Here is a 284,184-nt window from a genome sequence, read left to right as displayed (position 1 = left end):
GAACACGACGGCTGAGGAGCAGATACTTGTAACGGAGAACACGGCGGCTCAGGAGCAGATACTTGTAACGGAGAACACGGCGGCTCAGGAGCAGATACTTGTAACGGAGAACACGGCGGCTCAGGAGCAGATACTTGTAACGGAGAACACGGCGGCTCAGGAGCAGATACTTGTAACGGAGAACACGGCGGCTGAGGAGCAGATACTAGTAACGGAGAACACGGCGGCTGAGGAGCAGATACTTGTAACGGAGAACACAGCGGCTCAGGAGCAGATACTTGTAATGGAGAACACGGCGGCTGAGGAGCAGATACTTCTAGAGAACATGGAAGCTCAGGAGCAGATACTTCTAGAGAACATGGAGGCTCAGGAGCAGATACTTCTAGAGAACATGGAAGCTCAGGAGCAGATACTTCTAGAGAACATGGAGGCTCAGGAGCAGATACTTCTAGAGAACATGGAGGCTCAGGAGCAGATACTTCTAGAGAACATGGAGGCTCAGGAGCAGATACTTCTAGAGAACATGGCAGTTCAGGAGCAGATACTTATAGAGGAGAACACGGCAGCTCAGGAGCAGATACTTATAGAGGAGAACACGGCGGCTCAGGAGCAGATACTTCTAGAAGAGAACATGGCGGCTCAGGAGCAGATACTTCTAGAAGAGAACATGGCGGCTCAGGAGCAGATACTTATAGAGAACATGGCGGCTCAGGAGCAGATACTTATAGAGAACATGGAGGCTCAGGAGCAGATACTTATAGAGAACACGGCGGCTCAGGGGCAGATAATTATAGAGAACATGGAGGCTCAGGAGCAGATACTTATAGAGAACATGGAGGCTCAGGAGCAGATACTTATAGAGAACACGGCGGCTCAGGGGCAGATAATTATAGAGAACATGGAGGCTCAGGAGCAGATACTTATAGAGAACATGGAGGCTCAGGAGCAGATACTTATAGAGGAGAACACGGCGGCTCAGGAGCAGATACTTCTAGAAGAGAACATGGCGGCTCAGGGGCAGATAATTATAGAGGAGAACATGGCGGCTCAGGAGCAGATACTTCTAGAGAACACGGCGGCTCAGGAGCAGATACTTCTAGAAGAGAACATGGCGGCTCAGGAGCAGATACTTCTAGAGATGTCAATCTCTAACAGCGGCATTTAACTTGCGCTTCTGGGAAGCGTGCAGGAAATCTCGCCCATCGGGGACCCTGTCACATGATTGCGGGTCACTGATGGGTTGGCATGACAACCAGAGTTTTCCAGCAGACCTCTGTGGTTGTCACTGCCGGATTGCTAGCAAGCCAGCAATTCTACTACATAGAGGCTTTCTGATCATTGCCTGTGTGTAGCAGAGGCAATCGGGTTATGGCAGCTTCTATGGAGGCTATTGAAGCATGCCAAAAGTAAAAAAAAAAGTTTTTAAAAAATATTTAAAAAAAATAAAAGTTCAAATCACCCCCCTTTCTCCCCATTCAAAATAAAACAATAAAAAAAATCAAACCTACACATATTTGGTATCGCCAGGTTCAGAATCGCCCGATCTATCAATAAAAAAAAGATTAACCCAATTGGTAAATGGCGTAGCGAGAAAAAAAGTCAAAACCCTAGAATTACGTTTTTTTTGGTAGCTGCAACATTGCACTATAATGCAATAACGGGCGATTAGCAGATTGCATACACACCAAAATGGTGTGATTAAAAACGTCAGCTCGGCGCGCAAAAAATAAGCCGTCACCCGACCAGAGATCCTGAAAAATGGAGGCGCTACGGGAATCGGAAAATGGCGGGGTTTTTAAACAAACTTTGGATTTGTTTTCACCACTTAAATAAAAAAAGAACCTAGACATGTTTGGTGTCTGCGGACTGGTAAGGACCTGGAGAATCATAATGGTAGGTCAGTTTTAGTATTTAGTGAACACGGTAAAAACAAAAATAAAAAAACCAGTTGTGGAATTGCACTTTCTTTGCAATTTCACCGCACTTGGAATTTTATTCCTGTTTTCCAGTACATGGTAAAATCAATGGTGCCATTCAAAAGTACAACTCGTCCCGCAAAAAACAAGTCCTCAAACAAATGGCCATGGAAAAATAAAAAGGTTATGGCTCTGGGAAGAAGGGGAGCGAAAAAGGAAAACGTAAAAACAAATAAAGGGCTCCGTCATGAAGGAGTTAACTATGAACTTTCGGAGCTGAGCACCCCTTTCCTCCGGTGCCCCTGTGCGGCTGAACCGGCTCCATAGGTGTAAAGTTCATCTCTGCTCATAGCGGGTTTGTCATTTTTCTGCCTCTGTAGCTGTTGGGGCCTATACGCGGCCCCCCCGAGCTCTGGTCAGGTATTACTCTGCACCCCCCGCTGTGCTGTCTGGGTTCATACTCTGCAGCATACTGGGAATTTTCAATGTTTAATGGGAATCTGAAAATTAATTAGTCCTTTAGAGAGAATTTAGTCCTGCCACTATGCTTTACACTGCAGCTAAGACCCTTTAAGGATCAACAAAACATTCGTGATGAGTCATGGCATGGCGGTCATGGCAGTGTGCACCATTCTGCTTTAGGCCACTTTCACACATCAGTCACAATCCGGCGAATTCTGAAAAAACGGATCCGGCATAAGTTGCCACTGGATCCGTTTTTTTTTCTCATAGATTTGTATTAGGCTACGTTCACATTTGCGGTCAGCGCCGCAGCGTCGGGCGCCGCAGCGGCACCGCATGCGTCATGCGCCCCTATATTTAACATGGGGGCGCATGGACATGCGGTGCACTTGCGTTTTGCGCCGCATGCGTCACTGCGGCGCCCGCGTCCGGGCGCAGAGGACGCAGCAAGTTGCATTTTTGCTGCGTCCAAAATCAATGAAAAAAAGGACGCATGCGGCGCAAAACGCAGCGTTGTGCATGCGTTTTGCTGCGTTTTTGTTTGCGTTGTGCGTTGCGGCGCCGACGCTGCGGCGCACAACGCAAATGTGAACGTAGCCTTAGCGATGGATGGCCTCACGTTACATCCGTTTTTTGCTGGATCCATCGAAAATTGGTTTTCCGGCGGCCAGAAAAAACGGACATAGCAACGTTTTTTGTGTCTGTCGAAAAAACAGACAGCGACGGATCCGTCTACAATGGAAGCCTATGGCGCCGGATCCATCAAATGACAGAATCCAGCGATGGATTCCGTTTTTTTTAACTGAGCATGCTCCAATTTTTTTAGGATCCAATTAGCTGAATCAGCTAGTCAGATCCGTCGCATCAGTTTTTCACAAGCATGCAAATGCGTGCAAATGCAGTGGGTTTTAGACGCATCAGCTTACGTATGCGGTCAAAAAACCGCAGCGTTTGCATGTTTTTTATGCGTTTTGTCATGCGTTTTTGTGCGCATGGTGAAACATTTTACAGGAACAAAATCTAGATAAACAGACACCGCCAATGGGACTACAGAGGGCGTGTATTATGGGATACCAATATATAGACCCTAGGACTGCTGAAATCTTCAGTTTGCTCCTGTATCCTATGTCATGATGGATCTTCGCATGGAGAGCTTTTATTTCAGCCTGGATGTAAGCATCAAGCTGTTTCTTGCCTGTGCGGTTGCTTGTGAGCAACAAAGAAATAGAGAAAGATGGAGAAGGAGACGTCGTAGGCGTTTTTGGAGATACCCCATTATCGAACTACGTGAGAGCCGTGGAGCCTACCACACGCTGTATGCCGAGCTTAATGCCAACCCGGAGAAATTCCCGGAATATACAAGGATGTCGCAAAGACTCTTTCCGGGATTTGCTTTCTCGTGTCCAAGGAGCCATCCGGAGACAGCACACTCAGCTCCGTAGAGCGATTCCACCCGAGGAACGTCTGCTGGTTACATTAAGGTACGTAATAATTCTAAACAAATGCCAGTCATAATTATTACTGTTCTGCCTTTGATTAATTTTTTTCTCCTTTATCTGTTTAGCTTCTTAATTTTTTTCTTTCTCTGTTTGGCACATTCCTGGCTACCGGAGAGAGTTTATCATCCCTCCACTTCCAATACCGGCTTGGAATATCCACCCTGTCGGGAATAGTTGCGGACACCTGCCGGGCTTTGTGAAAAGTTCTTGGGGATGAGTTTATACCCCTACCCACCGCGGACATGTGGATGGAAATTGCGGAGAAATTCTGGAGTGTGTGTGATTTCCCCAACTGTTTAGGAGCGGTGGATGGAAAGCACATCCGCATTATCAAACCTGCCAGAACAGGATCGGAGTATTTCAACTATAAGAAATATTTTTCTGTTGTGCTCATGGCAATAGCAGATGCGGACTGTCGCTTCATCGGCGTGGACATTGGAGCTTTTGGCCGTGGCAACGATTCCCAGACTTTCAAGAACTCGGATATGGGCCGCCGTGTGTATGGCAACAATGTTAATTTTTCACGGCCACGACCTCTCCCCAACACTCAAGGTCCACCGATGCCATTTGTTATGGTTGGGGATGAAGCCCTATTCCAGTCGGGACTTGAACCACACTAAAAGGATCTTTAACTACAGACTGACCAGGGCCCGAAGAACAGAGTGTACCTTTGGGATTCTTGTCTCAAAATGGCGCATTCTTGCATCAGCCATTAATCTTAAAATGGAGACAGTCGATGAGGTGGTCAAAGCCTGTGTGGTTCTCCACAATTACATAATGGCTAAGGAGCAACCCAACATTGAACTGGATGAACCAGTTGCAAACCCTTTGCCAGATTACCAACATCACCCGCTGCGGTCAACTGTTGAAGTTGGCCACATGCGGAAACAATTTGCTGCCTACTTTGTTTCTGACATCGGACGTGTGGCATGGCAGGACAATGTTGTGTAAAATGTCCTGTTGGGTTTGGGTCTGTACCAGGTATGTTTAAAATGTTCCTAATGTTTGCTGTGAATGAACAATGTGTTTTGATGCCTGTACACGACCCGCGGCTGCACAGAGCTCCATATACACATGACCCGCGGCTGCGCAGTGCTCCATATACACACGACCTGCAGCCGCGCAGAGCTCCGTATACACACGACCTGCAGCCGCGCAGAGCTCCGTATACACACGACCCACGGCTGCACAGAGCTCCATATACACACATGCGGCTGCGCAGAGCTCCGTATACACACGACCCGCGGCCGCACAGAGCTCCGTATACACACGACCCACGGCTGCGCAGAGCTCTGTATACACACGACCCGCGGCTGCGCAGAGCTCTGTATACACATGACCCGCGGCTGCACAGAGCTCCGTATACACACGACCCGCGGCTGCGCAGAGCTACATATACACACGACCCGTGGCTGCGCAGAGCTCCGCATACACGCGACCCGCGGCAGTGCAGAGCTCCATATACACATGACCCGTGGCTGTGCAGATCTCTGTATACACGCGACCCGCAGCTGCGCAGAGCTCCGTATACACGCGACCCGCGGCTGCGCAGAGCTCCGTATACACACGACCTGCGGCTGCGCAGAGCTCCGTATACACGCGGCATGTAGGGCTGTAGTGATACTCCGCAATAACGGCACAGTATAACCTTCACTTGTTTCTTGTCTCTTGCCGGGTGACAATATGGCGTCTGACAGCTCCCGAGCCTGGGATCACGGCCGGAGCAGGAGGGCGACAGCGGCCATGGTGATTATCAGCAGACATCAGAGACTCCAGGATGGAGGAGCAGTCTGCAGGAGACTATCACCCCCATCAGTTCCAGGGTCCTGGCGTATAATCCCGGGACGGCCGCCCTCGTCTTCTGTATGTGACGTTTAATCACAGGATTAGGAGACTTTCTCTAAGCTTCTCACAGACTCCATCACTGTCCGTTAATAGCTCTGCTTGCTGTCAGCGAAGAGAAACACTTGTTTATTTTCTGATGCTAAAGAATCCTCATCCTGACCCGACTCAGTATTCACAGCTGAGGGTCTGTTACAGTTGTATCCAGTCTACACAGTCCTCTGAGCTCAGCCATCATAATCGCTCTTCTGTCCTGGACTGAAACACTGTAACAATCCCGCAGCAGAACTGTTTGTAGAGAAAAATGCTGCCGTTCACTAACAGCAAACAGATGTTAAAAATCGTGAGGATCTTTCATGTAAATTCTGCGGCAAAATCACAGATCACATCACAGCGGAGATGGATATATAATGTGTATTTATACGTCCTCCGCAACCCTCCCCCGCACCATAACCTGTCAGCGGTCACTCTGGGGTTAATATGAGGGCCTGGCTCTACGGGCTCGGAGTCTGCGGGCACCCGGGGAAGGGTCTGTGCCCATCACTCGAGCTCTCCGGCTCCGTCGTCACTCTCGGTTGGGGGCGGGGCGCAGTCAGCGGCCTCGTTCAGCAGAGTGGCGGTATCACTGTGGATGACGCGGTGCGCGGCCTGAAGATGTCTCCGCTGGGACTTCCTCACTGCAAAACAGGCGACAAAATAACGGGACAGCAGGGAGACGAGGCGGAGTATACAGTATATACGGGTCTGTACGGCCACGAGACGGCGGACACTCTCACCTCTCTCTCTGACACTTTGCTTCTGTATCTCGGAAATAAGGAAACTGTAGACGAGCTCCGAGACAATCTCCTCCGACTGAAGACGGGTGCGGCTGTGAGAAAGAGAGTGAGACATCAGAGACAATCAGGCCCACAGGAAGACGTGACCCCGACCAGAGACTGTACGAGAGGCCGTGACCCGGACCAGAGACTGTACGAGAGGCCGTGACCCGGACCAGAGACTGTACGAGAGGACGTGACCCGGACCAGAGACTGTACGAGAGGACGTGACCCGGACCAGAGACTGTACGAGAGGACGTGACCCGGACCAGAGACTGTACGAGAGGACGTGACCCGGACCAGAGACTGTACGAGAAGACGTGACCCGGACCAGAGACTGTACGAGAGGACGTGACCCGGACCAGAGACTGTACGAGAGGACGTGACCCGGACCAGAGACTGTACGAGAGGACGTGACCCGGACCAGAGACTGTACGAGAGGCCGTGACCCGGACCAGAGACTGTACGAGAGGCCGTGACCCGGACCAGAGACTGTACGAGAGGACGTGACCCGGACCAGAGACTGTACGAGAGGACGTGACCCGGACCAGAGACTGTACGAGAGGACGTGACCCGGACCAGAGACTGTACGAGAAGACGTGACCCGGACCAGAGACTGTACGAGAGGACGTGACCCGGACCAGAGACTGTACGAGAAGATGTGACCCAGACCAGAGACTGTACGAGAGGACGTGACCCGGACCAGAGACTGTACGAGAGGACGTGACCCGGACCAGAGACTGTACGAGAGGACGTGACCCGGACCAGAGACTGTACGAGAAGACGTGACCCGGACCAGAGACTGTACGAGAGGACGTGACCCGGACCAGAGACTGTACGAGAAGACGTGACCCGGACCAGAGACTGTACGAGAAGATGTGACCCGGACCAGAGACTGTACGAGAGGACGTGACCCGGACCAGAGACTGTACGAGAGGACGTGACCCGGACCAGAGACTGTACGAGAGGACGTGACCCGGACCAGAGACTGTATGAGAGGCCGTGACCCGGACCAGAGACTGTACGAGAGGACGTGACCCGGACCAGAGACTGTACGAGAGGACGTGACCAGGACCAGAGACTGTACTAGGCAGTGACCCGGACCACAGACTGTACGAGAAGACGTGACCCAGACCAGATACTGTACAAGAGGACGTGACCAGGACCAGAGACTGTACGAGAGGCAGTGACCCGGACCACAGACTGTACGAGAAGACGTGACCCAGACCAGATACTGTACAAGAGGACGTGACCAGGACCAGAGACTGTACGAGAAGACGTGACCCGGACCAGAGACTGTACGAGAGGACGTGACCAGGACCAGAGACTGTACGAGAAGACGTGACCAGGACCAGAGACTGTACGAGAAGACGTGACCCGGACCAGAGACTGTACGAGAAGACGTGACCAGGACCAGAGACTGTACGAGAGGACGTGACCCGGACCAGAGACTGTACGAGAGGACGTGACCCGGACCAGAGACTGTACGAGAGGACGTGACCAGGATCAGAGACTGTACGAGAGGCAGTGACCCGGACCACAGACTGTATGAGAGGCCGTGACCCGGACCAGAGACTGTACGAGAGGACGTGACCAGGACCAGAGACTGTACAAGAGGACGTGACCAGGACCAGAGACTGTACGAGAGGCCGTGACCCGGACCAGAGACTGTACGAGAGGCCGTGACCCGGACCAGAGACTGTACAAGAGGCCATGACCCGGACCAGAGACTGTACGAGAGGACGTGACCAGGACCAGAGACTGTACGAGAGGACGTGACCAGGACCAGAGACTGTACGAGAAGACGTGACCCGGACCAGAGACTGTACGAGAGGCCATGACCCGGACCAGAGACTGTACGAGAAGACGTGACCCGGACCAGAGACTGTATGAGAGGACGTGACCCGGACCAGAGACTGTACGAGAAGACGTGACCAGGACCAGAGACTGCACAAGAGGCCGTGACCCGGACCAGAGACTGCGCAAGAGGCCGTGACCCGGACCAGAGACTGTACGAGAAGACGTGACCCGGACCAGAGACTGTACGAGAGGATGTGACCCGGACCAGAGACTGTACGAGAAGACGTGACCCGGACCAGAGACTGTATGAGAGGATGTGACCCGGACCAGAGACTGTACGAGAGGACGTGACCCGGACCAGAGACTGTACGAGAGGCCATGACCCGGACCAGAGACTGCACAAGAGGCCATGACCCGGACCAGATACTGTACGAGAGGCCGTGACCCGGACCAGAGACTGTACGAGAGGCCATGACCCGGACCAGAGACTGCACAAGAGGCCATGACCCGGACCAGATACTGTACGAGAGGCCGTGACCCGGACCAGAGACTGTACGAGAGGACGTGACCCGGACCAGAGACTGTACGAGAGGCCATGACCCGGACCAGAGACTGTACGAGAGGCCATGACCCGGACCAGATACTGTACGAGAGGCCGTGACCCGGACCAGAGACTGTACGAGAGGCCATGACCCGGACCAGATACTGTACGAGAGGCCGTGACCCGGACCAGAGACTGTACGAGAGGACGTGACCCGGACCAGAGACTGTACGAGAGGCCATGACCCGGACCAGAGACTGCACAAGAGGCCATGACCCGGACCAGATACTGTACGAGAGGCCGTGACCCGGACCAGAGACTGTACGAGAGGACGTGACCCGGACCAGAGACTGTACGAGAGGACGTGACCCGGACCAGAGACTGTACAAGAGGATGTGACCCGGACCAGAGACTGTACGAGAGGACGTGACCCGGACCAGAGACTGTACAAGAGGATGTGACCCGGACCAGAGACTGTACGAGAGGAGGTCACGAGTGCTGCCCGGAGGCCATGACCCGACTCCTGACCAGTGACTGTTCAGTGACGGGAGGATCAGACCTCTGCACTATATTGATGAGTGCTGATCTGTGATGTTATAGTATGACTGCAGGACCCCTCACCTGCTCTCCATCTGGTAGGCGATGTCATTGATCTCCTGCGCTTTCCTCTGGATCTCCTCTCGGGCCTGATCTTCTGCAGTGTGGTCAGTGGTGCTGAGGATGATGTCTTCTAGATACGAGTCCACGGTGCTCTGATGGATGGCGACAACCTGCAGCATGTAAACACATAATAATATACATCAGCACAGTATAATACACAGTCACAGCCAAGGTCTTCAGTTTTTATAGCGGCTATTTGCATTGACTCTAGGCTGTGATGAGGAGCGATCACAAGAATTGAAAATATTTACAGTTATTTCTTGCCATAAAAATTAACTTAATTCACTTAACTAAAAAAACTTAAGATTTTCAGCCCTGCCGCAAGGTGATCTGCTTACATCATTGCAATGATCTTCAGTGTCTCAGGAAAAAGTGACAATGAGGATAAGGGGCAGAAGTGTGGAGAATAAGGGTCAGGAGTGCGGAGATTAAGGGTCAGGAGTGTGGGGAATAAGGGGCAGGAGTGCGGAGAATAAGGGGCAGAAGTGTGGAGAATAAGGGTCAGGAGTGCGGAGATTAAGGGTCAGGAGTGTGGGGAATAAGGGTCAGGAGTGCGGAGATTAAGGGTCAGGAGTGTGGGGAATAAGGGTCAGGAGTGCGGAGATTAAGGGTCAGGAGTGTGGGGAATAAGGGGCAGGAGTCTGGGGAATAAGGGGCAGGAGTCTGGGGAATAAGGGGCAGGAGTGTGGAGAATAAGGGGCAGGAGTGCGGAGATTAAGGGTCAGGAGTGTGGGGAATAAGGGTCAGGAGTGCGGAGATTAAGGGTCAGGAGTGTGGGGAATAAGGGGCAGGAGTCTGGGGAATAAGGGGCAGGAGTCTGGGGAATAAGGGGCAGGAGTGTGGAGAATAAGGGGCAGGAGTGTGGAGAATAAGGGGCAGGAGTGTGGAGAATAAGGGGCAGGAGTGTGGAGAATAAGGGGCAGGAATGTGGGGAATAAGGGGCAGGAGTGTGGGGAATAAGGGGCAGGAGTGTGGGGAATAAGGGGCGGGAGTGCGGAGAATAAGGGGCAGGAGTGTGGGGAATAAGGGGCAGGAGTGTGGAGAATAAGGGGCAGGAGTGTGGAGAATAAGGGGCAGGAGTGTGGAGAATAAGGGGCAGGAGTGTGGAGAATAAGGGGCAGGAATGTGGGGAATAAGGGGCAGGAGTGTGGGGAATAAGGGTCGGGAGTGTGGGGAATAAGGGGCGGGAGTGTGGAGAATAAGGGGCAGGAGTGTGGAGAATAAGGGGCAGGAGTGTGGAGAATAAGGGGCAGGAGTGCGGAGATTAAGGGTCAGGAGTGTGGGGAATAAGGGGCAGGAGTCTGGGGAATAAGGGGCAGGAGTCTGGGGAATAAGGGGCAGGAGTGTGGAGAATAAGGGGCAGGAGTGTGGAGAATAAGGGGCAGGAGTGTGGGGAATAAGGGGCAGGAGAGTGGGGAATAAGGGGCAGGAGAGTGGGGAATAAGGGGCAGAAGAGTGGGGAATAAGGGGCAGAAGTGTGGGGAATAAGGGGCAGGAGTGTGGAGAATAAGGGGCAGAAGTGTGGAGAATAAGGGGCAGGAGTGTGGGGAATAAGGGGCAGGAGAGTGGGGAATAAGGGGCAGGAGTGTGGGGAATAAGGGGCAGGAGAGTGGGGAATAAGGGGCAGGAGTGTGGGGAATAAGGGGCGGGAGTGTGGAGAATAAGGGGCGGGAGTGTGGAGAATAAGGGGCGGGAGTGTGGAGAATAAGGGGCGGGAGTGTGGAGAATAAGGGGCAGGAGTGTGGAGAATAAGGGGCAGGAGTGTGGAGAATAAGGGGCGGCAAGAGTGTGGAGAATAAGGGGCAGGAGTGTGGAGAATAAGGGGCAGGAGTCTGGAGAATAAGGGGCAGGAGTGTGGAGAATAAGGGGCAGGAGTGTGGGGAATAAGGGGCAGGAGTGTGGAGAATAAGGGGCAGGAGTCTGGAGAATAAGGGGCAGGAGTGTGAGGAATAAGGGGCAGGAGTGCGGAGAATAAGGGACAGGAGTGTGGGGAATAAGGGGCAGGAGTGTGGAGAATAAGGGGCAGGAGTGTGGGGAATAAGGGACAGGAGTCTGGAGAATAAGGGGCAGGAGTCTGGAGAATAAGGGGCAGGAGTGTGGGGAATAAGGGGCAGGAGTGCGGAGAATAAGGGGCAGGAGTGTGGAGAATAAGGGGCAGGAGTGTGGGGAATAAGGGACAGGAGTCTGGAGAATAAGGGGCAGGAGTCTCGAGAATAAGGGGCAGGAGTGTGGGGAATAAGGGGCAGGAGTCTGGAGAATAAGGGACAGGAGTCTGGAGAATAAGGGGCAGGAGTCTGGAGAATAAGGGGCAGGAGTGTGGGGAATAAGGGGCGGGAGTGTGGAGAATAAGGGGCAGGAGTGTGGAGAATAAGGGGCAGGAGTGTGGAGAATAAGGGGCGGCAAGAGTGTGGAGAATAAGGGGCAGGAGTGTGGAGAATAAGGGGCAGGAGTCTGGAGAATAAGGGGCAGGAGTGTGGAGAATAAGGGGCAGGAGTGTGGGGAATAAGGGGCAGGAGTGTGGAGAATAAGGGGCAGGAGTCTGGAGAATAAGGGGCAGGAGTGTGAGGAATAAGGGGCAGGAGTGCGGAGAATAAGGGACAGGAGTGTGGGGAATAAGGGGCAGGAGTCTGGAGAATAAGGGGCAGGAGTGTGGAGAATAAGGGGCAGGAGTGTGGGGAATAAGGGACAGGAGTCTGGAGAATAAGGGGCAGGAGTCTGGAGAATAAGGGGCAGGAGTGTGGGGAATAAGGGGCAGGAGTGTGGAGAATAAGGGGCAGGAGTCTGGAGAATAAGGGGCAGGAGTGTGGGGAATAAGGGGCAGGAGTGCGTAGAATAAGGGGCAGGAGTGTGGAGAATAAGGGGCGGGAGTGTGGAGAATAAGGGGCAGGAGTGTGGGGAATAAGGGACAGGAGTCTGGAGAATAAGGGGCAGGAGTCTGGAGAATAAGGGGCAGGAGTGTGGGGAATAAGGGGCAGGAGTCTGGAGAATAAGGGACAGGAGTCTGGAGAATAAGGGGCAGGAGTGTGGGGAATAAGGGGCAGGAGTCTGGAGAATAAGGGGCAGGAGTCTGGAGAATAAGGGGCAGGAGTGTGGGGAATAAGGGGCAGGAGTGCGTAGAATAAGGGGCAGGAGTGTGGAGAATAAGGGGCAGGAGTGTGGGGAATAAGGGACAGGAGTCTGGAGAATAAGGGGCAGGAGTCTGGAGAATAAGGGGCAGGAGTGTGGGGAATAAGGGGCAGGAGTCTGGAGAATAAGGGACAGGAGTCTGGAGAATAAGGGGCAGGAGTGTGGGGAATAAGGGGCAGGAGTCTGGAGAATAAGGGGCAGGAGTGTGGGGAATAAGGGGCAGCGCTGATGGAAATTTTGCGGTGTTTCAGGAACTTCATTGATTTGTCAGAAAAAATAACAATGTACAGAATGTTTTTAATTGTCAGTAACCATAGAAACTGCAAATAAAAGAATGAAAACACTGAAAATATAAAAAACAAAATGTGTAAATCATGGCAGCAAATGTGTAGACATTTCCGAGCTGACCTGTCTGAAGATCTCGTCCTCCTCTCGCCGGCGCCGCTCCTCCTCCTGTCTGCGCCCGCTCTCTTCAGCTTCTCTGATGCGTCGGTGGCGCTCGGCGAGCATAGCGAAGGCGTGGATCCTGCGCTCCTCCTGCAGCCGCACCAGCTCCTTACAGAGGAAGGTAAACGTGTCTGACAGGACGTCTCCCTCCAGCCGCGACAAATGTTCGTCTTGTAAGGAGGCCTGAGCGAGAAGAGACGAAACGGCGTCACAGCAGAGGAAAGACCTCTAGAGATCATCATTAGTGATGAGCGAGAGTTAGTTTTCCTCGCCGCAGCTGCATGATTTACAGCTACTAGGCAGCCTGAGTACATGTGGGGGTTTCCTGGTTGCTAGGGAATCCCCACATGTATTCAGGCTGTCTATCAGCTGCAAATCATGCAGCTGTGGCGAGGAAAACTAACTCTCCGAGCAGTTACAAATACTCAGAGACCATCCGAGCAACGAGTACATTCGCTCATCACTAATTCATGACTGCAGCTCTGGAGGTGACTGGAGGATGAGAAGCGATGTAACAGCAGAATAGTGAGTGCAGCTCTGGAGGTGACTGTGGCCCCTATCACTTGCTGTCACCTTGTGCTCCCGGTGCTCCCGCTGCCTCTGCAGGGCGACGGTGGTCTCCTTGTCCCGCCTCTTCAGCAGTTGCCCCTCCTCCTGCAGAGCGTGGGTGGTCCGCAGCTCCCGGATCAGCTCCAGACGCTTCTCCTTCCCTTCAAACATCTAAGTTGGGCACAGACAGCGGGTTACGGCATCTCGGGGGCGTCCGGCACTGTCGCCCCGTCATACCCTGCGCTCTCAGTAACATACATGGGGGCGCTACTGCTCTCTGTTATCAGAGAACTACATCTGACTGTGCCACGGGTCGCTGGAGAGCGGGAACAAGGATGTCAGACGCCCCCTCCCCCGCTGTCAGACGCCCCTCCCCCGCTGTCAGACGCCCCTTCCTCACTGTCAGACGCCCCCTCCCCCGCTGTCAGACGCCCCCTCCCCCGCTGTCAGACGCCCCTCCCCCGCTGTCAGACGCCCCTTCCTCACTGTCAGACACCCCCTCCCCCGCTGTCAGCTGCCCCCTCCCCCGCGGTCAGACGCCCCTCCCCCGCTGTCAGACGCCCCTCCCCCGCTGTCAGACGCCCCTTCCTCACTGTCAGACGCCCCCTCCCCCGCTGTCAGACGCCCCTCCCTCACTGTCAGACGCCCCTTCCACATTGTCAGACGCCCCCTCCCCCGCTGTCAGCTGCCCCCTCCCCCGCTGTCAGACGCCCCTCCCCCGCTGTCAGACGCCCCTCCCCCGCTGTCAGGCGCCCCTTCCTCACTGTCAGACGCCCCCTCCCCCGCTGTCAGACGCCCCTCCCCGCTGTCAGACGCCTTTCCCCCGCTGTCAGACGCCCCTCCCCCGCTGTCAGACGCCCCTCCCCCGCTGTCAGGCGCCCCTTCCTCACTGTCAGACGCCCCCTCCCCCGCTGTCAGACGCCCCTCCCCCGCTGTCAGACGCCTTTCCCCCGCTGTCAGGCGCCCCTCCCCTGCTGTCAGCTGCCCCCTCCCCCTCTGTCAGACGCCCCTCCCCCGCTGTCAGACGCCCCTCCCCCGCTGTCAGCCGCTCCCTCCCTGCTCTAAGCTCAGTGTAGGAGGGTCGTCCTCTGTGACGAGATGTCGCACCATGTTCTGCACGGCTCGTCCGCGGAGCAGCTTCTGTACGGTGATGGCGGCCAGCTCCTGCTCCTCGTCGCCCTGCAAGGGAGGATGTCACCATTACTCTGCACTGACGCCGCTCACACCCGCAACCTGCATGGCGGCACGTGCTCACCTCGGGGGGCTGCGGCACTGCGGGGGTGGCAGGGCGGGGGGCCGGCTTCTCTATCCTCTGCAGAAAGCGCAGCGACCTCTCGGACGGCTGGGATTGGTTTTTCTTTTTCAGCAAAACCTGCGGCACAGAGACGGCGCCATGATGTCCAGACGTCTGCCATCCGCAGAGCGGGCGCACACTGCACAGACAAGTACACACTGCACCTACACTGCACGGACGCGGGTACACACTGCACAGACACTGCACCGACACACTGCACGGACACTGCCTGGATGCGATGGTACAAACTGCAAGTATTGTCACACTGTCCTGTATACACCTCCACGTGTCCTCACACCGTCCTGTATACACCTCCACGTGTCCTCACACCGTCCTGTATACACCTCCACGTGTCACACCGTCCTGTATACACCTCCACGTGTCCTCACACCGTCCTGTATACACCTCCACGTGTCCTCACACCGTCCTGTATACACCTCCACATGTCCTCACACCGTCCTGTATACACCTCCACGTGTCACACCGTCCTGTATACACCTCCACGTGTCCTCACACCGCCCTGTATACACCTCCACGTGTCCTCACACCGTCCTGTATACACCTCCACGTGTCCTCACACCGTCCTGTATACACCTCCACGTGTCACACCGTCTTGTATACACCTCCACGTGTCCTCACACCGCCCTGTATACACCTCCACGTGTCCTCACACCGTCCTGTATACACCTCCACATGTCCTCACACCGTCCTGTATACACCTCCACGTGTCACACCGTCCTGTATACACCTCCACGTGTCCTCACACCGTCCTGTATACACCTCCACATGTCCTCACACCGTCCTGTATACACCTCCACGTGTCACACCGTCCTGTATACACCTCCACGTGTCCTCACACCGCCCTGTATACACCTCCACATGTCCTCACACTGTCCTGTATACACCTCCACGTGTCCTCACACCGTCCTGTATACACCTCCACGTGTCCTCACACCGTCCTGTATACACCTCCACGTGTCACACCGTCCTGTATACACCTCCACGTGTCCTCACACCGTCCTGTATACACCTCCACATGTCCTCACACCGTCCTGTATACACCTCCACGTGTCACACCGTCCTGTATACACCTCCACGTGTCCTCACACCGCCCTGTATACACCTCCACATGTCCTCACACTGTCCTGTATACACCTCCACGTGTCCTCACACCGTCCTGTATACACCTCCACGTGTCCTCACACCGTCCTGTATACACCTCCACGTGTCGTCACACCGTCCTGTATACACCTCCACGTGTCCTCACACCGCCCTGTATACACCTCCACGTGTCCTCACACCGCCCTGTATACACCTCCACGTGTCCTCACACCGCCCTGTATACACCTCCACGTGTCGTCACACCGTCCTGTATACACCTCCACGTGTCCTCACACCGTCCTGTATACACCTCCACGTGTCCTCACACCGTCCTGTATACGCCTCCACGTGTCCTCACACCGTCCTGTATACACCTCCACGTGTCCTCACACCGTCCTGTATACACCTCCACGTGTCGTCACACCGTCCTGTATACGCCTCCACGTGTCGTCACACCGTCCTGTATACACCTCCACGTGTCCTCACACCGCCCTGTATACACCTCCACGTGTCGTCACACCGTCCTGTATACACCTCCACGTGTCGTCACACCGTCCTGTATACGCCTCCACGTGTCGTCACACCGTCCTGTATACACCTCCACGTGTCCTCACACCGCCCTGTATACACCTCCACGTGTCGTCACACCGTCCTGTATACACCTCCACGTGTCATCACACCGTCCTGTATACACCTCCACGTGTCCTCACACCGCCCTGTATACACCTCCACGTGTCCTCACACCGTCCTGTATACACCTCCACGTCTCGTGACACCGTCCTGTATACACCTCCACGTGTCGTCACACCGTCCTGTATACATCTCCACGTGTCGTCACACCGTCCTGTATACACCTCCACGTGTCCTCACACCGCCCTGTATACACCTCCACGTGTCCTCACACCGTCCTGTGTACACCTCCACGTCTCGTGACACCGTCCTGTATACACCACCATCAGTGTCACCTCGTGGACATGCTGCAGCTGGCGCTCGTGCCGGGCCTGTCGCTTCAGGTGTCCGTCCTCGGTGGTGCTCTTGGGTCTGGACACGCGGATACGAGGTTGTGTTACAAAGTCGGGGAGATTCGCCTCCAGGTCCAGCAGCCCTGAGAACGAGACATTATCAGAGACCGCAGCAGACTGCGGATAATGGGAGCAGTACTCCAGTCACAACCAGAGCTGCACACGCCTGCATGAAACGTCACTCACATCCCATAATGCGCTGTGTTCTGACACACGGCATTCTGGGAGATGTAGTCCTCAGCCCCCTTCAATACCAGGCAAGAGAGTAAGGCAGTCGCACTGACCGGACCCCAATAGTAATGTGCAGCAGGACCCCGCGATACTCAGCGGACGGGCAACCAATCTCATACTCCCATCATCCACGGGAAGTGGGCTGCACAGTAATACACACTGGGTACGGGAAGTGTTCAGACCCCTTTACATTTTTCACTCTTTGTTTCATTGCAGCCATTTGGTAAATTCAGAAAAGCTCCTTTTTTCCTCATTAATGTACACTCTGCACCCGATCTTCACTGAAAAAAAACAAATGTAGTAATTTTTGCAAATTTATTAAAAAAGAAAAACTGCAATATCACATGGTCATAAGTCTTCAGCCCCTTTGCTCAGACACTGATATGTAAGTCACATGCTGTCCATTTCCTTGTGATCCTCCTTGAGATGGTTCAACTCCTTCACTGGAGTCCAGCTGTGTGTAATTACACTGATAGGACTTGATTTGGAAAGGCGCACATCTGTCTATATAAGAGCTCACAGCTCACAGTGCATGTCAGACCAAAGGAGAATCATGAGGTCAAAGGAACTGGCCAAGGAGCTCAGAGACAGAATTGTGGAAGGCACAGATCTGGCCAAGGTTACACCAGAATTTCTGCAGTACTCAAGGTTCCTAAGAGCACAGTGGCCTCCATAATCCATAAATGGAAGAAGTTTGGGACCACCAGAAGCCTTCATAGACCTGGCCGTCCAGCAAAACTGAGCAATCGTGGGAGAAGAGCCTTGGTGAGAAGATAAAGAAGAACCCCAAGATCACTGTGGCTGAGCTCCAGAGATGCAGTAGGGAGATGGGAGAAAGTTCCACAAAGTCAACTATCACTGCAGCCTCCATCAGGTGGGCCTTTATGGCAGAGTGGCCCGACGGAAGCCTCTCCTCAGTGCAAGACATATGAAAGCCGCATAGAGTTTGCTAAAAAACACATGAAGGACTCCCAGACTATGAGAAATAAGATTATCTGGTCTGATGAGATGAAGATAGACCTTTCTGGTGATAACTCTAAGCGGTATGTGTGGAGAAACCAGGCACTGCTCATCACCTGCCCAATACAATCCCTACAGTGAAACATGGTGGTGGCATCGTCATGCTATGGGGGTGTTTTTCAGCTGCAGGGACAGCACGACTGGTTGTCATTGAAGGAAACATGAATGCGGCCAAGTACAGAGATATCCTGGATGAAAACCTCTTCCAGAGTGCTCTGGACCTCAGACTGGGCTGAAGGTTCACCTTCCAACAAGACAATGACCCTAAGCACACAGCTAAAATAACAAAGGAGCGGCCTCAGAACAACTCTGTGACCATTCTTGACCGGCCCAGCCAGAGCCCTGACCTAAACCCAATGGAACATCTCTGGAGAGACCTGAAAATGGCGTCCACCAACGTTCACCATCCAACCTGACGGAACTGGAGAGGATCTGCAAGGAGGAATGGCCGAGGATCCCCAAATCCAGGGGTGAAAAACTTGTAGCATCATTCCCAAGAAGACTCATGGCTGTACTAGCTCAAAAGGTGCTTCTACCCAATACTGAGCAAAAGGGCTGAAGACTTATGGCCATGGGATAGTTCAGTGTTTCTTTTTTTAATACATTTGCAAAAATTTCTACATTTCTGTTATTTTTGCAGTCAAGATGGGGTGCAGAGTGTACATTAATGAGGAAAAATGAACTTAATTTACCAAATGGCTGCAATGAAACAAAGAGTGAAAAATGTAAAGGGGTCTGAATACGTTCCGTGCCCACTGTAATAATAATATAGTAAAGAACTCCAGGGCGGAGGCCGCTCAGAAGAACTAAAAGACACACACATCCCATCACACCAGCCTCAACCACCAGCATTTACAATCCTCCTTAGAGGACGAAGGAGTTTGAGTGGATGATGGAGTATGAGTAGTGTTGGTGAGTGGATGATGGAGTGTGAGTAGTGTTGGTGAGTGGATAATGGAGTGTGAGTAGCGTTGGTGAGTGGATGATGGAGTGTGAGTAGTATTGGTGAGTAGATGATGGAGTGTGAGTAGCGTTGGTGAGTGGATGATGGTGTGTGAGTAGCGTTGGTGAGTGGATAATGGAGTGTGAGTAGCGTTGGTGAGTGGATGATGGAGTGTGAGTAGTGTTGGTGAGTGGATGATGGAGTGTGAGTAGCGTTGGTGAGTGGATAATGGAGTGTGAGTAGCGTTGGTGAGTGGATGATGGAGTGTGAGTAGTATTGGTGAGTAGATGATGGAGTGTGAGTAGCGTTGGTGAGTGGATGATGGTGTGTGAGTAGTGTTGGTGAGTGGATGATGGAGCGTGAGTGGTGTTGGTGAGTAGATGATGGTGTGTGAGTAGTGTTGGTGAGCGGATGATGGATTGTGAGTAGTGTTGGTGAGCGGATGATGGAGTGTGAGTAGTATTGGTGAGTAGATGATGGAGTGTGAGTAGCGTTGGTGAGTGGATCATGGTGTGTGAGTAGTGTTGGTGAGTGGATGATGGAGCGTGAGTGGTGTTGGTGAGTAGATGATGGTGTGTGAGTGGTGTTGGTGAGTAGATGATGGTGTGTGAGTAGTGCTGGTGAGTGGATGATGGAGTGTGAGTAGTGTTGGTGAGCGGATGATGGAGTGTGAGTAGCGTTGGTGAGTGTATGATGGAGTGTGAGTAGCATTGGTAAGTGGATGATGGAGTGAGTAGTGTTGGTGAGTGGATGATGGAGTGTGAGTAGTGTTGGTGAGTGGATGATGGAGTGAGTAGTGTTGGTGAGTAGATGATGGAGCGTGAGTAGTGTTGGTGAGTGGATGATGGTGTGTGAGTAGTGTTGGTGAGCGGATGATGGATTGTGAGTAGTGTTGGTGAGCGGATGATGGAGTGTGAGTAGTATTGGTGAGTAGATGATGGAGTGTGAGTAGTATTGGTGAGTAGATGATGGAGTGTGAGTAGCGTTGGTGAGTGGATCATGGTGTGTGAGTAGTGTTGGTGAGTGGATGATGGAGCGTGAGTGGTGTTGGTGAGTAGATGATGGTGTGTGAGTGGTGTTGGTGAGTAGATGATGGTGTGTGAGTAGTGCTGGTGAGTGGATGATGGAGTGTGAGTAGTGTTGGTGAGCGGATGATGGAGTGTGAGTAGCGTTGGTGAGTGTATGATGGAGTGTGAGTAGCATTGGTAAGTGGATGATGGAGTGAGTAGTGTTGGTGAGTGGATGATGGAGTGTGAGTAGTGTTGGTGAGTGGATGATGGAGTGAGTAGTGTTGGTGAGTAGATGATGGAGCGTGAGTAGTGTTGGTGAGTGGATGATGGTGTGTGAGTAGTGTTGGTGAGCGGATGATGGATTGTGAGTAGTGTTGGTGAGCGGATGATGGAGTGTGAGTAGTATTGGTGAGTAGATGATGGAGTGTGAGTAGCGTTGGTGAGTGGATGATGGAGTGTGAGTAGATGATGGTGTGTGAGTAGTGTTGGTGAGTAGATGATGGTGTGTGAGTAGTGTTGGTGAGTAGATGATGGAGTGTGAGTAGTGTTGGTGAGTGGATGATGGAGTGAGTAGTGTTGGTAAGTACAGTGTCTTTCCAGGTGTTTCTTGGCTCTCCGTCCTCTCCCGTGACGGCATCCATGCCCTCATTACACTGTATGACGCCCGTCGCTGAGACCACTGACCCTGGTAGGAGTTCAGGAAGGGGCTCCTCACTGTGAACTGCTGTGAGAGGCGGTCTGGGAAGTAACCGATGCGGGAGAGTGGTGCGTACGCCTGGGAGGAGTAGTCCGTGTAGTCCCGGATTACGTCGCGTCTCTCCAGCTTCTCCTCCACGTTCCTCATCTTCTGCGACAACTTCCTGATCACTGCAGAGGGACGAGAAGCCGCAATATATATTACTGGCCATTATACGGTGCATATAAAGTCTACACGCCCCTGATAACAGCTCAGGTTTTATCCATGTAAATCCCTCCAAGAACAGTCACTTCATGACTTTTTCCCCCCTTTAATGTCGCCCATAAATCTGTGCAAATCCAGTGAGAGACGAACGGAAATAAAAATAACAAAACTGAACTATTGTGGTTGTATAAGTGTGCACACCCCCTATAATCGGAGCTGTGGTTGTAACTATGTTACATAGCAGTCAGCACTCAGCAGTCGTCATGTACAGCGATTCTGATTTACCCCAGAGAAAGTGTCGCTGCTCCAGGAGGATTTTCCTGACATTTTCTGGTCTGTAAACAGCTGACAACACAGCAAAGGATCTCAATGTGGAAAGTTGTCAGGAGAAGGAACAAGAACGTTTCCTAGACATCAGATCTACCATGGACACTGAAGACGTCATCAAGAAGGGGCTGAAATCTGGCACAATAGTGACGTTACCGAGATCTGGACGTCCATCAGAAATTAAGAAAATAGTTCCTGGAGGCTTCTAGAGGCCAACGGCAACATTAGAGGAGCTGCAGGAATCTCTGACCTGTCCTGGTTGTGTCCTGCATGTCACCACAATCTCCTGTATTCCTCATATGTCCGGACTCTGGGGTCAGGGGGCAACGGAGCCTTTTCTTACTAAAAATCTCCCGGCCGGCGATGTTCTACTCCATCACGTCGGCCAGAAGCAGGAAACGTGATCTGTCTGATGATGCCGAGGGGGAACTTTATAGCCATAATTCCACTAGGTATAAAGCCGATACCAGTCATCACCAGAAGACCCCCAACCCTACAGTGAGGCATGGTGGGGGCAGCATTGTGCTCTGGGGCTGGTTTTCGGCAGCTGTGAATGGGGCTTTAGCAAGGGGGGAACAAATATCAGACAATTTCGCATCAGAACCTTCTGGCCTCTGCTAAAAAAGCCGAAGATGACCCTGAGCGAACGCCAAATCACCAGATTCACTGAGAGAAGGAGGATTTTTTTTCCACCCGAAAAGATTTCAGTTTATTATTGACTTGTACAGGTCGCAGGTGACATTATAGGGGTTGTCCACTACTTTTACATTGATGGCCTATCCTTAGAATAGATCACCAATGTCTGGACGGTCAGTCAGGGTCCAACATCCGGCACCTCCCATCGATCAGATGATATCGGTGTTGGTGGTGGCTGGATGTACTAACTTACCAAGCTGCTCCGAGGACTTGTAGTGGCCGCCGCAGGGTACTACACATCCACGTCCTACTGTCCTGAATATAAAGTGGTGGTGCAGTACCCGGCCCCGGCCAAGTAGACAGAGCAGCTTGGTAAGTGAGTACTCCAGGCCCGCGGCCACCACCAGCACTGGTGACAGCTGATCGGAGGGGGTGCCGGGTGTCAGACTGTAGCCGATCAGACACTGGTGACCTATCCTAAGGGCAGGTCATCAAGGAAAAGTAGTGACCCGGCAGCCGGGCTCTCACATTTGATATGCTCTTTCCGGATGCGCTGGTCACGCTCTTCTTTCTGGATCTGCAGCTTCGTCCACTTGGCGTCCAGTCTCTTGGTGTCCAGTTCTTTCTCAGTTTCTTTCCTTTTCTGGAGAAGTTTCCGGAGAACCTCCAGCCGCGTCTCCTGTAACCTGGAAGGAAGAGGCGCAGGTCAGAAAAGAGCAAGAGCTCGGCTACACGGGGCTCAGTCGCATGGTACTCAACCGCACAGGACTCGGCGGCACAGGACACGGCAGCACAGGACTCGGCGGCACAGGACACGGCGGCAAAGGACTTGGACGCACAGGACACGGACGCACAGGACACGGACGCACAGGACACAGACGCACAGGACACAGACGCACAGGACACAGACGCACAGGACACAGACGCACAGGTCACAGACGCACAGGTCACAGACGCACAGGACACGGAAGCACAGGATTCGGCGGCATAGGACACGGCGACAAAGGACTCGGACGCACAGGACTCGGACGCACAGGACACGGACGCACAGGACAAGGACGCACAGGACACGGACGCACAGGACACGGACGCACAGGACTCGGACGCACAGGACTCGGACACACAGGACTCGGATGCACAGGACACGGATGCACAGGACAAGGACGCACAGGACAAGGACGCACAGGACACGGACGCACAGGACTCGGACGCACAGGACTCGGACGCACAGGACTCGGACGCACAGGACTCGGATGCACAGGACACGGACGCACAGGACTCGGCAGCACAGGACTCGGCTGCACAGGACTCGGCAGCACAGGACTCGGCAGCACAGGACTCGGCAGCACAGGACTCGGCCGTACGGTACGGACCACTCACGGCACACGGACACACAGCGGTGAGGCGGCCATCACGGACTTACTTCTCAATCTCCCGCTCCCTGAAGGCCCACTCCTTCCTCTCCTGCTCATCCATCATCCTCCGCCTCTTCTCCAGCTGGGAGGGATCGCTGAGCGGTGGCAGGGTGGCCTCCCACCCTCGCTTCTCCCGTGCACGCTCGATCATCTCCACCTCGGCCAGTCCAGCCGGAAGGCCGCGTCCTGAGGACCCAGAGACAGTGACAATGACCTGCACTGACACAGTGCAGCAAACCCTCAGCATGCAGTCAGGAAAAAGAGCAAAAACAATGACAATTCTGCACCTGAGCAAAGAGACAGCTCACACTCACCCCACGAGAGGTTGGCCAGCATCAGCACCTCTGGCACCGACCCGGGCCGCACCACAAACTGCGGACTGTAGGGGTCAGTCTGCGCCTCGCTGTCCCGGTAGTCAGTCTGGATGGCCACTGTGCGCACCGGAGGGGAGGGAGCCGCATCCGGCCGATCGGGCTGCTCCACCCTGTCGTTAGGAATAAGGCTAGTACCGACACTTACTACCGGACTGCAGGAGGAGTATAACTCCCATCGTGTGCAGTGATGACGCCCGGACACGTCCACTCACCTGGAGACGGCGAGGAGCATGTTGGGCGCAGTCTGGTGAGAGAACGGGATCAGCGGCCTGAAATATAAGAAATGGTGGGATAATGGCAGCCGGCGCACACGTCACATGACTGCGGAGAGTCACGGACCCCCAAACTGCTGCCAACGCCAGAGATCTAGAGTCCATGACTGCCCACTCGCCCGGCTCCACCTGCTGCCATCTGTCTATGGGGCACAAACCTCTCAAAGAACCTGTATCGGTCCCTGCCGGAGACATCTTCAGTATCAGCGTCACCCAAGACGAAGGACGGCGGCTGGGATCTGGAACACAACACTAAGGGTTAATGGTCATCAGCTCACAGGAGCGCGGAGAAATGTGTGAGGACCCCACACCCATCACTATATGTCTGCATTGCCCCCGCTGGTCACTGTCAGGTATTACACAGCCGTCACTCCATGTCTGCACTGCCCCCGCTGGTCTGCACTGCCCCCGCTGGTCACTGTCAGGTATTACACAGCCGTCTCTCCATGTCTGCACTGCCCCCGCTGGTCACTGTCAGGTATTACACAGCCGTCACTCCATGTCTGCACTGCCCCCGCTGGTCTGCACTGCCCCCGCTGGTCACTGTCAGGTATTACACAGCAGTCACCCCATGTCTGCACTGCCCCCGCTGGTCACTGTCAGGTATTACACAGCAGTCACCCCATGTCTGCACTGCCCCCGCTGGTCACTGTCAGGTATTACACAGCAGTCACCCCATGTCTGCACTGCCCCCGCTGGTCACTGTCAGGTATTACACAGCAGTCACCCCATGTCTGCACTGCCCCCGCTGGTCACTGTCAGGTATTACACAGCAGTCACCCCATGTCTGCACTGCCCCCGCTGGTCACTGTCAGGTATTACACAGCAGTCACCCCATGTCTGCACTGCCCCCGCTGGTCACTGTCAGGTATTACACAGCAGTCACCCCATGTCTGCACTGCCCCCGCTGGTCACTGTCAGGTATTACACAGCAGTCACCCCATGTCTGCACTGCCCCCGCTGGTCACTGTCAGGTATTACACAGCAGTCACCCCATGTCTGCACTGCTCCCGCTGGTCACTGTCAGGTATTACACAGCAGTCACCCCATGTCTGCACTGCTCCCGCTGGTCACTGTCAGGTATTACACAGCAGTCACCCCATGTCTGCACTGCTCCCGCTGGTCACTGTCAGGTATTACACAGCCGTCTCTCCATGTCTGCACTGCCCCCGCTGGTCACTGTCAGGTATTACACAGCCGTCTCTCTATGTCTGCACTGCCCCCGCTGGTCACTGTCAGGTATTACACAGCAGTCTCTCCATGTCTGCACTGCCCCCGCTGGTCACTGTCAGGTATTACACAGCCGTCTCTCTATGTCTGCACTGCCCCCGCTGGTCACTGTCAGGTATTACACAGCCGTCTCTCCATGTCTGCACTGCCCCCGCTGGTCACTGTCAGGTATTACACGGCAGTCACTCCATGTCTGCACTGCCCCCGCTGGTCACTGTCAGGTATTACACAGCAGTCACCCCATGTCTGCACTGCCCCCGCTGGTCACTGTCGGGTATTACACAGCAGTCACCCCATGTCTGCACTGCCCCCGCTGGTCACTGTCAGGTATTACACAGCAGTCACCCCATGTCTGCACTGCCCCCGCTGGTCACTGTCAGGTATTACCCAGCAGTCACTCCATGTCTGCACTGCCCCCGCTGGTCACTGTCGGGTATTACACAGCAGTCACCCCATGTCTGCACTGCCCCCGCTGGTCACTGTCGGGTATTACACAGTAGTCACTCCATGTCTGCACTGCCCCCGCTGATTGCTGTCAGGTATTACACAGTAGTCACCCCATGTCTGCACTGCCCCCTGCTGGTTGCTGTCAGGTATTACACAGCAGTCACCCCATGTCTGCACTGCCCCCGCTGGTCACTGTCAGGTATTACACAGCCGTCTCTCCATGTCTGCACTGCCCCCGCTGGTCACTGTCGGGTATTACACAGCAGTCACTCCATGTCTGCACTGCCCCCTGCTGGTTGCTGTCAGGTATTACACAGCAGTCACCCCATGTCTGCACTGCCCCCGCTGGTCACTGTCAGGTATTACACAGCCGTCTCTCCATGTCTGCACTGCCCCCGCTGGTCACTGTCGGGTATTACACAGCAGTCTCTCCATGTCTGCACTGCCCCCGCTGGTCACTGTCGGGTATTACACAGTAGTCACCCCATGTCTGCACTGCCCCCGCTGGTCACTGTCGGGTATTACACAGTAGTCACTCCATGTCTGCACTGCCCCCGCTGATTGCTGTCAGGTATTACACAGTAGTCACCCCATGTCTGCACTGCCCCCTGCTGGTTGCTGTCAGGTATTACACAGCAGTCACCCCATGTCTGCACTGCCCCCGCTGGTCACTGTCAGGTATTACACAGCCGTCTCTCCATGTCTGCACTGCCCCCGCTGGTCACTGTCAGGTATTACACAGCAGTCACCCCATGTCTGCACTGCCCCCGCTGGTCACTGTCAGGTATTACACAGCAGTCACCCCATGTCTGCACTGCCCCCGCTGGTCACTGTCAGGTATTACACAGCAGTCACCCCATGTCTGCACTGCCCCCGCTGGTCACTGTCAGGTATTACACAGCAGTCACCCCATGTCTGCACTGCTCCCGCTGGTCACTGTCAGGTATTACACAGCAGTCACCCCATGTCTGCACTGCCCCCGCTGGTCACTGTCAGGTATTACACAGCAGTCACCCCATGTCTGCACTGCTCCCGCTGGTCACTGTCAGGTATTACACAGCAGTCACCCCATGTCTGCACTGCTCCCGCTGGTCACTGTCAGGTATTACACAGCCGTCTCTCCATGTCTGCACTGCCCCCGCTGGTCACTGTCAGGTATTACACAGCCGTCTCTCTATGTCTGCACTGCCCCCGCTGGTCACTGTCAGGTATTACACAGCAGTCTCTCCATGTCTGCACTGCCCCCGCTGGTCACTGTCAGGTATTACACAGCCGTCTCTCTATGTCTGCACTGCCCCCGCTGGTCACTGTCAGGTATTACACAGCCGTCTCTCCATGTCTGCACTGCCCCCGCTGGTCACTGTCAGGTATTACACGGCAGTCACTCCATGTCTGCACTGCCCCCGCTGGTCACTGTCAGGTATTACACAGCCGTCTCTCCATGTCTGCACTGCCCCCGCTGGTCACTGTCAGGTATTACACAGCCGTCTCTCCATGTCTGCACTGCCCCCGCTGGTCACTGTCGGGTATTACACAGCAGTCACCCCATGTCTGCACTGCCCCCGCTGGTCACTGTCAGGTATTACACAGCAGTCACCCCATGTCTGCACTGCCCCCGCTGGTCACTGTCAGGTATTACCCAGCAGTCACTCCATGTCTGCACTGCCCCCGCTGGTCACTGTCGGGTATTACACAGCAGTCACCCCATGTCTGCACTGCCCCCGCTGGTCACTGTCGGGTATTACACAGTAGTCACTCCATGTCTGCACTGCCCCCGCTGATTGCTGTCAGGTATTACACAGTAGTCACCCCATGTCTGCACTGCCCCCTGCTGGTTGCTGTCAGGTATTACACAGCAGTCACCCCATGTCTGCACTGCCCCCGCTGGTCACTGTCAGGTATTACACAGCCGTCTCTCCATGTCTGCACTGCCCCCGCTGGTCACTGTCGGGTATTACACAGCAGTCTCTCCATGTCTGCACTGCCCCCGCTGGTCACTGTCGGGTATTACACAGTAGTCACCCCATGTCTGCACTGCCCCCGCTGGTCACTGTCGGGTATTACACAGTAGTCACTCCATGTCTGCACTGCCCCCGCTGATTGCTGTCAGGTATTACACAGTAGTCACCCCATGTCTGCACTGCCCCCTGCTGGTTGCTGTCAGGTATTACACAGCAGTCACCCCATGTCTGCACTGCCCCCGCTGGTCACTGTCAGGTATTACACAGCCGTCTCTCCATGTCTGCACTGCCCCCGCTGGTCACTGTCAGGTATTACACAGCAGTCACCCCATGTCTGCACTGCCCCCGCTGGTCACTGTCAGGTATTACACAGCCGTCTCTCCATGTCTGCACTGCCCCCGCTGGTCACTGTCAGGTATTACACAGCAGTCACCCCATGTCTTCACTGCCCCCGCTGGTCACTGTCAGGTATTACACAGCAGTCACCCCATGTCTGCACCGCCCCCGCTGGTCACTGTCAGGTATTACACAGCAGTCACCCCATGTCTGCACTGCCCCCGCTGGTCGCTGTCAGGTATTACACAGCAGTCACCCCATGTCTGCACTGCCCCCGCTGGTCGCTGTCAGGTATTACACAGCAGTCACCCCATGTATGCACTGCCCCCGCTGGTCACTGTCAGGTATTACACAGCCGTCTCTCCATGTCTGCACTGCCCCCGCTGGTCACTGTCAGGTATTACACAGCAGTCACTCCATGTCTGCACTGCCCCCGCTGGTCACTGTCAGGTATTACACAGCAGTCACTCCATGTCTGCACTGCCCCCGCTGGTCACTGTCGGGTATTACACAGCAGTCACTCCATGTCTGCACTGCCCCCGCTGGTCACTGTCAGGTATTACACAGCCGTCTCTCCATGTCTGCACTGCCCCCGCTGGTCACTGTCAGGTATTACACAGCAGTCACTCCATGTCTGCACTACCCCCGCTGGTTGCTGTCAGGTATTACACAGCAGTCACCCCATGTCTTCACTGCCCCCGCTGGTCACTGTCAGGTATTACACAGCAGTCACCCCATGTCTGCACCGCCCCCGCTGGTCACTGTCAGGTATTACACAGCAGTCACCCCATGTCTGCACTGCCCCCGCTGGTCGCTGTCAGGTATTACACAGCAGTCACCCCATGTCTGCACTGCCCCCGCTGGTCGCTGTCAGGTATTACACAGCAGTCACCCCATGTATGCACTGCCCCCGCTGGTCACTGTCAGGTATTACACAGCCGTCTCTCCATGTCTGCACTGCCCCCGCTGGTCACTGTCAGGTATTACACAGCAGTCACTCCATGTCTGCACTGCCCCCGCTGGTCACTGTCAGGTATTACACAGCAGTCACTCCATGTCTGCACTGCCCCCGCTGGTCACTGTCGGGTATTACACAGCAGTCACTCCATGTCTGCACTGCCCCCGCTGGTCACTGTCAGGTATTACACAGCCGTCTCTCCATGTCTGCACTGCCCCCGCTGGTCACTGTCAGGTATTACACAGCAGTCACCCCATGTCTGCACTGCCCCCGCTGGTCACTGTCAGGTATTACACAGCCGTCTCTCCATGTCTGCACTGCCCCCGCTGGTCACTGTCGGGTATTACACAGCAGTCACCCCATGTCTGCACTGCCCCCTGCTAGTTGCTGTCAGGTATTACACAGCCGTCTCTCCATGTCTGCACTGCCCCCGCTGGTCACTGTCAGGTATTACACAGCAGTCACCCCATGTCTGCACTGCCCCCGCTGGTCACTGTCAGGTATTACACAGCCGTCTCTCCATGTCTTCACTGCCCCCGCTGGTCACTGTCAGGTATTACACAGTAGTCACCCCATGTCTGCACCGCCCCCGCTGGTCACTGTCAGGTATTACACAGCAGTCACCCCATGTCTGCACTGCCCCCGCTGGTCGCTGTCAGGTATTACACAGCAGTCACCCCATGTCTGCACTGCCCCCGCTGGTCACTGTCAGGTATTACACAGCCGTCTCTCCATGTCTGCACTGCCCCCGCTGGTCACTGTCAGGTATTACACAGCAGTCACCCCATGTCTGCACTGCCCCCGCTGGTTGCTGTCAGGTATTACACAGCAGTCACCCCATGTCTGCACTGCCCCCGCTGGTCACTGTCAGGTATTACACAGCAGTCACCCCATGTCTGCACTGCCCCCGCTGGTTGCTGTCAGGTATTACACAGCAGTCACCCCATGTCTGCACTGCCCCCGCTGGTCACTGTCAGGTATTACACAGCAGTCTCTCCATGTCTGCACTGCCCCCGCTGGTCACTGTCAGGTATTACACAGCAGTCACTCCATGTCTGCACTGCCCCCGCTGGTCACTGTCAGGTATTACACAGCCGTCTCTCCATGTCTGCACTGCCCCCGCTGGTCACTGTCAGGTATTACACAGCAGTCACCCCATGTCTGCACTGCCCCCGCTGGTCGCTGTCAGGTATTACACAGCAGTCACCCCATGTCTGCACTGCCCCCGCTGGTCACTGTCAGGTATTACACAGCCGTCTCTCCATGTCTGCACTGCCCCCGCTGGTCACTGTCAGATATTACACAGCCGTCTCTCCATGTCTGCACTGCCCCCGCTGGTCACTGTCGGGTATTACACAGCAGTCACCCCATGTCTGCACTGCCCCCGCTGGTTGCTGTCAGGTATTACACAGCAGTCACCCCATGTCTGCACTGCCCCCGCTGGTCACTGTCAGGTATTACACAGCAGTCACCCCATGTCTGCACTGCCCCCGCTGGTTGCTGTCAGGTATTACACAGCAGTCACCCCATGTCTGCACTGCCCCCGCTGGTCACTGTCAGGTATTACACAGCAGTCACCCCATGTCTGCACTGCCCCCGCTGGTTGCTGTCAGGTATTACACAGCAGTCACCCCATGTATGCACTGCCCCCGCTGGTCACTGTCAGGTATTACACAGCAGTCACCCCATGTCTGCACTGCCCCCGCTGGTCACTGTCAGGTATTACACAGCAGTCACTCCATGTCTGCACTACCCCCGCTGGTTGCTGTCAGGTATTACACAGCAGTCACCCCATGTCTGCACTGCCCCCGCTGGTCACTGTCAGGTATTACACAGCCGTCTCTCCATGTCTGCACTGCCCCCGCTGGTCACTGTCGGGTATTACACAGCAGTCACCCCATGTCTGCACTGCCCCCTGCTAGTTGCTGTCAGGTATTACACAGCCGTCTCTCCATGTCTGCACTGCCCCCGCTGGTCACTGTCAGGTATTACACAGCCGTCACTCCATGTCTGCACTGCCCCCGCTGGTCACTGTCGGGTATTACACAGCAGTCACTGCATGTCTGCACTGCCCCCGCTGGTCACTGTCAGGTATTACACAGCCGTCTCTCCATGTCTGCACTGCCCCCGCTGGTCACTGTCAGGTATTACACAGCCGTCTCTCCATGTCTGCACTGCCCCCGCTGGTCACTGTCAGGTATTACACAGCCGTCTCTCCATGTCTGCACTGCCCCCGCTGGTCACTGTCAGGTATTACACAGCCGTCTCTCCATGTCTGCACTGCCCCCGCTGGTTGCTGTCAGGTATTACACAGCCGTCTCTCCATGTCTGCACTGCCCCCGCTGGTCACTGTCGGGTATTACACAGCAGTCACTGCATGTCTGCACTGCCCCCGCTGGTTGTTCTCAGCTATGACTTACACATTTAGCTGCTGCAGTGCCTTGCGTCTCTGCTCGTCTTTTCCCCTCCACTGGCGATTAATGAATTGGGGGACGGGGTCCCTGAGCTGCAGGCGCAGGGTGAAGCGCGGCTCATGCACCAACTCACTGAACATTGTGGGAAATTCTGGGACTTTTTGCTGAAATTAAGAAAAGAGAAATAAAGTCACCTTATGTCTGTACCATGTGTCGGCCCCTAAATGCAAGATTATGGGGTCCTGCACGGTAGTGACATCCATAAAAAGAAACTATGCTGTCAGCCCGATCTGTCAATCACCAGGAGCAGCGGTGCTGAGTTACCCCAGCCAGGGATTATGTGGTTGTGGCCCTGCGGTAGTGGTGAGATGACCAGACGGAGGGCAGTATGCCATGACCCTAATGCCCACCCTGAGAAAGAAAAGGGGCGAGGAGGGCGGAGAGAAAGGGGCGAGGAGGGTGGAGAGAAAGGGGCGAGGGGGGCGGAGAGAAAGGGGCGAGGAGGGCGGAGAGAAAGGGGCGAGGAGGGCGGAGAGAAAGGGGCGAGGAGGGCGGAGAGAAAGGGGCGAGGGGGGCGGAGAGAAAGGGGCGAGGAGGGCGGAGAGAAAGGGGCGAGGAGGGCGGAGAGGAAGGGGCATGGAGGGCAGAGAGAAAGGGGCATGGAGGGCGGAGAGAAAGGAGCATGGAGGGTGGAGAGAAAGGGCCATGGAAGGTGGAGAGGAAGGGGCATGGAGGGCGGAGAGAAAGGGGCGAGGAGGGCGGAGAGAAGGCTGAAGATGGTGGAGGGCCGAGGATAACGGAGAGGGAGGGCTGAGGTGGGTAGAGAGAAAGGGGCGAGAAGGGTGGAGAAAAAGGGGAGTGGAGGGCGGAGAGAAAGGGGTGAGGAGTCCTGAGCGAAGAGGGTGGAGATCCGCCCAGACGCCCACCGGTATCTAAGGTGCCAGAAGCCTCCTGGTAAGACCGCCACCGCTGTCCCGGCTGCCTGACAAGCTGTGAGGATCCTTGCACTGTTATAGGGGACACGGCACGTGAAGGCGCTGGGTCCTGCAATCTGCAGTCAGAAGACCCCTCTTATCCGCTTAGCGCCCTCTGCTGGACATGTGCAGTATTGCAGTGTAGGCGGTGTGGGCGCAGGAGAGCACGTCGTCCCCCGTCCTCTGTACATCGCTCTCCTACAACAGCTGGATTTCGTCTCTTTGGCGGTGGTGGAGGTGTGAAACATTACTGGAGCTAAAAACAAGACCCCAGAGAAGGAACGCTGTCCCGGCTGTGAGAGAACGGCCACACAGGCGCGACGTACGTGCGACACCAGAAATTTTCCCCTCCTGTCACTTATACCAAATGGGGAACAACAGAAAATAAACCCCCGAATGGCAGAAGAGGATATTGGGGGGATACAGTGTTATTACATCAACGAGCAAAATGGCAAAAAAATGATGATTCAGAAAGGACAAAGACCCCTCTGACGCTGTAAAGACAAGTCAGTAAGGAATGAAAGGTCCTGCCCAAAACTGAAGGAGACCCCTGCGAATGAGCCCCATCATCGTCATCTCCGCGGGCGACATCCGAGCGTCTTCTGCTCCCAGCAGTGGGTGACGGCGGCGGCGGCACACCCGGACATTGCCCACCACCGTCAGAAGGGTCAGGTGCGGACCCCCGCTGTACGCACCATCCGGTCGTGTGACACGTGCGCTCGGAGCGCGGCCTGAGCATGGTCCTTCTCACTGGACAACGTGTGTACGGGATCTGGAGGAGGAAAGCAACAAGTGTCACCACACCAGGAGGAGGACGGAGAAGAAAAAAATCAGGAGGAGGACGGTGAATAGAAAGTCAGAAGGAGGAGGATGTAGGATGGAGGGGGTGAACGAGGAGGATGGAGGAGAAGGAGGATAGAGGAGGATGGCGGGGGAGGACAGACGTGGAGGATGTAAGAGGAGGACGCAGGATGGAGGGGGCGAACATAGAGGAGGACAAAGGAGGACCACAGAGGAGGAGGATGGAGGAAGGAAGACAGAAGAGGGGGAGGAAAGAGGAGGAGGATGTAGGAAGAGGACAGTGAAGAGAAAGCCTAGTCAGAAGAAGGAGGACGCAGGAGGCGAACATGGAGGAGGACCACAGAGGAGGAGGGCGGAGGAGGACAGAGGTGGAGGATGTAGGAGGAGGACAGAGGAGGATGGAGGAGGAAGGTGGAGGATGTAGTAGGAGGATGCAGGATGGAGGGGGCGAACATGGAGGAGGAAGACAGAAGAGGGGGAAGAAAGAGGAGGAGGATAGAGGACATAGGATGGAAGGGCGAACGAGGAGGAGGACAGAGGAGGATCGAGGAGGACAGAGGAGAATGGAGGAGGATGAAGGAGGACAAAGTAGGGGGAGGAAAGAGGAGGACAAGAGGTGGATGGAGGACAGAGGAGGAGGACAGAGGAGATGGATGGAGGAAAAAAGGCTGGAGTAGGAGGGGAAGGAGGGAGAGTAGTATGAGGAGGAGCTAGATGGAGGAGAAGGAGGATGGAGGGGCGAACAAGGAGGATGGAGGAGGGGGGAAAAAGGAGGTGGATGGAGGACAGTATAGTAGGATGGAGGAGGGGGAGGAAAAAGCAGGAGGAGGAGGATTTGAGGGAGGACAAAGGTGGATGGAGGACAGAAGAGGAGGAGGGGAAGAATGGAGGACGGAGGACAGAGGAGATGGATGAAGGATGAGAGGAAGGAGAAGGAGGACTAAGAGGAGGTGCTAGATGGAGGGAGATGTAGGATGGGGCAGAATGGAAGGAGGACTGAGGAGGAGGCAGAAGAGGAGGATGGAAGAAGAAGACAGAGGAGGAGGAGGATGGAGGTGAAAAGGAAGGAAAGAGGAGGTAGATGGAGAACAGAGGAAAAGGAGGATGGAGGATGAAGGAGAATTAGGGGGAGGACAGAGGAGGACGGAAGAGAACTGAGGAGGAAATGGACGGAGGACAAAGAAGGATGAAGAAGGAGGGAAAGGAGGAAGAGGACTAGGTGGAGGAGCTGGATGGAGGAGGAAGAGAAGGAGGACATAGGATGGAGGGGTGAACAGGGAAGAGGGGAAGGAAAGAGGAGGAGGATGGAGGAGGAGGACAAAGGAGGTGGATGGAAAACAGAGGAAGAGGACAAAGGAGGAGAAGGGGGAGGACAGAGGAGGAGAAGGGGGAGGACGGTGGAGAATGAGGGGGGTGACATTGCCCCCCCACTCCGATACATAGTGGACCATCTTACTGAGCTAAGTTTCTCATCACTTTCTCCCAGTGGTGGTGAAGCACATTGGGAAATCCACACTTAGAAGATTACTGGGTGTCAGGCAGACTTCGCTTTATCAGAGAATGTTGGAACTGGGGCGATTTAGCTTATTACCCAGTGATCGTCTCCTGCATATGTGGCATTGTGGCGTGGTAGAGCGCACAGCCAAACGTAGCAGAGTGACACATGAAGGACCAACAGCCGGAACGTAGCAGAGTGACACATGAAGAAGCAACAGCCGGAACGTAGCAGAGTGACACATGAAGGAGCAACAGCCAGAACGTAGCAGAGTGACACATGAAGGAGCAACAGCCGGAACGTAGCGGAGTGACAGATGAAGGAGCAACAGCCGGAACGTAGCAGAGTGACACATGAAGGAGCAACAGCCGGGACGTAGCGGAGTGACAGATGAAGGAGCAACAGCCGGAACGTAGCAGAGTGACACATGAAGGAGCAACAGCCGGGACGTAGCGGAGTGACACATGAAGGAGCAACAGCCGGGACATAGCAGAGTGACACATGTAGGAGCAACAGCCGGAACGTAACAGAGTGACACATGAAGGAGCAACAGCCGGAACGTAGCAGAGTGACACATGAAGGAGCAACAGCCGGGACATAGCAGAGTGACACATGAAGGAGCAACATCCGGAACGTAACAGAGTGACACATGAAGGAGCAACAGCCGGAACGTAGCAGAGTGACACATGAAGGAGCAACAGCCGGAACGTAGCAGAGTGACACATGAAGGAGCAACAGCCGGAACGTAGCAGAGTGACACATGAAGGAGCAACAGCCGGAACGTAGCAGAGTGACACATGAAGGAGCAACAGCCGGAACGTAGCAGAGTGACACATGAAGGAGCAACAGTCGGAACGTAGCAGAGTGACACATGAAGGAGCAACAGCCGGAACGTAGCAGAGTGACACATGAAGGAGCAACAGCCGGAACGTAGCAGAGTGACACATGAAGGAGCAACAGCCAGAACGTAGCAGAGTGACACATGAAGGAGCAACAGCCAGAACGTAACAGAGTGACACATGAAGGAGCAACAGCCAGAACGTAGCAGAGTGACACATGAAGGAGCAACAGCCGGAATGTAGCAGAGTGACAGGTGAAGGAGCAACAGCCGGTACGTAACGGAGTGACACATGAAGGAGCAACAGCCGGAACGTAGCAGAGTGACACATGAAGGAGCAACAGTCGGTAAGGAACGGAGTGACACATGAAGAAGCAACAGCCGGAACGTAGCAGAGTGACACATGAAGGAGCAACAGCCGGAATGTAATGGAGTGACACATGAAGGAGCAACAGCAGGAATGTGAAGGAGCAACAGCAGGAATGTAACGGAGCGACACATGAAGGAGCAACAGCCGGAACGTAACGGAGTGACACATGAAGGAGCAACAGCCAGAACGTAGCAGAGTGACACATGAAGGAGCAACAACCGGAACGTAGCAGAGTGACAGGTGAAGGAGCAACAGCCGGAATGTAGCAGAGTGACACATGAAGGACCAACAGCCGGAACGTAGCAGAGTGACACATGAAGGAGCAACAGCCGGAACGTAGCAGAGTGACACATGAAGGAGCAACAGCCGGAACGTAGCAGAGTGACACATGAAGGAGCAACAGCCGTAACGTAACAGAGTGACACATGAAGGAGCAACAGCCGGAACGTAGCAGAGTGACATATGAAGGAGCAACAGCCGGAACGTAGCAGAGTGACACATGAAGGAGCAACAGCCGGAACGTAGCAGAGTGACACATGAAGGAGCAACAGCCGGAACGTAGCAGAGTGACACATGAAGGAGCAACAGCCAGAACGTAGCAGAGTGACACATGAAGGAGCAACAGCCAGAACGTAACAGAGTGACACATGAAGGAGCAACAGCCAGAACGTAGCAGAGTGACACATGAAGGAGCAACAGCCGGAATGTAGCAGAGTGACAGGTGAAGGAGCAACAGCCGGAACGTAACGGAGTGACACATGAAGGAGCAACAGCCGGAACGTAGCAGAGTGACACATGAAGGAGCAACAGTCGGTAAGGAACGGAGTGACACATGAAGAAGCAACAGCCGGAACGTAGCAGAGTGACACATGAAGGAGCAACAGCCGGAAGGTAGCAGAGTGACACATGAAGGAGCAACAGCCGGAATGTAATGGAGTGACACATGAAGGAGCAACAGCAGGAATGTGAAGGAGCAACAGCAGGAATGTAACGGAGCGACACATGAAGGAGCAACAGCCGGAACGTAACGGAGTGACACATGAAGGAGCAACAGCCAGAACGTAGCAGAGTGACACATGAAGGAGCAACAACCGGAACGTAGCAGAGTGACACATGAAGGAGCAACAGCCGGAACGTAGCAGAGTGACAGGTGAAGGAGCAACAGCCGGAATGTAGCAGAGTGACACATGAAGGACCAACAGCCGGAACGTAGCAGAGTGACACATGAAGGAGCAACAGCCGGAACGTAGCAGAGTGACACATGAAGGAGCAACAGCCAGAACGTAGCAGAGTGACAGGTGAAGGAGCAACAGCCGGAACGTAGCAGAGTGACACATGAAGGAGCAACATCCGGAACGTAGCAGAGTGACACATGAAGGAGCAACAGCCGGAACGTAGCAGAGTGACACATGAAGGAGCAACAGCCGGAACGTAGCAGAGTGACAGGTGAAGGAGCAACAGCCGGAAGGTAGCAGAGTGACACGAAGGAGCAACAGCCGGAACGTAGCAGAGTGACACATGTAGGAGCAACAGCCGGAAGGTAGCAGAGTGACACATGAAGGAGCAACAGCCGGAACGTAACGGAGTGACACATGAAGGAGCAACAGCAGGAACGTAGCAGAGTGACAGGTGAAGGAGCAACAGCCGGAACGTAGCAGAGTGACACATGAAGGAGCAACAGCCGGAACGTAACGGAGTGACACATGAAGGAGCAACAGCAGGAACATAGCAGAGTGACAGGTGAAGGAGCAACAGCCGGAAGGTAGCAGAGTGACAGGAAGGAGCAACAGCCGGAATGTAGCAGAGTGACAGGTGAAGGAGCAACAGCCGGAATGTAGCAGAGTGACAGGTGAAGGAGCAACAGCCGGAACGTAACGGAGTGACACATGAAGGAGCAACAGCCGGAACGTAGCAGAGTGACACATGAAGGAGCAACAGCCAGAAAGTAGCAGAGTGACACATGAAGGAGCAACAGCCGGAACGTAACAGAGTGACACATGAAGGAGCAACAGCCGGAACGTAACAGAGTGACACATGAAGGAGCAACAGCCGGAACGTAACAGAGTGACACATGAAGGAGCAACAGCCGGAACGTAGCAGAGTGACACATGAAGGAGCAACAGCCGGAACGTAACAGAGTGACACATGAAGGAGCAACAGCCGGAACGTAGCAGAGTGACACATGAAGGAGCAACAGCCGGAACGTAACGGAGTGACACATGAAGGAGCAACAGCCGGAACGTAACGGAGTGACACATGAAGGAGCAACAGCCAGAACGTAGCAGAGTGACACATGAAGGAGCAACAGCCGGAACGTAACGGAGTGACACATGAAGGAGCAACAGCCGGAACGTAACGGAGTGACACATGAAGGAGCAACAGCCAGAACGTAGCAGAGTGACACATGAAGGAGCAACAGCCGGAACGTAACGGAGTGACACATGAAGGAGCAACAGCCGGAACGTAGCGGAGTGACACATGAAGGAGCAACAGCTGGAATGTAGCGGAGTGACACATGAAGGAGGCCGTCATCATCTGTCTCCTTCTCTCCATATAGTGTCCGTATCCTCCACACTGGACTTTATTCTGCAGTCTGGTCAGTTGGAGGCTTCACTCTCTCTCTTTCTTAGGGCCTTATAGGCCTAGAGAGGGAGAGCCGACAATGAGCGGGGGCGCCATCTGGGTTTCATAGGGGGGCGCATCATAGGGTGGGGGGCACCATCTTAGTGTGATAGGGGGGCTCATCATAGGGTGGGGGACACCATCTTAGTGTGATAGGGGGCTCATCATAGGGTGGGGGACACATCATAGGGTGGGGGACACCATCTTAGTGTGATAGGGGGCTCATCATAGGGTGGGGGACACATCATAGGGTGGGGGACACCATCTTAGTGTGATAGGGGGCTCATCATAGGGTGGGGGACACCATCTTAGTGTGATAGGGGGCTCATCATAGGGTGGGGGACACATCATAGGGTGGGGGATCATAATAGGGTGGGGACACCATCTTAGTGTGACGGGGGGGGCGCATCATAGGGTGGGAGACGCCATATTAGTGTGATAGGGGGGCCATCATAGGGTGCCAAGCTCCGCGGCACGGAGAGCCCAGCGTCTTCTAGGGTCCTCTCGTAGTCCCGGTGGTGGCCGCACATTCTGTGATTATTTCCTGTGTACATATATTTTTATTGGTCTTTTCAGGTTTTATAATGAATAGTGACGTTTTATCTTGGTTAACTGAGATATACAGTGTTTACGTTGGTGATTATCTGGGGTTCTGGTACAACTCGGGGTCTGGGGTCTCGGGATAATTCGGGGTCTCGGGATAATTCGGGGTCTCGGGATAATTCGGGTCTCTGGATAATTCGGGTCTCGGGATAATTCGGGGTCTCGGTGTAATTCGGGGTCTCGGGATAATTCGGGGTCTCGGTGTAATTCGGGGCCTCGGGATAATTCGGGGTCTCGGGATAATTCGGGGTCTCGGTGTAATTCGGGGTCTCGGGATAATTCGGGGTCTCGGGATAATTCGGGGTCTCGGGATAATTCGGGTCTCGGGATAATTCGGGTCTCGGGATAATTCGGGGTCTCGGTGTAATTCGGGGTCTCGGGATAATTCGGGGTCTCGGTGTAATTCGAGGTCTCGGTGTAATTCGAGGTCTCGGGATAATTCGGGGTCTCGGTGTAATTCGGGGTCTCGGGATAATTCGGGGTCTCGGGATAATTCGGGGTCTCGGGATAATTCGGGGTCTCGGGATAATTCGGGGTCTCGGGATAATTCGGGGTCTCGGGATAATTCGGGGTCTCGGGATAATTCGGGGTCTCGGTGTAATTCGGGGTCTCGGTGTAATTCGGGGTCTCGGGATAATTCGGGGTCTCGGGATAATTCGGGTCTCGGGATAATTCGGGTCTCGGGATAATTCGGGGTCTCGGGATAATTCGGGTCTCGGGATAATTCGGGTCTCGGGATAATTCGGGTCTCGGGATAGTTCGGGGTCTCGGGATAATTCGGGGTCTCGGGATAATTCGGGGTCTCGGGATAGTTCGGGGTCTCGGGATAATTCGGGGTCTCGGTGTAATTCGGGGTCTCGGGATAATTCGGGGTCTCGGGATAATTCGGGGTCTCGGGATAATTCGGGGTCTCGGGATAATTCGGGGTCTCGGTGTAATTCGGGGTCTCGGGATAATTCGGGGTCTCGGGATAATTCGGGGTCTCGGGATAATTCGGGTCTCGGGATAATTCGGGTCTCGGGATAATTCGGGGTCTCGGGGTCTCGGGATAATTCGGGGTCTCGGGATAATTCGGGTCTCGGGATAATTCGGGGTCTCGGGATAATTCGGGGTCTCGGTGTAATTCGGGTCTCGGGATAATTCGGGTCTCGGGATAATTCGGGTCTCGGGATAGTTCGGGGTCTCGGGATAATTCGGGGTCTCGGTGTAATTCGGGGTCTCGGGATAATTCGGGGTCTCGGGATAATTCGGGGTCTCGGGATAATTCGGGGTCTCGGGATAATTCGGGGTCTCGGGATAATTCGGGGTCTCGGTGTAATTCGGGGTCTCGGGATAATTCGGGGTCTCGGGATAATTCGGGGTCTCGGGATAATTCGGGTCTCGGGATAATTCGGGTCTCGGGATAATTCGGGGTCTCGGGATAATTCGGGGTCTCGGTGTAATTCGGGGTCTCGGGATAATTCGGGGTCTCGGGATAATTCGGGGTCTCGGGATAATTCGGGTCTCGGGATAATTCGGGTCTCGGGATAATTCGGGGTCTCGGGATAATTCGGGGTCTCGGGATAATTCGGGGTCTCGGGATAATTCGGGGTCTCGGTGTAATTCGGGGTCTCGGTGTAATTCGGGGTCTCGGGATAATTCGGGGTCTCGGGATAATTCGGGGTCTCGGGATAATTCGGGTCTCGGGATAATTCGGGTCTCGGGATAATTCGGGGTCTCGGGATAATTCGGGGTCTCGGGATAGTTCGGGGTCTCGGGATAGTTCGGGTTCTCGGGATAGTTCGGGGTCTCGGGATAATTCGGGGTCTCGGTGTAATTCGGGGTCTCGGGATAATTCGGGGTCTCGGGATAATTCGGGGTCTCGGGATAATTCGGGGTCTCGGGATAATTCGGGGTCTCGGGATAATTCGGGGTCTCGGGATAATTCGGGGTCTCGGTGTAATTAGGGTCTCGGGATAATTCGGGGTCTCGGGATAATTCGGGGTCTCGGGATAGTTCGGGGTCTCGGGATAGTTCGGGGTCTCGGGATAATTCGGGGTCTCGGGATAATTCGGGGTCTCGGGATAATTCGGGGTCTCGGGATAATTCGGGGTCTCGGGATAGTTCGGGGTCTCGGGATAGTTCGGGGTCTCGGGATAGTTCGGGGTCTCGGGATAATTCGGGGTCTCGGTGTAATTCGGGTCTCGGGATAATTCGGGTCTCGGGATAATTCGGGGTCTCGGGATAATTCGGGGTCTCGGGATAATTCGGGGTCTCGGGATAATTCGGGTCTCGGGATAATTCGGGGTCTCGGGATAATTCGGGGTCTCGGGATAGTTCGGGGTCTCGGGATAATTCGGGGTCTCGGGATAATTCGGGGTCTCGGTGTAATTAGGGTCTCGGGATAATTCGGGGTCTCGGGATAATTCGGGGTCTCGGGATAGTTCGGGGTCTCGGGATAATTCGGGGTCTCGGGATAATTCGGGGTCTCGGGATAATTCGGGGTCTCGGGATAATTCGGGGTCTCGGGATAGTTCGGGGTCTCGGGATAGTTCGGGGTCTCGGGATAATTCGGGGTCTCGGTGTAATTCGGGTCTCGGGATAATTCGGGTCTCGGGATAGTTCGGGGTCTCGGGATAATTCGGGGTCTCGGGATAGTTCGGGGTCTCGGGATAGTTCGGGGTCTCGGGATAGTTCGGGGTCTCGGGATAGTTCGGGGTCTCGGGATAATTCGGGGTCTCGGTGTAATTCGGGTCTCGGGATAATTCGGGTCTCGGGATAGTTCGGGGTCTCGGGATAATTCGGGTCTCGGGATAATTCGGGGTCTCGGGATAGTTCGGGGTCTCGGGATAATTCGGGGTCTCGGGATAGTTCGGGGTCTCGGGATAGTTCGGGGTCTCGGGATAGTTCGGGGTCTCGGGATAGTTCGGGGTCTCGGGATAATTCGGGGTCTCGGGATAGTTCGGGGTCTCGGGATAGTTCGGGGTCTCGGGATAGTTCGGGGTCTCGGGATAGTTCGGGGTCTCGGGATAGTTCGGGGTCTCGGGATAATTCGGGGTCTCGGGATAATTCGGGGTCTCGGGATAATTCGGGTCTCGGGATAATTCGGGTCTCGGGATAATTCGGGGTCTCGGGATAATTCGGGGTCTCGGGATAATTCGGGGTCTCGGTGTAATTAGGGTCTCGGGATAATTCGGGGTCTCGGGATAATTCGGGGTCTCGGGATAATTCGGGGTCTCGGGATAATTCGGGGTCTCGGGATAATTCGGGTCTCGGGATAGTTCGGGTCTCGGTATAGTTCGGTGTAGTTCGGGCGGCTGTCCATCGGTCTCGGTACCGTATAGGAAGTCGTAGCTGCGGCTGGCCCGGTTCCGCGCTCCGGGGCCCGGCGGGGCTGTGGTCAGGGTCCGGCTCATGCTGCTGCTGTGGAGCTCAGGCCGCTGAGGATCAGTGTAACCTGTCACCATGGAGACTGAGGGTCGCGGTATTCAGTTGCCAGGGACACACTGGTCACGTGATCGGTGTTGATGACTACACTTCCCGGCATCCCGAGCGGTGAACGAGTGAGCGTGCGCATTGTGCAGCTCCGCCTTCTTGTTATCGGAAAGATCTGAGGGCGATGGGCACGTGACAACAGGCTCCGCCCACATGAGGAGTGTTCATAGTAACCATGGAGACGGAGAGCCGCCGCGCAGAGCCAACGGGAGGATGAGAGAGCGAGGCCGCGCACTTCCCTGGGGGTCTCCTGCGGCCTCCGTCTCCTGCGGCCTCCCTGAGGCTCCTGCGGCCTCCGTCTCCCGCCACTCGTCTGTCACATGACGCCCATCACTGCACAAAGCTGCGTCTGCTACGTTCACATTTGCGGCCAGCGCCGCAGCGGCGCCGCATGCGTCATGCGCCCCTATAAAACATGGGGGCGCATGGACATGCGGCGCACTTGCGTTTTGCGCCGCATGCGTCGCTGCGGCGCCCGCGTCCAGGCGCAGAGGACGCAGCAAGTTGCATTTTTGCTGCGTCCAAATTCAATGAAAAAAACGACGCATGCGGCGCAAAACGCAGCGTTGTGCATGCGTTTTGCTGCGTTTTTGTTTGCGTTGTGCGCTGCGGCGCACAACGCAAATGTGAACGTAGCCTAAGGCTACGTTCACATTTGCGGCCAGCGCCGCAGCGTCGGGCGCCGCAGCGGCGCCGCATGCGTCATGCGCCCCTATATTTAACATGGGGGCGCATGGACATGCGGCGCACTTGCGTTTTGCGCCGCATGCGTCGCTGCGGCGCCCGCGTCCAGGCGCAGAGGACGCAGCAAGTTGCATTTTTGCTGCGTCCAAATTCAATGAAAAAAACGACGCATGCGGCGCAAAACGCAGCGTTGTGCATGCGTTTTGCTGCGTTTTTGTTTGCGTTGTGCGCTGCGGCGCCGACGCTGCGGCGCACAACGCAAATGTGAACGTAGCCTAAGGCTAAGCTCTGTTTGCCACCACAGATGCTGTGCTCAGCGCTGATGGTTCGGTCCATTTACATCCGCACATTGCTCTTGTCAGCTCCGGACTGACCCATTGTGACGAGGCTTCTGCTCTGTCTGTAGGGTGATCCTCCGAGCTTCAGCCTGTGCACTACAAGTCCCAGCGTGGCCTGACTATGACACACTGTGCAGCACGTGTAGTAATTAGTCTGCTCTGCTGGATCCTGCTCGGTGCCGCTGTAGCGGATCAGAATCCGACATCACAGCAGTGAGGATCTACACCGCACTCAGTATACATGTATATATGTGTACACCATTCACTGCACAGATCTACATGAAGCAACAGCATCATAGATCGCTGTGGGAAAAAGAGGAAACTAGACAACACATAAAGCACAACCATTAGAACCTCACTATGTAGGTATAAAACCAACATTCATAGCCCCAAAGCCCGAAACCTGAGGAAGAAATGAGAACTGCGTCTATATAAATCACCAGAGCCACACAGAGAGGAAAGAGCAGGATGAAGTGTGGACCTTTCCGGAATATAGGTAAATACAGATATATTGGAACACGCGCTGTGCTCAGTAGGTTTGCTGCGGGGAACAGTGTCAGAATTAAGAGACACAACTGCTCTGTACCAAGGTCAGAGGTCATAGAGGGGCCTAGGGTTGAGCGACCTTTAGTTTTTTAGATCCTCCTCAGATCTTCCTACCAGGTATCACAAACCACACAACACACTTCACACTCCAGTCCACCAGGGGGAGCCATGCTCCTATCTAGTAGGGCACTCCGCACAATAGGGTAAAACTGGTGGGCTGGATAGGAAGTGAGTCAGAAGCTGACTGGGCTTCACCCAGGCCGCACGTGTCAGGCAGACAGCGGGAGACGAGGACCATCTGAGCTGCAGACAGAGTGGTCCCTGACAGGGGTGGGATCCTGTCAGAGGCCTAGACAGAAGGCCACGGAGCTACACCTGCCCGACGTGCGACAGTATCCTAAGAAAGAGACATTAGAAGGGAATTGTATTGCGGAGGGTGAGAAACGAGGTCATAGCAAAAGGAGAGGAAACCAGAAGGAGTTCTGCCCTCAAAAAGGCTGCCTCCTTTCTGAGGCGCAGGACCCGGTAGCCGGAACACCGAGGGAGTAAACGTCTCCAAGCCTTGCTCCAGAGACCGGCAGGACAGCTAGTTCCATATTAGTTGCCCGACCTTATACCCAGGAGTCACGGCGGCATGATAGAGTCCCTGTAAAAAGCCTCAGGCCATCAGACATATGGGTTTGTTCCTATCCATCTGGGGGACAGAGAGAGACATAACATCTAGAACACCAACATCAGTTGTGAGGACCTTACCGAGACACTCAGCAGTAAGGTACTACAACACACAGGCGCTAGAGAAAGGCTACTGATTTCCACCTGGATAAGGGGACTCTGGATTTACCTTCAGACTGGCCGGACTCTGCCTACCCTGTGATCTGTGCTCTGGACTGTGGATGCTGAAGCCTTCAGTAAAGGTAAAGAGACTGCAACCTTGTGTCCTCGTTATTCTCTGCGCCTTACATCATCCACCATCACCATCTACACTCTGGGAAGCCCTGGGGACACACTTCACCTGTGGGAAGGTATACCATCTAGCTGCCATTCCATCACCCCAGCGGACCCCTAAGCAGTGTCGGTCACCCTGACCGAATACCACAGGTGGCGTCATGAACATTATCCCTTTAAAGACCTTTCCCCCATTTACAATGGACGTCCCTAGGGCCACGGACCGGGTCAGCCACCGTGACATCCCCACTGAGAACCGAGGGACCCGGTACAGAGTACCCCATTGCCCTACTGGGGGGTGATCCAGTTACATACAGTAAACTATTTCATATCCGCTAAATTTTACATATTCCTCACTAATAATGTTAGTAGTGTGTGTGCAAAATTTGGGAGCTCTAGGTGTTAAAATAAAGGGTTAAATCACGGAATGAGCGGTGGGATATGGGGTAATAAAGGGTTAATGTCACCTTGCTATTGTGACATTAAGCCAGGTTAGTAATGGAGAGGTGTCAATAAGACACATCCATTATTAATCCAACAGTAGTAAAGGGTTAAACACACACACACACACACACACACACACACACACGTATTTTAATGAAATTAATAAACACATGGGATTTTAATATCTTTATTGTACGCTCAATCCAACTGACGACCCTCGTTCTCCTGTAAAAAAGAAAAAGAAAAGAAAAAAAGGCAACAATATCCCATACCTGTCCGCTGTACAGTCTTGTCCCACGCTGTAAATCCATCTGAAGGGGTTAAATAAAGTTACAGCCAGGAGCTCTGCTAATGCAACTGCTCCCGACTGTTAGGCTACGTTCACATTTGCGGTCCTCGCCGCAGCGGCGCCGCATGCGTCATGCGCCCCTATATTTAACATGGGGGCGCATGGACATGCAGCGCACTTGCGTTTTGCGCCGCATGCGTCGCTGCGGCGCCCGCGTCGGTGCGCAGAGGACGCAGCAAGTTGCATTTTTGCTGCGTCCAAATTCAATGAAAAAAACGACGCATGCGGCGCAAAACGCAGCGTTGTGCATGCGTTTTGCTGCGTTTTTATTTGCGTTGTGCGTTGCGGCGCCGACGCTGCGGCGCACAACGCAAATGTGAACGTAGCCTTAGGGTATGGCTCCATGGTCCGGAGGGGCGGCGGTATCGCCGCAGCGGCGAAGCCGCTCGGCGCTAAGCCCCGCCCCCTTTCTGGGACGCGATGGTGCCGGATGTGTACAGTACACATCCGGGATCATCGCACCCCTCGCCATAGGGCCCTGTGATATGCCTTGCGGGGACGCTGCGTCCCCGCAAGGTGTACGGACATGCTGCGATCTGAAAAGACGCGCAGCATGTCCGGAGTCGCAGGGCCGCCGCGTGCGGGTTTCCACGCATAGTGGAGACGGGATTTCCTAAAATCCCCTCCACTATGCTGGAACATCTGGACGCTGCTTGTTTGACGCTGCAGCGTCAAACAAGCAGCGTTTACTTACCGTGGAAACATACCCTTAAAGACTGGGGAATGAATGAAATGAAAGTAACGCAGCTTCCATGACTAGTGGTGCTGTCACCGAAGCTGTGCCCTCTGGTGGCATAAACTCATATGAACTGTAGCGTGAGAAAATATTCAGAAAAGTTCCCACGCTACAGTTCATAAGAGTTTATGCCACCAGGGGGCACAGCTTCGGTGACAGCACCGCTAGTCACCAAAACTACGTTACCTTCATTTGGATTAAGCGTACAATAAAGATAATAAAACCCCATGTGTTTATTTCATTAAAATACTTTATTCTTAATGTGTATGTATTTTTAACCCTTTCAGACTACTGGATTAATAATGGATGTGTCTTATTGACACCTCTCCATTATTAGCCAGGCTTAATGTCACCTTACAAAGCAAGGTGACATTAACCCTTCATTACCCCATATCCCACCGCTACAGGGAGTGGGAAGAGAGTGGCCAAGTGCCAGCATAGGCGCATCTTCCAGATGTGCCTTTTCTGGGGTGGCTGGGGGCAGATGTTTGTAGCCAGGGGGGGGCCAATAACCATGGACCCTCTCTAGGCTATTAATATCTGTCCTCAGTCACTGGCTTTACCACTCTGGCGGAGAAAATTGCGCAGGAGCCCACGCCATTTTTTTCCGTGATTTAACCCTTTATTTTAACACCTAGAGCTCCCAAATTTTGCACACATACACTTCTTACATTATTTGTGAGGGATATGTAAAAAAATAAGGGCTATGAAATGGTTTACTGTATGTAACCATGTCTCATATCCTGCCGAGTTTGGTAAGGAGATAGCAAAAGCCGACAATTGAATTACCGGCTCTTATACTATCTAGCGCTGGATGAAATATAAATATATATACAGTATATGTGTGCGTCACTGACATGTATATATATATTGTGATGCAGCGGTATGTCCATACACAGTGAAACGGCAGTGACCCAAACAAGTTCAAACAAAATGTTCTTTTATTGTGTTACTTCACACAGTCAATATAGTATACGGCTTCTTCATACAGTCCATTAATAATGCATGGCTATATGACGCAGTCAATACACAGGCCGAACTTCCCTCTGTCCAGTTTCCCTGGGTGACCGCACGCCGGTAACAAGTCTCTGTACTCACTCAGCGCACTGCACTCTTTATCCTCTGGAGTGCAGCCGGGTACACATAAGACAGCCTGGGACGCAGGGTGTCAGTCTCTCTGGTTCCTTTAGCCTCTGTGCTGCTCCACACAGAGAACTCTACAGACAACTGCCCTGTCTGCTTCCAAGAACACTGACACCCCTCCCCCACTACAACAGGGCTTTTTAATCAGTCACTGCTTCACTATTCTAATTACAGCCACACCTGTGTCTGTAGTACGCCCTCATGGCCTCACTATGCTTCCATGCACATTCTGCAGAGCACATACAGCGCCCCCTAGCTGTACCAGGGGTCACTGCCTCACTATATATATATATATATTAGACTGTATATGTTTTCACGAATATTTGAGCCCATGGATCCATTATATGTCCATTTTGCAAGCCGGCAAGAAAATCTCGCTGTACGGATGACACAAGGATACTTTTTGCAGAAAAAATCGCATCCTCGCGTTGAATACGGATCACTGTTCAGGAACGTCTCTGCGTATCTCGGCCGTAAAAAACGGACCATATTTTTATACGTTAGGTGTGACCCCGGCCTTATTCTCCACGCTTCTGCCCCTTATTCTCCGCACTTCTGCCCCTTATTCTCCGCACTTCTGCCCCTGAGGCTATGTTCACACGATCCTTTTTTCACTGCGGATTTTTCTGGTCCTTTTTTTGACAAATCCGCAGTGAAAACCGCAGTGCTTTTCACTGCGGGTTTTGATCCTTTTTCTACTGCGGATTCCACTGCGGGTTTCCAACTGCAGTTTCCTATTGGTGCTGTTGGAAACCCGCAGCGGAATCCGCAGAAAGAATTGACATTCCGCTGCGGATCCGCACCAAAAACCGCACCGTGTGAACGTAGCCTTATTCTCCACACTCCTGCCCCTTATTCTCCACACTCCCGACCCTTATTCTCCACACTCCTGCCCCTTATTCTCCCCACTCCTGCTCCTTATTCTCCACTCTCCTGCTCCTTATTCTCCCCACTCCTGCTCCTTATTCTCCCCACTCCTGCTCCTTATTATCCACACTCCTGCTCCTTATTCTCCACACTCCTGCTCCTTATTCTCCACACTCCTGCCCCTTATTCTCCACACTCCCGACCCTTATTCTCCACACTCCTGCTCCTTATTCTCCCCACTCCTGCCCCTTATTCTCCACTCTCCTGCTCCTTATTCTCCACACTCCTGCCCCTTATTCTCCACACTCCTGCCCCTTATTCTCCACACTCCTGCTCCTTATTCTCCACACTCCTGCTCCTTATTCTCCCCACTCCTGCCCCTTATTCTCCACACTCCTGGCCTTTATTCTCCACACTCCTGCTCCTTATTCTCCCCACTCCTGCTCCTTATTCTCCACACTCCTGCCCCTTATTCTCCACACTCCCGACCCTTATTCTCCACACTCCTGCTCCTTATTCTCCCCACTCCTGCCCCTTATTCTCCACTCTCCTGCTCCTTATTCTCCACACTCCTGCCCCTTATTCTCCACACTCCTGCTCCTTATTCTCCACACTCCTGCTCCTTATTCTCCCCACTCCTGCCCCTTATTCTCCACACTCCTGGCCTTTATTCTCCACACTCCTGCTCCTTATTCTCCACACTCCCGACCCTTATTCTCCACACTCCTGCTCCTTATTCTCCCCACTCCTGCCCCTTATTCTCCACTCTCCTGCTCCTTATTCTCCACACTCCTGCCCCTTATTCTCCACACTCCTGCCCCTTATTCTCCACACTCCTGCCCCTTATTCTCCACACTCCTGCCCCTTATTCTCCACACTCCTGCTCCTTATTCTCCACACTCCCGCCCCTTATTCTCCACACTCCCGCCCCTTATTCTCCACACTCCCGCCCCTTATTCTCCAGACTCCCGCCCCTTATTTTCCAGACTTCTGCCCCTTATTCTCCAGACTCCTGCTCCTTATTCTCCACACTCCCGCCCCTTATTCTCCACACTCCCGCCCCTTATTCTCCACACTCCCGCCCCTTATTTTTCAGACTCCTGCCCCTTATTCCCCAGACTTCTGCCCCTTATTCCCCACACTCCCGCCCCTTATTCTCCACACTCCCGCCCCTTATTCTCCACACTCCCGCCCCTTATTCTCCACACTCCCGCCCCTTATTCTCCACACTCCCGCCCCTTATTCTCCACACTCCCGCCCCTTATTCTCCACACTCCCGCCCCTTATTCTCCACACTCCCGCCCCTTATTCTCCACACTCCCGCCCCTTATTCTCCACACTCCTGCCCCTTATTCTCCACACTCCTGCCCCTTATTCTCCACACTCCTGCCCCTTATTCCCCACACTCCTGCCCCTTATTCTCCACACTCCCGCCCCTTATTCTCCACACTCCCGCCCCTTATTCTCCACACTCCCGCCCCTTATTCTCCACACTCCTGCCCCTTATTCTCCACACTCCTGCCCCTTATTCTCCACACTCCTGCCCCTTATTCCCCAGACTTCTGCCCCTTATTCTCCACACTCCCGCCCCTTATTCTCCACACTCCCGCCCCTTATTCTCCACACTCCCGCCCCTTATTCTCCACACTCCTGCCCCTTCTTCTCCACACTCCTGCCCCTTATTCCCCACACTCCTGCCCCTTATTCCCCACACTCCTGCCCCTTATTCTCCACACTCCTGCCCCTTATTCTCCACACTCCTGCCCCTCATTCTCCACACTCCTGCCCCTCATTCTCCACACTCCTACCTCTTATTCTCCACACTCCTGCCCCTCATTCTCCACACTCCTGCCCCTCATTCTCCACACTCCTGCCCCTCATTCTCCACACTCCTGCCCCTCATTCTCCACACTCCTGCCCCTCATTCTCCACACTCCTGCCCCTCATTCTCCACACTCCTGCCCCTTATTCTCCACACTCCTGCTCCTCATTCTCCACTCTCCTGCTCCTTATTCTCCACACTCCTGCCCCTTATTCTCCACACTCCTGCCCCTTATTCTCCACACTCCCGACCCTTATTCTCCACACTCCCGCCCCTTATTCTCCACACTCCCGCCCCTTATTCTCCACACTCCCGCCCCTTATTCTCCACACTCCCGCCCCTTATTCTCCAGACTTCTGCCCCTTATTCTCCAGACTCCTGCTCCTTATTCTCCACACTCCCGCCCCTTATTCTCCACACTCCCGCCCCTTATTCTCCAGACTCCCGCCCCTTATTTTTCAGACTCCTGCCCCTTATTCCCCAGACTTCTGCCCCTTATTCCCCACACTCCCGCCCCTTATTCTCCACACTCCCGCCCCTTATTCTCCACACTCCCGCCCCTTATTCTCCACACTCCCGCCCCTTATTCTCCACACTCCCGCCCCTTATTCTCCACACTCCTGCCCCTTATTCCCCACACTCCTGCCCCTTATTCCCCACACTCCTGCCCCTTATTCTCCACACTCCTGCCCCTTATTCTCCACACTCCTGCCCCTCATTCTCCACACTCCTGCCCCTCATTCTCCACACTCCTACCTCTTATTCTCCACACTCCTGCCCCTTATTCTCCAGACTCCTGCCCCTTATTCTCCAGACTCCTGCTCCTTATTCTCCACACTCCCGCCCCTTATTCTCCACACTCCCGCCCCTTATTCTCCACACTCCCGCCCCTTATTCTCCAGACTCCTGCCCCTTATTTTCCAGACTCCTGCCCCTTATTTTCCAGACTCCTGCCCCTTATTTTCCAGACTCCTGCCCCTTATTTTCCAGACTCCTGCCCCTTATTTTCCAGACTCCTGCCCCTTATTTTCCAGACTCCTGCCCCTTATTTTCCAGACTCCTGCCCCTTATTTTCCAGACTCCTGCCCCTTATTTTCCAGACTCCTGCCCCTTATTCTCCACACTCCTGCCCCTTATTCTCCACACTCCTGCCCCTTATTCTCCACACTCCTGCCCCTTATTCTCCACACTCCTGCCCCTTATTCTCCACACTCCTGCCCCTTATTCTCCACACTCCTGCCCCTTATTCTCCACACTCCTGCCCCTTATTCTCCACACTCCTGCCCCTTATTCTCCACACTCCTGCCCCTTATTCTCCACACTCCTGCCCCTTATTCTCCACACTCCTGCCCCTTATTCTCCACACTCCTGCCCCTTATTCTCCACACTCCTGCCCCTTATTCTCCACACTCCTGCCCCTTATTCTCCACACTCCTGCCCCTTATTCTCCACACTCCTGCCCCTTATTCTCCACACTCCTGCCCCTTATTCTCCACACTCCTGCCCCTTATTCTCCACACTCCTGCCCCTTATTCTCCACACTCCTGCCCCTTATTCTCCACACTCCTGCCCCTTATTCTCCACACTCCTGCCCCTTATTCTCCACACTCCTGCCCCTTATTCTCCACACTCCTGCCCCTTATTCTCCACACTCCTGCCCCTTATTCTCCACACTCCTGCCCCTTATTCTCCACACTCCTGCCCCTTATTCTCCACACTCCTGCCCCTTATTCTCCACACTCCTGCCCCTTATTCTCCACACTCCTGCCCCTTATTCTCCACACTCCTGCCCCTTATTCTCCACACTCCTGCCCCTTATTCTCCACACTCCTGCCCCTTATTCTCCACACTCCTGCCCCTTATTCTCCACACTCCTGCCCCTTATTCTCCACACTCCTGCCCCTTATTCTCCACACTCCTGCCCCTTATTCTCCACACTCCTGCCCCTTATTCTCCACACTCCTGCCCCTTATTCTCCACACTCCTGCCCCTTATTCTCCACACTCCTGCCCCTTATTCTCCACACTCCTGCCCCTTATTCTCCACACTCCTGCCCCTTATTCTCCACACTCCTGCCCCTTATTCCCCACACTCCTGCTCCTTATTCTCCACACTCCTGCCCCTTATTCCCCACACTCCTGCCCCTTATTCTCCAGACTCCTGCCCCTTATTCTCCAGACTCCTGCTCCTTATTCTCCACACTCCCGCCCCTTATTCTCCACACTCCCGCCCCTTATTCTCCACACTCCCGCCCCTTATTCTCCAGACTCCCGCCCCTTATTTTCCAGACTCCCGCCCCTTATTTTCCAGACTCCCGCCCCTTATTTTCCAGACTCCCGCCCCTTATTTTCCAGACTCCTGCCCCTTATTTTCCAGACTCCTGCCCCTTATTTTCCACACTCCTGCCCCTTATTCTCCACACTCCTGCCCCTTATTCTCCACACTCCTGCCCCTTATTCTCCACACTCCTGCCCCTTATTCTCCACACTCCTGCCCCTTATTCTCCACACTCCTGCCCCTTATTCTCCACACTCCTGCCCCTTATTCTCCACACTCCTGCCCCTTATTCTCCACACTCCTGCCCCTTATTCTCCACACTCCTGCCCCTTATTCTCCACACTCCTGCCCCTTATTCTCCACACTCCTGCCCGCAGCAGCTGGATATTATTATTATTTATTTATAGAGCACCATTGATTCCATGGTGCTGTACACGAGGAGGGGTCACATACAAATTACAGATATCACTTACATTAAACATACTAACAATGACAGACTGATACACAGGTGAGAGGACACTATGGGCTTACATTCTTCTGCATGATGGGGAAGGAGACAGTAGGTTGGGGTTTGCAGCATCTCCGGTGATGTTGAGGAGCCATTGGGGTCATTGCAGGCTGTAGCTTTCACAAAAAGATTGTTTTTCAGGTTCCGTCTTAAGGATCCGAATGAGGTGGATATTCGGACGTGTTGAGGCACAGAATTCCAGAGGATGGAGAGGATATTCGGAAGAGGTCTTGGAGGTGAGGAAGCAATAGGTGTGGAGGAGAGCAGGAGGTCTTGGGAAGACCGGAGATTACATGAGGAGGAAGACAATGGGAGATAAGTTCGGAGATTAACAGAGGAGAAAGGTTATGAATGGCTTAAGGATCAGTGTAAAGGTACCGTCACACTTAGCGACGCTGCAGCGATAGCGACAACGATGCCGATCGCTGCAGCGTCGCTGTTTGATCGCTGGAGAGCTGTCACACAGACCGCTCTCCAGCGACCAACGATGCCGAGGTCCCCGGGTAACCAGGGTAAGCATCGGGTTACTAAGCGCAGGGCCGCGCTTAGTAACCCGATGTTTACCCTGGTTACCAGTGTAAAATGTAAAAAAAACAAACAGCACATACTTACATTCGCGTCCCCCGGCGTCCACTTCCTGCACTGACTGAGCGCCGGCCCTAACAGCAGAGCGGTGACGTCACCGCTGTACTTTCACTTTCACTTTACGGCGCTCAGTCAGTGTGGGAAGCGGACGCCGGGGGACGCGAAGGTGAGTATGTAGTGTTTTTTTTTTTTACATTTTACACTGGTAACCAGGGTAAACATCGGGTTACTAAGCGTGGCCCTGCGCTTAGTAACCCGATGTTTACCCTGGTTACCAGTGTAAAATATCGCTGGTATCGTTGCTTTTGGTGTCAAACACGACGATACACGCCGATCTGACGACCAAATAAAGTGCAGCGACCAGCGATATCACAGCAGGATCCAGATCGCTGCTGCGTGTCAAACGAAACGATATCGCTATCCAGGACGCTGCAACGTCACGGATCGCTAGCGATGTCGTTTAGTGTGAAGGTACCTTTAGTTTGAGCTGGATGTGTTTGGGAATTAGGAGTCAATGAAGGGAGACAGGTTATGGATGGCCTTGTACAGTAGGTCAGTGTTAGTAATGTGAACTGGATACGCTGAGGGAATGGGAGCCAGTGAAGAGATTTGCAGAGGGGGGAAGCGGAGGAGTAGTGAGGAGAGAGATGGATTAGTCGGGCAGCAGAGTTAAGGATGGACTGGAGAGGTGCAAGGGTGTTAGGGGGGCCAGAGAGGACGATATTGCAGTAATCAATGCGGGAGATGATTAGGGCATATACAATCATTTTGAAAGAGTGATGTTGAGGAAAGGACGGATTCTCTAAATATTTTTGAGTTTGAGGTGGCGAGAGCTTGGATATGTGGTGTGAAGGACAGGGCAGAGTCCAGGGTTACTCGGAAGCAGCAGATTTCCGGTACAGGGGAAAGTGTGATGTCATTTATTGTGATAGATAGATCAGGTAGCAGTGGCGTATCTAGGGGGGGGCAGCCGGGGCATGTGCAACGGGCGCAGCCGGCAGGGGGGCGCAGTCGGGCCGCCTAAAGCGGCGGTCCGCAGTGTCTCCCCCGGCGGCTGCATTCTGCCGCCCCCCGCACTGGGAGTCAGCTGTTCTCTGTGCCGACTGTCAAGCTGACAGCCGGCACAGAGAAGCTGCGGCGCGCCGGCTCCCAGTGTTCAAATGTACTCGTATCTGAGATGGAAGTACAATTGAAGCTCTGACTGCCGGGTCATGTGATCACGCTGCTGACGTCACTCACCTGCGCGGCAGAGCAGAGGCAGAGCAGAGCAGAGGCAGAGCGGTGGTAAGTGCTCCTGTGGAGCTGAAGACACCGAGAGTGCAGGGGGGGTTTAATGTGAGTGGGGATGGGGGGATATATTGTGGGGGGATTTAATGTGAGTGGGGATGGGGGATTTAATGTGAGGGGGGATTTATTGTGGGGGGAGATTTAATGTGAGTGGAGATGGGGGATTGAATGTGTGGGGGGAGATTTGTCATGGGGATGGGGGGATTTAATGTGTGGGGGAGATCTGAGGACACAAAATAAAGAGCAAAGGGGGAGATGGGGGCATGTATGAGGAAACAGTATGGGGGATGGGTGCTGACAGTTTGGGGAGCAAACAGGGGGATGGGTGCAGACACAGTATGAGTAGCGATGTGAAAAACGTATGTGGACAGAGTACGGGGAGTGAGGGTGTTGGGATGTGTGCATGCGTAGCATGGGGGACAGTGTAAGGGCACAGCCAGGAGGGGACAGTATACCAAGGAGGGGGAGTGTGATGAGAGGGGACAGTATAAATACTGGGCCCTATAGGGGGACACAGTGTGAGAGGACAGTGTGAAGAGGGGGCCGGTATAGAAAGGAGAGGTCAGTGTGAAGAGCATGTTCCATGAGAGGGACAGTGTGGGGTCATATTTTGTGTAGACAATATATTGAGGGGCAATTTTTTATTCAGGAGCATTATAATGACACTTGTATCTTTTAAGGGCGTCATGTGGAGACTTTCTGCAAAAGAGCGGAGAAGATGGAAGTCTGCAGAGACGGCTGTGGATGAGAAAACTCATCATGGGGTCTGGACAAGATGAAGAAATGAAGGAGAACAGCTGCAGAGGCGACGTCATCTATAAGGTACCTGGATGTAAATGTTATTTGTGATACTGACTAACTCTCATGTTTTTATTTATGTTAGGAGCATTAAAGGGGATGTCCAGGTTTGTGATGAGTCTGCAGTCATTCTTTGTGACTGCAGACTTCTGACTTCTCACAGTGCACCCTGCACGCTGTCAGGATTCTCTTGTGCTGGCGATTTACATACATGCGGTCACGTGCTGACTAGACATGTGTGGCCTCACTCATTGAAAATGAACTGATCGAGGATGGGCACGTCTAGTCGGAATGTGGTCAGAAGTATACAAATCGCATGCTTGTGCTGACATGACTGTCCACCAGCAAGGGAGAATCCTAAAAGTGTGTGCAGCGCCCCAGAGTCCTGGTCGTTGCAGTACTGATGCTCCACCGCTAAGGGGAGTGATGGAACGTCTGATGGCACTGAAGGAGTTCACCTGACCAGGTATCACAGACACCAATACACTTCACACTCCGGCCTCCAGGGAGAGCTAAGGGTGCTATGTATTAGGCCACTCCTCACAATCTGGTAAAACTGGGGGTTAGATAGAAAGTTAGAGAGAAGCTGACTGGGTTGGAACCAGGCAACATCCTGTGGCAGAGGGGCGTCACTAGGGTCCCGGAAGAACTCCAGGCCTACCCCGTCATACGGGTGCGTCCTATCCATATCATCTGGGGGACGGAGAAAGAACATCAGAACAGACATAAGTTGTGGGAAAGAACATCAGAAACAGACACAACAGTTGTGAGGACTATCCCGTGGTGCTCAGCAGGGAAGGACTACAACACACAGGCGCTAGAAGGTAGGCACAGATTTCCACCTGCAAAGGGAACTCTGGAGGTGCCATCGGACCGGCCGGTCTCAGCCAGCCCTGTTAACCGTACTCTGGATTGAGGACCTTGAAGCCTTCAGTAAAGAGGTAAAGAGACTGCAACCCTGTGTCCTCGTTATTCATCGCGACCTGCACCACGCACCACCACCTACACCTTTCATTGGACGCCCCTTAGAAGGGTCACGGACCGGGTCTAGCCACCGTGACAACCCCAGAACTGAGACAGAGAGGCCCGGTACCGAGTACCCCGCGGCCCTGCGTCTGGGGGCGCTCCAAACTTGGCGTCACAAACAGGATCTACTTAAGCCTGAAGAATCAGGTCATGTGTGCCTTAGAACTGTGATTGAACTGTGTTTTATTGCAAAGACTGTGCATTGCCATCACCGCCAAAAGTTCCCGCCAAAACCGCCGCCATTGCAGCGCCACGGGGAGTGCAGGAGAAGAAGAAGGGCGTGGAAGTGGGCGTAACCGAGCTGAGGAGCGTGAGAAATCATGGCCGCCCAGTCTAAGTATTACTGCATCCTGAGGACATGTCCGTCAGCTGCTGAGGTCCGCCTTCTCATCCTCTATGGAGGGTGGGGACAATGGAGACGGGACCGCCCGCGAAAGAGAGCGCGGGAAAGAGACACCGAGGAGGAGGCAAAGATGGCGACGTAGGAAGCACCGCATGGGGACGACCCGACCCAGCACGATGCTGTACCACCCGTAGCAGCCCCGGACTCGCTATCGCTGCAGAATCTGGCCCTCACAGAGTCACCGCTGGGAAGACTCAACTGGCCGCCGTATGATGAGTGGGTGGTTGCAGCTGAGGCCCGGCGGTTAGCACGCCGCCGGGAGGCCGCAGACCGTGTGGTCTCCCGGTTGGGCCAACCTGTGGAGATCTGCCTGTCTCCAGTGTCCCCCGCCCAATCCATCCCGACCGCGGCGGAGCGTGAGCTGCAGACGCAGGGCCTGAGAATCCTGCCGGCGGCGGAACACCTGCAGCGCTTGATGACAGCGTGGAGGAATAGGCCCCAACCCGCGGCCCAGGTCGACCTGACAGGTGCTTATGAGGTCCCACCGTCGCACTGGGGTGTGGTGGTTTTTTTCAACTCCCGGGAAGGAAGGGGAGTTATTCAAGAGATTGGAGAGCCGCTGCAGGTCCGCGTTGACCGGGAGGAAGTGGAGCCTTGCGGTGGAAAGTACGATGCGGACCGCGACTTGGAGCCCGGAGACGCTGTGACCAATACCCGGTGGCGGAGGGAGGCCGGCTGGATGGCCCGGGGCGTTCAGCGGTGCGCCACTCTCCAGGTTGCCGCTGGGACTCCGGAGGTCGAACCCACTGCGGAACAGGTAGCAGGATCCTCCACTGTGGACCACAAGAATGTCCCGACCCACCGTGTGCCTGTGGGTCGCGCCCGTTCTCGGCCGAGACGGGTAGCCCAGGAGGGGATGCCACTATTGCCTGGTCGTGGAATGGGCTTTCCCAAACCATAGAGGGACACTTGCCAGGTAAGGCCTAGGAGGAGGCCACCCCCTGATCAGTAAGGATGAAGCCCTAAAGCTCTGCGTATGTAAATAGTTAATTGTTCATCTTTTTGTGTTTTTCTGCTGCTATAACCCGACCAGGGTTATCTCTTAAAGGGATCCCTTAGTTGACCCGGGATCCCTATTTTACCTTTTTGTTTTGGTCACCACTGTTTTAAAGACTACCGAATCATGGACGGTGAATGGTTCACAAACTGCTCTGTAAATAGTTTGCACCTTATTAAGGGTGCCCTCTACTGGTTTTACAGGAAAGAGAACTCTTTGCAAAGAAACTGTTCCTGGAAACAGCATCGGAGTTCCTGCCTTACACGGACTTGCAACATGAGTAGTTGCACTACCTCAAAGAGACTTGGTTCCCTCTTAAAGGGAATTTTCACCAGTTGCTTCAATATATAACGTTGCCTTAAAGAAGAGTAAATAGAAATAATGTTTTACATAGAAAAGTTATATGTAGCCAGGTAGTTAATTATAAGAAAATGTTTAATAATGTGCTAGAGAATGAGGACAGGAAAGTGAACCCATAGGGGTTAGTGGGTGAGTCCTCCTAGGAGCCATAAAGAGATAGCTCAGTGATCCTGTACTAAGAAAGAGGCAGTAGGCCTGGGCAGATAGACAGGCGGTCCTGCATAAGACAAATCATAGAATAAAAAGAAAATATTGCACTTAGAAGGGAAAAATGAAGAAAAAGTTAATTTATATTTTAGAAGTTTTATCATAGGCCTTTAGTGGATTCAGCTTACACGTCCTTAGAGGCAAAGTTAAATTATTGTTCAGCATTTGCACTCAGTAGAATACCCGGTTGGGTAATAGAAGTTATTTATAGTGTGTTATTTAAGATATTTGACCATGTTTGTAACGTTCAAGAGTCCTCACTGTTATGATCTGGTGGCCTAGGAGCAGCATGGGACGTACTCTGGAGAAGGTGGTACCTGTACTGACCGCAGACCCTGAACCTAACACTGCAACTAGAAGTAGCCGTGGAATGTACCTAACGCTCCCTGGACATCTCGACACAGCCGGAGGACTAATTACCCCTAAAGATAGAAAAAGGGAAAACTATCTTGCCTCAGAGAAAATTCCCAAAGGATAGGTAGCCCCCCACAAATATTGACTGTGAGAGGAGAGGGAAAAAACATACACAGACTGAAATCAGAATTTAGCAAAGGAGGCCACTTGTAGCTAAATAGAAAGGATAGGACAGAGTACTATGCGGTCAGTATTAAAACACTAGAAAATATCCACCACAGAAAATACAAAAACTCCACAGCTAACTAAAGATATGGCGGGTATATCTGCATCTCCAGAGATACCAGCTTGGCTAAACAAATCCTTATACAGACCAAGCTGGACAAGACAAAAAACATGGAAAATAACTGAACAATAAGGCCACAGCATGTGGACAGCAAAAATCAAGGCCAGAACTTATCTTTGTTGAATAGAACTGCCAAGCAGGAGAGACCAGGCAGAGATGTGAATCTTCCAGGAACAATGGACAACTGGCACTGACCAAAGGGTGAAGCAAGGCTAAATAGCCCAGTCAAAATTGCAAAGAGTGAACACACCTGATAAATGCTGTGATTCAGAGACAGCAGCGCTACCACTTACAACCACCGGAGGGAGCCCAAGAGCAGAATTCACAACAGTACCCCCCCCCCCCTTGAGGAGGGGTCACCGAACCCTCACCAGAGCCCCCAGGCCGATCCGGACGAGCCAAATGAAAGGCACAAACCAAATCATCAGCATGAACATCGGAGGCAACAACCCAAGAATTATCCTCCTGGCCATAACCCTTCCATTTGACAAGATACTGAAGCCTCCGCCTCGAAAAACGAGAATCCAAAATCTTCTCAACCACATACTCCAACTCCCCATCAATCAACACCGGGGCAGGAGGATCAACAGAGGGAACAACGGGCACCACATATTTCCGCAACAAAGATCTATGAAAAACATTATGGATGGAAAAAGAGGCTGGAAGGGCCAAATGAAAAGACACTGGATTGATAATCTCAGAAATCCTATAAGGGCCAATAAACCGAGGCTTAAACTTAGAGGAAGAAACCTTCATAGGGACATGACGGGAAGACAACCAAACCAAATCCCCAACCCCAAGCCGGGAACCAACACACCAAAGACGGTTAGCAAAACGCTGAGCCCCCTCCTGAGACAACGTCAAATTGTCAACAACATGAGCCCAAATTTGCTGCAACCTGTCAACCACAGAGTTCACCCCAGGACAATCAGAAGGCTCAACCTGCCCTGAAGAAAAACGAGGATGAAAACCAAAGTTACAAAAGAAGGGTGAAACCAAGGTAGCAGAACTAGCCCGATTATTAAGGGCAAACTCGGCCAATGGCAAGAAAGCCACCCAATCATCCTGATCAGCAGACACAAAGCATCTCAAATAAGTTTCCAAAGTCTGATTAGTTCGCTCGGTTTGGCCATTTGTCTGAGGGTGAAATGCGGAAGAAAAAGACAAATCAATGCCTAGCCTAGCACAAAATGCCCGCCAAAACCAAGAAACAAACTGGTACCCTCTATCGGACACAATGTTCTCCGGAATGCCATGCAAACGAACCACATGCTGAAAAAACAACGGAACCAAATCAGAAGAGGAAGGCAACTTAGGCAAAGGTACCAAATGAACCATCTTAGAAAACCGGTCACAAACCACCCAGATAACTGACATCCTCTGGGAAACCGGAAGATCCGAAATAAAATCCATAGAAATATGCGTCCAAGGCCTCTCAGGGACCGGCAAAGGCAAAAGCAACCCACTAGCGCGGGAACAGCAAGGCTTGTTCCGCGCACAAGTCCCACAGGACTGCACAAAAGAACGCACATCCCGTGACAAAGAAGGCCACCAAAAGGACCTACCAACCAAATCTCTGGTACCAACAATCCCAGGATGACCGGCCAACACAGAACAATGAACCTCCGAAATCACTTTACTAGTCCATCTGTCAGGAACAAACAATTTCCCCACTGGACAGCGGTCAGGTTTATCAGCCTGAAATTTCTGAAGAACCCGTCGTAAATCAGGGGAGATGGCAGAAAGAATCACCCCTTCCTTCAGAATACCGACCGGCTCAAGGACCCCAGGAGAATCAGGCAAAAAGCTCCTAGAGCGGGCATCAGCCTTAACATTCTTAGAACCCGGAAGATACGAGACCACAAAATCAAAACGGGAGAAAAACAGGGACCATCGGGCCTGTCTAGGATTCAGCCGTTTGGCAGACTTGAGATAAATCAGATTCTTATGATCGGTCAAGACCACAATACGATGCTTGGCCCCCTCAAGCCAATGTCGCCACTCCTCAAATGCCCATTTCATAGCCAACAACTCACGATTGCCGACATCATAATTGCGTTCCGCAGGCGAAAACTTTCGAGAAAAGAAGGCACACGGTTTCATCAAGGAACCATCAGAATTCCTCTGAGACAAAACGGCCCCTGCCCCAATCTCAGAAGCGTCAACCTCAATCTGAAAAGGAAGAGAAACATCCGGCTGACGCAACACAGGGGCAGAAGTAAATCGGCGTTTAAGCTCCTGAAAGGCAGAAACAGCCGCAGAGGGCCAATTCGTCACATCAGCGCCTTTCTTCGTCAAATCGGTCAGGGGTTTAACTGTTGTGAATTCCGTTCTCGGGCTCCCTCCTGTGGTCGTGAATGGTACTTTGGTGAGTTCTGTCCTTGGACACCCTCTGGTGGCTTTGAGTGGAACTGCTGATCTTTGAGGTTGGCTTTCTCAGCTGCCCTCGTTTATTGCTGCTGCTGGCTTCCCTATTTAACTCTGCCCAGGTCGTTAGTCCATGCCAGCTGTCAATGTCTCAGTACTGGTTCAGATCTCTCTTGGATTTCTCTGATGACCTGTCTACTCCAGCAGAAGCTAAGTCCTTGCTAGTCATTTGCTGTTCATTGGTTTTTGAATATATTTTTCAGTACATGCTATGTTTCAGTCCAGCCTGCTATTATGATATTTCCTTGCTAGCTGGAAGCTCTGGGGGTGCAGAGCTGCACCTCCACACCGTGAGTCGGTGTGGAGGTCTTTTTGCACACTGCGTGGTTTTTGTAGTTTTTTATACTGACCGCATATTTCCCTTTCCTATCCTCTGTCTTTCTAGAGAAGATTCAGCCTCCTTTGCTAAAATCTGTTTCATTCCTGTGTTTGTCACTTCCCTCTTAACTCACAGTTAATATTTGTGGGGGTCTACCTTTACTTTCTCTGAGGCAAGGTAGGCTGCTATTTCTATCTTTAGGGGTAGTTAGCTCTTAGGCTGTGAAGAGGCGTCTAGGGAGAGTTAGGTACGCTCCACGGCTATTTCTAGTGTGTGTGATAGGATTAGGGAATGCGGTCAGTAGAGTTACCACTTCCTCAGAGCTTGTCCCAGGTTTTCTGTTTTAACCATCAGGTCACTTCGGGTGCTCCTAACCACCAGGTCATAACAGTACAGCTGGCCTACAAAGTGTTAATGCATCTCAAAAGAGTGATAAGAGAAGTTCTGAGTCAATTTTTTTTTCTTTGCAGCTTGTTTTGTCTTTCTTTTCCCCTTAACCTCTGGGTGGTTCAGGACTCAGGTGTAGATATGGATATTCAAGGTTTGTCCTCTTGTGTGGATCAACTCACTGCTAGGGTACAGAGTATTCAAGATTATGTAGTTCAGAATCCGATGTTAGAGCCTAGAATTCCAATTCCTGATTTGTTTTCTGGGGATAGATCTAAATTTTTGAATTTCAAAAATAATTGCAGACTGTTTCTTGCTCTGAAACCCCGCTCCTCCGGTGATCCCATTCAGCAAGTAAAGATTGTTATTTCTTTGTTGCGTGGTGACCCGCAAGACTGGGCATTCTCCCTTGAGCCAGGAAATCCTGCATTGCTTAATGTGGATGCATTTTTTCTAGCGCTTGGATTGCTTTATGACGAACCTAATTCTGTGGATCAGGCAGAAAAGATCTTGCTGACTCTATGTCAGGGTCAGGATGAGGCAGAAGTATATTGCCAGAAGTTTAGAAAGTGGTCTGTGCTTACTCAATGGAATGAGTGTGCCCTGGCAGCAATTTTCAGAAAGGGTCTTTCTGAAGCCCTTAAGGATGTTATGGTGGGGTTCCCCACGCCTGCTGGTCTGAATGAGTCAATGTCTTTGGCCATTCAGATTGATCGGCGTTTGCGCGAGCGCAAAGTTGTGCACCATTTGGCGGTGTCCTCTGAGCGGAGGCCTGAGCCTGTGCAATGTGATAGGACTTTGACTAGAGCTGAACGGCAAGAACACAGACGTCAGAATGGGCTGTGTTTTTACTGTGGTGACTCCTCTCATGCTATCTCTGATTGTCCTAAACGCACTAAGCGGTTCGCTAGGTCTGTCACCATTAGTACTTTGCAGCCTAAATTTCTTATCTGTTACTCTGATTTGCTCACTGTCGTCCTACTCTGTTATGGCATTTGTGGATTCGGGCGCTGCCCTGAACTTGATGGACTTGGAGTTTGCCAGGCGCTGTGGTTTTTTCTTGGAGCCTTTGCAGAGTCATATTCCCTTAAGGGGGATTGATGCTACGCCATTGGCCAAGAATAAACCTCATTACTGGACTCAGCTGACCATGTACATGGCTCCCGCACATCAGGAAAATATTCGCTTTTTGGTGTTGCATAATTTGCATGATGTTGTTGTGTTGGGTTTGCCATGGTTACAGGTTCATAATCCAGTACTGGATTGGAAATCAATGTCTGTGTCTAGTTGGGGTTGTCAAGGGATACATGGTGATGTTCCTTTGATGTCAATTTCTTCTTCCACTCCTTCTGAAGTCCCTGAGTTTTTGTCGGATTACCAGGATGTATTTGATGAGCCCAAGTCCAGTGCCCTACCTCCTCATAGGGACTGTGATTGCGCTATTAATTTGATTCCTGGTAGTAAGTTCCCTAAGGGCCGACTGTTCAATTTATCTGTGCCAGAACATGCCGCTATGCGGAGTTATGTAAAGGAGTCCTTGGAGAAAGGGCATATTCGCCCGTCTTCGTCGCCGTTGGGAGCAGGGTTCTTTTCTGTGGCCAAGAAGGATGGCTCTCTGAGACCCTGTATAGATTACCGCCTTCTCAATAAAATCACGGTCAAATTTCTGTACCCTTTGCCTCTGTTGTCTGATTTGTTTGCTCGGATTAAGGGGGCTAGTTGGTTTACCAAGATTGACCTTCGAGGGGCGTATAATCTTGTGCGTATTAAACAGGGCGATGAATGGAAAACAGCATTTAATACGCCTGAGGGCCATTTTGAGTACCTGGTGATGCCATTCGGGCTTTCTAATGCTCCATGTGTGTTTCAGTCCTTTATGCACGACATCTTCTGGAAGTATCTGGATAGGTTCATGATCGTATATTTGGATGATATTTTGGTCTTTTCAGATGATTGGGAGTCTCATGTAAGGCAGGTCAGGATGGTGTTCCAGGTCCTTCGTGCTAATGCGTTGTTTGTGAAGGGGTCTAAATGTCTCTTTGGAGTTCAGAAGGTTTCCTTTTTGGGCTTCATTTTTTCCCCTTCTACTATCGAGATGGATCCTGATAAAGTTCAGGCCATTTATGATTGGACTCAACCTACATCTGTGAAGAGTCTTCAGAAGTTCCTGGGCTTTGCTAATTTTTACCGTCGCTTCATCGCTAATTTTTCTAGTGTGGTTAAGCCTTTGACTGATTTGACGAAGAAAGGCGCTGATGTGGTGAATTGGTCCCCTGCGGCCGTTGAGGCCTTTCAGGAGCTTAAACGTCGTTTTACTTCGGCCCCTGTGTTGCGTCAGCCAGATGTTTTGCTCCCTTTTCAGGTCGAGGTTGATGCTTCTGAGATTGGGGCAGGGGCTGTTTTGTCTCAGAGAAGTTCTGATGGCTCCTTGATGAAGCCGTTTGCTTTCTTTTCTAGAAAGTTTTCACCTGCCGAGCGTAATTATGATGTCGGCAATCGGGAGTTGTTGGCTATGAAGTGGGCATTTGAGGAGTGGCGACATTGGCTTGAGGAAGCCAAACATCGCGTAGTGGTCCTGACTGATCACAAGAATCTGACTTACCTCGAGTCCGCCAAGCGGTTGAACCCTAGACAGGCTCGATGGTCACTGTTTTTCTCCCGTTTCGATTTTGTGGTCTCATACCTTCCGGGATCTAAGAATGTGAAGGCTGATGCCCTTTCTAGGAGTTTTTTGCCTGATTCTTGGGAGTCCCTGAGCCGGCTGGTATTCTTAAAGAGAGGGTGATTCTGTCTGCCATCTCCCATGATTTGCGGCGGGTGCTGCAGGAGTTTCAGGCTGATAGACCTGACCGCTGCCCAGTGGAGAAACTGTTTGTCCCTGATAGATGGACTAGTAGGGTTATTTCTGAGGTTCATTGTTCAGTGTTGGCTGGTCATCCTGGGATTTTTGGTACCAGAGATTTGATTGCCAGGTCCTTTTGGCGGCCTTCCTTGTCACGGGATGTGCGTTCTTTTGTGCAGTCCTGTAGGACTTGTGCTCGGGCCAAACCTTGCTGTTCTCGTGCCAGTGGCTTGCTTTTGCCTTTGCCTGTCCCGAAGAGGCCCTGGACACATATTTCCATGGATTTTATTTCTGATCTTCCTGTCTCTCAAAGGATCTGTCATCTGGGTGGTTTGTGATCAGTTTTCTAAGATGGTCCATTTGGTACCTTTGCCTAAATTGCCTTCCTCCTCTGATTTGGTTCCATTGTTTTTTCAGCATGTGGTTCGTTTGCATGGCATTCCGGAAAACATTGTGTCGGACAGAGGTTCCCAATTTGTTTCTAGGTTTTGGCGGTCCTTTTGTGTTAAGATGGGCATTGATTTGTCTTTTTCTTCAGCGTTCCATCCTCAGACAAATGGTAACAGAACTAGCGATTCTCTTAGTACGTTTAGGGCAATCAGAAATAACATGAGCAGAATCGCCGCAGTAAAAACACAACCTATTCTGACGTCTGAATCCTTGTCGTTCAGCTCTAGACACAATCCTATCACACTGCATAGGCTCAGGACTCCGCTCGGAAGACAATGCCATAGTGCGCACAACTCTGCGCTCGCGCAAGCGCCGATCAATTTGAATGGCCAGAGACATAGAATCACTCAAACCAGCAGGCGTGGGGAACCCCACCATAACATCTTTAACGGATTCAGAAAGTCCCTTTCTGAAGATTGCCGCCAAGGCATCCTCATTCTATTTAGTCAGTATAGACCATTTTCTAAACTTCTGGCAATATGATTCTGCCGCTTCTTGACCCTGAGACAGGGCCAACAAGTTCTTCTCAGTATGATCCACTGAATTAGGTTTGTCATATAATAACCCAAGCGCCTGAAAAAAGGTGTCTACATTAAGCAACGCCGGATTCCCAGTTTCCAGGGCAAATGCCCAATCCTGGGGGTCACCACGCAGCAGAGACATAATAATTTTAACCTGCTGGATGGGATCACCAGAGGAACGGGGTTTCAGAGCAAAAAATAGCTTACAGTTATTTTTAAAGCTCAGAAATTTGGACCTATCCCCAAAAAACAAATCAGGAGTTGGAATTCTAGGCTCTAAAACTGGAGTCTGAACGATATAATCGGAAATACCCTGTACTCTAGCAGCAAGTTGATCCACACGAGAAGCAAGTCCCTGAACATCCATACCAGCGCTGAACTCCTGAGCCACCCAGAGGTAAAGAGGGAAGAGAAAAAAAAAACACAACAGACTACAGAAAAAAATATGGCTCAGCACTTTGCTTCCCTTCTTCTGAGATGCGGTTAAATCAGAATTTAGCAAAGGAGGCCACTTCTAGCTAAATAGAAAGGATAGGACAGAGTACTATGCGGTCAGTATTAAAACACTAGAAAATATCCACCACAGAAAATACAAAAACTCCACAGCTAACTAAAGATATGGAGGGTATATCTGCATCTCCAGAGATACCAGCTTGGCTAAACAAATCCTTATACAGACCAAGCTGGACAAGACAAAAAACATGGAAAAAAGCTGAACAATAAGGCCACAGCATGTGGACAGCAAAAAATCAAGGCCAGAACTTATCTTTGTTGAATAGAACTGCCAAGTAGGAGAGACCAGGCAGAGATGTGAATCTTCCAGGGACAATGGACAACTGGCACTGACCAAAGGGTGAAGCAAGACTAAATAGCCCAGTCAAAATTGCAAAGAGTGAACAGACCTGATAAATGCTGTGATTCAGAGACAGCAGCGCTACCACTTACAACCACCGGAGGGAGCCCAAGAGCAGAATTCACAACACCTCACCTCCCATAAAGGGAAGCACTGTTATTTCCACTTATTACTTGTTTATTGCATTTAAAAATTTGTATGTCTTTTGCTGACATGTATTGTTGTTTTCTTCCCAGTCCGGGAGTACTGGATTTAACCGGGGGGGAGGGCAGCGCCCCAGAGTCCTGGTCGTTGCAGTACTGATGCTCCACCGCTAAGGGGAGTGATGGTACGTCTGATGGGACTGAAGGAGTTCACCTGACCAGGTATCACAGACACCAATACACTTCACAGTCTGGCCTCCAGGGGGAGCTAAGGGTGCTATGTATTAGGCCACTCCTCACACTCTGGTAAAACTGGGGGTTAGGCAGGAAGTTAGACAGAAGCTGACTGGGTTGGAACCAGGCAACATCCTGTGGCAGAGGGTGTTGCAGGGGAAGATTCAGGGGGGGTCCCTGTCAGGGGTGGGATCCTGACAGAGGCCTAGCGAACAGGAAAGAACGTTAAGGAACCGCGCCTGCACTACATCGCGGCGGTATCTCAAGAAAGGACAAGAAGCGAGGTTTATTGTGGAGAGTGAGAAACGAGATCACAGCAAAAAGGAGATAACCCCAATAGGAGTCGTGCCTTAAGATCGAGGCAGCATCCTACTGAGGCGCGTAGCTGGTGGCCGGAACGCCGAGGAAGTATTGGGCTCCAAGCATTACTTCAAACAGAGGCAGGACAGTTAATTATAGGTTGGCTGTCTCACCTAAATCACCTAAGCAGACATAGGGGGCAACTGTGGGAGAGGGGTGACGCTAGGGACCCGGAAGAACTCCAGGCCTACCCGTCATACGGGTGCATCCTAGCCATATCATCTGGGGGATGGAGAAGAACATCAGAATAGATACGAGTTGTGAGAGAAGAACATCAGAAACAGACACAACAGTTGTGAGGACTATCCCGTGGTGCTCAGCAGGGAAGTACTACAACACACAGGCGCTAGTAGGTAGGCACTGATTTCCACCTGCAAAGGGAACTCTGGATGTGCCATCGGACCGGCCGGTCTCAGACAGCCCTGTTAGCAGTGCTCTGGATTGAGGATCCTGAAGCCTTCAGTAAAGAGACTGCAACCTGGTGTCCTCGTTATTCATCACAACCTGCACCACCACCTACAAACTTTCATTGGACGCCCCTTAGCGGGGTCACGGACCGGGTCTAGCCACCGTGACAACCCCAGAACTGAGACAGAGAAGCCCGGTACCGAGTACCCCGCGGCCCTGCGTCTGGGGGCGCTCCATGTGCAGTGCATTAGTTGTGAGAATTCAGAAGCTGCGATGTCAGGATTCAGCTCTGCAGGTTCCAGTAGTCGTCACATGGACACGTCACTCATATGTGGTTTTCATACTTGTGGTCCTGTGACACCGAGCTTCTCTTCTGCTTCTCTCTGTTTTTCACTGAACATTGAGAGCTTAAGGGAGAGAGGCTTGTCGGTACATGGCTAAATGTGAAGATCGCATACATTCTTGGGGGGGGGGGGGGCGCCAAACTGAATTCTTGCCCCGGGTGCCAGAAACCCTAGATACACCTCTGTCAGGTAGGGTAGATGTGTCAGATGGAGGAAAGATAATTAGTTCAGATTTGTTTACATTGAGCTTGAAGAAGTTAGAGAAGAAGAAGGAGGATATGGCTGACAGACACTCCGGGATTTTGCACTGTAGAGAGGTGATGTTTAGGCCAGAGAAGTAGATCTGAGTGACATTAGCATACAGATTGTACTGGAAGCCGTGGAATTTTATGAGTTGTCCCATGCCAAGGGTATAGATAGAGAAGAGTAGGGGTCCTAGGACAGAGCCTTGGGGGACTCCAACAGAGAGAGGGCGGTATGAGGAGGTAATGGGGGAGACGCTAAATGTGTGGTTGGTAAGGTATGAGGAGATCCAAAAGCGGGAGATGAATGTGACACCAAGGGAAGAAAGGAAGTGTAGCAGGCGGCAGTGATCGAAAGAAGCCTCCAGTGTGTGGCCATTCTCCTGATATTCCTGAGGAAGCCGCCTGTGTGTGGCAATACTTCTTTTATCCTTGAGGAAGCTTACAGTGCGTGGCAATAGGTCTCATACCCCTGAGGAATCCTCCAGTGTGTGGCGATACGCCTGATATCCCTGGGGATGCCTCCAGTGTGTGGTTATACGCCTGATATACCTGAGGAAGCCTCCAATGTGTGGCAATACGCCTGATATACCTGAGGAAGCCTCCAGTGTGTGGCAATACGTCTTTTATCTATGAGGAATCCTCCAGTGTGTGGCGATACGCCTGATATCCCTCCGGAAGCCTCCAGTGTGTGGTGATATGCCTGATATACCTGAGGAATCCTCCAGTATGTGGCGATACGCCTGATATCCCTGAGGAAGCCTCCACTGTGTGGCGATACTCCTGATATACCTGAGGAAGCCTCCAGTGTGTGGCGATACGTCTTTTATCTATGAGGTATCCTCCAGTATGTGATGTGCCTGATATACCTGAGGAATCCTCCAGTGTGTGAGGATAAGCCTTATATCCCTAAAGAAGCCTCCAGTGTGTGTTGATATGTCTAATATCCCCCAGGTAGCCTCCAGTGTGTGGCAATATGCCTGCTATCCCTTAGGAAGGTTCCAGTGTGTGGTGATATGCTTGATATCACGGAGGATGCCTCCAGTGTGTGGTGATACTCCTGATATCCCTGAAAAAGCCTCCAGTGTGTGGCAATATGCCTGATATCCCAGAGGAAGCCTCTAATGTGTGCACGATACGCCTGATATCCTTGAGGAAGCCTCCAGTGTGTGGAGATACAACTGATATTCCTGAGGAAGCCTCCAGTTTGTGGCGATACTCCTGATATCCCTCAGGAAGCCTCCAGTGTGTGGTGATACACCTGATATCCCTGGGGAAGCCTCCAGAGTGAGTGTGGTGATATGCCTAATATACCTGAGGAAGCCTCCAGTGTGTGGCGATACGCCTGATATCCCTGAGGAAGCCTCCAGTGTGTGGCGATATGCCTGATATCCCTGAGGAAGTTTGCAGTGTGAGGCGATAGCCCTGGTATCTCTGAGGAAGGTTCCAGTGTGTGGCGATATGCCTGATATCCCTGAGGAAGCCTCCATTGTGTGGCAATAGGCCTCATATCCCTGAGGAAGCCTCCAGTGTGTGGCGATACGCCTGATATCCCTGAGGAAGCCTCCAGTGTGTGGCGATATGCCTGATATCCCTGAAGAAGTTTGCAGTGTGAGGCGATACCCCTGGTATCTCTGAGAAAGGTCCCAGTGTGTGGCGATATGCCTGATATCCCTGAGGAAGCATCCAGTGTGTGGCGATAGGCCTCATATCCCTGAGGAAGCCTCCAGTGTGTGGCGATACGCCTGATATCCCTGAGGAAGCCTCCAGTGTGTGGCGATATGCCTGATATCCCTGAGGAAGTTTGCAGTGTGAGGCGATACCCCTGGTATCTCTGAGGAAGGTCCCAGTGTGTGGTGATACGTCTGATATCTCTGAGGAAGGTTCCAGTGTGTGGCGATATGCCTGATATCCCTGAGGAAGCATCCAGTGTGTGGCGATAGGCCTCATATCCCTGAGGAAGCCTCCAGTGTGTGGCTATACTGTATGCCTGATATCCCAGAGGAAGCTTCAAGTGTGTGGCGATACATCTGATATACGTGAGGAAGCCTTCAGTTTGTGGCGACATACCTGATCTACCTGGGGAAGCCTCCAGTGTGTGAGGGAATGCCTGTTATCTATGAGGAAGCCTCAGTATGTGGCGAAATGCCTGATCTACCTGAGGAAGCCTCCATTGTGTGGCAATAGGCCTCATATCCCTGAGGAAGCCTCCAGTGTGTGGCAATAATTCTGATTATCCCTGAGGAAGCCTCCAGTGTGTGGAGATACTCCTCATATCCCTGAGGAAGCCTCCAGTGTGTGGCGATATGCCTGATATCCCTGAGAAAGCCTTCAGTTTGTGGCGATACACCTGATCTCTATGAGGAAGCCTTCAGTATGTTGAGATATGTCTGATATCACTGAAGAATCCTCCAGTGTGTGGCGATACCCCTGATATCCCGAGGAAGCCTCCAGTGTGGAGCGATACTCCTGATATCCCTGAGGAAGCCTCCAGTATGTGGAGCTATGACTGATATCTCTGAGGAAGGTTCCAGTGTTGTTATGGTTACCCCAATGACCATGGGAAAAAAAATACAAAACGGACTAGCTCTCGGGTGATGGAAACTAAGGTCGACCGTGACCTGAACCTGACCCAACACTTACAGTAGCCGGGGGATGTACCTACGATGCCCTAGACACCACGCGCCAGCCGGAGATCTAACTACCCCTATAAGAGGAATATACAGGCCTGCCTTACCTCCAGTGAGGAACCCCAAAAGATGATAGTAGGCCCCCACAGATATTGACGGTGAGTTCAGAGGAAATGACATACGTAGGATGAACAGCAGATTTAGCACAGTGAGGTCCGCTTACTAGATAGCAGAAGGACAGGAAAGAGTTACTTCACGGTCGACCTAAAAATCACTATTCAAAAACACCATCCAGAAATTACTTTAAACTCCAGTGACAACTCATGCCACTGGAGTAGTAATTTTCTGTCCACAAGAGCTTCCAGCACTGAAGAGTCACATTGCAGATAGCTGGACAAAAATAGCAAAACAAGAAACAAAATTCAACTTAGCTGAACTGGGACTTGAGGCAGGTGAATGCAACAGAATGCTACTAGCACATTGTTGGCCGGCATGTGACTAACAGCCAAGCAGCCTTAAATAGGAAACTCCCCTAGAGGGTGGCGACAGGTAATCAGAGATGGAGGAAGGCACATAAGAGACACTACCATAACAGACCACCGGGGGAGCCCACAAACCGAATTCACAACAGTACCCCCCCCTTAAGGAGGGGGCACCGAACCCTCACCAGAACCACCAGGGCGACCTGGATGAGCACTATGAAATGCACGAACCAAATCGGGAGCATGAACATCGGATGCTGTCACCCAAGAATTATCCTCCTGGCCATAACCTTTCCACTTAACCAGATACTGAAGTTTCCGTCTGGAAACACGGGAGTCCAAGATCTTTTCCACCACATACTCCAATTCACCCTCAACCAACACAGGAGCAGGTGGATCAGCAGAAGGAACAACCGGTACCTCATACCTCCGCAATAATGACCGATGGAAAACATTATGGATATTAAAAGATGCTGGGAGGTCCAAACGAAAGGACACAGGATTAAGAACCTCCAGAATCCTATAAGGGCCGATAAACCGAGGCTTAAACTTAGGAGACGAGACCTTCATAGGAACAAATCGAGAAGACAGCCACACCAGGTCCCCAACACAAAGACGAGGACCAATACGCCGATGACGATTAGTGAACTGTTGAGTCTTCTCCTGGGACAACTTCAGATTGTCCACAACCTGTCCCCAAATCTGATGCATCCTATCAACCACAGCATCCACTCCAGGACAATCCGAAGACTCCAATTGACCGGACGAAAACCGAGGGTGAAACCCTGAATTACAAAAAAATGGAGAAACCAAAGTGGCAGAACTAGCCCGATTGTTAAGGGCAAACTCTGCCAATGGCAAAAAGTCAAGCCAATCATCCTGATCAGCGGACACAAAACACCTCAAGTAAGTCTCCAAGGTCTGATTAGTACGCTCAGTCTGGCCATTAGTCTGAGGATGGAATGCAGACGAAAAAGACAAATCGATACCCATCCTGGCACAGAACGTCCGCCAAAATCTAGACACAAACTGAGTACCCCTGTCAGACACTATATTCTCAGGAATACCATGCAAACGCACCACATTCTGAAAAAATAGAGGAACCAACTCAGAGGAGGAGGGCAATTTGGGTAAAGGTACCAAATGAACCATCTTGGAAAAACGGTCACAAATCACCCAGATGACAGACATCCTACGAGAAACCGGAAGGTCAGAAATAAAGTCCATAGAGATGTGCGTCCAAGGCCTCTTAGGAATAGGCAAGGGCAACAACAACCCACTGGCCCTAGAACAGCAGGGCTTGGCCCGAGCACAAACATCACAAGACTGCACAAACATGCGCACATCTCGAGACAAAGAAGGCCACCAGAAGGACCTAGACACCAAATCCCTGGTGCCAAAAATTCCAGGATGACCTGTCAACGCGGAAGAATGAACCTCCGAGATAACTCTACTGGTCCAATCATCAGGGACAAACAGTCTACCAGGCGGACAGCGATCAGGCCTATCCACCTGAAACTCCTGCAAAGAACGCCGCAGGTCTGGGGAGACAGCTGACAATATCACCCCATCCTTCAGGATGCCGGTAGGTTCGGAATCACCAGGCGAGTCAGGCTCAAAACTCCTAGAGAGGGCATCCGCCTTCACATTCTTGGACCCAGGCAGATATGACACCACAAAGTTAAATCGGGAGAAAAACAACGACCAGCGCGCCTGTCTAGGATTCAGACGCCTGGCCAACTCAAGATAAATTAGATTCTTGTGGTCAGTGAGGACCACCACCTGGTGTCTAGCACCCTCAAGCCAATGACGCCACTCCTCAAACGCCCACTTCATGGCCAGAAGTTCCCGATTTCCCACATCATAATTTCGCTCAGCGGGCGAAAACTTTCGGGAGAAAAACGCACATGGTCTCATTACTGAGCAGTCAGGATCTTTCTGCGACAAAACTGCACCTGCTCCGATCTCCGAAGCATCCACCTCAACCTGGAACGGAAGTAACACATCAGGTTGGCGCAACACAGGAGCGGAAGAAAAGCGGCGCTTAAGCTCTCGAAAGGCCTCCACAGCCGCAGAGGACCAATTAGCAACATCAGCACCTTTTTTGGTCAAATCAGTCAAAGGTTTAGCAATGGCAGAAAAACCCGCTATAAATCGGCGATAGAAATTAGCAAAACCCAAGAACTTTTGCAGACTCTTCAAAGAAGTAGGTTGCATCCAATCACAAATAGCCTGGACCTTGACAGGGTCCATCTCCATAGATGAAGGGGAAAAAATATATCCCAAAAAGGAAATTCTCTGAACTCCAAAACTACACTTTGAGCCCTTTACAAAAAGAGAATTAGCTCGCAAAACCTGAAAAACTCTCCTGACCTGTTGAACGTGAGATTCCCAGTCCTCCGAAAAAACAAGAATATCATCCAAATACACAATCATAAACTTATCCAGATATTCACGGAAAATATCGTGCATAAAGGACTGAAAAACGGAAGGGGCATTTGCGAGACCGAAAGGCATTACCAAATACTCAAAATGGCCTTCAGGCGTATTAAATGCGGTCTTCCACTCATCCCCCTGCTTAATCCGCACCAAATTATACGCACCACGTAGATCGATCTTAGTGAACCACTTAGCCCCCTTTATACGAGCAAACAGATCAGTCAGTAAAGGTAACGGGTACTGGTATTTAACTGTAATCTTATTCAAAAGTCGATAGTCGATACAAGGTCTCAATGAACCATCCTTTTTACCTACAAAGAAAAATCCTGCCCCTAGTGGAGACAACGAGGGGCGAATATGACCCTTTTCCAAGGATTCTCTGATATACTCCCGCATAGCAGTATGTTCGGGCACAGACAAATTAAACAAGCGACCCTTAGGAAACTTACTACCGGGGATCAATTCAATAGCGCAGTCACACTCTCTGTGGGGAGGGAGAGAATCAACTTTAGGCTCTTGAAAGACATCATAAAAATCTGACAGAAATGCTGGGATCTCAGAGGGAGTAGATGAAGAAATAGGAACCAAAGGTGCATCCCCATGAATACCCCGACATCCCCAGCTCAACACAGACATAGATTTCCAGTCCAAGACGGGATTATGAATCTGTAACCATGGCAATCCAAGCACTAAGACATCATGTAGGTTATATAATACAAGGAAACGAATAATCTCCTGATGGTCTGGGGTAAGACGCATAGTCACTTGTGTCCAATATTGTGGTTTATTGCTAGCCAAAGGTGTAGAATCAATACCCTTCAGGGGAATAGAAACTTCCAACGGCTCCAAATCAAACCCACAACGCTTGGCAAAGGACCAATCCATGAGACTCAGAGCGGCGCCAGAATCCACATAAGCATTCACAGTCACAGATGATAAGGTACAAATCAATGTCACGGACAAAAGAAATTTTGACTGCAAGGTACCTGTAGAAAAAGATTTATCAACCTTTTTATCAACCTTATTTATACGTTTAGAGCATGCTGATATAACATGAGCTGGATCTCCACAGTAGAAGCACAATCCATTTTTGCGCCTGTAATTTTGACGTTCGCCTCTAGACAAAACACGATCGCATTGCATATGCTCTAATGCCTTTTCAGAGGTCACCGCCAAATGGTGCACAGGTCTTTGCTCAGAAGACACCGCCATATGGTGCACAGGTCTTTGCTCAGAAGATACCGCCATATGGTGCACAGATTCTTCCTCAGAAGACCCCGCCATATGGTGCACAGATTTGCGCTCCCGCAAACGCCGATCAATCTGGATAGCCAATTTCATGGCATCATTCAGACCTGTAGGCACAGGGAACCCCACCATGACATCCTTCACGGCATCAGAGAGACCTTCTCTGAAATTAGCTGCTAAAGCGCACTCATTCCATCTAGTAAGCACCGACCATTTACGGAATTTCTGGCAGTATATCTCAGCTTCATCTTGCCCTTGGGAAAGAGCTATCAAGGCTTTCTCAGCCAAAATTTCCAAATTAGGTTCTTCATAAAGCAACCCCAAAGCCTGAAAAAACGCATCTACATTTAACAACGCAGGATCCCCTGGCGATAATGCAAATGCCCAACTTTGTGGGTCGCCGCGCAGTAGAGAGATAACAATTTTAACTTGTTGAGTCTGATCACCAGCAGAGTGAGATCTCAGAGACAAAAACAATTTGCAATTTTCTCTGAAACTCAAAAACCGGGATCTGTCTCCGGTAAAGTATTCAGGCAGAGGAATCTTAGGTTCAGACATTGGAGCACGTATAACAAAATCTTGTAGGTTCTGTACTTTTGTCGCAAGGTTATTCAAACCCGCAACTAAACTCTGTGGATCCATATTCAAATGGGTGTAACCCAAGCATTCAGAGGTTAAGAGGAGAGGAGAAAAAAAAAAAAGGCTGAAGACTGCAGTTTAAGCAAGGAATACAAATGATCAAACTAAGGTGCACTTTCAAACACAGAAAAAAAAAAAAAAACCTTTTCTTCTCCTTCCTACTTTAGTGCATATTTTAACACATAGATTTTTTACAGGCCGGCCAAACTGTTATGGTTACCCCAATGACCATGGGAAAAAAAATACAAAACGGACTAGCTCTCGGGTGATGGAAACTAAGGTCGACCGTGACCTGAACCTGACCCAACACTTACAGTAGCCGGGGGATGTACCTACGATGCCCTAGACACCACGCGCCAGCCGGAGATCTAACTACCCCTATAAGAGGAATATACAGGCCTGCCTTACCTCCAGTGAGGAACCCCAAAAGATGATAGTAGGCCCCCACAGATATTGACGGTGAGTTCAGAGGAAATGACATACGTAGGATGAACAGCAGATTTAGCACAGTGAGGTCCGCTTACTAGATAGCAGAAGGACAGGAAAGTGTTACTTCACGGTCGACCTAAAAATCACTATTCAAAAACACCATCCAGAAATTACTTTAAACTCCAGTGACAACTCATGCCACTGGAGTAGTAATTTTCTGTCCACAAGAGCTTCCAGCACTGAAGAGTCACATTGCAGATAGCTGGACAAAAATAGCAAAACAAGAAACTAAATTCAACTTAGCTGAACTGGAACTTGAGGCAGGTGAATGCAACAGAATGCTACTAGCACATTGTTGGCCGGCATGTGACTAACAGCCAAGCAGCCTTAAATAGGAAACTCCCCAAGAGGGTGGCGACAGGTAATCAGAGATGGAGGAAGGCACATAAGAGACACTACCATAACAGACCACCGGGGGAGCCCACAAACCGAATTCACAACACAGTGTGTGGCGATACGTCTTTTATCTATGAGGAATCCTCCAGTGTGTGGCGATACGCCTGATATCCCTCCGGAAACCTCCAGTGTGTGGTGATATGCCTGATATACCTGAGGAATCCTCCAGTATGTGGCGATACGCCTGATATCCCTGAGGAAGCCTCCACTGTGTGGCGATACTCCTGATATACCTGAGGAAGCCTCCAGTGTGTGGCGATACGTCTTTTATCTATGAGGTATCCTCCAGTATGTGATGTGCCTGATATACCTGAGGAATCCTCCAGTGTGTGAGGATAAGCCTTATATCCCTAAAGAAGCCTCCAGTGTGTGTTGATATGTCTAATATCCCCCAGGTAGCCTCCAGTGTGTGGCAATATGCCTGCTATCCCTTAGGAAGGTTCCAGTGTGTGGTGATATGCTTGATATCCCGGAGGATGCCTCCAGTGTGTGGTGATACTCCTGATATCCCTGAAAAAGCCTCCAGTGTGTGGCAATATGCCTGATATCCCAGAGGAAGCCTCTAATGTGTGCACGATACGCCTGATATCCTTGAGGAAGCCTCCAGTGTGTGGAGATACAACTGATATTCCTGAGGAAGCCTCCAGTTTGTGGCGATACTCCTGATATCCCTCAGGAAGCCTCCAGTGTGTGGTGATACACCTGATATCCCTGGGGAAGCCTCCAGAGTGTGGCGATATGCCTAATATACCTGAGGAAGCCTCCAGTGTGTGGCGATACGCCTGATATCCCTGAGGAAGCCTCCAGTGTGTGGCGATATGCCTGATATCCCTGAGGAAGCCTCCAGTGTGTGGCGATATGCCTGATATCCCTGAGGAAGTTTGCAGTGTGAGGCGATACCCCTGGTATCTCTGAGAAAGGTCCCAGTGTGTGGCGATATGCCTGATATCCCTGAGGAAGCCTCCAGTGTGTGGCGATATGCCTGATATCCCTGAGGAAGTTTGCAGTGTGAGGCGATACCCCTGGTATCTCTGAGAAAGGTCCCAGTGTGTGGCGATATGCCTGATATCCCTGAGGAAGCATCCAGTGTGTGGCGATAGGCCTCATATCCCTGAGGAAGCCTCCAGTGTGTGGCGATACGCCTGATATCCCTGAGGAAGCCTCCAGTGTGTGGCGATATGCCTGATATCCCTGAGGAAGTTTGCAGTGTGAGGCGATACCCCTGGTATCTCTGAGAAAGGTCCCAGTGTGTGGCGATATGCCTGATATCCCTGAGGAAGCATCCAGTGTGTGGCGATAGGCCTCATATCCCTGAGGAAGCCTCCAGTGTGTGGCGATACGCCTGATATCCCTGAGGAAGCCTCCAGTGTGTGGCGATATGCCTGATATCCCTGAGGAAGTTTGCAGTGTGAGGCGATACCCCTGGTATCTCTGAGGAAGGTCCCAGTGTGTGGTGATACGTCTGATATCTTTGAGGAAGGTTCCAGTGTGTGGCGATATGCCTGATATCCCTGAGGAAGCATCCAGTGTGTGGTGATAGGCCTCATATCCCTGAGGAAGCCTCCAGTGTGTGGCTATACTGTATGCCTGATATCCCAGAGGAAGCTTCAAGTGTGTGGCGATACATCTGATATACGTGAGGAAGCCTCAGTATGTGGCGAAATGCCTGATCTACCTGAGGAAGCCTCCATTGTGTGGCAATAATCCTGATTATCCCTGAGGAAGCCTCCAGTGTGTGGAGATACTCCTCATATCCCTGAGGAAGCCTCCAGTGTGTGGCGATATGCCTGATATCCCTGAGAAAGCCTTCAGTTTGTGGCGATACACCTGATCTCTATGAGGAAGCCTTCAGTATGTTGAGATATGTCTGATATCACTGAAGAATCCTCCAGTGTGTGGCGATACCCCTGATATCCTGAGGAAGCCTCCAGTGTGGAGCGATACTCCTGATATCCCTGAGGAAGCCTCCAGTATGTGGAGCTATGACTGATATCTCTGAGGAAGGTTCCAGTGTGTGGCAATATGCCTGATATCCCTGAGTAAGCCTGCAGTGTGTGTCGCTACTCCTGATATCCCTGAGGAAGCCTCCAGTGTGTGGTGATAGGCCTCATATCCCTGAGGAAGCCTCCAATGTGTGGCTATATGCCTGATATCCCTGAGGAAGCCTTCAGTGTGTGAGGATATGCCTGATGTCCCTGAGAAAGCCTCCTGTGTGTGATTATACTCCTGATATTCCCTGAGGAAGCCTCCAGTGTGTGGTGATATGCCTGATATCCCTGAGGAAGCTTCCAGTGTGTGGAGATACTCCTGATATCCCTGAGCAATACTCCAGTGTGTGGCGATATGCCTCATATCCCTGAGGAAACCTTCAGTTTGTGGCGATACACCTGATCTCTATGAGGAAGCCTTCAGTATTTGGAGATATGTCTGATATCACTGAAGAATCCTCCAGTGTGGGGCGATACTCCTGATATCCCTGAGGAAGCCTCCAGTATGTGGAGCTATGACTGATATCCCTGAGGAAGCCTCCAGTGTGTGGCAAAACGCCTGATATTCCTGAGGAATCCTCCAGTGTGTGGTTATATGCCTTATATCCCTGTGGAACCCTCCAGTGTTTGACAATATGCCTGATATCCCTGAGGAAGCCTTCAGTGTTTGGCGATACTCATTATATCCCTGAGGAAGCCTCCAAAGTGCAGTGATATGCTTGACATCCCTGAGGAAGCGTCCCGTGTGTGGTGAAATGCCTGATATCCCTGAGGAAGCTACCGATGTGTGGCGATATGCCTGATATCCCTGAGGAAGCCTCCAGTGTGTGTCGCTACTCCTGATATCCATGAGGAAGCCTCCAGTGTGTGGCGTTAGGTCTCATATCCCTGAGGAATCCTCCAGTGTGTGGCTATACACCTGATATCCCTGAGAAAGCTTCAAGTGTGTGGCGATACGGCTGATCTACCTGAGGAAGCCTCCAGTGTGTGAGGATATGCCTGATATCCCTGAGGAAGCCTCCTGTGTGTGGCGATACACCTGATCTCTATGAGGAAGCCTTCAGTATGTGGAGATGTCTGATATCACTGAAGAATCCTCCAGTGTGTGGCGATACCCCTGATATCCCGAGGACGCCTCCAGTCTGGGCCGATACCCCTGATATTCCTGAGGAAGCCTTCAGTGTTTGGCGATACTAATTATATCCCTGTGGAACCCTCCAGTGTGGTGATACACCTGATATCCCTGAGGAAGCCTCCAGTGTGTAGAAATACACCTGATCTATCTGAGTAAGCCTCCAGGGTGTGGCAATACATTTGATCTACCTGAGGAATCCTCCGGTGCGTGGTTATATGCCTTATAACCCTGTGGAACCCTCCAGTCTGTGACAATATGCCTGATATCCCTGAGGAAGCCTCCAGTGTGTGGTGATACACCTGATATCCCTGAGGAAACCTCCAGTGTATGGTTATACACCTGATATCCCTGAGGAAGCCTCCAGTGTGTGGTTATACACCTGATATCCCTGAGGAAGCCTCCAGTGTGTGGTTATACACCTGATATCCCTGAGGAAGCCTCCAGTGTGTGGTGATACACCTGATATCCCTGAGGAAGCCTCCAGTGTGTGGTGATACACCTGATATCCCTGAGGAAGCCTCCAGTGTGTGGTTATACACCTGATATCCCTGAGGAAGCCTCCGGTGTGTGGTTATACACCTGATAGCCCTGAGGAAGCCTCCAGTGTGTGGTGATACACCTGATATCCCTGAGGAAGCCTCCGGTGTGTGGTTATACACCTGATATCCCTGAGGAAGCCTCCGGTGTGTGGTTGTACACCTGATATCCCTGAGGAAGCCTCCGGTGTGTGGTGATACACCTGATATCCCTGAGGAAGCCTCCGGTGTGTGGTGATACACCTGATATCCCTGAGGAAGCCTCCGGTGTGTGGTGATACACCTGATATCCCTGAGGAAGCCTCCGGTGTGTGGTGATACACCTGATATCCCTGAGGAAGCCTCCGGTGTGTGGTGATACACCTGATATCCCTGAGGAAGCCTCCGGTGTGTGGTGATACACCTGATATCCCTGAGGAAGCCTCCGGTGTGTGGTGATACACCTGATATCCCTGAGGAAGCCTCCGGTGTGTGGTGATACACCTGATATCCCTGAGGAAGCCTCCGGTGTGTGGTGATACACCTGATATCCCTGAGGAAGCCTCCGGTGTGTGGTTATACACCTGATATCCCTGAGGAAGCCTCCGGTGTGTGGTTATACACCTGATATCCCTGAGGAAGCCTCCGGTGTGTGGTTATACACCTGATATCCCTGAGGAAGCCTCCGGTGTGTGGCGATAGGTCTGGGACGGTTTCCTCTCCTGCCTGTTCCTCTTTGGCCCAGGTAATGTCCACACCAGGCTCATCTTTCCCACTTCCGTCATCCGCGGATTGTTTTCGTCATTGATCCGTTATTCTTCGTGGTCGACGTATAGGCTTCTGGTCAGCACTGGCGCTTTATTATCCGGCGGCTCATCCTGACACTCGTGTTTTTTGCTCCTTTGTGGGTGTTGATGGGCGCGTGTCCCCTCAGAGCAGCTCATCTTATCTCCTCCATTCTTTGGCCCTCAGAGGTTTGGGGTTTAGGTTGGTCATTACCTTATTTTGACCCTTTTTGGTTGCAATTTTTTAAATGTTTTTATTCTGTGTCTGGTTGATAATAAACTCTACAGCTACTTGTTGATAAATGACCTTTTCCTGCTGCTCTTATGGGGCCCCTGAGGCTGAGGACCCCACATCTCCCACCATGCAGATTGATAGCCTCAGCGTGCTGTGCCCTGCCAGGGTCTGCTGGGACTTGTGGTTGTATGACAGGTGCAGCCGGGACCCCTCCTGGTCGCCGCCCCCTCCCCGGCTCCTCTTACTGTCTGTGTCCCTCTGGGGCCCCGTGAATAATTTATCGCTCGGTGTAAATAACCCCGGAGCTCCCGCAGAGAGACATCGCCGTGCTCCGGAGAGGAGAGGAGCCCCGGCAGGTGAGTGTCAGCAGCGGTCCCGCGGCCGCCGGCGGCCACATCTCTGCGGGTGAGGAGCCGGGTTGTGACACTCTGCTTCTCTCACATTGAGCCCATGAAATGTGCAAAACTGAGTGCCCCCAGCTGGCTGGCGATGAAGTCTCTGGTTTGGGCACTGATGGCGCCCTGGCTCATGCGCTCGGTCCAAGAGCTTCCTCTCCATTCTCTGCTGCCTCCACTATAAACAGCAGCAACAAATGGTTAACTTCTTCCTCCACTAGCTGTGGGCACTGGGCCAAGCTGCAGCGGAAAGTCTCATTACTGGCAGGGGTGTAAGGCCCCCGTCTCACTAAGCGAGATCGCTAGCGAGATCGCTGCTGAGTCACAAGTTTCGTGACGCAACAGCGACCTCAGTAGCGATCTCGCTTTGTGTGACACGTAGCAGCGACCAGGCCCCTGCTGTGAGATCGCTGGTCGTGTCGGAATGGCCTGGACCTTTTTTTGATCGTTGAGGTCCCGCTGGGTAGCACACATCGCTGTGTTTGACACCTTACCAACGACCTCGTTGACGACTCAGACACTGAATCGTCATAATAGCTCCCATGTGAGATCGTTGTACAGGTCGCTACAGGTCGCTGGTGAGATGTCAAACAGTGAGATCGCAGCTGCGATCGTTAGTAAGATCTCACTGTTTGACATCTCACCAGCGACCACATAGCGACGCAGCAACGATCCCTGACAGGTCGTATCGTTGTCGGGATCGCTTTAGCGTCGCTAAGTGAGACGGGGCCTTAAGGCCCCGGGAGGGTGTAGTGGTATCCTCCATTATCAGGGAGACTCTGACCTCAGGGCAGATCAGGGCGAGGGATGGGGTGATGGGTGTCAGGGCGCCGGTAGTCCTCACTCGGGGCAGATCAGGGCGAGGGATGGGGTGATGGGTGTCAGGGCGCCGGTAGTCCTCACTCAGGGCAGATCAGGGCGAGGGATGGGGTGATGGGTGTCAGGGCGCCGGTAGTCCTCACTCGGGGCAGATCAGGGCGAGGGATCAGGTGATGGGTGTCAGGGCACCGGCCGTCCTCACTCAGGGCAGATCAGGGCGAGGGATGGGGTGATGGGTGTCAGGGCGCCGGTAGTCCTCACTCAGGGCAGATCAGGGCGAGGGATCAGGTGATGGGTGTCAGGGCGCCGGTAGTCCTCACTCGGGGCAGATCAGGGCGAGGGATGGGGTGATGGGTGTCAGGGCGCCGGTAGTCCTCACTCAGGGCAGATCAGGGCGAGGGATCAGGTGATGGGTGTCAGGGCACCGGCCGTCCTCACTCAGGGCAGATCAGGGCGAGGGATGGGGTGATGGGTGTCAGGGCGCCGGTAGTCCTCACTCAGGGCAGATCAGGGCGAGGGATCGGGTGATGGGTGTCAGGGCGCCGGCCATCCTCACTCAGGGCAGATCAGGACGAGGGATCGGGTGATGGGTGTCAGGGCGCCGGCCATCCTCACTCGGGGCAGATCAGGGCGAGGGATCGGGTGATGGGTGTCAGGGCGCCGGCCATCCTCACTCAGGGCAGATCAGGGCGAGGGATCAGGTGATGGGTGTCAGAGCGCCGACCGGCCTCACTTAGGGCAGATCAGGGCGAGGGATCGGGTGATGGGTGTCGGGGCGCCGGCTGGCCTCACTCAGGGCAGATCAGGGCGAGGGATGGGGTGATGGGTGTCAGGGCACCGGTAGTCCTCACTCAGGGCAGGTCAGGGCAGGGGATCGGGTGATGGGTGTCAGGGCACCGGTAGTCCTCACTTAGGGCAGATCAGGGCAGGGGATCGGGTGATGGGTGTCAGGGCACCGGTAGTCCTCACTCAGGGCAGGTCAGGGCGAGGGATCGGGTGATGGGTGTCAGGGCGCCGGTAGTCCTCACTTAGGGCAGATCAGGGCAGGGGATCGGGTGATGGGTGTCAGGGCACCGGTAGTCCTCACTCAGGGCAGATCAGGGCGAGGGATCGGGTGATGGGTGTCAGGGCGCCGGCCATCCTCACTCGGGGCAGATCAGGGCGAGGGATCAGGTGATGGGTGTCAGGGCACCGGTAGTCCTCACTCAGGGCGAGGGATCGGGTGATGGGTGTCAGGGCGCCGGCCGGCCTCACTTAGGGCAGATCAGGGCAAGGGATCAGGTGATGGGTGTCAGGGCACCGGTAGTCCTCACTCAGGGCAGATCAGGGCGAGGGATCGGGTGATGGGTGTCAGGGCGCCGGCCGGCCTCACTCAGGGCAGATCAGGGCGAATGATCGGGTGATGGGTGTCAGGGCATCGCTGTCCTCACTCGGGGCAGATCAGGGCGAGGGATCAGGTGATGGGTGTCAGGGTATCGGCCGACCTCACTCAGGGCAGATCAGGGCGAGGGATCAGGCGATGGGTGTCAGGGCGCCGGCCGGCCTCACTCAGGGCAGATCAGGGCGAGGGATCGGGTGATGGGTGTCAGGGCGCCGGCCGGCCTCACTCAGGGCAGATCAGGGCGAATGATCGGGTGATGGGTGTCAGGGCATCGCTGTCCTCACTCAGGGCAGATCAGGGCGAGGGATCGGGTGATGGGTGTCAGGGCGCCGGCCATCCTCACTCAGGGCAGATCAGGGCGAGGGATCGGGTGATGGGTGTCAGGGCGCCGGCCGTCCTCACTTAGGGCAGATCAGGGCGGGGGATCGGGTGATGGGTGTCAGGGCATCGCTGTCCTCACTCGGGGCAGATCAGGGCGGGGGATCGGGTGATGGGTGTCAGGGCATCGCTGTCCTCACTCGGGGCAGATCAGGGCGAGGGATCAGGTGATGGGTGTCAGGGCGCCGGCCATCCTCACTCAGGGCAGATCAGGGCGAGGGATCGGGTGATGGGTGTCAGGGCGCCGGCCATCCTCACTCAGGGCAGATCAGGGCGAGGGATCGGGTGATGGGTGTCAGGGCGCCGGCCGTCCTCACTTAGGGCAGATCAGGGCGGTGGATCGGGTGATGGGTGTCAGGGCGCCGGCTGGCCTCACTCAGGGCAGATCAGGGCGAGGGATGGGGTGATGGGTGTCAGGGCACCGGTAGTCTTCACTCAGGGCAGATCAGGGCAGGGGATCGGGTGATGGGTGTCAGGGCACCGGTAGTCCTCACTTAGGGCAGATCAGGGCAGGGGATCGGGTGATGGGTGTCAGGGCACCGGTAGTCCTCACTCAGGGCAGATCAGGGCGAGGGATCGGGTGATGGGTGTCAGGGCGCCGGTAGTCCTCACTTAGGGCAGATCAGGGCAGGGGATCGGGTGATGGGTGTCAGGGCACCGGTAGTCCTCACTCAGGGCAGATCAGGGCGAGGGATCGGGTGATGGGTGTCAGGGCGCCGGCCGTCCTCACTCGGGGCAGATCAGGGCGAGGGATCAGGTGATGGGTGTCAGGGCACCGGTAGTCCTCACTCAGGGTGAGGGATCGGGTGATGGGTGTCAGGGCGCCGGCCGGCCTCACTTAGGGCAGATCAGGGCAAGGGATCAGGTGATGGGTGTCAGGGCACCGGTAGTCCTCACTCAGGGCAGATCAGGGCGAGGGATCGGGTGATGGGTGTCAGGGCGCCGGCCAGCCTCACTCAGGGCAGATCAGGGCGAATGATCGGGTGATGGGTGTCAGGGCATCGCTGTCCTCACTCGGGGCAGATCAGGGCGAGGGATCAGGTGATGGGTGTCAGGGTATCGGCCGACCTCACTCAGGGCAGATCAGGGCGAGGGATCAGGCGATGGGTGTCAGGGCACCGGCCGGCCTCACTCAGGGCAGATCAGGGCGAGGGATCGGGTGATGGGTGTCAGGGCGCCGGCCGGCCTCACTCAGGGCGAATGATCGGGTGATGGGTGTCAGGGCATCGCTGTCCTCACTCGGGGCAGATCAGGGCGAGGGATCAGGTGATGGGTGTCAGGGCGCCGGCCGTCCTCACTTAGGGCAGATCAGGGCGGGGGATCGGGTGATGGGTGTCAGGGCATCGCTGTCCTCACTCGGGGCAGATCAGGGCGAGGGATCGGGTGATGGGTGTCAGGGCGCCGGCCGTCCTCACTCAGGGCAGATCAGGGCGAGGGATCAGGTGATGGGTGTCAGAGCGCCGGCCGTCCTCACTCAGGGCAGATCAGGGCAAGGGATCAGGTGATGGGTGTCAGGGCGTCGGCTGTCCTCACTCAGGGCAGATCAGGGCGAGGGATCAGGTGATGGGTGTCAGGGCGCCGGCCGTCCTCACTCAGGGCAGATCAGGGTGGAGGATCGGGTGATGGGTGTCAGGGCGCCGGCCGTCCTCACTCAGGGCAGATCAGGGCGAGGGATCAGGTGATGGGTGTCAGGGCGCCGGCTGGCCTCACTCAGGGCCGATCAGGGCGAGGGATCGAGCGATGGGTGTCAGGGCGCCGGCCGTCCTCACTTGGGCAGTATACATTGCGGGATAGGTGCTGGCTCTCAGGAGTCTGGGAGAGCTGGGTGACAACCCCTGGGGGAGATGTAATGATGGTGAGGAAAGGATTCGTGGTCCTCGCTGTGCCCCCTGCCCCCACCATCTTTACTCCCCTCCATGACAGATATCTCCTATCAGGCTGCCGGGCGCTAAATCCGTCCCTCATTGTCCTGCTCTGTGTCCGCTCTCACTCATCAGCTGCCACAGATAGAAGCGAGAATCACAGGACGCCGCGTGCTCGCCATCACATGAGCAGCGCACAGCGCCATTATCGTATACCGCCATATACCAGATACAGCGGTAAACTGCATGTCACCTGTCCTTGCCCTCCTGCATGTCGCCTGTCTCTGTCCTCCTCGCATGTCACCAGTCTCTACCCTCCCCGCATGTCACCTGTCTCTGCCCTCCCCGCATGTCACCTGTCTCTGCCCTCCCTGCATGTCGCCTGTCTCTGTCCTCCTCGCATGTCACCAGTCTCTACCCTCCCCGCATGTCACCTGTCTCTGCCCTCCCCGCATGTCACCTGTCTCTGCCCTCCCTGCATGTCACCTGTCTCTGCCCTCCCCGCATGTCACCTGTCTCTGCCCTCCCTGCATGTCACCAGTCTCTGCCCTCCCCGCATGTCACCCGTCTCTGCCCTCCCCGCATGTCACCTGTCTCTGCCCTCCCCGCATGTCACCCGTCTCTGCCCTCCCCGCATGTCACCCGTCTCTGCCCTCCCCGCATGTCACCCGTCTCTGCCCTCCCTGCATGTCACCCGTCTCTGCCCTCCCCGCATGTCACCGGTCTCTGCCCTCCCCGCATGTCACCCGTCTCTGCCCTCCCTGCATGTCACCCGTCTCTGCCCTCCCTGCATGTCACCTGTCTCTGCCCTCCCCGCATGTCACCAGTCTCTGCCCTCCCCGCATGTCACCTGTCTCTGCCCTCCCCGCATGTCACCTGTCTCTGCCCTCCCTGCATGTCACCCGTCTCTGCCCTCCCTGCATGTCACGTGTCTCTGCCCTCCCTGCATGTCACCTGTCTCTGCCCTCCCTGCATGTCACCTGTCTCTGCCCTCCCTGCATGTCACCTGTCTCTGCCCTCCCTGCATGTCACCCGTCTCTGCCCTCCCCGCATGTCACCCGTCTCTGCCCTCCCCGCATGTCACCCGTCTCTGCCCTCCCTGCATGTCACCCGTCTCTGCCCTCCCTGCATGTCACCCGTCTCTGCCCTCCCTGCATGTCACGTGTCTCTGCCCTCCCTGCATGTCACCCGTCTCTGCCCTCCCTGCATGTCACGTGTCTCTGCCCTCCCTGCATGTCACCCGTCTCTGCCCTCCCTGCATGTCACCCGTCCCTGCCCCTCCGTACCACCTTTGCCCCTGTATACCACTTCTTCCTTCTCTGCTTGGCTTGTGGTATCTCTGTCTTTTCATCATCCCTCTTATCTCATCTCTGCTGCACAGTCATTAGTGGGATTTTCTGCTGGGAAAGGGCAGTGGGTTCAGTCTTCAGACGTCCATAATCTGCCTCCTACTATTAATGCTGTAACGCAAGGCATGAAACAAGAGCGGCAAACCGAGCCCTATATACAGCGCCTTGAAAAAGTCTTCATACCCCTTGAACTTTTCCACATTTCTTCACGTTACACCATAAACCTAACTGTATTTTATTGGGATTTTCTGAGAAACAATACAGAGTAACAAGTATTTGTGAGGTGTAAAGGGAATGACACAAGGTGCACTAATTATTTTATAAATCTGAACCTTACAAGGTGCATTAGTATTCAGCCCCCTGTAGTCTGATGCCCCTGACTAACATCCTGAGAGACCGATCACCAACAGAAGTCACATAATTAGTACACTGCGTCCTCCTGGTGTGATTTCTTCTCAGTATAACTACAGCTATTCGGTGAAGGCCTCAGAGGTTTGTGTGAGAACATTCCTGAACAAACAGAAACATGAAACCCAAGGAGCTCACCAGACAGGCCAAGGATAAAGTTGTGGAGAAGAGGAAACCAGGGATAATAACCCAAGCTCTGAAAATCTCACGGATTATCAATCTATCACCCAAAAATGTAAGTAGTATGGCCCAACTGCAAACTAACAAGACATGGCGGTCCACCTAACTTGAGAACCCAAGAAAGGAGATCACTAATTAGAGAAGCAGCCAAGAGGCCCATGGTCACTGGAGGAGCTGCGGAGATCCACAGCTCAGGGAGAATCTGTCCACAGGACGACTATTAGTCGTATATCCACAAATCTGCCGTTTATAGTAGAGAGGCAAGAAGAAAGACATTATTGAAAGCCATAAGAAGCCCAATGTGGGGGACACAGTCAGCTTGTGGAAGAAAGGGCTCTGCTCAGAAGAGACCAAAGGAGAAGTTTTGGGGCTAAATGCAAAATGCTATGTGTGACAGAAAACTAACACTGCACAGCCCCCTAAAAACACCATTCCCACTGTCACACATGGTGGTAACAGCATCCCGCTATGGGGAGGCTTTCCTTCAGCAGGTGCAGGGAAGCAGGTCAGATGTGATGGGAAGATGGACCCAGCTATATACAGCCTTTAGGAAATACCCTGGTTTTGGGAAAGAAGGAAAACAAAGAGACAAGTGCGGCGCTTCCTCTGAGCGTAATACGTTTTTAACAACAGTAAAACAATTCTTTTAGTTGTGGTTATGCTCACCTTCTATCGGTAAGAAATGCACGTTGAGATTCTCAAAGAATCACTTCTTTAGGCAACTCTTCTCCGTGTGTTGTATAATCCAATAAGGTGTGCAGCTCACTGTGGAGAACTATGTGTTGTTCCTGCTTCAGATCCACATAGGAGCCGAATTCAAAGGGAAAATAAACTCCAAGCAAATGTGGCGCTAAGCATCTTAGGATTTTTTGAATGCAACCACCTCCAGTGAAAAATGTTAATAAAAATTCATTTATTTTCTCAAAACAAAGAAAGGAAAAAAAATTATATTTTTTTAATATTTTTAAAATACATAACCACGCATTTCGGCTGCTATTTTTACAGTGCAGCCTTCATCAGGTAGCAAAAGAAACAGACATACAATAAGCACTATAAAGTGACAATAAATCTCAATAAAATAGCTGAGACCCTGGAGAACGTGTATCACGGGTTTACCGCGACAGTGTGGAGCCAGAAGACCTGATTGGTCCTACTCCGGCACTGAGAAGTAGCACTTCTCCTTCATTTTAATGTTTATTCCTTCTTGCAGAACAGGGGTTAATCAGCCATGTTGGAAATCCCTGTGCTCACAGCTGAGCTCGGTTAGCCACTCTTTATAATCTTGGCTCTGATGCAAATCCTTGTCAGAGCTAGCATTTGCTGCATGGCTTCCGGAGGGAGAGGTGTTCATATGAGAAGGAGAGTTGGTTTATTCCCCTATCTTCACACCCCGGTGCATTAATCAGTTACATGTGAGTTAATATTTTGTATGCCGGGAGTTTTCTGTTAAGCCTTGTCTGTGTTGCCTTGTTTGTCGGATTGGTGTAGTGCGATGCACAGTTGCGCCCCTCTTCCCAGGGTGGGGGGGAGAGAACAGACGGAGGGCTGACTTAGGAGATAAGGCAAAAGTGGAGGCCCCGGCATCTTCACCTTCAGAAGTATCCCGGGGAATAGGGCAAGCTAGGGTGCCCCCTAGTGTTAGGGACAGAGAAGGAGCCCCTGGTCCCAGGTCACCCGACAGCTGTGTTGTGATATTTGCTCCGACTGTAACCATTTTTTATGATCCATTATGGATCCAGTCTCTGCTCTGACAGGGCAATTGCAGCAGTTCATCCTGGAGGTGGCAGATATACTGTACACATGGTGGTTTTGCAGCACCCTGATATATCTGGTGTGAACTCCCATGTCCAAGGCAAACCATAGAGGAGCCCAAGATCGCGTTGCCTGACAGGTTCTTTGAGGGGGGGGGGGGGTGCCAGGTTTCTTGTGTTGCGGTAGGCCTGTAAACTGTAATTCAGGCTACGTCCGGTTTCCTCAGGTACAAAGGAGCAACGTGTGTGGATAGTTATCTTGCTCCTCTGGGGGGACCCCCAAGCATGGGCGTTTTCTCTTCTGTCTGACTCTCTGTCACTTCAGACAATGAGGGATTTTTTTCAGGCACTGGGCCTTATTTCTGATGACCCCGACCATGTCTCCTTAGCTGAGTCCACACTGCGCCAACTTCAGCAAGGAGGTATTCCGGAGGTGGACCACAGACACTAAGTGGAATGACCCGGCACTCCGTTGTCAGTTCTGTGAGGGGCTTACAATAAAGATGGATGCCTTAGCTCTGTATGAGACTCCTGACTCCCTTGAGGCAGCCATGTCTCTGGCTATCCGGTTGATCGCCATCTTCGCCAGAGACACAGGGAGACACCCCAAGGTGAGGAGTTGCAGGGTCAAAAGCCCCCGTCACACTAAGCGAGGTCGCTAGCGAGATCGCAGCGACCTCAGTAGCGATCTCGCTATGTGTGACACATAGCAGCGACCAGGCCCCTGCTGTGAGATCGCTGGTCGTGTCGGAATGGCCTGGACCTTTTTTTGATCGTTGAGGTCCGGCTGGGTAGCACACATCGCTGTGTTTGACACCTTACCAACGACCTCGTTGACTACAACGTCACACAGGACGTCCCTCATTCGAGGTCTGAATCGTCATAATAGCTGCCATGTGACAGGGTCACAACGACCAACGACATCGTTGTACAGGTCGCCGCATCGCTGCTGCGTCGTTGGGAAGATCTCACTGTTTGACATCTCACCAGCGACCACATAGTGACGCAGCAACAATCCCTGACAGGTCATATCGTTGTCGGGATCGCTTTAGCGTCGCTAAGTGTGACGGGGCCTAAAGGAGATCAGCACTGAGCCTGCTGAGGAACCCATGCAGGTGGGGGCGGCACTTCACTCTGGTAAACTGCCTGTTGTCTGGCGTAAGGGGGGAGTGTGTTTCAATTGTGGTAGAAAGGGCCACGTCGTGGGCACGTGTCCTTCCTGACCACATAGTAAACAACCGCGGGAAAACTACGTGGCCCAGGTTGCGGGGAGGTTAGTAACCCTGGTGTCCTCATCACCTCCGTGGGAAGGGCACAATTATTCCTACCAGCTGTAATCCACCTGGGTGGGTTTAAAGTGGATGTGTCTGCATTTCTGGACAGTGGTGAGGGGTTTAATTTGATTGACACTAAGATTGTCCAGGTCCAAGGCCTCATCCCACATACTCTGTCCAAACCCATACCCATAATCTCAATCGACTCCGCTCCCTTCAGACATGGGCCCTTTACTCAAGTCTTCTGAGACTTGCGGCTTCAGGTGGGGGCCATGCACACTGAGGTGATAGACTGTTATGTGCTGGAGGGTCTGCCCTCACCTGTGGTTCTTGGACTTCCTTGTCTCAATCTGCAAACCCTGTGGTTGACTGGCAGACTCAGGAGGTGGGAAAGTGGAGTGAGTATTGTCAAGGACACTGCCTGGGTACCTGATTTGCAAGGGTGGATACCCAGTCCGTGCCTAGTTGCCTGTTGGATTTTGGGGACGTGTTGTCCCCATCGTCCTTATGTTTTTGCCCTAAATCTCGTTACTGGTGCCAAGCTGCCTAAAAGCAGAATATGTAATATCTCTAGTCCAGAGAGACAGGCCATGAAGGACTATATCATGGAAAGCCTGGCTAAGGGTCATATCAGACCATCTTCATTCCTTGTTGCCGCAGGGTTCTTTTTTGTTACACCCTTGCCTAGATTTCCGCAAACTTAATACAATCACTGTCTGGGATCCAAATCAGCTCCCTCTCATCCCGGACCTCTTTGGTCAGATTGTAGGGGCAAAATGGTTCTCTAAGATGGACCCCAGGGGGGCGTATAATCTTATACGCATTAAAGAGGGGGATGAGTTGAAAACAGCTTTCAATACACCTGAAGGATGCCTTTTGGGTTGACGAACCCACCCGCCGTCTTTCAACACTTTATAAATTACGTCTTTAGTCACCTGGTAGGCAGATTCATGGTTAACAATCTGGATGACATACTAATTTATTCACCTGACCTTGAGTCACACCAGGTACATGTCAGGCAGGTCTTACAGATACTCCTAGACAATAAATTATATGTCAAACCCGAGAAGTGTATGTTCTCAGTTGAGGAGATCCCTTTTCTAGAATATGTGTTATATTCAACTGGTTTTTGCATGGATCCGGCAAAAGTCCGGGCGGTACTGGATTGGGATCGTCCTGAGGATTTGAAGGAGTTACTAAGGTTTTTAGGTTTCGCCAATTACTACCGTAAGTTGTTAAAAAAAGTTTTGATAGTAGCCAAACCTCTTACGGATGTGACCAGGAAGGGGACGGACTTCCCCAAGTGATCCAGTCATGCCAGGGAGGCATTTGATAAGTTGAAGAGGTGTTTTTCTTCTGCGCCGAACATTATACAGCCTGAGGTCTCTCAGCCTTTTATCCTTGCGGTCAATGCGTCTGAGGTGGGATTGGGGGCTGTATTGTCGCAGGGTGCGTCTCCTGGTAAATGGCTACAATGTGCTTATTTTTGTAAGAAACTGTCACCTGCTGAGAAAAATTATAATATTGGTAACAGGGAACTCTTAGCTATCAAATGGGCTTTTGAAGAATAGCATCGTGTTTTGGAGGGAGCGGTTCACCTAGTGATGGTAATCACGGATCATAAGAATCTTGTATTTTTGGAATCGAGGAAACGTCTAATGCCTCGTCAGGCAAGATTGGCATTGTTCTTTACCAGGTTGAAATTTTTGGTCACATACAGGCTGGGGAACAAAAACATTAAGGCGATGCCTTATCCTGTTGTTTTACTGGGGGAGGAAATAATTGTGAACCGGTTCCTATTCTTCCAAAAAGGGAGGTTACGGCGTCTATATGGTGTTAATCTTCGTCTTAGAGTCCTTAGAGAACATCACAATTCGGTCTTGGCCAGACACCCTGGTAATAAAGCCACTGCTGATCTTCTTACTCAGCGTTTTTGGTGGCCAGGTGCTCATCAGGATGTCCAGGAGTATATAGCCGCCTGCAGTGTCTGTGCGCATTCTAAAACCTCTTATTCTCATCCGTCGGGGGCCCTCTAACCATTGGAGATTCCCAGCAGACCTTGGACTCGCTTGTCGATTTTATCACGGATCTTCCCATGTCAGCGGGGAACACTGTAATTCTGGTGGTGGTGGATAGATTCAGTGAAATGTCTCATTCTATCGCTTTACCAGCTTTACCGAACACCATATCCTGAAGAGAGGATGTGGGTACAGCATCTGATGTTCATGCAGCCAGACTGGTCTTGACTTTTCATGTGGCACACCCCGATAGGCCTGATCCTGAGGTTCCGGAGGGCCGTCGTAGAAGAGGGGGTACTGTCACGAGGTTACCGCGGTAGAGAAGCCAGAAGACCGCAGTGTCTGATTGCTCCTACTCCAGTGCTGAGAAGCACTTCTCCTTCATTTTATTGGTGTTTATTCCTTCTGGCAGAACTGGGGTTAATCGGCCATGTTGTAAATCTCTGTGCTCGCAGCAGAGCTCGGTTAGCCACTCCTTTGTCCTTTATAATCTGGGCTCTGATACAAACCCTTCTCAGATCTAGCATTTGCTGCATGGCTTAGGAGGAGAGGTGTTAGTTCATATGAGAAGCAGAGTTGGAGGAGTTATCTGTGACTGTTGCTTGGTTTATAAGTATGGTCATTCCCTATCCTTCTGTATTTTGGTTTATTTCCTTACCTTCACACCCTGGTGCATTCCTCTGTTATACTGTTATATGTGAGTGAATATTTGGTATGCCTGGAGTTTTCTGTTAACCCTTGTTTGTGTAGCCTTGTTTATCGGGTTGGTGTACTACGGTGCACAGTAGCGACCCCTCTTCCCTGGGTGGGGGAAGAGAATAGATGGAGGGCTAACATAAGAGATAAGGCAAGGGCGGAGGCCCCGGCATCTTCACCTTCAGAAGAATCCCGGGGAATAGAGCGAGCTAAGGCGCCCCCTAGTGTTAGGGACAGGGAAGGAGCCCCTAGTCCCGGGTCACCCGACAGATATGTCGTAACAACATGATCAGAGCCCACTGTTCAATGATTCCTCTCTCCTCTCACATGATATACATGTCAGAGGAGAGAGAAATGAGACCCCCCCGGTACCTCTGCCATCCCCCAGACCTCCGCATCATCTTCCTGGAAAAAAAAATGATGGGCGCATGTGCACTGCGCCCGCCGAGTTCTACTCGGCAACAATAAGGAATTTTTCCTATTGGTCTCTTTTGATCTCTATAATAGACCCTATCACAGAGATTAAAAGAAAAAAAATTGTAAATCAAATCACCCTTAGTCACCCCCTTAGTTATATAAAAAATTATAAAATAAATATTTTTTTATTTTTTTCCACTCGTTGCACTTGGGGTTAGGGTTGGGGTTAGAGTTAGGGTTTGGGTTTTTTTTAAAGTAAAAAAAAAATGACGGCTAGTGTTGAATGCCAGTGCTCGCTACTCGAGTTTTCATTATTATTATGTACCGAGTGTCGCAGATCCTCACATTTTTTGGGGGGAAGTCTAACAGCCGTGAAACATGCGGGGCAGGGATTCGGTCACTCGAGCGTCCGCAATATTCGGTGCATACTCGAACACCCAATGCAAACTGGAGTAGCGATCACTTGTGCCCAACACTAATGACAACAGATTCAATATGGCGACCTATTGTTATCAAATTCTGTGTCGTACCTGTGGGTTAAAATGCTCACTATACCCCTGGACAAAATCCTTGAGGACTGTTCAGGCAGATCAGCGGCTCCCCAAACGCGACATGGCGTCCGCTCTCGATTCCAGCAAATTTTGCATTTAAAACGTCAAACAGAGCTCCTTCCCATCCGAGCCCTGCTGTGCACCCAAACAGTAGATTTCCCCCACAAATGGAGCATCGGCGTACTCAGGAGAAATTGAAAAACACATTTATGGTCCTTTTTTCTCTTTTTACCTTTGTGAAAATAAAGACAATTGGGTCTAAATTTAATTTTTTCTGAAGAAAAGTTAAATGTTCATTTTTTTGTTCCACATTGCTTCAGCTCCTATGAAGCACCTGAAGGGTTAATACAGTCATATGAAAAAGTTTGGGCACCCCTATTAATGTTAACCTTTTTTCTTTATAACAATTTGGGTTTTGCAACAGCTATTTCAGTTTCATATATCTAATAACTGTTGGACACAGTAATATTTCTGGATTGAAATGAGGTTTATTGTACTAACAGAAAATGTGCAATCTGCATTTAAACAAAATTTGACAGGTGCATAAGTATGGGCACCTCAACATAAAAGTGACATTAATATTTAGTAGATCCTCCTTTTGCAAAAATAACAGCCTCTAGTCGCTTCCTGTAGCTTTTAATGAGTTCCTGGATCCTGGATGAAGGTAATTTTGACCATTCCTCTTTACAAAACAATTCCAGTTCAGTTAAGTTTGATGGTCGCCGAGCATGGACAGCCCTCTTCAAATGATCCCACAGATGTTCAATGATATTCAGGTCTGGGGACTGGGATGGCCATTCCTGAACAGTGTAATTGTTCCTCTGCATGAATGCCTGAGTAGATTTGGAGCGGTGTTTTGGATCATTGTCTTGTTGAAAGATCCATCCCCTGCGTAACTTCAACTTTGTCACTGATTCATGAACATTATTGTCAGGAATCTGCTGATACTGAGAGGAATCCATGCGTCCCTCAACTTTAACAAGATTCCCAGTGCCGGCATTGGCCACACAGCCCCAAAGCATGATGGAACCTCCACCAAATTTTACGGTGGGTAGCAAGTGTTTTTCTTGGAATGCTGTGTTTTTTCTCGCCATGCATAACTCCTTTTTGTGTGACCAAACAACTCAATCTTGGTTTCATCAGTCCACAGGACCTTCTTCCAAAAAGAAATTGGCTTCTCCAAATGTGCTTTTGCATACCTCAGCCGACTCTGTTTGTGGCGTGCTTGCAGAAACGGCTTCTTTCGCATCACTCTCCCATACAGCGTCTCCTTGTGCAAAGTGCGTTGTATAGTTGACCGATGCACAGTGACACCATCTGCAGCAAGTTGATGCTGCAGCTCTCTGGAGGTGGTCTGAGGATTGTCCTTGACTGATCTCACCATTCTTCTTCTCTGCCTTTTTTGATGTTTTTCTTGGCCTGCCACTTCTGGCCTTAACAAGAACTGTACCTGTGTTCTTCCATTTCCTTACTATGTTCCTCACAGTGGAAATTGACAGGTTAAACCTCTGAGACAGCTTTTTGTATCCTTCCCCTGAACAACTATGTTGAATAATCTTTGTTTTCAGATCATTTGACAGTTTTTTTGAGGAGCCCATGATGCCACTCTTCAGAGGAGATTCAAACAGGAGAACAACTTGCAAGTGGCCACTTTAAGTAGCTTTTCTCATGATTGCATACACCTGGCTATGAAGTTCAAAGCTCAATGAGGTTACAAAACCAAAAAAAGTGCTTTAAGCTACGTTCACATTTGCGGTCCTCGCCGCAGCGTCGGGCGCCGCAGCGGCGCCGCATGCGTCATGCGCCCCTATATTTAACATGGGGGCGCATGGACATGCGGCGCACTTGCGTTTTGCGCCGCATGCGTCGCTGCGGCGCCCGCGTCGGTGCGCAGAGGACGCAGCAAGTTGCATTTTTGCTGCGTCCAAATTCAATGAAAAAAACGACGCATGCGGCGCAAAACGCAGCGTTGTGCATGCGTTTTGCTGCGTTTTTATTTGCGTTGTGCGTTGCGGCGCCGACGCTGCGGCGCACAACGCAAATGTGAACGTAGCCTTAGTAAGTCAGTAAAAAGTAGTTAGGAGTGTTCAAATCAAGAAAATGATAAGGGTGCCCATACTTATGCACCTGTCAAATTTTGTTTAAATGCAGATTGCACATTTTCTGTTAGTAATATTTCTGGATTGAAATGAGGTTTATTGTACTAAGTCCATCAGTTATTAGATATATGAAACTGAAATAGCTGTTGCAAAAACCCAAATTGTTATAAAGAAAAAAGGTTAACATTAATAGGGGTGCCCAAACTTTTTCATATGACTGTACACTTCTTGAATGTGGTTTTGAGCACCTTTAGGGGGACAGTTTTTAGAATGCTGTCACTTTTGGGTACTTTCTGTCATATTGACCCCAAAACTCACTTCAAATGCTATGTGGTCCCTAAAAAAAATGGTTTTGTAAATTTTGTTGAAAAAAATTAGAAATCGCTGGTCAACTTTTAACCCTTCTAACTTGAATGTGGAAAAGTTCACGGGGTATGAAGACTTTGTAAATCACTGTATATGTGTAGTGCGTAATCCCTTATGTAGGTCTCAAACGGTAAAATAGCTCTGCGATTATTGTACCCTCCACGTCTAATAATAATGAGATGACTCTGCACATCGTGCCGCAGTCCATACAGCAAAGGTGACAAGTGAACTGTAAAGAGCCGATGTGTGCAGCCTCTTGTGCCTGCTGCAGTGTAGTGTAGTCCTTCTTCTGCCATTGACAGTGATGGAATATTTCTAGTTTGCATCTAGAGGCGAAATCCCCGACATTCCTACTCGCCCGACTCAAGGTTGTTATGTTTGATCACATGTACGGGCTACTGGCCAAGAGTCCAGGACAGCAGAGACGTGTGCAGCGACAGCGCTGACTCCACCATTGTCTGCATTGTCACAGACACAAGCTTCTTGGCATGTCTCTGTGCTCTCCATCTCTACGGACTGTCTCTGTGCTCTCCATCTCTATGGTCTGTCTCTGTGCTCTCCATCTCTACGATCTGTCTCTGTGCTCTCCATCTCTATGGTCTGTCTCTGTGCTCTCCATCTCTACGGACTGTCTCTGTGCTCTCCATCTCTATGGTCTGTCTCTGTGCTCTCCATCTCTATGGTCTGTCTCTGTGCTCTCCATCTCTGTGATCTGGCTCTGTGCTCTCCATCTCTATGGTCTGTCTCTGTGCTCTCCATCTCTACTGTCTGTCTCTGTGCTGTCCATCTCTATGGTCTGTCTCTGTGCTCTCCATCTCTGTGATCTGGCTCTGTGCTCTCCATCTCTGTGATCTGTCTCTGTGCTCTCCATCTCTATGGTCTGTTGTGAATTAGACTTTTTGGCTCCCTCTTGTGGTTACTAGTGATATGACTCTGGGATTGTCTTTCCTCAGTTTGGCACCCACCTGGGTCGTTAGTCCAGGGGTGTCGCTATATAAATCAATTGCGGGAGCGCAAAACCGCTAATCCTCTGGTGGTGTTGTCTGAACAAACACCTGATTTAATGCAATGTGATAGAATTCAGACTAGAAATGAGCGGAAAAATCATAGACGTCAGAATGGGTTGTGTTTTTACTGTGGTGATTCTACACATGTTATATCAGCATGCTCTAAACGCCTAACAAGGGTTGTTAGTCCTGTCGCCATTGGTAATTTGCAACCTAAATTTATTTTGTCTGTGACTTTAATTTGCTCATTGTCCTCTTACCCTGTTATGGCGTTTGTGGATTCAGGTGCTGCCCTGAGTCTTATGGATCTGTCATTTGCCAAGCGCTGTGGTTTTGTTCTTGAGCCGTTGGTAAATCCTATCCCTCTTAGAGGTATTGATGCTACACCATTGGCGGAAAATAAACCGCAGTTTTGGACGCAGGTAACCATGTGCATGACTCCTGAACATCGGGAGGTGATTCGTTTTCTTGTTCTGCATAAAATGCATGATTTGGTCGTTTTTGGTCTGCCATGGTTACAGACCCACAATCCAGTCTTGGATTGGAAGGCAATGTCTGTGTCAAGTTGGGGCTGTCAGGGAATTCATGCTGATTCCCCGCCGGTGTCTATTGCTTCCTCTACTCCTTCGGAAGTTCCTGAGTATTTGTCTGATTATCAGGATGTATTCAGCGAGTCCAGGTCCAGTGCTCTGCCTCCTCATAGGGACTGTGACTGCGCCATAGATTTGATTCCAGGTAGTAAATTTCCTAAGGGAAGACTATTTAATCTGTCTGTACCTGAGCATACCGCAATGCGTTCGTATATCAAGGAATCTCTGGAGAAGGGGCATATCCGTCCATCCTCTTCCCCTCTTGGTGCGGGATTCTTTTTTGTGGCCAAGAAGGACGGATCTTTGAGACCTTGTATTGACTATCGGCTTCTGAATAAAATCACTGTTAAATTTCAGTATCCTTTGCCTCTGTTGTCGGACTTGTTTGCCCGGATTAAAGGTGCCAAGTGGTTCACCAAGATAGATCTTCGTGGTGCGTACAACCTGGTGCGCATTAAGCAAGGAGATGAATGGAAGACAGCATTTAATACGCCCGAAGGTCATTTTGAGTACTTGGTGATGCCTTTTGGGCTCTCTAATGCTCCCTCAGTGTTTCAGTCCTTTATGCATGATATTTTCCGGAAGTATCTGGATAAATTTATGATTGTTTATCTGGATGATATTCTGGTTTTCTCTGAAGATTGGGACTCACATGTGGAGCAGGTCAGGATGGTGTTTCAGGTTTTGCGTGAGAATGCTTTGTTTGTTAAGGGCTCAAAGTGTCTCTTTGGAGTACAGAAGGTTCCCTTTTTGGGGTTTATTTTTTCCCCTTCTGCTGTGGAGATGGACCCAGTCAAGGTCCGAGCTATTCATGATTGGACTCAACCCACGTCAGTTAAGAGTCTTCAGAAGTTCTTGGGTTTTGCTAACTTCTACCGTCGTTTTATCGCTAATTTTTCTAGCGTTGTTAAACCTTTGACGGATATGACCAAGAAAGGTTCTGATGTTGCTAACTGGGCTCCTGCAGCCGTGGAGGCGTTCCAAGAGTTGAAGCGCCGGTTTACTTAGGCGCCTGTTTTGTGCCAGCCTGATGTCTCACTTCCCTTTCAGGTCGAAGTGGATGCTTCTGAGATTGGGGCAGGGGCCGTTTTGTCGCAGAGAGGCCCTGGTTGCTCGGTAATGAGACCATGTGCTTTCTTCTCTAGGAAGTTTTCGCCTGCTGAGCGGAATTATGATGTTGGCAATCGGGAGTTGCTGGCCATGAAGTGGACATTTGAGGAGTGGCGTCATTGGCTCGAGGGTGCTAAGCATCGTGTGGTGGTCTTGACTGATCACAAAAATTTGATGTATCTCGAGTCTGCTAAACGCCTGAATCCTAGACAGGCCCGCTGGTCATTGTTTTTCTCCCGTTTTGACTTTGTGGTCTCGTATTTACCAGGTTCAAAGAATGTGAAGGCTGATGCTCTTTCAAGGAGCTTTGTGCCTGACTCTCCTGGAGTCGCAGAACCAGTTGGTATTCTTAAAGAGGGAGTTATCTTGTCGGCCATTTCTCCTGATTTGCGACGTGTGTTGCAGAGATTTCAGGCTGGTAGACCTGACTCTTGTCCACCTGACAGACTGTTTGTTCCTGATAAGTGGACCAGCAGAGTCATTTCCGAGGTTCATTCCTCGGTGTTGGCAGGGCATCCGGGAATTTTTGGCACCAGAGATCTGGTGGCTAGGTCCTTTTGGTGGCCTTCGTTGTCACGGGATGTGCGGTCATTTGTGCAGTCCTGTGGGACTTGTGCTCGAGCTAAGCCTTGCTGTTCTCGTGCCAGCGGGTTGCTCTTGCCCTTGCCTGTCCCGAAGAGGCCTTGGACACACATTTCCATGGATTTCATTTCAGATCTCCCGGTGTCTCAGGGCATGTCTGTCATCTGGGTGGTATGTGATCGCTTTTCTAAAATGGTCCATTTGGTGCCTTTGCCTAAGCTGCCTTCCTTTTCCGATTTGGTTCCTGAGTTCTTTCAGAATGTGGTTCGTTTACACGGCATTCCTGAGAATATTGTGTCTGACAGAGGATCCCAGTTTGTTTCCAGGTTCTGGCGATCCTTTTGTGCTAGGATGGGCATTGATTTGTCGTTTTCGTCTGCCTTTCATCCTCAGACTAATGGACAAACGGAGCGAACTAATCAGACTCTGGAGGCTTATTTGAGGTGTTTTGTTTCGGCAGATCAGGATGATTGGGTGACCTTCTTGCCGTTGGCTGAGTTTGCCCTTAATAATCGGGCTAGTTCCGCTACTTTGGTTTCGCCATTTTTCTGCAACTCTGGTTTCCATCCTCGTTTTTCCTCGGGACATGTGGAGCCTTCTGACTGTCCTGGGGTAGATTCTGTGGTGGATAGGTTGCAGCGGATCTGGAGTCATGTGGTGGACAACTTGAAGTTGTCACAGGAGAAGGCTCAGCGTTTTGCCAACCGCCGCCGCGGTGTGGGTCCCCGACTTCGTGTTGGGGATTTGGTATGGCTGTCTTCTCGATTTGTTCCTATGAAGGTCTCCTCTCCTAAATTTAAGCCTCGCTTCATCGGTCCTTACAAGATATTGGAAATCCTTAATCCTGTGTCCTTTCGCTTGGATCTTCCGGTGTCGTTTGCCATTCACAACGTGTTCCATAGGTCTTTGTTGCGGCGGTACGTTGTACCTGTGGTTCCTTCTGTTGAGCCTCCTGCTCCGGTGTTGGTTGAGGGCGAGTTGGAGTACGTGGTGGTGAAGATCTTGGATTCTCGTCTCTCCAGACGGAGGCTTCAGTATCTGGTCAAGTGGAAGGGCTATGGTCAGGAGGATAATTCCTGGGTGGTTGCTTCTGATATGCATGCGGCCGATTTAGTTCGTGCCTTTCACGCTGCTCATCCTGATCGCCCTGGTGGTCTTGGTGAGGGTTCGGTGACCCCTCCTTAAGGGGGGGGGTACTGTTGTGAATTAGACTTTTTGGCTCCCTCTTGTGGTTACTAGTGATATGACTCTGGGATTGTCTTTCCTCAGTTTGGCACCCACCTGGGTCGTTAGTCCAGGGGTGTCGCTATATAAACTTCCTGGATCCTTAGTCCAGTGCCTGGCATCGTTGTAATCAGATCCTTTCTGTTTGCTCCTGTCTGCTGGTCCGGGTTCGTGCAAAATTAAGCTAAGTCCTGCTTCTTTGTTTTTTGGTTATTTGCTTTGCTCTTTTTTTTGTCCAGCTTGTACTAAATGTGATTCCTGACTTTGCTGGAAGCTCTAGGGGGCTGGTGTTCTCCCCCCGGGCCGTTAGACGGTTCGGGGGTTCTTGAATATCCAGCGTGGATATTTTGATAGGGTTTTTGCTGACCATATAAGTCATCTTACTATATTCTGCTATTAGCTAGTGGGCCTCTCTTTGCTAAATACCTAGCTCATTCTTACGTTTGTCTTTTCCTCTTACCTCACCGTTATTATTTGTTGGGGGCTTGTATCCAACTTTTGGGGGTCTTTTCTCTGGAGGCAAGAAAGGTCTTTCTTTTCCCTTCTAGGGTTAGTTAGTTCTCCGGCTGGCGCGAGACGTCTAGAGCCAACGTAGGCACGTTCCCCGGCTTCTGCTATTTGTGGTGCTAGGATTAGATATATGGTCAGCTCAGTTACCACTGCCCTATGAGCTGGTTTTTTGTGTTTGCAGACTTAGTAATTATTTCTGAGACCCTCTGCCATTGGGGTCATAACAATGGTCTGTCTCTGTGCTCTCCATCTCTACGGTGTGTCTCTTTGCTCTCCATCTCTACGGACTGTCTCTGTGCTCTCCATCTCTACGATCTGTCTCTGTGCTCTCCATCTCTATGGTCTGTCTCTGTGCTCTCCATCTCTATGATCTGTCTCTGTGCTCTCCATCTCTATGGTCTGTCTCTGTGCTCTCCATCTCTATGGTCTGTCTCTGTGCTCTCCATCTCTATGGTCTGTCTCTGTGCTCTCCATCTCTATGGTCTGTCTCTGTGCTCTCCATCTCTATGGTCTGTCTCTGTGCTCTCCATCTCTATGGTCTGTCTCTGTGCTCTCCATCTCTGTGATCTAGCTCTGTGCTCTCCATCTCTATGGTCTGTCTCTGTGCTCTCCATCTCTGTGATCTAGCTCTGTGCTCTCCATCTCTATGGTCTGTCTCTGTGCTCTCCATCTCTGTGATCTGCCTCTGTGCTCTCCATCTCTATGATCTGTCTCTGTGCTCTCCATCTCTATGGTCTGTCTCTGTGCTCTCCATCTCTACGGTGTGTCTCTTTGCTCCATCTCTACGGACTGTCACTGTGCTCTCCATCTCTACGATCTGTCTCTGTGCTCTCCATCTCTATGGTCTGTCTCTGTGCTCTCCATCTCTATGGTCTGTCTCTGTGCTCTCCATCTCTATGGTCTGTCTTTGTGCTCTCCATCTCTGTGATCTGGCTCTGTGCTCTCCATCTCTATGGTCTGTCTCTGTGCTCTCCATCTCTGTGATCTGGCTCTGTGCTCTCCATCTCTATGGTCTGTCTCTGTGCTCTCCATCTCTGTGATCTGGCTCTGTGCTCTCCATCTCTATGGTCTGTCTCTGTGCTCTCCATCTCTACGGTGTGTCTCTTTGCTCCATCTCTACGGACTGTCTCTGTGCTCTCCATCTCTACGATCTGTCTCTGTGCTCTCCATCTCTATGGTCTGTCTCTGTGCTCTCCATCTCTATGGTCTGTCTCTGTGCTCTCCATCTCTATGGTCTGTCTCTGTGCTCTCCATCTCTATGGTCTGTCTTTGTGCTCTCCATCTCTGTGATCTGGCTCTGTGCTCTCCATCTCTATGGTCTGTCTCTGTGCTCTCCATCTCTACGGTGTGTCTCTTTGCTCTCCATCTCTACGGACTGTCTCTGTGCTCTCCATCTCTACGATCTGTCTCTGTGCTCTCCATCTCTATGGTCTGTCTCTGTGCTCTCCATCTCTATGGTCTGTCTCTGTGCTCTCCATCTCTATGGTCTGTCTCTGTGCTCTCCATCTCTATGGTCTGTCTCTGTGCTCTCCATCTCTATGGTCTGTCTCTGTGCTCTCCATCTCTGTGATCTGGTTCTGTGCTCTCCATCTCTATGATCTGTCTCTGTGCTCTCCATCTCTATGATCTGTCTCTGTGCTCTCCATCTCTATGGTCTGTCTCTGTGCTCTCCATCTCTGTGATCTGTCTCTGTGCTCTCCATCTCTATGATCTGTCTCTGTGCTCTCCATCTCTATGGTCTGTCTCTGTGCTCTCCATCTCTATGGTCCGTCTCTGTGCTCTCCATCTCTATGGTCTGTCTCTGTGCTCTCCATCTCTGTGATCTGGTTCTGTGCTCTCCATCTCTATGGTCTGTCTCTGTGCTCTCCATCTCTGTGATCTGTCTCTGTGCTCTCCATCTCTATGATCTGTCTCTGTGCTCTCCATCTCTATGGTCTGTCTCTGTGCTCTCCATCTCTATGGTCCGTCTCTGTGCTCTCCATCTCTATGATCTGTCTCTGTGCTCTCCATCTCTATGATCTGTCTCTGTGCTCTCCATCTCTACGATCTGTCTCTGTGCTCTCCATCTCTACGATCTGTCTCTGTGCTCTCCATCTCTATGGTCTGTCTCTGTGCTCTCCATCTCTACGGTGTGTCTCTTTGCTCTCCATCTCTACGGACTGTCTCTGTGCTCTCCATCTCTATGATCTGTCTCTGTGCTCTCCATCTGTTATTATCCCAGTGGTAGATGATCTCTGATATTCCGGCAAGATAGCAAAATATAAATACTGCTCTAGGGAGGTGGAAACTGGGCTAACCGCATACCTGATCCTAACACAAACAACTAAAAGTAGCCGGTGAACGTGCCTACGTTGGTTCTAGACGTCTCGAGCCAGCCGGAGAACTGACTACCCCTAGAGAGAAAAAATAAGACCTCGCTTGCCTCCAGAGAAATTGAACCCCAAAGATATAGAAAGCCCCCAACAAATAATAACGGTGAGGCAAGAGGAAAACACAAACGTAGAGATGAACTAGATTCAGCAAAGTGAGGCCCAATAGTCTAGATAGCAGAAAATAGATAGTGGACTATGCGGGTAGCAGAAAACCCTACAAAACATCCACGCTGAACATTCAAGAACCCCCACACCGACTGACGGTGTGGAGGGAGAATATCAGCCCCCTAGAGCTTCCAGCGAGTCAAAAAATCAAATGTAAAGCAAGCTGGACAAAAACACTGAATAATGCAAACGATCCAAATTGTACAAAACAGACTTAGCTTTTCTTGCATGAGGCAGACTGAAAGGAATCCGGAGGAGACCAAATAGGTCTGGATACAACGATGCCAGGCAAGAGACTGAGTCCAGAGGAGACTCAAATAGGAAACACCCGCTGCTTAATGACACAGCTGGAGCTCAGGCCTGCAACAAAACATACCTAACACAATACCGTTAGTGACCACCAGAGGGAGCCCAGAAACACAGTTCACAACAGTACCCCCCCCTTGAGGAGGGGTCACCGAACCCTCACCAAGACCCCCAGGGCGATCAGGATGAGCAGCGTGAAAGGCATGAACCAAATCAGCCGCATGAACATCAGAGGCGACAACCCAGGAATTATCCTCCTGACCATAGCCTTTCCACTTAACTAAATACTGGAGTTTCCGTCTAGAGATACGAGAATCCAGAATCTTCTCCACCACGTACTCCAACTCGCCCTCAACCAAAACCGGGGCAGGAGGCTCAACAGCAGGAACCATAGGCACCACGTACCGCCGCAACAAGGACCTATGGAACACATTATGAATAGCAAAAGACGCTGGAAGGTCCAAGCGAAAAGACACCGGGTTAAGGATTTCCAAAATCTTATAAGGACCGATAAAGCGAGGCTTGAACTTACGAGAGGAGACTTTCAAAGGAACATGCCGAGAAGACAACCAAACCAAATCCCCAACACGAAGTCGGGGACCCACACCGCGGCGGCGGTTGGCAAACCGCTGGGCCTTGTCTTGTGACAATTTCAAATTGTCCACCACATGGTTCCAAATCCGCTGCAACCTATCCACCACAGAATCAACCCCAGGACAGTCAGAAGGTTCAACCTGACCCGAGGAGAAACGAGGATGAAAACCAGAGTTGCAGAAAAAGGGTGAAACCAAGGTGGCAGAACTAGCCTGATTATTAAGGGCAAACTCGGCCAGTGGCAAAAAGTTAACCCAGTCGTCCTGATCAGCAGAAACAAAACATCTCAAATAAGTCTCTAACGTCTGATTAGTTCGCTCGGTCTGGCCATTAGTCTGAGGATGAAAAGCCGACGAAAAAGACAAATCAATACCCATCTTAGCACAAAAGGATCGCCAGAATCTGGACACAAACTGGGATCCTCTGTTAGATACAATATTCTCAGGGATGCCATGCAAACGAACCACATTCTGAAAGAACAAAGGGACCAAATCAGAGGAGGAAGGCAACTTAGGCAAGGGCACCAAATGGACCATTTTAGAAAAACGATCGCACACCACCCAGATGACAGACATCTTCCGAGACACCGGAAGATCCGAAATGAAATCCATGGAAATGTGCGTCCAAGGCCTCTTTGGGATAGGCAAGGGCAAAAGCAACCCGCTGGCACGAGAACAGCAAGGCTTAGCCCGAGCACAAATCCCACAGGACTGCACAAAAGAACGCACATCCCGCGACAAGGAAGGCCACCAAAAGGACCTGGCCACCAAATCTCTGGTACCGAAAATCCCAGGATGTCCCGCCAACACCGAAGAATGAACCTCAGAAATAACTCTGTTGGTCCATCCATTAGGGACAAACAATCTCTCTGGTGGACAACGATCAGGCCTATCAGCCTGAAATTTCTGCAGCCCTCGTCGCAAATCTGGGGAAATGGCAGACAAAATTACTCCCTCTCTGAGAATACCAACTGGTTCTGCGACTCCCGGAGAATCAGGCACAAAACTCCTAGAAAGTGCATCAGCCTTCACGTTCTTCGAACCAGGCAGGTACGAGACCACAAAGTCAAAACGGGAGAAAAACAACGACCAACGGGCCTGTCTAGGATTCAGGCGCTTGGCAGACTCGAGGTAAATCAGATTTTTATGATCAGTCAAGACCACCACACGATGTCTAGCTCCCTCGAGCCAATGTCGCCACTCCTCAAATGCCCACTTCATGGCCAACAACTCCCGATTACCAACATCGTAGTTCCGCTCAGCAGGCGAAAATTTCCTTGAAAAGAAGGCACATGGCTTCATCACGGAGCCATCAGAACTTTTTTGCGACAAAACAGCTCTTGCACCAATCTCAGAAGCATCAACTTCAACCTGGAAGGGAAGAGAGACATCCGGCTGGCACAAGACTGGCGCTGAAGTAAACCGACGCTTCAGCTCCCGAAAGGCCTCCACGGCCGCAGGAGACCAGTTCGCAACATCAGAACCCTTCTTGGTCATATCCGTCAAAGGTTTAACCACGCTGGAGAAATTAGCGATAAAACGACGGTAAAAATTAGCAAAGCCCAAGAACTTCTGCAGGCTCTTAACAGACGTGGGCTGAGTCCAGTCATGAATGGCACGGACCTTAACTGGGTCCATCTCCACAGTAGAAGGGGGAAAAAATAAAACCCAAAAAAGAAACCTTCTGTACCCCAAAGATACATTTTGAGCCCTTCACAAATAGAGCATTCTCCCACAAAACCTGAAACACCATCCTGACCTGGTTCACATGGGACTCCCAATCATCAGAAAAAACCAAAATATCATCCAGATAAATAATCATAAATTTATCCAGATATTTCCGGAAGATGTCATGCATGAAGGACTGAAACACAGAAGGAGCATTAGATAATCCGAAAGGCATCACCAAGTATTCAAAATGACCCTCAGGCGTATTAAATGCCGTTTTCCATTCATCTCCCTGCTTTATGCGCACAAGGTTATACGCACCACGAAGATATATCTTGGTGAACCAACTGGATCCCTTAATCCGAGCAAACAAATCAGACAACAATGGCAAAGGATACTGAAATTTAACAGTGATCTTATTCAGAAGACGATAATCAATACAAGGTCTCAGAGACCCGTCTTTCTTGCCCACAAAAAAGAATCCTGCACCAAGAGGGGACGAGGATGGGCGAATATGTCCCTTCTCCAAAGACTCCTTTATATAACTCCATATCGCGGCATGCTCTGGCACAGATAAATTAAAGAGTCGTCCCTTAGGAAACTTACTACCAGGAATCAAATCTATAGCACAATCACAGTCCCTATGAGGAGGAAGTGCACTGGACCTGGCCTCATCAAATACATCCTGAAAGTCTGACAAAAACTCAGGGATCTCAGAAGGAGTAGAAGAAGCAATAGACACCAATAGAGAATCGCCATGAATCCCCTGACACCCCCAACTAGACACAGTCATAGCTTTCCAATCTAAAACTGGATTATGGGCCTGTAACCATAGCAGACCCAAAACGACAACATCATGCATTTTATGCAGTACCAGAAAACGAATCACCTCCTGATGTACAGGAGTCATGCACATGGTCACTTGCGTCCAATACTGAGGTTTATTCTCTGCCAATGGCGTAGAATCAATTCCTCTAAGAGGAATAGGATTTTCCAAAGGCTCCAGGACAAAACCGCAGCGCTTGGCAAACGACAAATCCATCAGACTTAAAGCAGCACCAGAATCCACAAAAGCCATAACTGAGTAAGAAGATAATGAACAAATTAAAGTCACAGACAGAATAAACTTAGGCTGAAAAGTACCAATGGCGACAGGATTAACTTTTTCCTTTAAGCGTTTAGAGCATGCTGAGATAACATGTGTTGAATCACCACAGTAGAAACACAACCCATTTTGACGTCTATGATTTTGCCGCTCGGCTCTGGTCAGAATTCTGTCACATTGCATAGAATCAGGTGACCGTTCAGACAGCACCGCCAAAGGATTATGAGATTTGCGCTCCCGCAAACGTCGATCAATTTGAATGGCTAGAGCCATTGAATCATTTAGACCTGTAGGGATAGGAAACCCCACGATCACATCTTTAATGGCTTCAGAAAGACCATTTCTGAAATTTGCGGCCAGTGCACACTCATTCCATTGAGTAAGCACGGACCATTTCCGAAATTTTTGGCAATATACCTCAGCTTCGTCCTGACCCTGAGAGATAACCAGCAACATTTTTTCAGCCTGATTTTCAAGATTAGGCTCCTCATAAAGCAAACCAAGTCCCAGGAAAAACGCATCAACATTCACCAATGCAGGATCTCCTGGCGCCAGAGAGAAGGCCCAATCTTGAGGGTCGCCGCGCAAGAAGGAAATAACAATCTTAACTTGCTGAGCGGAATCACCAGAGGAACGAGGTTTCAGAGACAGAAACAATTTACAATTATTCCTAAAATTCAGGAATTTAGATCTATCTCCAAAAAACGGCTCAGGAATAGGTATTTTTGGTTCAGACATAGGGCTATGGATAACAAAATCCTGAATGCTTTGCACCCTAGCAGCAAGCTGATCGACACTAGAAGTCAGAGTCTGGACATTCATATCTGCAGCAGAGTTCCAGCCACTCAGAGAAAAAGGGGATGGAAGAAGCTAGGCAAACTGCAGTAAAAAAAAACAAAAAAAAACTCAGAACTTCTTTTTAATCCCGCTTCTGCGATGCATTAAACATTTTCTTTCGGCCTGGCATTCTGTTATGATCCCAATGGCAGAGGATCTCTGATATTCCGGCAAGATAGCAAAAATATAAAGACTGCTCTAGGGAGGTGGAAACTGGGCTAACCGCATACCTGATCCTGACACAAACAACTAAAAGTAGCCGGTGAACGTGCCTACGTTGGTTCTAGACGTCTCGAGCCAGCCGGAGAACTGACTACCCCTAGAGGGAAAAAATAAGACCTCGCTTGCCTCCAGAGAAATTGAACCCCAAAGATCTAGAAAGCCCCCAACAAATAATAACGGTGAGGCAAGAGGAAAACACAAACGTAGAGATGAACTAGATTCAGCAAAGTGAGGCCCAATAGTCTAGATAGCAGAAAATAGATAGTGGACTATGCGGTTACCAGAAAACCCTACAAAACATCCACGCTGAACATTCAAGAACCCCCACACCGACTGACGGTGCGGAGGGAGAATATCAGCCCCCTAGAGCTTCCAGCGAGCCAGAAAATCAAATATTAAGCAAGCTGGACAAAAACACTGAATAATGCAAACGATCCAAATTGTACAAAACAGACTTAGCTTTTCTTGCATGAGGCAGACTGAAAGGAATCCGGAGGAGACCAAATAGGTCTGGATACAACGATGCCAGGCAAGAGACTGAGTCCAGAGGAGACTTAAATAGGGAACACCCGCTGCTTAACGACACAGCTGGAGCTCAGGCCTGCAACAAGACATGCCTAACACAATACAGTTAGTGACCACCAGAGGGAGCCCAGAAACACAGTTCACAACACCATCTCTGTGATCTGGTTCTGTGCTCTCCATCTCTATGATCTGTCTCTGTGCTCTCCATCTCTATGGTCTGTCTCTGTGCTCTCCATCTCTGCGATCTGTCTCTGTGCTCTCCATCTCTATGGTCTGTCTCTGTGCTCTCCATCTCTACGGTGTCTCTTTGCTCTCCATCTCTATGGACTGTCTCTGTGCTCTCCATCTCTACGATCTGTCTCTGTGCTCTCCATCTCTATGGTCTGTCTCTGTGCTCTCCATCTCTGTGGTCTGTCTCTGTGCTCTCCATCTCTATGGTCTGTCTCTGTGCTCTCCATCGCTATGGTCTGTCTCTGTGCTCTCCATCTGTTATGATCCCAGTGGTAGAGGATCTCTGATATTCCGGCAAGATAGCAAAATATAAATACTGCTCTAGGGAGGTGGAAACTGGGCTAACCGCATACCTGATCCTAACACAAACAACTAAAAGTAGACGGTGAACGTGCCTACGTTGGTTCTAGACGTCTCGAGCCAGCCGGAGAACTGACTACCCCTAGAGAGAAAAAATAAGACCTCGCTTGCCTCCAGAGAAATTGAACCCCAAAGATATAGAAAGCCCCCAACAAATAATAACGGTGAGGCAAGAGGAAAACACAAACGTAGAGATGAACTAGATTCAGCAAAGTGAGGCCCAATAGTCTAGATAGCAGAAAATAGATAGTGAACTATGCGGTTAGCAGAAAACCCTACAAAACATCCACGCTGAACATTCAAGAACCCCCACACCGACTGACGGTGTGGAGGGAGAATATCAGCCCCCTAGAGCTTCCAGCGAGTCAAAAAATCAAATGTAAAGCAAGCTGGACAAAAACACTGAATAATGCAAACGATCCAAATTGTACAAAACAGACTTAGCTTTTCTTGCATGAGGCAGACTGAAAGGAATCCGGAGGAGACCAAATAGGTCTGGATACAACGATGCCAGGCAAGAGACTGAGTCCAGAGGAGACTCAAATAGGAAACATCCGCTGCTTAACGACACAGCTGGAGCTCAGGCCTGCAACAAGACATACCTAACACAATACCGTTAGTGACCACCAGAGGGAGCCCAGAAACACAGTTCACAACACCATCTCTGTGATCTGGTTCTGTGCTCTCCATCTCTATGATCTGTCTCTGTGCTCTCCATCTCTACGATCTGTCTCTGTGCTCTCCATCTCTATGGTCTGTCTCTGTGCTCTCCATCTCTATGGTCTGTCTCTGTGCTCTCCATCGCTACGGTCTGTCTCTGTGCTCTCCATCGCTACGGTCTGTCTCTGTGCTCTCCATCTCTATGGTCTGTTTCTGTGCTCTCCTTTTCTATGGTCATGTCTTTGTGCTCTCCTTCTTCACATGCCTCTGTGTTTTTCTTTTTAACATGTCTCTGTGGTCTCCATCTGTATCGTCTGTCTCTGTGCTCTTCTTGGCATGCCTCTGTGCTCTCCATGTCTATGGTCTTTTTCTGTGCTCTTCTTGACATGTCTCTGTGCTCTCTATCTATATGGTCTGTCTCTGTGCTCTTCTTGTCATGTCTCTGTGCTCTCCATCTCTATGGTCTGTCTGTGCTCTTCTTGACATGTCTCTGTGCTCTCTATCTCTATGGTCTGTCTCTGTGCTCTTCTTGCTTCTTGACATGTCTCTGCTCTCCATCTCTACGGTCTGTCTCTGTGCTCTCCATCTCTGTGGTCTGTCTCTGTGCTCTCCTTCTTGACATTTGGTTGTGATTTCCTTCTTGGAATGTCTCTGTTGTTTCCTTTCCGTGTCTCTGCTCTTCCGCTTCACGTGCTTCTGTCCTCACCTTCTTGGCATGCCTCTGTATTCTTTTTATTGACATTTCTCTGTACTCTCCTTGACATATCTCTTTTCTCCTTCTTGATACGTCCCTCTATCCCTCTTCACGTCTCTGTTTTCTCCTTCTCTCCATGCCTCTTAATTCTTCTCCTTGGAATTTTTCTGTCCTCTCCCTCTTTGCATGTGTCTGTGCTCTTCCTCTTCACATGTCTTTTGTCCTTTCCTTCTTGGCATGTCTCTGTCCTCTCACTCTTCACATGTTTATGTCCTCTTTTTCTTATGTCTCTGTACTCTTCTTAGCATGTCTCAGTCCTGATTCTTGGAATGTCTCTGTGCTCCATATGTATGCCATCCCCTCTATTTTCCTCTTTCTCTCCCTCTTTGCATGTATCTGTCCTGTCTTGTTAGGTATCTGTCCTCTCTGTCTTGTAATGTCTCTGTCCTCTCCCTTTTCGCATGTATCTGTCCTTTGTCTTGGCATGTCTCTGTGTACACCACCCCTCTGTCCCTCTCTATGCTTTGTGTACGAAGTCCCCTCTGTTCCCCTCTCTCTGTGTACGCCATCCTCTCTGTCCCCCTCTGTGTGTACTACGTACGTGGAGCGCCCCCACGTCAGGGCAATGGGGTACCCGGCACCGGGTCATTCGGTTCGGGGAATGTCACGGTGGCCCGACCCGGTCCGTGGCCCTATGAGGGGCGCCCAATAAAAGGAGAAAGTTTGTCTGGTGTTCGTGACGCCACCTGTGGTATTCGGTCAGGATGACCGACGCTGCTTAGGGGTCCGCTGGGTTGATGGTATGGCAGCTAGATGGTATACCTTCCCACAGATGAAGTGTGTCCCCAGGGCTTCCCAGAAGTGTAGATGGTGATGGTGGATGGTGAGAGGCGCAGTGAATAACGAGGACACAAGGTTGCAGTCTCTTTACCTTTTACTGAAGGCTTCAGCATCCACAGTCCAGGGTACAGACCACAGGGCAGGCAGAGTCCGGCCGGTCTGAAGGCAAATCCAGAGTCCCCTTATCCAGGTGGAAATCAGTAGCCTTCCTACTAGCGCCTGGGTGTTGTAGTACCTCCCTGCTGAGCAACTCAGTAAGGTCCTCACAACTTTCGTAGATGTTCTAGATGTTATTTCTTCCTCTCTGTCCCCCAGATGGTATGGATAGAACATACCCGTATGACTGATGGCCTGAGGCTTGCTTATAGGGACCCTAGAGATGCTCCGACCCCCACAATTTGCCACCGTGTCTTCTTATGTATTAAGGTCGGACAGCCAACTTTCAATTGACTGTCCTGCTGGTCTCTGAACTAATGAGTAGAGTCAATTACTCCCTCGGTGTTCCGGCCACCGGCTACGCGCCTCAGAAGGAGGCAGCCGATCTCAGGGTAGAACTCCTCCCGGTATTATCTCCTTGTGCTGTGACTTTGTTTCTCACTCTCTACAATACACTTCACTTCGTGTCCTTTCTTAGGATGCTGCCGCACGTGGGGCAGGCGCAGCTCCGTAGCTTTCTATCCCGCTAGGCCTCTGTCAGGATCCCACCCCTGTCAGGGACCCTCTGTCTGCAGCTCAGATGTTCCTCCTTTTCCCCTCTCTGCCTGACAGGTGTTCACTGGGTCAAACCCAGGCAGCGTCTGACTAACTTTCTATCCAACCCACCAGTTTTACCCTAGTGTGAGGAGTGTTATGACCCCAATGGCAGAGGGTCTCAGAAATAATAACCAAGTCTGCAAACACAAAAAACCAGCTCATAGGGCAGTGGTAACTGGGCTGACCATATATCTAATCCTAGCACCACAAATAGAAGCAGCCGGGGAACGTGCCTACGTTGGTTCTAGACGTCTCGCGCCAGCCGGAGAACTAACTAACCCTAGAAGGGAAAAGATAGACCTTTCTTGCCTCCAGAGATAAGACCCCAAAAAGTTGGATACAAGCCCCCAACAAATAATAACGGTGAGGTAAGAGGAAAAGACAAACATAAGAATGAACTAGGTATTTAGCAAAGAGAGGCCCACTGACTAATAGCAGAATATAGAAAGATGACTTATATGGTCAGCAAAAACCCTATTAAAATCCACGCTGGATATTCAAGAACCCCCGAACCGTCTAACGGCCGGGGGGAGAACACCAGCCCCCTAGAGCTTCCAGCAAGGTCAGAAATCACATTTAGTACAAGCTGGACAAAAATAGAAGCAAAGCAAATAACCCAAATAACCAAAAAGCAAGACTTAGCTTAATTTTGCAAAAACCAGGACCAGCGGACAGGAGCAAACAGAAGGAACTGATTACAACGATGCCAGGCACTGGACTAAGGATCCAGGAAGTTAATATAGCAACACCCCTGGACTAACGACCCAGGTGAGTGCCAAAGTGAAGAAAGACAATCCCAGAGTCATATCACTAGTGACCACAAGAGGGAGCCAAAAAGTCTAATTCACAACAGAGGAGTGCCCTAATAGATAGAAGCGTAGCTCCCCCTGGTGGACTGGTGTGTGGAGTGTAGTGTGTGAATTGTGATACCTGGCAAGATGAACTCCTTTAGTACCATCAGACGTAATATCACTCCCCCTGGTGGAAGAACGACACCACTGCAACGACCAGGACTCTGGGGCCCTGCATACGCTCTGTCCCTCTCTCTCTGTGTGCGTGTCCCCTCTGTCCCCCTCTCTGTGTGCCGTCTCCTCAGCTCTGTTCTCTGTGTACGCTATCCTCTCTGTTTCTCTCTTTCTGTGTACACTGTCCCCTTTTCTCTATGTACGCCGCCCCCTCTGTTCTCCTCTTTCTCTGTATACTCTGTCCACTGTTTCACGCTCTGTGTGCACCGTCCCCTCTGCCCCTTTTCTCTATGTATGCCATCCCCTCTGTGCCCTCCCTCTGTGTACGCCGCCCCCTCTGTTCCCCTCTTTCTCTGTATACCCTGTCCACTGTTTCATGCTCTGTGTACGCCATCTTCTCGGTCCCTCTCTCTGTGCTTTGTGTACATCGTCCCCTTTGTTCTCCTCTCTCTGTATGCCATTCCCTCTGTCCCTGTACGTCATTTCCTCTATTCCCTCTCACTGTGCTCTGTGTACGCCGTCCCCTCTGTTCCCCTTTCCTTGTGTACGCCGCAACCTCTGTCCCTCTCACTCTGTGTACACCATTCCCTCACTTTCATCCTCTGTGTTCTGTGTACGCCATCCTCTCTGTGTACACCATCCCCTCTGTTTCTCTCTCTCTGTTTTCACCGTCCTCTGTCTCCCTCTCTCGGTGTACGCCATCCCCGCCGTCCCCCTGTCACTGTATACGCCTTCCTTTGTGTTCCCCCCTCTTTGTGCACACCGTCCCCTCTGTTTCCTTCTCTCTGTGCTCTGTGTATGCTGCCCCTCTGTTTCCCTCTCTTAGTACCCTATGTACGCCGATCCCTCTGTTCCCCCCCAGTCTGTGCTCTGTGTACATCATTCCCTCTGTCCCTCTCTCTATTCGCCGTCCCCCTTTTCCCCTCTGTGCACGCTGTCCCCTCAGTCTCATGCTCTGTGAACGCCTTCCCCCTTTTCCCCTCTGTGTACATCGCCCCCTCTGTCCCCTCTCTGTGTATGCCATCCCCCCTTTTCCCCTCTCTATGCACCCTGTCCCTTCAGGCCATGTGCACACGTTCAGTATTTTTCGTGTTTTTTTCGCGTTTTTTCGCTATAAAAACGTGATAAAAACGCGAAAAAAACGCTTACATATGCCTCCTATTATTTTAAGTGTATTCCGCATTTTTTGTGCAAATGTAGCCTTTTTTTCCGCGAAAAAATCGCATCGCGGAAAAAAAAGCAACATGTTCATTAAAATGCGGAATTGCAGGGGATTCCGCACACCTAGGGGTCCATTGATCTGCTTACTTCCCGCACGGGGCTGTGCACACCATGCGGGAAGTAAGCAGATTATGTGCGGTTGGTACCCAGGGTGGAGGAGAGGAGACTCTCCTCCACGGACTGGGCACCATATAAGTGGTCAAAAAATAAGAATTAAAATAAAAAATAGTCCTATACTCACCCTCGATGTCTTCCCGCCTCCACTGCACGCTGCCGTTCGGTTCCTGTAGCTGGTGTGCGGTGAAGGACCTTGCCGATGACGTCACTGTCCTGTGATTGGTCGTGAGCGGTCATGTGACCGTGACGTCACGGAAGGTCCTGCGCGCACACACCAGCTATAGGAAGAGGAACGGACGCCGCTGATGAGATGTCTGGGTGAGTATAACCATTTTTTTTATTTTTTTTATTATTTTTAAACATTCTATCTTTTACTATTGATGCTGCATAAGCTGCATCTATAGTAAAAAGTTGGTCACACTTGTCAAACGCTATGTTTGACAAGTGTGACCAACCTGTCAGTCAGTTTTCCAAGCGATGCTACAGATCGCTTGGAAAACTTTAGCATTCTGCAAGCTAATTACGCTTGCAGAATGCTAAAAAAACGCGAAAAAAACAGAAAAAAAACGCAAAAAAAAAAATGCAGATTTCTTGCAGAAAATTTCCGGTTTTCTTCAGGAAATTTCTGCAAGAAATCCGCAACGTGTGCACATACCCTCAGTCTCACACTCTCTGTGTACGCTGTCCCCTCAGTCTCATGCTCTGTGCTCTATGTACACAGTCCCCCTTTTCCCATTTGTGCACGCTGTCCCCTCAGTCTCACGCTCTGTGTACGCTGTCCCCTCTTTGTCACGCTCTCTGTACACTGTTCCCCCTCTTCCCCTCTGTGCACACTGTTCCCTCAGTCTCACGCTCTGTTTACGCGGTCCCCTCAGTCTTACGCTCTGTGTACGCCGTCCCCCCTCTGTGCATTCTGTCCCCTCAGTCTCATGCTCTGTGTATGCTGTCTCCTCAGTCTCACGCTCTGTGCTCTATGTACACTGTCCCTCCTCTTCCCCTCTGTGTACGCTGTCCCCTCAGTCTCACGCTCTGTGTACGTTGTCCCCCCTCTTCCCCTCTGTGCACGCTGTCCCCTCAGTCTCATGCTCTGTATGCTGTCCCCTCAGTCTCACGCTCTGTGCTCTATGCACACTGTCCCCCCTCTTCCCCTCTGTGCACGCTGTCCCCTCAGTCTCACGCTCAGTGTACGTTGTCCCCTCTTTGTCACGCTCTGTGCTCTCTATACACTGTCCCCCCTCTTCCCCTCTGTGCACGCTGTCCCCTCAGTCTCACACTCTGTGTACGCTGTCCCCTCTTTGTCACGCTCTGTGCTCTCTATACACTGTCCCTCCTCTTCCCCTCTGTGCACGCTGTCCCCTCAGTCTCACGCTCTGTGTACGCTGTCCCCTCTTTGTCACGCTCTCTGTACACTGTTCCCCCTCTTCCCCTCTGTGCACACTGTTCCCTCAGTCTCACGCTCTGTTTACGCGGTCCCCTCAGTCTTACGCTCTGTGCTCTGTGTACGCCGTCCCCCCTCTGTGCATTCTGTCCCCTCAGTCTCATGCTCTGTGTATGCTGTCTCCTCAGTCTCACGCTCTGTGCTCTATGTACACTGTCCCTCCTCTTCCCCTCTGTGTATGCTGTTACCTCTTTGTCACGCTCTGTGTACGCTGTCCCCCCTCTTCCCCTCTGTGCACGCTGTCCCCTCAGTCTCACGCTCTGTGTACGCTGTCCCCTCAGTCTCACGCTCTGTGCTCTATGCACACTGTCCCCCCTCTTCCCCTCTGTGCACGCTGTCCCCTCAGTCTCACGCTCAGTGTACGTTGTCCCCTCTTTGTCACGCTCTGTGCTCTCTATACACTGTCCCCCCTCTTCCCCTCTGTGCACGCTGTCCCCTCAGTCTCACACTCTGTGTACGCTGTCCCCTCTTTGTCACGCTCTGTGCTCTCTATACACTGTCCCTCCTCTTCCCCTCTGTGCACGCTGTCCCCTCAGTTTCATGCTCTGTGTATGCTGTCCCCTCTTTGTCACGCTCTGTGTACACTGTCCCCCCTCTTCCCCTCTGTGCACGCTGTCCCCTCAGTCTCACGCTCTGTGTACACTGTCCCCTCAGTCTCACGCTCTGTGTACGCTGTCCCCTCAGTCTCACGCTCTGTGTACGCTGTCCCCTCAGTCTCACGCTCTGTGTACGCTGTCCCCTCAGTCTCACGCTCTGTGTACGCTGTCCCCTCAGTCTCACGCTCTGTGTACGCTGTCCCCTCTTTGTCACGCTCTGTGCTCTCTATACACTGTCCCTCCTCTTCCCCTCTGTGCACGCTGTCCCCTCAGTTTCATGCTCTGTGTATGCTGTCCCCTCTTTGTCACGCTCTATGTAGACTGTCCCCCCTCTTCCCCTCTGTGTACACTGTCCCCTCAGTCTCACGCTCTGTGTACACTGTCCCCTCAGTCTCACGCTCTGTGTACGCTGTCCCCTCAGTCTCACGCTCTGTGCTCTATGTACACTGTTCCCCCTCTTCCCCTCTCTGTACACTGTCCCCTCTTTGTCACGCTCTGTGTACGCTGTCCCCTCAGTCTCACGCTCTGTGCTGTATGTACAGTGTTCCCCCTCTTCCCCTCTCTGTACACTGTCCCCTCAGTCTCACGCTCTGTGTACGCTGTCCCCTCAGTCTCACGCTCTGTGCTCTATGTACACTGTTCCCCCTCTTCCCCTCTCTGTACACTGTCCCCTCAGTCTCACGCTCTGTGTACGCTGTCCCCTCAGTCTCACGCTCTGTGTACGCTGTCCCCTCAGTCTCACGCTCTGTGTACGCTGTCCCCTCAGTCTCACGCTCTGTGTACGCTGTCCCCTCTTTGTCACGCTCTGTGTACGCTGTCCCCTCAGTCTCACGCTCTGTGCTCTATGTACACTGTTCCCCCTCTTCCCCTCTCTGTACACTGTCCCCTCAGTCTCACGCTCTGTGTACGCTGTCCCCTCAGTCTCACGCTCTGTGTACGCTGTCCCCTCAGTCTCACGCTCTGTGTACGCTGTCCCCTCAGTCTCACGCTCTGTGTACGCTGTCCCCTCAGTCTCACGCTCTGTGTACGCTGTCCCCTCTTTGTCACGCTCTGTGTACGCTGTCCCCTCAGTCTCACACTCTGTGCTCTATGTACACTGTTCCCCCTCTTCCCCTCTCTGTACACTGTCCCCTCAGTCTCACGCTCTGTGTACGCTGTCCCCTCAGTCTCACGCTCTGTGTACGCTGTCCCCTCAGTCTCACGCTCTGTGTACGCTGTCCCCTCAGTCTCACGCTCTGTGCACGCTGTCCCCTCAGTCTCACGCTCTGTGCACGCTGTCCCCTCAGTCTCACGCTCTGTGTACGCTGTCCCCTCAGTCTCACGCTCTGTGTACGCTGTCCCCTCAGTCTCACGCTCTGTGTACGCTGTCCCCTCAGTCTCACGCTCTGTGCACGCTGTCCCCTCAGTCTCACGCTCTGTGTACGCTGTCCCCTCAGTCTCACGCTCTGTGCACGCTGTCCCCTCAGTCTCACGCTCTGTGCACGCTGTCCCCTCAGTCTCACGCTCTGTGTACGCTGTCCCCTCAGTCTCACGCTCTGTGTACGCTGTCCCCTCAGTCTCACGCTCTGTGCACGCTGTCCCCTCAGTCTCACGCTCTGTGCACGCTGTCCCCTCAGTCTCACGCTCTGTGCTCGGCTCTGCACCTGCTGCTGTGGCCATGATCCTAATTTAGCTGTATGGGAAGGGATCAGTCGTCAGCTCGGGTCAGAGGGCCGGAGTCCCGGGGCTGCACTCACATCCGGCTGCTGCACATACCACGTCTCTGCTCCACGGGTCCTGAGTGGGATTTTGTGGCAGGGGGAGGGCGGTGGGCTTTGTCTTAAGTAGCCCCTGAACTGCCCTTTCTATAAATGCTGTAGCACTGTATTTTCAGAAGCCTTCTGGGGGCGTCATGTGGCAACCATGGAGGTCGGGGTGACTGCAGAGCTGCATGCAGCCGTGTCCATGTGCACATTAGGCCGGCGTCACACTTCCGTCTTTCTTTTTCCGTCACAATGCGTCCTTTTGTGAAAAAAAACGGATCCAGCAAATGTTTCTGCTGGATCCGTTTTTTTCTCATAGACTTATATCAGTGACGGATTGTGATGGATGGCCTTCCATTTCATCCGTCGTGCACTGGATCCGTCGTAAAATCACTGTCCGTCAGGCGGGGACAACGCACAGAGGAACATTTTTTTCTGTACGTTGGAAAATCGGTCAGCGACGGATTCTGCGCTGCCCGTCGTTAGCTATAATGGAAGCCTATGGGCGCAGGATGCGTCACTGACTGTGAAAAGCAGGAATCCAGGGACGGACGCCGTCAGGGAAATTCTCGCTCGCTCGCTCTTTCTCTTTTTACTATTGATTCTGCCTATGCAGCATCAATAGTGACAAGAATTGTGATATTCTCACCTTCCGGCGTCCTGCGCAGCGTCACCGATGCTCCCGGCAGCTGGCGTTCCCAGTAATGCATCGCGGCAATGACCCCAGATGACGTAGCGGTGTCGTGAGATCGCTATGTCATCGGGTCATTTCACAAGGCATTACTGGGAACGGGAGCATCGCGAGCATCGGTAACGCTGCGCGGGACGCCGGAAGGTGAGAATATCACATTTTTTTTTTATTATTATTTTTAACCTGGGTTTTGTTGTGTATGCATTTTTGCAGCGGAAATAGCCTCGACGGGTCCGTCAAAAAAACGAGCCCAGTGCACCCGTTTTTTACAATCTGCACAGGATCCGTCATTTCAACATTTTGACGGATCCTCTGTAGATTGTAAGAACGGAAGTGTAAAAGAGGCCTTACGGCCTCATGTGGGCCTCCGGCAGTACAAGCCGTAATTATCATCCCCACCTTCTAATGATAACGAGATGACTCTGCGCATTCTGTCCCAGCCTGTACAACAAAGCTGACGAGTGCACTGCAGAAAATAGGAAGCATCACCCTTGGCGCGCTCTAGAGGTCAGTGTGAGAACTGCAGGATTGTACACTTATGGTTTGTTACAATGTGTCATTTTATTGGCCCAGCGTCCAGGACGGGGAGAGATGTGTGCGGCTGCGTGAGTGATCATGGATGGTCTGCAGTGATACATTGTAACGCACCCTCAGCTGTCGCATTTCTATCACGCCCAGGTTGAATTAGCTGATAACAGCGGCCACTAGCTGTGCGGTGGAGCAGGGTTTGGGCTGGTGTAGCGGGGCCGTGCGCCCTGTAATCCGGGCTATGTGACTGTATCTCTCGGCCCGCTCGCTATCTCAGCGTCACCCTTCTTGGATTACAACTCCAAACATGGCCATCCAGCTGGGGTGTCACTTCAAGCTGTCTCCAGCACAGAGACATTCCAGACCCCGACGCCACAGTGTGCAGGGTCTCCTACCACCAGTGGGATCTCAGGGGGCCGAGCGGAGACCACGGGATGTGGGACCTGTCCAGCAGGTGATCAGGGGCCCCGTGGACCGACGCTGACCCCAGTGGTCGCAGAGTTCTCCCAGCGCAGAGGTAAGGCTTCAGGGGGACGCGGGGGTCTCACCGCAGCGATGTTCTAGCTGTGAATGTATTTTAGGGGTCATCCCCCACAGCTTTATCCCCCTCTGTTAGTACACCAAGGTCCCCGCCGTGCTGCAATGTGCAACCCCTACATCACAGGACAGGCATTCTCTGTTCAGCCAGGGCCTCCTGCTTCATGATCGAATGTCGAACCTGCGGAGTTTCTGCCACATCCGACAATACTGCGGGATCTCAGCAAATGGGAACAATGACTGGAAACCAGCTGAGATACAGTGTATCCGTGCGACAGAGAGAAATCCCTACAGGCCAGGATTTGTAGGATTGACTGCGCTGATACATTGTAACAAAGCCTCAGCCGTGAAACGTTAGGAAATGCACCAACATGTTCCCATTCAGTGACAGCAAGACAGGTGTTACCATTGTATGTAGTTGTGATCTCCTAGATGAGGGGGAGAAACCAGTGTGAGCTGGGAATGACGGGGATTGTCGGGGGGACACAGGTGCAGGCAGGACAGGGGGGATGGTGGCCCTATACCCGGGGGGGCACTGGGGAGATCCCAGCCGCAGAGTCCAGGCCTGTAATTACACTGTGGATCCTCGCAGATCCCGCGACCGTGCACAGATCCCGCTGCTGGCGATCACAGGCTGCAGACGGTTCACAGTGTGCACTGCTCTGTGTCTTCTGGTTACTTCACAGGAGCGGCTCTCCAGACTTCTGTGTCCTCCTCTCTTCAGAGTCCTCGGTCCTTCTCCCTCCAGAATCTTGTGTCTACTTCCTCCTCCACCTCCTCTGTTCTTGCTCCAGACTCTTTTGTCCTTCTTCCTTTAGACTCCTCTGTCCTCCTCCATCCAGACTCCTGTTCTCCTCCCTCCAAAATCCTCTTCCTTTTCCAGACTCCTCTGTTCTCCTCCGCCAGACCCCTCTGTCCTTCTCCCTCCAGAGTCCTCTGTCCTCTTCCCTGCAGACTCATCTGTTCTCCTGCAGACTCCTCTGTCCTCCCTCCAGACTCCTCTGTCCTCCTCCCTCCTGACTCCTCTGTCCTCCTCCCTCCTGACTCCTCTGTTCTCCTCCCTCCAGACTCCTCTGTTCTCCTCCCTCCAGACTCCTCTGTTCTCCTCCCTCCAGACTCCTCTGTCCTCCTCCCTCCAGACTCCTCTGTCCTCTTCCCTGCAGACTCCTCTGTCCTCCTCCCTCCAGACTCCTCTGTCCTCCTCCAGACTCCTCTGTTCTCCCTCCAGACTCCTCTGTTCTCCTCCCTCCAGACTCCTCTGTTTTCCTCCCTCCAGTCTCCTCTGTTCTCCTCCCTCCAGACTCCTCTGTCCTCCTCCCTCCTGACTCCTCTGTTCTCCTCTCTCCAGTCTCCTCTGTTCTCCTCCCTCCAGACTCCTCTGTCCTCCTCCAGACTCCTCTGTCCTCCTCCAGACTCCTCTGTCCTCCTCCCTCCAGACTCCTCTGTCCTCCTCCCTCCAGACTCCTCTGTCCTCCTCCCTCCAGACTCCTCTGTCCTCCTCCCTCCAGACTTCTCTGTCCTCCTCCCTCCAGACTTCTCTGTCCTCCTCCCTCCAGACTCCTCTGTTCTCCTCCCTCCAGACTCCTCTGTCCTCCTCCAGACTCCTCTGTCCTCCCTCCAGACTCCTCTGTCCTCCTCCCTCCAGACTTCTCTGTCCTCCTCCCTCCAGACTTCTCTGTCCTCCTCCCTCCAGACTCCTCTGTTCTCCTCCCTCCATACTCCTCTGTCCTCCTCCCTCCAGACTCCTCTGCCCTCCTCCAGACTCCTCTGTCCTCCTCCCTCCAGACTCCTCTGTTCTCCTCCCTCCAGACTCCTCTGTCCTCCTCCCTCCAGACTCCTGTGTCCTCCTCCCTCCAGACTCCTCTGTTTTCCTCCCTCCAGACTCCTCTGTCCTCCTCCCTCCAGACTCCTCTGTCCTCCTCCCTCCAGACTCCTCTGTCCTCCTCCCTCCAGACTCCTCTGTTCTCCTCCCTCCAGACTCCTCTGTTCTCCTCCCTCCAGACTCCTCTGTCCTCCTCCCTCCAGACTCCTCTGTCCTCCTCCCTCCAGACTCCTGTGTTCTCCTCCCTTCAGATTCCTCTGTCCTCCTCCCTCCAGACTCCTCTGTCCTCCTCCCTCCTGACTTCTGTGTCCTCCTCCCTCCAGACTCCTGTGTCCTCCTCCCTCCAGACTCCTGTGTCCTCCTCCCTCCAGACTCCTCTGTCCTCCTCCAGACTCCTCTGTCCTCCTCCCTCCAGACTCCTCTGTCCTCCTCCCTCCAGACTTCTCTGTCCTCCTCCCTCCAGACTTCTCTGTCCTCCTCCCTCCAGACTCCTGTTCTCCTCCCTCCAGACTCCTCTGTCCTCCTCCAGACTCCTCTGTCCTCCCTCCAGACTCCTCTGTCCTCCTCCCTCCAGACTTCTCTGTCCTCCTCCCTCCAGACTCCTCTGTTCTCCTCCCTCCAGACTCCTCTGTTCTCCTCCCTCCATACTCCTCTGTCCTCCTCCCTCCAGACTCCTCTGCCCTCCTCCAGACTCCTCTGTCCTCCTCCCTCCAGACTCCTCTGTTCTCCTCCCTCCAGACTCCTCTGTCCTCCTCCCTCCAGACTCCTGTGTCCTCCTCCCTCCAGACTCCTCTGTTTTCCTCCCTCCAGACTCCTCTGTCCTCCTCCCTCCAGACTCCTCTGTCCTCCTCCCTCCAGACTCCTCTGTCCTCCTCCCTCCAGACTCCTCTGTCCTCCTCCCTCCAGACTCCTCTGTTCTCCTCCCTCCAGACTCCTCTGTTCTCCTCCCTCCAGACTCCTCTGTCCTCCTCCCTCCAGACTCCTCTGTCCTCCTCCCTCCAGACTCCTGTGTTCTCCTCCCTTCAGATTACTCTGTCCTCCTCCCTCCAGACTCCTCTGTCCTCCTCCCTCCTGACTTCTGTGTCCTCCTCCCTCCAGACTCCTGTGTCCTCCTCCCTCCAGACTCCTGTGTCCTCCTCCCTCCAGACTCCTCTGTTCTCCTCCCTCCAGACTCCTTTCCTCCTCCCTCCAGACTCCTCTGTTCTCCTCCCTCCAGACTCCTCTGCTCTCCTCCCTCCAGACTCCTCTGTCCTCCTCCCTCCAGACTCCTCTGTCCTCCTCCCTCCAGACTCCTCTGTCCTCCTCCCTCCAGACTCCTCTGTCCTCCTCCCTCCAGACTCCTCTGTTCTCCTCCCTCCAGACTCCTCTGTTCTCCTCCCTCCAGACTCCTCTGTCCTCCTCCCTCCAGACTCCTCTGTCCTCCTCCCTCCAGACTCCTGTGTTCTCCTCCCTCCAGATTCCTCTGTCCTCCTCCCTCCAGACTCCTCTGTCCTCCTCCCTCCTGAATTCTGTGTCCTCCTCCCTCCAGACTCCTCTGTTCTCCTCCCTCCAGACTCCTCTGTCCTCCTCCCTCCAGACTCCTCTGTCCTCCTCCCTCCAGACTCCTCTGTTCTCCTCCCTCCAGACTCCTCTGTTCTCCTCCCTCCAGACTCCTCTGTTCTCCTCCCTCCAGACTCCTCTGTCCTCCTCCCTCCAGATTCCTCTGTTCTCCTCCCTCCAGACTCCTCTGTTCTCCTCCCTCCAGACTCCTCTGTCCTCCTCCCTCCAGACTCCTCTGTTCTCCTCCCTCCAGACTCCTCTGTCCTCCTCCCTCCAGACTCCTCTGTTCTCCTCCCTCCAGACTCCTCTGTCCTCCTCCCTCCAGACTCCTCTGTCCTCCTCCCTCCAGACTCCTCTGTTCTCCTCCCTCCAGACTCCTCTGTTCTCCTCCCTCCAGACTCCTCTGTTCTCCTCCCTCCAGACTCCTCTGTCCTCCTCCCTCCAGATTCCTCTGTTCTCCTCCCTCCAGACTCCTCTGTTCTCCTCCCTCCAGACTCCTCTGTCCTCCTCCCTCCAGACTCCTCTGTTCTCCTCCCTCCAGACTCCTCTGTCCTCCTACCTCCAGACTCCTCTGTCCTCCTCCCTCCAGACTCCTCTGTTCTCCTCCCTCCAGACTCCTCTGTCCTCCTCCCTCCAGACTCCTCTGTCCTCCTCCCTCCATGTTCCTCTGTTCTCCTCCCTCCTGCCCCGTCTTCAGGTGGTTTCTGCTTGGAAGTCGATCACGAGTATTTAATGCAATTTAGACAAAAAAAATTAACGATAACCGAAAGGTGTTAGAAAAGAGAAGCAAAAAACGTTGCTTTAGAATAAAAAAGACGTCGATGTCCTGATGCATCTTGCTCCTGAAAAGCTCACAGGGTTTGCAGACATTTAAAGGACATTGTGCCCCCATACCCTGAAAGTGCCCATAACAGAGAGTAGCCAGGGCAGCGACAGGGTCAGGTCTAATGCGTGTGGGGGGCCCTGACTGATGATTGCCAGGGGAGATAAGGATCCCACATGGCCAAAATCAGACTGTAGATCCCTTTGTTCATGTCTGCCAGCAGCACCTGCTCCTGTATATGGGAGAGCCAGGATGAGGGCAGGCGTCCGAATTATCACAAAGTTGCCTACTGTATGTGTGGCTTTAGACAAGTACTTGTTTGGCTGACATACTGTATATGACCTCATTCAGATAGCTGTGTTTTTAGTCCAGCACAATAACCCTAAAATTATCTAATATCAAGTCTAATAAATTAAAGATTGTTAATTCTACATTAATACATCACCAGAACCACCATCGGTGCACGACTACATCACTAGAACCACTGTCAATACATGAATACCTCACTCTAGCTATCGTCAGTACACATCATCAGAACCACCGTCAGTACATGAATACATTACCAAAACCACAGTCAATACATGAATACATCAATGGAACCACCATCGATACATGAATACATCATGAGAACCACGGTGATATATGAATATATCACCGGAATCACTAGAACCACTGTCAGTACATGAACACATCACCAGAACCACTATCTGTACATAAATACATCACTAGAACCACCGTCAATACATGAATATATCTCTAGAACCACTATCAGTACATGAATACATCACTAGAACCGCTATCAGTACACAAATACATCACTAGAACCACTATTAGTACATGAATACATCACTAGAACCACTATCAGTACATGAATAAATCACTAGAACCACTATTAGTGCATGAATACATCACTAGAACCACTATTAGTACATGAATAAATCACTAGAACCACTATTAGTACATGAACACATCACTAGAGCCACTATCCGTACATGAATAAATCACTAGAACCACTATTACTACATGAATACATCACTATAACCACTATTAGTACATGAATACATCACTAGAACCACTATCAGTACATGAATACATCATTAAGTTTAGTATGATTAATTTCTGTTTCAAGTCAGCCCCCATATACAATTGCATTGCATGAAATTTCAATTCTCAGTACATGCTCATGGTAAAGAAATGATGGGAGTTGTTAGCAGCTGCCCTCAGCCTGCAGACCATACAGGAGCCACAGTAATGATTAGATTCATATGTTTTAGGTTACTTAATTTTAAGCAGATTGGTGTGGGTCTGTGTCCACCTAGAAGTGCACAGCTTGGGAACCGCTATACTGATTACACTGATACCTGTGATCAGGATTGTGCTCAGTGACTACAGACAGTGTCAGGTCGGTGCAGTTATACTGATTACACTGATACCTGTGATCAGGATTGTGCTCAGTGACTACAGACAGTGTCAGGTCAGTGCCGTTATACTGATTACACTGATACCTGTGATCAGGATTGTGCTCAGTGACTACAGACAGTGTCAGGTCAGTGCCGTTATACTGATTACACTGATACCTGTGATCAGGATTGTGCTCAGTGACTACAGACAGTGTCAGGTCGGTGCCATTATACTGATTATTACACTGATACCTGTGGTCAGGATTGTGCTCAGTGACTACAGACAGTGTCAGATCGGTGCCGTTATACTGATTACACTGATACCTGTGATGAGGATTGTGCTCAGTGACTACAGACAGTGTCAGATCGGTGCCGTTATACTGATTACACTGATACCTGTGATCAGGATTGTGCTCAGTGACTACAGACAGTGTCAGGTCGGTGCCTTATACTGATTATTACACTGATACCTGTGGTCAGGATTGTGCTCAGTGACTACAGACAGTGTCAGGTCAGTGCCGTTATACTGATTACACTGATACCTGTGGTCAGGATTGTGCTCAGTGACTACAGACAGTGTCAGGTCAGTGCCGTTATACTGATTACACTGATACCTGTGATCAGGATTGTGCTCAGTGACTACAGACAGTGTCAGGTCAGTGCCGTTATACTGATTACACTGATACCTGTGATCAGGATTGTGCTCAGTGACTACAGACAGTGTCAGGTCGGTGCCGTTATACTGATTACACTGATACGTGTGATCAGGATTGTGCTCACTGACTACAGACAGTGTCAGGTCGATGCCGTTATACTGATTACACTGATACCTGTGATCAGGATTGTGCTCAGTGACTACAGACAGTGTCAGGTCGGTGCCGTTATACTGATTACACTGATACGTGTGATCAGGATTGTGCTCACTGACTACAGACAGTGTCAGGTCGATGCCGTTATACTGATTACACTGATACCTGTGATCAGGATTGTGCTCAGTGACTACAGGCAGTGTCAGGTCGGTGCCGTTATACTGATTACACTGATACGTGTGATCAGGATTGTGCTCACTGACTACAGACAGTCAGGTCGGTGCCGTTATACTGATTACACTGATACCTGTGATCAGGATTGTGCTCAGTGACTACAGGCAGTGTCAGGTCAGTGCCGTTATACTGATTACACTGATACCTGTGGTCAGGATTGTGCTCAGTGACTACAGACAGTGTCAGGTCAGTGCCGTTATACTGATTACACTGATACCTGTGATCAGGATTGTGCTCAGTGACTACAGACAGTCAGGTCGGTGCCGTTATACTGATTACACTGATACCTGTGATCAGGATTGTGCTCAGTGACTACAGGCAGTGTCAGGTCAGTGCCGTTATACTGATTACACTGATACCTGTGATCAGGATTGTGCTCAGTGACTACAGACAGTGTCAGGTCGGCGCCGTTATACTGATTACACTGATACCAGTGATCAGGATTGTGCTCAGTGACTACAGGCAGTGTCAGGTCGGTGCCGTTATACTGATTACACTGATACCTGTGATCAGGATTGTGCTCAGTGACTACAGACAGTGTCAGGTCGGTGCTGTTATACTGATTACACTGATAGCTGTGATCAGGATTGTGCTCAGTGACTACAGACAGTGTCAGGTCGGTGCAGTTATACTGATTACACTGATACCTGTGATCAGGATTGTGCTCACTGACTACAGACAGTGTCAGGTCGATGCCGTTATACTGATTACACTGATACCTGTGATCAGGATTGTGCTCAGTGACTACAGACAGTGTCAGGTCAGTGCCGTTATACTGATTACACTGATACCTGTGGTCAGGATTGTGCTCAGTGACTACAGACAGTGTCAGGTCAGTGCCGTTATACTGATTACACTGATACCTGTGATCAGGATTGTGCTCAGTGACTACAGTGTCAGGTCGGTGCCGTTATACTGATTACACTGATACCTGTGATCAGGATTGTGCTCAGTGACTACAGACAGTCATGTCGGTGCCGTTATACTGATTACACTGATACCTGTGATCAGGATTGTGCTCAGTGACTACAGGCAGTGTCAGGTCAGTGCCGTTATACTGATTACACTGATACCTGTGATCAGGATTGTGCTCAGTGACTACAGACAGTGTCAGGTCGGCGCCGTTATACTGATTACACTGATACCAGTGATCAGGATTGTGCTCAGTGACTACAGGCAGTGTCAGGTCGGTGCAGTTATACTGATTACACTGATACCTGTGATCAGGATTGTGCTCAGTGACTACAGGCAGTGTCAGGTCGGTGCCGTTATACTGATTACACTGATACGTGTGATCAGGATTGTGCTCACTGACTACAGACAGTGTCAGGTCGATGCCGTTATACTGATTACACTGATACCTGTGATCAGGATTGTGCTCAGTGACTACAGGCAGTGTCAGGTCGGTGCCGTTATACTGATTACACTGATACGTGTGATCAGGATTGTGCTCACTGACTACAGACAGTCAGGTCGGTGCCGTTATACTGATTACACTGATACCTGTGATCAGGATTGTGCTCAGTGACTACAGGCAGTGTCAGGTCAGTGCCGTTATACTGATTACACTGATACCTGTGATCAGGATTGTGCTCAGTGACTACAGACAGTGTCAGGTCGGCGCCGTTATACTGATTACACTGATACCAGTGATCAGGATTGTGCTCAGTGACTACAGGCAGTGTCAGGTCGGTGCCGTTATACTGATTACACTGATACCTGTGATCAGGATTGTGCTCAGTGACTACAGACAGTGTCAGGTCGGTGCTGTTATACTGATTACACTGATAGCTGTGATCAGGATTGTGCTCAGTGACTACAGACAGTGTCAGGTCGGTGCAGTTATACTGATTACACTGATACCTGTGATCAGGATTGTGCTCACTGACTACAGACAGTGTCAGGTCGATGCCGTTATACTGATTACACTGATACCTGTGATCAGGATTGTGCTCAGTGACTACAGACAGTGTCAGGTCAGTGCCGTTATACTGATTACACTGATACCTGTGATCAGGATTGTGCTCAGTGACTACAGACAGGGTCAGGTCGGTGCCGTTATACTGATTACACTGATACCTGTGGTCAGGATTGTGCTCAGTGACTACAGACAGTGTCAGGTCAGTGCCGTTATACTGATTACACTGATACCTGTGATCAGGATTGTGCTCAGTGACTACAGTGTCAGGTCGGTGCCGTTATACTGATTACACTGATACCTGTGATCAGGATTGTGCTCAGTGACTACAGACAGTCATGTCGGTGCCGTTATACTGATTACACTGATACCTGTGATCAGGATTGTGCTCAGTGACTACAGGCAGTGTCAGGTCAGTGCCGTTATACTGATTACACTGATACCTGTGATCAGGATTGTGCTCAGTGACTACAGACAGTGTCAGGTCGGCGCCGTTATACTGATTACACTGATACCAGTGATCAGGATTGTGCTCAGTGACTACAGGCAGTGTCAGGTCGGTGCAGTTATACTGATTACACTGATACCTGTGATCAGGATTGTGCTCAGTGACTACAGGCAGTGTCAGGTCGGTGCCGTTATACTGATTACACTGATACGTGTGATCAGGATTGTGCTCACTGACTACAGACAGTGTCAGGTCGATGCCGTTATACTGATTACACTGATACCTGTGATCAGGATTGTGCTCAGTGACTACAGGCAGTGTCAGGTCGGTGCCGTTATACTGATTACACTGATACGTGTGATCAGGATTGTGCTCAGTGACTACAGGCAGTGTCAGGTCGGTGCCGTTATACTGATTACACTGATACCTGTGATCAGGATTGTGCTCAGTGACTACAGACAGTGTCAGTTCGGTGCCGTTATACTGATTACACTGATACCTGTGATCAGGATTGTGCTCAGTGACTACAGACAGTCAGGTCGGTGCCGTTATACTGATTACACTGATACGTGTGATCAGGATTGTGCTCACTGACTACAGACAGTGTCAGGTCGATGCCGTTATACTAATTACACTGATACCTGTGATCAGGATTGTGCTCAGTGACTACAGACAGTGTCAGATCGGTGCCATTATACTGATTACACTGATACCTGTGATCAGGATTGTGCTCAGTGACTACAGGCAGTGTCAGGTCAGTGCCGTTATACTGATTACACTGATACCTGTGATCAGGATTGTGCTCACTGACTACAGACAGTGTCAGGTCGATGCCGTTATACTGATTACACTGATACGTGTGATCAGGATTGTGCTCAGTGACTACAGGCAGTGTCAGGTCAGTGCCGTTATACTGATTACACTGATACCTGCTGATGAAATCCGTCTTGTGGTTGTTGTTTAATCTTTATTTGTATTTTTCAGTTAATGAGATTCTCGTGCTCCGGGGCGGGGTTGTGGGCAGCATGTGGGTGGGGTTTTATGTGGTGCACTGCTTAGATATTCATTCTTGTGGCTTATAACAGGTCTCGGGTCCCTCACTGACCCTCCCCCTGTTTTGCATACTGCATATAATATGGTTTGAAAAAAAAAATCAGATTCATCAGGCAGGTGACATCAACTCCACAAATATGAACCTCACTTGCCACCGCTACAGGGTAAGTGGGAAGAGCCGGGCAAAGCGCCAGAATTGGTGCATCTAATAGACGGGCGACTGCGGGCTGCTATTTTTAGGCTGGGGGGGTCAATATCCATGGCCCTTTACAATCCTGATAATATCAGCCCCAGCTGTCTGCTTTAACTTGGATAGTTGTCAAAAATAGGGGGGCCCACGCCGTTTTTTTTTAAATGATCTATTTAAATAATTAAAAATACGGCGTGGGGACCCCTCTAGTCTGGATAACCAGCCTTGCTGAAGCTGACAGCTGAGGGTTGCAGCCCCCAGCTGTCAGTTTTGCCTGGCTGGTTATCAAAAACACAGGGAAACCCACGCACAATATTTTATTTATTAATTTATGGCGAAGGTGGCGGTTGATGAATCCTCCCCGTGGAACCGCACTGACATGTGCACAGACCCATTCACTATAATGTACTGGAGACACGGACGTCTGAAAGAGACATTAACCTGTATATTCCTGAGCTACGCCCCCTATATAAATGTGTATGCAGTTTTATTGGCATGTTCGGAGTTATAGACTTCTGTAAATATCATTATTCTCAGCAGCTCATTATCTAGTGTACACATGTACTGCTGAGAGCAATAAAACACTGAAGGGGCAAAATGTGAAAACCAAAATGTACATCAATCCCAAAACCTTTGGCCACAACTGTACATGCAGATTTATACAGCAATCACTAGAGGGAGCTCACTATATACAGTCACCACTAGGGGGCACTAACTGCATACAGATTTATACAGTCACCACTAGAGGGAGCTCACTATATACAGTCACCATTAGGGGGCACTCACTGCATACAGATTTATACAGTCAACACTAGAGGGAGCTCACTACATACAGATTTATACAGTCACCACTAGGGGGAGCTCACTACATACAGATTTATACAGTCACCACTAGGGGGAGCTCACTACACACAGATTTATACAGTCACCACTAGGGGGAGCTCACTACATACAGATTTATACAGTCACTACTAGGGGGAGCTCACTACATACAGATTTATACAGTCACCACTATGGGGAGCTCACTACATACAGATTTATACAGTCACCACTATGGGGAGCTCACTGCATACAGATTTATACAGTCACCATTAGGGGGCACTCACTGCATACAGATTTATACAGTCACCACTAGGGGGAGCTCACTACATACAGATTTATACAGTCACTACTAGGGGGAGCTCACTACATACAGATTTATACAGTCACCACTAGGGGGAGCTCACTACATACAGATTTATACAGTCACCACTAGGGGGAGCTCACTACATACAGATTTATACAGCCACCACTAGAGGGAGCTCACTACATACAGATTTATACAGCCACCACTAGGGGGAGCTCACTACATACAGATTTATACAGCCACCACTAGGGGGAGCTCACTGAAGGTAGATGTATACAGATTGAGTTCTGATATGTAGGAGCAGTATAAAATGCTATGAAGTGATCGCCCCCTTGTGGTAGCTGCAGGTCAGTGCTATAAGTGACTTTTCGGTCTTCCCCGGCCATGTCGTTAGTGTACATTAGACAGATTGATCCGTCATGGTGACCTCCTGTCCTGTTCTTCTCTGCAGGTGAAGGAGTTAGGATGTCGGCCTCCAGTTCAGCGCTGGACCACTTCTTGTATGCCCCCCATTGTGTGGGATGGCGGTTCTACATGGAGGGGAGCATGTACCATCTGGCCAGCCTCATTCTCTTGCTGGCATTCATGGGGGGCAGCGGCATCTTGGGTTGCATCTACGTCTTTGCGCTGCTGTCGCTCGGCTTCTTCTGTATGGTGATTTGGGGTTGGCTGTGGGCCTGCGGGGTGGACGCGGTGGTCTGGAACGTGCTGCTGACGGTGGCCTGCCTCGTCCAGATCGCGCATCTTATCTACCGCCTCCGCAGGGAATCTTATGGCCAGGACTATGACGCCGTGTACCGCACGCTGTACCAACCGCTGCAGGTCCCTTTACCCGTCTTCAAGGAGATCGCCCACTGCAGCGGCATGGAGGTCCATCCACTGGGCGCGGACCAGAGCTACGCCCTGGAGGGCAAGACCCCGATTGACCGGCTGTCTCTTCTCACCTCTGGCAGGTGGGTGCGCGGAGTGGTTACTGCACATGCACAGCGCCAAGTAATCAGCTGCTGAGCGGCCTCAGAGGAACCGGGGTCTCAATCCCTGCTGCTCCAACACTGAGAAACGATTGCCTGGATCCCTGGTGGGCTAGGGCAGACAAAGAGTTAATGTTGGTGGGCTAGGGCATGATAGAGGATCAGTGGTTCCTTTCTGCAGAGCATCCACTCTACAGATCTGCAGCACATCGCTCCTCTACTGACTGATGCATAGTGATAGACTGCAGATTATTCCACCTCTGACCTCTCTGCAGCACATCGCTCCTCTACTGACTGATGCATAGTGATAGACTCTACAGATTATTCCACCTCTGACCTCTCTGCAGCACATTGCTCATGTCAATCCTACAAAAACATGGAGTATATGTACAGGAGATAATAATCAAGTAAATTTATTGAATAATAAAGCATAAAAAAAATATAATAATTCATAAATAAACAAAGTAAAAAGAGAAAAAAAGAACAAGGCTCCGGTATGAAGGACATAAACATCACAAATGTGAACAGGACCAGGGAAAGCTATGCTTAAAGAAGTGACGGCAGCCTCGTGACTGACAATGACATAAAAGTGCTTAGTGCAAATAAAGTGCAGCACAATTGCCCAGTTATTATAAAACCATCTACTCCGCCCGTGGCTGGATATAACAAACATGCCCCATAGCACTAACAAGTAATACTAACTCCCTATCACGTGGAAGCATGTGGTATACAGGGACGAGCACAGGCGGAGTAAAAAATAAGGCAAATCAGGCAAAAAGCCAGCTTACCCATATGGTTGCCTGTGTGATGTGATGTCCACTGCAGCCCCGACGCGCGTTTCGCATGGGCTTCCTCGGGAGGTTGTAACTTCGTGTGTCTCTAGGTTGTTTAAATATTGATCGGACCAGATGCTCATTACAATCAGTGCCATAGCCAGCAATGCCTCAGGCATCAACTGCAGCGATGTTGGTCAGGAGGAAGTCCCCCGTGACACCAGAGACCACACCTCGTCACATCCGGATGCCGTGAGCGATGCTCTATGGACACTGCCACAGCAGGCATGCGCACACACCGGAATTCATGTTGGAAGTGGGCAAAATGTAAGGGCAAACTCTCATACAGAATTCAGGAGGGCGCACATGCCGCCCTACAGATTCTTGGTTGGAATCGTTATATTGACGATGTCCTATTTATTAGGCAGGGATCAATTTATGACCTACACAATGTCATGATGCTGACTATAAAGAGACATACTAAGTTACAGCCCCTGAGGAAGCCCACGCGAAACGCGCGCCGGGGCTGCACTGGACATCACATCACATAGGCAACAATATGGGTAAGCTGGCTTTTTGCCTGATTTGCCTTATTTTTTACTCCGCCTGTGCTCGTCCCTATATACCACATGCTTCCACGTGATAGGGAGTGAGTATTACTTGTTAGTGCTATGGGGCATGTGTGCTATATCCAGCCTCGGGCGGAGTACATGGTTTTATAACAGCTGGGCAATTGTGCTGCACTTTATTTGCACTAAGCACTTTATGTCGTTGTCAGTCACGAGGCTGCCGTCACTTAGCTTTCCCTGATCCTGTTCACATTTGTGAGGTTTATGTCCTTCATACCGGAGCCTTGTTCTGCTTTTTTTTACTTTCTTTATATTTGCTTTATTATATATTTTTTATGCTTTATTATTCAATACATTTACTTGATTATTATCTCGTGGACTTATCCTTCATGTTTTTTGTAGGATTCATATTATTGGGCGAGCCCCTTTATAGTCTCTGCTGCTCTTATACAGGGGCACTGGGCCACTTTTGATATTTATGTAGTATGTGTCAGGGGATTTTGATTCCCATCGCTCATGTCTGTGTGTGTCGCAGGGTGAAGGTGAGCCTGGACGGTCAGTTCTTACACTACATCTTCCCGTACCAGTTCTTGGATTCTCCAGAGTGGGAATCGCTGCGGCCCTCGGAGGAAGGAACATTCCAGGTGAGGAGACGTAGGAGGGAGAAGTGGACATTTCCTCTAATTAATCTGCTACAACAAAGCAGTTTCACTTTAAAGGAGTTTTCCACTTTTATTTCCTGAAGAAATAAATCCATCAATACTGCTGCTCCACCATCAGTACTCGCCCCCTGCTGCTCCACCATCAGTACTCGCCCCCTGCTGCTCCACCATCAGTACTCGCCCCCTGCTGCTCCACCATCAGTACTCGCCCCCAGCCGCTCCACCATCAGTACTCGCCCCCTGCCGCTCCACCATCAGTACTCGCCCCCTGCTGCTCCACCATCAGTACTCGCCCCCTGCTGCTCCACCATCAGTACTCGCCCCCAGCTGCTCCACCATCAGTACTCGCCCCCTGCCGCTCCACCATCAGTACTCGCCCCCTGCTGCTCCACCATCAGTACTCGCCCCCAGCTGCTCCACCATCAGTACTCGCCCCCTGCCGCTCCACCATCAGTACTCGCCCCCTGCCGCTCCACCATCAGTACTCGCCCCCTGCCGCTCCACCATCAGTACTCGCCCCCTGCCGCTCCACCATCAGTACTCGCCCCCCGCTGCTCCACCATCAGTACTCGCCCCCCGCTGCTCCACCATCAGTACTCGCCCCCCGCTGCTCCACCATCAGTACTCGCCCCCCGCTGCTCCACCATCAGTACTCGCCCCCTGCCGCTCCACCATCAGTACTCGCCCCCTGCTGCTCCACCATCAGTACTCGCCCCCTGCCACCCCGGAATCAGTACTCGCCCCCTGCTGCTCCACCATCAGTACTCGCCCCCTGCTGCTCCACCATCAGTACTCGCCCCCTGCTGCTCCACCATCAGTACTCGCCCCCTGCTGCTCCACCATCAGTACTCGCCCCCTGCCTCTCCGGCATCAGTACTCGCCCCCTGCCACCCCGGCATCAGTACTCGCCCCCTGCTGCTCCACCATCAGTACTCGCCCCCTGCCGCTTCGGCATCAGTACTCGCCCCCTGCCTCTCCGGCATCAGTACTCGCCCCCTGCCGCCCCGGCATCAGTACTCGCCCCCTGCCGCCCCGGCATCAGTACTCGCCCCCTGCCGCTCCGGCATCAGTACTCGCCCCCTGCCTCTCCGGCATCAGTACTCGCCCCCTGCTGCTCCACCATCAGTACTCGCCCCCTGCCGCTCCACCATCAGTACTCGCCCCCTGCCGCTTCGGCATCAGTACTCGCCCTCCGCCGCTTCTGCATCAGTACTCTCCCCCTGCTGCTCCAGCATCGGTACTCTCCCCCCGCCGCTCCAGCATCAGTACACGCCCCCCGCCTCTCCGGCATCAGTACTCGCCCCCCGCCGCTCCGGCATCAGTACTCGCCCCCCGCCGCTCCGGCATCAGTACTCGCCCCCCGCCGCTCCGGCATCAGTACTCGCCCCCCGCCGCTCCGGCATCAGTACTCGCCCCCCGCCACTCCGGCATCAGTACTCGCCCCCCGCCGCTCCGGCATCAGTACTCGCCCCCCGCCACTCCGGCATCAGTACTCGCCCCCCGCCGTTCCTGCATCAGTACTCGCCCCCCGCCGCTCCGGCATCAGTACTCGCCCCCTGCCGCCCCGGCATCAGTACTCGCTCCCCGCCACTCCGGCATCAGTACTCGCCCCCCGCCGCTCCGGCAGCAGTACTCGCCCCCCGCCGCTCCGGCATCAGTACTCGCCCCCCGCCACTCCGGCATCAGTACTCGCTCCCCGCCGTTCCTGCATCAGTACTCGCCCCCCGCCGCTCCGGCATCAGTACTCGCCCCCTGCCGCCCCGGCATCAGTACTCGCTCCCCGCCACTCTGGCATCAGTACTCGCCACCCGCCACTCCGGCAGCAGTACTCGCCCCCCGCCGCTTCGGCATCAGTACTCACCCCCTGCCTCCCCCCGCCTCTCCGGCATCCGTACTCACCCCCCCCCCGCCACTCTGGCATCACTACTCGCCCCCCGCCGCTTCGGCAGCAGTACCCTCCCCCCGCCGCTCCAGCATCAGTACTCACCCCCTGCCGCTCCGGCATCAGTACTCGCCCCCTGCCGCTCCGGCATCAGTACTCGCCCCCTGCCGCTCCGGCATCAGTACTCGCCCCCTGCCGCTCCGGCATCAGTACTCGCCCCCTGCCGCTCCGGCATCAGTACTCGCCCCCCGCCGCTCCGGCATCACTGCCGCTCCGGCATCACTACTCGCCCCCCGCCTCCAGCATCAGTACTCTCCCCCTGCCGCTACGGCATCAGTACTCACCCCCCTCCGCTCCAGGGTCAGTACTCACCCCCCTCCGCTCCAGGGTCAGTACTCACCCCCTGCCTCACTGGCATCAGTACTCGCCCCCTGCCTCACTGGCATCAGTACTCGCCCCCTGCCTCTCTGGCATCAGTACTCGCCCCCTGCCTCTCTGGCATCAGTACTCGCCCCCTGCCGCTCCGGAATCAGTGCTCCGGCATCAGTACTCTCCCCCCGCCGTTCCAGCACAAGGTCTTGCTGCTCCATCTGTACTTTGCTGATGGAGCTGCAGCAAAGAAATCACAAAAGCATCATGTGACCGCTACAGCCAATCACTTGGCTCAGCAGTGTTGCGCTATAGTGACTGGCTGCAGTTATCAAGAGCCGCCACTGAAAAGTCCGAGGCAGCAGTGCTGAGCCAGCGTTGGAGCAGCAGGAGACGAGTACTGATGGCGTTATTGTTATATACAATAAGTCTTTAATACAAAGTATTATACAATTTGAACGGTAATACCCCTTTAAATAAAATCCTGTGATGTCAGCTATGGGGGTTCTGACAACAGACTTGATCTAGAGGCTGGTTGTCACTTCACGTGAATGGCAGGTCATCACTGACAAGCTGATATCACCTTGTACATGGACTTACACGTAAGTGGCAGCTGTCATCACACTGTGACTACTGGAGGGCAGTCATTGGTCTGTGAACTCTGGCCCCGCCCCTGAGGAGCTGTCACTACTGATAAGGATGATAGGGGCAGTAGTGACAGCCTCAGCCATTGCTTTGTTTTCCTCCAGGTGACCCTGACAGCGGAGACAGACAGCACGTACATCAGCTGGCCACGGAAGAAGCTCTACCTCCTGCTGGCGCGGGAAAAGTACATCTCCCGCCTCTTCTCCGCGCTCCTTGGCTTCGATATTTCTCAGAAACTTTATGCGCTTAATGACAAGCTCTTTGCCAAGTTTGGCCTCCGCTTTGACATCCGCCTGCCCAGCCTCTGCCACGTCCTGGGGCCATCGCCAGATCCTGATATAGGACCGGTCACCGAGCATTTGGTCTCCAACCTCCCACAAGCTGCCCCAGCCCCCCAAAGGGCACCTGCCAGCCTTCCTCACCAGCCAGCGGGCACCAGGGGCTCTCGGCCTGACAGTGGCAATCTGGGTGAGGACTCCAGTAGCCTCATTCTAGAGGACTTTGCGGAGCTGCCTGGTTCCTATATGGATTATGTGAGCGAGGGGGAGTATATGAAGTGAGAGGGGGCAAGGCAGCTGGCATGGGCACACCCTGTAAGTACCACCCTGCCTGCCTGCTCGTCCGGAGGGTGCATTTGTGGCCCCCGGCTGTCTAACTTGTGTGTGACATCAGCTGGGGACATATCTGTGTGGTGTTCAATGGCCATTCATGGGACCGGTGTCAGGGGCCCTAGATCTAGTGAGGGGCCGCCATGCTTCTTACCCTACAGAAGTCCTCCGCGTGCTGCAGTGGCCGCAGTTCACACTGAACAAATACATTTGTAGTCAGCACGGACTGAGGCTGCCGTCACACTAGCAGTATTTGGTCAGAATTTTACATCAGTGTTTGTAGCCAAAACCAGGAGTGGGTGATAAATCCAGAAGTGGAGCAGATGTTTCTATTATACTTTTCCTCTAATTGTTCCACTCCTGGTTACAAATACTGATGTAAAATACTGACCAAATACTGCTAGTGTGACGGCAGCCTGACACTCCGATACAGACGGCAGCATGGACTGACGCTCCGATACAGACGGCAGCACGGACTGACGCTCCGATACAGACGGCAGCACGGACTGACGCTCCGATACAGACGGCAGCATGGACTGACGCTCCGATACAGACGGCGGCAGAGACTGACGCTCCGATACAGACGGCAGCACGGACTGACGCTCCGATACAGACGGCGGCAGAGACTGACGCTCCGATACAGACGGCAGCACGGACTGACGCTCCGATACAGACGGCGGCAGAGACTGACGCTCCGATACAGACAGCAGCACGGACTGACGCTCCGATACAGACGGCAGCACGGACTGACGCTCCGATACAGACGGCAGCACGGACTGACGCTCCGATACAGACGGCGGCAGTGACTGACGCTCCGATACAGATGGCGGCAGAGACTGACGCTCCGATACAGACGGCAGCACGGACTGACGCTCCGATACAGACGGCGGCAGAGACTGACGCTCCGATACAGACGGCAGCACGGACTGACGCTCCGATACAGATGGCAGCACGGACTGACGCTCCGATACAGACTGCAGCATGGACTGACGCTCCAATATAAACGGCGGCACAGACTGACGCTCCGATACAGACGGCAGCACGGACTGACGCTCCAATATAGACGGCGGCAGAGACTGACGCTCCAATATAGACGGCGGCAGAGACTCACGCTCCGATACAGACGGCACCACGGACTGACACTCCATCGAAAAAGGAAATAGCGGGCACCACATAAGATATCAAATAAGGGATCAACCATATGCATATAGGTAAGTACTAAACAAATACTAAACAAAGGAAAGAGAAAAAGATATGCAGACTAATGGGATCAACCTTCAATAAATTTTATTAGACACAATGGTACAAAAAGGCAAAGCGAAACACACAATTAAAACCATTTAAAAGGCTAAAAGAGCCATGAGAAAATCCCCATTAGACAATAAGCAGGACGGGTTGTGGAGTGTCAATTAAATATATAAACATTGGTACACAGACGGCAGCACGGACTGACGCTCCGATACAGACGGCAGCATGGACTGACGCTCCGATACAGACAGCAGCACGGACTGAAGCTCCGATACAGACGGCAGCACGGACTGACGCTCCGATACAGACGGCAGCACGGACTGACGCTCCGATACAGACGGCAGCATGGACTGACGCTCCGATATAGACGGCGGCACAGCCTGACACTCCCATATAGACGGCGACACGGACTGACACTCCGATATAGACAGCAGCACAGACTGACGCTCCGATACAGACGGCAGCACGGACTGACGCTCCGATACAGACGGCAGCACGGACTGACGCTCCGATACAGATGGCAGCATGGACTGACACTCCGATATAGACGGCGGCACAGCCTGACACTCCCATATAGACGGCGACACGGACTGACACTCCGATATAGACAGCAGCACGGACTGACGCTCCGATACAGATGGCAGCACAGACTGACGCTCCGATACAGACGGCGGCAGAGACTGACGCTCCGATACAGATGGCGGCACAGACTGACACTCCGATACAGATGGCGGCAGAGACTGACGCTCCGATACAGATGGCGGCACAGACTGACACTCCGATACAGACGGCGGCATGGACTGACTCTCCAATATAGCCGGCGGCACAGACTGACACTCCGATATAGACGGCAGCACGGACTGACGCTCCGATACAGACGGCAGCATGGACTGACGCTCTGATACAGACGGCAGCACGGACTGACGCTCCGATACAGATGGCGGCAGAGACTGACGCTCCGATACAGATGGCGGCACAGACTGATGCTCCGATACAGACGGCAGCACAGACTGACGCACCGATACAGACGGCAGCACGGACGTACCCTCTGATATAGACATCAGCAGAGACTTACACTCCAATATAGACAGCAGCATGGACTGACGCCCCGATATAGACGGCGGCACGGACTGACACTCCGATATAGACGGCGGCACGGACTGGCACTCCGATATAGACGGCGGCACGGACTGACACTCCCATATAGACGGCAGCAGAGACTGAGGCTCCGATATAGACGGCGACACGGACTGACACTCCGATATAGACGGCAGCACAGAATGACACTCCAATACAGACGGCGGCACGGACTTACTCTCCAATATAGCCGGCGGCACGGACTGACCCTCCGATATAGACGGCAGCACGGACTGACACTCTGATATAGACTGCAGCACGGACTGACACTCCGATATAGACGGCAGCACAGACTGACGCTCCGATACAGACACCAGCACGGACTGACGCTGCGATACAGCAGCACGGACTGACGTTGCGATACAGACAGCAGCACAGACTGACTCTCCGATATAGACGGCGGCATGGACTGACGCTCCGAAACAGATGGCGGCACAGACTTATGCTCCGATACAGACGGCGGCACAGACTGACACTACGATACAGACGGCGGCACAGACTGACGCTCCGATACAGATGGTAGCACAGACTGACGCTCCAATACAGACGGCGGCACAGACTGACACTACGATACAGACGGCGGCACAGACTGACACTCCAATACAGATGGTGGCACAGACTGACACTACGATACAGACGGCGGCACAGACTGACGCTCCGATACAGATGGCGGCACAGACTGACGCTCCGATACAGATGGCGGCACAGACTGACGCTCCGATACAGATGGCGGCACAGACTGACGCTACGATACAGACGGCGGCACAGACTGACGCTACGATACAGTTTGTGGCATGGACTGACGCGCCAATACAGACGGCAGCACGGACAGACGCTCCGATACAGACGGCAGCACAGACTTGCAGTCCGATATAGATGGCAGCACGGACTGACCCTCCGATACAGACGGCAGCTGAGACTGACGATCCGATGCAGATGGCAGCACGGACTGACGCTCCAATATAGACAGCGGCAGAGACTGACGCTCCGATGTAGACGGCAGCACGGACTGACGCTCCGATAGAGACGGTAGCACAGACTGACGCTCCAATACAGACGGTGGCACAGACTGACACTACGATACAGACGGCGGCACAGACTGATGCTCCGATACAGACGGCGGCACAGACTGACACTCCAATACAGACGGTGGCACAGACTGACACTACGATACAGACGGCGGCACAGACTGACGCTCCGATACAGACGGTAGCACAGACTGACGCTCCGATACAGACGGCAGCACGGACTGACGCTCCGATACAGACATCAGCACGGACTGACGCTCTGATACGGACATCAGCATGGACTGATGCTCCGATAAAAACGGCAGCACGGACTGACGCTGCGATATAGACAGCAGCACGGACTGACTCTCCGAAACAGATGGCGGCACAGAATTATGCTCCAATACAGATGGCGGCACAGACTGACGCTCCGATACAGACGGTGGCACAGACTGACGCTATGATACAGACGGCGGCACAGACTGACACTCCCATACAGACGGCGGCACAGACTAACGCTCCGATACAGACGGTGGCACAGACTGACGCTCCGATACAGATGGCAGCACAGACTGTCGCTATGATACAGACGACGGCACAGACTGACGCTACAATACAGTTTGTGGCACGGACTGACGCTCCGATACAGACATCAGCATAGACTGACGCTCCGATACAGACATCAGCACGGACTGACGCTCCGATACAGACGGCAGCACGGACTGACACTGCGATACAGACAGCAGCACGGACTGACTCTCCAATATAGACGGCGGCATAGACTGACGCTCCGAAACAGATGGCGGCACAGAATTATGCTCCGATACAGACGGCGGCACAGACTGACGCTCCGATACAGACGGTGGCACAGACTGACGCTCCGATACAGACGGCAGCACAGACTGACGCTACGATACAGACGGCGACACAGACTGACGCTACGATACAGACGGCGGCACAGACTGACGCTCCGATACAGATGGCAGCACAGACTGACGCTACGATACAGACGGCGACACAGACTGACGCTCTGATACAGATGGCACAGACTGACGCTACGATACAGACGGCAGCACAGACTGACGCTACGATACAGATGGCGGCACAGACTTGACACTCTGATACAGATGGCGGCACAGACTGACGCTACGATTACAGACGGCGGCACAGACTGACGCTACGATACAGTTTGTGGCATGGACTGACACGCCAATACAGACGGCAGCACGGACTGACGCTCCGATACAGACGGCAGCACAGACTTGCAGTCCGATATAGACGGCAGCACGGACTGACCCTCCGATACAGACGGCAGCTGAGACTGACGATCCGATACAGATGGCAACACGGACTGACGCTCCAATATAGACAGCGGCAGAGACTGACGCTCCGATGTAGACGGCAGCACGGACTGACGCTCCGATACAGATGGCAGCACGGACTGACGCTCCGATACAGACTGCAGCATGGACTGACGCTCCAATATAAACGGCGGCACAGACTGACGCTCCAATATAGACGGCGGCAGAGACTCACGCTCCGATACAGACGGCAGCACGGACTGACACTCCATCGAAAAAGGAAATAGCGGGCACCACATAAAATATCAAATAAGGGATCAACCATATGCATATAGGTAAGTACTAAACAAAGGAAAGAGAAAAAGATATGCAGACTAATGGGATCAACCTTCAATAAATTTTATTAGACACAATGGTACAAAAAGGCAAAGCGAAACACACAATTAAAACCATTTAAAAGGCTAAAAGAGCCATGAGAAAATCCCCATTAGACAATAAGCAGGACGGGTTGTGAAGTGTCAATTAAATATATAAACATTGGTACACAGACGGCAGCACGGACTGACGCTCCGATACAGAAGGCAGCACGGACTGACTCTCCGATACAGACAGCAGCATGGACTGACGCTCCGATACAGACGGCGGCACGGACTGACGCTCCGATACAGACGGCAGCACGGACTGACGCTCCGATACAGACGGCAGCACGGACTGACGCTCCGATACAGACGGCAGCACGGACTGACGCTCCGATACAGACATCAGCACGGACTGACGCTCCGATACAGATATCAGCACGGACTGACGCTCTGATACGGACATCAGCACGGACTGACGCTCCGATACAGACGGCAGCACGGACTGACGCTCCGATACAGATGGCAGCACGGACTGATGCTCCGATACAGACGGCAGCACAGACTGACGCTCCGATACAGACATCAGCACGGACTGACGCTCTGATACGGACATCAGCATGGACTGACGCTCCGATAAAGACGGCAGCACGGACTGACGCTGCGATATAGACAGCAGCACGGACTGACTCCGAAACAGATGGCGGCACAGAATTATGCTCCAATACAGACGGCGGCACAGACTGACGCTCCGATACAGACGGTGGCACAGACTGATGCTATGATACAGACGGCGGCACAGACTGACACTCCCATACAGACGGCGGCACAGACTAACGCTCCGATACAGACGGTGGCACAGACTGACGCTCCGATACAGATGGCAGCACAGACTGTCGCTATGATACAGACGACGGCACAGACTGACGCTACAATACAGTTTGTGGCACGGACTGACGCTCCGATACAGACATCAGCACGGACTGACGCTCCGATACAGACGGCAGCACGGACTGACGCTCCGATACAGATGGCAGCACGGACTGACTCTCCAATATAGACGGCAGCACGGACTGACGCTCCGATACAGACATCAGCACGGACTGACGCTCTGATACGGACATCAGCACGGACTGACGCTCCGATAAAAACGGCAGCACGGACTGACGCTGCGATATAGACAGCAGCACGGACTGACTCTCCGAAACAGATGGCGGCACAGAATTATGCTCCAATACAGACGGCGGCACAGACTGACGCTCCGATACAGACGGTGGCACAGACTGACGCAATGATACAGACGGCGGCACAGACTGACACTCCCATACAGACGGCGGCACAGACTAACGCTCCGATACAGACGGTGGCACAGACTGACGCTCCGATACAGATGGCAGCACAGACTGTCGCTATGATACAGACGACGGCACAGACTGACGCTACAATACAGTTTGTGGCACGGACTGACGCTCCGATACAGACATCAGCATAGACTGACGCTCCGATACAGACATCAGCACGGACTGACGCTCCGATACAGACGGCAGCACGGACTGACACTGCGATACAGACAGCAGCACGGACTGACTCTCCAATATAGACGGCGGCATGGACTGACGCTCCGAAACAGATGGCGGCACAGAATTATGCTCCGATACAGACGGCGGCACAGACTGACGCTCCAATACAGACGGTGGCACAGACTGACACTACGATACAGACGGCGGCACAGACTGACGCTCCGATACAGACGGCAGCACAGACTGACGCTACGATACAGACGGCGACACAGACTGACGCTCTGATACAGATGGCACAGACTGACGCTACGATACAGACGGCGGCACAGACTTGACACTCTGATACAGATGGCGGCACAGACTGACGCTACGATACAGACGACGGCACAGACTGACGCTCCGATACAGACGGCAGCACGGACTGACGATCCGATACAGACAGCAGCACGGACTGACGCTCCGATACAGACAGCAGCACGGACTGACACTGCTATACAGACAGCAGCACGGACTGACGCTCCGATACAGACATCAGCACGGACTGACGCTCCGATACAGACGGCAGCACGGACTGACAATCCGATACAGACAGCAGCACGGACTGACGCTCCGATACAGACAGCAGCACGGACTGACACTGCGATACAGACAGCAGCACGGACTGACGCTCCGATACAGACATCAGCACGGACTGACGCTCCGATACAGACGGCAGCACGGACTGACGATCCGATACAGACAGCAGCACGGACTGACGCTCCGATACAGACAGCAGCACGGACTGACACTGCGATACAGACAGCAGCACGGACTGACGCTCCGATACAGACATCAGCACGGACTGACGCTACGATACAGACGGCAGCACGGACTGACTCCTCAATATAGACTGCGGCATGGACTGACGCTCCGATACAGACGGTGGCACAGACTGACCCTGCGATATAGACGTCCAGCACACTTGGTGCAGTTTCCTCCTCTTTCTCCATTATACACTGACTCGTTCTGCCATATTTTGTGTCATTGATCAGAGCTGATGTTTCTGCATGCTGCATCTTCTAACGTGGTGGGTGATGTGAACACCGCCATAAACCTGCACGTTGTGGCCAGAACCAGTGTGTGAGAGCGGGATTACTGGGCTGTAACCAATGTGTAACTGGTCACCGAGTCCTGACCAGTCCGACTGCAAATACAGAGTCTTACAAAAGTCTTCATACCCTGTGAACTTTTCCACATTTTCTCACATCACGCCACAAACTTACATGTATTTTATTGTTTTTTTTTTGTGATAGCAGAAAGTAACAAATATTAGTGACGTGTAAGGAAATGATACAAGGTGTATGGATTATTTTGTCAACATAAATCTGACAATTCTGCCGTGCCTTAGTATTCAGCCCCCCCAAGTCAGTACTGTGTAGGACCACCTTTCTCTGCAGTCTTTTGGGGTCTGTCTCTCCTCCTTTCTCTGCAGTCTTTTGGGGTCTGTCTCCTCCTTTCTCTGCAGTCTTTTGGAGTCTGTCTCTCCTTTCTCTGCAGTCTTTTGGGGTCTGTCTCTCCCTCCTTTCTCTGCAGTCTTTTGGGGTCTGTCTCTCCTCCTTTCTCTGCAGTCTTTTGGGGTCTGTCTCTCCTCCTTTCTCTGCAGTCTTTTGGGGTCTGTCTCTCCCCCTTTCTCTGCAGTCTTTTGGGGTCTGTCTCTCCCTCCTTTCTCTGCAGTCTTTTGGGGTCTGTCTCTCCTCCTTTCTCTGCAGTCTTTTGGGGTCTGTCTCTCCTTTCTCTGCAGTCTTTTGGGGTCTGTCTCTCCCTCCTTTCTCTGCAGTCTTTTGGGGTCTGTCTCTCCTCCTTTCTCTGCAGTCTTTTGGAGTCTGTCTCTCCACCTTTCTCTGCAGTCTTTTGGGGTCTGTCTCTCCCTCCTTTCTCTGCAGTCTTTTGGGGTCTGTCTCTCCTCCTTTCTCTGCAGTCTTTTGGGGTCTGTCTCTCCTCCTTTCTCTGCAGTCTTTTGGGGTCTGTCTCTCCTCCTTTCTCTGCAGTCTTTTGGGGTCTGTCTCTCCTTTCTCTGCAGTCTTTTGGGGTCTCTCTCCCTCCTTTCTCTGCAGTCTTTTGGGGTCTCTCTCCCTCCTTTCTCTGCAGTCTTTTGGGGACTCTCTCCCTCCTTTCTCTGCAGTCTTTTGGGGTCTCTCTCCCTCCTATCTCTGCAGTCTTTTGGGGTCTCTCTCCCTCCTTTCTCTGCAGTCTTTTGGGGTCTGTCTCTCTCCCTCCTTTCTCTGCAGTCTTTTGGGGTCTCTCTCCTTTCTCTGCAGTCTTTTGGGGTCTCTCTCCTTTCTCCGCAGTCTTTTGGCGTCTGTCTCTCCTTTCTCTGCAGTCTTTTGGGGTCTGTCTCTCCACCTTTCTCTGCAGTCTTTTGGGGTCTGTCTCTCCTTTCTCTGCAGTCTTTTGGGGTCTGTCTCTCCTCCTTTCTCTGCAGTCTTTTGGGGTCTGTCGCTCCCACCTTTCTCTGCAGTCTTTTGGGGTCTGTCTCTCCACCTTTCTCTGCAGTCTTTTGGGGTCTGTCTCTCCACCTTTCTCTGCAGTCTTTTGGGGTCTGTCTCCTCCCTTTCTCTGCAGTCTTTTGGGGTCTGTCTCTCCTCCTTTCTCTGCAGTCTTTTGGGGTCTGTCTCTCCTCTTCAGTCTTTTGGGGTCTGTCTCTCCACCTTTCTCTGCAGTCTTGTGAGGTCTGTCTCCTCCTTTCTCTGCAGTCTTTTGGGGTCTGTCTCTCCACCTTTCTCTGCAGTCTTTTGGGGTCTGACTCTCCACCTTTCTCTGCAGTCTTTTGGGTTCTGTCTCTCCCTCCTTACTCTGCAGTCTTTTGGGGTCTGTCTCTGCACCTTTCTCTGCAGTCTTTTGGGGTCTGTCTCTCCCTCCTTTCTCTGCAGTCTTTTGGGGTCTGTCTCTCCACCTTTCTCTGCAGTCTTTTGGGGTCTGTCTCTCCTCCTTTCTCTGCAGTCTTTTGGGGTCTGTCTCTCCACCTTTCTCTGCAGTCTTTTGGGGTCTGTCTCTCCACCTTTCTCTGCAGTCTTTTGGGGTCTGTCTCTCCACCTTTCTCTGCAGTCTTTTGGGGTGTGTCTCTCCCCATTTCTCTGCAGTCTTTTGGGGTCTGTCTCTCCACCTTTCTCTGCAGTCTTTTGGGGTCTGACTCTCCACCTTTCTCTGCTGTCTTTTGGGGTCTGTCTCTCCTCCTTTCTCTGCAGTCTTTTGGGTTCTGTCTCTCCCTCCTTTCTCTGCAGTCTTTTGGGGTCTGTCTCTGCACCTTTCTCTGCAGTCTTTTGGGGTCTGTCTCTCCCTCCTCTCTCTGCAGTCTTTTGGGGTCTGTCTCTCCCTCCTTTCTCTGCAGTCTTTTGGGGTCTGTCTCTGCACCTTTCTCTGCAGTCTTTTGGGGTCTGTCTCTCCCTCCTTTCTCTGCAGTCTTTTGGGGTCTGTCTCTCCACCTTTCTCTGCGGTCTTTTGGGGTCTGTCTCTCCTCCTTTCTCTGCAGTCTTTTGGGGTGTGTCTCTCCCCATTTCTCTGCAGTCTTTTGGGGTCTGTCTCTCCACCTTTCTCTGCAGTCTTTTGGGGTCTGTCTCCCCAGCTTTGCCCCTCGTTCTCGCGATGATGCAGACTAGAGATGAGTGAGCGTGTTATTCCACCATGCTCAGGTGCTAACCGTGTGACTTTGGCATACTCTAATACTATGTTTGAGTCCCTGCGGCTGCACGTCTCTCGGCTGCACGTCTCTCGGCTGCACGTCTCTCGGCTGCACGTCTCGGCTGCACATTTCCCGGTTGCACGTCTTGCGGCTGCACGTCTCCCTGGGTCCTCAGTTGGGCCAAGATCAGCACATTTCTTGTCGTCTTCCCTAGTAAAGTCCTTCTTCCATGTTGTCTTGCGTATGTATAAATGGACGTCCGTTACTTACTCCAAGAGGCCAAAGTCTGTAATCAGTGAACTTTACTGCGGACGAGCATTTCATAGTTACATAGTTATTACATAGTTATTAAGGTTGAAGGAAGACTTTAAGTCCATCTAGTTCAACCCATAGCCTAACCTAACATGCCCTAACATGTTGATTTCCTCAGTCATTACAATTTTTGAGGACAAGTTTCTGACCTGTTTTCCATGGATTTGTGGAGGTTACTCAGGGGGTACCTCTAAACAATGGCCCCTGGGGGAGATCTTCTATCACCACCTCTTCCTCTGTTTCTCCTCTGTGTCTTAGACCTCGTGTCAGAGTCCGAGAGCTCAGTATCTGTCTGAAAACGCATGTTGCGAATAACTGGGATGGCGTATGTCTTGTTTTCTTTAAACTCCCGTAAATCCTTGGTCTGGAGACATGGTGGGCAGCGGGTGCCTCGGTCCACTAGCCCGTAACCGCAATGGTCCAGGGATCATCCCACCGAACGCTTGCTCTCCTTTTACCGTAGGTGTAACACTGGGTGAGGGTAAAACAGTGTGGCAATACTTTATTGAAACACAAAACAGGCAGATAATACTTAGAACAGTCCCAGCACAATACCCAAGATGGTGCACATTACAGAGTCTCACCCTTCCGCTGACTTGACGGGATAAGAGCAGCTGTGACTTCAGAGCTTCCAGGGCTAACTACCCCACCTGTGGCATGCACAGAGGAGGTAATGATAAGGTTAGGAAGATGACAGTCCATTCAGGTACAAGGCCAGATGACCGGAGGGTCACAGCCTGACTTCTCTGAACATCTCAATGGAGCCAGGTGACTGGTGGGTCCAAATCCTGGCTTTCCCAAAAATATCCATGGGTTCAGTGATGATCAATTAATTAGATCTGTATTCTTTCAGCCGAGGCCATGGTCCCCTAAGCTGCCATCCTGTAGAATGTCAAATCTGTGTCCCCCGTGATGGAGCCATGATGTCCTGGCTGCTGTCAGGTAGAGCGTTCCTGGCTGTTGTTTTGTATATAATCTCTGGATCTCTTGGATATTGGATAGAGGCATGTCCCCCCCTTACATAGATTACAACTGTTGTCCTTCAAGCCATCATCCACAGGTCAAGAGGAAGGGGTGATGAGATTAACTCCTTGTTTGAGTATTTGTCTTTCATCCTTCAATGTTTGCAAGTCAACAAACTGCATGGCCTGGTATAATGTGTAATCAACATATGAGCAAACATCATTGTTCAGTGACCTTGCGTCCCTATGTTGCAAATATATCAGTACAACAAACTGTTGGAGCTGATATAAGAGGTAAATAAAAACCATTCATCAATTTACAAATATCAATTTACCTACAAGAAGAGTCAACATTTCAGACTCTCCGACTGAAGAAACACATAAATTCAGAAGTCAACGTCTAGATTAGTCTATGCGTCCTGATAAATCCGATCGATCCATCAGTCGCCTCCTTTTCCCATTCAGCGAGTAGAGTTTTTATAAGGACGATGCCCTGGAGGTAGAGAAATTGTGAGATGTTGTCCACATGGTCCAAGCTCTGCACCTCCCACTGGGGGCTTGTTGAGGATGGTGGGGTAGATATTTCACCCCTGGACGTACATGTTGGGGGTTCTCTATTCTGCCATAATTGGATACATTCCTTTATAGGAGTTTTCTTGACTTATTGTGTTATTTGCCTATGTCATCACCTTTAGGGTCTCGCTATAACACTGGGGCGCATTGCATACCCCAAGCAGATAGTTCATCCCTTTACATTCTATTTTTTGGCTTTTCTTCATCCATTAGCCTGGAAATCTATCTTCTGTTTGGTCTGGTGAGACGTTTATGCTGCCTTTTCCATGTTTTTATGCATTATTTGTTACATTTTAACCCTTTTTGCGATATCAAGATTGAATTTGGCTAAGAGTTGTGTTGTCTTATTACCGACGGCTGTGATCAGTGATTTTCACGTCTTGTCTCAGATTCTCTGGGATTTGTCTCTGGACGGTGACTGCGCCGATCACACACAGGAATCTGCTCTGATCTGCACCCTCCATTGTGGCTCTGGCAGGATGTTGAGGGTCGTTGTCCTGCTGGAAGGTGAACCTACGCCCCAGTCTCACGTGTCCTGCAGTATCTATCAGGTTTTCCTCCATTTTGCCCAGTGTTTAGCTCCGTCCATCCTCCCGTCACCTCTGACCACCTTGTATCATTCCCTTACACGTCACAGATACTTGTTAGGGTGTGTGTCCACGGTCAGTAAACGCTGCTTGTTTGACGCTGCGCAGAGCTGCAGCGTCAAACACGCAGCGTCCAGATGTTCCAGCATAGTGGAGGGGATTTTATGAAATCCCGTCTCCACTATGCGTGGAAACCCGCACGCGGCGGCCCTGCGACTACGGACATGCTGCGCGTCTTTTCAGATCGCAGCATGTCCGTACACCTTGCGGGGACGCAGCGTCCCCGCAAGGCATATCACAGGGCGCTATGGGAGAGAGCGATCATCCCGGATGTGAAGAGTTAACACATCCGGCATGATCGCGTCCCAGAAAGGGGGCGGGGCTTAGCGCCGAGCGGCTTCGCCGCTGCGGCGATCCCGCCGGCCATCCTGACCATGGAAACATAGCCTTACTTTCTATTATCACATAAAATCCCAATAAAATACATGTAATTTGTGGAGAAAATGAGGAACGTTCACGGGGTATGAAGACTTTTTCAAGGCTCTGTATATACCATGTGGTTTCAGTTACTACTGTGAGGAACAATGATGAGCCGAGCGCCCCCATAATTAGAGGGTCTCCTGAGGAGCCGTGCACCCCCATAATTAGAGGGTCTCCTGACGAGCCGAGTGCCCCCATAATTAGAGGGTCTCCTGACGAGCCGAGCTCCCCCATAATTAGAGGGTCTCCTGACGAGCCGAGCGCCCCCATAATTAGAGGGTCTCCTGACGAGCCGAGCGCCCCCATAATTAGAGGGTCTCCTGACGAGCTGAGCGCCCCCATAATTAGAAGGGTCTCCTGACGAGCCGAGTGCCCCCATAATTAGAGGGTCTCCTGACGAGCCGAGCGCCCCCATAATTAGAGGGTCTCCTGACGAGCTGTGCGCCCCTATAATTAGAGGGTCTCCTGACGAGCCAAGCGCCCCCATAATTAGAGGGTCTCCTAATGAGCCGAGTGCCCCCATAATTAGAGGGTCTCCTGATGAGCCGCACGCCCCCATAATTAGAGGGTCTCCTGATGAGCCGAGTGCCCCCATAATTAGAGGGTATCCTGACGAGCCGAGCGCCCCCATAATTAGAGGGTCTCCTGACAAGCCGAGTGCCCCCATAATTAGAGGGTATCCTGACGAGCCGAGCGCCCCCATAATTAGAGGGTCTTCTGACGAGCCGAGCGCCCCCATAATTAGAGGGTCTCCTGACGAGCCGAGTGCCCCCATAATTAGAGGGTCTCCTGACGAGCCGAGCGCCCCCATAATTAGAGGGTCTCCTGACGAGCCGAGCGCCCCCATAATTAGAGGGTCTCCTGACGAGCCGAGTGCCCCCATAATTAGAGGGTCTCCTGACGAGCCGAGCACCCCCGTAATAAGAGGGTCTCCTGACGAGCCGTGCGCCCCTATAATTAGAGGGTCTCCTGACGAGCCAAGCGCCCCCATAATTAGAGGGTTTCCTGATGAGCCGCACGCCCCCATAATTAGAGGGTCTCCTGATTAGCCGAGTGCCCCCATAATTAGAGGGTCTCCTGACGAGCCGAGCGCCCCCATAATTAGAGGGTCTCCTGACGAGCCGAGTGCCCCCATAATTAGAGGGTCTCCTGACGAGCCGAGCGCCCCCATAATTAGAGGGTCTCCTGATGAGCCGAGTGCCCGCATAATTAGAGGGTCTCCTGACGAGCCGCACGCCCCCATAATTAGAGGGTCTCCTGATGAGCTGAGCGCCCCCATAATTAGAGGGTCTCCTGACGAGCTGAGCGCCCCCATAATTAGAGGGTCTCCTGACGAGCTGAGCGCCCCCATAATTAGAGGGTCTCCTGACCAGCTGAGCGCCCCCATAATTAGAGGGTCTCCTGACGAGCCGAGCGCCTCCATAATTAGAGGGTCTCCTGACGAGCCGAGTGCCCCCATAATTAGAGGGTCTCCTGACGAGCCGAGCACCCCCATAATAAGAGGGTCTCCTGACGAGCCGTGCGCCCCTATAATTAGAGGGTCTCCTGACGAGCCAAGCACCCCCATAATTAGAGGGTCTCCTAATGAGCCGAGTGCCCCCATAATTAGAGGGTCTCCTGATGAGCCGCACGCCCCCATAATTAGAGGGTCTCCTGATGAGTCGAGCGCCCCCATAATTAGAGGGTCTCCTGACGAGCCGCACGCCCCCATAATTAGAGGGTCTCCTGATGAGTCGAGCGCCCCCATAATTAGAGGGTCTCCTGACGAGCCGCACGCCCCCATAATTAGAGGGTCTCCTGACGAGCCGAGCGGCCCCATAATTAGAGGGTCTCCTGACGAGCTGAGCGCCCCCATAATTAGAGGGTCTCCTGACCAGCTGAGCGCCCCCGTAATTAGAGGGTCTCCTGACGAGCCGAGCGCCCCCATAATTAGAGGGTCTCCTGACGAGCCGAGCGCCCCCATAATTAGAGGGTCTCCTGATGAGCCGAGCTCCCCCATAATTAGAGGGTCTCCTGATGAGCCGAGCGCCCCCATAATTAGAGGGTCTCCTGACGAGCTGAGCGCCCCCATAATTAGAGGGTCTGCTGAGCGCCCCCATAATTAGAGGGTCTCCTGACGAGCCGAGCGCCCCCATAGTTAGAGGGTCTCCTGACGAGCCGAGCGCCCCCATAATTAGAGGGTCTCCTGATGAGCCGAGCTCCCCCATAATTAGAGGGTCTCCTGATGAGCCGAGCGCCCCCATAATTAGAGGGTCTCCGTGCCTTCAGCTGGAGGTGATTGGGGGATCTGGTGGACAACCTGATCTGCACAGTCTGCCCTCTGCTGGCTGCAGCTGGTAGTTTCTGACTCTGTTCATTATATGTGGTGGACCCTGCGGATCTGCTCTGGGGTCCGCTGCTCTGCCCACAGGCCGGGGCCCGGACTCCAGGAGCCACCACTGATCTCTAGGAAACATGGCAGGAGACGTCTGGATTCCTATGTTCATCATTGGATCTAAAGGCTGCAACTCTCCAGCTGCTGGGGGACTACAATTCCCAGCATGTTCTTCATAGTCTCTTAGCAGCTGGGAGTCTATCTAGATGCTTTGCCTTTAACCCTGCACTTCCCTTTGATGCAATCTGGGCAGCTGCTCAGGGGCCCAAGAGGTCACGGGGCCCCTGAGCAGGTTGCATTGTGCACTATGAGGGGCCCATGTACTGTTCCTGCTCAGGGGCCATTCCTGTCTGTGTGCTGCCCTGCATGCTGGTTGTAGTAGTCCCTCAGCTGGAGCCCACCGCCCGGGGCCCTGCTCTGATAACACACGCTCTGTTTTCTGTTTTGCAGCCTCCAGTGTTCTGCAGAAAGGTCACCCGCGCCTCCTGTCTCAGGGACGGGCCCCTCTGGCCCCAACACAAACTCCAGAACTGTAGGGAACAATGATGGGACCCCAGTGTGAGCACAGAACACGTGAGTTCACAGACACAAGGGTGACAGGAAGGACGATAGCTCCTCCTTGTGTGCCAGCTCCTCGAGGGTGGGCACTCCTGTCTCTTCTCACTAGCCCGTCACAGCCCTTTGTGCACAAGACTCCTCGGGGGCGGGCATTCCTGTCTCTTCTCACTAGCCCGTCACAGCCCTTTGTGCACAAGGCTCCTCGGGGGCGGGCACTCCTGTCTCTTTTCACTAGCCCGTCACAACCCCTCATGCACAAGGCTCCTCGGGGGCGGGCATTACTGTCTCTTCTCACTAGCCCGTCACAGCAACCCATGCACAAGGCTCCTCGGGGGCGGGCACTCCTGTCTCTTCTCACTAGCCCTTTGTGCACAAGGCTCCTCGGGGCGGGCACTCCTGTCTCTTCTCACTAGCCCGTCACAACCCCTCATGCACAAGGCTCCTTGGGGGCGGGCACTCCTGTCTCTTCTCACTAGCCCGTCACAACCCCTCATGCACAAGGCTCCGCGGGGGCGGGCACTCCTGTCTCTACTCACTAGCCCGTCACAGCCCTTTGTGCACAAGGCTCCTCGGGGCGGGCACTCCTGTCTCTTCTCACTAGCCCGTCACAACCCCTCATGCACAAGGCTCCTCGGGGGCGGGCACTCCTGTCTCTTCTCACTAGCCCGTCACAACCCCTCATGCAGAAGGCTCCGCGGGGGCGGTGTCTTCTGTACCACGAGATTCGCTCTCAATGTTCTCTGTGTAAGAAGCAGCGAGAACCGAAAGTAATAAAGAAACAATGTGAGAAATGGAGATGAAGACGTGCGCCAGGGTCACCGGAGACCTCCTGCTCGCTCCATCTAGTCCCGGCAACCTCTGCTGACACACTGTAACGACCCACCCACTCCGTCATCTGCAGTGTCACCCCATCCCCACAGCAAGCAACGGTCACATGACCCCAGAATCTGGCGGAGTGCACAAACTTACCGTGTGAATAAACTTTATTAAGATGATACATTGGAAAAACTCCACAAAAACAGTCAAAGGTGAAACTAGTGATGGAGCGATTCCGCCCCGTTATCAAGATCTCTGCTTGCTGCCAGCGAAAAGAGACATTGTCTACACCCAGACCGGATGCTGCTCACAGCTGAGGATTTGTTGCAATTGTATCCAGCCCAGAGAATCCTAATCAGGCTGCTGTGCACTGATACATTGTAACAAACGGCCAGAACCGGAGACTAACGACTGGATACAACTGTAACAAACCCTCAGCTGTGAGGAGATGGAAATGATGCAGCTGAGCTCTGAGAATAGAGCCACATTCGTCGCTCGGGGTTGTTACATTTTCGCCTTTTTATGTCACTTTGTCGCCATTGTGGGCGGATTTCTGGCTTCCAGATGTTCTCAGAAGATTCATCACTTGCGACATGCTAAAAACGTGCCACCATTTTTGCACAAATGTTCTCCACCCCCGACTCCCCCATCCCCCCGTGTGGATTTTCCAGCCGCAAAAAAAGACAAAAATAAAAGAACAATTTTGATTTTGTCCACAATTCATGAATTCAGGTTTAAGAGTTTGATGAAAAGAAAGTCAACGGAGAGAAATAAGAAAAGTGACGTAAAAATCCGCAAATGATGGATCGTCTGCAGCGTGAGATCTGCAGAAACGTCACCGGTGGAAATCCACCGATCTGTCCATGAAATCGTCATTATGCCGAGATTACGCTTTTCTCTTTCTGTCAATGAATGGAAACATCATTTACATCCAGGGACTGAATCGGATGAATACTGTCCACAGCTGAGGGTCTGCTACACTGCACATGGGTGTAGACCAGGGGTGGCCACATGAGAAGCCTGGAGGCTGAAATTAATTCTGCCCAATATTAATTATCATTATTTATATTATTGTATTACCTAATATTGAGCAGAATTAAGTATGCTGACATCCCCCTATATACAGCAGGAGACCCCCATAGCCTCCCCAACCCCAGCAGGAGACCCCCATAGTCTCCCCAACCCCAGCAGGAGACCCCCATAGCCTCCCCAACCCCAGCAGGAGACCCCCATAGCCTCCCCAACCCCAGCAGGAGACCCCCATAGCCTCCCCAACCCCAGCAGGAGACCCCCATAGCCTCCCCAACCCCAGCAGGAGACCCCCATAGCCTCCCCAACCCCAGCAGGAGACCCCCATAGCCTCCCCAACCCCAGCAGGAGCCCCCCATAGCCTCCCCAACCTCAGCAGGAGACCCCCATAGCCTCCCCAACCCCAGCAGGAGACCCCCATAGCCTCCCTAAGCCCAGCAGGAGACCCCCATAGCCTCCCCAACCCCAGCAGCAGACCCCCATAGCCTCCCCAACCTCCAGCAGGAGACCCCCATAGCCTCCCCAACCCGAGCAGGAGACCCCCATAGCCTCCCCAACCCCAGCAGGAGACCCCCATAGCCTCCCCAACCCCAGCAGGAGACCCCCATAGTTTCCCCAACCCCAGCAGGTGACCCCCATAGCCTCCCCAACCCCAGCAGGAGCCCCCCATAGCCTCCCCAACCCCAGCAGGAGCCCCCCATAGCCTCCCCAACCCCAGCAGGAGACCCCAATAGCCTCCCCAACCCCAGCAGGAGACCCCCATAGCCTCCCTAAGCCCAGCAGGAGACCCCCATAGCCTCCCCAATCCCAGCAGGAGACCCCCATAGCCTCCCCAACCCCAGCAGGAGACCCCCATAGCCTCCCCAACCCCAGCAGGAGCCCCCGTAGCCTCCCTAACCCCAGCAGGAGACCCCCATAGCCTCCCCAACCCCAGCAGGAGACCCCCATAGCCTCCCTAAGCCCAGCAGGAGACCCCCATAGCCTCCCCAACCCCAGCAGGAGACCCCCATAGCCTCCCCAACCCCAGCAGGAGACCCCCATAGCCTCCCCAACCCCAGCAGGAGACCCCCATAGCATCCCCAACCCCAGCAGGAGACCCCCATAGCCTCCCCAGCAGGAGACCCCCATAGCCTCCCCAACCCCAGAAGGAGACCCCCATAGCCTCCCCATGCCCAGCAGGAGACCCCCATATCCTCCCCATGCCCAGCAGGAGACCCCCATAGCCTCCCCAACCCCAGCAGGCGACCCCCATAGCCTCCCCAACCCCAGCAGGAGACCCCCATAGCCTCCCCAACCCCAGCAGGACACCCCCATAGCCTCCCCAACCCCAGCAGGAGACCCCCATAGCCTCCCCAACCCCAGCAGCACACCCCCATTGCCTCCCCAACCCCAGCAGGACACCCCCATAGCCTCCCCAACCCCTGCAGGACACCCCCATAGCCTCCCCAGCAGGAGACCCCCATAGCCTCCCTAAGCCCAGCAGGAGACCCCCATAGCCTCCCCAACCCCAGCAGGAGACCCCCATAGCCTCCCTAAGCCCAGCAGGAGACCCCCATAGCCTCCCTAAGCCCAGCAGGAGACCCCCATAGCCTCCCCATGTCCAGTCAAGCATCCCATACACATAAAATAAAAGAACAGCAGATACTGGGGCAGCATGGTGGCTCAGTGGTTAGCTCTGTATGGTGGCTCAGTGGTTATCGCTGTATGGTGGCTCAGTGGTTAGCTCTGTATGGTGGCTCAGTGGTTAGCTCTGTATGGTGGCTCAGTGGTTTGCTCTGCACTGTGGCTCAGTGGTTAGCTCTGTATCGTGGCTCAGTGCTTAGCTATGTACGATGTCTCAGTGGTTAGCTCTGTACGGTGGCTCAGTGGTTAGCTCTGTATGGTGGCTCAGTGGTTAGCTCTGCACGGTGGCTCAGTGGTTAGCTCTGTATGATGGCTCAGTGGTTAGCTCTGTATGGTGGCTCAGTGGTTAGCTCTGTACGGTGGCTCAGTGGTTAGCTCTGTATGGTGGCTCAGTGGTTAGCTCTGCACGGTGGCTCAGTGGGTAGCTCTGTATGATTGCTCAGTGGTTAGCTCTGTACGGTGGCTCAGTGGTTAGCTCTGTACAGTGGCTCAGTGGTTAGCTCTGTATGGTGACTCAGTGGTTAGCTCTGTATGGTGGCTCAGTGGTTAGCTCTGTATAGTGGCTCAGTGGTTAGCTCTGCACAGTGGCTCAGTGGTTAGCTCTGTATGGTGGCTCAGTGGTTAGCTCTGTATGGTGGCTCAGTGGTTAGCTCTGCATGATGGCTCAGTGGTTAGCTCTGCACGATGGCTCAGTGGTTAGCTCTGTATTGTGGCTCAGTGGTTAGCTCTGCACGATGGCTCAGTGGTTAGCTCTGTATGGTGGCTCAGTGGTTAGCTCTATTGTGGCTCAGTGGTTAGCTCTGCACAATGGCTCAGTGGTTAGCTCTGTATAGTGGCTTAGTGGTTAGCTCTGCACGGTGGCTCAGTGGTTAGCTCTGTATGGTGGCTCAGTGGTTAGCTCTGTATGGTGGCTCAATGGTTAGCTCTGTATTATGGCTCAGTGGTTAGCTCTGCACGATGGCTCAGTGGTTACCTCTGCACGGTGGCTCAGTGGTTAGCTCTGTATGGTGGCTCAGTGGTTAGCTCTGCACGGTGGCTCAGTGATTAGCTCTGTATGGTGTCTCAGTGGTTAGCTCTGTACGGTGGCTCGGTGGTTAGCTCTGCATGGTGGCTCAGTGGTTAGCTCTGTATGATGGCTCAGTGGTTAGCTCTGTATGGTGGCTCAGTGGTTAGCTCTGTATCGTGGCTCAGTGGTTAGCTCTGTATCGTGGCTCAGTGGTTAGCTCTGTATCGTGGCTCAGTGGTTAGCTCTGTATCGTGGCTCAGTGGTTAGCTCTGTATCGTGGCTCAGTGGTTAGCACTATACGGTGGCTCAATGGATAGCACCGCAGTTTAGATTGTGAGCCCCATCGGGGACAGCGATGATAATGTATGCAAACTAAAGTGCTGCAGAATATGTTAGCGCTGTATAAAAAAAATAAAGGAGAAAGACACTGCTCCTGCTCCCCGGCACTCTGCTCTGCCTCTGATATGGCACACGCTGATCGGCGCCTCTCCTCTCCCCATGGGTGCAGACAGCGGTGTAGACATTCCTCTCTGATCACTTGTTACAATGTATCAGTGCAGGTAGAACACATCGTGCTGACTGCCGGCCGGCTGCTGCTGTCAATCATCCATGATGGAGACTTTGGCCACGCCCACAGTGCACCGTGCAATTTCATTAAACGTCAGTTTCCTCAGAGCGGAGGCAGCAATTAGAGAACTGAGGGGCGACGTCCCCTAAAAAGCGATGTGCTTAGTTCATACCGTCAGTCTGGGCTGCACACTCCGTTTAACTAGGTGCTTTGTCCAGGCTGGATCCAGTTGTAACAAATCCTCAGCTGTGAGAAGAATTAGGTGATGACAGGTCTTCAGACTGTCGCCATTCAGTGACAGCCGGCAGAGATCTTGCTCTCTATTTATACAGGACAGGCGCGGCCTTTGTTGGGGTCTTGTCTGTGGCCTCGTCTCCCTCTCCAGAGTGTGGCCCCCGGGGTCCCGGTGTCGTCTCTTGTCTGTATACAGATGACCCCTCCCCAGGTGGACGGCGGCGTTACTGGCAGCGGTGGTCTCTGATGTCCGCTATGTTGTGGGTCTGGGGGCCGCTGCCCGAGAACGTCAGCGTCTCCGGCAAACACATCATGTCCTGTCTGAAGAGAGAACCGACATACAGTTATATGTGACGATCTGCGCAGCCAAGGGGCACAGCGCGCCCCCAAAACCCAGAGCCCCAATATCAACATTAGCGCCATTCTCACAATCTCTGCTGCCTGTCAGTGACAGGACATGTCTAGGCAGGTTCAGGTGATGTTCACATGTAGCGTTTTTTATGTAAAGTAAAAGCTGCTTTTTTCAGGAGCAGCGAAAGCTCCGAGATCCCAGAAATCTCCGGCACAACTGGTTTCATCACTGACTGTAATAAACGTGCTGCAGACAAGTGACGCACGTAATCTGCTCCAAAAACAAAGCAAAAATGCACAAACCCTCATTATTATAAGCAGCTGTTTTACTGCCAGGAGAAGAGAAAAACTGCAGCAAAAAAAGCAATGTGTGAACATAGGCTAAATCATTCTCACAGCTGAGGGTTTGTTACATACCAACATCATGCAGGTAAACCGCACTGATACATTGTAACAAACTGAGGAGAGGATTGTCTACACCAGGCCTGGGCAAAGTGCAGCACAGGGACCGAGACAGCCGAAGGGCTGGGAACAGTGGACCACGGACAGCACCATGCCCACCCTCACCGCCGGCCATCTCAGTGTCACTGCTATCTGCGTCCTGAGGATGAGGAATATCAGGGAGATTATACTGTGTGGGGCTCTGAAGAGGGATCCTTCCATGAAGGGGAATGTGAAGACAATCATACTGTAGGGGGCTGTGAGGACCATCATACTGTGTGGGGGGCTTTGAGGACATCATACTGTATGGGGGGCTGTGAGGACATCATACAGTGTGGGGAGCTGTGAGGACATCATACTGTGTGGGGAGCTGTGAGGACATCATACTGTGTGGGGGGCTGTGAGGACATCATACTGTGTGGGGGCTGTGAGGACATCATACTGTGGGGGGGGCTTTGAGGACATCATACTGTATGGGGGGCTGTGAGGACATCATACAGTGTGGGGAGCTGTGAGGACATCATACTGTGTGGGGAGCTGTGAGGACATCATACTGTGTGGGGGCTGTGAGGACATCATACTGTGTGGGGGCTGTGAGGACATCATACTGTGTGGGGGGCTGTGAGGACATCATACTGTGTGGGGGGCTGTGAGGACATCATATTGTGTGGGAGGCTGTGAGGACCATCATCTTGTGTGTGGGGGGCTGTGAGAACCATCATACTGTGTGGGAGGCTGTGAGGACCATCATACTGTGTGGGGGCTGTGAGGACATCATACTGTGTGGGAGGCTGTGAGGACCATCATCTTGTGTGTGGGAGGCTGTGAGGACCATCACACTGTGTGGGGGGCTGTGAGGACATCATAAGTGTGTGAGGGGGCTATGAGGACATTACTGTGTAGGGGGCTGTGAGGACCATTATAATGTGTGGGGGCTGTGAGGACATCATACTGTGTGGGGGGCTGTGAGGACATACTGTGTGGGGAGCTGTGGGGACATCATACTGTGTGGGGGGCTGTGAGGACCATCATACTGTGTGGGGGGCTGTGAGGACATCATACTGTGTGGGAGGCTATGAGGACCATCATCTTGTGTGTGGGAGGCTGTGAGGACCATCATACTGTGTGGGGGGCTGTGAGGACATCATACTGTGTAGGGGGCTGTGAGGACCATTATAATGTGTGGGGGGCTATGAGGACATCATACTGTGTGGGAGGCTGTGAGGACATCATACTGTGTGGGAGGCTGTGAGGACATCATATTGTGTGGGAGGCTGTGAGGACATCATACTGTGTGGGAATCTGTGAGGACATCATACTTTGTGGGGGGCTGTGAGGACATCATACTGTGGGGGGCTGTGAGGACATCATACTGTGTGGGGGGCTGTGAGGACATCATACTGTGTGGGAGGCTTTGAGGACATCATACTTTGTGGGGGGCTGTGAGGACATCATACTGTGGGGGGGCTGTGAGGACATCATACAGTGTGGGGAGCTGTGAGGACATCATACTGTGTGGGGAGCTGTGAGGACATCATACTGTGTGGGGGGCTGTGAGGACCATCATACTGTGTGAGGGGCTGTGAGGACATCATACTGTGTGGGGGCTGTGAGGACATCATACTGTGGGGGGGCTGTGAGGACATCATACTGTGTGGGGGGCTGTGAGGACATAATACTGTGGGGGGCTGTGAGGACATCATACTGTGTGGGAGGCTGTGAGGACCATCATCTTGTGTGTGGGGGGCTGTGAGGACCATCATACTGTGTGGGAGGCTGTGAGGACCATCATACTGTGTGGGGGCTGTGAGGACATCATACTGTGTGGGAGGCTGTGAGGACCATCATCTTGTGTGTGGGAGGCTGTGAGGACCATCATACTGTGTGGGGGGCTGTGAGGACATCATACTGTGTGGGGGGCTGTGAGGACATCATAGTGTGTGAGGGGGCTATGAGGACATTACTGTGTAGGGGGCTGTGAAGACCATTATAATGTGTGGGGGCTGTGAGGACATCATACTGTGTGGGGGGCTGTGAGGACATACTGTGTGGGGAGCTGTGAGGACATCATACTGTGTGGGGGGCTGTGAGGACCATCATACTGTGTGGGGGGCTGTGAGGACCATCATACTGTGTGGGGGGCTGTGAGGACATCATACTGTGTGGGAGGCTATGAGGACCATCATCTTGTGTGTGGGAGGCTGTGAGGACCATCATACTGTGTGGGGGGCTGTGAGGACATCATACTGTGTAGGGGGCTGTGAGGACCATTACAATATGTGGGGGGCTATGAGGACATCATACTGTGTGGGGGCTGTGAGGACATCATACTGTGTGGGAGGCTGTGAGGACATCATATTGTGTGGGAGGCTGTGAGGACATCATACTGTGTGGGAATCTGTGAGGACATCATACTTTGTGGGGGGCTGTGAGGACATCATACTGTGGGGAGCTGTGAGGACATCATACTGTGTGGGGGGCTGTGAGGACATCATACTGTGTGGGAGGCTTTGAGGACATCATACTTTGTGGGGGGCTGTGAGGACATCATACTGTGGGGGGTTGTGAGGACATCATACTATGTGGGGGGCTGTGAGGACATCATACTGTGTGGGAGGCTGTGAGGACCATCATACTGTGTGGGGGGCTGTGAGGACATCATACTGTATGGGGGGCTGTGAGGACATCATACAGTGTGGGGAGCTGTGACGACATCATACTGTGTGGGGAGCTGTGAGGACATCATACTGTGTGGGGGGCTGTGAGGACCATCATACTGTGTGGGGGGCTGTGAGGACATCATACTGTGTGGGGGCTGTGAGGACATCATACTGTGGGGGGGCTGTGAAGACATCATACTGTGTGGGGGGCTGTGAGGACATCATACTATGTGGGGAGCTGTGAGGACCATCATACTGTGTGGGGGGCTGTGAGGACATCATACTGTGTGGGGGGCTGTGAGGACCATCATACTGTGTGGGGGGCTGTGAGGACATCATACTTTGTGGGGGGCTGTGAGGACATCATACTGTGGGGGGTTGTGAGGACATCATACTATGTGGGGGGCTGTGAGGACATCATACTGTGTGGGAGGCTGTGAGGACCATCATACTGTGTGGGGGGCTGTGAGGACATCATACTGTGTGGGGGGCTGTGAGGACATCATACTGTGTGGGGAGCTGTGAGGACATCATACTGTGTGGGGAGCTGTGAGGACATCATACTGTGTAGGGGGCTGTGAGGACCATCATACTGTGTGGGGGGCTGTGAGGACATCATACTGTGTGGGGGCTGTGAGGACATCATACTGTGTGGGGGGCTGTGAGGACCATCATACTGTGTGGGGGGCTGTGAGGACATCATACTGTGTGGGGGGCTGTGAGGACATCATACTGTGTGGGGGCTGTGAGGACATCATACTGTGGGGGGGCTGTGAGGACCATCATACTGTGTGGGGGGCTGTGAGGACATCATACTGTGTGGGGGGCTGTGAGGACATCATACTGTGTGGGGGCTGTGAGGACATCATACTGTGTGGGGGGCTGTGAGGACCATCATACTGTGTGGGGGGGCTGTGAGGACATCGAAATATGTGAGAGCCCTGAGGTGTAACAGTTGAATATAAGCATAATAACGTCCTGCTCAATATTAAGTGATATAATTATTATTAATATAAAATAATATAATTATATTAATTAGTTAATACTGCACATAATTCATTTCAGTCTATTTTTTCGGTCTCCACAAAATTAATTGCCCAGGTCTGATCGACACAAACACATTGCAACAAACCCTCAGCTTTGAGAAGGAATAGATCAGAACAGGTTTTTAGCCTTTTAGTCATTTGTCTTGTCTGGAGCTGGGCTGCTCCGTGCACTGTCTACATCCAGACGGAGCTTATAACGGCTGATCTGTGGGGGGTCCCGGGGGTCAGACCTCCACTGATCTGATATTAAGGACCTACACTGAGGACAAGTAGCGGAGACCCCCTTTAACAATAGACACCAAAAGGTTATTGTAGACTAATAGATAGAGATTCTCCTGTTAGTGAGACCCTGCAGGAAAATAATCTACAAATTCTGTACCCCAAGCCCTGACTTCTGCTCGCCAGGGACCCCTTTTAGTACTGAATTTCAAGTTATTAGGATCCTTCTTCTGTTTTATCGATGGATACATCAGAAACATACAGGAGCTTCTCACTAAATTATAATATCATCAGAAAGTGAGTTTATTTCAGTTCTTCAATACAAAAAGTGAATCTCCTATATTCTATAGAGTCATTACACACAGAGTGATCTATTTCACGTGTTTATTTCTGTTAATGTCGATGATTATGGCTTACAGCCAATGAAAACCCAAAAGTCATTATCTCAGTAAATTAGAATACTTTATAACACCAGCTTGAATGTTGTCCTACTGATATATATGTTCAGTAAATGCACTCAATAATTGGTCCTTTTGCATCAATTACTGCATCATTGCGGCGTGGCATGGAGGCGATCAGCCTGTGGCGCTGCTGAGGGGTTATGGAAGCCCAGGTTTCTTTGATAGCTGCCTTCAGCTCGTCTGCATTGTTGGGTCTGGTATCTCTCATCTTCCTCCTGACAATACTCCATAGATTCTCTATGGGGTTAAGGTCAGGCGAGTTTGCTGCCAATCAAGCCCAGTGATACTGTTGTTTTTACACCAGGTATTGGTACTTTTGACAGTGTGGACAGGAGCCAAGTCCTGCTGGAGAATGACATTTCCATCTCCAGAAAGCTTGTGGGCAGAGGGAAGCATGAAGAGCTCTAAAATGTCCTGGTAGACGGCTGCGCTGACTTTGGTCTTGATACAACACAGTGGACCTACACCAGCAGATGACATGGCCCCCAAACCATCACTGATGGTGGATACTTCACACCAGACCTCCAGCAGCTTGGATTGTGGCCTCTCCGCTCTTCCTCCAGACTCTGGGACCTTGGACCACTGACAACAGTCCGTTTCTTCTCCTTGGCCCAGGTAACACGCTTCTGGCGTTGTCTATTGGTCATGAGTGGCTGACACAAGGAATGTGACACTTGTAGCCCATGTCCTGGACACGTCTGTGTGTGGTGGAGTAATGACTCCAGCAGCAGTCCACTCCTTGTGAATCTCCCCCACATTATTGAATGGCCTTTTCTTAACAATCCTTTCCAGGCTGCGGTTATCCCGGTTACTTGTGCACCTTCTTCTACCACACTTTTTCCTTCCACTCCACTTTCCATTAATATTCTTGGATCCAGCACTGTGTGAACAGCCGGCTTCTTTACCAGTGGCCTTTTGTGGCTTCCCCTCCTTGTGGAGTGTGTCAGTGACGCCTTCTGGACATATGTCAGGTCAGCAGTCTTCCCCATGATTGTGGAGCTACTGAAACAGACTAAGGGACCTTTATAAACACTTAGGAATCCTTTGCAGGTGTTTTCTGTTAATTATTCTAATTTACTGAGATAATGACTTTTGGGTTTTCATTGGCTGTAAGCCACAATCATCAACATTAACAGAAATAAACACATGAAATAGATCACTGTTTGTAATGACTCTACTTTTTGTATTGATTTGAAATAAATTAACTTTTTGATATTCTAATCTTGTGAGAATCACCTGGATATATATAAACTACTCATCACCAGGAGGGAAAAGTTGTGGAACCTCCTGATTCTCCAGTCCAGAGTCTGAGCCTCATGCAGAAATCCTGACACCTCTGGCCTTGACTGCTGTCTCTGAGGTCATTAATGGTCGTCTGAAGAAGGTTCTTCCCCAATGTGCTCAATGGAAACAAGACCGGAAACGCTGCCGGCAGCTCCTGTGTAATCACCGACCAATGACGTCCTGTTGTGGATTCTGTTTGTGGGCTCCCTCTGGTGGTTACTGCTGGTACTGGGTGACTTTGGTGGGTTGCGGCCTTTGGTTTCCACCTGTCCATCAGAGGCTGGGTGTTTCCTATTTTACCTGGCCTTTCTGTCATTCCCTTGCCGGCTATCAATGTATTCAGATGTGCTCTGTTTGGTTCCTGCCTACCTGCTCCCAGATCTTTCAGGATAAGCTAAGTGCTGATTTTCAGTTGTTTGGTTTTTTGTCCAGCTTGCTTATTATGTCTCTATGCTAGCTGGTAGCTCTAGTGGACTGAGGTTCTCCCCATGTGCCATGAGTTGGCACATGGGTTCTTGTAATCTCAGGATGGTTTTTTGATTAGGGTTTTTTGCTGACCGCTCAGACCCCTTTTGTATCGTTCTGCTTTCTAGTTTACAGCGGGCCTCAATTTGCTGAACCTATATATATCATCTCTATGTGTGTGCCTTCCTCTCATTTCACCGTCAATACATGTGGGGGGCAACTATACCTTTTGTGGTTCATTCCTCTGGAGGCAAGTGAGGTCTTTATTTTCTCTGCAGTACTAGTTAGCTCTTAGGCTGGTGCGTGGCGTCTAGAACCAACGTAGGCACGCTCCCTGGCTATCTCTAGTTGCGTTTGTCAGGCGTAGGGCAGCGGTCAGCCCAGGTTCCATCACCCTAGAGCTCGTCCGATATTTTGTATTACTTTGCTTGTCCCTTGCTATCCCTAGCCATTGGGATTCATGACAGTATAGCCGGCCCACAAAGTGTTAATTGTTTGGGCTGAAGCAGGAGAAAGAGAAGTGTTTAAGGGAAATTTATTTATTTATATTTTTTTTCCTTCAGAGTTTTGCTGCCTAGCCCTTAATTGCTGTCTAGCTGCTTCTTACCTCCTCTTAACCCTTGAATGGCTCTGACCTTAGCTGTTTAACATGGATGTCCAGAGTTTGGCTTCCAGCCTGAGTAATCTCGCGGCAAAAGTTCAAAACATACAGGATTTTGTTGTTCACACTCCCATGTCTGAACCTAGAATTTCTATTCCAGAGTTCTTTTCTGGAGATAGATCTACCTTCCTGAATTTCAGGAACAATTGTAAATTGTTTCTTTCTTTAAAAACTCGCTCCTCTGGAGACCCTGCTCAACAGGTCAAGATTGTAATATCTTTCCTGCGAGGCGACCCTCAGAATTGGGCATTTGCATTGGCACCAGGGGATCCTGCATTGCTCAATGTGGATGCGTTTTTTCTGGCATAGGGATTGCTCTATGAGGAACCCAACCTGGAGATTCAGGCTGAAAAGGCTTTATTAGCCCTCTCTCAGGGGTATGATGAAGCGGAAATATATTGTCAAAAATTTCGGAAATGGTCGGTGCTTACTCAGTGGAATGAGTGCGCCCTGGCTGCAACCTTCAGAAATGGTCTTTCCGAGACCATTAAGGATATTATGGTGGGGTTCCCTACGCCTACAGGTCTGAATGAGTCGATGGCTATGGCCATTCAGATTGATCGGCGTTTACGGGAGCGCAAACCCGTGCACCAGTTGGCGGTGTCTTTTGAACAGGCACCTGAGACTATGCAATGTGATAGAATTCAGTCCAGAAGTGAACGGCAAAATTATAGGCGGAAAAATGGATTGTGTTTTTATTGTGGTGATTCAGCTCATGTTATATCAGCATGCTCTAAACGCACAAAAAAGCTTGATAAATCTTTTGCCATTGGTACTCTGCAGCCTAAGTTCATTTTGTCTGTAACTCTGATTTGTTCACTGTCTTCCATTTCCGTCGATGCCTATGTGGATTCGGGCGCTGCCCTGAGTCTTATGGATTGGTCATTTGCTAAACGCTGCGGTTTTAGTCTGGAACCTGTGGAAGTTCCTATTCCTCTGAAGGGAATTGACTCTACACCATTGGCTATGAATAAACCGCAGTATTGGACACAGGTGACCATGCACATGACTCCCGTTCATCAGGAGGTGATTCGCTTCCTTGTACTGTATAATTTACATGATGTACTAGTGCTTGGTCTGCCATGGTTACAAACTCATAATCCTGTCCTGGACTGGAAACAATGTCTGTGTTAAGCTGGGGATGTCAGGGGGTTCATGATGATGCACCTCCGATTTCAATCGCTTCATCTACTCCTTCTGAGATCCCTGCGTTTTTGTCTGACTATAGGGATGTTTTTGAGGAGCCTAAGCTCAATTCGCTCCCTCCTCATAGAGATTGTGACTGTGCTATAGAATTGATTCCTGGCAGTAAGTTCCCTAAGGGTCGTTTATTTAACCTGTCACTGCCAGAGCATACTGCTATGCGGAATTATATTAAGGAGTCCTTGGAAAAGGGACATATTCGTCCATCTTCGTCCCCTCTGGGAGCAGGTTTTTTTTTCGTGGCAAAAAAAGATGGTTCCCTGAGGCCTTGTATAGATTATCGCCTTCTGAATAAGATTACAGTCAAGTATCAGTATCCATTGCCATTATTGACTGATTTGTTTGCTCGCATTAAGGGGGCTAGGTGGTTCACTAAGATAGATCTTCGCGGTGCGTATAATCTGGTGCGGATAAAACAGGGTGATGAGTGGAAAACCGCATTTAATACGCCTGAGGGCCATTTTGAGTATTTGGTAATGCCTTTTGGACTCTCCAATGCTCCGTCAGTCTTTCAGTCCTTTATGCACAATATTTTCCGTGAATATCTGGATAAGTTTATGATTGTGTATTTGGATGATATTTTGGTGTTTTCTGATGACTGGGAGTCTCATGTTCTACAGGTCAGGAAGGTGTTTCAGGTTCTGCGGGCCAATTCTCTGTTTGTGAAGGGCTCAAAGTGTCTCTTCGGAGTCCAGAAGATTTATTTTTTGGGGTACATTTTTTCTCCTTCTGCTATTGAGATGGATCCCGTCAAGGTTCAGGCGATTTGTGACTGGACACAACCTACATCTGTTAAGAGCCTTCAGAAGTTCTTGGGGTTTGCTAATTTTTATCGTCGGTTCATTGCTAATTTTTCCAGTATTGTTAAACCTTTGACTGATTTGACTAAAAAGGGTGCTGATGTTGCTGATTGGTCTCCTGCGGCCGTGGAGGCCTTTCAGGAACTTAAGCGCCGGTTTTCTTCTGCTCCTGTGTTGTGTCAACCAGATGTTTCACTTCCTTTTCAGGTTGAGGTTGATGCTTCCGAGATTGGAGCGGGGGCGGTTTTGTCACAGAGAAGTTCTAATGGCTCGGTGATGAAGCCATGTGCATTCTTCTCTAGAAAATTCTCGCCCGCCGAGCGCAATTATGATGTGGGTAATCGGGAGCTTTTGGCCATGAAGTGGGCATTTGAGGAGTGGCGTCATTGGCTTGAGGGTGCTAAACATCGTGTGGTGGTCTTGACTGATCACAAGAATCTCATTTACCTTGAGTCTGCCAGGCGTTTGAATCCTAGACAGGCTCGTTGGTCGTTGTTTTTTTCTCGTTTCAATTTCGTGGTTTCATACCTGCCAGGTTCAAAGAATGTGAAGGCAGATGCTCTTTCCAGGAGTTTTGTGCCTGACTCTCCTGGAGACTCTGGGCCTACTGGTATCCTTAGGGATGGGGTAATATTGTCCGCCGTATCCCCAGACTTGCGACGTGCATTGCAGGAGTTTCAGGTGGATAAACCGGATCGTTGTCCACCAGAAAGACTGTTTGTTCCGGATGATTGGACCAGTAGAGTCATCTCCGAGGTCCATTCTTCTGTGTTGGCTGGTCATCCTGGAATATTTGGTACTAGAGACTTGGTGGCCAGGTCTTTTTGGTGGCCTTCCTTGTCTAGGGATGTGCGTACCTTTGTGCAGTCTTGTGAAGTGTGTGCTCGAGCTAAGCCTTGCTGTTCTCGGGCCAGTGGGTTGTTGTTATCCTTGCCCATCCCGAAGAGGCCTTGGACGCACATTTCCATGGATTTTATTTCTGATCTCCCGGTTTCACAGAAAATGTCCGTTATCTGGGTTGTGTGTGACCGCTTTTCTAAGATGGTTCATTTGGTGCCCTTGCCTAAGTTGCCTTCCTCCTCTGAGTTGGTCCCTTTATTTTTTCAGAACGTGGTTCGTTTGCATGGGATTCCGGAGAATATCGTTTCTGACAGGGGATCCCAGTTTGTGTCTAGATTTTGGCGGACGTTTTGTGCCAAGATGGGCATTGATTTGTCTTTCTCGTCTGCATTCCATCCTCAGACGAATGGCCAGACGGAGCGAACTAATCAGACCTTGGAAACTTATTTGAGGTGTTTTGTTTCTGCTGATCAAGATGACTGGGTTGCTTTTTTGCCACTGGCCGAATTTGCTCTTAATAATCGGGCTAGTTCTGCCACGTTGGTCTCTCCTTTTTTTTGTAATTCGGGGTTTCATCCTCGTTTTTCCTCTGGTCAGGTGGAGTCTTTGGATTGTCCTGGAGTGGACGTGGTGGTGGACAGGCTGCATCAGATTTGGAACCAGGTGGTGGACAATTTGAAGTTATCTCAGGAGAAGACTCAGCAGTTTGCTAATCGCCGTCGCCGCGTGGGTCCCCGACTTCTTGTTGGGGACTTGGTGTGGTTATCTTCTCGTTTTGTCCCTATGAAGGTCTCTTCTCCTAAGTTCAAGCCTCGGTTCATCGGTCCTTATAGGATCTCGGAGATTCTTAACCCTGTATCTTTTCGTTTGGATCTCCCAGCATCGTTTGCTATTCATAATGTGTTCCATCGGTCGTTGTTGCGGAGGTATGAGGTGCCCGTTGTTCCTTCGGTTGAGCCTCCTGCTCCGGTGCTGGTGGAGGGAGAATTGGAGTATGTTGTTGAGAAGATCTTGGATTCTCGTGTTTCCAGACGCAAACTCCAGTATTTGGTTAAGTGGAAGGGTTATGGTCAGGAGGATAATTCCTGGGTGGTCGCCTCCGATGTTCATGCGACTGATTTGGTCCGCGCCTTCCATAGAGCTCACCCTGATCGCCCTGGGGGTTCTCGTGAGGGTTCGGTGACCCCTCCTCAAGGGGGGGGTACTGTTGTGGATTCTGTTTGTGGGCTCCCTCTGGTGGTTACTGCTGGTACTGGGTGACTTTGGTGGGTTGCGGCCTTTGGTTTCCACCTGTCCATCAGAGGCTGGGTGTTTCCTATTTTACCTGGCCTTTCTGTCATTCCCTTGCCGGCTATCAATGTATTCAGATGTGCTCTGTTTGGTTCCTGCCTACCTGCTCCCAGATCTTTCAGGATAAGCTAAGTGCTGATTTTCAGTTGTTGGTTTTTTTGTCCAGCTTGCTTATTATGTCTCTATGCTAGCTGGTAGCTCTAGTGGACTGAGGTTCTCCCCATGTGCCATGAGTTGGCACATGGGTTCTTGTAATCTCAGGATGGTTTTTTGATTAGGGTTATTTGCTGACCGCTCAGACCCCTTTTGTATCGTTCTGCTTTCTAGTTTACAGCGGGCCTCAATTTGCTGAACCTATATATATCATCTCTATGTGTGTGCCTTCCTCTCATTTCACCGTCAATACATGTGGGGGGCAACTATACCTTTTGGGGTTCATTCCTCTGGAGGCAAGTGAGGTCTTTATTTTCTCTGCAGTACTAGTTAGCTCTTAGGCTGGTGCGTGGCGTCTAGAACCAACGTAGGCACGCTCCCTGGCTATCTCTAGTTGCGTTTGTCAGGCGTAGGGCAGCGGTCAGCCCAGGTTCCATCACCCTAGAGCTCGTCCGATATTTTCTATTACTTTGCTTGTCCCTTGCTATCCCTAGCCATTGGGATTCATGACAACGTCCCCAATAAGCTCGATGGAGACAAGACTGGAGACGCTGCCGGCAGCTCCTGTGTAATCACCGACCAATGACGTCCCTGGTGTGCTCGATGGAGACAAGACCGGAGACGCTGCCAGCAGCTCCTGTATAATCACCGACCAATGACGTCCCTGGTGTGCTCGATGGAGACAAGACCGGAGACGCTGCCGGGAGCTCCTGTGTAATCACCGACCAATGACGTCCCGGGTGTGCTCGATGGAGACAAGACCGGAGACGCTGCCGGCAGCTCCTGTGTAATCACCGACCAATGACGTCCCTGGTGTGCTCGATGGAGACAATCTGGAGACTCAGCAGCTCCTGGATCACATTGAGGCCACGCAGGTGCTCACAGACCATTAATGACCTCAGTGACAGCAGTCGAGGCCGGAGCTGTTGTGATTTCTACATGAGGCTCAGACTCCGGACATCATATAGATCGGTGACGTGTCCGTCCTGTTCTCTCCATCACTTCCTCTCCCTCGTGCTGTCATTTCTATACTGAGCAGTATATATATATATATATATCTAGTCAGAGGCCCCAGCACATGTGGCACGAGCGGTACCTGCTGCTCAGGGGCAGCTCCGCCAGGCACAGCCATCCGCTGAATGCTTTCTTTCTTTTCAGTGACATAAAGGAGCTGCTGGTCCGTAGCACGATCATGTCCACCTGGCAGAGAGGCGTCAAGTGGGCGGCCAGACCGCGGCCCTCCAGGGATTGCCTAGGACTTAAGGGAAGGAAAAGTTGTTGGCAAAAATAGTAATTTTCAATAGAAAGAGCAGCCCCTCCCCCACACCAGTATTAAAAGGGGTTGGCCACTACTTTTTATGTCCCTTTCATATCAACTATTTGCCATAGATTAGCTGTTCACTAAATGCTTTATTGTGTCACCGCCTGCTGTAACCAGAGTGCCTCCTCTGGTCACGGGATCTGGCTCAGAATCTCTGGGTCCCTGTGATGTCACCGCAGATTCTCTCTCACCTACAGGCTTGGAAACTAACAGGTGGGTGGAACTGCTCTCACCACAGCTCACATTGCTCTTCTGTGTGCTGCAGACATGTCTTTCTCCTTGTGGTGACTGTATAAATCTGTGTGTAGTGAGCTCCCCCTAGTGGTGACTGTATAAATCTGTATGTAGTGAGCTCCCCCTAGTGGCAACTGTATAAATCTGTATGTAGTGAGCTCCCCCTAGTGGTGGCTGTATAAATCTGTATGTAGTGAGCTCCCTCTAGTGGTGACTGTATAAATCTGTATGTAGTGAGCTCCCTCTAGTGGTGACTGTATAAATCTGTATGTAGTGAGCTCCCTCTAGTGGTGGCTGTATAAATCTGTATATAGTGAGCTCCCTCTACTGGTGACTGTATAAATCTGTATGTAGTGAGCTCCCTCTAGTGGTGACTGTATAAATCTGTGTGTAGTGAGCTCCCTCTAGTGGCGTCTGTATAAATCTGTATGTAGTGAACTCCCCCTAGTGGCCACTGTATAAATCTGTATGTAGTGAGCTCCCCCTAGTGGTGACTGTATAAATCTGTATGTAGTGAGCTCCCCCTAGTGGTGGCTGTATAAATCTGTATGTAGTGAGCTCCCTCTAGTGGTGACTGTATAAATCTGTATGTAGTGAGCTCCCTCTAGTGGTGACTGTATAAATCTGTATGTAGTGAGCTCCCTCTAGTGGTGGCTGTATAAATCTGTATATAGTGAGCTCCCTCTACTGGTGACTGTATAAATCTGTATGTAGTGAGCTCCCTCTAGTGGTGACTGTATAAATCTGTGTGTAGTGAGCTCCCTCTAGTGGCGTCTGTATAAATCTGTATGTAGTGAGCTCCCCCTAGTGGCCACTGTATAAATCTGTATGTAGTGAGCTCCCCCTAGTGGTGACTGTATAAATCTGTATGTAGTGAGCTCCCCCTAGTGGAGCCTGTATACATCTGTATGTAGTGAGCTCCCTCTAGTGGTGACTGTATAAATCTGTGTGTAGTGAGCTCCCTCTAGTGGCGTCTGTATAAATCTGTATGTAGTGAACTCCCCCTAGTGGCCACTGTATAAATCTGTATGTAGTGAGCTCCCCCTAGTGGGGACTTTATAAATCTGTATATAGTGAGCTCCCTCTAGTGGTGATTATATAAATCTGTATGTAGTGAGCTCCTTCTAGTGGTGTCTGTATAAATCTGTATGTAGTGAGCTGTTATGACCCCAATGGCGAGGGTCTCAGAGGAACGTGGAAGTCTGCAGAATACAAAAATCCAGCTCATAGGGCAGTGGTAACTGGGTTGACCATATATCTACTCCTAACGCCAACACTAGAAGTAGCCGGGGATCATTCCTACGTTGATTCTAGATGACACGCGCCAGCCGGAGAATCTAGCTACCCCTAGTAGAGGAAAACAAAGACCTTTCTTGCCTCCAGAGAAGGGGACCCCAAAGCTGGATAGAAGCCCCCCACAAATAATGACGGTGAGGTAAGAGGAAATGACAAACACAGAAATGAACCAGGTTTAGCACAGAGAGGCCCGCTTACTGATAGCAGAATAAAGAAAGGTAACTTATATGGTCAACAAAAACCCTATCAAAATCCACACTGGAAATTCAAGAACCCCCGAACCGTCTAACGGTCCGGGGGGAGAACACCAGCCCCCCTAGAGCTTCCAGCAAAGGTCAGGATATAGTTTTGGAACAAGCTGGACAAAAATACAAAACCAAAACAAATAGCAAAAAGCAAAAGGCAGACTTAGCTGATATAACTGGAACCAGGATCAGTAGACAAGAGCACAGCAGACTAGCTCTGATAACTACGTTGCCAGGCATTGAACTGAAGGTCCAGGGAGCTTATATAGCGACACCCCTAACTAACGACCCAGGTGCGGATAAAAGGAATGACAGAAAAACCAGAGTCAAAAAACTAGTAACCACTAGAGGGAGCAAAAAGCAAATTCACAACAGTACCCCCCCCTTAGTGAGGGGTCACCGAACCCTCACCACGACCACCAGGGCGATCAGGATGAGCGGCATGAAAGGCACGAACTAAATCGGCCGCATGAACATCAGAGGCGACCACCCAGGAATTATCCTCCTGACCATAGCCCTTCCACTTGACCAGGTACTGAAGCCTCCGCCTGGAGAGGCGAGAATCCAAGATCTTCTCCACCACGTACTCCAACTCGCCCTCAACCAACACCGGAGCAGGAGGCTCAGCAGAAGGAACTACAGGCACAATGTACCGCCGCAACAAGGACCTATGAAATACATTGTGAATAGCAAACGACACAGGAAGATCCAGACGAAAAGATACAGGATTAAGGATTTCCAATATCTTGTAAGGCCCAATAAAACGAGGTTTAAATTTGGGAGAGGAGACCTTCATAGGAACAAAGCGGGAAGAAAGCCATACCAAATCCCCAACGCGTAGTCGGGGACCCACACCGCGGCGGCGGTTGGCAAAGCGCTGAGCCTTCTCCTGTGACAACTTCAAGTTGTCCACCACATGATTCCAGATCTGCTGCAACCTATCCACCACAGAATCCACCCCAGGACAGTCAGAAGGCTCCACATGACCCGAAGAAAAGCGAGGATGGAAACCAGAGTTGCAGAAAACAGGTGAAACCAAGGTGGCGGAACTAGCCCGATTATTAAGGGCAAACTCAGCCAACGGCAAGAATGTCACCCAATCGTCCTGATCAGCAGAGACAAAACACCTCAAATAAGCCTCCAAAGTCTGATTGGTTCGCTCCGTCTGTCCATTAGTCTGAGGATGGAAAGCAGACGAAAACGACAAATCAATGCCCATCCTACTACAAAAGGATCGCCAGAACCTGGAAACGAACTGGGATCCTCTGTCAGACACAATATTCTCAGGGATGCCGTGCAAACGAACCACGTTCTGGAAAAACACAGGAACCAGATCGGAAGAGGAAGGCAGCTTAGGCAAAGGAACCAAATGGACCATCTTGGAGAAGCGATCACATATCACCCAGATAACGGACATGCCCTGAGATAGCGGAAGATCAGAAATGAAATCCATGGAGATATGTGTCCAAGGTCTCTTCGGGACAGGCAAGGGCAAGAGCAAACCGCTGGCACGAGAACAGCAAGGCTTAGCTCGAGCACAAGTCCCACAGGACTGCACAAATGACCGCACATCCCTTGACAAGGAAGGCCACCAAAAGGACCTGGCCACCAGATCTCTGGTGCCAAAAATTCCCGGGTGACCTGCCAACACCGAGGAATGAACCTCGGAAATGACTCTGCTGGTCCACTTATCCGGGACAAACAGTCTGTCAGGTGGACAAGACTCAGGCCTATCAGCCTGAAATCTCTGCAACACACGTCGCAGATCCGGAGAAATAGCTGACAAGATAACTCCATCTTTAAGAATACCAACAGGATCAGCGACTCCAGGAGCATCAGGCACAAAGCTCCTAGAAAGAGCATCGGCCTTCACATTCTTTGAACCAGGTAAATACGAGACAACAAAATCAAAGCGGGAGAAAAACAATGACCAGCGGGCCTGTCTCGGATTAAGGCGTTTAGCAGACTCGAGATACATCAGATTTTTGTGATCAGTCAAGACCACCACACGATGCTTAGCACCCTCGAGCCAATGACGCCACTCCTCAAATGCCCATTTCATGGCCAACAACTCCCGATTGCCCACATCATAATTTCGCTCGGCAGGCGAAAACTTCCTAGAGAAAAAGGCACAAGGTTTCATAACAGAGCAACCAGGGCCTCTCTGCGACAAAACGGCCCCTGCCCCAATCTCCGAAGCATCCACCTCAACCTGAAAGGGAAGTGAGACGTCAGGCTGGCACAAAACAGGCGCCGAAGTAAACCGGCGTTTCAACTCCTGGAAAGCCTCCACGGCAGCAGGAGCCCAGTTAGCTACATCGGAGCCCTTCTTGGTCATATCCGTCAAAGGTTTCACAATGCTAGAAAAATTAGCGATAAAACGACGGTAGAAGTTAGCGAAGCCCAAGAACTTCTGAAGACTCTTAACTGACGAGGGCTGAGTCCAATCAAGAATAGCTCGGACCTTGACTGGGTCCATCTCCACAGCAGAAGGGGAAAAAATGAACCCCAAAAAGGGAACCTTCTGTACACCAAAGAGACACTTTGAGCCCTTGACAAACAAAGAATTTTCACGCAAAATTTTAAAGACCAACCTGACCTGCTCCACATGCGAATCCCAATTATCAGAAAAAACCAAAATATCATCCAGATAAACAATCAAAAATTTATCCAGATACTTCCGGAAAATGTCATGCATAAAGGACTGAAAAACTGAAGGCGCATTGGAGAGCCCAAAAGGCATCACCAAGTACTCAAAATGACCTTCGGGCGTATTGAATGCGGTTTTCCATTCATCACCTTGCTTAATGCGCACAAGGTTGTACGCACCACGAAGGTCTATCTTGGTGAACCACTTGGCACCCTTAATCCGGGCAAACAAGTCAGACAACAGCGGTAAAGGATACTGAAATTTGACAGTGATCTTATTTAAAAGCCGATAATCAATACAAGGTCTCAAAGATCCGTCCTTTTTTGCCACAAAAAAGAATCCCGCACCAAGAGGGGAAGAAGACGGACGAATATGTCCTTTCTCCAGAGACTCCTTGATATATGAACGCATAGCGGTATGTTCAGGTACCGACAGATTAAACAGTCTTCCCTTAGGAAATTTACTGCCTGGGATCAAATCTATAGCACAGTCACAGTCCCTATGAGGAGGCAGTGCACTGGACTCAGACTCACTGAAGACGTCCTGATAATCAGACAAATACTCCGGAACTTCCGAAGGCGTAGAAGAAGCAATAGACACAGGCAGGGAATCCCCATGAATACCACGACAGCCCCAACTTGACACTGACATAGCCTTCCAGTCCAGGACGGGATTATGGGTCTGTAACCATGGCAGCCCTAAAACAACCAAATCATGCATTTTATGTAAAACCAGGAAACGTATCACCTCGCGGTGTTCAGGAATCATGCACATGGTAACCTGTGTCCAATACTGCGGTTTATTTGCTGCCAATGGTGTAGCATCAATACCCCTAAGAGGAATAGGATTTTCTAATGGTTCAAGAGTAAAACCACAGCGCTTAGCAAATGAGAGATCCATGAGACTCAGGGCAGCACCTGAATCTACAAACGCCATGACAGGATAAGATGACAGTGAGCAAATCAAAGTTACAGACAGAATAAATTTAGGTTGCAAATTACCAACGGTGACAGGACTAACAACCTTAGCTATACGTTTAGAGCATGCTGAGATAACATGTGTAGAATCACCACAGTAGTAGCACAAGCCATTCCGGCGTCTATGAATTTTCCGCTCATTTCTAGTCAGGATTCTATCACATTGCATTAAATCAGGTGTCTGTTCAGACAACACCATGAGGGAATTTGCGGTTTTTCTATCACATTGCACCGAATTAGGTGTCTGTTCAGACAACACCATGAGGGAATTTGCGGTTTTGTGCTCCCGCAACCGCCGGTCAATCTGAATAGCCAGTGCCATAGTATCATTCAGACCTGTGGGAATGGGAAAACCCACCATAACATTCTTAATGGCTTCAGAAAGGCCATCTCTAAAATTAGCGGCCAGTGCACACTCGTTCCAATGTGTCAGCACGGACCACTTCCGAAATTTTTGGCAATACACTTCAGCCTCGTCCTGCCCCTGAGACATAGCCAGCAAGGCCTTTTCTGCCTGAATCTCAAGATTGGGTTCCTCATAAAGTAAACCGAGCGCCAGAAAAAACGCATCAAGATCAGCCAATGCCGGATCTCCTGGCGCCAGCGAAAAAGCCCAATCCTGAGGGTCGCCCCGTAAGAACGAAATAACAATTTTTACTTGCTGAGCAGAATCTCCAGATGAACAGGGTCTCAGGGACAAAAACAATTTACAATTATTCACGAAATTCCTAAACTTAAACCTGTCTCCGGAAAACAGTTCAGGAATCGGTATTTTAGGTTCTGACCTAGGATTTCTGATAACATAGTCTTGTATGCCCTGCACACGAGTAGCCAGCTGGTCCACACTTGTAATCAAGGTCTGGACATTCATGTCTGCAGCAAGCATAGCCACTCTGAGGTAAAGGGGAAGAAGAAAAAAAAAAAAAACTCAGAATCTTCTTTCTTATAATCCCTCTTCTGCAATGCATTAAACATTTAATACTGGCCTGGCAAACTGTTATGACCCCAATGGCGAGGGTCTCAGAGGAACGTGGAAGTCTGCAGAATACAAAAATCCAGCTCATAGGGCAGTGGTAACTGGGTTGACCATATATCTACTCCTAACGCCAACACTAGAAGTAGCCGGGGATCATTCCTACGTTGATTCTAGATGACACGCGCCAGCCGGAGAATCTAGCTACCCCTAGTAGAGGAAAACAAAGACCTTTCTTGCCTCCAGAGAAGGGGACCCCAAAGCTGGATAGAAGCCCCCCACAAATAATGACGGTGAGGTAAGAGGAAATGACAAACACAGAAATGAACCAGGTTTAGCACAGAGAGGCCCGCTTACTGATAGCAGAATAAAGAAAGGTAACTTATATGGTCAACAAAAACCCTATCAAAATCCACACTGGAAATTCAAGAACCCCCGAACCGTCTAACGGTCCGGGGGGAGAACACCAGCCCCCCTAGAGCTTCCAGCAAAGGTCAGGATATAGTTTTGGAACAAGCTGGACAAAAATACAAAACCAAAACAAATAGCAAAAAGCAAAAGGCAGACTTAGCTGATATAACTGGAACCAGGATCAGTAGACAAGAGCACAGCAGACTAGCTCTGATAACTACGTTGCCAGGCATTGAACTGAAGGTCCAGGGAGCTTATATAGCGACACCCCTAACTAACGACCCAGGTGCGGATAAAAGGAATGACAGAAAAACCAGAGTCAAAAAACTAGTAACCACTAGAGGGAGCAAAAAGCAAATTCACAACAGTGAGCTCCCCCTAGTGGTGACTGTATAAATCTGTATGTAGTGAGCTCCCTCTAGTGGTGACTGTATAAATCTGTATATAGTGAGCTCCCCCTAGTGGGGACTTTATAAATCTGTATATAGTGAGCTCCCTCTAGTGGTGTCTGTATAAATCTGTATGTAGTGAGCTCCCCCTAGTGGAGCCTGTATAAATCTGTAGGTAGTGAGCTCCCCCTAGTGGTGACTGTATAAATCTGTATGTAGTGAGCTCCCCCTAGTGGAGCCTGTATAAATCTGTAGTGAGCTCCCCCTAGTGGTGTCTGTATAAATCTGTATGTAGTGAGCTCCCCCTGGAGGTGTCTGTGTAAATCTGCATGTTGTGAGCTACCCCTTAGTGGCGTCTGTATAAATCTGTGTGTAGTGAGCTCCCTCTAGTGGTGATTATATAAATCTATGCAGTGAGCTCCCCCTAGTGGTGGCTGTATAAATCTATATGTAGTGAGCTCCCCCTAGTGGTGACTGTATAAATCTCTATGTAGTGAGCTCCCTCTAGTGGTGACTGTATAAATCTGTATGTAGTGAGCTCCCTCTAGTGGTGGCTGTATAAATCTGTATGTAGTGAGCTCCTTCTAGTGGTGACTGTATAAATCTCTATGTAGTGAGCTCCCTCTAGTGGTGGCTGTATAAATCTGTATGTAGTGAGCTCCCTCTAGTGGTGACTGTATAAATCTGTATGTAGTGAGCTCCCCCTAGTGGGGACTTTATAAATCTGTATATAGTGAGCTCCCTCTAGTGGTGATTATATAAATCTGTATGTAGTGAGCTCCTTCTAGTGGTGTCTGTATAAATCTGTATGTAGTGAGCTCCCCCTAGTGGGGACTTTATAAATCTGTATATAGTGAGCTCCCTCTAGTGGTGTCTGTATAAATCTGTATGTAGTGAGCTCCCTCTAGTGGGGACTTTATAAATCTGTATGTAGTGAGCTCCCACTAATAGTGGCTTTATAAATCTGTATATAGTGAGCTCCCATCAGTAGTGGCTGTATAAATCTTATGTAGTGACCTCCCCATAGTGGTGGCTGTATAAATCTGTGTGTAGTGAGCTCCCTCTAGTGGTGATTATATAAATCTGTATGCAGTGAGCTCCTTCTAGTGGTGTCTGTATAAATCTGTATGTAGTGAGCTCCCCCTAGTGGGGACTTTATAAATCTGTATATAGTGAGCTCCCTCTAGTGGTGATTATATAAATCTGTATGTAGTGAGCTCCTTCTAGTGGTGTCTGTATAAATCTGTATGTAGTGAGCTCCCCCTAGTGGTGACTGTATAAATCTGTATGTAGTGAGCTCCCTCTAGTGGTGACTGTATAAATCTGTATATAGTGAGCTCCCCCTAGTGGGGACTTTATAAATCTGTATATAGTGAGCTCCCTCTAGTGGTGTCTGTATAAATCTGTATGTAGTGAGCTCCCCCTATTGGGGACTTTATAAATCTGTATGTAGTGAGCTCCCTCTAGTGGTGGCTGTATAAATCTGTATGTAGTGAGCTCCCCCTAGTGGGGATTTTATAAATCTGTATATAGTGAGCTCCCTCTAGTGGTGTCTGTATAAATCTGTATGTAGTGAGCTCCCCCTATTGGGGACTTTATAAATCTGTATGTAGTGAGCTCCCTCTAGTGGTGGCTGTATAAATCTGTATGTAGTGAGCTCCCCCTAGTGGTGACTGTATAAATCTGTATGTAGTGAGCTCCTCCTAGTGGGGACTTTATAAATCTGTATGTAGTGAGCTCCCTCTAGTGGTGGCTGTATAAATCTGTATGTAGTGAGCTCCCCCTAGTGGTGGCTGTATAAATCTTATGTAGTGACCTCCCCATAGTGGTGTCTGTATAAATCTATATGTAGTGAGCTCCCCCTAGAGGTCCGCATTGGCAGAATCCTGCTGTGGAGATGGTCCGTAGCTGCCAGGTTCTTACACTGTGATCTTGGCTTTGCTGGTGCCGGTGTCAGCGCTGATCAGTTCGACGTTCAGAGTGATGACTTTTTCTTTTGGTTCCATCAGTTTAAACTCCAGTAAAATGTGATGAGCTGAGAAGAGAGAACAAACAGCAGGTCTTCTACAGTAATGGCCGAAAGTGTTGGCACCCTTGGAATTGTTCATGTTTCGTTATACACACGGTTATTTCCTTTGTGTGTATTGGAACAACACAAAATTGGACATTTTTTCACACAAAACCCCATAATGGGCCGGACAAAATGGTTGGCCCCTTTCCAGAATTGTCTGTAAACAACTTTGTTTCCAGCATGTGATGCTCATTCACACTCACCTGTGGCAAGTAACAGGTGTGAGCAATATGGAAATCACACCTGAAACCTGATAGAAAGGGGAGAAGTTGCCTCAATCTTTGCATTGTGTGTCTGTGGAGAACAGAAAGAGGAGAAGAAAACTGTCTTAGGACTTGAGAACAAAAATTTCAAGAGATATTGATGTTCCTTTGTGAGCAAAATAATCAAGACGTTTACAACCCATGGCACTGTAGCTAATCTCCCTGGACGTGGATAGCAGATAATTGATGAAAGGTTGTGACGTAGGATAGTCCAATGGCGGATAAGCCCCAATCAAGTTCCAAAGAAATCCAAACTGTCCTGCAGGCTCAGGTGCATCAGTGTCAGTGTGAACCATCCATCCACATGTGAATAAAATGAAACGCTATAGCAGGAGACCCCGGAGGACCCCACTGCTGACACAGAGACATAAAAATGCTAGAATACAGTTTGCCAAAATGTATGTGAGTAGCTGAAATCCTTCTGTGAAAGCATCTTGTGGACAGATGAGACCAAAATAGAGCTTTTTGGTAAAGCACATCATTCTACTGTTTATTAAAAATGGAATTAGGCCTACAAAGAAAACAACACAGTACCTACAGTGAGATATGGTGGAGGGTCACAGATATTCTGGGATTGTTTTGCTTCCTCGGACTGGGGGCCTTTACTATGTGCAAGGCATCATGAAATCTGAAGATTACCAAAGGATTTTGGGTGGCAATGTAGTGCCCAGCGTCAGATAGCTCAAAGAATCATGGAATACAATCCTAGAATGTTAGAGTTGGAAGGGACCTCTAGGGTCATTGGGATCTCCAGGGTCATTGTGTTCATCCCCCTGCTCAATGCAGGATTCACTAAACCATCTCAGCCAGATGTCTGTCCAGCCTCTGGTTGAAGACTTCTGTCACGTACCCGCTTCTCAGCATGTAACGGGGTTGCGCCTGCAAGGGTTAATCTATCTCCTTTCACTCAGTCTAGCATTCAACCTCTGTCCTATGCTGCAATGGGAGCAAAAATCACACCTCGACACAGGCCACACACCCGCTCATACACGCTGCCACCACTCACCGAACACACGGGCGATGAGTCCTGGAAATATTACTACTACTGTTTGCCAATCAGCAGGGTCACACACTCTAAGGCTATGAATTCCTTTAGAGCATACAAGGTTCAAACTTATTAAAATTTTAAGCTCTAATAGAAAAGGTACAGTGCTTACAATAAAAAAAGGGTATAAAAATATGGGAATAAAGAGTGACATACAAATATGCAAACAGTTAATAAAAGGGAGAAAACTTACAGAAATATCTCAACTTTGCAGTTCGGCATTCTACTCCCTGAGGGGGGATGAATATGGAATGGCTCACATTAGCTTGGCTGCCCCTCAATCTGTGAACAACCTTCTATGGGTAAAGGCCTAATTTATAGTCAACCTGGAGGTCAAATATCTAGACCAGCCTCTCAGGTTAATATTCTAATCCTTGGTTTGTGACTGGATCATGGCTATTTTACCAATAAATACATTATTTTTCTTTGAACACTATTTGTGTGACCTTTCTCATAATAAGTAGTGTCAGGCTGCATTTGGCATCTCTCTTCAAAAGAGTCAGAAGGTGTCAAATGTTTCCACTTGGTATGTTCTGGACATTCCCCCTGGGGTGACGGGAGACCAGGAGACTGCCTGCTCGGGATAACATAGGTCATGACCTTTGTGAGAGCTGCAGTCTAAGACAGATGTTAATTTACTGCTGGTCATACATCCATACATATACATATTTCACTACAACGTCAATTGAAAGGGAACTCACCACTAGTGATGAGCAAGAACGCTCGTTCTCGAGATTCTCCGAGCATGCTCGGGTGGTCTCCGAATATTTCAGCGTGCTTGGAGATTTAGTTTATGTCGATTCAGCTGCATGATGTGCGGCTGCTAGACAGCTTGAATACATGTGGGGATTGCCTAAACTAAAGCTCCGAGCATGGCGACATACTCATAGACCACCCGAGCATGCTCGGAGCAACTCGAGTAACAAGCATACTCGCTCATCACTACTCACCACCTCTCGTGGCAGCCTGTTCCACTCATTGATCACCCCCGCTGTCAAAAAGTTTTTTCTAATATCTAATCTGTGTCTCCTCCCATTCATTCCATGTGCAAATGAGAATAAAGATGATCCTTCTACAATGTGACAGCCCTTAAGATATTTGTAGACAGCTATTAAAGGGAACCTGTCGCCCCCCCCCCCTTCCCCCCAGTCGTTTCAAACTAAAAGAGCCACCTTGTGCAGCAGTAATGCTGCATTCTGACAAGGTGGCTCTTTTAGTTCTGGGTGCTGTAACTTGAGAAATAATCAGTTTTGTAATTTGTCTGAAATACCTGCTCCTCAGTCAAGTGGGCCGACATATCCCCCCTGCTTCAGACAGCAGACAGCTGTCACTCACATCTTCTTGGCGCCGGGTGCCGCCTCCTCCTCACCGCTGTTTTCAAAAATAGCCGGCGCCTGCGCTCTTTTCCCCTGCCTGGTGCAGGCGCAGTGAGCGCTGCCGTCTTTCCTCATATGCAGTCTCGGTGACTGCGCGGCTGCCCTGCTTGTGAATCCCAGCCCCGCAATGTGAATAAATCATAAGTCACTGCGGGGCTGGGATTCACAGGCAGGGCGGCCGCGCAGTCAGCTGGGCTGCATATGAGGACAGACGGGCAGTGCTCACTGCGCCTGCACCAGGCAGGGGATAAGAGCGCAGGCGCCGGCTACTTTTGAAAACAGCGGTGAGGAGGAGGCGGCGCCCGGCGCCAAGAAGATGTGAGAGACAGCTGTGTGCTGTCTGAAGCAGGGGGGAAACGCCGGCCTCCTCGACTGAAGACCAGGTATTTCTGACAAATTAAAAAACTGATTATTTCTCAAGTTACAGCACCCAGAACTAAAAGAGCCACCTTGTCAGAATGCAGCATTACTGCTGCACAAGGTGGCTCTTTTAGTTTGAAACGACTGGGGGGGGTTACAGGTTCCCTTTAAGTCTCCTCTTAGCCTTCGTTTTTGCAAGCTAATCATTCCCAGATCCTGTAACCGTTCCTCATAGGACATACTTTGCAGTCCGCTCACCATCCTGGTAGCTCTTCTCTGAACTTGCTCCAGTTTTTCAACTGGACACAATATTCCAGATGAGGTCTGACCAAGGAGGAGTAGAGGGCAATAATGACTTCATGGGATCTAGACTCTATGCTTCTCTTGATACATGCTAGAACTGTGTTTGCCCTTTTTGCTGCTGCATCACACTGTTGACTCATGTGCAGTCTGTGATCTATTAGTATACCCAAGTCTTTTTCACACGTGCTGTTGCTTAGTACTATTCCTCCCATTCTGTAGATGCTATTTTCTTTTTTCTTGCCCAGATGTAGAATCTTGCATTTCTCCCTGTTAAATACCATTCTATTAGTCGCTGTCCATTGTTAAAGCTTATCTAGAACCTTCTGAATCCTTTATCTGTCTTCTTTAGTGTTAGGGTATGTGCACACGTTCAGGTTTTTTCCGCGTTTTTTCGCGATAAAAACGCTATAAAAACTCATTAAAAACGCATACATTATGCATCCTATCATTTAGAATGCATTCTGCATGTTTTGTGCACATGGTGCGTTTTTTTCCGCGAAAAAACGCATCGCGGTAAAAAAAGCAGCATGTTCATTAATTTTGCGGATTTTCCGCATTTTTCCCGCAATTCTATGCATTTGGAAAAAACGCATGAAAAACTGCACAAAAAACGCGTAAAAAACGCATGAAATACGCAAAAAAACCACATGCGAATTTCTGGCAGAAATGTCCGGTTTTTGTCAGGAAAATTTCTGCTAGAAATCCTGACGTGTGCACATAGCCTTAAGGTACCTTCACATTAAGCGACGCTGCAGCGATAGCGACAACGATGCCGATCGCTGCAGCGTCGCTGTTTGATCGCTGGAGAGCTGTCACACAGACCGCTCTCCAGCGACCAACGATGCCGAGGTCCCCGGGTAACCAGGGTAAACATCGGGTTACTAAGCGCAGGGCCGCGCTTAGTAACCCGATGTTTACCCTGGTTACCAGCGTAAAATGTAAAAAAAACAAACAGTACATACTTACATTCGCGTCCCCCGGCGTCCGCTTCCTGCACTGACTGAGCGCCGGCCCTAACAGCAGAGCGGTGACGTCACCGCTGTGCTGTACTTTCACTTTCACTTTACGGCGCTCAGTCAGTGTGGGAAGCGGACGCCAGGGGATGCGAAGGTGAGTATGTAGTGTTTGTTTTTTTTACATTTTACACTGGTAACCAGGGTAAACATCGGGTTACTAAGCGTGGCCCTGCGCTTAGTAACCCGATGTTTACCCTGGTTACCAGTGTAAAACATCGCTGGTATCGTTGCTTTTGGTGTCAAACACGACGATACTGTTGTGGATTCTGTTTGTGGGCTCCCTCTGGTGGTTACTGCTGGTACTGGGTGACTTTAGTGGGTTGCGGCCTTTGGTTTCCACCTGTCCATCAGTGGCTGGGTGTTTCCTATTTTACCTGGCCTTTCTGTCATTTCCCTTGCCGGCTATCAATGTATTCAGATGTGCTCTGTTTGGTTCCTGCCTACCTGCTCCCAGATCTTTCAGGATAAGCTAAGTGCTGATTTTCAGTTGTTTGGTTTTTTGTCCAGCTTGCTTATTATGTCTCTATGCTAGCTGGTAGCTCTAGTGGACTGAGGTTCTCCCCATGTGCCATGAGTTGGCACATGGGTTCTTGTAATCTCAGGATGTTTTTTTTGATTAGGGTTTTTTGCTGACCGCTCAGTCCCCTTTTGTATCGTTCTGCTGTCTAGTTTACAGCGGGCCTCAATTTGCTAAAACTATATATATCATCTCTATGTGTGTGCCTTCCTCTCATTTCACCGTCAATACATGTGGGGGGCAACTATATCTTTTGGGGTTCATTCCGCTGGAGGCAAGTGAGGTCTTTATTTTCTCTGCAGTGCTAGTTAGCTCTTAGGCTGGTGCGTGGCGTCTAGAACCAACGTAGGCACGCTCCCTGGCTATCTCTAGTTGCGTTTGTCAGGCGTAGGGCAGCGGTCAGCCCAGGTTCCATCACCCTAGAGCTCGTCCGTAATATATTTGTACTTTGCTTGTCCTGTGCTATCCCTAGCCATTGGGATTCATGACAGTATAGCCGGCCCACAAAGTGTTAATTGTTTGGGCTGAAGCAGGAGAAAGAGAAGTGTTTAAGGGAAATTTTTTTTTTTTTTTTTTTCCCTTCAGAGTTTTGCTGCCTAGCCCTTAATTGCTGTCTAGCTGCTTCTTACCTCCTCTTAACCCTTGAATGGCTCTGATCTTAGCTGTTTAACATGGATGTCCAGAGTTTGGCTTCCAGCCTGAGTAATCTCGCGGCAAAAGTTCAAAACATACAGGATTTTGTTGTTCACACTCCCATGTCTGAACCTAGAATTCCTATTCCAGAGTTCTTTTCTGGAGATAGATCTACCTTCCTGAATTTCAGGAACAATTGTAAATTGTTTCTTTCTTTAAAATCTCGCTCCTCTGGAGACCCTGCTCAACAGGTCAAGATTGTAATATCTTTCCTGCGGGGCGACCCTCAGAATTGGGCATTTGCATTGGCACCAGGGGATCCTGCATTGCTCAGTGTGGATGCGTTTTTTCTGGCATTGGGATTGCTCTATGAGGAACCTAACCTGGAGATTCAGGCTGAAAAGGCTTTATTAGCCCTCTCTCAGGGGCATGATGAAGCGGAGATATATTGTCAGAAGTTTCGGAAATGGTCGGTGCTTACTCAGTGGAATGAGTGCGCCCTGGCTGCAAACTTCAGAAATGGTCTTTCTGAGGCCATTAAGGATATTATGGTGGGGTTCCCTACGCCTACAGGTCTGAATGAGTCTATGGCTATGGCCATTCAGATTGATCGGCGTTTACGGGAGCGCAAACCCGTGCACCAGTTGGCGGTGTCTTCTGAACAGGCACCTGAGACTATGCAATGTGATAGAATTCAGTCCAGAAGTGAACGGCAAAATTATAGGCGGAAAAATGGATTGTGTTTCTATTGTGGTGATTCAGCCCATGTTATATCAGCATGCTCTAAACGCACAAAAAGGGTTGATAAATCTTTTGCCATTGGTACTCTGCAGCCTAAGTTCATTTTGTCTGTGACTCTGATTTTTTCACTGTCTTCCATTTCCGTCGATGCCTATGTGGATTCGGGCGCTGCCCTGAGTCTTATGGATTGGTCATTTGCTAAACGCTGCGGTTTTAGTCTGGAACCTCTGGAAGTTCCTATTCCTCTGAAGGGAATTGGCTCTACACCATTGGCTATGAATAAACCGCAGTATTGGACACAAGTGACCATGCGCATGACTCCCGTTCATCAGGAGGTGATTCGCTTCCTTGTACTGTATAATTTACATGATGTACTAGTGCTTGGTCTGCCATGGTTACAAACTCATAATCCTGTCCTGGACTGGAAAACAATGTCTGTGTGTTAAGCTGGGGATGTCAGGGGGTTCATGATTATGCACCTCCGATTTCAATCGCTTCATCTACTCCTTCTGAGGTCCCTGCGTTTTTGTCTGACTATCGGGATGTTTTTGAGGAGCCTAAGCTCAATTCGCTCCCTCCGCATAGAGATTGTGACTGTGCTATAGAATTGATTCCTGGCAGTAAGTTCCCTAAGGGTCGTTTATTTAATCTGTCACTGCCAGAGCATACTGCTATGCGGAATTATATTAAGGAGTCCGTGGAAAAGGGACATATTCGTCCATCTTCGTCCCCTCTGGGAGCAGGTTTTTTTTTTGTGGCAAAAAAAGATGGTTCCCTGAGGCCTTGTATAGATTATCGCCTTCTGAATAAGATTACAGTCAAGTATCAGTATCCACTGCCATTATTGACTGATTTGTTTGCTCGCATTAAGGGGGCTAGGTGGTTCACTAAGATAGATCTTCGTGGTGCGTATAATCTTGTGCGGATAAAACAGGGTGATGAGTGGAAAACCGCATTTAATACGCCTGAGGGCCATTTTGAGTATTTGGTAATGCCTTTTGGACTCTCCAATGCTCCGTCAGTCTTTCAGTCCTTTATGCACAATATTTTCCGTGAATATCTGGATAAGTTTATGATTGTGTATTTGGATGATATTTTGGTGTTTTCTGATGACTGGGAGTCTCATGTTCTACAGGTCAGGAAGGTGTTTCAGGTTCTGCGGGCCAATTCTCTGTTTGTGAAGGGCTCAAAGTGTCTCTTCGGAGTCCAGAAGATTTCTTTTTTGGGGTACATTTTTTCTCCTTCTACTATTGAGATGGATCCCGTCAAGGTTCAGGCGATTTGTGACTGGACACAACCTACATCTGTTAAGAGCCTTCAGAAGTTCTTGGGGTTTGCTAATTTTTATCGTCGGTTCATTGCTAATTTTTCCAGTACTGTTAAACCTTTGACTGATTTGACTAAAAAGGGTGCTGATGTTGCTGATTGGTCTCCTGCGGCCGTGGAGGCCTTTCAGGAACTTAAGCGCCGGTTTTCTTCTGCTCCTGTGTTGTGTCAACCAGATGTTTCACTTCCTTTTCAGGTTGAGGTTGATGCTTCCGAGATTGGAGCGGGGGCGGTTTTGTCACAGAGAAGTTCTAATGGCTCGGTGATGAAGCCATGTGCATTCTTCTTTAGAAAATTCTCGCCCGCCGAGCGCAATTATGATGTGGGTAATCGGGAGCTTTTGGCCATGAAGTGGGCATTTGAGGAGTGGCGTCATTGGCTTGAGGGTGCTAAACATCGTGTGGTGGTCTTGACTGATCACAAGAATCTCATTTACCTTGAGTCTGCCAGGCGTTTGAATCCTAGACAGGCTCGTTGGTCGTTGTTTTTTTCTCGTTTCAATTTCGTGGTTTCATACCTGCCAGGTTCAAAGAATGTGAAGGCAGATGCTCTTTCCAGGAGTTTTGTGCCTGACTCTCCTGGAGACTCTGGGCCTACTGGTATCCTTAGGGATGGGGTAATATTGTCCGCCGTATCCCCAGACTTGCGACGTGCATTGCAGGAGGTTCAGGTGGATAAACCGGATCGTTGTCCACCAGAAAGACTGTTTGTTCCGGATGATTGGACCAGTAGAGTCATCTCCGAGGTCCATTCTTCTGTGTTGGCTGGTCATCCTGGAATATTTGGTACTAGAGACTTGGTGGCCAGGTCTTTTTGGTGGCCTTCCTTGTCTAGGGATGTGCGTACCTTTGTGCAGTCTTGTGAAGTGTGTGCTCGAGCTAAGCCTTGCTGTTCTCGGGCCAGTGGGTTGTTGTTATCCTTGCCCATCCTGAAGAGGCCTTGGACGCACATTTCCATGGATTTTATTTCTGATCTCCCGGTTTCACAGAAAATGTCCGTTATCTGGGTTGTGTGTGACCGCTTTTCTAAGATGGTTCATTTGGTGCCCTTGCCTAAGTTGCCTTCCTCCTCTGAGTTGGTCCCTTTATTTTTTCAGAACGTGGTTCGTTTGCATGGGATTCCGGAGAATATCGTTTCTGACAGGGGATCCCAGTTTGTGTCTAGATTTTGGCGGACGTTTTGTGCCAAGATGGGCATTGATTTGTCTTTCTCGTCTGCATTCCATCCTCAGACGAATGGCCAGACGGAGCGAACTAATCAGACCTTGGAAACTTATTTGAGGTGTTTTGTTTCTGCTGATCAAGATGACTGGGTTGCCTTTTTGCCACTGGCTGAATTTGCTCTTAATAATCGGGCTAGTTCGGCCACGTTGGTCTCTCCTTTTTTTTGTAATTCGGGGTTTCATCCTCGTTTTTCCTCTGGTCAGGTGGAGCCTTCGGATTGTCCTGGAGTGGACGTGGTGGTGGACAGGCTACATCAGATTTGGAATCAGGTGGTGGACAATTTGAAGTTATCTCAGGAGAAGACTCAGCAGTTTGCTAATTGCCGTCGCCGCGTGGGTCCCCGACTTCTTGTTGGGGATTTGGTGTGGTTGTCTTCTCGTTTTGTCCCTATGAAGGTCTCTTCTCCTAAGTTCAAGCCTCGGTTCATCGGTCCTTATAGGATCTCGGAGATTCTTAACCCTGTATCTTTTCGTTTGGATCTCCCAGCATCGTTTGCTATTCATAATGTGTTCCATCGGTCGTTGTTGCGGAGGTATGAGGTGCCCGTTGTTCCTTCGGTTGAGCCTCCTGCTCCGGTGCTGGTGGAGGGAGAATTGGAGTATGTTGTTGAGAAGATCTTGGATTCTCGTGTTTCCAGACGCAAACTCCAGTATTTGGTTAAGTGGAAGGGTTATGGTCAGGAGGATAATTCCTGGGTGGTCGCCTCCGATGTTCATGCGACTGATTTGGTCCGCGCCTTCCATAGAGCTCACCCTGATCGCCCTGGGGGTTCTCGTGAGGGTTCGGTGACCCCTCCTCAAGGGGGGGTACTGTTGTGGATTCTGTTTGTGGGCTCCCTCTGGTGGTTACTGCTGGTACTGGGTGACTTTGGTGGGTTGCGGCCTTTGGTTTCCACCTGTCCATCAGTGGCTGGGTGTTTCCTATTTTACCTGGCCTTTCTGTCACTTCCTTGCCGGCTATCAATGTATTCAGATGTGCTCTGTTTGGTTCCTGCCTACCTGCTCCCAGATCTTTCAGGATAAGCTAAGTGCTGATTTTCAGTTGTTTGGTTTTTTGTCCAGCTTGCTTATTATGTCTCTATGCTAGCTGGTAGCTCTAGTGGACTGAGGTTCTCCCCATGTGCCATGAGTTGGCACATGGGTTCTTGTAATCTCAGGATGTTTTTTTTGATTAGGGTTTTTTGCTGACCGCTCAGTCCCCTTTTGTATCGTTCTGCTGTCTAGTTTACAGCGGGCCTCAATTTGCTAAAACTATATATATCATCTCTATGTGTGTGCCTTCCTCTCATTTCACCGTCAATACATGTGGGGGGCAACTATATCTTTTCGGGTTCATTCCGCTGGAGGCAAGTGAGGTCTTTATTTTCTCTGCAGTGCTAGTTAGCTCTTAGGCTGGTGCGTGGCGTCTAGAACCAACGTAGGCACGCTCCCTGGCTATCTCTAGTTGCGTTTGTCAGGCGTAGGGCAGCGGTCAGCCCAGGTTCCATCACCCTAGAGCTCGTCCGTAATATATTTGTACTTTGCTTGTCCTGTGCTATCCCTAGCCATTGGGATTCATGACAGATACACGGCGATCTGACGACCAAATAAAGTTCTGAACTTTGTTCAACAACCAGCGATATCACAGCAGGATCCAGATCGCTGCTGCGTGTCAAACTAAACGATATCGCTAGCCAGGACGCTGCAACGTCACGGATCGCTAGCGATATCGTTTAGTGTGAAGGTACCTTTAGCCATCCCTCCTAGCTTTGCGTTCTCTGTAAGATTAGATAGGTTTACCTTCAGTTCCCTTATCTAGACCATTTATAAAAATGTTGAACAACACTAGAGCCAGGACAGAGCCTTGTGGTCCCCACTTGAAGCACTCTTTCAATTAGTTGTTCAACCATTTATTTCCACTCTTTGAGTCCGATCACAGAGCCAGTTATGAATCCACTTAACTGTAGCCTTGTCAATCACGTGATTGGTCATTAAGGATAGTATGACAACTTTATCAAATGCTTTGCTGAAGTTGAGATATAGTATATCTACCGCATTTCCCCGATCCACCCAGTCAGTGATTCCATCATAGAAGGAAATTAGATGTGTCTGGCATGGCTTGTTTGGTACAAACCCATGCTGGCTCTGGTTAATTACTGTATTCTTATCCAAGTACTTATCCAAGCTGGGTTTGCATCCTAGGTGATGGGTCTTCCAGCAGGATAATGACCCATAACATACTTCAAGAAGACCCCAGAAATGGATGGAAACAAAGCGCTGGAGAGTTCTGAAGTGGCAGCAATGAGTCTGGATCTAAATCCCATTGGTCACATGTGGCAAGATCTTACAATTGCTGTTGGGAGAGGACGCCTTCACATATGAGAGACTGGGACAAATTTGTGAGACAAATCCAAATTTCCAGCTGAGAGGTGTATGGAGCTTGTGGATGGTTATAGGAAGCGAGTGATTACAGTTATTTATTACAAAGGGTGCAACCAAATATTAAATTGAGGGTGGCAAAACTTTTGTCCTGCCCATTTTTGGAGTTTTGTGTGAAATTTTGCTTTTTTTTCCCTCTTTCTTTTTTAATGCTGTTTAAATACACAAAAGAAATAAACCTGAGTATAACAAAACGTGTAACTGCCATAATGTTCTGGGAGAAATATTTCATTTTCTCGAATAATTTAAGGGTGCCAACACTTTCGTTATGACTCTATCCATCCATCCCTCTATCTCTCAATGCCCGTCACTCACCGCAGTACGGTTCTGATGTTGTGGTGAACATGAACACGGGGACTTGGACTTGTGGGACGTCTGGTGTGGAATCTTCCCTGTGGATGTCTGGTGTGAAATCTTCCCTGTGGACGTCTGGTGTGGAATCTTCCCTGTGGACGTCTGGTGTGGAATCTTCCCTGTGGACGCCTGTTGTGGAATCTTCCCTGTGGACGTCTGGTGTGGAATCTTCCCTGTGGACGTCTGGTGTGGAATCTTCCCTGTGGACGTCTGGTGTGGAATCTTCCCTGTGGACATCTGGTGTGGAATCTTCCCTGTGGACGCCTGTTGTGGAATCTTCCCTGTGGACGTCTGGTGTGGAATCTTCCCTGTGGACGTCTGGTGTGGAATCTTCCCTGTGGACGTCTGGTGTGAAATACTCCTTGTGGACGTCTGGTGTGGAATCTTCCCTGTGGACGTCTGGTGTGGAATCTTCCCTGTGGACGCCTGTTGTGGAATCTTCCCTGTGGACGTCTGGTGTGGAATCTTCCCTGTGGACGTCTGGTGTGGAATCTTTCCTGTGGACGCCTGTTGTGGAATCTTCCCTGTGGACGTCTGGTGTGGAATCTTCCCTGTGGATGTCTGGTGTGGAATCTTCCCTGTGGACGTCTGGTGTGGAATCTTTCCTGTGGACGCCTGTTGTGGAATCTTCCCTGTGGACGTCTGGTGTGGAATCTTCCCTGTGGACGTCTGGTGTGGAATCTTCCCTGTGGACTTCTGGTGTGGAATATTCCCTGTGGACGGTGTCGGTGACGTTCTCCGCTCCTGAATCGCCTGTTGTGCTGCTTACGACTTGTGAAGGAACCAGGAGACTTTTCATTCCTGCACAGAGACTGAAGCTCAGCTCTAACTTAGTCCTGGTGTCACAGCTGAGGATTCGTTACAGTTGTATGTAGCGTTCACAATCCTCTGAGCAGCCTGGACCGTGGACTCGTCACCTGCACTGACACACTGTAGCAAACTGTCCAGACAGGAGAGGTGTGTACTGCTGTTCAGAGGATTGTCTGCCAGATACTACTGTAACAAACCCTCAGCTGTGAGAGGTTACAGGTCAAGAACAAGTTATTTCCTCTTCACTGTCAGTATCGGACATATCCCCATAGACTCGTCCTCTGCACCGTGGCGTCAGTGTCATGTGGTCGCGCAGCGCAAGAAATCTACTATAATGGTACGTTCACATTTGCGTTGTGCGACGCAGCGTCGGCGCCGCAACGCACAACGCAAACCAAAACGCAGCAAAACGCATGCACAACGCTGCGTTTTGCGCCGCATGCGTCCTTTTTTTCATTGTTTTTTGATGCAGCAAAAATGCAACTTGCTGCGTCCTCTGCGCCCAGACGCGGGCGCCGCAGGGACGCATGCGGCGCAAAACGCAAGTGCGACGCATGTCCATGCGCCCCCATGTTAAATATAGGGGCGCATGACGCATGCGGCGACGCTGCGGCGCCCGAAGCTGCGGCGCACACCGCAAATGTGAGCGTAGGGTAAGACGGACGCAGCCGACAGCGCCATCTACAGGGATTTTCTGCTGCTGCTCCTGATGGGCGTCAGCTGGAAGAAGATAATATCCGATAAAATGATCAGAATCGGAGGAAAATGAAAAAAACATCTTACAGCCAACAGGGGGCGTCGGTGACTGTTGTGTCCCAGGGCAGGGGCACCACAAGACCCTCTGTTTCCAAAACAGGATGTCCCATGAAAGTGGAGACCCCCATACACTGTATGGACAATAATCAGCATGTAATACCACATGTCCCCTGTAGTGGCGCTGCAGAGTTACTGTCAGACCCCCAGGAATGTCGGCTGATCGGGGGGATGCAATGATGAGTGTGGTACCTATGTGAGGGCAGGAGGACATTCCAGACGTCTGACAATCCACACAGCGACCCTCCCGAAACATCTGGTAATCGGAGCACGGAAATCCAATGAACGAGCAGATCCCCCGCAGCGCATTGATGAATATCTTGACCGATCTCATGTGGTCACAGATCACGTATCCGTACACTGCAAATGTAACGCATGGTTAGTGGAAATCCGTAATAGCAATGCAATCCGCATGCTCTGTGCCGCCACTATGTGCATATGGACCTCCGTACACATGAGGGTCAATAATATACTGACTGCCAGGGCCGTATTTGCCACTAGGCACTTGAGGGCACGTGCCTAGGGTGGGACGATGGGGGGGGGGCACCTGAGCAAGTTTTTTTTCTTAAATTAAAGTCCGGGGTCACCTCCCAACCGACCCGCCCGCCTGCCTGCCTTCTTGAAGATGTCACACTCACCCTACTCCAGCGATGCCTGGTCTCAGCGCCGGCAGCTCGTCCTGTGTGAGCGGTCACGTGGTACCGCTCATTAAGGTGATGAATATGGACGCATATTCATGACGTTAATGAGCGGTACCACGTGACCGCTCACACAGGAAGAAGGTGCTGCACCAGGACAGAGATGGAGGGATGTTCGGTGTGGGAGAGGTGAGTATGACAGCCAGGGCGGGCGGGGGGAGGATGAAGGAGGACGGGGAGCCGAGTCATGCAAGATGGGAGCGGGGAGCCGAGCCAGTCATACAGGATGGGAGGGGGAGGGGGAGATGAGCGGTGCATACAGGATGGGAGGGGGGGAGATGAGCCATGCATACAAGATGGGAGGGAGGGGGCCATTAGGCAGTATGGAGCACTGTGTGGCTATATTTTTTTTTGTCTATAATTATTGTTTATGAAACAGTGGGATCAGCAGTGCTAAATGGGTGTGGTTGGGACGTTAATATGGGTGTGACTAGTTGTGAAATGGGTGTGGTCAGAGGTGTGGCCTAAAATATGCCGCGGCGCGCTTAGTGCGCCACAAACTTTTTCTTTCTTTCCCTTCTTTAAAAGTTGGGAAGTATGATACCACATTTGCCGGATCGCGGCAAGTGCCGCAAATGTCCACAAATACCATAGGAAATGAATGAGGCCAAACGCAGTGTTGCCGTTAGTGATCCGTTATGCGGCAGATGCGGAAAAACTGCTTGATCTGCTGCAAAAGGCAACTTTCACATCAGCGATTTTTGCCAAACTCACTGCCGATAGTGTCATACTCACCAAAGGCGAAGGCAGCACTAAAAGTGCCTAGGGCAGCAGAAACCCTAAATATGGCCCTGCTGACTGCCCTCCAGGGCCAACAGCAGCATACAGTACATTCATAGACCCTAATAATATAGGAATACAGAGAGTATCTGTATCTGTATACAGGGAGCTCCCCCTAGTGGTGGCTGCAGACAGGATCTTATCATGTATCTCTGTATACAGGGAGCTCCCCCTAGTGGTGATTACAGGCAGGATCTTATCATGTATCTCTGTATACAGGGAGCTCCCCCTAGTGGTGACTGCAGACAGGATCTTATCATGTATCTCTGTATACAGGGAGCTCCCCCTAGTGGTGGCTGCAGACAGGATCTTATCATGTATCTCTGTATACAGGGAGCTCCCCCTAGTGGTGGCTGCAGACAGGATCTTATCATGTATCTCTGTATACAGGGAGCTCCCCCTAGTGGTGACTGCAGACAGGATCTTATTATGTATCTCTGTATACAGGGAGCTCCCCCTAGTGGTGGCTGCAGACAGGATCTTATCATGTATCTCTCTATACAGGGAGCTCCCCCTAGTGGTGGCTGCAGACAGGATGTTATCATGTATCTCTGTATACAGGGAGCTCCCCCTGGTGGTGACTGCTGACAGGATCTTATCATGTATCTCTGTATACAAGGAGCTCCCCCTAGTGGTGACTGCAGACAGGATCTTATCATGTATCTGTATACAGGGAGCTCCCCCTAGTGGTGGCTGCAGACAGGATCTTATCATGTATCTCTGTATACAGGGAGCTTCCCCTAGTGGTGGCTGCAGACAGGATCTTATCATGTATCTCTGTATACAGGGAGCTCCCCCTAGTGGTGGCTGCAGACAGGATCTTATCATGTATCTCTGTATACAGGGAGCTTCCCCTAGTGGTGGCTGCAGACAGGATCTTATCATGTATCTCTGTATACAGGGAGCTCCCCCTAGTGGTGGCTGCAGACAGGATCTTATCATGTATCTCTGTATACAGAGAGCTCCCCCTAGTGGTGACTGCAGACAGGATCTTATCATGTATCTCTGTATACAGGGAGCTCCCCCTAGTGGTGGCTGCAGACAGGATCTTATCATGTATCTCTGTATACAGGGAGCTCCCCCTAGTGGTGATTACAGGCAGGATCTTATCATGTATCTCTGTATACAGGGAGCTCCCCCTAGTGGTGACTGCAGACAGGATCTTATCATGTATCTCTGTATACAGGGAGCTCCCCCTAGTGGTGGCTGCAGACAGGATCTTATCATGTATCTCTGTATACAGGGAGCTCCCCCTAGTGGTGGCTGCAGACAGGATCGTATCATGTATCTCTGTATACAGGGAGCTCCCCCTAGTGGTGACTGCAGACAGGATCTTATTATGTATCTCTGTATACAGGGAGCTCCCCCTAGTGGTGGCTGCAGACAGGATCTTATCATGTATCTCTCTATACAGGGAGCTCCCCCTAGTGGTGGCTGCAGACAGGATGTTATCATGTATCTCTGTATACAGGGAGCTCCCCCTGGTGGTGACTGCTGACAGGATCTTATCATGTATCTCTGTATACAAGGAGCTCCCCCTAGTGGTGACTGCAGACAGGATCTTATCATGTATCTGTATACAGGGAGCTCCCCCTAGTGGTGGCTGCAGACAGGATCTTATCATGTATCTCTGTATACAGGGAGCTTCCCCTAGTGGTGGCTGCAGACAGGATCTTATCATGTATCTGTATACAGGGAGCTCCCCCTAGTGGTGGCTGCAGACAGGATCTTATCATGTATCTCTGTATACAGGGAGCTTCCCCTAGTGGTGGCTGCAGACAGGATCTTATCATGTATCTCTGTATACAGGGAGCTCCCCCTAGTGGTGACTGCAGACAGAATCTTATCATGTATCTCTGTATACAGGGAGCTCCCCCTAGTGGTGACTGCAGACAGGATCTTATCATGTATCTGTATACAGGGAGCTCCTCCTAGTGGTGGCTGCAGACAGGATCTTATCATGTATCTGTATACAGGGAGCTCCCCCTAGTGGTGGCTGCAGACAGGATCTTATCATGTATCTCTGTATACAGGGAGCTTCCCCTAGTGGTGGCTGCAGACAGGATCTTATCATGTATCTCTGTATACAGGGAGCTCCTCCTAGTGGTGACTGCAGACAGGATCTTATCATGTATCTGTATACAGGGAGCTCCCCCTAGTGGTGGCTGCAGACAGGATCTTATCATGTATCTCTGTATACAGGGAGCTTCCCCTAGTGGTGGCTGCAGACAGGATCTTATCATGTATCTCTGTATACAGGGAGCTCCCCCTAGTGGTGGCTGCAGACAGGATCTTATCATGTATCTCTGTATACAGAGAGCTCCCCCTAGTGGTGACTGCAGACAGGATCTTATCATGTATCTCTGTATACAGGGAGCTCCCCCTAGTGGTGGCTGCAGACAGGATCTTATCATGTATCTCTGTATACAGGGAGCTCCCCCTAGTGGTGGCTGCAGACAGGATCTTATCATGTATCTCTGTATACAGGGAGCTCCTCCTAGTGGTGGCTGCATACAGGATCTTATCATGTATCTCTGTATACAGGGAACTCCCCCTAGTGGTGGCTGCAGACAGGATCTTATCATGTATCTCTGTATACAGGGAGCTCCCCCTAGTGGTGGCTGCATACAGGATCTTATCATGTATCTCTGTATACAGGGAACTCCCCCTAGTGGTGGCTGCAGACAGGATCTTATCATGTATCTCTGTATACAGGGAGCGCCCCCTAGTGGTGACTGCAGACAGGATGTTATCATGTATCTCTGTATACAGGGAGCTCCCCCTAGTGGTGACTGCAGACAGGATCTTATCATTTATCTCTGTATACAGGGAGATCCCCCTAGTGGTGTCTGCAGACAGGATCTTATCATTATCTCTGTATACAGGGAGATCCCCCTAGTGGTGACTGCAGACAGGATCTTATCACGTATCTCTGTATACAGGGGGCTCCCCCTAGTGGTGACTGCAGACAGGATCTTATCACGTATCTCTGTATACAGGGAGCTCCCCCTAGTGGTGGCTGCAGACAGGATCTTATCATGTATCTCTGTATACAGGGAGCTCCCCCTAGTGGTGGCTGCAGACAGGATCTTATCATGCATCTCTGTCTACAGGGAGCTCCCCCTAGTGGTGACTGCAGACAGGATCTTATCACGTATCTCTGTATACAGGGAGCTCCCCCTAGTGGTGACTGCAGACAGGATCTTATCACGTATCTCTGTATACAGGGAGCTCCCCCTAGTGGTGGCTGCAGACAGGATCTTATCATGTATCTCTGTATACAGGGAGCTCCCCCTAGTGGTGACTGCAGACAGGATCTTATCACGTATCTCTGTATACAGGGAGCTCCCCCTAGTGGTGACTGCAGACAGGATCTTATCATGTATCTCTGTATACAGGGAGCTCCCCCTAGTGGTGACTGCAGACAGGATCTTATCATGTATCTCTGTATACAGGGAGCTCCCCCTAGTGGTGGCTGCAGACAGGATCTTATCATGTATCTCTGTATACAGGGAGCTCCCCCTAGTGGTGGCTGCAGACAGGATCTTATCATGTATCTCTGTATACAGGGAGCTCCCTCTAGTGGTGACTGCAGACAGGATCTTATCATGTATCTCTGTATACAGGGAGCTCCCCCTAGTGGTGGCTGCAGACAGGATCTTATCATGTATCTCTGTATACCGGGAGCTCCCCCTAGTGGTGACTGCAGACAGGATCTTATCATGTATCTCTGTATACAGGGAGCTCCCCCTAGTGGTGGCTGCAGACAGGATCTTATCATGTATCTCTGTATACAGGGAGCTCCCCCTAGTGATGACTGCAGACAGGATCTTATCATGTATCTCTGTATACAGGGAGCTCCCCCTAGTGGTGACTGCAGACAGGATCTTATCATGTATCTCTGTATACAGGGAGCTCCCCCTAGTGGTGGCTGCAGACAGGATCTTATCATGTATCTCTCTATACAGGGAGCTCCCCCTAGTGGTGACTGCAGACAGGATCTTATCATGTATCTCTGTATACAGGGAGCTCCCCCTAGTGGTGGCTGCAGACAGGATCTTATCATGTATCTCTCTATACAGGGAGCTCCCCCTAGTGGTGACTGCAGACAGGATCTTATCATGTATCTCTGTATACAGGGAGCTTCCCCTAGTGGCGGCTGCAGACAGGATCTTATCATGTACAGTATGCGATGACGTCATCACGTACGCGCCGTCCTGTAGGAGGACACCAGAAGCAGTGCTGCGCCTGCTGGGAATTGCCAGTGAGGTGTGTATAATGTCACTGGTGATCACTGTATTACCTGTACACTATTTACAGAGCTCCTGTGTAGATTGTCACAGGTGATCCCTGTATTAACTGTACACTGACACTCTATACAAAACTCCTGGGTATAATGTCACTGTGTAATGTTATACTATTGTAATGTTGCTATGTATAGTGTATAGGGTAAGTGCAGTTATTGAATTAGCCACTAGATGGGGGCATTATAGTGTAGAGAGCGTCCAGCTAGGGTGTAGTATAGGAAATGGTTGACATAGGAGGGGCTGCTGTGTGATAAGGTTAGGAATGTTCCCTTAGGTAGTCAGAAAGGCCTGAGCACCTGAATAGTCCACATGGGCTCTAGGCCCAGGACACTACAGCAGTCACGTAATGTTTAAGAAGAAGAAGAGAAGTATAGCCATTCAGAGTCTATAGGACAGAAGTATGGTGTCAAGCAGCAGGATTGCAGCAGTTCATAGCTGGAGGAAGGAAGCGGTCCGGAATAGTACAGGGCGCAGATTGTTCAGCATGTGGCAGATTATTGCCTAGGTCGATGCTCTCAGAACTGGGGCGAAACGGACTAGAGATTCCCCAGGCACAGCGAGTCTGAACAGGGAGAACACTCCGGTACCGTCTAAGGCGCTATTACCCCGTAATGTACTGGAGGACGTGGAACTGAGTGTAGGGAAAGAGCAGAATGAGAACTGCATGGGACTTGCTGTTGATGTTGTTACTGACAAGAATGTGCTGCCAAGTTGTTCCAGTAAAGTTTCACATGTTGCATCTGAACCGGACTGTGTCTCAATTCTTGTGAAGCCAGTTGCAGAAAGGCCTCAGCACCTCAGTGGTATCCAAGATGGCGCAGCGGGAGAAGACACAGATGTGCGGGTGAGAGAATGCTGTTTTCATGTAAGCGGAGGCCAGGACAAAGATACACCGGAGTGTTCGGCCATGACTACGGCCCTGGCGCTCCCTTACAGATGTACAAGTCATAACTAAACTCACTGATGGCGGATACATCGGCTCGACGGTTAACTCCTTCATTTTCTGTCACCGTCTTTCTCCATCTTATATTAATAGAACTTACAGTTTCGTAATGACGGACACCCCGGCTGATCTCGGCCGCCGTTGATAAAGTAATCGACATGCCCCACTGGGATGCGGATCCCGAAGTCTAAAAGAATAGAAAAAGGAGTAATGTTATAAGGGAACAGCAGCTTACTACATCATGTCAAAACTCCAGTCACCTCCAGAGCTGCAGTCACCATTCTGCTGTTACATCATGTCTATACTCCAGTCACCTCCAGAGCTGCACTCACTATTCTTCTGTTACATTATGTCTTATCCTATAGTCACCTCCAGAGCTGCACTCACTATTCTGCTGTTACATTATGTCTTATCCTATAGTCACCTCCAGAGCTGCACTCACTATTCTGCTGTTACATTGTGTCTTATCCTCCAGGTCTTTTATTAAATAAAATAAAAATACTTTACATGACAATAACCAAGATACATTACAAATAAAACACAACAGAACAAACATAAGAACAAAGCTCCAATCAGACGACAACAAACGACAAAAATCACAAAGACATAAACCGGAAATGGAACAAAAATGGAGAAAGTTCATGACCTACAAATCAGGGACGAGAAAGAAAAATTCCAATAAAATAAAGAAAGCAAAACTAAAAGGCGACAAACAAAATACTCATAACTACATGAATACCCCTGTAAAAAAATATAAATATAAATAATAAATAGTATAAAATCATGTAAGACCCCCGGCCCAGCTTCATTCATACTACTATATACAACCCCAACTACATTCACACCGTCCTATATACAATATTATATACAATATATACACTATAAACACATTATACTAAACCAAATATTATACAACACCGCAAACACAACAAACCCTACTGGTCCCACTGCCTCACCTTACAGCCACCCCCTTACACCACCACATTCACCCCACAACAAACCTAAATACAATACAGTGTACAACATTAACATTTAATTTTTTTTTTATATATATACCGTATATACTCGAGTATAAGCCGAGATTTTCAGCCCAAATTTTTGGGCTGAAAGTGCCCCTCTCGGCTTATACTCGAGTCACGGTCGGCGGGTGAGGGGGAGAGGGCGCTGAGGCATGTGTAATAGAGTGCAGGGTTGCGTATGTCACCACGGAACAGACAGACCAACTGTTGAGGGGAATTTATTAACAGGGGTAAAATTCAGGGAGTAAACAAGGGGGTTAATGGAGTCAAACAGTAAACAGTAAACAACTAAGCGGAATCAAAAGGGTTAACGAGTGTTCTGGTAACTTATCAGCCCAGGGAGGTCCTGACTGGAGGGTCCTTTATTCCCAATGTGGATACAGTCACCAGCAGGGCTTGAGATCCTGAAAGTCTCTTCTGTGCCTCCTGGAAAGTACGGGGTTAAGCCTCTGCAGCCTGTTCTTCTCAAAGTGAAACTGGAACCAGGAAATAGCACAGCCTCCGTCGCTGCTGCAGGAGCCTCTGTGTACCAGGCTGACAGTCTCTCTGTAATAACGCTGTCACACACACACTGGGCAGTTACTTATCACACTCAGGGATCTTTGCTGGTCACTGCGGTCATCAGGGCTGCACAGTCACTGTCTCTGATTCAGGAGGCTTCCAAATCTACACCCCCACATCCAGCCTTCACTCTGGTGGTTATCTCAGCCTCAGTGCCCTCACGGGGAGCACTACCTTTAGGGGAGCACGGCGCTGCCGCCTGCCCTCTCTTTGGCGCGCTGCCTTCTCTCTTCTCTCCCGCTCTTTTCTGACCACTCCCCTCTCTCTTCCCAGCAGTCCCCTGGTCCCCTCTGTCCAGGGCAGAACGTCTTCCCCCCAACAACCCAGCTGTCTGACTATGTGGTTCCAGGCATGGAGCAGGGAAAGCAACCTCCTTACATTCCCCCTCTCTTAAAGCTCGCCATTCCACGGGCGAGGTCTCTTCGTGCTTCTCTTTGTTCTTCTGAGAGGAGTCAGATACTGGCAATCCTCGCATCTCCTTCTGCCTTTCTTCTTGCACATACTCCCAAACTAAATGGTTTAGGAGCTGTTCATCAGTCAGGTTGAGATATGCTTTCTCTGCTTCATCAACAACTGCTGTCCTCTTCTTCTTTTTCTTCTTCTTCTTAGCCTTGCCGGTAGCAGGTGTTTGCGTAGGGGCTTCTTGCTCGGGTTCCTCAGTCTGGGGGCTTAGTACAAGCAATCCTTCTCCATAGCTCCCCCTCTCTTTGACAGGAGCATTCTCGTCGAAGCTTGAGTCAGATGAATTAAGACCATGCAGGCCGGACTCTTTGTCATCTGCACCGGGCTCTGCGGACATCACTTCCCAGGGCTTCTCAACCACACGCCCTGTCTCACACAGCTGTTCCATTTCCCCTGTCCGATCAGGAACTGGTGAGCTGACAGCCAGCACATTCTTCACCTCAGGGGACGACATCAGTGGTTCCTCCTTCTCATCGGCTCGGACCTTGGAAACGAGTGTCGCAGGAACACTTAGCACTTTCTCTCCTTCTTCGGGAACTCGTGCTAGGCAAGGTAGTAAAGCACTTCGGTGGCCTTCTCGAGTGAACGTCACTTTCTTTCCTCCGGGCTGAGTCTCACCAATAAAACCTTCAGACCCAGGCTGTAGATCCACTAGGCTCGCCTTTACGCGTTGGGACAGCGCAGTCATTTCACCAGAGATGCTTGACACCTTCTCCATCTCTCCTTGGCGTCCGACATCGTGGTACTGTCTTGCCTTAGGTGGAACTCTTCTCTTCCTGCCGTACCATTCCCTCCAGGGGCGACGTTCCCTCCAGTTAGCAGGACCCTCAGAGGGGTGAGCGGTTCTCTGCCACCGCTCTTCTCGGGTAGGGCAATTTCTGGACATGTGTCCCACCTTTCTGCACGTCCAGCACTCACGTCTGCGTCTGTCTGGAGGGCGCTTCAGTCTGGATCGTTGACCTCGGCGGGGAACACCTCTCATCTGCGGTTGCTCTTCACCCCAGGATACGGAGTTACACTCTGGGGCCACCACCGAAACCTTCTTCATGCTGCGCACCTCTCCTCGAACTCTTTCTGGCAGCTGCCGCACGTTACCTCGGGGTATGCCGCTGGTCCCCAAAACGGCAGTAAGGGCTTTCCCCAGACTCTCAATCTCCTCCCAGATTCTTCTTATCTTCAGCTGGGAATCTCGGGTCCACATTGCCTCCTCTTCATTCTGACTGGGTGCTCCGCAGTTGTAGCATCTAGGCAGTCTTCCTCGCCGAGCGGCACTAGTCTCACTTTGGGGGGCGGTCTCTCTTTCTCGCACCAGAGGGCTGTACTCTGCAGCAGAGATCTTCTTATATTCAGCCACCTACTCACGGACTCGCTTAACCTCCTTCTTCAAGTCTTCTACCCATTGAGGGGCTGTTACCTCCCTGCTCCATACCTTTCCCACTGGCCCTACCACTTCTTGCTCGCGCGTGCGTGCCTCACTCCCGACCTCAGAGAAAGTCATATCTAGCTTTACGCGCATGCGCTCTGGCAGGGCCTGTTTCATCAACACATCTCGCAAGCCTGTCACCAGTTGGTCTCGCAGCACAACGTCAACTGTCCCCACACCTACGCCGTCCTTCCGTATAATGGCAGTATGAAGCTCTTGCAGTGCGTTCATATATTGAGTCACGGTCTCCCCCTCTCTTTGTACCCGGCGGAACAGTCGCATGCGCAGCTCCCCTACGTCAGTGGGGTCCCCATGCGTCTCCTCAAGTATACGTAATACTTTGTCCAGGGTATCTCTCGCCTGGGGGGGTCTGAGCATAACAGAGTCCCGTGCATCCCCCTCTAGGGCCATCACAGCTATTTCCGCCTGCAGAGCCGGTGTCATAGGATGCATCCGCATCTTCCCTCGGATGCGCTCCGTCCAACCCCACAACATGACATTACTCCCTGAAAATTTTGGCAGGTTAGCTAACATGGCTCCCAGGGAGATGCTAGACCTGGGACCTCCCTCAACTGCTTGGTCTGCCCCTTCCGTGTGACATCCTGCCGACTACGCCAACTGTAATAGGATGCAGGTACTGAGTATGTCACCACGGAACAGACAGACCAACAGTTGAGAGGTTTAATAACAGGGATATGGTTCTCCTCGCAGGGAGGAAGCAATGCAAAATAACTAACAATAAAACAATGCAAAAATACGGGAGTTAAACAATATAACAGAATTAAGCAGGATTCCTTGGGAAAAGAACACTTATCAGTCTGAAGATGTCTTGCTTAGAGGGTCGTCTTCTCCAACGTTGGCGCCGAGAAACAGTGGCACTTGTCGTCCCTCTGTTGTCCGTGGGCAGAGTAGTCTCTGAGAGCCTGCTGCCTGGGGTTTCGGGAGTCAATGTGGTATGCACAGGCTCTGAGTCTTTAACTTTTACAGCACAACCTGGAAATCGGGGCTCCGCACTGTTGTCTCTATACCAGGAAAACAGGGGCTCCGCAATGTTAAGTCTCTGTACCAGGAGTCAGGGGCTCTGTACGGTTACCGCGGGGGCCAGGGTGTCATAGTCTCTAAAACGGGTCTCAAAGTGCCCCTCTCCAGTCACAGCAGAGTCCGCTTTATGTACTCACGAGATACAGTCTTTCTGGGCTGTCTCTCTCTATTTGTCCTCAGACCGGGAGCTCTCTCTCTCTCTCTTCTGAAGCGCAGCTGCACCCTGCTCTGCACGCTGCTCTGTCTCCTGCGCGCGTCCCATTCCCGCCTTGTGGCTGCTTCCTTTCTGTCCCAGTCTCTCAGTCTCCCCCTAGGGAACCCGCAGCACAGCTCAATGGTTCCGGGCACAGAGCCAAGAAGGTAACCGCCCCCAGACTCTTCTTGTGCTTTTAACTCCTTACTAGTGTTGAGCGATACCGTCCGATACTTGAAAGTATCGGTATCGGAAAGTATCGGCCGATACCGGCAAAATATCGGATCCAATCCGATACCGATACCCGATACCAATACAAGTCAATGGGACTCAAGTATCGGACGGTATCCCTGATGGTTCCCAGGGTCTGAAGGAGAGGAAACTCTCCTTCAGGCCCTGGGAACCATATAAATGTGTAAAAGAAAGAATTAAAATAAAAAATATCGCTATACTCACCTGTCCGACGCAGCCGGGACTTCAGCGAGGGAACCGGCAGCGTTGTTTGTTTAAAAATCGCGCTATTACTTGGTTACGTGAATTCCCGGCTTGTGATTGGTCAGGTCGGCCATGTTGCCGAGACGCGGACCAATCACAGCAAGCCGTGACGAAATTACGTCACGGCTTGCTGTGATTGGTCCGCGTCCCGGCAATATGGCCGCCCTGACCAATCACAAGCCGGGACGTCACGGGAGGCTGGACACGCGCTCATTTTAAAATGGGCGCGTGTCCAGCCTCCCGTGACGTCACGGCTTGTGATTGGTTGCGCCGCGATCAACCAATCACAAGCCGGGAGGCTGGACGCGCTCATTTTGAAATGGGCGCGTGTCCAGCCTCCCGTGACGTCACGGCTTGTGATTGGTTGCGCCGCGATCAACCAATCACAAGCCGGGAGGCTGGACGCGCTCATTTTGAAATGGGCGCGTGTCCAGCCTCCCGTGACGTCACGGCTTGTGATTGGTTAATGGCGGCCATGTTGCCGGGACGCGGACCAATCACAGCAAGCCGTGACGTATTTTCGTCACGGCTTGCTGTGATTGGTCCGCGGCCCGGCAACATGGCCGCCCTGACCAATCACAAGCCGGGACTTCGCGTAACCATGTAAAAGCGGGAATTTTAAACAAACAACGCTGCCGGTTCCTGCGCTGAGGTCCCGGCTGCGTCGGACAGGTGAGTATAGCGATATTTTTTATTTTAATTCTCTATTTTACACATTTTAACATTAATGTTGTTCCGATACCCGATACCCGATACCACAAGAGTATCGGAATCCCGGTATCGGAATTCCGATACAGCAAGTATCGGCCGATACCCGATACTTGCAGCATCGGAATGCTCAACACTACTCCTTACACATACTTACCTGCTTCCAGCGCTCCTGGCGCTCCCCCTGCCCGTCCCACGGTCTCCGGGTGCCGCAGTTCTTCCCCTGTTCAGCGGTCACGTGGGACCGCTCATTAGAGAAATGAATATGGACTCCACTCCCATAGGGGCGGAGCCGCCTATTCATTTCTCTAATCAGCGGTAACGGTGACCGCTGACAGAGGAAGAGACTGCGGCACCGAAGACCAGCTGTCCGGGGGAAGGAGCGGGACGCCGGGAGCAGGTAAGTATTACATATTCACCTGTCCGCGTTCCACACGCCGGGCGCCGCTCCATCTTCCCGTCCTCTGGCTCTGACTGTTCAGGTCAGAGGGCGCGATGACGCATATAGTGTGCGCGGCACCCTCTGCCTGATCAGTCAGTGCGGAGAGAGAGACGCCGGGACGGGACGCCGAGGAGCTGCAAGCAAGAGAGGTGAGTATGTCATTTTTTTTTTACTGCAGCAGCAATGGCACAGCTTTCTATGGTACATCTATGGGGCAATAATGAACGGTGCAGAGCACTATATGGCACAGCTATGGGGCAATAATGAACGGTGCAGAGCACTATATGGCACAGCTATGGGGCAATAATGAACGGTGCAGAGCACTATATGGCACAGCTATGGGGCAATAATGAACGGTGCAGAGCACTATATGGCACAGCTATGGGGCAATAATGAACGATGCAGAGCACTATATGGCACAGCTATGGGGCAATAATGAACGGTGCAGAGCACTATATGGCACAGCTATGGGGCAATAATGAACGGTGCAGAGCACTATATGGCACAGCTGTGGGGCAATAATGAACGGTGCAGAGCACTATATGGCACAGCTATGGGGCAATAATGAACGGTGCAGAGCACTATATGGCACAGCTATGGGGCAATAATGAACGGTGCAGAGCACTATATGGCACAGCTATGGGGCAATAATGAACGGTGCAGAGCACTATATGGCACAGCTATGGGGCCATAATGAACAGTATGGAGCATCTATTTTTATTTTTCAAATTCACCGGTAGCTGCTGCATTTTCCACCCTAGGCTTATACTCGAGTCAATAAGTTTTCCCAGTTTTTTGTGGCAAAATTAGGGGGGTCGGCTTATACTTGGGTCGGCTTATACTCGAGTATATACGGTATATATTTTTTTAAAATTATATATATATATATATATATTTTTTTTTTTTAATATATATATATATATATACACACACACACACCTACTCTAACTATCCCGCCACCCCTGATCCAGCTCTGGCCACAAAGTTCAGGAATTATCTGAGCTAGGATCAGGCCCCAAAGTTTTTCCCCAGGCGGGGCCTGGGCCAGGCCAGATCAGTCTCTTATCACCGCCGTTGAACCCCCCAATCCCCCCACCCAACCTAACTAAGACCCTCTATTATACACACTATATACAATATATACAATACACTATATACAACATATACAAAAACCAACTTCACAGAATACAACCTACATACTCACCACCCAAGGCTCAAGTTCGATGCCTGCAAACCTTCTATTCAGGGAACAGAAATACAAAACAAAAACCTAGGGTGTAAAGATATCAGCCCACCACCAGGATATAGGAGCGCTAACGGACTAAGGCACCCCGAAGGAGAAACCCCTCCAGAGATGGGCCGCCCTCCGGGCACCCAGTCTTTCGCACTCCAGAGAACGCACCTTCACCAGGGCACCTAGGATGCTGCTACAAACTTCATCTACACGGAGGATTTTACTCTGCGTCGTAACTAAAACTCGTGCGTTCCACGTGAAGTACCTGACCACTGCGCTAAGAATAAAGTGGCTCGGTCCCTTCTCCCGAGGTCTCTGAACGCTCCATAGGCCCACTCGGCATAGGACAGAGTGGCCAGCCGCGGCCAACCAATGGAAGCGCCCACCCTGTTGTACACCTCTGTATTAAAGGGACAATGAAGCAGGAAGTGCTCCATGCTTTCCAGCATGGTAGCGCAAGCCTCACGGGGACAATTCCTGTCCACGGAGCTCCTGTGCTTCAAATTGTCCCTCACATACAACTTTCCTTGGAAGCAGCGCCAAGTCAAGTCCCAATACTTCTTGGGGATCCTGCTAGAATTTAACAAACAACCCAACCTCTAGATCCCGACTCGGGCAGTCCTTGAGGACCAATGGTCTCTGAAAATGCGAAAGCAAGACCCGCATGTCGAGGAGTTTCCTCGGGAGGGACCTCACTTCCCACATTCCCAGACCCCACCGGCGCATCATTTTCAGAACCGGGGTAACATAAGCCGGGAGATGCCCGTGCGGTGTGCGAAGATCCTTCAATCTTCCCCCTGTCTCCCATTCCTAGAAGAAAGGCTGAAACCATCCCCTGCAGGAGAATACCCACGGAGGAGCCCTCTCCTTCCAGAGGTTTGCCACGTTAACTTTCAAAAAGGTGTTCACTAGAAACACCACGGGGTTCACCGTATTCAACCCCCCTAGTCTCCTCGTGCGATAAGTGACCTCCCGTTTGACTAGGTTCAGTCTATTCCCCCATAACATCTGGAAGAACAGACTGTAGACCCGTGTCCAGAGAGGCTCCGGCAAGACACAGACACCGCCCAGGTAGACCAGCAAGGGGAGCAGGAAAGCTTTGCACAGGTCAACCCTTTCCTTCAGGGTCAAAGACCAACCCTTCCATTGGTCCACTTTTTGGGCGACACCCTTGATTCTGCCTTCCCAGTTTTTCGTGGGGTAATCACCCTGGCCAAATTCGATGCCTAGGACTTTGGCATGTTCTTGGGGTTCGGGGAGGGTGTCCGGAAGATCAAACGTGGGATCCCCGCCTTCCAGCCAGAGACTCTCACACTTGTCCTGGTTGACCTTGGACCCGGATGCCTCCGAGTAGCTCTCCACTTCTGACATCACCACCATCGCCTCCTCTTGCGAAGAAACAAAGACAGTAACGTCGTCCACGTAGGCCACTACCCTCAGGATAGCCTCTGGCGCCAACCCGCCCATCCTCACCCCCGCCAACGGTCCACAATCAACCCTTCTGAGGAAGGGATCGATCGCAAATGCGTAAAGCAAAGGACTAACAGGGCAGCCCTGGCGGACACCAGATCCCACCCCGAAAGGTTGTCCAATCCACCCGTTTACCAGAGGGAAAGTCTCAGCCCCTGCGTACAAGGTCTTAAGCCAGTCCACAAACCCTCCAGGCAGACCATACCTCAAAAGAGTGGACCAGAGGTACTCGTGGTCGACCTGATCAAAGGCTTTTGCCTGAGCCAGGGTCAGCAAGAACCCCTTCCAAAGGCCCGCCCTGCCTTGCTCCACGGCCTCTCGGACACCCAGAACAGCACTGAAAGTGCTACGGCCAGGAACGCAACAGTGCTGGGCCTCCGAAAGGAGCCGTGGTGCAAACTTCACCAGCCTATGGAAGAGTATCTTAGCCAAAACCTTCCTGTCCACATTGAGAAGTGATATGGAACGCCAATTCTCAATGCGTGACGGATCCTTACCCTTTGACAAAATTATCAAAGCCGACCTCCTTAATGATCTCGGCAGAGTGCCCGAGGAGAGACACTCATTAAACACCTGAGTCAAGAGGGGGACCAAGGAGTCCCTAAAGGTCTTAAAGAACTCGGATGTTAAGCCATCCGGACCTGGCGATTTTTTGGGCCGGAGCCCATCGATCGCCAGTCTCACTTCCTCTTCTTTGATCGCTTCTGCCAAACCGCCCAGCGAGAGGTCAGCCCCTGGCTCAGGAACAGCTTCACCAGGAAAGCCGACATCCTGTCACGATCCAGTTCCTTCCTTCCCAAGAGGTGCGAGTAGTATGAACTGACGACCTCCAAGATCCCTGATCTGGACCTTCTCAGGGATCCCGTACTGTCCATCAGCCTTGTCACTATCTTACTATTCACTGACATCTTGCAGCTTCTGTAAGGGTCGGGCGAGTAGTATGTAGCGCCCCCACTGCCGCAGGGCCGAGGGGTACCCGGTACCGGGCCTCTGAGTCTCTGCTCTGGGGTTGTCACGGTGGCTAGACCCGGTCCGTGGCCCTGATGAGGGGCGCACAATGATAGGTGGTGGTATGGTGCTGATGTTATGGTGCGGTGTAGTGCCGGTCGCGGTCAATAACGAGGACACCAGGTTGCAGTCTCTTTACCTCTTTACTGAAGGCTTCTGAGTCCTCAGTCCGGAATACGGTTAACCGGGCTGCGCAAGTCTGGCCGGTCCGATGGCACCTCCAGAGTTCCCTTTGCAGGTGGAAATCTGTGCCTACCTTCTAGCGCTTGTGTGTTGTGGTCCTCCCCTGCTGTGCTTACGGGATAGTCCCCACAACTGTTGTGTCTGTTTCTCGCGTTCCCTCACAACTTGATTCTGATGTTCTCCCTCTACGTCCCCCTGATCTTACGGTTAGGACGCGCCCGTATGACGGGGAGGCTCGGAGCTCTTCCGGGACTCCAGCGTCGCCCCACTCCTGTTGTTACCCCCCTGTGTCTTCCTGGGTCTGGGTGAGACAGCCCGCCTGTAACTGACTGTCCTGCCGTAGGTTTGAAGTTTGGCTTGGAGCTCTATACTTCCTCGGCGTTCCGGCCACCGGTTATGCGCCTCAATAGGATGTTGCCTCGTCTTACAGCATGACTCCTACTGGTATTCTCCTTGTTGCGTTGATCTCGTTTCTCACTCAGCACAATATACCTCGCTTCTTGTCCTTTCTTGGGGTACCGCCGCTATATCGTGCAGGCGCGGTCCCGTAACGTTCTCTCTGGTTGCTAGGCCTCTGTCAGGATCCCACCCCTGACAGGGACCCCTCCGAATCTTCCCCTACAACACCCTCTGCCACAAGGTGTTGCCTGGTTCCAACCCAGTCAGCTTTCTCCCTAACTTCCTGCCTAACCCCCAGTTTTACCAGATTGTGAGGAATGGCCTAATAAATAGAACCCTTAGCTCCCCCTGGAGGCCAGACTGTGAAATGTATTGGTGTCTGTGATACCTGGTCAGATGAACTCCTTCAATGCCATCAGACGTACCATAGCCCCCCTTAGCGGCGGAGCATCAGTACTGCAACGACCAGGACTCTGGGGCGCTGCAAGTACTTCCCGTAGTCCCTCTCAAAAACCAAAGATGCGTGCCTATCGTACTGATACCTCTTTAGCAAGGATTTCACACTGGAGATCGCCTCGCGGCTACCCCCAGTCGAGACAAGATGCTCGAGTTTCCTCCTCAGGCTCTGATACAGGTGATCCCGGTTCAGGCTTCTGAGGTTCGAGAGTTGCCGGAAGAATCTCGCCACCCGATGTTTGAACATCTCCCACCACTCAGACTTAGTGTTACTTAGGCCCAGCAGCGGTACCTGGCTCTGAAGAAATTCCTCAAAGGACCGTCTTACAGCTTCTTCCTCAAGGAGTGACGAATTCAGCTTCCAATAACCTCTTCCCATCCGAGGAGTCTCTGTAACGCTCAGAGAAAACATAATCAAACAGTGATCGGAAAATTCCACCTCCACAACCGACAACGGAGAGGAGACGGACTCCTCCTTCAAATAAAACCTGTCTAACCTAGACCTGCACTGACTACCTCTAAAAAAGGTGAACCCCGCGTGGCCTGTGTTGTGCCGGATGTGGACATCCACCAGGCGTGCCTCACTTACTATCCTATTTAGCGCGACGCAATCTTAAGCCAGCCGGTCTCCGGAACCTCCTCTATCACAGGGTCTCGTGACGTTGATGAAATCCCCTCCAAAGACCACCTGCCGACTCGAAAATAAGTAAGGTTTGATCTTCATGAAGAGACACTTGCGGTCCCACTTGGACTGGGGACCGTAGATGTTAATGAGCCGAAGCTCCTGTCCCCCCATGGAGACATCTAGGATCAAGCATCTCCCCATTTCTAACTCGATCAATCGTATGCATTCAACCGCTGCGGTCTTAAAAAGGACCGCCACCCCGCTATACGGCTCGGCCGCAAGAGACCAGTAGGAGGGCCCGTGCCTCCACTCCCACCTTGCTTTATGCATGGTTGATAGGTCGGTCAACCTGGTCTCCTGCAAAAACAAAATGTCGGCGTCAAGTTGGCCGAGAAAATGAAAGGCCGTGTACCTTGCCGCTTCTGACTTTATGCTGGCAAAATTAATGGTTGCCAGCGTCAATGGGGTGGGTGCCACCATCATGATTGATTGAATTAGATAGCCTTTTTCTTCCCACCCCCAACAGTTTCACCCTCTTCCTCTGACAATGATGAGTTTTTAGTGCGCTTAAGACAAACAGACTCATCCATTCTCTCCTTACATACACTCTGGCCCTTGTCTGGTGGTCCTGAGTTAGTCCGCCCCCAGAAGGCTTTGTATTTGCCGCCTGAGAAGAAGACCCAACGACCTCCTGAGCCCCAACAACGTTGTCCGCAACCTCCGGCCCCGGGTCCCCATCGCCCCCCTCTGGAGGGGAGTCCTGGAGGGCCCGGAACCGGTTAGAGAGATCCACCAGAGGGGGGGCGGCTGGACCTTCCAATGGCACCTGGATCAGGGCTACAGAGTCAGAGGCCCGGACCCCCTCTTATCCTTAGTTGTTTTCCTGTTACCCTTTTTCTTTTGCTGTGACCACTCCCCATCTCCCTCATCCAGACTGTCACCGGATGAAGGTTCCTGGGCAGACATGGCGTCCTTTTGCTCCTCCCTTTCAAGTCTCTTGACTTCCTCGTTCAATTCGCCGTCTTTAGGATCCTCAGCTGCAAGTGAAGCACCCGGGTCAGAGTTTAGGGTCATTACCCCCTGCCCCCTGCTCCCACGGCGCTGCTCCTGCCGCCTGATATTGGATGGCGGCAGCCTGCTCCTCACCGGTTCCCTGCCTCCTCTGCCTCTACTGGTCCCTTCACCGGCGAGATTAGTCCCGGCTTTCGCCTGTCCCGCACTCGCCGCTTTCAGGACCGCATTGGCAAAGGAACGCGGACAGCGACTGAACGGGTGACCGAGGACACCACACAAGTTACACCTAATCCTGCCACGGTAGCAGCAAGATGGCCGAGGTCCCCACACAGTGCGCATTTCTGGGTGGTACACTGCGCACTGAAGTGTGTGGGGCTGCCGCACCTGTGACAGACCTTAGGCTGCCCCCGGTAGAAAATCAAGATCCTGTCCCTCCCCAAAAATGTTGAGGAAGGGATATGGGTAACGGTGTTTCCTGAAACCTTCAATTTTACCATGAAGGTCCAGGCTCCTGACCAGATACCATGCTCGTCGAGGGTCTTTTCAGGAATACCGACGATGTCGCCGTATCGTCCAACCCATGTGGAGATGTCGACACAGGAAAGTGACTCGTTACTGGTCAAAATGGTTACCTTCCTGAACGAGTTCTAGTGGGATATTGCTACAGTGTGGAAACCCTGCCATTCGGGGCGACCCCGAGCCAGCTCATGGCGAGACCAGAAAAGCTCAAGGCCCTCAGGTCTCACGAAGCTGACATCGAAGAAGGAGGTCCCATAGGGATGGATCAAGGCGAAGATGTCATATGCCACGAAGCCCATCCCCAGCAGGAGCTCAGCAACCTTTGACCGATCAGGACAGGCATCCTTGCTTACCCACTGGAGACGGGCCACGTTCCTACGGTTACTCCTCTGCCCCGGTGTCGGCAGAGACCAGACAGTCTCTGCCCCTCTATCTCGGAAGGCGGAAAGACCGTGTCTCTCTATCCAGAAAGACAGATCAACCTCCCTCCCCTCTACATTGATAGAACTCTCCCCTCTCCTCAGGGCGTCCAGGAAGCGCTGTTGCAAGTCACCATTCTCAGGGTCACCAGACAAGGGCGCACTACTACCCCCAGCAGTGACAGCTCCTGAATAGCTTGGGGCTGAAGACCCCGCCACCGCTTCCCCTCCACCAACACCATTAAAGCTCTCCTCATTCACTCCGCCACTACTCCCATCATTGGCAACGTCACTACTCCCATCATTCACTCCACCACTACTCCCATCATTCACTCCACTACTACTCCCATCATTGGCAACGTCACTACTCCCATCATTCACTCCACCACTACTCCCACCATTCACTCCACCACTACTCCCATCATTCACTCCACCACTACTCCCACCATTCACTCCACCACTACTCCCACCATTCACTCCACCACTACTCCCACCATTCACTCCACCACTACTCCCACCATTCACTCCACCACTACTCCCATCATTCCCCTCACCACTTCCCATCACTTTATTACCAGTATTCTCACCACCATTTGTCCCAGTGTTCTCTGCACCTTCCACAGTAACATCCATTCCTTCCTCACTTGTGTCTGGCTTCTCTGCACTCACACCTGCTGGACCGGGGGAGGGGTGCAGCACCACACACGTTTTCCCTTCATTGGTGTTTTGTTGTTTCTCTGGAGCGCCTTGCCCCCCTACTGCAGCAGTTTGTATTTTATTATTCTGGGCCCGCTGCTTGTCGGGGGGCGCCGCCTGCCCCGCACCCACAGACTTTGGGGTCCTGGTGTCACGTTTGGGTGCTGGAGCACTCTGTCCTCCTGTCACTGCAGGGCGCCCAGTGTTCCCTGCAGCTGATTTTTCCTGCTTTTTTTTTTCTTTTTGGACTCGCTGCTCCCCTATCGCAGCCGCGTGCCTCTTCTCTGTTGAGGCGCACTGCGCCCCTGTCACAACAGTGCGCCCCCCTTTTGCCGCACCAAGTTTCTCGGACCTGCCCCCCACAGCCCCGGCGTCGGCCGGCTCAGCCGTAGTGAGCAGGGATGGAGTCTGCCCACACCGTCCCCCTTTCGCAATGGCGTGGACATCCCCCTCGCCCCCCTCAGCCCCGGTGATAACCGGCTTAGCCGCAGAGGGCAGGGAGGGAAACTCCTCGGGGTCCCCTATGTCCGGCGCCGTGAGTACCTCCACAGCCTCGCCCCCTGCACTGTTCCCCGCACAGACGGCAGCACCGCCGGACGTCCTCCTCCTCTCCCCACCTTGCCTATGCCCCGGACCCACTGCAGAGCCCGTGCCTTTAGGTTTGGTGGGGTTTACACAGGAGGTGGTAGGTGTAACATCATCCATCGGTACATATTTGTAACTCACCACCTCCCGTGCGGTCTCCGTCGTCTTCTTCTTCCTCTTCTTGGTTTCCTCTGCTGGCTCGTCCTCACCAAAGGAGAAGCGGTCCAGGTTCACTGGAGACTCCAGCTGTCGGATCTCCTGTAGCAGACCGCCCTCCTCCTCTTCCTCCGCTGACACTCCAGCCTGTGCTGTCGGAGTCCTCTGCCGTGCCGGGAGGCCGCTTCCCTGTTGTCGGCTCTGCGACTCACTCTCCCGGCTGGTTCCAGTTTGTAGGACTCCAGTCACAACCACATCGGCGTCCTCCTCCTCCTTCTCGTCGCTTAAGACGCCGGCTGGCGGCTCTCCTGAGGTATTTAACCCCTTCATTTCTGAGAACCGCCGCTGGTTCTTAAACCTCTCCAGGAAGGGACCTGCACTTTTCTCAATCCCCTCCCGGAGGAGCACTAACCGGACCACCTCATCTCTGAGGGCTCTGAACCTCTGGGAGGTCACGGGTTTCTCCTTGTTAGAGGCTCGGGTGTTCAGGATCCGAGCCTCCTGCAGCTTCTCCTTCAGCCCGGTCAGTGCTTTGCCGGCGTCCTCGTACTCACGTAGCATGGCGACCACTCGGGAGGAGAAGGTACTCGTGGACTCGCCGGAGCTCCTCTCCCCCCAGGATGTTCCTGGGCTCTCCTTCCTGGGGCCTGGGGTGCCCCTGTCTCCCTCTCTGGGCGGACGATGAGCTGTCTCAGGGTGGGAGTAGGTGGGTATGGTTTTCCTCACCCGTCCCGACCTCCTCAGTCCCTCTTGGGCCGGTTGCTGCTGCTGCTCTCTGTCCCCCGCCGGCACAGACCGGGGAACAGAAGCCTGGGAAGCCATGCCGGCCTCCCAGGAAGCCTGCCTCTCCCTGGGGAGAAGAGAGGCTGACTCTGGGCCTCCTGCTGGAAGTGCTGGAGCTCACAAGACAGGTGCTGCTCCTAGCAGGGTGTGACTGATTGTGGGCACCTGTCCTCCAGTCACCTCCAGAGCTGCACTCACTATTCTGTTACATTATGTCTTACCCTCCAGTCACCTCCAGAGCTGCGGTCACTTTTCTGCTGTTACATCATGTCTTACCCTCCGGTCACCTCCAGAGCTGCACTCACTATTCTGTTATTATATCATGTCTTATCCTCCAGTCGCCTCCAGAGCTGCACTCACTATTCTGTTACATTATGTCTTACCCGCCAGTCACCTCCAGAGCTGTGGCCTCTCTAGCCGAGCTCCTGATGTCTGTGTTTCGTGTACATCTGTGTGTTGATTACCTGTCTCTGTTTTGTGTATACAGCTCCTCCAGACTTGTGTATCTCCATGGTAACAGACTACAAGCACTCTGTGCGGCCTGATCCTGGAGTCCTGTTACACGAGAGGAGTCAGAGGTAGGATCGGCCTATATGGGGTTTGATGGCTGCCTGTAACCATGGAGACTCGTCAGTCCACAGAGGAGCTGTGTACACACTATTGGCAATGATGTCTGTTTCATTTATTTTTTTTATGTATTGGAGCAATGATAAGTATGTACACCCCCCAATGTGCAGCCTGACGTGATTACAGATAATTACTGTCTGTGTCAGTGTGCACGGCCTCCACAAACATGGCGTCACTCGGGTCCAGTCTCTCCTCCGGGCCGCTGTGTGTGAACTTGTACGCCGCAGGATCCAGACCTGAGAGAAGAGGAAGAAAGTAAGAACATTTCACCAGACAGATCCTGCCTGAACCGGGCCGTCCGCACGGAGCAGCATGGACGAGCCAAGACGACGGGGCCCGGGAGACAAAGGTAACAAGCATGGTCGGTCCCAGTAACTATGGCCTCGGTCCCAGTAACTATGGCCTTGGTCCCAGTAACTATGGCCTCGGTCCCAGTAACTATGGCCTCGGTCCCCGTTACTATGGCCTCGGTCCCAGTAACTATGGCCCCGGTCCCAGTAGCTATGGCCCCTGTCCCAGTAACTATGGCCTCGGTCCCAGTAACTATGGCCTCGGTCCCAGTAACTATGGCCTCGGTCCCAGTAACTATGGCCTCGGTCCCAGTAACTATGGCCTCGGTCCCACTAACTATGGCCTCGGTCCCAGTAACTATGGCCTCGGTCCCCGTTACTATGGCCTCGGTCCCAGTAACTATGGCCTCGGTCCCAGTAGCTATGGCCTCGGTCCCAGTAACTATGGCCCCTGTCTCAGTAACTATGGCCTCGGTCCCAGTAACTATGGCCTCGGTCCCCGTTACTATGGCCTCGGTCCCAGTAACTATGGCCTCGGTCCCCGTTACTATGGCCTCGGTCCCAGTAGCTATGGCCTCGGTCCCAGTAACTATGGCCTCGGTCCCCGTTACTATGGCCTCGGTCCCAGTAACTATGGCCTCGGTCCCAGTAACTATGGCCTCAGTCCCAGTAACTATGGCCTCGGTCCCAGTAACTATGGCCTCGGTCCCAGTAGCTATGGCCTCGGTCCCAGTAACTATGGCCTCGGTCCCAGTAACTATGGCCTCGGTCCCAGTAACTATGGCCTCGGTCTCACTAACTATGGCCTCGGTCCCAGTAACTATGGCCTCGGTCCCCGTTACTATGGCCTCGGTCCCAGTAACTATGGCCTCGGTCCCAGTAGCTATGGCCTCGGTCCCAGTAACTATGGCCCCTGTCCCAGTAACTATGGCCTCGGCCCCCAGTAACTATGGCCTCGGTCCCCGTTACTATGGCCTCGGTCCCAGTAACTATGGCCTCGGTCCCCGTTTCTATGGCCTCGGTCCCAGTAGCTATGGCCTCGGTCCCAGTAACTATGGCCTCGGTCCCCGTTACTATGGCCTCGGTCCCAGTAACTATGGCCTCAGTCCCAGTAACTATGGCCTCGGTCCCAGTAGCTATGGCCTCAGTCCCAGTAGCTATGGCCTTTGTCCCAGTAACTATGGCCTCGGTCCCAGTAGCTATGACCCCGGTCCCAGTAACTATGGCCTCGGTCCCAGTAGCTATGGCCTCGGTCCCAGTAACTATGGCCTCAGTCCCAGTAGCTATGGCCTCTGCCCCAGTAGCTATGGCCTTGGTCCCAGTAACTATGGCCTCAGTCTCAGTAGTTATGGCCTCGGTCCCAGTAACTATGGCCTCAGTCCCAGTAGTTATGGCCTCGGTCCCAGTAACTATGGCCTCTGTCTCAGTAACTATGGCCTCGGTCCCAGTAACTATGGCCTCGGTCTCCGTTACTATGGCCTCGGTCCCAGTAACTATGGCCTCGGTCCCAGTAGCTATGGCCCCTGTCCCAGTAACTATGGCCTCAGTCCCAGTAACTATGGCCCTGGTCCCAGTAACTGTGGCCTCGGTCCCAGTAACTATGGCCTCGGTCCCCGTTACTATGGCCTCGGTCCCAGTAACTATGGCCTCGGTCCCAGTAACTATGGCCTCAGTCCCAGTAACTATGGCCCTGGTCCCAGTAACTGTGGCCTCGGTCCCAGTAGCTATGGCCCCAGTCCCAGTAACTATGGCCTCTGTCTCAGTAACTATGGCCTCGGTCCCAGTAACTATGGCCTCGGTCTCCGTTACTATGGCCTCGGTCCCAGTAACTATGGCCTCGGTCCCAGTAGCTATGGCCCCTGTCCCAGTAACTATGGCCTCAGTCCCAGTAACTATGGCCCTGGTCCCAGTAACTGTGGCCTCGGTCCCAGTAACTATGGCCTCGGTCCCCGTTACTATGGCCTCGGTCCCAGTAACTATGGCCTCGGTCCCAGTAACTATGGCCTCGGTCCCAGTAACTATGGCCCTGGTCCCAGTAACTGTGGCCTCGGTCCCAGTAACTATGGCCTCGGTCCCCGTTACTATGGCCTCGGTCCCAGTAACTATGGCCTCGGTCCCAGTAACTATGGCCTCAGTCCCAGTAACTATGGCCTCGGTCCCCGTTACTATGGCCTCGGTCCCAGTAACTATGGCCTCGGTCCCAGTAACTATGGCCTCAGTCCCAGTAACTATGGCCCTGGTCCCAGTAACTGTGGCCTCGGTCCCAGTAACTATGGCCTCGGTCCCCGTTACTATGGCCTCGGTCCCAGTAACTATGGCCTCGGTCCCAGTAACTATGGCCTCGGTCCCAGTAACTATGGCCCTGGTCCCAGTAACTGTGGCCTCGGTCCCAGTAACTATGGCCTCGGTCCCCGTTACTATGGCCTCGGTCCCAGTAACTATGGCCTCGGTCCCAGTAACTATGGCCTCAGTCCCAGTAACTATGGCCCTGGTCCCAGTAACTGTGGCCTCGGTCCCAGTAACTATGGCCTCGGTCCCCGTTACTATGGCCTCAGTCCCAGTAACTATGGCCTCGGTCCCAGTAACTATGGCCTTGGTCCCAGTAACTATGGCCTCAGTCCCAGTAACTATGGCCTTGGTCCCAGTAGCTACGGCCTCTTCTGCTTATGTTCCTTCTTGCCTGTGATCCTTCCAATTCGGCCTCCATAGTAATGTCCGATGTAACCAGCAACATGAGCGCCCAGAGAGACTCCGATCAGGTGGAGTGAAGGTTCCGTAGATCCCAGCTCCTGCGGATTCAGCAATGATGGGTGAGAAGATCTGGAGAGAGACTGATGGGAGTGAGGACAGTAGCACAGCGGCGGCCAATGGACTGATCTCATTGAAGGCAGATTGTGCAATTGTCCCTAACCTTTGGCTGTCAGGACTTGCTGGGACTTGTAGTTGTAAAACACAGGGCAGAGAACACTGGTCTAGAGGTCTATCATATCTGAGGTCTAGAAATAATGAAATATTCTAGTGGCTCTGCAATAGAAAATGAGCTATCTAGATGCATAAACCGTATTTGATCTTCAGGTTACATGGGTCCAATGGCTCAGGACATGAATGATCCAGAGGACATTCATATTTTAGAAGGACGCTGGCAATCAATTTAACCATCATTGTTCTAGAACAACATTATGGATCTAGATAAACATTAGTGAAGGGAACATTATCAGAAGACAAATACATCTACAACCTAAAAAAGATTAAAAAGTGGCCGATGTGAACATCAATGACTGCAGAATCATCAACGATGTAGTGTTCTCCAACTCCAGTTTTCAAGAGCCCCCAATTCCATCACCTGTGCAATACTAAGGAAATCCTGAAAACATGACCAGTTGCTGTCTCTTGAACACTGGCGGTGGGGAACACTGGTCTAGAACAACCTCTGATGCATTCTCCAAAGTGGGAAGTCCCTAGGTCTTTAGGTGTGGCATGTCTGCCAGGTGTCCTGCAGAAGAGGCCCACTGTTCCTGGACAAAATGCTGCTGTCCTGGTGGAAATGACCATCTGTCACAGGTTTCCTCTTCTGGAGAAACATCCTCTTGATCATGGTTTTGCCAGTGAGGCAGCCTGGTCTAGAAGAACATTAATATTGCTGAAGAAAATCAAGGACTGAGAAGAAGAGCAATGATTTTTTTAAACTTCAGCATTCTAGAACATCAAAATTAGCTTGAAATATATCAAAGGTCTAGAAGAACAATGGCAGTAATAATTATCTAGATCAATGACAATGATCCAGATAAATATTAATGAGTTGGAAAAACAATGGTAAAAAGAAAACACCGATGTTGAAAACCATCAGAAGATTAGAGGAACATCAGCAGTTTATGAGAACATTGTTTTTTTAGAAGAACATCAGTAACCTAGATGACATCTTTGAGCAGAAAAATGATTAGCGATGTAATTGAATGTTAATATTCTCCAAAGACATCAATGACCTAGGAGAACATCAAAAGTCTATAAGAATAATGATCAAAAGATCATGAATTATTAAGAAGAAAAACAACAAGAGACTAGAACTCAAAGATCTACTGAAAACCTAATAATTATTCTATATACATGATCCAGATCAACTTTGGTGAACCAGAACAATGATAAAAAATAAACATCAGTGATGATGAAAAACATCAGAAGACTAGAAGAACATCACTGCAAACAATTATTGTCTAGAAGAATATTAGAAATCAGTGATCATCAGTGATCTACTGGGTTTCCAGCATTCTAGAGAAACATATTTTATCTAGATTAGGGCATAAATTATTCAAGAAAAATAATGAGATGGACAACAGTGGAATAAAAGATTAGTGGAACATCATCAGTATTCTAAAAGGACATGAAAGATCTATAAATATTTCAATAATTTGGATAAACATCAATGATCTAGAAGAACACGTGAAGACGGGAAGAACAACAATGATCTATGGAAACATCAGTATTCCAGAATAATATGAGTAATCTAGAATATAGCTGGTCTCAATACCTCTATCATCAGCTATAAGTATGGAGGAGATTCTAGGAGAACAATGGGTAACAATACCAGAAAGCAGTTGATGAGTGCCACCACCTCTCGGCTCAGTCTGGGAACATTTTCGACAGCTTGGTTATACTTCGCTGTGGCACCGCACACCCAGTCCACCGCTACAACATTAACCTCCCCAGTAGTAAGCAGAGATTCCACCATGTTGTCAATCCAAGATGGCTTTGTGCCTAAAGCCCTAGAAGAAGAACAAGTCCACGTCAGCCCGGTTGTGAGTGTAGACGAAGCTCCAAACATTATTCGAGAGGTGCTATGGGTCTTCGAACCTGAAGCCGTGAATGAGGACCTTGGTGTCCAGAGATGCATTGAAGGCTGAGTTCTTTATTCTTTGCGTCTCATTGGCCTGGATGAGCTCAGCACATTTTGGGTTCTTCGGGGTGAAGAGCAGGAACTGCGTTTGGAGATTGTTATCCCGGAATAATCCTGATGTCTGGAATTCGGCGCATTTCATGGGAGTAATGTGTGACATTACTGCAGGAGGAGAAACCAGAATTATTACAAGGTGAACAAGACCCCTGAGCATGTAACCCCTGTGCAGAGGTGGGAGCGGCCTGTGCAGACCCTCAGTGGAGTAAGATCTGGGGCAGGAGGACCGTCACATGCCCTATGGCCATAGATAGGGATTTGGTGAATGACCAAGTGGGACTGGTAACAACTGTGTTATGATTCTGTTGTCGGGTGTCCCAGACCAGGGTTTCCTTCCCTGTCCCTACCGCTAGGGGGCGCCTTAGCTTGCGCTGTTCCCTGGATAACTTCTGATGGTGAAGACACCGGGGCCACATACCTTGCCTTAGATCCTGTATCTGCCCTCAGTCTGTACCCTTCCCCCACACAGGGAAGAGGGGAGTCATAGTATACCATAATACACCAACCAGACTAACAAGGTAATATGAACAGGGATAAAGGAAAATACCAGACATAAAAATATACTCACACAGACAACAGTGGAATGCAGCGGGGAGTGGAAGATGGAGAAAAACCAAAGTAGGAGAAGAAAGGGAATTATCACATACCCAAAACCTAGCAATAGTCACAGGTAAAGCCACCAAATAATTTCTCAAATAACAACCACCAACAACAACCAAAATCCGCCATCTCCAAACCATAAAACAACTAAATCTCAACTAACCCATGTCATTGTTATTTTCATCACTGTAGGGAAAAGTGTATAACCATCAAAGAGAGAAATGAGCCAAGGAAGAGAGAACAGCAGATGTTTTAGAAAAAAAACACTAATTGTATTCAATAATTTTCTTTAAAATCAAATAGCAGACTATAGACTCAGCGCAAACGGCTGAGTGTCAGGAGCAGACCTCAGAGCGATGGTGGATGAGCTTCTCAGATCACATGTATATATCGCAGTGAGGTTTGTATAGACTAATAGTAATTTAAAATAAAATTAACCTTTATACTGATTGACATAATTATTTTCTGAGTGAAAACAAGTATTTTATGATAACAATAAGGTAGAAAATAATAAGTGTATGTGGGGATATATCCAGTATGCAGACAGCAAAGAAACAGAAACAGCGATGATCAGCTCACCCACCAATGACGTGTTTCACCACAGCTTTGTCAGTCGGTATTACTGTGCGTCATGCAAGGGGGTATTACTGTGCAGCGCCTGCCATTGCTCTCTAGCTTTCCTGTCATCACGTGTGGAAATTAAGTTTCTCATACATTGGAAGAAATGGAGAAGATTGGTGCCATCATAGTGCCATTGTGGTGCCCATTGCGGTGCCATTGCAGAGCCCATCGTGGTGCCCCTTGCAGTGCCATTGCAGAGCCCATCGTGGTGCCCATTGCGGAGCCCATCGTGGTGCCCATTGCGGTGCCCTGCTCGCCCAGTTGTTATGAGAGCAGTGTACTGTGATGTGTGTTCACCCCCACCCAGAAACACATTGAATGTATGGCTCGGACCTGCGGTGCTGTATACTGGTCCCACGGTCCGTGTGCTGGAAATGAGGAACCCGGCAGGGACTGAGGGACACAATGAGGCCCTGACCTACACCCTGGGACATTTCTGAAGCTCTATTGTTCATGTACCTGGAAGCCCTGGATGATCCCAGCAGCTCTGCGCCATGCATCATGACGTGCTGTATGCAGAAGATGATGTGCTGTCTCGGCTCCGTATCGGACTCACCTGAGGAGACCATGCAGGTAAGTAGGGCTGCGATCACCCTGGGTCCGGCCATGATGAGCAGTCGCCCTGTCTGTAACCCTTTCATGGGGTTATGAGCTTGCGTGGAGGGTGGTGACCCAAGCTCAGCCTGTGTTCTCCTGCTCCAGCAGTGAGGTGGTTTATGCCAGCAATCATTAGCCAGGTCTGGGCTGTTTTCCTGGCCGAGTCCTCCCTGCTGATAGAGGCCAGAAGTCCAGGAGCCCCAGCAGAGGACAGGCGGCCTCCAGCCCCCCGAGAAACAAGTGTCAGCCAGCGAGAAGCACCTGACAGTCACAAGACAGTCTGCTCTGCCCGACCATTGTGCCCGACACAGAGGGGCATTATCCGTCCGGAGCCTGGTGCTCGCAGACACAGTGTGCAAATACACACTCCATGTAATGCCACAGGTTCACCCCCTGCTCCTGTGCTACACCGTGTCTTATCCTCCAGTCACCTCCAGAGCTGCCGTCACTTTCTGTGAACTACAATAGTGTTAAAAATACTCTCCGTCCTATATGACTGACCAGATGAATCGCTGTTTTTGGTATAAATTCTATCACCACACGTCACACAATTTACCAGTCGGTGCAGTAGATAAGAGCACCCCCAGACGCATTCATGATCTGAGATTTCTGAGTCTGTGGATTAGAATCATTAATTTGTGAGGCGGTGATCACAATAATATCAGTGTGGAGATCAGTCAGTGCGGTCCATCATTCTGTGAAGACACTGGGGTGAATCCGGTGGCCCTTACCTAAGGGTGAAGCCAGGACATGTTGTACATGCATTTCTCCTGGAAAGCCTGAGAAATATGGGGCGCCCAAGACATTGCTCAGAAGAACAGAGTACTTTGATGAAAAAGTTGATTGGAGAGGGTAAAACTTACAAGGAAGTGCAGACAATGATCGGCGGTTCAGTTACAATGATCTCCAATGCTTTATAATGGAAACCAAACCAGAGAGACGAGGAAGAAAGCAGAAGACGACCATTCTATACATAATAAGTGAGTACACTATATACTAAGGGACTGTGCTGTACATAATAAGTGAGTACACTATATACTAAGGGACTGTGCTATACATAATAAGTGAGCACACTATATATTAAGGGACTGTGCTATACATAATAATGGAGTACACTATATACTAAGGGACTGTGCTATACATAATAAGTGAGTACACTATATACTAAGGGACTGTGCTATACATAATAAGTGAGCACACTATATACTAAGGGACTGTGCTATACATAATAATGGAGTACACTATATACTAAGGGACTGTGCTATACATAATAAGTGAGCACACTATATACTAAGGGACTGAGCTATACATAATAATGGAGTACACTATATACTAAGGGACTGTGCTATACATAATAAGTGAGTACACTATATACTGTGGGACTGTGCTATACATTATAAGCAAGTACACTATATACTAAGGGACTGTGCTGTACATAATAAGTGAGTACACTATATACTAAGGGTCTGTGCTGTACATAATAAGTGAGCACACTATATACTAAGGGACTGTGCTATACATAATAAGTGAGCACACTATATACTAAGGGACTGTGCTATACATAATAAGTGAGCACACTATATACTAAGGGACTGTGCTATACATAATAATGGAGCACACTATGTACTGTGGGACTGTGCTATACATAATAAGCAAGTACACTATATAGTAAGGGACTGTGCTGTACATAATAAGCGAGTACACTATATACTTTGGGACTGTGCTATACATAATAAGCAAGTACACAATATACTAAGGGACTGTGCTGTACATAATAAGCGAGTACACTATATATTAAGGGTCTGTGCTATACACAATAAGTGAGTACACTATATACTAATGGGCTGTGCTGCATATAATAAGTGAGTACACTATGTACTAAGGGACTGTTCTATACATAATAATAATAATAATAATAATAATAATAATTTTTATTTCTATAGCGCCAACATATTCCGCAGCGCTTTACAACTTATAGAGGGGACTTGTACAGACAATAGACATTACAGCATAACAGAAATCACAGTTCAAAACAGATACCAGGAGGAATGAGGGCCCTGCTGCTCGCAAGCTACAAACTATGAGGAAAAGGGGAGACACGAGAGGTGGATGGTAACAATTGCTTTAGTTATTTGGACCAGCCATAGTGTAAGGCTCGGGTGTTCATGTAAAGCTGCAGGAACCAGTTAACTGCCTAAGTATGTAGCAGTACAGACACAGAGGGCTATTAACTGCAATATACATAATAAGTGAATAGACTATATATATACAAAGGGACTGTACTAGACATAATAACAGTACACAATAAGTGAGTACACTATATACTAATGGGCTGTGCTGTACATAATAAGTGAGTACACTATATACTAAAGGACTGTGCTATACATAATAAGTGAGTACACTATATACTGTGGGACTGTGCTATACACAATAAGTGAGTACACTATATACTGTGGGACTGTGCTATACACAATAAGTGAGTACACTATATACTAATAGGCTGTGCTGCATACAATAACTGAGTACACTATGTACTAAGGGACTGAGCTATACATAATAAGTGAGTACACTATATACTAAGGGACTGTGCTATACAGAATAACTGAGTACACTATGTACTAAGGGACTGTGCTATACATAATAAGTGAGTACACTATATACTAAGGGACTGTACTACACATAAGTGAGTACACTTACAAACACAAGAAAAAATGGAGTCTAAAAAGTCCCACATGAAAAAATATCAAAGTTTATTCAAAAATATATTAAATATAAAAAAAAATTAGTCAGTTTAAAAACAAAATGGATAGTTGAATACACAGGTGTAATTTGCAGGGTCCACCTTTATTTTAGTGGATGGGAGAAACAGAAGGTAGCAGAGGGTTACCTAAAGTGCCAGTTGAGTAAATTGAGTCAATATGAGTACATGCCTCCATGAGGAAAACACCACGCACCATTTCAAAATCTAAGTAAAGCGTAGAAAAATACAAAGCATATTAAGTAATAATAAACTAGAGAGACATGGAGTAGAGAGTCCACATGTGAGAGATGTACAACATAGGTAAAAAAAAATTGGTGTATACCACTTTAACTGTAAAGCGCTGTGCAATATGTTAGGACTATCTAAAAATAAAAGATTATTATTATTATTATTATTTAAGGGAACAAAAGGTAATGTATACCAAGCTAACAACTGCTCTTACCCATTATCTCAACTTTAGGACATCAATCATGCAGCCCCGACGCGCGTTTCGCATGGGCTTCCTCAGGGGGTTTGTAACTAATTGTGTGTCATTCCTTGTCTTAACCCCTTAGCGTCCAATGACGGACACAGTCCATCATTGGACGCCTCCCCCTGAGCCCGCACCTTTTCCGTCACATGACAGCTGATCTGATCAGGTGACTTGTGCCCGGAACAGCCACGGATGGAATCGTGAGTCACCATTGTGCAACCTGTGGTACAAGCTGTGAGATAAAAGGATGAGCTGTGTAAAGGATCCAGTAAAGATGTGATTGTTAAAGTTGCAATGGACTGTGCCTCAGTTTGTGCGAAATCGCCTGGAGAGAGTGCCCTGCAGAAGAGAGGAGACTCTGAAGGAGTTGGACCTGGAGACACAAGTACACTTACTAACGGACACTAAAGGCCAGGCTGTGATGGAGCAGAATTCCTCAGCCATGATTACCGCCCCGGTCCACCCTTACATCGTTACCTCCTAACATCGGCGCCCATGTCACATGACTGCGGGTCGCTGATTCATTGGGGTCAGCAGGAGACCCCTGTGGTTGTCATTGTTGGATCGCGAGGAGCGCCGCCTGGTGGTTAGTGTGCATATCTGCTACATGGAGAAGGCTACAGGACAAGTGCAGCTTCTAGTCTCTCATTGAGGCTACTGCAGCAAGTAAAAAGTAAAAAAAAGTTTTAAAAAATATATAAAAAATATATATATATATATATATAAAAGTTCAAACCACCATCGCACCAATAAAAAAAAAAATATAATAATACACACATTTGGTATCGCCGCGTTCAGAATCGCCCATCTATCAATAAAAAAAAAAAAAAATTATCCAATCGGTAAACGGCGTAGGGAGAAAAAAAATTGAAATGCCAGAATTATATTTTATTGGTGGCTGCAGCATTACAATAAAATGCAATAATGGGCGATCAAAAGATCATATCTGCACCAAATATGTATCAATAAAAACGTCAGCTCGGCACGCAAAAATTAAGCTCTCACCCGACCCCAGATCACGAAAAATGGAGACAATAAGGGTATCGGAAATGGTGCAATTTTTTTTTACAAACTTTGGAATTTTTTTCATCACTTAGATAAAAAATATCCTAGACATGTTTGGTGTCTATGAACTCGTAATGACCTGGAGAATCATAATGGCAGGCCAGTTTTAGCATTTAGTGAACTTAGTAGAAAAGCAAAACAAAAAACAAGTGTGGGATTGCACTTTTTTTACAATTTCCCCACACTTGGATTTTTTTCCTGTTTTCTAGTACATGTCATAGTAAAACCAATGATGTCTTTCAAAAGTACAACTCTTCCCGCAAAGAACAAGCCCTGACATGGCCAAATTGATGGAAAAATAAAAAAGTTATGGCTCTGGGAAGATGGGGAGCGAGAAATAAAAATGCAAACCCCAAAATACCCCTGGTCCTTAAGGGGTTAAATAAGGGTCCCAATCAGCTGTTGTTATGTCGGCACATGCGCGGTGCATCGGCCTCAGCCTTGTGCGGGCGGAGAAATCCCCCGAGATGTCACTGCCCCGACCGCACTAGGAAGCTGAGAGGCCGTCAGCGATGCTTCGAGAGGATGCGCCCACCGGACATGTGCACGATCCCTGCTGGCACCAGCTTCTACAAGGGCAGGAGCTGCAGAGGACATATTAGGTACAGTGGGGGAAATAAGTATTGGATCCCTTGCTGATTGTGTAAGTTTGCCCACTGACAAAGACATGAACAGTCTATAATTTTAAGGGTCAGTTAATTTTAACATTGAGCAATAGAATATCAGAAATAAAATCCAGAAATCACATTGTATAAATTCTATACATTTATTTACATTTTGCAGTGAGAAATAAGTATTTGATCCCTCTGGCAAACAAGACTTAATACTTGGTGGTAAAACCCTTGTTGGCAAGCCCAGCAGTCAGATGGTTTTTGGAGTTGATGATGAGATTTGCACACATGTCAGGAGGAATTTTGCTCCACTCCTCTTTGCAGATCATCTCTAAATCATTATGATTTTGAGGCCGTCGCTTGGCAACTCGGAGCTTCACCTCCCTCCATAAGTTTTCTATGGGATTAAGGTCTGCAGACTGGCTAGGCCACCTCATGACCTTAATGTGCTTGTTTTTGAGCCACTCCTTTGTTGCCTTGGCTGTATGTTTTGGGTCATTGTCTTGCTGGAAGACCCAGCCACGACCCATTTTTAATGTCCTGGCGGAGGGAAGGAGGTTGTCACTCAGGATGTTACGGTACATGGCTCCATCCATTCTCCCATTGATGCAGTGAAGTACTTCTGTGCCCTTAGCAGAAAAACACCACAAAACATGTTTCCACCTCCATGCTTGACAGTGGGGATGGTGTTCTTTGGGTCATAGGCAGCATTTCTCTTCCTCCAAACACGGTGAGTTGAGTTAATGCCAAAAATCTCAATTTTTGACTCATCTGACCACAGCACCTTCTCCCAATCACTCAGAATCATCCAGGTGTCATTGGTAAACTTCAGACAGGCCTGCACATGTGCCTTCTTGAGCAGGGTGACCTTGCGGGCACTGGAGGATTTTAAACCTTTCCTTCGTAATGTGTTACCAATGGTTTTCTTGGTGACTGTGATCCCAGCTGCCTTAAGATCATTAACAAGTCCCCCCATGTAGTTTTAGGCTTTTCTCTCACCTTCATCATGACCAAGTATACTCCACGAGGTGAGATTTTGCATAGTACCCCAGATCGATGTCGCGTGACAGTCATTTTGTAATTCTCCTATTTTCTAACTATTGCACCAACAGTTGTCTCCTTCTCGCCCAGCGTCTTATGGTCTTGTAGCCCATTCCAGCTTTGTGCAGGTCTATGATCTTGTCCCTGACATCCTTATAAAGCTCTTTGGTCTTGCCCATGTTGTAGAGGTCAGAGTCTGACTGAGTCTGTGGACAGGAGTCTTTTATAAAGGTGACTATGTAAGACAGCTGTCATTAATGCAGGTAACGAGGTGATTTGGAGCGTCTAACTAGTCTGTAGGAGCCAGAACTCTTAATGGTTGGTAGGGGATCAAATACTTATTTCTCACTTCAAAACTGATTCTCAATTCATGTGAGGTGAGACTGCAGCGCCTTAGAGTCCTGGTCGTTGCAGTACTGATGTTTCGCCGCTAAGGGGGGCTATGGTACGTCTGATGGCACTGAAGGAGTTCTTCTGACCAGGTATCACAGTCACCAATACACTTCACAGTCTGGCCTCCAGGGGGAGCTAAGGGTTCTATGTATTAGGCCACTCCTCACAATCTGGTAAAACTGGGGGTTAGGCAGAAGGTTAGACAGAAGCTGACTGGGTTGGAACCAGGCAACACCTTGTGGCAGAGGGTGTTGTAGGGGGAAGATTCAGAGGGGTCCCTGTCAGGGGTGGGATCCTGACAGAGGCCTAGCTGTTATGATCCTAGTGGCAAGGATCGCAGGTCGGACTAGCTAAGTAACTGAACAGACTACTAGCTCTGGGGAAGTGGTAACTAGATTGACCGCAACCTGATCCTATCCGCAAACAACTATAGGTGTTGTGAATTTGGATTCTGGGCTCCCCCGGTGGCTACTGGTGGAATTGAACTGGTGTCTTCATCTTCTCTGTTCACCTGTTCCCATCAAGATGTGGGAGTCGCTATATAACCTTGCTGCTTTGTTAGTTGCTTGCCGGTCAACAATGTTATCAGAAGCCTCTCTGTGCTTGTTCCTGCTCCTAGACAACTACTAGATAAGTTGGACTCTTGTCCATGTTTGTTTTTGCATTTTTGTTCCAGTTCACAGCTGTAGTTTCGTTACTGTGTCTGGAAAGCTCTTGTGAACAGGAATTGCCACTCTGGTGTTATGAGTTAATGCCAGAGTTTTAAAGTAATTTCTGGATGGTGTTTTGATAGGGTTTTTAGCTGACCATGAAAGTGTCCTTTCTGTCTTCTGCTATGTAGTAAGTGGACCTCAAATTTGCTAAACCTATTTTCATACTACGTTTGTTATTTCATCTTGATTCACCGCCAATACATGTGGGGGGCCTCTGTCTCCTTTCGGGGTATTTCTCTAGAGGTGAGCTAGGACTAATATTTTCCTCTGCTAGCTTTATTTAGTCCTCCGGCTGGTGCTGGGCATCTAGAATCAACGTAGGCATGCTACCCGGCCACTGCTAGTTGTGCGTTAGGTTTAGTTCATGGTCAGCTCAGTTTCCATCTTCCAAGAGCTAGTTCCTATATATGCTGATGCTATGATCTCTTGCCATTGAGATCATGACAGTTTGACCGGCCCACTAAAGGGTTAAAATCCTTGGCTGAGAAAGGAGAGAAATAAGTACGGTAGTCTGCTGAAATTTTTATTTTTTTTTTTTCTCTCCTTTGAATGGCTCTGTGTTCACCTGTTTGCAATGGATCTTCAGAGTGTAACTGCAGGTTTGAATAATCTCGCCACGAAGGTACAAAATTTGCAAGATTTTGTTTGTCATGCACCTGTATCTGAGCCGAGAATTCCTTTGCCGGAATTTTTCTCGGGGAATAGATCTGGGTTTCAGAATTTTCGAAATAATTGCAAATTATTTTTGTCCCTGAAATCTCGCTCTGCCGGAGATCCTGCACAGCAGGTCAGGATTGTGATTTCCTTGCTCCGGGGCGACCCTCAAGACTGGGCTTTTTCATTGACACCAGGGGATCCTGCGTTGCTCAATGTGGATGCGTTTTTTCTGGCCTTGGGGTTGCTTTATGACGAACCTCATTTGGAGCTTCAGGCAGAAAAAACTTTGATGTCCCTATCTCAGGGGCAAGATGAAGCGGAAATTTACTGCCAAAGATTCCGTAAATGGTCTGTGCTTACTCAGTGGAATGAGTGCGCCCTGGCGGCGACTTTCAGAGAGGGTCTCTCTGATGCCATTAAGGATGTTATGGTGGGGTTCCCTGTGCCTGCGGGTCTGAATGAGTCCATGACAATGGCTATTCAGATCGATAGGCGTTTGCGGGAGCGCAAACCAGTGCACCATCTGGCGGTGTCCACTGAGAAATCGCCAGAGAGTATGCAGTGTGATAGAATTCTGTCCCGAAGCGAGCGGCAGAATTTTAGACGGAAAAATGGGTTGTGTTTCTATTGTGGTGATTCTACTCATGTTATATCAGCATGCTCTAAGCGCACTAAAAAGCTTGGTAAATCTGTTTCCATTTGCACCTTACCGTCTAAGTTTATTCTATCTGTGACCCTGATTTGCTCTTTGTCATCTATTACCACGGACGCCTATGTCGACTCTGGCGCCGCTTTGAGTCTTATGGATTGGTCCTTTGCCAAACGCTGTGGGTATGATTTAGAGCCTTTGGAGACTCCTATTCCTCTGAAGGGGATTGACTCCACCCCATTGGCTAATAATAAACCACAATACTGGACACAAGTAACTATGCGTATTAATCCGGATCACCAGGAGATTATTCGCTTTCTGGTGCTGTATAATCTACATGATGATTTGGTGCTAGGATTGCCTTGGCTGCAATCTCACAACCCAGTCCTCGACTGGAAAGCTATGTCTGTGTTGAGCTGGGGATGTAAGGGGACTCATGGGGATGTACCTGTGGTTTCCATTTCATCATCTATTCCCTCTGAAATTCCTGAGTTCCTGTCTGACTATCGTGACGTCTTTGAAGAATCCAAGCTTGGTTCGTTACCTCCGCACCGAGAGTGCGATTGTGCCATAGATTTAATCCCGGGTAGTAAATACCCAAAGGGTCGTTTATTTAATCTGTCTGTGCCTGAACATGCTGCTATGCGTGAATATATAAAGGAGTCCTTGGAAAAGGGACATATTCGTCCATCGTCATCTCCCTTAGGAGCCGGTTTTTTCTTCGTGTCAAAAAAAGACGGCTCTTTGAGACCGTGTATTGATTATCGGCTTTTGAATAAAATCACGGTTAAATATCAATACCCATTGCCGTTGCTGACTGATTTGTTTGCTCGCATAAAGGGGGCCAAGTGGTTCTCTAAGATTGACCTTCGTGGGGCGTATAATTTGGTGCGAATCAGGCAGGGGGATGAGTGGAAAACCGCATTTAATACGCCCGAGGGCCACTTTGAGTATTTAGTGATGCCTTTTGGTCTTTCAAATGCTCCGTCAGTTTTCCAGTCCTTTATGCATGATATTTTTCGCGATTATTTGGATAAATTTATGATTGTGTATCTGGATGATATTCTGATTTTTTCGGATGACTGGGACTCTCATGTCCAGCAAGTCAGGAGGGTTTTTCAGGTTTTGCGGTCTAATTCTTTGTGTGTGAAGGGTTCTAAGTGTGTTTTTGGGGTACAGAGGATTTCCTTTTTGGGATATATTTTTTCCCCCTCTTCCATTGAAATGGATCCTGTCAAGGTTCAAGCTATTTGTGATTGGACGCAGCCCTCTTCTCTTAAGAGTCTTCAGAAATTTTTGGGCTTTGCTAACTTTTATCGTCGATTTATTGCTGGTTTTTCAGATATTGCTAAACCATTGACCGATTTGACTAAGAAGGGTGCTGATGTTGCTGATTGGTCCCCTGACGCTGTGGAGGCCTTTCGGGAGCTTAAGCGCCGTTTTTCCTCTGCCCCTGTGTTGCGTCAGCCTGATGTTGCTCTACCTTTTCAGGTTGAGGTCGACGCTTCTGAGATCGGAGCTGGGGCAGTGTTGTCGCAGAAAAGTTCTGACTGCTCCGTGATGAGACCTTGTGCCTTCTTTTCCCGTAAATTTTCGCCCGCTGAGCGGAATTATGATGTTGGGAATCGGGAGCTTTTGGCCATGAAGTGGGCTTTTGAGGAGTGGCGCCATTGGCTTGAGGGGGCCAGACATCAGGTGGTGGTATTGACTGACCACAAAAATTTGATTTATCTTGAGACCGCCAGGCGCCTGAATCCTAGACAGGCGCGCTGGTCATTATTTTTCTCTCGGTTTAATTTTGTGGTGTCATACCTACCGGGTTCTAAGAATGTTAAGGCGGATGCCCTTTCTAGGAGTTTTGAGCCTGACTCGCCTGGTAACTCTGAGCCCACAGGTATCCTTAAGGATGGAGTGGTATTGTCAGCCGTTTCTCCAGACCTGCGGCGGGCCTTGCAGGAGTTTCAGGCGGATAGACCTGATCGTTGCCCACCTGATAAACTGTTTGTTCCTGATGATTGGACCAGTAGAGTCATCTCTGAGGTTCATTCTTCTGCGTTGGCAGGTCATCCTGGCATTTTTGGTACCAGGGATTTGGTGGCAAGGTCCTTCTGGTGGCCTTCCCTGTCACGAGATGTGCGAGGCTTTGTGCAGTCTTGTGACGTTTGTGCTCGGGCCAAGCCTTGTTGTTCTCGGGCTAGTGGATTGTTGTTGCCCTTGCCTATTCCTAAGAGGCCTTGGACGCACATCTCGATGGATTTTATTTCAGATCTGCCTGTTTCTCAGAAGATGTCTGTCATCTGGGTGGTGTGTGACCGTTTCTCTAAGATGGTCCATTTGGTTCCTCTGCCCAAGTTGCCTTCTTCTTCCGAGTTGGTTCCTCTGTTTTTTCAAAATGTTGTTCGTTTGCATGGTATTCCTGAGAATATCGTTTCTGACAGAGGGACCCAATTCGTGTCTAGATTTTGGCGGGCATTCTGTGCTAGGATGGGCATAGATTTATCTTTTTCGTCCGCTTTCCATCCTCAGACGAATGGCCAGACTGAGCGGATTAATCAGACCCTGGAGACATATCTGAGGTGTTTTGTGTCTGCTGACCAGGATGATTGGGTTGCTTTTTTGCCATTGGCGGAGTTCGCTCTCAATAATCGGGCCAGCTCTGCCACTTTGGTGTCCCCGTTTTTCTGTAATTCGGGGTTTCATCCTCGATTTTCCTCTGGTCATGTGGAATCTTCGGATTGTCCTGGAGTGGATGCTGTGGTGGAGAGATTGCATCAGATCTGGGGGCAGGTGGTGGACAATTTGAGGTTGTCCCAGGAGAAGACTCAGCTTTTTGCTAACCGCCGTCGTCGTGTTGGTCCTCGTCTTCATGTTGGGGACTTGGTGTGGTTGTCTTCTCGTTTTGTCCCTATGAGGGTCTCTTCTCCTAAGTTTAAGCCTCGGTTCATTGGCCCGTATAAGATATTGGAGATTCTTAACCCTGTTTCCTTCCGTTTGGACCTCCCTGCATCCTTTTCTATTCATAACGTTTTTCATCGGTCATTATTGCGCAGGTATGAGGTACCGGTTGTGCCTTCCGTTGAGCCTCCTGCTCCGGTGTTGGTTGAGGGTGAGTTGGAGTACGTTGTGGAGAAAATCTTAGACTCTCGTGTTTCCAGACGGAGACTCCAGTATCTGGTCAAGTGGAAGGGATACGGCCAGGAGGATAATTCTTGGGTGAATGCATCTGATGTTCATGCCTCTGATCTGGTTCGTGCCTTTCATAGGGCCCATCCTGATCGCCCTGGTGGTTCGGGTGAGGGTTCGGTGCCTCCTCCTTGAGGGGGGGGTACTGTTGTGAATTTGGATTCTGGGCTCCCCCGGTGGCTACTGGTGGAATTGAACTGGTGTCTTCACCTTCTCTGTTCACCTGTTCCCATCAAGATGTGGGAGTCGCTATATAACCTTGCTGCTCTGTTAGTTGCTTGCCGGTCAACAATGTTATCAGAAGCCTCTCTGTGCTTGTTCCTGCTCCTAGACAACTACTAGATAAGTTGGACTCTTGTCCATGTTTGTTTTTGCATTTTTGTTCCAGTTCACAGCTGTAGTTTCGTTACTGTGTCTGGAAAGCTCTTGTGAACAGGAATTGCCACTCTGGTGTTATGAGTTAATGCCAGAGTTTTAAAGTAATTTCTGGATGGTGTTTTGATAGGGTTTTTAGCTGACCATGAAAGTGTCCTTTCTGTCTTCTGCTATGTAGTAAGTGGACCTCAAATTTGCTAAACCTATTTTCATACTACGTTTGTTATTTCATCTTGATTCACCGCCAATACATGTGGGGGGCCTCTGTCTCCTTTCGGGGTATTTCTCTAGAGGTGAGCTAGGACTAATATTTTCCTCTGCTAGCTTTATTTAGTCCTCCGGCTGGTGCTGGGCATCTAGAATCAACGTAGGCATGCTACCCGGCCACTGCTAGTTGTGCGTTAGGTTTAGTTCATGGTCAGCTCAGTTTCCATCTTCCAAGAGCTAGTTCCTATATATGCTGATGCTATGATCTCTTGCCATTGAGATCATGACATATAGGCAGCCGTGGAACGTTACCTAAAAAATCCTAGACGTCTCGTCACGGCCTGAGAAACTGACTATTCCTGGAGGGAAAGTAAGTCCTCACTTGCCTCAGTGGAAGACCCCAAAGATATAGAATAGCCCCCCACAAATATTAACGGTGAGTTAAGGGGAAAGCACAAACGCAGAGATGAAATCAGATTTAGCAAATGAGGCCCACTAATACTAGATAGCAGAAAATAGGAAGGGAACTGTGCGGTCAATAAAAAAACCCTATTCAAAATATCCACGCAGAGATTGCTCGAGCCCCCGCACCAACTAACGGTGCGGGGGAAGCAACTCCGTACCCCAGAGCTTACCAGCAGCAAGAAATCACATGTTAGCAAGCTGGACTAGACTCATCATGCACAGAAATCATATTGCAGGCAGATGAGCAAAAAATATTCAAACAGAACTTAGCTTATCCTGAAGAGGCAGAAAACAAGATAATCAGGAGTAATCAGAATAGCACTGAATACATTGACAGCCGGCAACAAGTGGAAGTGAAGCAGAGCTAAATAGGAGCCTCCCTGGTGAATAACGAGGCAGCTGATCCAGCCAGACCCGCAGGATAATAAACCAAACCACCAGGGGGAGCCAAAAAACCAAAGTCACACAATACCATCTGTGACCACAAGAGGGAGCCTGAAAACGGAGTTCACAACAGTACCCCCCCTTGAGGAGGGGTCACCGAACCCTCATCAAAACCCCCAGGGCGATCAGGGTGAGCCACATGGAAGGTACGAACCAAATCGGCCGCATGAACATCAGAGGCGACAACCCAGGAATTATCCTCCTGACCATAGCCTTTCCACTTAACCAAATACTGAAGCCTCCGTCTAGAAATACGAGAATCCAAGATCTTCTCCACCACGTATTCCAATTCTCCCTCAACCAGCACAGGGGCAGGAGGCTCAACCGAAGGAACCACAGGCACCACATACCTCCGCAACAACGACCGATGGAACACATTATGAATAGCAAACGATGCCGGGAGGTCCAAACGAAATGACACAGGGTTAAGGACTTCCAAAATCTTATAAGGACCGATAAACCGAGGCTTAAACTTCGGAGAGGAGACCTTCATAGGAACAAAGCGAGAAGACAACCACACCAAATCCCCAACGCGAAGTCGGGGACCCACACAGCGACGGCAGTTGGCAAAGCGCTGAGCCTTCTCTTGTGACAGCTTGAAATTGTCCACCACATGGTTCCAAATCTGATGCAACCTATCCACCACAACATCCACTCCAGGACAGTCAGAAGGCTCCACCTGACCCGAGGAAAAACGAGGATGAAACCCTGAATTACAAAAAAAAGGCGAAACCAAAGTAGCAGAACTAGCCCGATTATTAAGGGCAAACTCGGCCAATGGCAAAAAAGTCACCCAGTCGTCCTGATCAGCAGAAACAAAACATCTTAAATAGGTTTCCAAAGTCTGATTAGTGCGCTCGGTTTGGCCATTCGTCTGAGGATGGAAGGCCGACGAAACAGACAAATTAATGCCCATCTTAGCACAAAAGGTCCGCCAAAATCTAGACACAAACTGGGATCCTCTGTCGGAAACAATATTTTCAGGGATCCCGTGCAAACGAACCACATTTTGAAAAAACAGAGGAACCAACTCGGAGGAGGAAGGCAACTTAGGCAAGGGCACCAAATGGACCATTTTAGAAAAACGATCACACACCACCCAAATGACCGACATTCTCTGAGAGACAGGGAGATCTGAAATAAAATCCATGGAAATGTGCATCCAAGGCCTCTTCGGGACAGGCAAAGGCAACAACAAGAAACTGGCACGAGAACAGCAAGGCTTAGCCCGAGCACAAATTCCACAAGACTGCACAAAGGAACGCACATCCCGCGACAAGGAAGGCCACCAGAAGGACCTAGCCACCAAATCTCTGGTACCAAAAATCCCAGGATGGCCTGCCAACACCGAAGAATGAACCTCGGAAATAACTCTGCTGGTCCATCTATCCGGGACAAACAGTCTCTCCGGTGGACAACGGTCAGGTCTATCCGCCTGAAACTCCTGCAGCACTCGTCGCAAATCTGGGGAGATGGCTGACAAAATCACCCCTTCTCTGAGGATACCAGCTGGCTCTGAATCACCAGGAGAGTCAGGCACAAAACTCCTAGAAAGAGCATCAGCCTTCACATTCTTCGAACCAGGCAGGTATGAGACCACGAAATCAAAACGAGAGAAAAACAACGACCAACGAGCCTGTCTAGGATTCAGCCGCTTGGCCGACTCGAGATAAATCAAATTCTTGTGATCAGTCAAGACCACCACACGATGCTTAGCTCCCTCGAGCCAATGTCGCCACTCCTCAAATGCCCACTTCATAGCCAACAACTCCCGATTACCAACATCATAATTCCGCTCGGCAGGCGAAAACTTTCTTGAAAAGAAAGCACATGGCTTCATCACAGAGCCATCAGAGCTTCTCTGCGACAAAACAGCCCCAGCTCCAATCTCAGAAGCATCAACCTCGACCTGGAAAGGAAGGGAGACGTCTGGCTGACATAAGACCGGAGCCGAAGAAAACCGGCGCTTCAGCTCCCGAAAGGCCTCCACAGCCGCAGGAGACCAATTAGTAACATCAGAACCCTTCTTGGTCAAATCCGTCAATGGCTTAACAACACCAGAAAAATTAGCGATGAAGCGACGGTAAAAATTAGCAAAACCCAAGAACTTCTGAAGACTCTTAACAGATGTAGGCTGAGTCCAGTCATGAATAGCCTGAACCTTGACTGGGTCCATCTCAATAGCAGAAGGAGAAAAAATGAAACCCAAAAAAGAGACCTTCTGGACTCCAAAAAGACATTTTGAGCCCTTCACAAATAAAGCATTGGCACGCAGGACCTGAAACACCATCCTGACCTGCTTAACATGGGACTCCCAATCATCCGAAAAAAACAGAATATCATCCAGATACACAATCATAAATTTATCCAGATATTCGCGGAAGATGTCGTGCATAAAGGACTGAAAGACAGAAGGAGCGTTAGAAAGTCCAAAAGGCATCACCAAGTACTCGAAATGGCCTTCAGGCGTATTAAATGCAGTTTTCCATTCATCACCCTGCTTAATACGCACAAGGTTATACGCACCACGAAGATCTATCTTGGTGAACCAACTAGACCCCCTAATGCGAGCAAACAGATCAGATAACAATGGCAAAGGATACTGAAATTTGACCGTGATTTTGTTTAGAAGGCGATAATCAATACAAGGTCTCAAGGAACCATCCTTCTTAGCCACAAAAAAGAACCCCGCACCAAGAGGGGAGGAGGAGGGGCGAATAAGTCCTTTCTCCAAAGACTCCTTTATATAACTCCGCATAGCAGCATGCTCCGGCACTGACAAATTGAAAAGTCGTCCCTTAGGAAACTTACTACCAGGAATCAAATTTATAGCACAATCACAATCCCTATGAGGAGGTAGAGAACTGAGTTTGGGCTCATCAAATACATCCTGGTAATCTGACAAAAACGCAGGGACCTCAGAAGGAGTGGAAGAAGCAATTGACACCACAGGAGCGTCGCCATGAATTCCCTGACAACCCCAACTTGACACAGACATTGCTTTCCAATCCAGGACTGGATTATGAGTCTGCAACCATGGCAGGCCCAACACGACAACATCATGCAAATTATGCAATACAAGAAAGCGAATCACCTCCTGATGAACAGGAGTCATGCACATGGTCACTTGTGTCCAGTACTGAGGTCTATTCGTAGCCAATGGTGTAGCATCAATTCCCCTTAGTGGAATAGGGAATTTTAAAGGCTCCAAAACAAAACCACAGCGCCTGGCAAATGACAAATCCATCAGACTCAGGGCAGCACCTGAATCCACAAAAGCCATAACCGGGTAAGATGACAGGGAACAAATCAGGGTAACAGACAAGATAAACTTAGGCTGTGAAGTACCGATGGTGACAGATTTATCAATCTTTTTTGTGCGCTTAGAGCATGCTGAGATAACATGAGCTGAGTCACCACAGTAAAAGCACAACCCATTTTTCCGTCTATAATTTTGCCGTTCACTTCTGGTCAGAATTCTATCACATTGCATAGACTCAGGTGTCTGTTCAGAAGACACCGCCAAATGGTGCGCAGGTTTGCGCTCCCGCAAACGCCGATCAATCTGAATGGCCAGAGTCATTGACTCATTCAGACCTGCAGGCGTAGGGAACCCCACCATGACATTCATAATGGCTTCAGAAAGACCTTTTCTGAAATTTGCAGCCAGGGCACACTCATTCCATTGAGTAAGCACCGACCATTTCCGAAATTTCTGGCAGTACACCTCTGCATCATCTTGCCCCTGTGAGAGGGCCAACAACGCTTTTTCAGCCTGGTTCTCAAGATTAGGCTCCTCATAGAGCAATCCAAGGGCCAGAAAAAACGCATCCACACTGAGCAATGCAGGATCCCCTGGAGCCAATGCGAAAGCCCAATCTTGAGGATGGCCACGCAAGAAAGACATAACAATCTTAACTTGCTGAACAGAATCCCCAGAGGAAGGAGGTTTCAAAGAAAGAAACAACTTGCAATTGTTCTTAAAATTCAGGAACCTATATCTATCTCCAGAAAACAACTCCGGAATAGGTATTCTAGGCTCTGACATAGGACTGTGCACAACAAAATCCTGAATACTTTGTACCCTTGCAGCAAGATGATCTACACTGGAGGCTAAACTCTGGATATCCATATCAGCAGCTGAACTCAGAGCCACACCAAGATTAAGAGGAGGAGAGAAGCCAGACACACAGCAGCTAGACACACGGCAGCAAAAAAAAAAAAATATATATATATATCTCCAAGCTTCTTTTCTCCTGCTTCTGCCATGCAATTAACACTTTATAGGCCGGCTGTACTGTTATGATCCTAGTGGCAAGGATCGCAGGTCGGACTAGCTAAGTAACTGAACAGACTACTAGCTCTGGGGAAGTGGTAACTAGATTGACCGCAACCTGATCCTATCCGCAAACAACTATAGGCAGCCGTGGAACGCTACCTAAAAATCCTAGACGTCTCCTCACGGCCTGAGAAACTGACTATTCCTGGAGGGAAAGAAAGTCCTCTCTTGCCTCAGTGGAATGACCCCAAAGATATAGAATAGCCCCCCACAAATATTAACGGTGAGTTAAGGGGAAAGCACAAACGCAGAGATGAAATCAGATTTAACAAATGAGGCCCGCTAATACTAGATAGCAGAAAATAGGAAGGGAACTGTGCGGTCAATAAAAAAACCCTATTTAAAATATCCACGCAGAGATTGCTCGAGCCCCCGCACCAACTAACGGTGCGGGGGAAGCAACTCCGCACCCCAGAGCTTACCAGCAAAAAGAAATCACATGTTAGCAAGCTGGACTAGACTCATCATACACAGAAATCATATTGCAGGCAGATGAGCAAAAAATATTCAAACAGAACTTAGCTTATCCTGAAGAGGCAGAAAACGAGATAATCAGGAGTAATCAGAATAGCACTGAATACATTGACAGCCGGCAACAAGTGGGAGTGAAGCAGAGCTAAATAGGAGCCTCCCTGGTGAATAACGAGGCAGCTGATCCAGCCAGACCCGCAGGATAATAAACCAAACCACCAGGGGGAGCCAAAAAACCAAAGTCACACAATACCATCTGTGACCACAAGAGGGAGCCTGAAAACGGAGTTCACAACACCTAGCACACAGAGAGAACGTTACGGGACCGCGCCTGCACGACATAGCGGCGGTACCCCAAGAAAGGACAAGAAGCGAGGTTCATTGTGCTGAGTGAGAAACGAGATCAACGCAACAAGGAGAATACCAGTAGGAGTCGTGCTGTAAGACAAGGCAACATCCTATTGAGGCGCATGACCGGTGGCCGGAACGCCGAGGAAGTATAGAGCTCCAAGCCAAACTTCAAACCTACGGCAGGACAGTCAGTTATAGGCGGGCTGTCTCATTCAATTGACCCAGGAAGACACAGGGGGGTAACAACAGGAGTGGGGCGACGCTAGAGTCCCGAAAGAGCTCCGAGCCTCCCCGTCATACGGGTGCGTCCTAACCATAAGATCTGGGGGACGTGGAAGAACATCAGAATCGAGTTGTGAGGGAACACGAGAAACAGACACAACAGTTGTGGGGACTATCCCGTGAGCACAGCAGGGGAGGACCACAACACACAAGCGCTAGAAGGTAGGCACAGATTTCCACCTGCAAAGGGAATTCTGGAGGTGCCATCGGACCGGCCGGACTTGCGCAGCCTGGTTAACCGTATTCCGGACTGAGGACCCTGAAGCCTTCAGTAAAGAGGTAAAGAGACGGCAACCTGGTGTCCTCGTTATTTACTGCGACCGGCACTGCACCGCACCACCACAGTATCATCACCTTTCCCTCCACCTTTATTGTACGCCCCTCCGCAGGGTCACGGACTGGGTCTAGCCACCGTGACAACCCCAGAGCAGAGACTCAGAGGCCCGGTACCGGGTACCCCTCAGCCCTGCGACAGTGGGGGCGCTACAACTTGGCGTCACGAACAGGATCTACTTAAGCCTGAAGAATCAGGTCATGTGTGCCTTGGAACTGTGATTTATTGTACTTGGACTGTGACTTATTGCAAAGACTGTGCATTGCCATTTACCGCCAAAAACCGCTGCCATTACAGCGCTGAGGAGAGCGCGGGAGAAGAAGAGGGGCGTGGAGTAGGCGTGGACCAGCTGAAGAGCGCGAAAGACAATGGCCGCCCAGTCTAAATATTTCTGTACCGTGAGGACGTGTCCGTCAGCAGCCGAGATCCGCCTCCTGATTCTCAATGGTGGGCGGAGACAGAGAAAACGAAACCGCCCACGAAGGAGAGAGCGGGAAAAGGACGAGGAAGAAGGAGCGGACCGCGTGGAGGACGCCATGGCGAGCTGCCCAGAACCGGAGCGTGGGATTGGAGCAGAGGACTCCCCCAGCTACCCGGAGGGACACAGTGACCAGGCCTCACTCGCTGATACTGACTTCCTGCAGGCTGGAGTGGATGAGCTCAGTGACCAACTCCGGCAGACGCAGCTGAGCACTGAGGCCGGGTGGAAGAAGACCTTCATCGGGAGCCTCACCAGACGTCTGTCGGCATCCTCGTCTGGTCCGGAGCAGGAAAGAAGTTCCAGCGCTCCGAAGCCAGAAGGCAAGGCCCTGCCGGAAAGCGAGATGCTGCAAACGGAGATGACAAAGCCACAGCGCAAGGCCCTGCAACCAGCGTTCCAGACCCCAGCGGAGACGGAGCAGATCGGCACCGGAGGGACTGCATCTGAAGCAGGTATGAAGAACGACCCTGCCCCGCCAGCAGAGGCCCTGCTGATAGGCCCCGTCGCGGCACCCTGTTGTGAATTTGCTTTTTGCTCCCTCTAGTGGTTACTATTTTTTTGACTCTGGTTTTTCTGTCATTCCTTTTATCCGCACCTGGGTCGTTAGTTAGGGGTGTTGCTATATAAGCTCCCTGGACCTTCAGTTCAATGCCTGGCAACGTAGTTATCAGAGCTAGTCTGCTGTGCTCTTGTCTACTGATCCTGGTTCCAGTTATATCAGCTAAGTCTGCCTTTTGCTTTTTGCTATTTGTTTTGGTTTTTGTATTTTTGTCCAGCTTGTTCCAAATCTATATCCTGACCTTTGCTGGAAGCTCTAGGGGGCTGGTGTTCTCCCCCCGGACCGTTAGACGGTTCGGGGGTTCTTGAATTTCCAGTGTGGATTTTGATAGGGTTTTTGTTGACCATATAAGTTACCTTTCTTTTTTTCTGCTATCAGTAAGCGGGCCTCTCTGTGCTAAACCTTGTTCATTTCTGTGTTTGTCATTTCCTCTTACCTCACCGTCATTATTTGTGGGGGGCTTCTATCCAGCTTTGGGGTCCCCTTCTCTGGAGGCAAGAAAGGTCTTTGTTTTCCTCTACTAGGGGTAGCTAGATTCTCCGGCTGGCGCGTGTCATCTAGAATCAACGTAGGAATGATCCCCGGCTACTTCTAGTGTTGGCGTTAGGAGTAGATATATGGTCAACCCAGTTACCACTGCCCTATGAGCTGGATTTTTGTATTCTGCAGACTTCCACGTTCCTCTGAGACCCTCGCCATTGGGGTCATAACAGTTTGCCAGGCCAGTATTAAATGTTTAATGCATTGCAGAAGAGGGATTATAAGAAAGAAGATTCTGAGTTTTTTCTTTCTTTTTCCCCTTTACCTCAGAGTGGCTATGCTTGCTGCAGACATGAATGTCCAGACCTTGATTACAAGTGTGGACCAGCTGGCTACTCGTGTGCAGGGCATACAAGACTATGTTATCAGAAATCCTAGGTCAGAACCTAAAATACCGATTCCTGAACTGTTTTCCGGAGACAGGTTTAAGTTTAGGAATTTCGTGAATAATTGTAAATTGTTTTTGTCCCTGAGACCCTGTTCATCAGGAGATTCTGCTCAGCAAGTAAAAATTGTTATTTCGTTCTTACGGGGCGACCCTCAGGATTGGGCTTTTTCGCTGGCGCCAGGAGATCCGGCATTGGTTGATCTTGATGCGTTTTTTCTGGCGCTCGGTTTACTTTATGAGGAACCCAATCTTGAGATTCAGGCAGAAAAGGCCTTGCTGGCTATGTCTCAGGGGCAGGACGAGGCTGAAGTGTATTGCCAAAAATTTCGGAAATGGTCCGTGCTGACACATTGGAACGAGTGTGCACTGGCCGCTAATTTTAGAAATGGCCTTTCTGAAGCCATTAAGAATGTTATGGTGGGTTTTCCCATTCCCACAGGTCTGAATGATACTATGGCACTGGCTATTCAAATTGACCGGCGGTTGCGGGAGCGCAAAACCGCAAATTCCCTCATGGTGTTGTCTGAACAGACACCTAATTCGGTGCAATGTGATAGAAAAACCGCAAATTCCCTCATGGTGTTGTCTGAACAGACACCTGATTTAATGCAATGTGATAGAATCCTGACTAGAAATGAGCGGAAAATTCATAGACGCCGGAATGGCTTGTGCTACTACTGTGGTGATTCTACACATGTTATCTCAGCATGCTCTAAACGTATAGCTAAGGGTGTTAGTCCTGTCACCGTTGGTAATTTGCAACCTAAATTTATTCTGTCTGTAACTTTGATTTGCTCACTGTCATCTTTTCCTGTCATGGCGTTTGTAGATTCAGGTGCTGCCCTGAGTCTCATGGATCTCTCATTTGCTAAGCGCTGTGGTTTTACTCTTGAACCATTAGTAAATCCTATTCCTCTTAGGGGTATTGATGCTACACCATTGGCAGCAAATAAACCGCAGTATTGGACACAGGTTACCATGTGCATGACTCCTGAACACCGCGAGGTGATACGTTTCCTGGTTTTACATAAAATGCATGATTTGGTTGTTTTAGGGCTGCCATGGTTACAGACCCATAATCCAGTCCTGGACTGGAAGGCTATGTCAGTCTCAAGTTGGGGCTGTCGTGGTATTCATGAGGATTCCCTGCCTGTGTCTATTGCTTCTTCTACGCCTTCGGAAGTTCCGGAGTATTTGTCTGATTATCAGGATGTCTTCAGTGAGTCTGAGTCCAGTGCACTGCCTCCTCATAGGGACTGTGACTGTGCTATAGATTTGATCCCAGGCAGTAAATTTCCTAAGGGAAGACTGTTTAATCTGTCGGTACCTGAACATACCGCTATGCGTTCATATATCAAGGAGTCTCTGGAAAAAGGACATATTCGTCCGTCTTCTTCCCCTCTTGGTGCGGGATTCTTTTTTGTGGCAAAAAAGGACGGATCTTTGAGACCTTGTATTGATTATCGGCTTTTAAATAAGATCACTGTCAAATTTCAGTATCCTTTACCGCTGTTGTCTGACTTGTTTGCCCGGATTAAGGGTGCCAAGTGGTTCACCAAGATAGACCTTCGTGGTGCGTACAACCTTGTGCGCATTAAGCAAGGTGATGAATGGAAAACCGCATTCAATACGCCCGAAGGTCATTTTGAGTACTTGGTGATGCCTTTTGGGCTCTCCAATGCGCCTTCAGTTTTTCAGTCCTTTATGCATGACATTTTCCGGAAGTATCTGGATAAATTTTTGATTGTTTATCTGGATGATATTTTGTTTTTTTCTGATAATTGGGATTCGCATGTGGAGCAGGTCAGGTTGGTCTTTAAAATTTTGCGTGAAAATTCTTTGTTTGTCAAGGGCTCAAAGTGTCTCTTTGGTGTACAGAAGGTTCCCTTTTTGGGGTTCATTTTTTCCCCTTCTGCTGTGGAGATGGACCCAGTCAAGGTCCGAGCTATTCTTGATTGGACTCAGCCCTCGTCAGTTAAGAGTCTTCAGAAGTTCTTGGGCTTCGCTAACTTCTACCGTCGTTTTATCGCTAATTTTTCTAGCATTGTGAAACCTTTGACGGATATGACCAAGAAGGGCTCCGATGTAGCTAACTGGGCTCCTGCTGCCGTGGAGGCTTTCCAGGAGTTGAAACGCCGGTTTACTTCGGCGCCTGTTTTGTGCCAGCCTGACGTCTCACTTCCCTTTCAGGTTGAGGTGGATGCTTCGGAGATTGGGGCAGGGGCCGTTTTGTCGCAGAGAGGCCCTGGTTGCTCTGTTATGAAACCTTGTGCCTTTTTCTCTAGGAAGTTTTCGCCTGCCGAGCGAAATTATGATGTGGGCAATCGGGAGTTGTTGGCCATGAAATGGGCATTTGAGGAGTGGCGTCATTGGCTCGAGGGTGCTAAGCATCGTGTGGTGGTCTTGACTGATCACAAAAATCTGATGTATCTCGAGTCTGCTAAACGCCTTAATCCGAGACAGGCCCGCTGGTCATTGTTTTTCTCCCGCTTTGATTTTGTTGTCTCGTATTTACCAGGTTCAAAGAATGTGAAGGCCGATGCTCTTTCTAGGAGCTTTGTGCCTGATGCTCCTGGAGTCGCTGATCCTGTTGGTATTCTTAAAGATGGAGTTATCTTGTCAGCTATTTCTCCGGATCTGCGACGTGTGTTGCAGAGATTTCAGGCTGATAGGCCTGAGTCTTGTCCACCTGACAGACTGTTTGTCCCGGATAAGTGGACCAGCAGAGTCATTTCCGAGGTTCATTCCTCGGTGTTGGCAGGTCACCCGGGAATTTTTGGCACCAGAGATCTGGTGGCCAGGTCCTTTTGGTGGCCTTCCTTGTCAAGGGATGTGCGGTCATTTGTGCAGTCCTGTGGGACTTGTGCTCGAGCTAAGCCTTGCTGTTCTCGTGCCAGCGGTTTGCTCTTGCCCTTGCCTGTCCCGAAGAGACCTTGGACACATATCTCCATGGATTTCATTTCTGATCTTCCGCTATCTCAGGGCATGTCCGTTATCTGGGTGATATGTGATCGCTTCTCCAAGATGGTCCATTTGGTTCCTTTGCCTAAGCTGCCTTCCTCTTCCGATCTGGTTCCTGTGTTTTTCCAGAACGTGGTTCGTTTGCACGGCATCCCTGAGAATATTGTGTCAGACAGAGGATCCCAGTTCGTTTCCAGGTTCTGGCGATCCTTTTGTAGTAGGATGGGCATTGATTTGTCGTTTTCGTCTGCTTTCCATCCTCAGACTAATGGACAGACGGAGCGAACCAATCAGACTTTGGAGGCTTATTTGAGGTGTTTTGTCTCTGCTGATCAGGACGATTGGGTGACGTTCTTGCCGTTGGCTGAGTTTGCCCTTAATAATCGGGCTAGTTCCGCCACCTTGGTTTCGCCTTTTTTCTGCAACTCTGGTTTCCATCCTCGCTTTTCTTCGGGTCATGTGGAGCCTTCTGACTGTCCTGGGGTGGATTCTGTGGTGGATAGGTTGCAGCAGATCTGGAATCATGTGGTGGACAACTTGAAGTTGTCACAGGAGAAGGCTCAGCGCTTTGCCAACCGCCGCCGCGGTGTGGGTCCCCGACTACGCGTTGGGGATTTGGTGTGGCTTTCTTCCCGCTTTGTTCCTATGAAGGTCTCCTCTCCCAAATTTAAACCTCGTTTTATTGGGCCTTACAAGATATTGGAAATCCTTAATCCTGTATCTTTTCGTCTGGATCTTCCTGTGTCGTTTGCTATTCACAATGTATTTCATAGGTCCTTGTTGCGGCGGTACATTGTGCCTGTAGTTCCTTCTGCTGAGCCTCCTGCTCCGGTGTTGGTTGAGGGCGAGTTGGAGTACGTGGTGGAGAAGATCTTGGATTCTCGCCTCTCCAGGCGGAGGCTTCAGTACCTGGTCAAGTGGAAGGGCTATGGTCAGGAGGATAATTCCTGGGTGGTCGCCTCTGATGTTCATGCGGCCGATTTAGTTCGTGCCTTTCATGCCGCTCATCCTGATCGCCCTGGTGGTCGTGGTGAGGGTTCGGTGACCCCTCACTAAGGGGGGGGGTACTGTTGTGAATTTGCTTTTTGCTCCCTCTAGTGGTTACTAGTTTTTTGACTCTGGTTTTTCTGTCATTCCTTTTATCCGCACCTGGGTCGTTAGTTAGGGGTGTTGCTATATAAGCTCCCTGGACCTTCAGTTCAATGCCTGGCAACGTAGTTATCAGAGCTAGTCTGCTGTGCTCTTGTCTACTGATCCTGGTTCCAGTTATATCAGCTAAGTCTGCCTTTTGCTTTTTGCTATTTGTTTTGGTTTTTGTATTTTTGTCCAGCTTGTTCCAAATCTATATCCTGACCTTTGCTGGAAGCTCTAGGGGGCTGGTGTTCTCCCCCCGGACCGTTAGACGGTTCGGGGGTTCTTGAATTTCCAGTGTGGATTTTGATAGGGTTTTTGTTGACCATATAAGTTACCTTTCTTTTTTTCTGCTATCAGTAAGCGGGCCTCTCTGTGCTAAACCTTGTTCATTTCTGTGTTTGTCATTTCCTCTTACCTCACCGTCATTATTTGTGGGGGGCTTCTATCCAGCTTTGGGGTCCCCTTCTCTGGAGGCAAGAAAGGTCTTTGTTTTCCTCTACTAGGGGTAGCTAGATTCTCCGGCTGGCGCGTGTCATCTAGAATCAACGTAGGAATGATCCCCGGCTACTTCTAGTGTTGGCGTTAGGAGTAGATATATGGTCAACCCAGTTACCACTGCCCTATGAGCTGGATTTTTGTATTCTGCAGACTTCCACGTTCCTCTGAGACCCTCGCCATTGGGGTCATAACAGCACCCCCTCTCCCTGGGACCTATAAACTCCAGCGCCTTACACCCTGGGATCAGGCCCCGGGTACGGAGCACTACTTAAAGGCCCCGAGCTCGCCGATCACCTTGCCGAGCGAGGTCTATGCGGAGCTACGGCCGCCAGAGTGAGAGTAAACCTCGATGCCATGGACATGTATATAGTTCATCTAACTGTTTGTCTTCTTGCTTGTTTTTGCTGCTAATACCCGTTTAGGGTTAACTCTTAAAGGGATCCCTTTGTTTACCCGGGATCCCTTCTTCTGCTTTTTGTTTTTGTCTCCTGTTTTATCATTGTGGAAAGAACTGCTGGATCATGAACGCTGCATGATACAAACTTATTGTAAATAGTTTGCACCTTCTTATAGGTGCCCTCTACTGGTTTTACACAAAGAAAGGACTCTTTGCGAAGACACTGGTCTTGGAACCAGCACCGCAGTCCTTGCTGCTAACAGACTTGCAGCTTGAGAAGTTGCACTACCTCTTAGAGACTTAGTCCCTTCTTAAAGGGGATGTTCATAAAAAGCACTTAAAGAATGATGATGTTTTGAAAGAAAGTACTAATAATGCTGATATGTAAAAGTTATATGTAGCTAACTAGTTGATTGTGAGAAATGTTTAATGATGTTGATAGAAGAATGAGGACAGAAAGTGAACCCATACGGGGTTAGTCAGTGAGTCCTCCTAGGAGCCATACAGAGATGGCTCAGTAATCCTGAACTGAAAGATGGATGATAAGTTCTATACCGTGTATAGTAGTGGAAAGGCAGTAGGCCCGGGCAGAAAGGGGCGGTCCTGTAACAGAAAGGAGAGGCAGTAGGCCTGGAGCAGATAGGACAGGCGGTCCTGCAGATGTAAAGAAGGAGAATGCAGAAGAGTTGATTAGCCTTATAATGTTTTATAAGAGGGTCTTTAGTGGATTCAGCGAGTACGTCCTTAAAGGCAATGTTAAATTATTGTTCAAAAATTTTGCACTTAGTAGAATACCCGGTTGGGTAAGAAAAGTTATTTATAGTATGTTATTTAAAGTATTTAACCATGTTTGTAACGTTCAAGTGTCCTCACCTCCCATAAAGGGAAGCTCTGTTAAAAAAGTTTACTTGTATTTGCATTTTCAAAATTGTATGTCTTTTTGCTGACATGTATTGTTGTTTTCTTCCCAGTCCAGGAGTACTGGATTTAACCGGGGGGGGGGGGGGAGTGCAGCGCCCCAGAGTCCTGGTCGTTGCAGTACTGATGCTCCGCCGCTAAGGGGGGCTATGGTACGTCTGATGGCACTGAAGGAGTTCTTGTGACCAGGTATCACAGTCACCAATACACTTCACAGTCTGGCCTCCAGGGGGAGCTAAGGGTTCTATGTATTAGGCCACTCCTCACAATCTGGTAAAACTGGGGGTCAGGCAGAAAGTTAGACAGAAGCTGACTGGGTTGGAACCAGGCAACACCTTGTGGCAGAGGGTGTTGTAGGGGGAAGATTCAAGAGGGGTCCCTGTCAGGGGTGGGATCCTGACAGAGGCCTAGCACATAGAGAGAACGTTACGGGACCGCGCCTGCACGACATAGCGGCGGTACCCCAAGAAAGGACAAGAAGCGAGGTATATTGTGCTGAGTGAGAAACGAGATCAACGCAACAAGGAGAACACCAGTAGGAGTCGTGCTGTAAGACGAGGCAACATCCTATTGAGGCGCATAACCGGTGGCCGGAACACCAAGGAAGTATAGAGCTCCAGGCCAAACTTCAAACCTACGGCAGGACAGTCAGTTAGAGGCGGGCTGTCTCACCCAATTGACCCAGGAAGACACAGGGGGGTAACAACAGGAGTGGGGCGACGCTAGAGTCCCGGAAGAGCTCCGAGCCTCCCCGTCATACGGGTGCGTCCTAACCATAAGATCTGGGGGACGTGGAAGAACATCAGAATCGAGTTGTGAGGGAACACGAGAAACAGACACAACAGTTGTGAGGACTATCCCGTGAGCACAGCAGGGGAGGACCACAACACACAAGCGCTAGAAGGTAGGCACAGATTTCCACCTGCAAAGGGAACTCTGAAGGTGCCATCGGACCGGCCGGACTTGCGCAGCCTGGTTAACCGTATCCTGGACTGAGGACCCTGAAGCCTTCAGTAAAGAGGTAAAGAGACTGCAACCTGGTGTCCTCGTTATTTACTGCGACCGGCACTGCACCGCAACACCACAGTATCATCACCATTCCCTCCACCTTTATTGTACGCCCCTCCGCAGGGTCACGGACCGGGTCTAGCCACCGTGACAACCCCAGAACAGAAACTCAGAGGCCCGGTACCGGGTACCCCTCGGCCCTGCGGCAGTGGGGGCGCTACAAGACCAGTAAACCACACGAGCACCTAGCACAGTATACCACGTGTGCCATGCTACATAAGATATAGTCCATAATCTTATACTCGCTCTGCCCATCTGCTGAGGTGAAGGACATAGTGCGGATACATGCCAGGCAGTCACCACACGGGTAACAACGCCATTTTTGTCTGCCCGCTTTAAAAGGATCCTGAGTTTTCGCAGCATAGTGGCTCCTAACTAGAATGTCCTTTAGATTCCTGCTTCTTCCATAAGTGGTGACTTGGGGAGAAGTTTAGATAATACTGGGTCTGTTTTGCAGAATGATCCTGATTGTGTCCCATTGGTGATGACATGGAGATATAATAAGGCCACATCCCTGTATCTGTGAGAACAATACCAGGTTGCATTTTGTTGCAAGAGAATTGCACTAAATTGTGCAAGAAATCCCCCAAACCAGGGAAACAAACAACTCCATACTAACTTAGTAAAGAAGGAGAAAAGAGGAGTTTCTTGGTTAAAAGAAGATATATTTCTAGTTACATATAATAGATAAATAATGCAAAAAGTACAAAATAATAATAATATTAAGGTGCACAAGGACGGAAAAGGTCGACCACCGGTGCTAATCAACACCCTGAAACATGTGATTTGCGCTGGCAAAAAATGCTTCTCAATCCAATGAGCAATGTCAGCAAATGTGAAATGACAATATAAAAGGGTAATTATGCTGAGAGCAGCGCTTACCAGTGTATGTAGAGAGTCGAGGACATCGGGCTGGATCAGGAAAACCCCAACGCGCGTTTCGCTTGTTTATACAGTCAAGGGGATATAAACAAGCAAAACGCGCGTTGGGGTTTTCCTGATCCAGCCCGATGTCCTCGACTCCCTACATACACTGGTAAGCGCTGCTCTCAGCATAATTACCTTTTTATATTGACATTTGCTGACATTGTTCATCTGATTGAGAAGCGTTTTTTTGCCAGCTCAAAGCATATGTTTCAGGGTGATTGGCACCAGCGGTCGACCTTTTCCGTCCTTGTGCACCTTAATATTATTATTTTCGTACTTTTTGCATTATTTATCTATTATATGTAACTAATAATAAAAATATATATTTTTTAACCAAGAAACTCCTCTTTTCTCCTTCTTTACTATCCCTGTATCTGTGCGCAGTGTCGGTGTGCTGTAGTGATGGGTCGTTTGTGAACGATCCGGTACAAAGATCCGGCTCCCTGCTGTGAACGATGGGAGCCGGCACCCCAGTGAGAGACACTGAATTCTCTGAATGGCTCACTGGGCGCAAAATCCGGTGTTCAGCAGACTAACTCCGCCCACCCGAACAAAACCCCACCCACTCATCAATTGGTTACTAGCAAGTGGGTGGAGTTTCTGCCACTGGTGGGTGGGGTTTCGGATGCATTACGTCAGCATAATTATGGGTTCACATATTGATCCATATGGATCCATTTAGGATTCAAAAAGAGCTGGACTGCCCATCACTAGGTGCTGTGTGTTTTTACAGACCCACTGAGCATGTCCTGTTCTGACCATCACGGATCTCATTCTCAGAGCCATGATTGTCATGGATGCGTGCAGCGTCGGACTGGAGCACCTTGGGCCCACAAGAGAAAATCATTCTTGGGGCCCACTATAGCTACATAGAAATAAATACAAGACCACCAATTGTGCGGTAAAACATGCTAATATCAGAGTAGAATATAAGGTAGTACACGTCTTAATTATGTAGCAGGGGTTGGGGTAGCCCCCTCATAGAATATAAAGTAGCCCCCTCATAGAATATAATGTACCCCTCTCATGGAATATAATGCAGTCCCCCTCATAGAATATAATGCAGCATCACTCATAGGGCATAATGTAGCCCACCACAAAATATAATGCAGCCCCTCATATGATATAACGAAGCCCCCCATAGAATATAATGTAGCCCCCTCATAGAGTATAATGTAGCCCCCTCATAGAATTTAATGTACCACTCTCATGGAATATAATGCAGTCCCCCTCATAGAATATGAAGTAACCACCTCATAGAATATAATGTACCCCCCTCATAGAATATAATGTAGCCCCCCTCATAGAATATAAAGTAACCCCCTCATAGAATATAATGTAGCCCCCCTCATAGAATATAATGTACCCCCCCATAGAATATAAAGTAACCCCCTCATAGAATATAATGTAGCCCCCCTCATAGAATATAATGTAGCCCCCCTCATAGAATATAATGTAGCGCCTCTCATAGAATATAAAGTAACCCCCTCATTGAATATAATGTAGCCCCCCTCATAGAATATAAAGTAACCCCCTCATAGAGTATAATGTAGCCCCCCCATAGAATATAAAGTAACCCCCTCATAGATTATAATGTAGCCCCCCCTCATAGAATATAATGTAGCCCCCCTCATATAATATAATGTAGCCCCTCTCATAGAATATAAAGTAACCCCCTCATAGAATATAATGTAGCCCCCTCATAGAATATAAAGTAACCCCCTCATAGAATATAATGTAGCCCCCTCATAGAATATAAAGTAACCCCCTCATAGAATATAATGTAGCCCCCCTCATAGAATATAAAGTAACCCCCTCATAGAATATAATGCAGCCCCCCTCATATAATATAATGTAGCCCCCTCATAGAATATAAAGTAACCCACTCATAGAATATAATGTAGCCCCTGTCATAGAATATAATGCAGCCTCCCACAGAATATAATGTAGCCCCCTCAGAGTACAATGCAACCCCCTCATTAGGTATAATGCAGACCCCATATAACATACTGTATCCCCCAATTATGTAGCAAGGGTTGGGGTAGCCCCCTCATAGAGTATAATGTAGCCCCCTCATAGAATATAAAGTAACCCCCTCATAGATTATAATGTAGCCCCCCTCATAGAATATAATGTATCCCCCCTCATATAATATAATGTAGCCCCTCTCATAGAATATAAAGTAACCCCCTCATAGAATATAATGTTGCCCCCCTCATAGAATATAAAGTAACCCCCTCATAGAATTTAATGCAGCCCCCTCATATAATATAATGTAGCCCCCTCATAGAATATAAAGTAACCCCCTCATAGAATATAATGTAGCCCCCCTCATAGAATATAAAGTAACCCCCTCATAGAATATAAAGCAGCCCCCCTCATATAATATAATGTAGCCCCCTCATAGAATATAAAGTAACCCCCTCATAGAATATAATGTAGCCCCCGTCATAGAATATAATGTACCCCCTTCATATAATATAATGTAGCCCCCTCATAGAATATAAAGTAACCCCCTCATAGAATATAATGTAGCCCCTGTCATATAATATAATGCAGCCTCCCACAGAATATAATGTAGCCCCCTCAGAGTACAATGCAACCCCCTCATTAGGTATAATGCAGACCCCATAGAACATACTGTATCCCCCAATTATATAGCAAGGGTTGGGGTAGCCCCCCTCATAGAGTATAATGTAGCCCCCTCATAGAATATAAAGTAACCCCCTCATAGAATATAATGTACCCCTCTCATGGAATATAATGCAGTCCCCCTCATAGAATATAAAGTAACCCCCTCATAGAATATAATGTAGCCCCCCTCAAAGAATATAAAGTAACCCCCTCATAGAATATAATGTAGCCCCCCTCATAGAATATAAAGTAACCCCCTCATAGAATATAATGTAGCCCCCTCATAGAATATAAAGTAACCCCCTCATAGAATATAATGCAGCCCCCTCATATAATATAATGTAGCCCCCTCATAGAATATAAAGTAACCCCCTCATAGAAAATAATGTAGACCCCCTCATAGAATATAATGCAGCCCCCCTCATAGAATATAATGTAGCCCCCGTCATAGAATATAATGCAGCCCCCCTCATAGAATATAATGTAGCCCCCTCATAAGGTATAATGCAGCCCCCCACAGAATATAATGTAGCCCCCTCAGAGTATAATGCAACCCCCTCATTAGGTATAATGCAGACCCCATAGAACATACTGTATCCCCCTCATAGGGCATAATGCAGCCCCCCTCATATAGCGTAATGCAGCCCCCAGAATATAATATAGCCCCCTGAGAAAATAATGCAGCCCCACACAGAATATAATGCAGCTCCCCCACAGAATACAATGTAGCCCCCTCATAAAATATGATGCAGCCCCCCACATAGGGTTTAATGCAGCCCCCCTCCACCTCCATCATTGTCCTCATCACCACCTCCATCATTGCTTTCTCCCCCACCACTCCTATCATTGCCCTCTCCCCCACCTCCATCATTGCCCTCTCCACCACCCGCAAACATCTTGGGCTGGAATAACAGGTGATAGGGGCCAGAGATTGGTTGTCTCTATGCAACATAGATGTGAAGCAGTTCTAAAAATCTGTGGGTAACAACTAAATGTTAGGTCAGTGATTCACAGGAATGATAAAGCGTCATAAAAATAGTAAAGACAAATGCAGACACTGCTGTTTGTTAGAACGGCCCAAGGATCATTTATTGTTATTCTCTGTATTTTAGTTTGCTATCTACATTTCTCTTCTTGCGGCAGCGGTTGTTGTGTGTGGCGCTGCAGTCAGTCCTGTTCACTACATTGGGGGTCAGTATGGACACAATATTCGGGCGGGTGCAGCTGTTCCTCATTAACCCTTCCCTTGTTACATCTTGCACTGTTGCTTACAGGGCTCCTCCATGTTGCCGCTTCTTTCCAGGATCTTTGTATAAGGAAAGTTCTGTCATTTATCTTTACACTTTCAGTGTCATTTCTACTCAGTTTTAAGATCTCTGCTTCCACTCTGTAAATGGCAGCCATTATTCTTCACTGCCAGTGGGTGAATCTGTCCTGATTGTGTCATGGATGCTCTGATCACAGCGCCACATCTGTAACGAGCCACACACCTGTAACGAGCCGAGCATCAGTAATCAGCTGAGCACCTGTAACGAGCAGCGCACCTGTAATGAGCCGCGCACCTGTAACGAGCCGCGCACCTGTAACGAGTCGAGCACCTGTAATGAGCCGCGCACCTGTAACGATCCGCGCACCTGTAACGAGTCGAGCACCTGTAATGAGCCGCGCACCTGTAACGAGCCGCGCACCTGTAACGAGTCGAGCACCTGTAACGAGCCGCGCACCTGTAATGAGCCGCGCACCTGTAACGAGTCGAGCACCTGTAATGAGCCGCACACCTGTAACGAGCCGCGCACCTGTAACAAGCCGCGCACCTGTAATGAGCCGCGCACCTGTAATGAGCCGCGCACCTGTAACGAGTCGAGCACCTGTAATGAGCCGCACACCTGTAACGAGCCGCGCACCTGTAACAAACCGAGCACCAGTAATGAGCCGCGCACCTGTAACGAACTGAGCATCAGTAATCAGCCGCGCACCTGTAATGAGCTGAGCACGAGTAATGAGCCGAGCACCTGTAATGAGCCGCACACCTGTAACGAGTCGAGCACCTGTAATGAGCCGCACACCTGTAACGAGCCGCGCACCTGTAACAAACCGAGCACCAGTAATGAGCCGCGCACCTGTAACGAACTGAGCATCAGTAATCAGCCGCGCACCTGTAATGAGCCGCGCACCTGTAACAAGTCGAGCGCCTGTAACGAGCCGCGCACCTGTAACAAACCGAGCACCAGTAATGAGCCGCGCACCTGTAACGAACTGAGCATCAGTAATCAGCCGCGCACCTGTAATGAGCCGCGCACCTGTAATGAGCTGAGCACGAGTAATGAGCCGCGCACCTGTAATGAGCTAAGCACCTGTAATGAGCTAAGCACCTGTAATGAGCCGCGCACCTGTAATGAGCCGCACACCTGTAACAAGTCGAGCACCTGTAACGAGCCACGCAGCTGTAACAAACCGAGCACCAGTAATGAGCCGCGCACCTGTAACGAACTGAGCATCAGTAATCAGCCGCGCACCTGTAATGAGCCGCGCACCTGTAATGAGCCGTGCACCTGTAATGAGCCGAGCACCAGTAATGAGCCGTGCACCTGTAATGAGCTGCGCACCTGTAATGAGCCGAGCACCAGTAACGAGCCGCATACCTGTAATGAGCCGCGCACCTGTAATGAGCCGCGCACCTGTAACGAGCCGTGCACCTGTAACGAGTCGAGCACCTGTAATGAGCCGCGCACCAGTAATGAGCCACGCACCAGTAATGAGCCGAGCACCAGTAATGAGCCGAGCACCTGTAATGAGCCAAGCACCAGTAATGAGCCGAGCACCAGTAATGAGCCGCGCACCTGTAATGAGCCGAGCACCAGTAATGAGCCGAGCACCAGTAATGAGCCGAGCACCAGTAATGAGCCGCGCACCTGTAATGAGCCGAGCACCAGTAATGAGCCGAGCACCAGTAATTAGCCGAGCACCTGTAATAAGCCGAGCACCAGTAATGAGCCCTGCACCTGTAACGAGCCGCGCACCTGTAACGAACCGAGCACCTGTAATGAGCCGAGCACCAGTAATGAGCCGAGCACCAGTAATGAGCCGAGCACCAGTAATGAGCCGAGCACCAGTAATGAGCCGAGCACCAGTAATGAGCCGAGCACCAGTAATGAGCCGAGCACCTGTAATGAGCCGCGCACCAGTAATGAGCCGAGCACCTGTAATAAGCCCTGCACCTGTAATGAGCCGCGCACCAGTAATGAGCCGAGCAGCTGTAACGAGCTGAGCACCTGTAATGAGCCGAGCACCAGTAATGAGCCGAGCACCTATAATGGGCCGAGCACCTGTAATGAGCCGAGCACCAGTAATGAGCCGAGCACCTGTAACGAGCTGAGCACCTGTAATGAGCCGAGCACCAGTAACGAGCCGCGCACCTGTAATGAGCCACGCACCTGTAATGATTCGTACACCTGTAACGAGCCGAGCACCAGTAATGAGCCGAGCACCAGTAATGAGCCGAGCACCAGTAATGAGCCGAGCACCAGTAATGAGCCGAGCACCTGTAATGAGCCGAGCACCTGTAACGAGCCGAGCACCTGTAATGAGTCAAGCACCAGTAATGAGCCGAGCACCAGTAATGAGCCGAGCACCAGTAATGAGCCGAGCACCTGTAACGAGACGAGCACCTGTAATGAGTCAAGCACCAGTAATGAGCCGAGCACCAAGCACCAGTAATGAGCCGAGCACCAGTAATGAGCCGAGCACCAGTAATGAGCCGAGCACCAGTAACGAGCTCAGCACCAGTAACGAGCCGCGCACCAGTAATGAGCGGAGCACCAGTAACGAGCTCAGCACCTGTAAGAACAGGACCAGGACAGATTGATATACGCTCCAGGGAAACAAGCAGAGATTTTGCAATTTGTGGGGAATTGGTACAAAAACTGGTAAGTTGCAGATATTTACTTCCTAGAAAGAACACCATCAGTTCTGGAGACGCCGGACCCTGGGTGGGAGACCACGTAGCTTTCCCAGATACAGAGAGACCACATAACAAAGATGACACAAAGCTGATGTTTACTTTACTTTATTATGAAGAGCAATTGCAATAAAAGCAGATAACTAAGCACTGCCTCCTGTCTACAAACACCAACAGCTTCCTCGGGGGAGTGTCTGGAGTTCATATCCCACCCACGAGGAACATTTCCAGCTCAAATTCTGCTTTCTACTTTATTTTGAGCTCCTCCTTGCGTTGGCGCACTACGGAGGCCATCCATGTGGAGGTCAGCCTTCTGGCCACCTCCCAGCTGTAGCGCGGCTTGTACCCCAAATCCATGTGGGCTTTCTTGTAGGAGAAGGTGAAGGTGGTGTTCAGTAGGATCAGCAGGTGTCTGGTGATCGGCGGCACAAATCTGAAGAAAGGACGAAGCAGAAAACTGGCCAACTCCATCAATGAGGCCACAAAGTAGAGCAGCGGATAGGGCATGGCCAGCTGACCCTCCACCCCCAGGCCCAGGTCCCTGCCCAGAGCATGGTTCAGGTCTGAGTAGCTCATGTGGGGGGTGTCATCACAGACGTAGTAGACATTTCCTGCCATCTTCTTGGCTGTGTCTGGGTCATTCATTGCCCGAGCTGCCATGACATGGGCCCACGCCACGTTCCCCACGTAGACTGGATTGGCCAACGCTTCTTTCTTGGAGATTCGGTGAAAGATGCCCCCGTTCTGGAGTGCCTGGTCCAGGTGCAGCTGGAGAAATTGGGACCCTTCACCAAATATATAGGTGGGCCGCAGTGAGCAGGTCACAAGGGACCCTCCATTGTGGAGATCACGACCACTGGCTCGCAGCACGGCCCGCTCCGCCTGCTTCTTACTTTCTCCATAGCAGAACCCCAGTGTACTCTCATACTCCAGCTCCTCGTGTCCGTTCACTATGGGGACCCCACTTGTGTTTGGCCCCACAACCTCCATACTGCTGGTGTATATAAAATACCGCACGTTGTTCTGCACGCAACACTCCAAGAGGCGCTGGGTGCCTGAAACAGGAGAAAAAATGAGTAAAAAAAGAGAAAAACAGAGGAAAAAATGATATGGAAGAAAGAGAGAAAAAGAGAGCAAGGGAAAAAGAGAAAGAGAACAACTAAAAACAAGAGAAACATGAAAGAGGCGGTATTATAGTATTTATATTCTTGTACATAGGGGCAGTATTATAGTAGTTATATTCTTGTACATGGAGGCAGTATTATAGTAGTTATATTCTTGTATATAGGGGCAGTATTATAGTAGTTATATTCTTGTACATAGGGACAGTATTATAGTAGTTATATTCTTGTACATAGGGGCAGTATTATAGTATTTATATTCTTGTACATAGGGGCAGTATTATAGTAGTTATATTCTTGTACATGGAGGCAGTATTATAGTAGTTATATTCTTGTATATAGGGGCAGTATTATAGTAGTTATATTCTTGTACATAGGGGCAGTATTATAGTATTTATATTCTTGTACATAGAGGGCAGTATTATAGTAGTTATATTCTTGTATATAGGGGCAGTATTATAGTAGTTATATTCTTGTATATAGGGGCAGTATTATAGTAGTTATATTCTTGTACATAGGGGGCAGTATTATAGTAGTTATATTCTTGTACATAGGGACAGTATTATAGTATATTCTTGTACATAGGGGCAGTATTATAGTAGTTATATCCTTGTACATAGGGACAGTATTATAGTAGTTATATTCTTGTACATAGGGGCAGTATTATAGTAGTTATATTCTTGTATATAGGAGCAGTATTATAGTAGTTATATTCTTGTACATAGGGGCAGTATTATAGTAGTTATATTCTTGTATATAGGGGCAGTATTATAGTAGTTATATCCTTGTACATAGGGACAGTATTATAGTAGTTATATTCTTGTACATAGGGGCAGTATTATAGTAGTTATATTCTTGTATATAGGAGCAGTATTATAGTAGTTATATTCTTGTACATAGGGGACAGTATTATAGTAGTTATATTCTTGTACATAGGGGCAGTATTATAGTAGTTATATTCTTGTACATAGGGGGCAGTATTATAGTAGTTATATTCTTGTACATAGGGGGCAGTATTATAGTAGTTATATTCTTGTACATAGGGGGCAGTATTATAGTAGTTATATTCTTGTATATAGGAGCAGTATTATAGTAGTTATATTCTTGTACATAGGAGCAGTATTATAGTAGTTATATTCTTGTACATAGGGGCAGTATTATAGTAGTTATATTCTTGTACATAGGGACAGTATTATAGTAGTTATATTCTTGTACATAGGGGCAGTATTATAGTAGTTATATTCTTGTACATGGGGCAGTATTATAGTAGTTATATTCTTGTACATAGGGGGCAGTATTATAGTAGTTATATTCTTGTACATAGGGACAGTATTATAGTAGTTATATTCTTGTACATAGGGGCAGTATTATAGTAGTTATATTCTTGTATATAGGGGCAGTATTATAGTAGTTATATCCTTGTACATAGGGACAGTATTGTAGTAGTTATATTCTTATACATAGGGGCAGTATTATAGTAGTTATATTCTTGTACATAGGGGCAGTATTATAGTAGTTATATTCTTGTACATAGGGGCAGTATTATAGTGGTTATATTCTTGTACATAGGGGCAGTATTATAGTAGTTATATTCTTGTACATAGGAGCAGTATTATAGTAGTTATATTCTTGTACATAGGGGCAGTATTATAGTAGTTATATTCTTGTACATAGGGGCAGTATTATAGTAGTTATATTCTTGTACATAGGAGCAGTATTATAGTAGTTATATTCTTGTATATAGGAGCAGTATTATAGTAGTTATATTCTTGTATATAGGAGCAGTATTATAGTAGTTATATTCTTGTACATAGGAGCAGTATTATAGCAGTTATATTCTTGTACATAGGGGCAGTATTGTAGTAGTTATATTCTTATACATAGGGGCAGTATTATAGTAGTTATATTCTTGTACATAGGGGCAGTATTATAGTAGTTATATTCTTGTACATAGGGGCAGTATTATAGTGGTTATATTCTTGTACATAGGGGCAGTATTATAGTAGTTATATTCTTGTACATAGGAGCAGTATTATAGTAGTTATATTCTTGTACATAGGGGCAGTATCATAGTAGTTATATTCTTGTACATAGGGGCAGTATTATAGTAGTTATATTCTTGTACATAGGAGCAGTATTATAGTAGTTATATTCTTGTACATAGGAGCAGTATTATAGTAGTTATATTCTTGTATATAGGAGCAGTATTATAGTAGTTATATTCTTGTACATAGGGGCAGTATTATAGCAGTTATATTCTTGTACATAGGGGCAGTATTATAGTAGTTATATTCTTGTACATAGGGGCAGTATTATAGTAGTTATATTCTTGTACATAGGGGCAGTATTATAGTAGTTATATTCTTGTACATATGAACAGTATTATAGTAGTTATATTCTTGTATATAGGAGCAGTATTATAGTAGTTATATTCTTGTACATAGGGGCAGTATTATAGCAGTTATATTCTTGTACATAGGGGCAGTATTATAGTAGTTATATTCTTGTACATAGGAGCAGTATTATAGTAGTTATATTCTTGTACATAGGAGCAGTATTATAGTAGTTATATTCTTGTACATATGAGCAGCATTATAGTAGTTATATTCTTGTACATAGGAGCAGTATTATAGTGGTTATATTCTTGTACATAGGGGCAGTATTATAGTAGTTATATTCCTGTACACAGGGGCAGTATTATAGTAGTTATATTCTTGTACATAGGGGCAGTATTATAGTAGTTATATTCCTGTACACAGGGGCAGTATTATAGTAGTTATATTCTTGTACATAGGGGCAGTATTATAGTAGTTATATTCTTGTACATAGGAGCAGTATTATAGTAGTTATATTCTTACACAATACATTAGGGTTCGTTGTAGACATTATCTCGATGGTAGGAATTGATGAGCTCTTTCTAGACTTGATTATAACCTGTGATGATGTCACTAGTGATTGGTATATTGCTGTATTATATTGTCTCCACCACCATTGTATTGGCTGCTATCTGGTCCGTATACCCTCTATATACAGCAGTTCTATTTTCTGCTCTCACCATGGAGATTGATGGACATCAGGGTCTCCTTACTGATGCGGCCGGTGGTATCTATGATGGCTGCAGTGTGAATGACCAGGTCCACTCCCTGACAGGATCTATTCAGGAATTCTGTGTCCCGGATGTCTCCTTCTAGAACCTTCACTTTACTCTGGAATCCTGAGAAAATACCATAAAAATACAATGTGGCAGGAATCCTTCATACATCGGGTACAAGATCCCGGGGAACGAGAAACGATAAAAAGTGTGGTAAATACAGAGAAACATTTCCTTCCATTCCCCGGATACATTAAAATTTCCATGTAATTTAAAATTGAAATTGATCAAATTAAAATTCAATAAAGTAAAATTCATTGTTAATAATCCTGTATCTTGTGTCTAGGTTTTTATATATAACAGAGAACATCTTCTCTCTACTGCCATACTATGGCATAACGTCTTGGAAAGCTTGGTCTAATGAAGCTGAAAATGTTCATCTGAATATTCTGTCATCAATGGATTAAAATGATATATGAAATGTGCAAAACCTACAGACAGGCCGGAACCTATCATGTATCTCTGTATACAGGGAGCTCCCCCTAGTGGTGACTGCAGACAGGAACTTATCATGTATCTCTGTATACAGGGAGCTCCCCCTAGTGGTGGCTGCAGACAGGATCTTATCATGTATCTCTGTATACAGAGAGCTCCCCCTAGTGGTGACTGCAGACAGGATCTTATCATGTATCTCTGTATACAGGGAGCTCCCCCTAGTGGTGACTGCAGGCAGGATCTTATCATGTATCTCTGTATACAGGGAGCTCCCCCTAGTGGTGACTGCAGACAGGATCTTATCATGTATCTCTGTATACAGGGAGCTCCCCCTAGTGGTGACTGCAGGCAGGATCTTATCATGTATCTCTGTATACAGGGAGCTCCCCCTAGTGGTGACTGCAGACAGAATCTTATCATGTATCTCTGTATACAGGGAGCTCCCCCTAGTGGTGGCTGCAGACAGGATCTTATCATGTATCTCTGTATACAGGGAGCTCCCCCTAGTGGTGACTGCAGGCAGGATCTTATCATGTATCTCTGTATACAGGGAGCTCCCCCTAGTGGTGACTGCAGACAGAATCTTATCATGTATCTCTGTATACAGGGAGCTCCCCCTAGTGGTGACTGCAGACAGGAACTTATCATGTATCTCTGTATACAGGGAGCTCCCCCTAGTGGTGACTGCAGACAGGATCTTATCATGTATCTCTGTATACAGGGAGCTCCCCCTAGTGGTGACTGCAGACAGGATCTTATCATGTATCTCTGTATACAGGGAGCTCCCCCTAGTGGTGACTGCAGGCAGGATCTTATCATGTATCTCTGTATACAGGGAGCTCCCCCTAGTGGTGACTGCAGACAGAATCTTATCATGTATCTCTGTATACAGGGAGCTCCCCCTAGTGGTGGCTGCAGACAGGATCTTATCATGTATCTCTGTATACAGGGAGCTCCCCCTAGTGGTGACTGCAGACAGAATCTTATCATGTATCTCTGTATACAGGGAGCTCCCCCTAGTGGTGACTGCAGACAGGATCTTATCATGTATCTCTGTATACAGGGAGCTCCCCCTAGTGGTGGCTGCAGACAGAATCTTATCATGTATCTCTGTATACAGGGAGCTCCCCCTAGTGGTGGCTGCAGACAGGATCTTATCATGTATCTCTGTATACAGGGAGCTCCCCCTAGTGGTGGCTGCAGACAGGATCTTATCATGTATCTCTGTATACAGGGAGCTCCCCCTAGTGGTGGCTGCAGACAGGATCTTATCATGTATCTCTGTATACAGGGAGCTCCCCCTAGTGGTGGCTGCAGACAGGATCTTATCATGTATCTCTGTACACAGGGAGCTCCCCCTAGTGGTGGCTGCAGACAGGATCTTATCATGTATCTCTGTATACAGGGAGCTCCCCCTAGTGGTGACTGCAGACAGGATCTTATCATGTATCTCTGTATACAGGGAGCTCCTCCTAGTGGTGACTGCAGACAGGATCTTATCATGTATCTCTGTATACAGGGAGCTCCCCCTAGTGGTGACTGCAGGCAGGATCTTATCATGTATCTCTGTATACAGGGAGCTCCCCCTAGTGGTGACTGCAGACAGGATGTTATCATGTATCTCTGTATACAGGGAGCTCCCCCTAGTGGAGGCTGCAGACAGAATCTTATCATGTATCTCTGTATACAGGGAGCTCCCCCTAGTGGTGACTGCAGACAGGATCTTATCATGTATTTCTGTATACAGGGAGCTCCCCCTAGTGGAGGCTGCAGACAGGATCTTATCATGTATCTCTGTATACAGGGAGCGCCCCCTAGTGGTGACTGCAGACAGGATCTTATCATGTATCTCTGTATACAGGGAGCTCCCCCTAGTGGTGGCTGCAGACAGGATCTTATCATGTATCTCTGTATACAGGGAGCTCCCCCTAGTGGTGACTGCAGACAGGATCTTATCATGTATTTCTGTATACAGGGAGCTCCCCCTAGTGGAGGCTGCAGACAGGATCTTATCATGTATCTCTGTATACAGGGAGCGCCCCCTAGTGGTGACTGCAGACAGGATCTTATCATGTATCTCTGTATACAGGGAGCTCCCCCTAGTGGTGGCTGCAGACAGGATCTTATCATGTATCTCTGTATACAGGGAGCTCCCCCTAGTGGTGGCTGCAGACAGAATCTTATCATGTATCTCAACAGGGCAAATCAGTACGTCTGCGCAGGAGCCGCGTCAGAACCAAGGAGGATGACTACATTGTATGAAGATGGGAGACACTGGACCCGGACCCAAACCAAACCGGGACCCCCACTGGGTGAGTATAATCTAACTTGTTTTTCTTATCTTTCAGGTTACATCGGGGCTTATCTACAGCATTACAGAATACTGTAGATAAGCCCCTAATGGCGGTGGCCGCAGTTTACAGCGGCAAAATGAGGTGACAGATTCCCTTTAAATTTAGTTTCTTTTATTGTAGAATCATTAATCTTCTCCCCTCGTTTAGCAATGCTATCAACTGATCTGATCGAACATATCTTTTTTAGTGTTTTAACTTTAATTTATTAGTTTATAACAACATTCGTGGCCATTAACAGCAGTGTGGATGCAGATTTTTAGTTCCAGCTTCCTTCATTTTTATTTGCCCATTCCCTATAAGCCATGGGTCACCAGACTTTCTGAATTCGTCATCTTTTGTCTTCTGTCTTCCCAAAGAGGACATGGGGCACAGGAGAGCAGGGAGGAAACGGAGCTGGTGTCACAGGGGGCTGGGAATGGCGACAAACGGGCAGCAGACACACCTCACTGCCGCCGGTCCCGTACACCTCCATGTTCCAATCCTCCACATTGCTGAGTCACTGCGGCATCCCCCTCCTGGGTGGCTTGGTCCACGCGCCCCCATCAGCTTCGGAGCCGCCTGTTCCTGGTCCCAGCAGCCGCCACAAGCTCTGTCAATATGGCGGCCGCCATCACGTGTGCAGATGCTGCACTGCCTGGGCCCTGCACACAGCGGGTGCGCGATGAAGTGATGTCATCACGCACCCGCAGTGTCAGAGGCAGAGGGGAATGATGGGAGAGGGAGCGTCAGCTGATGCTCTCTCCTCCATCATTTCTTTGAACTGTACCGGCGTTCAATGCGGCTGCGGCGGGGGAAGTTGGGTGCCTCTGACCTCCCGGGCCCCTGACCTGCCAGGCCCGCTGCGACCGTGGTAGTTACGCCCCTGCTCCTACTGCTCCGATTCCAACATATGGAATATATATATATATATATATATATATATATATATATATATATATATACACACATACACATACACACACACACACACACACACACACACTGCTCAAGAAAAATAAAGGGAACACTAAACTCCCACATCCTAGATATCACCGAATGAAATATTCCAGTTGTAAATCTTAATTCATTTTATAGTGGAATGTGTTGACAACAATAAAACCTAAAAATGATCAACGTAAATCACAACTAATATCCCACGGAGGTCTGGAGTTGGAATGATGCTCAAAATCAAAGTGGAAAATGAAGTTACAGGCTGATCCAACTTCAGTGGAAATGCCTCAAGACAAGGAAATGATGCTCAGTAGTGTGTGTGGCCTCCACGTGCCTGTATCATCTCCCTACAATGCCTGGGCATACTGCTGATGAGGCAGCGGATGATCTCCTGAGGGATCTCCTCCCAGACCTGGACTAAAAAATCCGCCAACTCCTGGACAATCTGTGGTGCAACATGACGTTGGTGGATGGAGCGAGACATGATTTCCCAGCTGTGTTCAAACGGATTCTGGTCTGGGGAACGGGTGGACCAGTCCATAGCTTCAATGCCTTCATCTTGCAGGAACTGCTGACACACTCCAGCCACATGAGGTCTGGCATTGTCCTGCATTAGGAGGAACCCAGGGCCACCGCACCAGCATATGGTCTCACAAGGGGACTGAGGATCTCATCTCGGTACCTAATGGCAGTCAGGCATACACAGTATATATACACCCGGTACAGTTACCTTAAATCTACAATAACAAATTGAACCTCTAGCTGCCATCACCAATCATTTATACAGGCCAATTGGACGCCCGTTGCAGATAGCGTATGGCTACAGAGTGTGGAGACACGGAGGGTCAGCGGGCGCCCTGGTCCGCTAGTCATAATCAAATGGGCCTGGGATCATCCAATTGAACGCCACCGTTCTCCTTTTCCAGTGGGCGTAATACTACTTAGACAACACAGGATGAGGGTAAAACAGTGTGGCAATACTTTATTGAACCACAAGACAGGCAAATAACACATAGAACAGTCCCAGCACAGTACCTAAGATGGTGCAAAACTACAGAGTCTCATCCTTCCACTGACTCGCCGGGATAAGAGCAGCTGTGACTTCAGAGCTTCCAGGGCTGACTACCCCACCTGTGGCACACACAGAGAGGAGGTAATGACAAGCTTAGGAAGATGACAGGTCATTCAGGCACAAGGGGTCAGTTGACTGGAGGGTCCCAACTTGGCTTCTCAGAACATCTACATGTAGCCAGATGACCGGTGGGCCCTAATCCTGGCTTTCCCAAACATATCCATGGGGCTCAGGTAAACGGTGGGTCCATATCCCGACTACCCCATATGAATCCATGGGTTCAATGATGGTCAATGGAGAAGACCTGTATTCTTTCAGCCGGGGCCACGGCCTAAGCTGTCATCCTGTAGAATGTCAAGTCTGTGTCCCTCATGATAGAGGCATGAAGTCTTGTTGTCTCTGGGTTCTTTGGATAGCTGAATCTCTTGGATGACTTGAATTTATCTTGTTACAGAGGCATATTGTCATGGTTCCACCCCCTCAGTGTGTCTGGGATACAGTTACTGACAGCTCAGTTGTCCAATCTGGTGCAGGGGAGTGCTGAGCTGTCAGTGTGTTGATTGACAGCTCAACTGTCCAATCTGAGACTGGGAGGCACAGGGACTTGGAACAGTACCTGACCACGCTTTTGTCTCTTTATTTATGAAGTACCCTCCTGGCTTCTGACCTTGGACTTCTTGACTATCCCATCTCTTGGCTTGGCAGAGAGAAGTGACTAGCGTCACATTACATCTGGCCAATACGTTTTTCTTTTTCGTCAGTATGGATCCTGTTCGCACGCTTTGTAACCAGGTGGTGAATTTGACGCAGATGACTCAGGATCTGGCTAAGGGTCGCCAGAGTCTGGAGTCCTCACAATGTCAGTTGCAGAGTCAGATAAATAATTTGATGAAGGCCCCTTCTTGCCTTCCGCTGCTGGCAGTGGCGTCAGCACTCAGTACCCTGTAATGTACAGTTGGTGTGCTCCCGAACCTGTAGTGGCCTTCCCTGATACATTTTAGGGAAAGACCAGTTTAGACCAGTTTAGGGTATTCAGGGAGAGCTGTAGGTTATTTTTTACCCTGCGCCCCCCGTCGTCAGAGGAGGAGTTCCAGCAGATGGGAATAATCATGTCTCTACTGCGATGGGGTCCTCTGACCTGGGCATATTCTTCGGCCCACAAGCCCCAGAACGGTTTTCTGTTGATGCCTTTTTTGACAGTTTAGGTGTGATACATGATGAACCCGACAGAATCCAGGTTGCTGAGGCTCAGATCATGAACCTGGCACAGGGAAGTCACACAGCTGAGGACTACTGTACTGAGTTCTGGCAGTGGTCCACCGAAGTTCTATGGCATGATGCTGCTCTCAGGTGCCAGTTACAAAAAGGCCTTGTTCTGTGGTGGGGCCATGACTCAGGCGATACGACTGGATGCAGAATCCGTGAGAGCCATGGTGAACAGCAGGCTGCTTATTATACTTACCCAGAGCAGGTCCATTTACTGGAGATGAAGACATCGGAGGTTAGAGTTGCCAGTCTTCGTGTTGTGGACCGAAGACGTAGACAAGATTTTGGACTCTGTCTACACTGTGATCTCTCTGGACATGTTAAGAATTACCCAACTCATCCTTAAGCTAGTAAACAATCAGGAGAATGTCTAAGTTTGGGTGATGGCTGAGAAGGTCACCCAGACTCCCATGTACCTTTTTCTTCCGCTGTCTCCAAGTGTTTATTATTCCAGGTGATTGCCAAGCTACTTAACTGAGTTGTTTCTCCCAGACCTCTGCCAGTCGTACATTCAGCTACTGTCTGGTTTGTTCTCTGTGTCTTGTGTTCTGTATGTTGATATTTTGTTGCCTGACTTTGGACCTTGTTCTGACCATCCGTCTGTTTAACCCCTTCTGCTCTAATCCGACATCCTTCTGGTATTCTGACCATGGAGCGTTACCGGACCATGCTTTTGTCGCTTCTTCTGTTTATGATGTACCCTCCTGGCCTCTGACCTTGGACTCCTTGACTATCCTGACTCATGGCTTGGCCATGAGAAGTGACTACGGTCACACATAGCCCCTTTTTATAGTTCACAACTATTCTTCAACCATTATTCACAGGTTAAGAGGAACGGGTGATGAGAGTAACTCTCATTGTTTGATTATAGTTTATCCTTCAATGTTTGAAAGTTAACAAACTGCATGGCCTGGTATAATGTGCAATCAGCATATCAGCAAACCTCATTGTTCAGTGACCCTGCATCCCTGTTTTGCAAAGATAACAGTACAGTAAACTGTAGGAGCTGATATAAGAGGTAAATAACAACCATTCATCAATTTACAAATATCAATTCAACCTACTAGAAAAGTCAACCTTTCAGACTTTTGACCGACTGAAAGAAGAAACACAAATTCAGAAGTCAACATATAGAAAACAGTCTATGCCTCCTGGCTCTCGGAAAATAGATGTGTGAATAATTAAAATAAAATGCTGTGTCGTCACACAGAGCACGAAGAACAAAGCTATTAAATTGTATATTTAATCCTGAAAGATAGGCAGTGTTTGTAAAAATATACAGATGATGCAAAATGGGAAGAAAACAATACAATATATACAATTACATAAAATAAAAAGGATAACAAAAGAAAATTACTAAACCTGATGTCACGGATTGTAGTGAAGGAAAGCTCTCCTTTTAGGTAAGCGGTGCCAAACCACTGTGTATTCCAAGATTGACAAAGACATTCAAAATCTGCTTTATTGGGATAGAAACCACAACCACACACCTCTCCTCAGTGAGCTCATATGGGCCTGGGCATGGGATGTGGTTTGGGTCCTAAAAATTTAGAAATCTCCAACTTTCAGGATGTCTTCTTCCCTGGAGGCTCCATGCGGGAGATATTAATGTCATATATCCTATTATGATTTTAGCTTTTCATAGATAGGAAATATGGCATAAATAACATTAATTATCTGTCAGAAGCACACATGTCTCCTATGTGATGTATATACAGCAGCCACAGTGTCTCTTATGTGATGTATATAGAGCAGTATTGGGGTATCCTGTGTGATGTATATACAGCAGTCTCAGTGTCTCCTAGGTAATGTGCGTACAGTAGTCTCAGTGTCAGCAGTCTGTGATGTAGAAATATCAGTCTCATTGTCTCCTATGTGATGTATATACAGCAGTCACAATGTTTCCTATGGGATGTACATGCATTGACAATGTCTCCTATGTGATGTATATACAGCAGTCTCGGTGTCTCCTACAAGATGTATATACAGCAGTCACAATGTATCCTATGTGATGTCTATACAGCAGTCTTTGTGTCTCCTATGAGATGTATATACAGCAGTCCTAGTGTCTCCTATGAGATGTATATAGAGCAGTCTCGGTGTCTAAAATGCGATCTACTGTGGGGGAAATAAGTATTTGATACACTGACAATTTTGCAAGGTTCCCCCTACACAGAAGGGAGAGGTCTGCAATTTTTATCATAGGTACACTTCACCTGTGAGACAGAATCTAAACATAAAAAAAAAAAACAGAAAATCACATTGCATGATTTTTACATAAATTATTTTGCATTTTATTGCAAGAAATAAGTATTTAATCACCGACCAACCAGTAAAGGTACCTTCACACGAAACGACTTTGTAACGATATCGCTAGCTATCCGTGACGTTGCAGCGTCCTCGCTAGCGATATCGTTTCGTTTGACACGCAGCAGCGATCAGGATCCTGCTGTGATGTCGCTGGTCGCTGAATAAAGTTCAGAACTTTATTTGGTCGTCAGATCGCCGTGTATCGTTGTGTTTGACAGCAAAAGCAACGATACCAGCGATGTTTTACACTGGCAACCAGGGTAAATATCGGGTTACTAAGCGCAGGGCCGCGCTTAGTAACCCGATGTTTACCCTGGTTACCAGCGTAAACGTAAAAAAAACCAAACAGTACATACTCACCATCTGATGTCCGTCAGGTCCCTTGCCGTCTGCTTCCCACACTGACTGAGCGCCGCAAAGTGAAAGTGAAAGTACAGCACAGCGGTGACGTCACTGCTGTGCTGCGCTCTCACTGTACGGCGGCACTCAGTCAGAGCAGGAAGCAGACGGCAAGGGACCTGACGGGCAACAGATGGTGAGTATGTACGTTTTTTTTTTTTTTAATGTTTACGCTGGTAACCAGGGTAAACATCGGGTTACTAAGCGCGGCCCTGCGCTTAGCAACCCGATGTTTACCCTGGTTACCCGGGGACCTCGGCATCGTTGGTCGCTGGAGAGCGGTCTGTGTGACAGCTCTCCAGCGATCAAACAGCGACGCTGCAGCGATCGACATCGTTGTCGCTATCGCTGCAGCGTCGTTTCGTGTGAAGGTACCTTAAGAATTCTGGTTCTCACAGATCTCTGCTGGAGCAGCACGCTGAACTTTCCTCCCACCTCTCATCTAACTTGCTCTTTGACAATCTACAATCTGGTTTCTTCCCCATTACTCAACTGAGACAGCCCTGACCAAAATCACTAATGACCTACTTACAGGCAAAGCTAACAGACAATACTCTGTACTTCTCCTTCTAGACCTGTCCTCTGCCTTTGACACAGTTGACCACTTCCTCCTATTACAGATCCTCTCCTCCTTTGGCATCAAAGACCTCGCCCTATCCTGGATCTCCTCATACCTTTCCAACCGCACATTCAACGTCTCCCACTCCCACACTACCTCCTCATCCCACCCTCTCTCTGTTAGAGTCCCCCAAGACTCTGTTCTAGGACCCCTACTCTTCTCAATCTACACACTTGGCCTGGGACAACTCATAAGGTCCTATGGCTTCCAGTACCATCTATATGCCGATGACACTCAGATCTACCTCTCTGGCCCAGATGTTACCGCTCTGCTGTCCAGAATCCCGGAGTATCTATCAGCCATATCTTCCTTCTCCTCTCGCTTCCTCAAACTCAATCTGGACAAATCTGAACTCATCATCTTTCCTCCATCTCATAGATCTTCCTTACCTGATTTATCTATTGCAATTAACGACATCACGCTTTCCCCTGTACCGGAAGTCAGCTGCCTCGGAGTAACCCTTGACTCTGCCCTGTCCTTCAAACCGCACATCCAAGCTCTTTCCACCTCCTGTCGCCTCCAGCTCAAAAATATCTCCAGAATCCGTCCTTTCCTCAACCCTCAATCTACTAAAATGCTTGTGCATGCCCTCATCATCTCCCACCTTGACTACTGCAACATCCTCCTCTGTGGCCTCCCTGCTAACACCCTTGCCCCTCTCCAGTCCATTCTTTACTCTGCTGCCCGACTAATTCATCTCTCTCCTCGCTACTCCTCCACAAATCTCTTCACTGGCTCCCATTCCCTCAGCGTATCCAGTTCAAATTACTAACCCTGACCTACAAAGCCATCCATAACCTGTCTCCTCCATATATCTCTGAACTAATCTCCCGATATCTTCCCTCACATAATCTCCGGTCCTCCCAAGACCTCCTTCTCTCCTCCACACTTATTCGCTCCTCACCCAACCGCCTCCAAGACTTCTCCAGAATAATCCCCCATCCTCTGGAATTCTCTGCCCCAACACGTCCGACTATCAACCACATTCGGATCCTTCAGTGCCTCCTCACCACTACTGAAGCTGCCGCCTCACCAACACCGGAGCTCCTACAACCCTCAACTCATTGTCTCCATCCCCACCATCCTGTAGAATGTAAGCCCGCAAGGGCAGGGTCCTCGCCCCTCTGTATCAGTCTGTAATTGTTAGTTTGCTTACCGTAAGTGATATCTGTAACTTGTATGTAACCCCTTCTCATGTACAGCACCATGGAATCAATGGTGCTCTATAAATAAATAATTAGTTTTTCCTTAAGAAGCCTTCTACTCTGCACTCATTACCTTTATTATTTGCACCTGTTTGACCTCGTTACCTATATAAAAGACATCTATCCACACAATCATTTAGACTCCAACCTCTCCACCATGGCCAAGATCAAAGAGCTGTCTAAGGACACCAAGGACAAAATTGTAGACCTGCACAAGGCTGGGATGGGCTGATTATGAGAAAGGTCAGGAATCAACCCAGAACTACATGAGAGGACCAGGTCAATGCCCTGAAGAGAGCTGGGACCACAGTCTCAAACATTACCATTAGTAACACACTACGCCATCATGGAGTAAAATCCTGCAGAGCACACAAGGTCCCCCTGCTCACCTCAGCACATATCCAGGCCAGTTTGAAGTTCAGCAATGACCATCTGAATGATCCAGAGGAGGCATGGAAGTAGGTCATGTGGTCAGATGAGACCAAAATAGAACTTTTTGGTATCAACTCTACCCGTAGTGTATGGAACAAGAAGAAGGATGAGAACAACCCCAAGAACACCATCCCAACCATAAAGAATAGTGGGGGAAATATCATAGTTTGGGGAGTTTGGGGTGCTTTTCTGGAAAGAGGACAGGATGACTGCACCATATTGAAGAGAGGATGAAAGGGGACATGTATCACGAGATTTGGTCAACAACCTCATTCCTTCAGTAAGAGCATTGAAGATGGTTCGTGGTTGGGTCTTCCAGCATGACAATGACCCGAAAAACACAGCCAGGGCAACAAAGGAGTGGCTCTGTAAGGGACATTTCAAGGTCCTGAAGTGGCCAACTGAGTCTACAGACCTGAATCCCTCCTCTTTGGAGGGAGCTGAAATTCAATGTTGCCCAGCAACAGCTCTGAAACCAGAAAGATCTGGAGAAGATCTTTATGGAGGAGGGGGCCAAAATCCCTGCTGCAGTGTGTGCAAACCTGGGCAAGAACCACATGAAACGTCTGCCATTGCAAACAAAGGTTTCAAATACTTAATTAATTTCCATTTTATTGAATGAAATATCTAAAACTCCTACAATGTGATTTTCTGGATTAGTTTAGATTCCGTCTCTCACAGACGAAGTGTACCTGCAATTAAAATTACAAACCTCTCCATTTTTTGTAGGTGGGAAAACTTACAAAATTAGCAGAGTATCAAATAATTATTTTCCCAACTCTATATAAAGCCGTCTTGGTGTCTCCTATGTGATGTACATACAGGAGTCTGAATATCTCCTATGTGATGTGTAGATGGCAGTCTCAGTGTCTCCTATATGATGTACAGTATATACGGAAATCGCAGTGTTTCTTAAGCTCCAGCACTGATATAACCCCAGACATTACATCATATGTGACTGATATCAGCCCCTCTTATAACGCTCCAGTACTGATATAACCCCCAGACATTACATCATATGTGACTGATATCAGCCCCTCTTATAACGCTCCAGTACTGATATAACCCCCAGACATTACATCATATGTGACTGATATCAGCCCCTCATATAACGCTCCAGCACTGATATAACCTCCAGACATTACACCATATGTGACTGATATCAGCCTCTCTTATAACGCTCCAGTACTGATATATCCCCAGACATTACATCATATGTGACTGATATCAGCCCCTCTTATAACGCTCCAGTACTGATATAACCTCCAGACATTACACCATATGTGACTGATATCAGCCCCTCTTATAACGCTCCAGTACTGATATAACCTCCAGACATTACACCATATGTGACTGATATCAGCCCCTCTTATAACACTCCAGTACTGATATAACCCCAGACATTACACCATATGTGACTGATATCAGCCCTCTTATAACGCTCCAGTACTGATATAACCCCCAGACATTACACCATGTGTGACTGATATCAGCCCTCTTATAACACTCCAGTACTGATATAACCCCCAGACATTACATATGTGACTGATATCGGCCCCTCTTATAACACTCCAGTACTGATATAACCTCCAGATATTACACCATATGTGACTGATATCAGCCCTCTTACAACGCTCCAGTACTGATATAACCCCAGACATTACACCATATGTCACTGATATCAGCCCCTCTTATAACGCTCCAGTACTGATATAACCCCCAGACATTACACCATATGTGAGTGATATCAGCCCCTCTTATAACACTCCAGTACTGATATAACCTCCAGACATTACACCATATGTGACTGATATCAGCCCCTCTTATAACGCTCCAGTACTGATATAACCCCAGACATTACACCATATGTGACTGATATCAGCCCCTCTTATAACGCTCCAGCACTGATATAACCCCCAGACATTACACCATATGTGACTGATATCAGCCCCTCTTATAACGCTCCAGCACTGATATAACCCCCAGACATTACACCATATGTGACTGATATCAGCCCCTCTTATAACGCTCCAGTACTGATATAACCTCCAGACATTACACCATATGTGACTGATATCAGCCCCTCTTATAACGCTCCAGTACTGATATAACCCCCAGACATTACACCATATGTGACTGATATCAGCCCCTCTTATAACGCTCCAGCACTGATATAACCTCCAGACATTACACCATATGTGACTGATATCAGCCCCTCTTATAACGCTCCAGCACTGATATAACCTCCAGACATTACACCATATGTGACGGATATCAGCCCCTCTTATAACGCTCCAGTACTGATATAACCCCCAGACATTACACCATATGTGACTGATATCAGCCCCTCTTATAACGCTCCAGCACTGATATAACCTCCAGACATTACACCATATGTGACTGATATCAGCCCCTCTTATAACGCTCCAGCACTGATATAACCTCCAGACATTACACCATATGTGACGGATATCAGCCCCTCTTATAACGCTCCAGTACTGATATAACCCCCAGACATTACACCATATGTGACTGATATCAGCCCCTCATATAACGCTCCAGTACTGATATAACCCCCAGACATTACACCATATGTGACTGATATCAGCCCCTCTTATAACGCTCCAGCACTGATATAACCTCCAGACATTACACCATATGTGACTGATATCAGCCCCTCTTATAACGCTCCAGCACTGATATAACCTCCAGACATTACACCATATGTGACTGATATCAGCCCCTCTTATAACGCTCCAGTACTGATATAACCCCCAGACATTACACCATATGTGACTGATATCAGCCCCTCTTATAACGCTCCAGTACTGATATAACCTCCAGACATTACACCATATGTGACTGATATCAGCCCCTCTTATAACGCTCCAGTACTGATATAACCCCCAGACATTACACCATATGTGACTGATATCAGCCCCTCTTATAACGCTCCAGTACTGATATAACCCCCAGACATTACACCATATGTGACTGATATCAGCCCCTCTTATAACGCTCCAGTACTGATATAACCTCCAGACATTACAACGCATGTGACTGATATCAGCCCCTCTTATAACGCTCCAGTACTGATATAACCCCCAGACATTACATCATATGTGACTGATATCAGCCCCTCTTATAACGCTCCAGTACTGATATAACCTCCAGACATTACACCATATGTGACTGATATCAGCCCCTCTTATAACGCTCCAGTACTGATATAACCTCCAGACATTACACCATATGTGACTGATATCAGCCCCTCTTATAACGCTCCAGTACTGATATAACCTCCAGACATTACACCATATGTGACTGATATCAGCCCCTCTTATAACGCTCCAGCACTGATATAACCTCCAGACATTACACCATATGTGACTGATATCAGCCCCTCTTATAACGCTCCAGTACTGATATAACCCCCAGACATTACACCGTATGTGACTGATATCAGCCCCTCTTATAACGCTCCAGCACTGATATAACCCCCAGACATTACACCATATGTGACTGATATCAGCCCCTCTTATAACGCTCCAGCACTGATATAACCTCCAGACATTACACCATATGTGACTGATATCAGCCCCTCTTATAACGCTCCAGTACTGATATAACCTCCAGACATTACAACGCATGTGACTGATATCAGCCCCTCTTATAACGCTCCAGTACTGATATAACCCCCAGACATTACATCATATGTGACTGATATCAGCCCCTCTTATAACGCTCCAGTACTGATATAACCCCCAGACATTACACCATATGTGACTGATATCAGCCCCTCTTATAACGCTCCAGCACTGATATAACCTCCAGACATGACACCATATGTGACTGATATCAGCCCCTCTTATAACGCTCTAGTACTGATATAATCTCCAGACATTACACCATATGTGACTGATATCAGCCCCTCTTATAACGCTCCAGCACTGATATAACCTCCAGACATTACACCATATGTGACTGATATCAGCCCCTCTTATAACGCTCCAGCACTGATATAACCTCCAGACATGACACCATATGTGACTGATATCAGCCCCTCTTATAACGCTCTAGTACTGATACAATCTCCAGACATGACACCATATGTGACTGATATCAGCCCCTCTTATAACGCTCCAGCACTGATATAACCCCCAGACATTACACCATATGTGACTGATATCAGCCCCTCTTATAACGCTCTAGTACTGATATAACCCCCAGACATTACATCATATGTGACTGATATCAGCCCCTCTTATAACGCTCTAGTACTGATATAACCACCAGACATTACACCGTATGTGACTGATATCAGCCCCTCTTATAACGCTCTAGTACTGATATAACCCCCAGACATTACATCATATGTGACTGATATCAGCCCCTCTTATAACGCTCCAGTACTGATATAACCCCCAGACATTACACCGTATGTGACTGATATTATCCCCTCTTATAACGCTCCAGTACTGATATAACCTCCAGACATTACACCATATGTGACTGATATCAGCCCCTCTTATATCGCTCCAGTACTGATATAACCTCCAGACATTACACCATATGTGACTGATATCAGCCCCTCTTATAACGCTCCAGTACTGATATAACCCCAGACATGACACCATATGTGACTGATATCAGCCCCTCTTATAACGCTCCAGCACTGATATAACCTCCAGACATTACACCATATGTGACTGATATCAGCCCCTCTTATAACGCTCTAGTACTGATATAACCCCCAGACATTACATCATATGTGACTGATATCAGCCCCTCTTATAACGCTCTAGTACTGATATAACCACCAGACATTACACCGTATGTGACTGATATCAGCCCCTCTTATAACGCTCTAGTACTGATATAACCCCAGACATTACACCATATGTGACTGATATCAGCCCCTCTTATAACGCTCTAGTACTGATATAACCCCCAGACATTACACCATATGTGACTGATATCAGCCCCTCTTATAACGCCCCTTCTATAATTCCGCCGTGCTGTAATAAGACTCATGCCGCAGGTGATTATGTTGTTGATCTCTTTGTTCTCAGGATGTTTTGTTTGTAAACACTCTGCGTTCTGCGAGTTGTTACAATGTATCGGGCGTTATTGCTCCCAGTGCTGCACAGGGGAGGATCAGAGCCATCCACACACTGTAACAAACCCCCATGTGTGAGCAGGCGGAGGTCAGCGCCCGGCGCTCAGGGTCCGATGTCTCCACTGGATTTTCTTATTCAATAACTGTGGTCGGAGATCTTGGGAATGTTGAGTTAGTGAAGCAGAAAGTTTGTCAGAAAGTTGCAGCACTTTTCTTTATGCAGTGAGCGGCCACTGGCTGTGCCTGTAGTGAAGGCTATCAGACATTAGTGTGGGGTCTTCCCCTCGGCAGCATTTATGACATATCCCCTCCGGACCCCTGTCCACATAACATCAATAGACTTCTGCCACCACAGATGACCCTCATCCTCATTTTAGGACATATGCCATAAGTGTCGGATAGGAACACCCCTTTAAGAAGCAGCAGAGCGCCCCTTTATGAGACTTACGGTCACAGGTGTGGAGGAGCTGGACGCTCAGGGTCTTGTCCATGGCTCGGAGTTCTCCCAGGTCGTCTTCTTCCTCCAGTAACATCTGCACAATCCGGTGCCCTACAAACCCACTGGCCCCCGTCACCAGGCAGGAGACCCCTGCCAGCGCCCCGCTCATGGCGACTGCAGAGCTGCAGGGTTGGAGAAGAGTCACTGCAAGGGGGGCGCAGAGCTATATGGCTGTCTCCCCCGAAGGTCAGAATGTACGCTGCCCAGAGGCCTTGACAGTGGGACGCCGCCTCCCCCGCAGGGCTATAGGGCCCCCGCTATATGGATCTGAGGTGCACCAACTAGTGCCAGAAATATGGGACCCCGAGAGGCAGTATCCTATATGACAGCTGTCCTACGGGGTCTTATGGCAAGTATGGTGGCGGTACATGACGCGGACTATGGGGGTCTGAGATTACCATGTATATACTCCGCACTCACATGTGCACCTGTAATCAGATTCTGCCTGAATACCGCCTGACAATGGAGCATAAT

General features: G+C 50.2%; 4 protein-coding genes across 9 annotated transcripts; 1 reads left to right on the top strand and 3 right to left on the bottom strand.

The window, feature by feature from the left end:
* Positions 1–6,119: 6,119 nt before the first annotated feature.
* CFAP91 (cilia and flagella associated protein 91) lies at positions 6,120–42,833 on the bottom strand. 2 transcript variants are annotated; one of them, XM_077293619.1, is made up of 17 exons: positions 42,569–42,833; positions 33,219–33,295; positions 31,556–31,713; positions 24,362–24,442; positions 24,144–24,200; positions 23,872–24,041; positions 23,566–23,743; positions 22,671–22,828; positions 20,963–21,145; positions 17,018–17,157; positions 14,913–15,029; positions 14,765–14,836; positions 13,682–13,828; positions 13,070–13,291; positions 9,497–9,645; positions 6,496–6,587; positions 6,120–6,396 (listed from the first exon to the last, which is right to left on the bottom strand). In XM_077293619.1, the coding sequence occupies exons 1-17, from the start codon at positions 42,696–42,698 to the stop codon at positions 6,260–6,262; spliced, it is 2,268 nt and encodes a 755-aa protein (XP_077149734.1). In that variant the 5' UTR covers positions 42,699–42,833; the 3' UTR covers positions 6,120–6,259. The 2 variants fall into 2 exon arrangements, with proteins under 2 accessions (XP_077149734.1, XP_077149736.1); XM_077293621.1 differs by lacking the exon at positions 33,219–33,295 and having other exon boundaries at positions 42,569–42,705.
* A 39,690-nt stretch (positions 42,834–82,523) lies between these two features.
* On the top strand, positions 82,524–195,487 carry POPDC2 (popeye domain cAMP effector 2). Of its 4 annotated transcripts, XM_077293618.1 has the most exons (6): positions 122,213–122,372; positions 134,206–134,707; positions 136,603–136,711; positions 139,730–140,093; positions 156,199–156,321; positions 195,007–195,487. In XM_077293618.1, the coding sequence occupies exons 2-5, from the start codon at positions 134,220–134,222 to the stop codon at positions 156,282–156,284; spliced, it is 1,047 nt and encodes a 348-aa protein (XP_077149733.1). In that variant the 5' UTR covers positions 122,213–122,372; positions 134,206–134,219; the 3' UTR covers positions 156,285–156,321; positions 195,007–195,487. The 4 variants fall into 4 exon arrangements, with proteins under 4 accessions (XP_077149731.1, XP_077149733.1, XP_077149732.1 ...); XM_077293616.1 differs by lacking the exons at positions 122,213–122,372; positions 195,007–195,487 and adding an exon at positions 82,524–82,615 and having other exon boundaries at positions 139,730–140,218; positions 156,199–157,928; XM_077293617.1 differs by lacking the exon at positions 195,007–195,487 and having other exon boundaries at positions 156,199–157,928.
* On the bottom strand, positions 159,613–227,774 carry PLA1A (phospholipase A1 member A). Of its 2 annotated transcripts, XM_077293613.1 has the most exons (11): positions 227,482–227,774; positions 225,605–225,809; positions 225,339–225,516; positions 223,437–223,545; positions 220,601–220,702; positions 204,049–204,135; positions 197,413–197,580; positions 195,559–196,398; positions 183,876–183,987; positions 174,553–174,714; positions 159,614–161,903 (listed from the first exon to the last, which is right to left on the bottom strand). In XM_077293613.1, exons 1-11 carry the CDS (start codon positions 227,564–227,566, stop codon positions 161,807–161,809), a joined length of 2,145 nt encoding a protein of 714 aa, XP_077149728.1. In that variant the 5' UTR covers positions 227,567–227,774; the 3' UTR covers positions 159,614–161,806. The 2 variants fall into 2 exon arrangements, with proteins under 2 accessions (XP_077149729.1, XP_077149728.1); XM_077293614.1 differs by lacking the exon at positions 174,553–174,714 and having other exon boundaries at positions 159,613–161,903.
* Positions 227,775–262,890: 35,116 nt separating this feature from the next.
* LOC143817879 (3 beta-hydroxysteroid dehydrogenase/Delta 5-->4-isomerase-like) lies at positions 262,891–283,887 on the bottom strand. The gene is made up of 3 exons (XM_077299351.1): positions 283,660–283,887; positions 266,975–267,133; positions 262,891–263,853 (listed from the first exon to the last, which is right to left on the bottom strand). The coding sequence occupies exons 1-3, from the start codon at positions 283,817–283,819 to the stop codon at positions 263,045–263,047; spliced, it is 1,128 nt and encodes a 375-aa protein (XP_077155466.1). The 5' UTR covers positions 283,820–283,887; the 3' UTR covers positions 262,891–263,044.
* Between the last annotated feature and the right edge of the window lie 297 nt (positions 283,888–284,184).

Source organism: Ranitomeya variabilis, chromosome 3, assembly GCF_051348905.1.
Source record: "Ranitomeya variabilis isolate aRanVar5 chromosome 3, aRanVar5.hap1, whole genome shotgun sequence".
NCBI classification, from domain to species: Eukaryota; Metazoa; Chordata; class Amphibia; order Anura; family Dendrobatidae; genus Ranitomeya; species Ranitomeya variabilis.
The sequence above is the reverse complement of the archived record's forward strand: the minus strand, read 5'-3'. Positions and strand labels throughout refer to the sequence as shown.

Bases quoted from the DNA above. Each gene is read 5' to 3' on its own strand.
- CFAP91 (XM_077293619.1), bottom strand. From the start codon at position 42,698: ATGGTGACAGGTTACACTGATCCTCAGCGGCCTGAGCTCCACAGCAGC. The intron at 24,201-24,361 runs GTTTGTGCCCCA...CTTATATTTCAG, and splicing joins CGATACAGGTTCTTTGAGAG to GCCGCTGATCCCGTTCTCTC. The intron at 9,646-13,069 runs GTCAGCTCGGAA...TACATGCTGCAG, and splicing joins AGGACGAGATCTTCAGACAG to GTTGTCGCCATCCATCAGAG.
- LOC143817879 (XM_077299351.1), bottom strand. From the start codon at position 283,819: ATGAGCGGGGCGCTGGCAGGGGTCTCCTGCCTGGTGACGGGGGCCAGT. The intron at 267,134-283,659 runs GTAAGTCTCATA...GTATTTTCTCAG, and splicing joins GCTCCTCCACACCTGTGACC to GATTCCAGAGTAAAGTGAAG. The intron at 263,854-266,974 runs GTGAGAGCAGAA...CTCCTGTTTCAG, and splicing joins GATGTCCATCAATCTCCATG to GCACCCAGCGCCTCTTGGAG.
- PLA1A (XM_077293613.1), bottom strand. From the start codon at position 227,566: ATGAAAGGGTTACAGACAGGGCGACTGCTCATCATGGCCGGACCCAGG. The intron at 225,810-227,481 runs GTGAGTCCGATA...CTCCTCCTGCAG, and splicing joins TACCTGCATGGTCTCCTCAG to TAATGTCACACATTACTCCC. The intron at 161,904-174,552 runs GTACCGCTCGTG...TTCTCTCTTCAG, and splicing joins GAGCTGCCCCTGAGCAGCAG to ACAGGACATGATGTGTTTGC.
- POPDC2 (XM_077293616.1), top strand. From the start codon at position 134,220: ATGTCGGCCTCCAGTTCAGCGCTGGACCACTTCTTGTATGCCCCCCAT. The intron at 134,708-136,602 runs GTGGGTGCGCGG...TGTGTGTCGCAG, and splicing joins TCTCTTCTCACCTCTGGCAG to GGTGAAGGTGAGCCTGGACG. The intron at 136,712-139,729 runs GTGAGGAGACGT...GTTTTCCTCCAG, and splicing joins CGGAGGAAGGAACATTCCAG to GTGACCCTGACAGCGGAGAC.